Source organism: Diabrotica virgifera, chromosome 5 (genome assembly GCF_917563875.1).
Source record: "Diabrotica virgifera virgifera chromosome 5, PGI_DIABVI_V3a".
NCBI lineage: Eukaryota > Metazoa > Arthropoda > Insecta > Coleoptera > Chrysomelidae > Diabrotica > Diabrotica virgifera.
Genome location: NC_065447.1, coordinates 245,082,479 through 245,326,271, shown reverse-complemented (window position 1 = coordinate 245,326,271; position 243,793 = coordinate 245,082,479). Strand labels below are relative to the sequence as shown.

Here is a 243,793-nt window from a genome sequence, read left to right as displayed (position 1 = left end):
CTATGCAAGGAAGGATCCAAGGAAGAAGACGCATCTCCTGGCTGAGGAACCTTAGAGAATGGTTTAACTGTAGTTCATTACAACTGTTCAGAGCAGCAGCCAACAAAGTGACCATAGCCATTATGATATCCAACCTCCGATAGGAGAGGGAACTTTAAGAAGAAGAATACCTTATGGATTACCTCTTAAAAATCGGGTATACTGGCTATTCAACTTTTGGTACCTGGATATGATTTTGAAGGATGTTAACCACAGGTGTGGTGCACATACATGTACATAAAAATATTTGGAAAAACATTATTTTGTTCATGAAAACTTGAAAAAAGGTGGAGTTAGTTGATTTTCTTTGTCATTGAATGTGCCGATTTAAGCACGGTGGATGACGAATTTGGAGATATTCCTGATAGGGTCTTTCCTGTTAACATATTGATGTTTGTGGATTTAATGGTAGTAAAATGTCAAAATTGAAAAATATAGAGTTAGTGGATTTCCCCAGTACGCCCACGATATGTTTTACATCTTGCAAATGTTATGTTTATATGGGATTAGCCACAGTATTAGTTGTTATTGAGGTTTCTCAATAACAACAATTAACGCTTGTACACACCTTTTCAACAAATTTCTTTTAATTTTTTTTGGATAACGATTTTCTAGTGGAAATTGAAATGTCAAGTATTTTTAGGGAAAATATATAATTGTCATTACTAACTGGAGCTAATACCATATAAACATAACATTTAACTTAACATACCACAAATCAACAGTTTTAAAACCCTATGTATTTCAATGTATAGGATGTTCAGAACCCAGTACCTCTCCACCTGCATGTGCAGTAAGAAGGAAAAAAGAAAATAAACGCAGCGCTGCCAATGAAGCTTCTCCATTTCCTTCGGTTGCAATGTAGGAAGCAGAAAATTACTTTAAAAAAAAAGAACATCAGGAAGCACTGGATAGTGCAAAGAGGTTGTCTGCGTCTTTTTCACTTAGGGATATTGAAGGTAGCGATGAAAAAATTTTGCTCTATACTGGTTTACCATGTAGAGATGTATTTATGTGTTTATATGAGTTAATGGACTCATTTCAATTAAATGATTATCAATATTGGGCTGTTGTAAATGTACCTAAAATTGATCAATTACTACTTAAATTGATGAAATTAAAGTTAAATCTTGTGAATAAAGATTTAGGCATTAGAGAATTCATTTCAAGCAAAACAAAATATTTAAAAATACTATTAAAGAAATTCCCAGCAGGAATAAAAATAAATTATGTATGGCTACATGTTTTAACAATTCTACAAATTGCAGAACAATTTTAGACTTAACAGAAATCTACTATAACCAGCCGAAAAATATGGAAAAACAGAAAGCAACATATAGCTCATATGTACACAAAAATACTTAAAAATGTCTAACTGGAGTGGCTCCGAATGGAGTAGTTACTTATGCTAGCAAATTATATCCAGGTTCAGTACCTGGTAAAAAAAAATTAAAGCATTGTGGTGTGTTAGAGCAGATGGTACCAGGTGACTTAATAATTGCTGATAAATGATTTTTAATTTCTGATTTGCTTCCTCCAGGTGTATGTTTAAATATACCACCTTTTTTAACAACTGCTCAATTTACACCACAACAGGTAATTCAAACCAGAACAATTGCTAAAGCAAGAATACATGTAGAAAGTACTATAAAGTGCATTAAAAGCTATAAAATTTTAAGTCTTGTACCTGCTAGTCTAGTACCACATTCTTCATTTGTATTCCAAGCTGTGCAGTATTAACAAATTTTCAATATCCTCTAATTCGGGAAGTCCAAGATTTATATAAGAAAGAAGATAACTGATATTTTCTAGTAATCAATTCTACGTTGCACATAATCACGGAAAGGGTAGTCTCACAAATATCGTTTTAAGAGTTTCATATAGCCAAATTAATATAAATCAAAAATATGTAAATTACCTTGCTTGTAAATTTAAAAAACTAAAATCCTCACTATTTTACATGGAAAACAGTTATGTTGTATTGAGCCTCCCTGTGCATGGCTCTAACATTTGATTTAGTGTTCCTTAGTTGAATAATTCACTTCATTTGAAAATTGCATAAGATATTGTCATACTTAGTTGGTTTTGTACTTTTTTAAACTTTCACTTTATAAAGAACCACTGAAAGCTGTATCAACTGCGAGAGATCTATGTGTTCAATTAGATTCTACACTAAATTTTTATGCACATTGTGATGATGTGAATAATCAGGCATTTCAAATGTTAGGCTTCATTATCAGAACTTCTAGATGTTTGCACAACATTAATTCCATTAGACTGATTTACATTTCCCTAGTTAGATCTGTTTTTGAGTATTGCTCAGTTTGGTCACCCACTTATGAAGTCCAAATTGTCAAGCTTGAAAAAGTTCAAAATAACTTCATTAGGTATTGAAGTTTTGAACTGCACAAACCGTTAAGCGATTATTAAGTACCTTTACCTTACTGTTAAACCTTTAAGTAATTTCTCCGTAATTGGAAACACATTAAACCTACCTAAGTTATCTTCCAGACAGATTTACGCTGATATTTTGTTTCTACATAAACTACTGAATTCCAGAATAAATTGCAATGATCTGCTGTTGTATCTAATTGATTTTAATGTTCCCTCTAGAGTCATTAGATTATCTCAAAATTTTGTAATTAAATTTCATAGCTGCTATTTTGGTAGGCATTCTCTATTGAATGGAATGATTCTAAATGGAAATACTTTGATTTGTTACTGTGCACTTCTGATGATGTTTGTAGACAACATATAAAAAAACTTTTATAACTTAGGTGATTTCTGTTTGTTATGTATTTTATCTTATTTTAATATTTGTTTTATTCTATAGGGCTGCTTGGCTGACTTTTGTCGTATTTACTCCATTTTTATATTTAATGTATCACTTGATATATTTGTAATATGTTATGTATATTACTAGGAGGTTCTCTAAATTTATTTATATTTTTATTTTATTTATTTATTTACGGGGTACCACCCAATATATTATATAATTGAGTGGTACCCCGTAAATAAATAAAATAAAAATATAAATTTAGAGAATATCCTAGTAAATACATACAGATATTAGCAGTATATATGAGTGTTTCAATATATGAGACTCTGTGTGCAACAAGGGCGCACTCGCCATTGGAGTTCGCCCTTATTGCACGAAAATCCTCATATTGTAATTATTTTTATAAGACAATGTTTAACTTAGTTGATGTTATCTTATTTTAATATTCTTGAAATAAATATTGTCAAATTAATGAGTGAATGAATTAATTCAATGAGCTAGCTAATTAGTTTCGAGTAACATTTTACTGTGAAACATAAATGAGATAAAAAAATATCAAATTTAAAAAACTAAAAAATATTTTGTTTTTTTTATTACCACAGGACAAGCCCAATACAGTTACAATTTTTTACAAATTTTGGGATACTAATAAATATGAAAAAAATCATATATGTAACACATAAAATATAATAGTTAAAAGAAATAAATTACATATAGAACAAATTAGAAACAGACTGGTAATGGTGGACAAAACAAAACAATTAAGAGGCAATATTAATTTGTTGCAAGTCGCGTATAAATTGGTTAGGTGTGGAACTAAAATTAATTAAGCCTCTCAGTATTTTGATTTGCTAGACGTAACATTCTAGTTATAGGTTCATTGAGACCATAATTACATCGATGAAATGATACATGAAAAGTGTTTTCAACTGCATTTCGAGTACTGTATGAAGGGACTTTAAAATCAAGCTTAGACAATAAATAATTACTATTTGCTGTACTATTTAATAAAGTACACAGAATTTTCAAATAATGGTGATAACGACGTTCTTCCAGGGTATTGATACTCTATATAACTCTAATTTTAAATCCCAAAAACCCAAGGAATTTATTTTGAACTTCTTCAATTTTTTCTGCGTAAACATTATAGTTATATTATAAATGAAAATTCTCAATATTTTACACAACAAATAGTTATGTTGTATTGCGGCTCACCTGTCTACAACATTTGGTGTATTGTTCCTTAATTTCAATCAAGTAATTTACTGATTCACTTTTGTTATGTCACAATACCATAGTTGGTTTTGTACTTTGTTATACTTTTACGTTGTAAAATTAGGTACAGTGCACAGATTCTAAAGGTGCTGGTGGGGGATGGTGTCTATGCGCAGTATTATAGTCGGTGTTGAGAGAGAAAAGTATTTGAAATAATGAAATAAAATATTATTTCGAATACTTTCTCATACAGCGACTATAATAATGTGCATATACTCTATCCCCCAACGGCTCCTTTAGAATCTGTGCACTGCATTAGCAATTAATTATATATAATTTGTAAGTGTTTGAATATATTGTAATTAATTTTGTAACACAATTTATTAATGTTACAATATAGTTATTACTGAAATAAAAATATTGTTGAAAAAAAGTGAATGAACTAATTCAATGATCTAGTTAACTAGCTTTATGTAACATTTTAAAATTAAAACTCTTTCTATGCATGTAATCTGGTAAATAAAGACAATAATGTTCTCTTTTTGCTATTTGCAATATGTATAGATATACAAAATAAACAGAAAAATATTGTTTTGAAGTGTTTTATTCACAAATAAAAATGGTATACATATATTTAATTAAGTAAAAATCTTTTAATCAATTTATATTTTCTTCCCAGCCTTTTTCAATAGGGATATCATAGAAGGCTGATTCCAAGCGTGTCCAAATCACTAAGTGACACATTCCTTTGCGTTAAATACAAGTTTCCCTGAATTTGATGGTAATAATCATGTTTTGTATTTAGTACTACTTTATTTTTTATTATTTTTTAGTACTACTTCATTTATTAACAGAATAAATATTTAAAGCTGACAAAAACTTTTTGAAATCCTGTATATGAATTACTGTGCAACAGGCACCAGTATCAATGTCAAATAAAATTGAGTTCCTCTTTTAATACTATTTTCTCTGGAGCTGAATTTTCTAGTTCCAATGAAGACAAAGATCCCAGAAATAATTATTCTTCCTCCTTCACTTCACCTTGTATATCACCTTCTTCTAATAAACTAACTTTCGAACCACAGACGGTACTTGTATGAGCCACTTTCTTACCACTGAAACATTGCCATGCTTTGGCTGGACATTTTGATGAATCATATGTATTCTACCACATCTAAAGCATGACTTATGTTGGACATAACTTCTACCAGCTTCATGACTACCATCTTTCTTAATTGTAGCTTCATTCTTTTTGAACATTACTTTATCTAATTTTTCTTCGACTGCTGCTAAATTTTCTGGTTCCATTCTGCTAATTTCACCTTCTGTAACTGCAGGGCCTGACTGGCTCATTAAAAAGGCGCCAACCTAATCTCTGAACTAAGGCACCCGACCACCCCCCCCCGCTCCTAAACTTTTTTGAAATCGTAATGCCTTGAATATTACTTGTAAATTTTTTAAGTTATATTGAGTTTCATTTATTTATTTAATGTGCACTACAGGCCTTGTAGGCCTAGGGTTTTACAATTTTACATAATACACATGATAGTAGGTATATACTAATGTCTTATATTTAATTTCTATGTAAAAATTGCTGCACTATGGTTCTCCACTGTATCCTATTTTTCGCCTTCTCTTTCCAGTCTGTAATTTCCATCGATCCTATATCGTCCTGAAACTTTTCTCGTCATCTTTTTCTTGGGCTACCTCGTCTTCTTGTCCCAACTGGTCTACTTAGCAGTACCTTCTTTGGCAATCTTGCTCTATCCATTCTCTCGACATGACCTGCCCACCTGATTCTTTGTGTGTCTTGTTATACTTGGTTCGTTGTAAGGCATCTTTAATTCTTGATTGGTTCTTCTTTGCCAACTGTCTTCTGTATTTTCCCCCGAAAATAGCTCTTCGTACCTTTCGTTCCCACCTCTCTATCAGTTCTTCTTGTTTTGTTTAGCACCCATGTCTCACATCCGTAGGTGACTGTTGCTCTTATTACGGTTTTGTATATTCTGGTTTTCGTCTTTCTCGATAGGTACTTTGACTTTAATAATTTTTTTAAACTGTCGACCTTTCAGTTACCTTTTGATATCCTGTGCTTTAGTTCATTTTGCTCGTTATATTAAGTTTACTTTGGAATAAACTTATTAAGATGCCACAAAAACATAGCTTCAGTTTCCCAGTAGGTACCTATCCCTTTTAATCCGTTACACTCTTTGGTACTCTCTGGAGACTCGAAACAAATTTTTTGAAAAGTGTGGGTAATTTTTCAACTACTGCTACAGAATAATAAACTACTACTACAGAGCCCTCCTACGCCTTCCGACTCTTAACCGCCATTCTTCTCTGTTTAATCACAGACCTGGACTTTCCTCTAGTTCTTTTTCAATTCTCTCCCTCCAGCTTCTTCTCGACCTTCCTCTTTCCCTTCTCCCTTGTGGTGTCCACGCCAAAATCTGTTTATGGATCTTGTCATCTGGCATTTGCTGTATATGGCCGTACCATTTTCGTAAGGTCTCCATCTTGTGGAGACTTGTTTACACTTTTAAGTATGGTATTGTACCGGGTGTCCATTTATATTTTCCCCCATTTTAACTGCCTATAACTTCTAAACGGCTCAAGATAGAAATATGCGGTTTTCGCTGAAATGTTTTATTTTAGTAAAAGTTTTGTCTGAATGGACTGAATTTTTTATATCGCTTTCAAATACGAAAAGAAAAATGGCGGATTTTTGAAAAAAACGTTGTTGACTTTTTTTTAATGGAACACCCAGTATATTTTTTGTAAATTGAAAGAAAGGTCATTCACCTATCCAGTGATATAATTTTTTTCAAAATCGGTTGTCAAATCACTGAGTAATTAATTTTTAAAATGAGAGGTGCAACGTGGATATCACATACCTAAATAACATAACTAAGCAAATTGATGTTATGTTATGTGATTTCCACATTGCATCTCTCATTTTAAAAATTAATTTCTGTCATTTGACCACCGATTTTAAAAAAATTTATATCGTTGGATAGGTAAATGACCGTTTTTTCAGGTTTTTAGGTAAATGATCATTTTTTATGTCGCTTTTAAATAAAAAATGGCGGATTTTTGAAAAAAAACGTTATTGACTTTTTTTATTGAAACACCCAGTATATTTTTGTGTATCTTGGAAAAACGGTCATCTACCTATCCAGCGATAAGAAATTTTTTAAATCGGTTGTCAAATGACAGCAAATAATTTTTAAAATGAAAGATGCAATGTGGAAATCATATAATTTTGCTTAGTTATGTTATTTAGGTATGTGATATCCACGTTGCACCGCTCATTTTAAAAATTAATTACTCAGTGATTTGACAACCGATTTTAAAAAACTTTATATCGCTAGATAGGTGAATGACCTTTCTTTCAATTTACAAAAAAATATACTGGGTGTTCCATTAAAAAAAAGTCAACAACGTTTTTTTCAAAAATCCGCTATTTTCTTTTCGTATTTGAAATCGATATAAAAAATTCAATCCATTCAGACAAAACTTTTACTAAAATAAAACATTTAATCGAAAACCGCATATTTCTATCTTAAGCCGTTTAGAAGTTATAGGCAGTTAAAATGGGGGAAAATATAGATGGACACCCGGTATATGATCTGTTTGTTCGCTTTAGATATTGTTTGGTCCCACAGAATGCCGTTCATCATGGATATGGCTTTTCTACCCTGTATGTTTCTGTCATTTATAGTAGCATCGAGTATCTAATCTTGAGTTATCTTCATGCCCAGATACTTGTATTCATCACAATATTTAATTTCTACCCCATCATCTAATGTAATGGACTGTTTTGTCCCTCCAATACACATGGCTTCAGTTTTCTTAATGTTGACTGCGAGGCCTAATTTGTTATATTCTTCTATTAGCTTCCACGTCATGTAACGCAAGTCGTCATGATCCTGAGCGATCAGAATTTGGTCATCAGCGAAACAAAGTCTAACAATAAAACACTGAAAACGTTAGTTTTCTATACTTCCACAAAATTTATTACAACTAAGTGACTACAGCTGTTTCGGCAGAGTGCCTTTCTCAAGTGATGTAGTAGCAAGCAAGCAAGCCATTTGATTTAACCCGACCTGTGGGAGATGTTCACCCTTTCGAAAATGTACATTCGGGTGTAACAATTCATTGGGGCGAGGTGTTTTGACCCGGGTAAAAAACAGGGATCACCCCACCTCGCTCCAATGCCCCAGGCCATCCCTTTCCCCCCCATAGCACGCTGATGCGCGATGAGGGCACAACTATCGTAGCCAAATGCTCTTCACTATGGAATCCTGGGTAATAAGATTCCATGTGGTACCCTAATCGAATGCAAAAAACTAGGCCAGCGTGATGCGCTCTAAGCCTTTTATCTTCTTAATTACTTATCCGCGGAACTAAAATTGCTTTCTTGCTTGGGCTCCAAGCCATTGTACCAGGCCCAATTGGGCTCAGTCCAATGGCTTGGCGCTCAAGATTTTTTTGTTTTTTTTTTGGTGGCTTACGCCTTTTTATGATTTTTTTGGTTTGTATACTGGTTTTACCTGATCGTCTGTCTGGTATCTTGGATGACTTCTTGGACTACCTTGGTCACTAGTCTGACCAGGTAGTCTTCGTCTGGGAGGATCGCTGTGGTGGCTTGTTGGTTGTTGCCTTGTGTGGCTTTGGCATAGGAGACTCCGGTTGCCTGTTGTCGTCTGTTGTGGTGGTCTGCTCCAGGTTGGACATCTTGGGCATCCTCTGTAGCTTGCGGGGTGACTTCCTTTGCAGTTAGCGCAGGTTGCCTTTGTGTCTCTGGGTCTTTTGCACAGCTTCGTGGGGTGATCTTCTCCGCATTTCACACATTTGGGATCTTTGTGGCACGCGTTCTGTGCATGGTGGAAGCCCTGGCAGTTGAAGCACTGCGTTGGCCCTGTCGCTTTTCGTAGGTCTTCTACCTCTACCTTCATGTGGCACAGATTGGTGATCAGCTTAGCCTTTTCTACGTCCTCGCGATTCAGAGTCAGTACGAATATCGGTAGTTTCCTTTTGGGGCCGGCTCTTGTGGTCATATTCTTAGCTGCTTGGCAGACTATTTGGTGTTGCGCTTCCATCTCTTCTTGGATTTCCTCCTTGGTGGTGTTTGAGGGAAATCCTCTTAAAACCACTTTGGGTTTTATATCCATTTCTACTGGTAATTTAATTACAGGCGGCTTTCTGTGAGGTGTTGCCTGTTGTTCAGGCAGCACGGTGGTTTCTTCGTTTGTTTCCATGTCCTCAGACTCCGAATCGCCAGATCGCCTCAAGGCAGACGTCTCACCATCTGTGTTTTGCTCTGGGGTGGGGTCTGGCTTTTTGGGTCTGCTGGTCCTCGTGACAGTGGTGGGAAATTTTCTTTCTTCTTTTTTGGCTTCGGTTCTTCAGCCGGCGGTGGCTTTTTGATCGCTGGGTTCTTTTTCGGTTCGGGTTTTGTCAGCTTCTCCTGTTGGTGTTGCTTCTCTATCAGTTTCCGAGTTTCTTGCAACTCTTTCAGCAGGTCGTCCATCTGGTTTGACATCTTAGTCATCTCTTTTTTGTCTCTCGATTTCGGCCCTTAGTTGCTCGTTTTCGGTTCTATGCCGGGTTGCCTCTTTTTCAAGCAGTTGAACTTGAAGTTGCTTGGACATCTCATTAACATGCCTCATGTACGGGCAGTTAAGTCCTCCTAGCCCTTTTCGTTCTTCCTCTCTCTGCCTCGCAGGGGGTTTCATTTTCCGTGTCCTCGGTGTCGGTGTCTTCTTCGGAGTCTTCCTCGGATTTCATCTCGGTTTCCTCTTCACTTTCCTCTGTTTGATGTTCCTGTAAGGGTAAGATCCACTTTGCGTGGATCCTCATGTGTTGGCGGAGTGGCCATAGGGGGGGGGGTGATCGAGACCTAGCTCGATCAATCGTCTGAGGGAGGAAGTCCTAATTTGGACGAACCTTTTTTTTTTCGCCGCCTGGCCCGACGCCAGCTCGGCTTCAGGGTTGGTTTCCCTGCATCTATCGCGGTAGTTCTCGTACCCAGACAGAACTAGGTACGGGATTCTCTTGATGTTCTCGTTCTACTGACCTAGGGGCCGGGGCTGCCCGATGTAGATTCCAAAGAACTACACCTTGCAGTGTCGATACCCTTACGGAGGCACAGTAGACATCCCGTAACGGGCTCACGTCGAGCCCGTTATTGCTTTTTCCGCTAACCGATGTCTAGCTGCGGCGTCTCAGAGAATTCAATAAAATCAAATTCCCTAAGTTTCACCACATCCAGTCAATCGGCCTTTGCCTCTCCTTCTCGCCTCAGAGAGTGAGAAGCGCTCCACTGCTGTCTTGCTTGCATTCAAGACTGAACTGAAAAGTTCACAGTCAAGCCACTCCTACTTCGTTGGCTGTTGTCGCTGTTTTCCGCTCCGCTGCTGGCACGTCTTGTTCCTCCGGTGTCTGACACCGGAATTTCAAGTGGTGTAGTTTACAATGTGTTTGCCTTTTTAAGTCTTTAACTGAAGAGGTTGAGGAGTGGGGAGCTGTTTGTCTCGAGTTGGTCATTCAGAATTATATCCGTATTTTTCAATTTATTAATTTCCATAGATTCTAAAAAAGATAGCTTAAGGCCTTTATTTTGAATATGCAGAATTTTAAACTCTTCATTGAAATAATGATTATGATCTAGAAGGTGAAGTGCGTATGTAGAAGTGTCTGTTTTTCTATTGTTGAAAGCCCTTTTGTGTTCTGCTATCCGTTTGTCAAAGGTTCTGCCAGTTTGACCGATGTAAGTTTTCGGACAGTCACCACACGTTATTTTGTACACACCACTCTGTAGTTGCTTTCTCTTTCGGCTTTTATTGTTCTTAATATATTTGCTTAAGTTGTTATTAGTTCTGAAAGCTGGTGTTACTCCTTTCTTTTTTATGTACGAGTATCTGGCTATTTTTATTGTTATCTTGCCAGTGTATGTGAGAGAGCAGAAGGTACTGGGTTCTTTCTGTGGTGGTGGATACACTAATTTCAGGGCTTTCTTATGGAGTTTTTGGTTTAAAATTTTGTTAACTGTTTGTTCGTTATAGCCATTGTTTACTGCTATTTGTTTAATGATGTTTAGTTCTATCTCGAAGTTATTTTTTGTCATGGGAATTTCTTCATATTAAGAACAATAAAAGCCGAAAGAAAAAGCAACTACAGAGTGGTGTGTACAAACTAACGTGTGGTGACTGTCCGAAAACTTACATCGGTCAAACTGGCAGAACCTTTGACAAACGGATAGCAGAACACAAAAGGGCTTTCAACAATAGAAAAACAGACACTTCTACATACGCACTTCACCTTCTAGATCATAATCATTCTTTCAATGAAGAGTTTCAAATTCTGCATATTCAAAATAAAGGCCTTAAGTTATCTTTTTTAGAATATATGGAAATTAATAAATTGAAAAATACGGACATAATTCTGAATGTTGTTAATTGGGAAGTCAAAAAATGTTGTTAATTGGGGTCATCGAGCATTTCGATCCTGCTAAAAGTGATATCACATCTTACGTGGAGAGACTTGAGTAGTTGTTTTTATGTAATGTAGTGGAGAAAGACAAGGAAGTTCCATTATTGATTACTTTAATTGGTGGAGAAGTTTACAGTGTTTTAAAAGACTTATTTGCACCAGAACTATCAAGTTCAAAAACATTTTTGAAAAGTTAAAAAGCGTTCGGTCTGAACATTATAGTCCAAAGAGGTTAGTTATTGCTGAAAGGTATAAATTTTACAACATAAGTCAAGAACCTACAGAGGATATTAAAAGTTTTTTGTCAAAACTAAAAAGTGTAGCTCAATATTGTAAAGGGCCTAGCCGGGTAAGATGATGAAAAGTGGATTCGAATTGCATATTGGTCAACGTTTAGCACATATAGAGAAACTCACTTTCTGAAATTTTTAGCCCCCTTAGGTTTTCACGTGACCCACCTAGAGCCTAATTAGGCTTTTTATGTTTTTATTTTTTATCTCATCCGCATCGAGAGCTAGCGAAAAACTTTAAATAAAAATGTAAGTGTCAAAAAGTTCAGTCCGAAATTTTTTTTTTTAATTTTTGGCGGGAAATTAAAATTTTAGGACGATTTTAAAATTTTAAATCAGCATAAAAAAATAACTAAGGCATTCGTTCTCACGAAAAAAAATTATAACGTGAATTTTTGCATAATGTTTCACCTTGAATTTTTTCATATTTTTAAAATTGGTGAAACATACTTTTAAAAATAAAAAACCGCATTTTTTCGCTTTTTGATACAATTTTATACAGAGTGTTTAAAAAAGGTAACACCGTCACTAGGATAGGTAAAAACTGAAAAATAATTGGGGTTTGCCTAATAAAACATTTTTGTAATGTCATCCATTTTCAAGATACAGGGCGTTGAAGAACACAAAATTTTACACATTTTTTACGATTTTGCCGAAACTACTGGCAACATTGCAATAAAATTTGGCAGGTTTTAAGAGGTAGTTATTGTTCATTTTTTGACATACAATTAAGAATTTTATATTCATCTTTGGCGCGCAGACGAGGAATGTCTGAACTTTTTAAAGAAAAAAGATAGTACGCCACTGACATATTTAAAATTAATAATAATTTTTTAATTCCTCGTCCAATTTCGGACAAAAAAAGCTTTCTACCCTTTTTTTTCATAGGACATGCAAACAATAAAATATTTTAACGCTTCCAAAGTATTGGAATTAAGTTTTTCTATGGATGTACATAATATACCCTATTCCACGAACATACGCCTGTTTTGGATTACTTCGACAACGAATATTTTACTGTGCAAAATAAGAAGAACGAAAGTAAATTGCAAATTACATTGTTGTTTATTGGAATAATTATTAGCGCCATTTACTTTCGTACTTTTTATGTTGCACACTAAAATATTCGTTGTCGAAGTAATCCAAAACAGGCGTATGTTCGTGGAATGGCCCATATGAGTGTAATGTAGATGTATAGAAACTTACATAGAAATTCGAATACTTTGTATTGTAAGGATTAAAATATTTTATTTTTGCATAAAAATTTGCGCGTCATATGAAAAAATGGGAAGATAGATTTTTTGTCACAAATTGAATGAGGAATTTAAAAATGACTGTTAACTTGAAATATGTCAGTGGCATACTATCTTTTTTTCTTTAAAAAGTTCAGACCATTACCCGTATGCGCGCCAATGATGAATATAAAATTCTTAATTGTATGTGAAAAAATGAACAATAACTACTTCTTAAAACCTGCCAAATTTTATTACAATGTTGCCAGTAGTTTCGGCAAAATCGTAAAATTTTGTGTTCTTCAACCCTGTATCTTGAAAATGGATGACATTACAAAAATTTTTTATTAGGCAAACCCCAATTATTTTTCAGTTTTTTACCTATCCTAGTGACGGTGTTACCTTTTTTAAACACGCTGTATAAAATTGTATCAAAAAGCGAAGAAATGCGGTTTTTTATTTATAAAAGTACGTTTCACCAATTTTAAAAATCTGAAAAAATTCAGGGTGAAACATTATGCAAAAATACACGTTATAAATTTTTTTCGTGAGAACAAATGTCTTAGTTATTTTTTTATACTTATTTAAAATTTTAAAATCGTCCTAAAATTTGAATTTCCCGTCAAAAATAAAAAAAAAATTCGGACAGAACTTTTTTATTTACAGTTTTTCTCTAGTTTTCAATGCGGCTGAGATAAAAAATAAAAACATAAAAAGCCTAAAGAATTAGGCTCTAGGTGAGTGACGTGACCACCTAGGGGGCTAAAAATTTCAGAAAGTGAGTTTCTCTATATGTGCCAAACGTTGACCTATAGGGTAGGTGGGGGCAAATGTACGCATTTTCTATATTTTCATCTCTAGTGAATCTCCTAATGCTTGAATTGGCACAGAGTATAGATGAAAGTGAAATTGATACATTTTGTAATCATATTAGGCAAATGGAAATTCTTCATTATTTTTGTAGTGTTGATAACTTTTTGAAAAAAAAATGTAAATGCGTACCTTTGCCCCACCCAATGGGGCAAAAGTACGCACATGCGTACTTTTGCCGATTTGAGACATTTTGCAATTGAGACAAAATTAGCTGATAGAATATCAAGCTCAACTTGATATTCACTTTGAAGATTGACTTGAAACATGCATTTGCCAAGTATACCTCACTGGGGGCAAAGGTACGCACTGCGAACGTTTGCCCCATTCCAACGTTAGCAGTGCGTACCTTTGCCCCATTTGTGTGAGTACTTTTGCCCCATCCGGCAACCAATAATATATCTAACCTCAATATGAAACTATGCACATATGAACTTCAAACTGTCATGTAGAAGAAGACTTCTAACAATAAACTTTCAACATGCCTAACCAATAATAATCTGAGTTTGAAAGATTAAGAATTAGAATCAATCAATTTTTAAGAAAAATTATATCAAGAGGTACAAAAATAATTTTTACCTCATTTTTGTTGTTGTGTTCGCCCTGATTGCACCAAAGTTTCTCATCCAATGCTACTGAGTAGTACAAACATATGCCACAAGATGTTGTCGCCAACATATAAGAAGTTACTGAAAAATGTAAGTGCGTACCTTTGCCCCGTGCATACTTTTACCCCCACCTACCCTATGCAATTCGTATCGAGTTGGGGGCACTTTTCATCATCTTACCCAGCTAGGCCCTTTACAATATTGAGCTACACTTTTTAGTTTTGACAAAAAACTTTTAATATCCTCTGTAGGTTCTTGACTTATGTTGTAAAATTTATACCTTTCAGCAATAACTAACCTCTTTGGACTATAATGTTCAGACCGAACGCTTTTTAACTTTTCAAAAATGTTTTTGAACTTGATAGTTCTGGTGCAAATAAGTCTTTTAAAACACTATAAACTTCTCCACCAATTAAAGTAATCAATAATGGAACTTCCTTGTCTTTCTCCACTACATTACATAAAAACAACTACTCAAGTCTCTCCACGTAAGATGTGATATCACTTTTAGCAGGATCGAAATGCTCGATGGCCCCAATTAACAACATTTTTTGACTTTTGTGTAGATTCTTTCTGTGGCTCGTTGCCTAATATGTTGTGTATTTAATAAGGCACAGAGTGACAAACGTAATTATAAAACAGATACAAACAATTACATTTTAGCAATAGCCGTGTAGACTTCGCAAGCTACCTTGTAACATGAACATAACCTCACTGACACACCGTAGTGTCTCCAATTCCGATGTCGGGTTAATATACAAAATAATAAACAAAATCAAAGAAGATGTTGTATATGTCCACCTCCAACATCTCTACATAAAGTAACTCTCCTTGTCATTGATTCTATTACATTGTTTAAGATTGACGGAGTATTATTTAATTCTTCAATATGATTAGTTATTCTTTGTTTAAGATCTTCCAAATCCGCTACAGGAGTTTTAAAAATCAAATTTTTTAAATATGGCCACAGAAAGAAATCACAGGGAGTCAAATCACAGGATCGAGGGGGGAATATAATAGGTGTATTTAAACTAATGACCCTATTGTCGAAAAAGTCCATAATATAATTCAAATTTTGCAGCGTTGTATGAATTCGAGCTCCGTCTTGCTGAAAATATCCTTCTGTTAATTCATCATCCATCAACTGATTTATAAATGGAGTTAAAATTTCTTGACGGTATCTTACAGCATTTAGAACCCCTTCAAAAAATATGGGTCCTACAATACGTCGCTTGCTTATAGCAGCCCAGACTCCAAGTTTCTGTGGATACAAAGGAGTTTCAACAAAATAATGTGGGTTATCTGCACTCCACATCCTCATATTTTGAGAATTTGTGTATCCAGAAAGGTGAAACCAACATTCGTCAGTAAAAAAAGTTTTGCTTAATACATCACCATTATTACTGAGATTGTCCAGATACCAATTACAGAAGCCTAGCCTTTGGGGATAGTCGTTAACGGCGAGTTCATGGAAAGCTTGTAAACGATACGGATAAAAATGCAAATCTTTCTTAAGAATACGCTGGCAAGTTCCATATGAGAGATCTGTCTGTTGAGGTAAATGCCGAATTGATGTAAGCGGTTGATCTACAATAACTGCTCTGACCAGTTCAACGTTTTCTTCAGTTCGCACTTTAGGCCTGCCTGCCCCTGGCTTGTGACTTACACTTCCCGTTTCTCTGTAAACTTTTACAACTTGACGAAGAGTTTTGCAAAACACGTTATAAGGAACTGCAACATTGGGAAATTCTTCACTAAATTCTGCAAAGGCGTCTCGGTTGGAGTAAACCCATTCTCCGTTAATTTTTTGACCATTTCTCAAATATATTTCGAGCATAGATCGCTTTTGTTCATGCGTGAAAACCATTTTTATTAATAATAATTTTGTGTAGAGTCTAGTAAAACTTGAAAGTCAAAGTTGACGTATGTACACTGACACTGACAAGTGTCTGTCAAAGTTGACATAAAATGGAAAGTTTATCCGAATTAAGAATCGACATGTACTGTATAGCTATCTCTGTCGTTCAGAGCCACCTTTGATCCCAATAATTTTGGATCACTCGTTATTTTGAAACCATAAAGGGACGATTCCGAACAAGACCGCAAACCGCAAACCGCAAACCGCAAACTGCAAACCGCAGACCGCAGGACTGCACCAGAACCAGTAGTGTCGCCGACCGCAGAGCGACAACACGTATTTTTGCTGTTTCCAAATTGACTGAAAAGTGAAAAAAATTGAATTTCTTTTGACAATGAGTATTTCAATTGAAGAAGAAGAGCAATTAATTAATTTTGTAGCAAAATATTCAGTTATATACGACGCAAGCTTCCTTCAAATTGTCTATTTTTAAATAGAGATTTAGTTGACTTCCTTTTTGTTTTATAATGCAAAAGTAAAAGATCGTTCTCATCTTCTTCTTCTTCCATCAAAAGATATAACATTAATTCATCGTTGTTCATTGCGTCTGACATCCTACTTATACGACTTTTAATATTATACTATTATAAATTCCCATCGTGCAATGCTGTTGTCGATATTATGTAGATGAAGTGCAGTTCTGCTCGGAATTGGTCTGACCGCAGACGACACTGTCGCTGCAGTCTGTGGTTTGCGGTCTGCAGTCTGCAGCCACTTTCGGAATCGTACCTTTAACCGCTTGCATTGTAACTCTACATATTAATATTTCCTCCCAATCTGTATATCTGACCTTGTAATCAAATATTTACATATTTATTTTTTTCCTTATCGTCATTGCAAGACTATTATTAACTTCTTGGATAAGTGATATGCTGTAGGTTTATTTACGTAATGTGCATACATAATAAGTTCCAGAAAAAGTCCCATATCTTTAAAGTTTTTATCAGTCTGTTTATTTTTGTTATTCACTTTCAAATTGATTGGTATAGAACGGTGTTATGGCACAATTAGGACTATATCTAGTGATAGTAAGAAATAGTAAAGGGGATTGATGTTCCTTACATAATATGTTTTACGTTGGAATAAAAAACGGAAATGAAAAACTAAAACGTTAAACATAATTATCGGTAATTTGTTTTTTTTTTCTTTATAATTTGTACAGTAATATGCACCCCTTCTTGGGGGGTAAAATTTTTTTTATTAAAAATAACACCAGGAATGAATATACTAACCAATTTTAAGCAATTTTTACCGTATGGGTACATTTTTTCACGAAGTCCATATTTTTCGATTTTCTCGAGAGTGAAAAATCCTAATTTTTTAACAAAAACACTTTTTCAGACTTTGTTTGCGAATTATCTACACCTACTCAAAAATGTGTATTGTATCAAAAAAGTGACTCTTTAAAAAAATGTATAGCCTTAAAAAAAGGATGGTAGATTGATTTATAGTGTCTGTAACCCCCACACAAACGGAGAAATAGCCTATTGAAATTTGATTCATCTTCGTCAAATGCTAAAATTGAAATTTTCAACGTGAAATATATGAAGAAACCAATGCATTTTTCATAGAATACTCATAGAAGGTCTTTTGTAGAGCTTGAAAATTTTTGAAGTTATACTTCTTTAGGCGCGATTGAGATTGAGGATGAATTTATATTGATCTGCGCGCATGCGCACACCGAAAGTATGGTATTAGTCGTTATACGGGCTCTGATTGGGTGTTGAAATGATTTGTCAATAATAAATAATTGTTCAATATGAAGGTAAACAAATGTATAATATATTAGTTTTATTGTTGTGAGGACAGAAACAAAAAAGTTTATAATTGTAGTGACATTTAAATAGTTTTTAAAAGCAACAGGTACGTAATAATTATAAATGTATCATAGGTACCTACCTATTTGAACCTACCAAAATACATAGTATGTAATACTTTCATTTACATAATTTGATTACCATCAAAATTTCTATCAATGTTCACCTAATATATTGTTTTCTTACTCTATGTTTTGTTGTATTTTTTCAATTCTAAATTATTTCAATTCAAAATCAAAATAGTTTAATTTAATTCAAAAATGTCAAAAGCTTAATCCGTTTAGTTAGTCGATCTTCGCACATAATGACACATTGCCTCCGTGGCGAAGCGTTTAAGGCGAATGAACCCCAATATACCAACCGCGCTGATAGCTGGTTCGAATCCCAATAAAAACTTTTATTTTTTTTATTTTTTTTATACATTTTATGATTGTAAGTATATTTATTATATAATTTTATTTTCAGAAAATACGTATTTAGTTAAAAAAATTTCCGACAATTAATGTTCAGAAATCATTTGTGGCATTTTTAATGTGTTTGTGTGTGTTTTATTCTTTTATTATTTTAATTTTTGGCACTGTGTTAATAAAAATATATGAGAAGTAGTAAGTATAAATTAGTTTAATATTTAAATAAAATATAAATAAAAAGTATATTAATTTCGTTTAAATCATATAATAGAAGTATAACTTCTTACGTGCGTACAAAGTACACACACATTCTTTTTTAAAATTTAAAAAGTTATATATTATTTTGAATAAAATATATAAATTTTGAGTAATTCGCAAAAAAACGAAAAAGTGTTTTTTTGTTAGAAAATTGACATTTTCGCATGCGAATAAGTCGAAAAGTATTGACTCTCATAAAATATGTATAAGTCAAAATTTGCTTAAAATTGGTTAATATGCTTCTTTTCATGAGCATTTTTCAGTGCGTCACAAATGATAGAAAAAAAGGTAAGTCCGTGATAATATAGATTTTAGTGACATGACATATTTAGTTAAATCTGACAGTTGTCAAATTTTATTTGCAATTTGGCATAAAAGCAAATCAATTGTGTTTATTGCATTTATAAAATGGTATTTTCTTTGATTTGTAGTCTTTTAAATTGTTCATATTATATTTGTAGATTATATAATTCGCAAATTATTTTATTTTCGATTATAGCGCCATCTATTGACAACTAGAATAAATGTTATAAATGTCACCGACGAAATGTAATCACCGACGTGCGTTTATTTCTGTCACATACAATTTAATGCGTTATAAAGAAATCGAAAAACTGTGACGCACTGAAAGATCCTCATGAGAAAAAGCATACATATTCATTCCTGGTATTATTTTATCTAATAAAAAAAATTACGAAAAATCGAAGCTACACAGTAAAAACGTCAGGGTGCCTCCTAGACTATTAATAGAATGTTTTATACAGAGTAGTATATAGGTATGTATAAGAAAATTTTAATATTTTTAAGAAATTTACTTCAAACTATTTTCTACTCTACACTATCAATATTTTTTAAACTTTTCTGGTATACTCGCTTTGAATTTCACAGTTTGGTACGTGTATAGCTTTAAACGTACAAAAAAAAAATAAAAATCGTTACAGGGCCGCCGATAACGGGCCTGCAAGGGATAAGGGATACATTGCAGGTGGGCGCCCCTATTTGAGGGGTGCCAAAATAAGCTTTTTCCTGCTGGTGTTATAGAAAATAATTATTTAAAAAAAAACAGAAGGGCGCCTATGCTGATTTTGCAGGCGGGCACCTTATACCCTAGCGCCAGGATTGTCGTTGTATATTTCAATCCGACAGATATCTAAAATATTTGTCTAAAATATTGAACAATAAAAAAAGAATTTTTGCCCCTTCACTATAAGGTCGAAGGTCGTTGTTAAATGATACTAAATACTTTGCCTACCAAAAGAATTCAAATGGAACATCTAATCAGCAGTTTAAGTTTATAACACACTTTGATATTTCTACAGTTAACACCTCATAGTTTTATCTATTCAAATGAATTAGCTCCTACTTAACAATTAAGTACGAATTTTTAAAAGTGGTTGAGTGATGAAACTTCAAGAATATCCAGAGCTGAATAAGGTGAGTGAAAAAGACAAAAATGTGCATGTAATAGACTATAAACTATGCAAAGAACAGGTGTAAATCTATAAAAACAATCTATAAAAGATGAAAAAAGAATTCTAGATAAGAAATATATAATATAAAAGTATCCAACAGAGGTCAAAAAATCGGATAAAAGACAAAATCTTCCAAAAAGTTTTACATGAATAAGAATAGTGACAAATTTTGATATTTAATAGCTGTTAAGGTTTAAATTGTTAAAATACTTATTTCCTTTACGTTGACTCTAAATTCCTCGATTTTCTAATTGAACGAAATATTTAAATTCTTCCCGCCATTATAAAAAAAATCATAGACATATAATATCTGTCTATGAAAAAATACAAAAAGAAGAAGAAGGTTAGATTAACATACCACATAACCTATAATCTAGTGGTATAACCTCAATGTTTATAAATTTTGAAACTTTTTGAACGTAGAAAATATTTAATAAAAATTTAACCAAAAGGTAACTTTTCTTATACAGATAATTCATCAGTAAATCATTTTTGAGCGAAAGTAAATGCATGTTATTTTAGAATAAACAAATTATGCTACATATAGAGCAAAATGTCACTGAATTAGGCTCAAACTCACAAAGTAGACACGGCTTGGTTATGGTTTTTAAGTTAGGCTTGAACGACTTTCTAGAAGTAATAATTTTAACTAGGTTAATAGAGAAAATAATGTATAGTGGTGTCCCACATGTATCATGGTAAGTACCAGTTATTTTACACATTGCTATTTTGTTTACAAAGACCAAGTTTTGCTTATTTTGTTTTACAGTCGAACACAAAAAATAAGAGTGTCAAAATAAATATCAAATGAAACATTGGGTGCATTCGGACGACCACAGCAGCTGGAGAGCTGAGTAAGCGATAGCTGTCAGATGACACCGCTGGAAGCCAGCCGCTGAGAGATTTACTAAGCTTTCCCTATTAGCACTGAATACAACCACTCAGCCGATTTGTGCTGACAGTCAGCAGCTGTAGTCTTCCGAACGCACCCATTATGCTGTACTTCACTTAAGTTGTGTACATACTGTATATGGCTGTAAGGCAATTTGTCAGAACTACAGGTAAATAGTAGGCAAACATGGTAAAGGAAAAAGACGGCCTTCTTGGTTGAAGAACTTGCGAGATTGGTATAGTATTGATACAAGCATGCTCTTTAGGGTGGCAGTGAATAAAATTAAGATAGCAATCATGGTAACCAAAGTTCTGAAAGGACATTAATTAACTAATACGATTATTTTTTCACTAACTATGTATTCAGTGATTACAATAATTTATATACTAATGTCCATCTCACCCTGACTTTACAGTATAGGGAACATAGGCAATGCAGTCCTTATGGGAGTTTTTAGTACGGTGATGCAGATTTTATCAAAAAGAATAGAAAGGCAATCTACAATTTTAGGATTCATATGCGTAATAAATAAATATCTATAGTAGGTATATCAAATAAACTTATACTTCATCTAATTTACTTACCATTGCATGTCATCTGCATAATAGCCTGTGATGTCACATGATGCCAACACGAAAAATTTAGGCGGTAGGTGTGTTCTTTTTTAGAATCATTTTGCCTAGTACACTGGAATTACAGCCACTAGACATATTTTATTATATATGTGTAGAAATAATATTTGAAGATTTCTATTAATGTTAATCTAAAGAAATACACAATAATATGTTTCATTTAATTTGTATAAATGGATTATAAAGCGTTTTTATGAAGCACATTTGCTCGGAACAGACTGTAACTGTAATCGATCAAAGTTTTTAATTTATTTACATTGAATATTAATTTGTTTTGTTGTATAATCCATGTTTACAATAATTATCTGATCTATTTGATTTAAAATGGATTCAGGATTTTTTTATACTTCAGCAACTATGTCAGCTTAGATCTCTGGCTTAGATAATAACGTTCAACGGTAAGTAAATTAGATGAACTGTAAATGCATATGAATCCTAAAATTGTAGATTGTCTAAAACAGTTTTAATGTTCTGAAAACAGTTTTAATTTAATCTCTCTAAATGTTCGATTACAAACTCTTTTTGATAAAACCGTCATCACCGCACTAAAAACTCTCATAAGGACTGCATTGCCTATGTTCTCTATACTGTAAAGTCAAGGTGGGATGGACTATAGGACAGTAAATAATACTTGAATCGCGAAAAGAGGAAAATTGATAAAGTGATTTTGTTAATAATATATTGTTACTATGGAATGCTTAGATAAATTTTGAACATCTTTAACAACAAAATACTTGGATCACAGAATATATCCTGGTGTATTCTCTGCTTGGATCTTCCATAAATAATAAACAATGAATTATAACTTTTTATTAATTTCAAATCTTAAATCAATTATTATCAAATACACTATCAATATTATGTAATAAACAACTTAAAATATTCCTGAAGGCATATCAAATATTTAGTGGAGTTGTTTGTCACTCTCTTGTCACCACATTCTCTTGGACTGAGTGTGTTGTATGACAAACATAGCGAATATTCGATTGTGAAATATCACCACAGACATTGTGTTTATTTTTTTTTCAAATCCTGGAAAAACTAATAAATATTTTTGAAAAATTTTAAATGCAGAATGAAAGATTATGTCATTACCGAGAGTAGAAAGTCCCTTAGAATAAACAAAAAGTTTCTTTTGAACGAGATATTTGAAATTAAAAATCACACTCAATTTTCTCTTCTTTTTCACTCCTGTAACTTATTAAAATAAATATTATAGAAGTGTTCAGGGACTTTCAACCCTCAGTAATGATGTAATCTTTTATTCTACGTTTAAATTTGTCAAAAATTCTTATTAGTTTTTGCACGATTTAAAAAAAATGAATACATTTAAAGCACTGGAGTTGAAAGTGTGTGCCTATCCCCTTAATGCTTACTTACATAAATCATAAAAATTGAAATATTGTGTCATGGTTACACTTAAAAGATTCTGATAAAAACCACTGAACGTAGAGTTAACACCTATCTATTTTCCTGACCAACATCTACAATTTCTTCTCTAAAATTCTCTATTTTTCAGATGGATGAGCCAGCAACGACACGATATAGCAATAAATTCCTTCACTATTTCAAATATGTCACTGTGGAACCGACAATGCTTTTGTATATGATGGCGTTCATGACCACAAATGTAGCAGAGCAATCATTTTATGTTTATAAGACGTGTACCATAAACCATGGATACAACAAAACGATCTGTGATAATATCAATGCTCCTGAGTACAAAAATATCTCCAAAGAAGTACAGGTAATATTTACTGTTCATGTTGATAATTATTTTGATCATTTATGTGGTTTAATCAACGAACTGTCAATACTGATGGAATGGCCCCGTCCCATTCAAACAGTGAAGCCAGATTGCGGGCAACATACAACAGAGAGGTCCTAGAGAGAGACAGAAAAGAGTCAGGAAAAATTTGGGCCGTGTAATTTGAGTGGCCTATATAAACTTAAATCAGGGAAATGGACCTCATATTTTTAACCTGGTATCAGGGCTGATGTGTAGTATTTCAAAATTTAAATATGTACTTTTTTGTATTTAAATATGTCAGAACTCTTCTTCATTAAAAGAAGTACTCATTTTAGTCTTTCTTTTTGGCATATTCTATTTTGTAAGTTTTAGAATGCCATGATATATTTTATAAATATAAGTAATTTTATTGTATATCATTTAATGACAATGACAAATCAACAAAACAGTCTATCCTAAATAGTATAAATCTAAGTACATACAAACTATAACTATATATAGTCCTACAACATACAACGACCACCAGAGTTGCCAGATGTGATTTTATAAATCTCCCACTTAGAAACTGAAATTCCCTCAAATTGAAGCTCAAATCACCCAAATTTAAAGTTTTGCCGCATTTTAATAAGTTAGTAGTCAAATGTAGAGAACAGTAAACCAATATTATAGGTCGTACATATCAACAAAGGCCCTGGAAATAATTCATAGCCCCTCCCCCCCCCCAAAAAATCCCCCAACCATTATTTCTCCTTAGAAAAATTTCCCTAGACGCTTTCAAATTACTCCAAAATTGTGGGAAAACACCCCAATCTGGCAACCGTCACTACCACTATCATTTTTTGTTTACGAAAGATGGTGATTATTTTCCCTCCTTCCCTGACTATCTTCTGTCTCATCCTCCTGGCCGCATTAAATTCGCTTCATGTCCATTCTAGTCCATTCTTTGATGGTTTTTGCGGTAAATTTTAAAGAACCGCTTGGATTGACTTGAAATTTGGCATACATATAGATAATATGTTAAAGAAAAAAAAATGATATTGTGCCGATGTGTGCTTTTGCTCTGGGGGTGGGTACCACCCCTTCTCGGGGGTGGAAATATGTAACCTCAAAATAACCTCGGAAATTAATAGATATTTCAATTTTGAGTAAAAAATCTTATATACGACTTTTTCGGTAAATTGATATTTAGCAAGTTATTCACGATCGAAATTGATGATTTCCTACATGAAAAATGCATGTTTTTGTGTGGATTTTCAAAAATATCTGTAAAATTATGCATTTGTACGAAAAAGTCATTATAATCAAAAAGAAAACTATTAAATGAGTGAATGGAGTGGTGTTTTTTAAATTATTATAGCAATAACACAACCTAAGTTACAGCCTACTTAAAATCGGGGTTTTTTCGAATTAACCTTGAGTCAAACATTTTATCATTAAATAACTCAAGAAATAGAGATTTTTAGAAAAAAAATTATGGAGACATCTTTTAAATATATTACTGATGCCTTTAAGAGGTGCTATGATAAAAGTGATTTGCAGGGGCGTAACAGAGGGCCCCGCAGCATGAAGCTTGCGGGGGGGGCCCCAATCGCTTAAGGGCCCCATCTTGTCATCTGATATTATGTAAAAATCTGTTATTGTTATATTATTTTTACGTTGTCTGTTTAAATTTAAAAACGTAAAAATTTCTAACTAGACGTATTTGCCAAGTGAATCATCTCATAATATCTAGAAACTTAATCCCTTCCGCCCTACCGAAATTTTATGGCAGCGACAATAAACTATATAATGCTTTGTACGTGACTATTGAAAGATATTAGAATTGCAATTTGCCGAATTTAAGAACAATATTTTTAAATCTAAAAATGGGTTTTCTTTCTCTCTGTTCTTTACCTACTTTCAGTATTTCGATACAATATTATCGCCAGTAATTTCATATTAGTTGTTTGCATTGAATGTTATTTATGTTTGTGTTGTTTTACGGTTATAGTTGCATCAGTTTGGTACGCATTTATTTAACAATTATTGACGACTTTTCTTGTGTAATCATTGGACAATCTCTCAACAGATAAACGGTAAGATATAAGGAAATTATAACACTTACGCTTTAGGGAAGTCAATGTAGAAAAACTTGCATTATTTCGGTTTCGGAAAAAATCAAACAAGCTTATATTTTTCTAAAACATTTTTTGTTAGTTTATATATATCTTATCTTAAAGTGAAAAGTTCTACTCACAGATGCCTCTAATTGTTTATTAATTCTTTAAACAATAAAACTGTTTTATATTAAATAATTTTAAAAGATATCGGTGAATTCATTATTTTTCTTTGTTCAAAAATGTTTCTATTTGCGTTTTGATTATGCTGAATTCGAATATGTCATTAAATCAGGGCCATAAGTACGATGTTGGGGGCCCCGGGGCAAACGTGATCTGGGGGCCCCCTACCGGGGGGTCTGGGGTTAATCACCCAGCAGAAGGAGTCCGGGAAAATTGATATTTAACCACTTGAAAACGCATTTTAATGTACACCATGACTGAAGTTTCCTGTACCTACCTACATATTGCTATTTTAGTTGACCAACACAAAAAAAATTGAAATCACATTATTTTAAGCTAAATATTTACCATCAATATAACATCTTTTCTGTTTTCATAAAAAATATACTACATATAATGTTACATTCTTCGGCTATAATGTAGGTTTTTAATCGCGATATTTTGCCTATAGGCAGTATAATGCGATTACAATCGCGGGGCCCCCTTCGCCGGGGGCCCCGAGGCACTGCCCCGGTTGCCCCAATGGTAGTTACGGCCCTGTCAGACATTACAATTTGAAAATTCAAAATAAATTTTTTTGAGCACTTATACAGTATGTCTGCGTGGCTTCGAACCATATGGGAAACATTTTTATTATCAATTTTACGAAAAAACTTATTCTTCATGAAATGCTCTGAATGGTCTTAAATCTGAGATACAAAATAAGCCAGATAAACCATCAGATATCAAAGCTTATCAATTTTATACGAGGTAAGTCAAAAAATAGGAATTTAACTCAAGGATAAAGTACTTTTATATTTAACATACGATTTTAATTTTAATATGGAATTACATCCTTGCAAATAAAAAATTAATTTTTCCAAATATTTCTCAAATTACCGATAACCAACATCATTTTATTACAATTTTATAATAACTATTTTATTATTAATTTTTTAATTTTACGAAAAAAATCTTTCTAAAATTCTTATCAGATTCTTTATAAAAAGCTCTGCATTATCTCAAAACGAAGATTCAATCGTACTATATCACATTTTACCAACTTTATACGAGGTATGTCGAAAAATATGAATGTCTCTCTATGAGTTAAGTACCTTTATAGTTCACAATATTTCAACTGGAATGATATAATTGCATATTTAAACATAGTTTTTAATTGCGAACAACTTTTTATAATATAATTTTTTAATGTTGTAAAATATAAAGGTGGTATAGGTACTATTGAGCGAAATTAATATTTTTTGATATACCTCGTATAAAATCAATAAAATTTAATATCTGATTATTGCAACTTAAGTTTTATACCATGCAGAGCATTTTATGAAGAATAACTTTTTTTTCGTAATATAGATATGTAATAAAAAAGTTTCCCATAGGTTCCAAGCTACGCAAACACACTGTATAAGAAATCAAGAAAGAATTGTTTTAACATTTACTATTTTTAAAGCTGGTTATTAAATGTATTGTAGGTAAGTTGTACAGAAAACAACAAAAGAAGTTGTTTATTTGGAATGGGTCTGTATACCAATAAAGATGAGAAATGTAAGTTGTTATGAACAGTGAATGATAACGCCAACACAAAAAAGTTTTTGTTAAATAAGTCGTATTTAGTAATTGTTTAACGCGGGAGCAGTCGTACTCACTTCTGTCACGTAAGCAGTCGCTCTTAGAACAAAATCTAACAATACGAATTTAAAACAAAGTTCAATTTTATAATATTTTTGTTTGCTTGTTATGTTAAAAATATCTATTTCTAACAATTTTAAAACTAATTGGTTCCCACCAAAGCCATAAATTCCACAAAAAAATAAAAATGAAATTAAAAATTTTTAAAAAAATCCTACGCATTACTACAATCTTCTTCGAGGCACTTACAAGTGGAAAGTTATGTTGCGAAATTTTTCATGGATTTTTTCTAATGGCGCGACTGCTCCCGGGTTAAAAGGGGCCCCATTTCAAATTCTGCGGGGGGGCCCCGACGGGGTTTGTTACGCCACTGGTGATTTGGATAAAAAATGGCTGAGTTATTACAAAAACAAAACGATTATGTCGTTGAAAAATCAAAAGAGTAATTACTTAAATTGGTGGATTTTCCACAAAAATATATATCAATACTAAAATGTAGTCTTTTTTATACTAAAACTTATTCAGTTTTTTCAATGTCTCTATGGTAAACACTGAGTGAGATATTTATATTTTAAGTTTGCACGTAACTGTGAGAAGCAGTTTTCTAAGCCCTTTGAATCGCATGTTTTAAAAATCAAAGACATCCAGAAAGTTCAGCTTCTGCTTACTATTAGCACTTATAATTTCCCACAAAATAAGCTTTGGAACAATGAAATATCTTGAAAATTACAGAAGTTATCGTTAAAAAACCACATTGAAACTTATGTCGAATACTTTTTAAGTGTTGATATAAGTATTTTATTTTTTTTTTTCATGAAAAAGGCGCATCGTGTGAAAAAAAGGGAAGATATATTTTCTGTCATAAATTAAATAAGTAACTCAAAAATGCTTTTTAATTTGAAATACCTCAGTGGCGTACTATTTTTTTTAATTCAGAGTAGTACCCGTATGCGCGCCAATGATGAATATAAAATTCTTAATATTAAGCCTGTCAATAAATGCGTAATAACTACCTCTTAAAACCCACCAAATTTCATTTGCATATCTCAACTAGTTTTAGAGCAATCAATAAATCTTCACTTTATAAGAGAAATCTCAACACCCCGTATCTTGGAACTTCATTAGCTACGACACTGGTTCTACTAGGTCTCCAAACTTCATACATACACAAATTTTTTCAGTTTTTTATAATCTATATTTCTGCTCGTAATATTTTTTCGATAAAATACTTACTTTTTGAGTTATTTGCGAAAAACCGTCTAACAACGTGGTTCTTTTGTTGAAAAATGAACATATTCACTCGCAAATAACTCGAAAAGTATTGACTTAGTGAAAAAACTTTATAGAACAAAAGTTGCTTAGAATTAGTCAGTTTATCCATTTTCGGACTTATTTTGGACCTATATTTTTTCACCCCCGATAAGGGGTGAAACTCACCCCCAGGGCAAAAGTACATATCGGTACTATATCACTTTTTTTCCTTAACTTATTAGCTATATGAATGCCAAATCTCATGTCAACCCAAGCCGTTGTTTAAAATTCACAGGTTTTGCAATCTTTTAACGTGAGCGAATGATCTAATAAATCTATTTGTAGGGGTAATTTATAAGGGTTGAAAATATTAAATACTTTGCATTAGTCAGTTTATCCATTTTCGGACTTATTTTGGACCTATATTTCTTCACCCCCGATAAGAGGTGAAACTCACCCCCAGGGCAAAAGTACATATCGGTACTATATCACTTTTTTTCCTTAACTTATTAGCTATATGAATGCCAAATTTCATGTCAACCCAAGCGGTTGTTTAAAATTCACAGGTTTTGCAATATTTTAACGTGAGCGAATGATCTAATAAATCTATTTGTAGGGGTAATTTATTAGGGTTGAAAATATTAAATACTTAATAAACTAAATTGCAAACATAAAATAAAGTTTAGATCACTACAAAATACATTATTACTTAACTTATAGTTACAAAATATTTTTAAACAAATTCTTATTTAGAGGGTAGTGTTTAAGGGGTTAAAAATAGTTATAAACTATAAAATACATTTCAATATGAGAAGCAATCAAATTCCTATATTTAACATACTATTTAACGTACCTACACATAATTTAGATTTAAATAATGCTTATATCGGCTGTTTTTAATTTTTGGTAAAAAAAAAGGTAGTTTTCACCCCTTAAAAATAAAAAGCACATATTGTAGTCATATCACTTTTGAAGAGAAGGATAAGATGAGCTTATTTGCAAAATTTCTTCTAAATCGGAGCGGTTCTTTAGAATTTAGAGGTCTTGCAATATTTTACCGTTAACGAACGGACTATTCCATCAGTATTGACAGTTCGTTGGGTTTAATACTCATTGGTGGCTGGTAATATTTGAATTTTTAGGCCACAATTGCTTTGTTCCCAGAGACAGTCCATAACTGGTTTCTGACTGATTCGCATGTGCAGTTCCGTTTTCAAGCGTTTGAAAATGGAACTGCGCATGAACCAGTCAGAAACCAGTCATGGACTGTTTGCGAACAAAGCTAATAACTACTCCAGATACATTATCACTTCTCAGGTTCAATTTGAATCTTTTATTGGATGTGGACTAATGGCATGTAGTCTTTGCAGGAAAGCTGTTTTATTGGGTGTTGGAAGCCTCTGGTTTGGTCTGATGGAATTTACTGTATTTATCGTCAAGTACAGGGAATAGACAATTTGATTCTTTATGAAAAATGAAATGAGTCTTCACCATATTGATTTCTTTCACCCAGTCCATGTTTGCTGAGGTATCTGTCATTATTTTTGTTGTTTATGAAGATGACTCTTTCTAGTTGATCATATTCCTCTTTCAGCAGTTCATCTGAGCAGTGTGTATTGGCATGTGTACTTGAACATGTAGTTTGGAGGGTCTGGAATTAAATGATTTTGTGATAGGATCGTTGATGTACTTTGTGTATCTTTTGTTAACTCCTGATAGATACTTGTTTGTTTTGTTTGTTTTTTTTATTTCCACGGGACAAGCCCAATACAGTTGCAATTTTTTACAAATTTTGGAACAGTTTAGTATACTAAATATAAGTCATGTATAACATAAAATATAATAGTTAAAATAGTTAAAAGAAATAAATTACATACAGAACAAATTAGAAACAAACTGGTAAAGGTGGACATAACAAAACAATTAAGAGGCAATATTAATTTGTTGCAAGTCGCGTATAAATTTGAGAGATGTGGAACTAAAATTAAGCCTCTCAGTATTTTGATTTGCTAGACGTAACATTCTAGTTATAGGTTCATTGAGGCCATAATTACATCGATGAAATGGTACATGAAAAGTGGTTTCAACTGCATTTCGAGTACTGTATGAAGGAACTTTAAAACCAAACTTAGACAATAAATAATTACTATTTGCTGTACCATTTAACAAACTACAGAATTTTCAAATCATGGTGATAACGACGTTCTTCCAGGATATTGATATTTATTAATGCTCTAATTTCGTCAAAAACCTAAGGAATTTATTTTGAACTTTTTCAATTTTTTCTGCGTAAACATTATAGTAAGGTGACCAAATACTACAACAGTATTCCAAGTGAGATCTAACAAGAGAACAGTATAACAATTTTAGGGTATTGGGACTTTTAAAATCATAGCAGTTTCGTTTCATGAAGCCAAGCATCTGTAATGCCTTCGAAATAATAGAATCGGTATGATCTGCGAATTTTAGCGATTTGTCAAACATTATTCCAAGATCTCTTATTGTATTAACACAATCTAGTGGTGTGTTATCAAGTTTATATTCAAACGGAATATACGTTCTACCTTGATAAAAACTAATTTATTTGACACTTTTTGACATTTAGCTCCATTTCATTTTCTTTACACCAATCCTGTATTTTATTTAATTGAAATTGCAGATTTTCGGAATCGTCAAGACTAGATATTTTCGAAAAGATTTTTAAATCATCCGCAAACAAAAGCTTATCACAGTTTATATCTGCAATATCATTTATAAATATAATAAATAATAGCGGACCCAGATGTGAACCCTGAGGGACGCCATAACTGACAACTACATCCTGAGATAGACAATCCTGGATCCTTACTGCTTGGCGCCTTCCTATTAGGTAGCTTTCCAGCCATTCAAGCAGTTTCCTATTTACTCCAGTAGCTTCTAATTTAGACAATAGGATGTTATGATTTACCCTGTCAAATGCCTTGGAGAAGTCTGTATAAATAGAATCAATTTGATACCCACCCTCCAAAGCACTCGACAGCGCATCCAAATAGCAAAGAAGATTTAATTCCGATGATTTGTGTTTCTGAAAACCATATTGCTCATCTACTGGAAACAATTTGAAACATACTGAGAGGTAGTCAGACACTAAGCTTTCAAATAACTTAGGAATAGTACTTAATATAGAAATTGGTCTGTAATTTGTAATGTCAGATCTACTTCCAGCTTTATGTATTGGCGTTAAAAAACTTAATTTCCAAGGATCAGGAAAGTAACCAGTATACAAAGAAGAATTAAAAATTTTCCACAGTGGTCTGGCCAAAATAAAACTGCATTTCTTTAAAACTATAGGACGTATTTTGTCAGGACCAGGACCTCTGTTCACATCTAACGTCATCATTCTTTCATATACTTGAGATATTGTAATATTACATGAATTAATCGTTATATTGGTGGTGGGAGGTAAAACACGTTTACTGATTGCTTTATCAGAATAAACTGATGAGAAATATAATGCAAAAGCATTTGCAATATCACTTGGAGCTGTACCTATAAGTGATATTGTTCAAAGACATTTCATTTGGTAAACCTGTCCTGGTTCGTTTTGAATTTATGAATGACCAAAACTATTTAATGTTACAATGAATGGAATTCTCAATTTTTCTATAAAGTTATTATGACAAGTTTTTGTTAGAGCTTTACATTTTCTTCTAAGGCTCGAGAATGCATTATAATCATTTAGAGAGGAACTAACTTTAAATTTTAAATGTGATAACTTTTTTTCAATTACTAGTTTCTTTAGTTCTGGCGAGAACCGTTTTGGAAACTTTTTTGTTGACATTATTTTTTTTGGCACAAAAATTTCAAAAGCACAGTACATGACTTCGTAGAATGTATTTAACATTTTATCTAGACTTTGATTTTCAAGAAGATTAATTACCGCAGGATTTCTTCTTAATTTTCATTACAGTTAGGGAAAAATAATTTTTTTTTAAAACATCTTTTTTAAAAATTTTTCAACTTTGTGGCGCCACTCCCGCTAAACGGTGGGTGATAGACATACATATTATGATGTTGGGAAATAAATAGTAGAAAATATAGTCTTCTTCATTTTACTATGAAGTAAATTTTTACAAAACGTACAGGAAGGGCTACGTTTCGCAAAAACCACAAATTACCCTCTTTAAAGGGATGAAAAGGGGGTTCCGGGGCGAAATTTTTTAAGAAAAAGTTAGTCTCATAATAAGCACCCCTTGATATACAAAAAATCCATGATATACCATCAAAATTAATACGACTAGTGCAAATGACAATGACAGAAACAGAAGCACAAGTATGTATTCAAGGACAGATCACTGATGCGTTTACGATAACGCAAGAACTGAAACAAGGCGACGGACTGGCTCCAACGCTTTTTAATCTTGTTCTTGAATATGTAATTAGACGGTTGACGGTAAGCGGAAATAACTTACAAACAAATCTACCCAATTAGCAGCATACGCGGATGATATAAACATAATGAGCAGAACAATGAATGCAGCTGAAGAAACCTACGTTGAGTTGAAACAGAGTGCAGAAGCAGTAGGGCTAGCAATAAACACAAATAAAACAAAACTACTCATACAAACCAGATCAAATAGACCGGCGCAACAACACTTTATTGACGATATAGAACATGTGAATAGATTCACGTACCTAGGAATGGATCTGGTTGCAAGCAGTGAAGAAGAACCGGAAATAAATAGAAGGCTTGTGCTGGCAAATAAAGCATATTTCGCGATGGGCCACATATTCAAATCGCGAGACGTACACCGGAAAACAAAACTCCGGGTATATAAAACAATAATCAGGCCCGTAGTAAGTTATGGCTGCGAAACATGGGTGGTGACACAGAAATCTGCCAATGCATTAGATGTGTTTGAAAGAAAAGTATTACGTAGGATACTGGGCCCAATAAGGGAAAATAACAACTGGCGAATTATTTATAATAGAGAAATATACGAGCAATATAGCGAACCAACTCTAGCACAACACACTAAACTACAGAGATTACGGTGGGCAGGGCACGTGGTCCGCATGCATGAGAATAGAATCCCCAGAAAATTGCTGAATGCAAGAATGCAGGGAAGAAGACCGGTTGGAAGACCTAAAAAGAGATGGGAAGACGAAGTCGATGAGGATGCCAGGAACTTCCTGGGAACGCGTTCATGGAAAAGAACAGCGGTAAATCGAAATGATTGGAGAAGTTTATTGAAGGAGGCCAAGGCTCGATTTGGGCTGTAGTGCCATTGGATGGATGGATATACAAAAAAAAAATAAAACCAGACTTGTGTCCATTTTGCGAAGTTCAACCTCTGTTTCCTACACTATACTGTGAGTTCTTCTGTGGTAAAGTGTGATCATCTGTTCTAATATGTTACTGCGATCCACAAACCTATTATTCTTCTATTAATATCTTACTTATTTTCAGGCTAGCACTGCAAAATTTCATGTATGGAACAACATAGCCGGTCATGTGACACCGATAATATTGGCACTTTTCATTGGGGCTTGGTCTGACAAACGTGGTCGGAAACTTCCTTTACTTATCGGTCTTTTTGGAAAATTAATATTTTCTCTGATGATAATCGTCAACACTCTCCAACCTAGCTGGCCAGTGGAATATGTCGTATTCACTGCCACTTTACCTTCTGCCTTAACTGGTGCAGATGTTACAATCTTCGCCACAGCATTCGCTTACTTGGTAGATGTTTCATCTGTAAGCAATAGGACTATGAGGGTTACTATTCTGGAAGTGTGTTATTTAGCAAGTATGCCGTTAGGAATAGCCTTTGGTAAGTTATCGATACAAATATAAATAGATTGTAGAAATGTTTAGTGGTAGATGATCAGAGGTATATCCCCCAAGGAGTTGGGTTTACATCTCATTTTTCGTCTTCATCTTGGTCTGTTGATTACTGGTTTCCAGTTGGTTATCCTCCTATTTAGTGCATATTCTCCTCTTCTTTATATGTGTTCAAACCATATCAGCCTTTGGCTTTAATAATTTTTACTACATCTTTCCCTTTGCTGATATTTATTATTTCATGATTCATCAGTCTTCCGTATTCTCAGTTGTATATTTTCCTTATTCTGTCTTTATTGGGCGGTGTATAGTTCTCATAATTTTTCTTTCAATTATTCTTAGTTTTTCTTCATCTTTTTTCGTAATACACATTACTTCCACTCCACATGCTGTCACTGGTAATTGCTGCTTTATATATTTTTGTCTTCAAAGACAAAAGTCGCCCTCTTTCAGATTTCTTTCACTCATAGCTTTGATTATCTCTAGTTGTCAGGTTTTTCCTCTTTAAAATAAAAATTGGGCCTTTGAAACCGAAGATAAATCAACAGAATTGATCAACAGACATCAAACTAATGTTTTTTTTTCTACAATCACTTGATAAAGAAGACTTTTTCGCTTGTCAATGGCAACGAAAAGTTGACGTTTACTGAATACCGTCACTTTATCGCTCTAGCGCGTAAAGTTTGATTTTCGCTCGTCGTTCGTAGCAACCGTACAATCATACAATACAAACACATTGACCATTCAAACTGAAAGATTAGTTAGAAAGATGAAGTTAATGTTATGACATTATAATGACAGATATAAAATAGTTACAATAAAGTTAATGATTTAAAAATAGTTTCATAAGTGATTGTAGAAAAATGTTGTATGTATTACAAGCGCAAAGTGACAGTATTGCCTTCGAGTAATTAACTCTTACTCTCAAGCAATAATGTATCGCTTTTCGCTCTTACTTACTTACTTATCCTCTTCGTTCCCACTGGAACATAAGGCATCAGTCATTCTCCATTTTTGCCCATCTTGTGCTTTTTCTCTAACTTCTTTCCAGGTTAGGCCGACGTTTTCTGTCTGCTTCTTTAATAATTGTTTTCTTCCATGTATTTATCGGTCTCCCCTGTTTCCGTTTTCCTGGAGGTTGGAATTCTAATGCTTGTTTTGTTATGTCTGTGTCTGGTTTCCGCAGAGTATGGCCCACCCATTTCCATCTTCTCTTTCTTATTTCTTTATGTATTGGTTCTTGCTTCGTTTTTTTCTATAAGTCTGAGTTTGTGATTCTGTTGGGCCAAAATATTCTTAGAATTTTTCGTGAGCATTTATTGATGAAGGATTGAATCTTTCCAGTGTTGTGTTTTGTTATTCTCCAAGTTTGTGATCCGTATAATAGTACTGCCTTTACATTACTATTGAAGATTTTTACTTTGGTGTCCAGTTTTATCTCATTAAATTTCCATATATTATTTAACATATAGTATGCTGTGTGTGCTTTGCCAATTCGTGTTTGGATATCCTCCTCTGCTCCTCCTGTCATGTTCAGTATACTTCCTAGGTAATTAACTCTTTCCACTGATTTCAGCTCTTGGTTTTCTATTTGTATGCCCATTTCTCTCGGTTTGTTAATCTTCATTAATTCAGTTTTATTCATGTTTATCTCCATACTCACTTTTTTACCTTCTTTGGCTAATTTCTCACTTTTTTTCTGCATGCTCTGTCTCTTTGCTGAAAGTAGGCATACATCATCTGCGTATTCAAGAACTTCTAATTGTTCAAAGATATTCCAGTGTATACCAGTTTTACCGTTGCTGCTTTTTCTCATAAGCCAGTCCATGACAATAATAAACAGAGTGGGAGACAGTATACAACCCTGCTTTACACAGCTGTTAATGTCGATTGGTTCTGTTAAATTCCCGTCGTATAATACTTTTGCTGTGGTGTTTTCATAAAACAACTTCATCATTCTTAAGAATTTGTCCGGTATCCCATAACTCTCTACTATTTCCAACAATTTTTCTCTATGTAGGATATCAAACGCCTTTCTAAAGTTAATGAAGTTTAGATATAGTTTACTTTGCCATTCCACTGACTGCTCGATGATCATTCTGAGCGTGCAGATCTGGTCTATACATGACTTATTTGCTCGGAAGCCAGCTTGATTTGGTCTTAATTTTTGGTCTATTTTACTTTTCATTCTATTAAGCATGATACGGGTCATTATTTTGCACGCAACATATAAGAGGGTTATAGGTCTCCAGTTCTCGCACTTTGAGGTGTCGCCTTTTTTCGTGATAGTGATTATAATGCTTTCTGTCCATTCTTTGGGAATTTTCTCTTGACTCCATATATTTTCAAATAGTTTATACAGTAAATGTGTCATTTTTTCAGTGTTTACTTTAAACAGCTCACCTACAATATCATCTGGACCTGCTGCCTTTCCCTTTTTGAGTTGTTTTATACTCTCTATTATGTCCTCTCGGCTGAAGTTGGAGACATCAATATCTAACGGTTCCGGGTTTTCTTCTTTCTCAATATTTTCTAATGAATTCACATTGTGGTTAAACAAGTCGGTGAAATACTTTATCCATCCTTTTCGCTCTTAATACATAAATAACTGTTATATAACGCAAAATTAGCAATAAATGTAAACAAAATAGAACAGTGAAATTAATTATTTTTCTAATAATATATTAACATTTTCAGGTGCCTACCTCTTCAAGTTTGTCTTCAACAGATCATATACCTACATGTTTGTAGTTAATAGCATACTAATGGTCTTGGCGATCTTGTACACATCCTTACGTCTAAGTTGGAGGAGTAATTCCATGCAAAGACCTCTTTCGGAAGCTTCCAACAAATTTTTAGACTTCTTTGACTACAATCACGCTGTTTCCACTTTCGGAATGTTGTCCCAATACAGACCGGGCAACAAAAGAACCTACTTGTGGTTACTTTTGATCATGATGGCTCTATATACTTTCCAAAGGAACGAAAGAGACATCATGCTAGGTTATTGTTACTTAACTTTTCACTGGAATGATGGCCAATACAGCATATTTAAAACAATACAAAGCGGCCTTCAGGATATCATTCTGTTACTTGCTATTCCCATAATGAGCAAAATTTTTAAATGGCGTGATACAATCATTATTATGATTGGAGCTATTGCACATGTCATGGGACGCATATTTTATTCCACAGCAGTTGATCCTTATGTTTTCTACATCGGTAAGTATTTTTTCTGGAAAAAAAATTAATTTTAAAAGTGAAGTGAACTTTTCTTTTTTCGTACCTTTTCCTAGACGAATAAAAGCGGAATGTGATTGCTATTGTAGACTCCTTTTCGCTTTCTATATTCGTCGTCTCTATGTCTTATAAACTGTAAAATGCAGAGATTTAGGATGTTAACAGAAAGGGGTTCTAATAAGGAAAGTTTCAGATTTATTATTATTTTAATAATGGATTCTGTATCTAGTCATATTGTCCTTTTCATGAGCATTTTTCAGTGCGTAACAAATGATAGGAAAAAGGGTAAGTCCGTGATAATACACATTTATGACACTTATTCTAACATGACATTTTAGTTAAATCTGACAGTTGTCACATTTTATTTTCAATTTGGGATAAAAACAAATCAAATGTGTTTCTTGCATTTATAAAATGGTATTTTCTTTGATTTGTATAGTCTTATAAATTATACAGATTATATTTGTAATATTATTATCTAATTAAAAAAAATTATTTTTTTTATTACGGCGCCATCTATGGACAACTAGAATAACTAGAATAAATGTTATAAATGTCACCGACGTGCGTTTTTTTCTGTCACATACAATTTAATGTGTTAGAAAGAAATCGAAAAACTGTGACGCACTGAAAGATGATTATGAGAAAAAGAATAGCAATAAAGCACTGAATCTCCGAAAAAAAAAGGACAAGACGGATCTTAATAATTCTTTTTGCATTCGATTCGTGAATGCGCCAGGAAACTTTGTGACCCCGAGCCATGATATAATATTGAAAAACTGCATACAAAAAATGCATTCTTAAAGTGCATCTCAAACAGACAATAAAAAAATTCAGAATTCGTCCATTATCGGCCGAAATGAGTTCAATTTTTTTACTCGTGGGTTTTTGGGGTCGCTGAAAACGAATATGACGTCAAAAGTGATCTCCGGAGTACCTGGTACCCAGGGTACCAACTGTGTAGCTCGTCTTGTGCAGTTTTCGGCAAGTTTATTAAAAATTAGGTCAAAACGGCAAACGGGTGTATGTTCTCAAAAAACTTTTGATAGTGTGTAAAAAATTTTTTATTATCAGCTGAGGGAGACTGTCATTTATTAAAATGATAAAGAAGGTACCACAATCTTAAGCGACCTCTATATTCGTAAATAATTATTAAAATTAATTAAAAAATGAAAATGACTAAAAAGCCATGTGTAGGTTAGATGAATTTTAAGTTAAGATACTAAATTTAAAATTCATCTATTAAACGTTTTAAACTTAAAATTCATCTAACCTATACATGGCTTTTTAGTCATTTTCATTTTTTAATTAAATTTAATAATTATTTACGAATATAGAAGTCGCTTAAGATTGTGGTACCTTCTTTATCATTTTAATAAATGACAGTCTTCCTCAGCTGATAATAAAAAATTTTTACACACTATCAAAAGTTTTTTGAGAACATACACCTGTTTGCCGTTTTGACCTATTTAGAAGTGTGTACAAGTCTTGCAGTCTTTTCCAATTTCCAATTTAAAAATTAGTCAAAAATCATTACTCGGGGGGGTTTTGGGGGCCGCTAACGACGAATATGACATCGGAAGTAATTTCCGGAGTACCTGGTGCACAGGGTACCTACTGTTTACCTCATCTTGTGGAGTTTTCGGCAAAAATTTTATTAAAAAATTCGTCAAAAATAATTACTCGGGAGTTTTTGGGGTCGCTAACGACGAATATGACATCGGAAGCGATCTCCGGAATACCTGGTGCCCAGGGTACCTACTTCTTATGGAGTTTTCGGCAAATTCATTAAAAAGTTAACCAAAAATCATTACTCGGGGGGTTTTTGGGTCGCTGACGACGAATATGACATCGGAAGTGATCTACGGAGTACCTGGTACCCAGGGTACCTACTGTTTACCTCGTTTTCTGGAGTTTTTGGCAAATTCAATAAAAAATTAGTTAAAATTCATTACTTAGGGGTTTTTGGGGTCTCTGACGACGAATATGACAACGGAAGTGATCTCCGGTGTACCTGGTGCCCAGGGTACCTACTGTTTATCTCCTAACTAATGATGTTTGACTAATTTTTTAATGAATTTGCCGAAAACTCCAGACAACGAGGTAAACAGTGGGTACCCTGGGTACCAGGTACTCCGTAGATCACTTCCGATGTCATATTCGTCGTCAGCGACCCAAAAACCTCCCGAGTAATGATTTTTGGCTAATTTTTTAATGCATTTGCCGAAAACTCCATAAGAAGTAGGTACCCTGGGCGCCAGGTATTCCGGAGATCGCTTCCGATGTCATATTCGTCGTTAGCGACCCCAAAAATCCCCGAGTATTTATTTTTGACTAATTTTTTAATAAATTTTTTGCCGAAAACTCCACAAGAGAGCTAAACAGTAGGTACCCTGGGCACCAAGTACAACGGAAATCACTTCCGATGTCATATTCGTCGTTAGCGGCCCCAAAAACCCCCGAGTAATGATTTTTGACTAATTTTTTAATGAATTTTAATGACGAGGTAAACAGTAGGTACCCTTGGCAACAGGTACTCCAGAGATCACGTTTGACGTCATATTCGTTTTCAGCGACCCCAAAAACCCCCGAGTAACAAAATTGAACTCATTTCCTTCGATAATTGACGAGTTCTGAATTTTTTTATTGTCTGTTTGAGATTCACTTTAAGAATGCATTTTTTGTATGCAATTTTTCAATATTATATCATGGCTCCAGTTCACAAAGTTTTCTGGCGCATTCACGAATCGAATGCAAAAAGAATTAATAAGATCCGTCTTGTCGTTTTTTTTTCGGAGGTAAGGCCGATTTTAGTGCTTTATTGCTTCGTCTAATCTGGGACTTTCCTATTTTCTTCTAATTAATTTTAATTTTAAAAAGTAACATAAATGCCGGCTTGACATTTTTAGGTGGTGTCTTTGCAGCAGTTGGACCCATTGTTGCACCTGTCATAAGATCTTTGGTTTCTAAAACTGTTTCTACTTCTGAGAAAGGTAAGTCTAATTAATTTTTAATTAAAAATGATTTTTCGCAATGTTCAATTATAATTATTGTGGTTTATCTATCTATCTATAAGCGAGGTTCCTACAGCATCTGCCGCTTCTCGCATTTCGACCGCCATCGTTTTCTGTCCATCCATTCGTCTTCTTTGATGGTTATATCTCTCATGATGTGCCGTACATTTTCTTCCCAGGCAACTGAAGGTCTTCCCCTTCTTCTTCTTTGTTGTGGTATGTAATTTAAAGCTTTCTTTGGCCATTTATCTTCATTCATTCGTTTCACGTGACTATTCCACACGGGTTATCTCGTTTCAATTCTATCTACACTGGAATACACAGTCCTCCTCCAGTCCTTTGTCCTCCTTCTAATATCTTCATTCCTGATGTGATCTTTTTTGGATACACCACACGCTCTCCTTAGATAACCCATTTCTACTACTTCTATTCTTTTTCTATCTTTTTTCGTGATCTGAAACCTAATTGCGGTTTATTCCTAATAAATATAGAATTTGAGATTTTACTTACTAAATAAAAGGGTTAAGGTCTAATCCTTCAGTTATTAGTTTTATGACATGATTGTATACAATTGTTATAAATCGTTTTATTTTTTAGGAAAAGCTTTTGCAGTACTAGCTGTAGCAGATAATGCTGTGCCTCTCATAGCGGGAACCAGTTATAACGCCCTATATTATTTCGTTCTTCCATACAATCCAGGATATGTATTTTTCCTCACAATAGCGACACAAATTGGAGTCTTTTTGCTAGCCACGTAAGCATATTTTGTATAGAATGTTCATCTAAGTTCTTACTGCCACCTCTAAATGATCTTTTTATTCGTAAAAAGATTAAACTAAAACGTTTTTGGGCAACTAAACGAAACATTCAAAATGTACGCCTTTTTTAAAATTATTTAAAATAAGATTATATCGCAAGAGGCCCTAAAATCAACATTTCAAAGACAAAGTGGAAGGTAGTTGGAAATATTGATATAGATCAAGGTCTACTTTCTCTTAATGGAGAGGATGTAGAACGGGCAAATCATTCCAAATAACTTGGCAGCTGTGTTAAGTTGGTAGATTGCCATGATACGTTGCAGGGTTGGTATGTCGAGTTAAAACACTAACTAACTTATAACTTTATTTATGATTTACAACATCCATCAACCTAAGGTTACTAAGATGTTGTTTCGCGGGGTAGTCCTTCAGGACACCCTTCTTGTAGGACGGCTCACTAGCACAGTAACGATCTTAATCTTACTATGAAGAATGACAATACTATAATGCTCAATTTAATCCCTCTGTGGGCTATTTATCTCTTCTTCCAACTCGGACTTTGGAAGTAAGCTATACGTGAGTCTCTGCGATGTTACACAAACAAACTTCGTCAATCAACCTTCGTTTTGTTTGTGTATGTAGAAACAATATCTTTTGTAACAACCTAAATTACTTAAAATTATATACATTTTTTTCGATACATATTATATTATACAGTAAGGGTTTTTTTCCCTTACTGTACAGCTGGTTAAATGTAAGTTGTGACTATAATGAAGAGATAATAACCAGGATCGAAATATCACGTAAGGCTTTTATGACCTGGAAACCAGTTTTATGTAACATTGTAGTAACCTGTAGATGAATATTCGCAAGAAGGTCCTGAAATGTCATGTGTGGTCTATACTATTGTATGGTTGTGAGGCATGGACGTTTAAAACGACAATTCTAAACAAATTAGAAGTATTCGAATTGTGGTGCTATCGACGAATTCTAAAGATATCGTGGGTTTCGCACACTTCCAATGAAGATGTTCTTCAAATGTTGAATTCAGAACGTCTGATCATAAGCATCATAAACGGGAGAAAAACAGAATACTTCGGCCATATAATTAGAGGACCTAAATATCATCTACTTAGCTTTATAATACAAGGAAAAGTGGAGGGAAAGAGATGGATTGGTCGAAATAAACTTTTATGGTTGCGTAATAGAGAATGGTGTGGAACCACAGTAGAATTATTTCGCGCAGCAGCCGATAGAAAAAGGTTTTAGAAAATTGTAAACTTGATGACGGCCAACGTCTGAATACAGACAGGGCCCCTAAAGAAAAAGATATCGCAAGTAATGTCTTATTTAATAGTCCTTATGTCGCTGAGAATATTTCTAGATTTTTGTGTGATTCTGTCAGCTAACGCTAATGACTACTGTGTAAAAAGGTAGGGACTACCTATGATGGTCATAGTAGCCTTCAGCTTTTCCCCAACTTCTAATAGAATTCAATTGTTATTTGTGTTGACATCTGTCAAAAAATATGACGTGTTGATATTTTTCGTAAATGGCAATATAACGAGACATCGAAAACAAAACCTACACAGATGATTAGTCACTACCACACAAGGAATATAATCTTATAAAATTATAATGCGACATGTCGTGCAGTTTGTCCAGGACAGTATCTAACAAAATAAATTTACAAAATGTCGCCCATATGCACACCTATTACTATCTATATTACCATCTATATTACCCATCTATATTACCCTAATAACTATGGCTTGTAAAATCTATTCACAATAATTTTTTTTTAATTAACTATTTTTAATGGGAAATAAGCCACAATTTTACTATTTTTAAGAAAATAGCACGTTTAGTAAATCAATAACATATCGAGTTAGTACATATTTTTTACACTAAGCATCAACATTAACGCACTAGCTTAAAAATGGGACATTTTTGATGTCTCGTATTTCCTAAACCTGTTGTCCGATTTGAGTGATTTTTTAGTATATTATAGCTGTATTCTTCAAGAATATCGGTGTAATAATATAATTGCTAAAAAGATAAGTGCCATTGTATACCGGGTGTAACAACGATAGCGTATTTTTTCCTCAAAGTTTGGAACACCCTGTGGAATATTTAGGTCTGGATCCCGCGTATGAAAAAAAAGTTGATTAATAACAAGCTGAAAATTTGTTAATAGCTTAAGGGTGTCTAGTCGGATAAACTTTGATATATGGGAACACTGGAACAGGGGCAGTTTTAATTGTGGAACAGGTTAAAAATTTGGAACGGTCAGACCACGAAAACGGCACATGTATTTTGTCCGACAGAACAGACTTAAACTCTACGAACAGAGATTAAACTCTCATGCAAAAATCAGACTGCTATTTATCACCAAATGGGCGTTTTAATGAGTGGAACATGTAGAATATGTCAAATGACAGGAATTATGACAGGTGATACATAGCAGTCTGATTTTTGCATGAGAGTTTAATCTCTGTTCGGAGAGTTTAAGTCTATTCTGTCGGACAAAATAAATGTGCCGTTTTTGTGGTCTGGCCGTTCCAAATTTTTAATCTGTTCCACAATTAAAACTGCCCCTGTTCCAGTATTCCCATATATCAAAGTTTATCCGACTACACACCTTAAGCTATTAACAAATTTTCAGCTTGCTATTAATCAACTTTTTTTTCATACGCGGGATCCAGACCTAATTCTAGCGTATATAAAATATTGAAATTAAAACTCAACTGTAGCCTCATGCTTTATTAACATTTTGCTTTTTGATTCATTCGCTTATGTGGGATAATAAAAAAGTTAGGTACTTTAACAACTAGCAATGTTATTCGTCAATACAGGGTGTTTCTAAATAAATGAGACAAACTTTAAGGGGTATGTTTATAAAGCATAAACATATGTTTATAAAGCAAACGGTCATTATTTTTTCATGCAGAATTACCCCTTAAAGTTTGTCGCACTTATGTAGAAACACCCTGTATTGATGAATAACCTGGCTAGTTGTTAAAGTACCTAACTTTTTTATTATCCCAAATAAGCGAATGAAGTAAACAGCATAATGTTAAGAAAGTCGTAGGCTACAGTTGAGTTTCAATTTCATTATCTTATATACGCTAGAATCTAGAATATTCCACAGTGTGTTCCAAACTTTGAGGAAAAAACACACTATCATTTTTACACCCGGTATACAATGACACTTACCTGTTTAGTAATAATATTATTGAAGAATAAATTAATAATTAATTAATTAATAATTAAGGCCATGGGTACATAATTCGCAAATATTTTACGACTATCCCTACTTTTTCTATCTTTACACGGCAAATTACGTGTAGTAAAATTCACACTGGTATGGATATGTAAACATTACTAGAATGTCATTCTACTTGAAAATGTCATTAACTTAAAGAGATGGCTTTTGAATGTTCTTGGATAACTGTTATTTATTGTATAATTGCAAATTATTAATTCAGTTAATAAATGTGATTATTTTTTCACTAACTATCTATTCAGTGATTACAGTGATTGTAATAATTTATATGTACAACAAAAACTAATACTCAATCGAGAAAAGAGGAAAAGTGTTAAAGTGATTTTTAATAATATATTGTTACTATGGAACGCTTACAATTTTGAACATCTTTAACAACAAAATACTTGGATCACAGAATATATTATCCTGATGTATTCTTTGCTTGGATCTTCCACAAATAACACACAATAAATAACTTTTTATTAAGTTCACGTCTTAAATCAATTATTTATCAAATACACTATATATCAATATTATTTAATCAACAACTCAAAATATTCCCGATGCCACGTCAAATATTTAAAATTGTCACTGATTGTCACGGTCTGACTGACAATATGCTGACAATATTCTATTCGACTGAGTGCGTTGTAAGAGAAAGATAGATTTGGAAAATATTACCACGGACATGGTGTCCATTTTTTTCGAATCCTGAAAAAACTAATAAATACTTTTAAAAAAATTAAACGCAGAATGAAAGACTAAATTATTACCGAGGGCCGAAAGTCCCTTAGAATAAATAAAAAGTTTATTTTGAATAAGATATTTGAAATTAAAAATCACACTAAATTTTCTCTTAGTTTTTCACTTCTGTAACTTCTTAAAATAAACATTATAGAAGTTCTCAGGGACTTTCGGCCCTCACTAGTAACGTAATCTTTCATTCTGCGTTTAAATTTTTCAAAAATACTTATTAGCTTTCTCAGGATTCGAAAAAATGAATCCCCATTTGAATAGCATTGCAGCCGAAAATACGTACCCATCCTCTTAATTAATAAATTAATAAATAAATAATCGATATTCTTGTAGAATAAAGCTATAATATACTAAAAAAATCACTAAAATCGGACAACAGATTTAGGAAATACGAGACATCAACAATGTCCCATTTTTAAGGTGGTACGTTAATTTTTATGCTTAGTGTATTTTAGTATTATTTATATACCTATGTATTATTAATATTATTTATAATTTAAAATAACATATTTACATATTAAGGTCAGAATTTAGTATTAGTTTTGAGAGTAAACTAAAGTAAGACCTAATACTTACGATGTCGGGATAGTGTCAAGAGGTTTTTTCCTGGTTTTCCCTCGTGATTTTGGAATCTCTAACGCGAGAATTTTACTGACACCGTTGCATGGGGTTGTCTTTTTAAAGACAGATCACATGCTATGATTTTTTGTGACATATATTCTTGATTTGGGGTTGATTTCATGTAATCGAATGAACTATCTTTCAGTAAAGTCGTCTCAGGAACGCAACTTATAAATATTGGCAATATCGTTTTAAAGTCTTCTACTTTAAAATGTATAATATATGTCTGAATTACCGATATAAATGAGTCAGATTAAATAAATTATTAGAAGAATTTTTTACTAAGCAACAACATTTTTGTTAATTTATTAATATTTTTTGTATTTTAACAACGGCATCCGATTTGGACGTCGAAACGTTAATAAAATCATTTTTCTAGTAAAATTGTGGCTTATTTCCCATTAAAAATAGTTAATTACAAAAATGCCACAAGAAAGTAGCTTCAGAACAACATTTTTTTAGGTATATTCATTCAAGAACACATAGAAACGAATTTGAGATTGAAATTCCACCACCAAAACCCATTTTACACACGGAAAATGATCTGCTACAGGAACCAAATCTGGAATAAAGGCCCTTTAAAAAATTTCCTATTTTGTGACAGTATTCAGTATTTTATTGTTTGACTTCTTTGCTCAAGTGACGTAGTTGTAGTGTTTTGTATATTTTTGTAGAAATAAACGTATAAAACGCCTCTATTATTTTCATAGATAAAGAAATAAGCGCATTAGTAGAATAAAAAGAAAAAAAAAAGAGTGCGATCTCTCACGAACCTGAAATTTATACCAATGGATTCTGCTTCAGTTAATTATTAATGTAAAAAGTATTTTTGGTTGTGTGCTCAAGATTAATTTTTATGTATTTTCCATGTAATGTTTGAAATTTTGTCTCTTATAGTTTACTTTCAACAAGATAATAAAAAAGTATGAAAAAAAAATTTTAAGAAACGCTTTTCTTTAGTTACGAGTGACTAAAATTAAAAATATAAAAAAAAACCAACTAAAAAGCAAAAAATAAAAAAAATCGAAAAAATCTAACACATTCGTCACAGAAAATCCTGGCGCGTCTTCATCGAATAAACGGTTTTTGCCGCACGCTTTTCTTTAACGAATGTGTTAAATTTTTTCAATTTTTTTTATTTTTTGCTTTTTAGTTGATTTTTTTGTAATAAACTTACGTGCATAGAAATCGGCCCACTTAAAAATTTGGTCATTTTTGATGTATCCATATTTCCTAAACCTGTTGGCCGATTTAAGTGATTTTATGAACATGGGATAGCCGGATTCTTTAACAATACTACTGTAATAATATTGTTGCTAAACAGGTAAATTTTCATTGTATACCAGTGTATACCCTGTGGAATATTCTAGCATTGTTATAGCAATATTTTGTTTTTTGATTCATTCGTTTATGTTGGATAATAAAAAAGTTAGGTACTTTAACAACTAGGCATGTTCTTCATCAATACACGGTGTTTCTAAATAAGTGCGACAAACTTTAAGGGGTAATTCTGCATGAAAGCATAATGACAGTTGGCTTTATAAAAGTATATCCGCAAATGTTTCGTTTCCGAGATACGGGATGTTGAATTTTTTCTTACAAACTGACGATTTATTAATTGCTTTAAAACCAGTTGAGATATGCAAATGAAATTTGGTAGGTCTTAAGAGTTAGTTATTGCGAATTTTTTGACAAAATTAAGAATTTCATATTCACCATTAGCGTGCATACGGGTAACATGATCGGTCATATTACACGAATGCGCGCTAATGGTGAATATTAAATTCTTAATTGTATGTCAAATAATGTGCAATAACTACGTCTTAAAACTCACCAAATTTCATTGGCATAACTCAACTGGTTTTAAAGCAATAAAATAAATCGTCAGTTTGTAAGAAAAAATTCAACATCCCGTATCTAGGAAACGAAACCTTTGCCGACATACGTTTATAAAGACAACTGTCATTAATTTTTCATGCAGAATTACCCCTTAAGTTTGTCGCACTTATTTAGAAACACCGTGTATTGATGAAGAACATGCCTAGTTGTTAAAGTACCTAACTTTTTTATTATCCAATATAAACGAATGAATCAAAAAACAGAATGTTAAGAAAAACTGAGGCTATAGTTGGGTTTTAATTTCAGTATTTTATAAATGCTAGAATATTCCACAGGGTGATGCGAACTTTGAGAAAAAAACACAGTTTGATTGGTACACCCGGTATACAATAAAAATTTACCTGTTTAGCAACAATATTATTACAGTAGTATTGTTAAAGTATCAGGCTATAACATATTTAAAAAATCAATTAAATCGGCCAATAGGTTTAGGAAATATGAGACATCAAAAATGACCAAATTTTTAAGTGGGCCAATTTCTATGCACGTAAGTTTATTTTTAATTTTAGTCACTGGTAACTAAAGAAAAGCGTTTCTTAAAAAAATTTTTCTCATATTTTTTTATTTTTTACTTTTTAGTCTTACACTTTTCAAACATTAAAATATATCGTCATGTTTATTAAAATATGTTTAAAACATATGATGTACAATCATAAAAAGTAGTCGGAATCGTCAAAAAATTTGAAACTTTATTGTTTATTTATGAAGCATAACGTAAACAATTAACGTAAAAAGTAAACTTATGAATAGTTCATATAATTAGCTACAATCTGTAAACGTTTTAAGTTTCTTCATTGTAAAAAACAAGAGAATTTAAGCATTTTCCATTAAAATCTTTTTTTTTTATTTAAACAATTAATAAACATAAAAAAATGTTATTAACTATTCGTGTATTGTCGAATATTCGAATGCATATGTCTGCAAATTTTCATTCATTTGCTTTGAAGAAAAGGCAGTCAAATTAACGTGTAAACATTTGACGAAAACTATTGAAGTAAAGAAAAAATAAAAAATGGTCCTATTATAGGTTCACCCCTAGTATGATCCATACATTTGCTATATCTAATTGAGTATATTATGTTCCATGTTTTATCTAAAAAAATAATATTTTTACCACATATTTATTAAATAATTATGTAATTTTTTATATAAAATAGTATAGGTACTTATCTTTATAATAATTTTGTTATCATTTTGAATATAAATTATTAATTTTTTTATCTTCCTGTTACCAGAGATAAGAATTTTTTATATAAATCTCTACCTATCTTCAAAAATCTCTATTTTTTTCATCGATTAACTAATTGTTTCATCACAATTACAAGATGAGTCCACAAAAAGTGGCTGTGGTAAGTGCCTTTAAAAATACATTTTATAGTGATAATGATTCTCTTCTCTCTTTGTCAATCATTTTACATCCACTCCTGAATGTAGGTCTCTCCCAATTGTCGCCAATTTTCAACCATTCTGCAATTATAATAATAATTAGAAAAACAGATTGGGCTGACGTTATGCTAACATTCCTTCATACTTTTTTCAAAATGGTTCAGTTTCAAACACACACCTTTTCGGCCGACATCTTTTAGTGTATTAGAGAGATATACAGATTAAAAAGAAAGTTATGGTACTTCACTTGGTAGTCAACGTTAGCCTAAGATGGTTGATTGAGTTCCTTGGTAGAGTTTCACCATGTTCCCGGAGGTTATATCTTTTAGCATCGGCGTTTAGCCTGTTCAATATTACTACAACATAATGTAGATTGAATTATAATTTCAACCATTGTTTGGTTCTGGGGCTATTTAGCAAGTATTTGAATTCACTGATGATGGACTGATAGGTCCGAAAACGTTCTGAATTGGACACATTTTTTCAATCCATTGGGATTTTTAAATTTTTAATAAATATACCAATTACATAGAAGTGGTTTTTACTTCATGTTGGAGTTTTCATATCATTATACATACATAACGTAATGTAACACAACAAATATTTAAATTTTTAGTTAACTGGTGGGAATAAAGGCATCGGATATGCCACTATCAAAGGTCTGTGTGAAAGATTTGACGGCATTGTTTACTTGACAGCTCGAGATGTAACAAGAGGTAAATCAGCTGTGGCAAAGTTAGAGAAAGAAAACCTGAAAGCAGTATTTCATCAGCTAGACATCGACAGCCAAACTAGTGTAGATGAATTTAGGAATTTTATTGAAAAAGAACATGGGGGTTTGGATTTACTAATTAATAATGCAGCAATTTGCTTTTGGGTAAGTATACGTCCAGTATCTTTACTTGTAAAGGTGATTCATTTAGAGGTACAGTGGAACCCCGATAACCCGGACCGATTTTTATCAGACAAACATTTCAACAATAAAAATGTATGTAATATAATATTTGAGAGATAATGGGTAGTTGTGTAATTTGAACTACATATACGATAGTAAAAATGACTCATGGCACACGACGTTCATTGTCGTGTTATCGGAAACAACAGGCACCTGTAGTATCCTTTATTTATTTCAAACTATCTTGCATTGTTTAAAAAAGACTAAAAGACTATTTTAGAAATTATTTTTTAAACAATGGTCTTAGTCTTAAATAACATAACATAGTTGCGATTGAGACATATTGTGTATAAGTACAGTCGTATTGTTCGTTTCCGTTCTGTAATCGTTCGTAAATCTATTCAGATTTACTATAGTGACAATGGAAAAGAAGCATTAGGTAGAATTGATAAAGGCGAATCTTTAAAAACAATTGCAGCATCATATTGGTGTCGGTACATCTACAGTATCGGATTGGAAGAAAAATAGAACTAAAATCAAAGAATTTTGTTTCAAAATGATAACAAAAGACAGTTTGGACAATCGGTGCAAAGCTAATAAAGCTAAAAATGAGACTCTCGACGACGCTTTGTATGTGTGGTTTTGTGCGGAACACGAACGTGGTTTACCAGTGTTTGGACCAATTATTCAAGAATCAGCACTCAAGCTGAATAAAATGTTGCCTGATTGTGAACCAAATTTCACTGCGAGTCAAGGTTGGGTGGATAGATGGAAAAAATGTCAATACCCGAACTATCTGTAAGTAAACCGTATTTTATTAATTTTTACCATTTTCTCCGGCTAACCCGGATCGGCCGCGGTCCCGATTAATCCGAGTTAAAGAGGCTCCACCGTACTTTTTTTTGGTGGGGATTTGATAAGAGAGCGTGCATTAATCGTATTACCTGACATTGCGTTTTTATTCAGTATTGTTTGACACTGAATCCTGGAAAGACAGGCCCACCACAGCGTCTAGAAATTATTCAGCTCTATTTCGAAATTAGACGTTCTATGAGGAATGTGTTTCGTGGGCTTAGAGCAATTTATGGTCCACATAATTGGCCTACCGAACGCACAATTCACTATTCGCGGTGTGCAAGTACTTGGAGGGGATACGAGAAACGATCGTGCGAGAATAGCGGAGAAATATTGCAACTTTCTTAAATAATTCATATTGTCAATTGAAATTGTCAAATTGACGTATATTTCATACCTACTGTCATTGAAGAAGAAAAATTATATATTGCTCCACAATATTGATATGATATGCAATTATTATATAAAGGTAAATTTAATTAATTGTATTTTGCTTGCAGTACTGCATTTTAATAACTAATTTTATTTACTACATACAATTGTTTACGTTTTAATAACATAACCTGAATCTTATCTTTTCTTCTTATTATTTTTTTAGACTATGGCCTTGACAATTATCCAGTAACCAGGACTAATATAATTGGCCAATATAATTAAAAGTGAGAAAAATGTTGCTGAGCGTAGAAACCAGGTGTCGCTTTGCCGAACTTGCACGATCCCAATAACATCAATAAGTTTGAAACCCAGTTTTCATTATTGGATAACACGCGATCAAATGGACCACATTCGGCACGTAATAAAGAAAATATAGCGGCGCTAGCGAATGGTGTACGCGAAAATAATGAAGAATCGAATTCGTCGTCTTTCCCAACAGCTTAGCTTGTTGTATACAACAACTTAACGTTTTTTACGTAAGGATCTTGGTTTAAAAGCATACAAAATTCAATAAGTGCAAGATCTGAAGCCGATCAACTTCAGAATGGACAATATTAACCGCAGTCACGGTCAACACTTGAAAGAAATGATCCTTAAGAAGTAATTGTACATATAGAATGGTTCTTTTGTATGATAATAAATATTTTCATATAAAATTCATTTCTTTCATTGATTTTCCTTTTTCAAAAAAAACCTCTAAATGAATCACCCTTTACATACATCATTCATATAAACAAATTAGCTACTTAACTCATAAAACCCTCCTATTTATATCTATTTTTTGGTAAAATAGCTTTTTAATTTTAGTCAGCAGCTCCAAATCCTACGTTTGCGCAAAGCTCACAAACTATAGAAACCAATTATTTTGGAACTGTCAGAGTTTGTGAGGCTTTGTTTCCTTTATTAAGAAACAACGCAAAAGTCGTAAACGTCTCCAGTTGTGAGGGGCATTTATTAAAAATTCCGTCAGAGAATCTCAGAAGAGAATTTTCCAGAAATGATTTAACGATACCGGAGCTCAATCAATTAATTGGGAAGTTTCTCAAGTAAGTATCATATACAGTAACCGCCACCCTACTAGACACATAGGAACATTGAGCTATTACAGTCCTAAACGTGCCTGGACCCTTCATTGGTTGCAATGTTTATTTTTATGTCTAGTGACGTTTAGAACGCCAGAAAATGTATTGAAACTGAATATTAACAGAAAGTTGACAATAGGGAACTTGCATAAATTTTTAAATTCGAAAAAAATGTTATAAATCACAACAGAACATAATTTAAAACATGTATCAAAGATAAAAAAGTTTTGTTTGTCTTTCGTTTGGCCCCTAAAGACGATTAAAAATTCAAATTAAAACAGGTGGTCCAAAACGCATCGTGACGTTACATTTACATTTTTCCAATAAAGTAAACAGAATTTTAAATTAGACGTTATAAACGTCAGTAGAAAATACATTTATGTGACGTATACAAGTGTTTTTGATCGTTTGACCTATTCATAGAAAATTTGTACTTTTACAAAATGGTTTTATTTTCAATAGTAAACCTTCGTTCCTTTCCTTCAAAAACAGTATAAAACTACAATTTTAACAAACTGGTATATGTTATTACAATGACATACGATAAATGTCATTAGAATATAAATATTTTTGACTTATTCCACGACGATGAGCTTGCCAAATACCCAAGTAGGTGGAGGCCAATAAACTAAAGAATGAGAAGAAGAATATACCAAAATATAAGGTTGTGTCTAGGTATACGTTAACGTGTACGCAAATAAAAAAGTTAGAGTGTCAGTGATTTCTTATTTTTTATTTGTTTAGTGTTTGTTTTTAAATTAACTACGGAGTGCGGACAATTATTTAGTTCTTTTAATGAGTTTAAGAACATTTTAAAACAGTACGCAAAAGATAAGAGACTATAAATTAATATATATTTTTTTTAGTTATAAATGAAATAGTATTACCGTAAAAGATTAAAATAAAAGGAAGACCTAAAGCTTTCACAATAATAATTAACTTGTTTTGAAGCTATTATCCTTGTGGCATTTTTGTAATCAACTATTCTAAATGGGAACTAAGCCACAATTTAACTAAAAAATTGATTTTATTAACGTTTCGACTTCTAAACCGGATGTCGTTGTCAAAATACAAAATATTATTAAATTAAACAAGAATGTTGTTGCTTAGTAAAAAAATGTTTCTAATAATTTATTTAATCTGACTAATTTTTGTATTTTGACAATGATATCCGATTTGGACGTCTAAACGTTAATAAAATATTTTTTTAGTTAAATTGTGGCTTATTTTGCATTTAGAATAGTTGATTATAATAATTCACTTACGTATAAAAATTATTTTAACAATATTTTGTACCTACATGTCATGTCAACTAAATACATATAATTATTTTGCTAACCTAAATATCTACTTTTATATATACACATTGATTTATTATAATAAAGTTTGAAACATCTGAATAGTTCTGCTTCCCTTCCCTTAACAAATATGTTTCCATCAAACAAACACTAAACATATCAAAATAGCATGTACCAAAATATATAGTCACTGCGCAAGCTAAATAATGACGTCACTGGCTTGATGAAGTTTAATTCGCGTCTACCTAACTTTTTTATTTGCGTACACGTTAGCGTGTACCTAGACACAGCGAAATATAACCATAATAAAAACTAATGCAAAACTATGTGACGTCACGTGCCGTTTGAACTATTTTATACCGCTGAAGACTTTAAATATGTATTTCTAAGTTATTACGAGTTTTTGAAGCGTGAAATTTTGGAAATCTCATTTTTAAACAAAACTGAACATTATTATCTAATAAAAAAAAATGTGCAAGTTCCCTATTAATACATCAGCTGTATTTGACGCTTATAGTTGTCATTTTGTTAAAGTTGTAAAAGTTTTAAAGTATTGTAATATTCTTGGTGTTTGAATAAAGTTATTTTAAAGTAGAGTAACTATACTATTAATTTAATGTATTTTTTGTATGGAAAAATAATTATTTTGAATAGTTTCTTGACAGTAACATGACAGAGATGAAAGTCGCATCTGAGAATGGGCCAGATTAGTCCATAAGCATGTTCTCCTCTCCTGTCCGAGTCCAACAGTACTAGGGACACCTTCCCTAGTCTAGGGACACCTTTCCTAGACCAGGGTAATAAGCTAGAAATAGACCATGTCCGGGACACTCAAAGATCCAGGTAGCTGACTACTTTTTTAGTTATTGTATACCTATAGGAAGAAAACCTACCTGTTTCCTGCCTAGAGTTCGCGTCCGTTTTTTAATTATTAACGGTTTAGTGCAAAAATCGCGATTTTTTCGATTTTTTGCACCCCATTCAAAAGCTAAATAGTTGACATAAAATTACAAAATTTAATTTTTTAGAACATTAAAAAACCTACGAAATGCCGATTTTTGAAAGTTAAAAAGTTAATTTGTTGCTACGCAAACTGCAAAATAAGTGAAAATCATTATTTATTCATAATTTTTACAAAAACTACCTTCGAACTTTAGTGTTTCACCCAAAGTTGGGTATTGGGGTACTTAACAAACTCTCAAAATTTGAGACCGATCCATTAATTAGTTTAAGAGTTATTCTAATTGTTTATCCCAGAGACCTTTATTTTGCAATAACATAAGACAGAAAATAATAAAGATAGGGCAATTCTGAGTATGCCAAATGAAAGTAGAAAACTGATACTATCAAAATGTACTAAAAAACGATAAAAAGGTTATCTAATATAGTCAAAAATCCTAATGCCAAATTTGTGAAATTTTGTAGTTTAAAAACATTTAGCATAACTTTAAAAAGATTGTCCGTAGAAAAAGTCATTTTACATATTAGAAAGGCTGGTATTTTACAGGAATTTTTAAAAATGTAGTTCAATTGGTGACTAGTCGAGGTGTGTGAAGGGGGAGCTGGGAGCCGACAAATGCACGAGTTGAAAAACTAAAAACAGCAACTTAAAACTACTATCATTTTCTATATCTCGGGATCTACTGAATATATTTTGATCGTTCTTTTTTTAATTTGTATGTAATTTTTCTGTACATTACAAATATGCAATTTGTCTAGACATTTATTAATTAATAAACAGTCTAATTTGTTTAAACAATTTTTAAAAAAATAATTTTTTCCCAAAAATCCATGATTTTAAATTTTACTATCCCTATTAATCGTAGAAAAAGTTAGGATATACTTTAATAAATAAATTATCTTCAATAAATAATTATCTAATAAAAATAATTTATTTAATAAAGTGTACTTCAACTTTTTCTGTGATCATGAATGATACTATGATTAAAAAAATAGATTTTTGTAAAAAAATATGTTTTCAAGAATTGTTTAAACAAATTAAACTGTTTATTAATTAATAAATTTATAAACAAATTGCATATTTGTAATGTACGTAAAAATTACATACCAATTAAAAAAAGAAAGATCAAAATCCATTGAGTTGATCCGGAGATACAGCAAATTATGTATATTCGTTTGAAATTGCTTTTTCGGTATTTTAACTCGCTGGATTTATAGATTCCCCCTAGAAATCGTTTGCACTACATTTTTGAAAAATCGAAGAGGGTGCTGTGAAGGTATAATGTTTGTGCAAAATTTTTTAAGGAAAAATACAAATCCCATTCTTTAAAATGGCATTAATGAGATTCCTTAAGGCTGTTTTATCAGTTGAAGCACATTGCAATGTTAAGTGGGCGTATCACTTACTTTCGTAGACTGCTTACGTCAGACACACGTGACTCCCTACTTGAAATTGATTGGAAGTAGGGAGTGCGACCGACAATTCGATCTTTACTCAGTGGCGCCGGCGGACAAGTATTTTAATGACAACAAAATGCATTATTCTCCATTCAAATTAGTTTTGTCGGGAATACCTTGTTAGATTGATTTTATCGTGGATAATATTTTAAAAAGAATTATCACATTTTTGTCACATAGTTTGGCCTAGGTCAAACTAGTTTATCCTGATATAATAAAGATTCACACTTCAGGATAAACTAGTACGGCCTTCTTCTTCTTCTTCTTGTAGTGCCTATCCGTTTCGGATGTTGGCGGCCATCATGGCAATCTCTACTTTTCACACTGCTGCTCTGAAAAGATTTGTAGTGGTTGTGTTGAACCACGTACGTAGATTTTTCAGCCAGGAAATCCTTCGCCTAGTACGGCCTAGCCTACACTAATTTAGCCGAGTCGAAAGTAATTTGACGAACATGTAAGGACTTTTACATGCGGGGAATTCCCAAATTACGTCCTTTATAATCCAAGGATGGTACTAAAAGTGAGAAATTTGACCTAGGCTGTCTGTCCGTCGGTCCGTCCGACCGCGAATATAACTGCTTCGTCACTATACTAGGTAGAATGACAAATAAGGTGTCAAATGAAAGCTTATAATACAAGGATGGTACCAAAGGTGAGAAATTTGAGCTAGGCTGTCTGTCCGTCGGTCCGTCCGACCGCGAAAATAACTGCTCCGTCACTATACCAGGTAGAATGAAAAATGAGGTGTCAAATAAATGCTTTTAATCCGAAGATGTTATTAAAGGTGAGAAATCTTAGCGAGGCTGTCTGTCCGTCTTTCCGTCCGATCGCGAATGTAATTCTTCCGTCAATATACCAGATATAATGACAAATGAGGTGTCAAATGAAAGCTTAGAATCCAAGGCTGGTACTAAAGGTGAGAAAGGACCCCGCAGAAACCTTATGGGAAATGGCTCTCTGTCAAATGCTCTGATACTTTGGATTCTGGTAGTCCTTGATATGTAGAACAAAAGACTTCATGGGCGCGTAGCTCCAAAAAATTATAGTTCTGAGATATAAGCCTCTGAAGTTATAGGTACAGTGAGGACGTTTGAGTTGAAATAAATTCATTTTCTCGAGAATGGGAGACTCTGGAGATAAATTACGAATCAGCTCGATTTTTATTTGTAAATAATAATTTTTGGCGTATATATCATACTAGTGACGTCATCTATCTGGGCGTGATGACGCAATCGGTGATTTTTTTAAATAGGAATAGGGGTCGTGTGATAGCTCATTTGAAAGGTAATTTAATTTTCTATTCACTAATGTAAACATTAACATAATTATTTATACAGGGTGGCCAAAACTTTTTTTTAATTAAATTAATTGAGACAAAAAGAAGAATGTATATAATTTATTTATTTCGAAATACATTTTACTGCTGTCAGAAAACAGAAAAAAATGTTAATTTGAAAAATAAACATTGCCTTTCGCTTAAATTAAATGTCCAAACTGCTAAGATGTAGGTGGGTGGCAGCTTTAATATTGAATTTAAGCAAAAAACAATATTTATTTATCAAATAAACATTTTTTTCTGTTTTCTGACAGCAGTAAAATGTATTTCGAATTAAATAAATTATATACATTCTTCTTTTTGTCTCAATTAATTTAATTTAAAAAAAAATTGGGCACCCTGTATAAATGATTATGTTGATGTTTATATTAGTGAATAGAGAATTAAATAGCCTTTCAAATGAACTATCACACGACCCCTATTCCTATTTAAAAATATCATCGATTGCGTCATCACGCCCAGATGGATGACGTCACTAGTATGATATATATGCCAAAAATTATAATTTAAAAATAAAAATTGACCTGATTCGTAATTTATCTCCAGAGTCGCCCATTCTCGAGAAAATGAATTTATTCCAACTCAAACGTCCTCTCTATACCTATATCTTCAGAGGCTTATATCTTAGAACTATGATTTTTTGGAGCTACGCGTCCATGGAGTCTTTTGTTCTACACATCAAGAATTACCACAATCCTAAGTTTCAGAGCATTTGACAGAGAGCCATTTCCCATAAAGTTTCTGCGGGGTCCTTTGTTCTAGGACTTCCGGTTCTAGACGCTCACTTCAGGCCAAACTAGTTTGGGCTTTAGTAACATTCTTGGATTATAAGCTTTTATTTGACACCTCATTTTTTATTCTACCTGGTATAGTGACAGAGCAGTTATATTCGCGGTCGGACGGACCGACAGACAGACAGCATAGGTCAATTTTGTCACTTTTAGTACCATCCTTGGATTATAAGCTTTCATTTGACACCTCATTTGTCATTCTACCTGGTATAGTGACGGAGCAGTTATATTCGCGGTCGGACAGACCGACAGACAGACAGCCTAGGTCAAATTCCTAACTTTTAGTACCATCCTTGGATTATAAGCTTTCATTTAACACCTTGCTGAAAAATCTACGTACGTGGTTCAACACAACCACTAAAAGTCTTTTCAGAGCAGCAGTGAGAAAAGTAGAGATTGCCATGATGATCGCCAATATCCGAAACGGATAGGCACTAGAAGAAGAATAAGAAGAAGGCCGTACTAGTTTATCCTGAAGTGTGAATCTTTATTATATCAGGATAAACTAGTTTGGCCTAGGTTAAACTAGTTTGGCCTGAAGTGTGTTTATTTATATCAGGATAAACTAGTTTAGCCTACGCGTGATATGATAAACTAGTTTGACCTAGGTCATACTAGTTTATCCTAGGCGGTTAGGACAAAGTAGTTTGGCCTAGGCCAAACTAGTTTGTCCCGAAATCGGGTTTGGCCGGTAACATATACATTATTTTAATATATTTATAGGTTGCAGTTACATAAAAAAAGTATCCAATTGATGAGTAAAACACAAATCGTGGATAGTAGTATAATTTTCTGTCTTATTTTAAAACACCCTGGGACTCATTTCTTATCTTGTCAACTTATATCCCTAAACTAATGTAATACTTAAAAATACGCGTAAACTAAAGAACTTGTAACTTATACCACTAAACTAATAATATATTATGTACTTAAAATACCCGTAAACTAAATAAGTTTAATGTTTTCAAAATAACTAAGAATACTGTAAACTGTAAACACTAAGCAAGTTGATGAAGAAAATACAAGAATGAATAACTGGAAATGGATTCTAATAATTCAAGCGAACTGACCGACTGACCGTACGTTCATGAGATTTGTCGTCACGAAGGCGATAACGATGAAACTAAGCGCCAATGCTGCGTAACTCGTTTCATTATTAGATTTCAATATTTTTAGCAAATTTTCTTCAAAGTTGGAACACGCTTTTCTCGATTATTACTGGACACAGAAAGGTGAAAAAAAAATCAACGATTACAGAAAAAAAAACTCTTTCAAGTGGTGGGAGTAAAAAGTTTGGTTATAATAGAACGTTAAACATTATAATCTAATTTTTCAACAGAATTTTCAAAAAAATAAAAAAAGTAAAACCATCATTTTAAAGGCAACATAATTTCGAACAACGTGTCCAAATTTCGAGACATTCTGTCGGTAAATAACAGAGAAAACACTGTCCCTAGGTTTTGGTGCACCGATAAAACAGCCTTAATTATTATAAACAAATTAGCTGTGAATTAAAAAAAAACATATGGCTAATTTTGTCCCAAATGAGCCCAGGCTAAATTTTATTATTTGAAACTTCGTGTTAAAATACTATCTTTTCGAATATATAAAAAGATTGTTTCTACGGACATTTTTAAAGTTAGTCTAAATGTTTATAAACTACAAAATTTTAAAAATTTGGCATTAGGATTTTTGACTATGTTAATTATTGTTTTATCTTTTTTTAATACATTTTGATACTATCACTCTTCTACTTTCATTTAGCATACTCAGAATAACTGCACTATCTTCATTATTTTCTGTCTTATCTTATTGCAAAATAAAGGTCTCTGGGATAAACAAATAGAATAACTCTTAAACTAATTAATGGATCGGTCTCAAACCTTGAGGGTTTGTTAAGTACCCCAATGTCCAACTTTAAGTGAAACACTAAAGTTCTAAGGTTGTTTTAGTAAAAGTTATTAACAAGTAACGATTTTCACTTATTTTGCAGTTTGCGTAGCAACAAATTAACTTTTTAACTTTCAAAAATCGGCATTTTGAAGGTTTTTCAATGTTCTAAAAAACTGAATTTTGTAATTTTATGTCAACTATTTAGTTTTTGAATGGAGTGCAAAAAATCGAAAAAATTGCGAATTTTGCACTAAATTGTTAATAATTAAAAAACGGACGCGAACTGTAGGCAGGAAACAGGTAGGTTTTCTTCCTATAGGTCTACAATAACTAAAAAAGTAATCAGCTACCTGGATCTTTGAGTGTCCCGAGAAAATCCTTATTACCCTGGACTACTACCCATGTACCTAGTGTAACGCTTACTGTATAATAATAATAATAATAATAAGCGAGTTATCTACAGCTGGCGTCGCTTCTTGCATCCTAATTTCTAGCGTTCTCTGTCGAAGCAATCTTCAGTTTTTAGATCTCTGGCGGTCATCTTCGATATCTTCTCTCCAGGATCGTCTTGGTCTACCTCATTTTCTTCTAGTGGGCGGAGTTCATTTTTCTATTTTTTGACCATCTATTTTCAGGAATTCTCTGAAGATGTCCATACCAGTTAAGTCTTTTGGCTTCGATTGTATTCAGTATGTCTAGATCAATTTCCATGTCCCTCCTGATATCTTCGTTTCTCATCCTATCAAGTCTAGTAAGCCGACAACATCGTCTCCAATAGTTCATTTCCATGGCCTTAATTTTTTATTCATTCTTTGATTTATTTTCCAGAGTTTCTATTATTGTTTTATAAATTCTTCTCTTATTTTTTTTTGTTATTTTATTATTCCACAATAGTCTGTGTGTAGCTGTCTGGTGGCTGATCTTGCTTCGCCAATCCTGGAATGTATATCATATTAATAATTACTAAATATTCAGCCTCTCCTATGCACATGAAAGAATCAAAGTCGACTTAATGTTTTCTTCAATATTAAAGGTAGGGAAAAACGCACTCACGTTTAAAACCGAATAAAAAGAATAATAATTCAGGTACTATCATCATCACCAGGGTCCTACAGACCTTGAGGAGCCTCGGCCGTTTCAAGCTTTAAGCTACATTCTGTTCTGTCCCTTGCTTGGATTTTCTAGTGGGCACCACCGATCTTCTCAGCATCCTGTGTTACCTCTCTATCCACCTCAACTTTGGTCTATCCCGTCTTTTCTCATTTCCACCGGTTTCGCTCTTAGAATCTTTTTATCATGTTCTATTCCGAGGCCCGAGCTATATGTCCTGCCTACCGCAGCCGATTTCGCTTGACTATAGTGGTAATTCAGGGGTTAAACAGGGCTGTATTCTTTCGCCACTGCTTTTCAACCTGTACACGGAACAAATATTTCTAGATGCACTGGAAGAGTACAATGAGGGCATCAAGATTAATGGCGTACCAATAAGTAATTTTCGATATGCAGACGATACTGTTATACTGGCCGATAACATCGAAGATTTACAGATGATGCTAAATGAGTAAATACAACTGGCAACCGATTTGGACTGAAGATCAATAGAAAGAAAACTAAATTTATGGTGATCAGTAAAAAAACATTCAACATATCGACCTGAATATTGAAGCCGAACGTATTGAAAGAGTAACCGATTTAAATATCTGGGATATACAGTAAATGATAAGTGGGACCCAGCGTAAAGATTAGGATCCGAATTGAAATAGCAAGATCCAAATTCATAAAAATGAGAAAGCTCTTAAACAACCGCAACCTAAGCGTTAACCTCCGATGGCGCGCCACGAAATGCTACGTACTCTCTACGCTACTTTACGGAGTAGAAGGGTGGACGTTAACATCAGCAACTATAAAGAAGTTAGCGGCTCTAGAAATGTGGCTGTATCGACGCATACTGAGAATACCTTGGACAGACAGAGTGACCAACACAGAGGTATTGAGACGAATGGGTAAAGAGGTGGAATTGTTAACAACTCTTAAAAGGAGGAAAGCGTCATACCTGGGCCATGTGTTCCGTAATGATAAGTACAATCTGCTACAGCTTATCGTGGAAGACAAGATTGAAGGAAGAAGAGGTTTGGGCAGAAAGAAGAAATCCTGGCTGAGAAACTTGAGAGAATGGTTTCAAATACCAAAAGCTGCGAACATTAATACATGCGGCACAAAACAGAGAAACCTGTAGTTTGATGGTCGCCAACCTTCAGTAGAAGACGGCACATAAAGAAGAAGATAGTGGTAATATATTTTCCAACAAACTTATGCTTGTAGATATTCTGCAGTTTAGAATTATATCTACGCCTTTCTCACAGACCACTCCGCGTATGTTTTGTTTTTGCTCCATACCTCTGTTCCATATGTGATAACAGGGAATATCAGTGTTCTTTACAGTCTTACATGAGATGTTTGAGACGACAAATGTTTGTTAGCTAAGTTATGTGATAGACCATGATAACACCTGTTTGCAATTATGATTTGCGTTTTTCTTTCCCCTGATGTATTATTATATTGGGTTAACCAATGTCCCTATAGGTATATGAATAATTATTTGACCACTTATCAAATTTTGGTCATTGAAAATTGGATCTGCATCAACATTTCCAGCTCTTGTGATTGTGTTAGTCGGTATAAATTTGGTTTTATTTTGATTTATATGTAATCCCATTCGTTCTGCTGCTGCTTCTAGCTCGGTTAGGATTTTCGTGGTTTTCGCCCTGGTTCTTGTTATAATGTCTATGTACCTATGTATAACTTGTGCTAGAATTTGGACTGATGTATTAAATATAGTTCCCCTGCTATCTAAACTACCGTCGCATACGACTATTTTTAAAACGTTAAAAAGCTGATATGTCAGCGCGTCTTTCTGCCTTACTCCCTATGTATTTCAAATGGGGGTGACGAGTCGTTCTGAAATTTTACTCCTGATAGCATCTTGGCCATTGTCAGTGCATATGAGTTTTTTTTTAAATTCGTAACTCATTCATAGCACTGTAAAGACTTTTGGTTTTGTGACACTGTCATATGCCGCTTTACAATCGACAAAAAGATGGTACATATATCTATATTACACTCTTACGCTTTTCCGAGAATTTTTTGTGGTATAAAATACGACAAATTTAGGTACTATATTATTATTAATTTAAGGAACGTAGACATGTCTGAATTTTCGACTACTGTCGCAATGCTTACGCATATACGTGCTGATTACGGGCTCCCGTTGTTTTTATTAAACTTGTCTTGAAAATGAATTTCGTATGACATATTCTATTTTGTTTCTAGAGCTGTTGAAATAGAAAAACACAGAGAAGACGGCTGGGGAGGATCGACCTACGGTGTTTCAAAAGTGGCTGTATCGGCACTGACTTTCATCCAGCAGAGAATGTTTGATGAAGAACAGCCAAATCGTAATATTTCCATCAATGCAGTGTATCCTGGATTTGTGAAGACGGACATGACAGAACATCATGGTTTTTTAACTCCCGAAGAGGGAGCAAAAAGTTCTTTATTTGCCGCGTTAGACGCCGATCTTAAGGGAAAATATATCTGGACAGATTGCAGTTTAGTTGATTGGTACAGTAACCAAATGCCGAATCCACCATACTAACGCAATAGTATCTATAATGCTAACAGATGATCCATAATTGATGTTTAACATTAATTTATTAATAAAAGCTATTTGATTATCATTGTTTCTGTTTTAAATAAGCCTTAAAAAATAAAATACCTACATGAAAAAAAATAAGGAGAAATACAGGAAAAAATGAAATAAAATAAAATAAAAATGAAAAATATAATGAAGGCATCTGATACAACAGGACTATCATGTAAACATTTTAAACCAATTTTTATATCTTCTTCTTTTGATAGGACTATGTCCTGTTTCTTCTGTTACAATCTCTGCTGCGATCCGGAGCTCCAGCTCTCGTACCATCGTTTTTTGCGTCTTCCTATGGGTTGCTTGGTGTTGGGCTTCTGTGTCTTCGCCCATTTCGCCATACCTTCAGAATCCATCCGATCTACGTGGTCTCTCCACATGCGTCGTCGTGCTCTTGTCCATCTCACTACGTCTTGAACGCCTAGCTCTCTCAATGTGTCTTCGTTTCGTATTCTATCTCTGAGTGTGATACCTCTTATGGATCTTAGGGTTTTCATCGCTGTTGTTCTTATTAATTGTTTGGTCTTTGTTGTCTCGGCCTTTGTCTCAGTTGCGTATGTCTGTACGGGTCTAAACACATGTCATAAATGCGGACTTTGCTTTCGGTGCTCATATATTTAGTCCGCCAGATTATATACTTTAGGAAACCAGATATTCTCGCTGCTTTCGTTGCCTGCTGTTTTGTTTCTTGCCACAGATGCCTGTCGCTAGGTATTTCCACACCCAAGTATCTACAATCCATTACCTGTTCGATTATACAGGGTGTCCCGAAAAGATTGGTCATAAATTATACCACACATTCTGGGGTCAAAAATAGTTCGATTGAACCTAACTTACCTTAGTGCAAATGTGCTCATAAAAAAAGTTACAGCTCTTTGAAGTTACAAAATGAAAATCGATTTTTTTCAATATGTCGAAAACTATTAGCGATTTTTTATTGAAAATGGACATGTTTCGTTCTTATAACAGGAACATCTTAAAAACAAAATTATAGTGAAATTTGTCCACCACATAAAAATGTTATGGGGGTTTTGTTCCCTTAAACCCCCCCAAACTTTTGTGTACGTTCCAATTAAGTAATTATTGTGGTACCGTTAGTTAAACACAACGTTTTTAAACCTTTTATGCCTCTTAATATTTTTTCGATAAGCCGGTTTTTATCGAGTTGCAGCTTCTTTTTTAATATATTTACATAATAATTTTATGGGGATTTTTTTCCTTTAAACCCCCCAAATGTTTGTGTACGTTCCAATTAAACTATTACTGTGGTACCATTAGTTAAACACGGTGTTTTTAAAAATTTTTTGCCTCTTAGTCTTTTTTTGATAAGTCACATTTTATCGAGATGCGGCTTCTTTTTCAAAATATACCTAAAAATGTAAATTATAAATAAATTTTCAGATTATTAACAGGTCTATAATCGTACTTAACCATATTATAAATATGTGGTGGATTCGACAAATATTCAAAATACCTCGATAAACACTGACTTATCGAAAAAGTACTAAGAGACAAAAAAGTTTTAAAAACATTGTGTTTAACTAATGGTGTCACAATAATAATTTAATTGGAACATACACAGAAGTTTGGGGGGGTTGAAGGGAACAAAACCCCCATGAAATTTTTATGGGGGTGCAAAAATTACACTTTAATTTTTTTTTTAAGATGTTGCCGCCATAAAAATGCCGCATGTCCATTTTCATTAAAAAATCTCTAAGAGTTTTCGATATATGAAAAAAAATCGATTTTCATTTTGTAACTTCAAAGGGCTGTAACTTTTTTTGTGTGCACTATTGTATATAGGTAAGTGAGGTTCAATCAATCTATTTTTGACCCCAGAATCTGTAGTATAATTTATGACCAATCTTTTCGGGACACCCTGTATGGTCGTCCACTACTAATTTACATCTAATTGGATTCTTCGATATTACCGTCGATTGGGTTGTTCCTGTGGATAGTCAGGTTATACTTTTCGGCAATATACAATTTTTATATGTTCTACAATTTTATATTTAGTAAAGAAAATTGGTAAAGTGAAATTAGAAATATTTTGCCTCTCTACTATTTGAATTTAGACCAACGATGTAAAAATTCAAAATCTACCGGACCGACAGTGTGACTTGTCGCATTAGGATTTTATAAGATTAGATTCTATATAAAAAAAGAAGAATTTGAAGTAGAAATCTTTTTATTGGTTATGTCAAAAAATTATATAAATATAACCTAAAAGTTACTAGCAAAAATAATGCAATTTACTAACAAAATAACAAACTTTTATAGATATAGTTTAAGAAATACAAATCAATTATTCCTAATTAGACGATGTAGCGTACAAAAAGCAGATGTCTTACCTTCTAATTCTACAAGTGAATCATTTACAAAAAAATTAACTAAAGGCCCCAATTTTACATATTTTCTACAAAACGGCCAACTGAAGCCGAGTACAGCACCGATAGTATCAGAGGAGATAGTACCATACGTTCAGAATGTACCACAACAGAAAAGAAAGGTTTATTTCGATATATACGGATGCCAAATGAATGTTAACGATGTTGAAATAGTTTGGGCTATACTGCAAAATAATTTCGAACGGACCCTAAATATTGTGGATGCAGATGTTATTCTTATTATGACGTGCGCTATTAGAGATAGTGCAGAAGAGAAGATTTGGGGGAGGCTAAGGTATTATAGGGGTATAAAGAGTACAAGAAAGAAAGATAGACCTAGTCTGAAAGTTGGTATTTTAGGATGTATGGCAGAAAGACTTAAAGAAAAGGTTAGTATTTGTGTTAGTAATAAACATTAATTTTCACAAAATAATCAAACGGCAAGGCTTTATATACAAAAAATACAGTATAATAACATTGGCCCGTAGAGGCACATATACAAAAATATGGCTGGCAGGGAATGTGTTAAATAAACTGAGGGGAGCTTCGATTCCTTTTTTTGATATATTTCTTCATCTACCATTATTTTATGTACCTACTGTTTATTCATGTTAAAAATATATCTTACACACTTCAAATAGGATGTACAAAACCTCAATTAAAATTAGGTTGTAGATATTTTATGAGTTGTATAGGTAAACACTTAAAAGGAATTTTTTATCAATACTTTGTAAAATTTCTTTTTCGAATTTCCTTTCAGGCAAGTTTGTGGTACTCTCAGGCAGAACATTAATAGTATATTATGCAACGAGCATTTAATGATGGTCATTATGAAGCAAGTATGAGGGTTACGAAAGGAGCCGCATAGCGGTGAGTTTCATATAGAGTACGAGCTTCATAATGATAATTAAATACAAGTTGTATACGTTTTTTTAGAATGTACTGTGCCAGTACAGTAAGAATCTCCAGTCTTTTATAAGCCTGACAGCAGGCCTCCCTAATTCCCAAACCAGCAAGACCCTCACTGCCTTTCTCTGTATACCAAATACCCTGTATCATACTTAGCAGCACATAATTACAGCTTCCAGTGAGACACATTTTGAAAGGTTTCACCAAATAAAGAATTTTATTTCACATTTTGCACAAGTTAATAATATGAGGGCACCACTGTAATTTTTGAGTCCAAAAGAACTCCTAAAAATCGAATCTTGCTGACTCCATTATTCATATCACCCACATCTCTCATTGTGAAAATTACTTGTTGAATTTTATGTTTTATTGTTGTTCAGAACCAACCCATTTGCTGCAAACCATTGCTCAGTTGTGTTGTGCCACCATAACCCTCTATCTCTAGCACCTCCTTATCATCTGCAAAGAATGTATACTGAGCCTTATGCTAATATATTTGGAACAACACCACACCAACTCTGAACCCTATCTCTCAGATATGATTGTATGTCTTCAATACTCTCAGAACAAAAGTTTCTAATTTCTGCAAGAGGATTTCATTTTTTTTTTGTCAATGTTTAGAAGGATTTCATGGCTGACCAAGTCAAAAGCTTTAGTCAGGTCACACAAAATGACTCTTTAAAACAAACGTACAGTATTCAATACACTTTTCTAAGTTAATATTTACATTACAATATTAAACACATTAAAATTATACTATTATAATACTTTCAGGTGCTGGAGAAAGAATCTTTAGTGGATTTGGTAGCAGGTCCTGACAGTTACAGACACCTTCCGAGATTATTGACTTTAACAGACAACAATCAAAAATCTGTAAATGTCCTTTTATCATTAGAAGAAACCTACGCTGATATTACACCTGTAAGATTAAACGAAAACTCGATATCTGCTTTTGTATCGATCATGAGAGGTTGTGATAATATGTGTACATATTGTATAGTGCCTTTTACTAGAGGAAGGGAGAGATCACGACCTATTTCCTCTATTATATGTGAAATTGAACATTTATCTAACCAAGGGGTAAAAGAAGTGACTTTGTTGGGTCAAAATGTAAATAGCTATAGAGATACTTCAATCGACAATAAAATAGATAATGTCACTAGTTTGGCTACTGGGTTCAAAACTGTATATAGACCAAAGAAGGGAGGTTTAAGATTTGCAGATCTTCTCAAGGAAGTTGCTAAAGTTAATCCAGAAATGAGGATTAGATTCACCTCTCCTCATCCAAAAGACTTTTCTGATGATGTCATAGATGTAAGGATTTCAATTATTATTTATATGTATATTATTATATCTATTAATAATCTTTTATATATTACAATCTTTTTTAGATGATAAAGTCACATCACAACATCTGCAAGAATTTACATATGCCTGCACAATCTGGTAGTTCTGCTGTGTTGGAAAGAATGCGTAGGGGATATACGAGAGAAGCATACATAGACTTAATAAAACATATTCGACAATTCATACCTGATGTTGCTTTAAGCTCAGACTTTATATGTGGCTTTTGTGGAGAAACCGATGAAGAGTTTGATGAAACTATCTCACTCATGAATGAAATTAAGTACAATACAGCATTTTTGTTCCCTTATAGCATGCGGGAGAAAACTACTGCACATAGGAGGTTTCAGGATGATATTGCGGATGAAGTTAAATATAGCAGGTATAACTGTTTACCTTTATTTGCTGTTATGTAGAAAAATTTCATAACAAAATTCGCACTTTTAGTTTTTTTATTATTTGTAGTCGGGACCCTAAAATTTGTTGTCCTGAGTTGCATGCAACGGAGGCAAGAAGCCGACCAGTCCATTGTTAAATCTCCTGGCAGCGTGTGATGGTACCGTGGATGACACTGTTAGGAGACCGGGTCACCTTAAACGCTGCTGGGCTGCGCAGAGCATTAGCAATGGAGGCTCGCCAGCTTCTTACCTCTGTTCATACATCTTGGGATAACCCAGGGTCCTGCCTACAATAATAATGAAAAAACTGAGACGCAGTCATGCGTTCTAATGCTAATGCTCCGTGCGTATGGATATATAGTGATAATCTGGAATTTACACTTCGTATAATAATAAGAGTGCTTGTTGTTTTTCGCGATTCAAGATAAACAAAACAGTGTAGCGTGTGTAAAAAATTTATGGGGAAGCTATGCCTCGCTTTCCTCCTCTGACGAGCCGCTACTGATGTAGATATGTGTAATTTCGTGTTGAGATATATGTTGTAACATAAGGTTAGAATTTTGGCTCAAATGATTTGATCAAAATTTTACAATAATTTATAGATACTTACTTACTTTCCGTGTCCGAAACACCAACAACTTTAAATTCTGTATTTCCAATGGTTGGCCACATAGATGGCCCTGTCCTTTGCTAAAATTAAGTCTTCTTCTGTGCAGGTCTCTCTCATCTCTGGGCATGATAGTAGATGCCGGCTGGTCTGAACCGCGCCACAGTCGCAGGTATCATCCTCCTGGTATCCCCATTTTTTCAGGTTACTAGCACAACGTGAAACGCCGGTTATTAATCTGTTCAGCGCTTTCCAAGTCGGATACGGTAAATTGTGTCCAGCAGCCATTTCCTCTGAAGGAGGAAAATGTGTTGCGGTAGCTGACGCTTGCCATAGGTGTATTCAGCGCGTTTCTGGCGTTTTGGGGATGGATCTTGATGTTTTCAGGAAGCTTTTCCGAGATCTTAGTCTGCTTGGCTGAGTTTGGTGATCATATAAGGGGTGTCTTTGGTCCGTCTCCTGCTTTTTTTGTTCTACCTCTGACGTGACCTTCCTCCTGATAGGTGGTGGAGCAATCCCAGCTATGGCGTATACCTCTTCGATAGGTGTCGGTTTCGATTTATAGATTTATTTTCTATATTTATATTAAATAAATAAAATAAATAAATAAATAAATAGTTTATTTACAGCCAAAAATACCATTTACAAAAATACCACATATCACAATAGGTATAGGTAGTATCACAATCATAAATACATATTAAAATATAGAACAATATCACTATATAAAGACTGAAAAATCAAAAATATATATATACAGGGTGTCCCAGAGTAATTTAGCCATGCTATATCTCTTAAACAAATAGAGATTTTCGAATGGGATAAAAAGGGGTCTATTCTACTTGTAATTCACTTTAATATGACGTAGAAAAAATCATCCCCTAAATATTCATCCCTTAGTTACAACCCTTAACTTTAATTTTTTTTAATAGCACCCTATATATTTTTTTATAGTTTTGGATGTGGTCTTCTATCGTCTATTCAACACATTTTTTGAAAATAAAATCGGTTCGTAAATAACCAAGAAAATATCAGTTTAGTTTTGTTAATTATGTGTTCCAGACTAATTTATCCAGGCTATATTTCTTAAACGAATAGAGATTTTCGAGTGGGACAAAAATCTATTACATACATAATTGTAATACACTTTAATATGGCGTAGAAAAAAAATTATCCTCTAAATATTCATCCCTTTACAACCCCTAACTTTATTTTTTTTTTTAATAGCACACTGTAAGTTAGGGATGAATTTTTTCTAGGCCATATGAAAGTGCATTACAAATGGAATAGATCAGTTCTTGTCCCATTCGAAAATCTCTATTCGTTTATGAAATATAGCCTGGATAAATTAGTCTGGGCCACACAATTAACAAAAATAAACTGATAGTTTCTTGGTTATTTACGAACCGATTTTATTTTCAAAAAATGTGTTGAATAGACGATAAAAGACCACATCCAAAACCATAAAAAAATATACAGGGTGCTATTAAAAAAATTAAAGTTAGGGGTTGTAACTAAGGGATGAATATTTAGGGGATGATTTTTTGTACGCCATATTAAAGAAGAGATATAGCGTGGCTAAATTAGTCTGGGACACCCTGTATATATATTAAATACAATTTAGCATTTTTTTTTCAATTTTTTCTTAAAACTAGGCAATGAACAGTCAAAAAAGTCAATATCGATATTATTGGCCCCCTTATACATTCTTCCAATTGCTTTGTTCTGTGCATAATTGGTGCAATGAAAGTCTACAAAAAATAGTTCTTTACTACGAGTATTACATTGAGGAACTCTATATTTTATCTTCTCAAGAAGTGTTGAGCAATCAACCAATCCATTAGCAATCTTATATAAGAAAACTAAATCAAGAAATGATCTTCTATTTTCCAGTGATGATAAATCTAATAAGTTGAGAATTTCACTATAATTGATGTTTTCAGATGGTATGTTTAGTTGGACTTTCTCTATATTATCGATGTGGCATCTGTAGTAGGGTGTCCATATGCAGCTTGAATATTCTAATATTGATCTAACTAATGCACAATAGACAGAATATATTATTAGAATAACAAGGTTTTTGAACAATTTTTTCAGGTTGGAAAGGATGATAGAAGTTTTTCGTCAAACTGCTCTCCAACTAAATCAATCCCAAATAGGAAAAACTCATCTGGTTTTGATTGAAGGATACAGCAAGCGATCTGACAAGTTTTTCCAAGGAAGAAATGATAATAATATTAGAGTTATATTACCAGTGACTCCAGTTCCTTCCAAAGAGAGTGAAACATTGACAGAACTTGGTGCTGGAGATTATGTTGCTGTACATGTCAATGACGCCAATTCTCAAACACTCCGAGCAGTTCCTTTGTACAAAACTAGCCTTAGTGATTATTATTTACGAGATCAGTTTTCTAGTGTTAATAAAGTTTGTTAAAACTGTTTTTATTCAGGTAATTATTTATCAAAAAGGTACACACACAAATTCACAAATTCACAATTTTTTTGGACTCAGTTGAAAAAGTTATTCATGTATAAAGCTCAATAGGACTTAAAGGACTATGACTGAAAGGTTTAAGTTTCCCATTACAACTGCTATTTACATTTCTTTTTGAAATTATACTTATTTAGGCACCGTTGGGAGTAAATGTAAATGTGCGCGAATTCATTAAAAATTGTTAGCGCCACGCGCAGATACGTTATTCGTTTGCTCTGACTGGGTATTCCAATGACATATCAAAAATTATCCAATATGGCGGCTGCAAGGGTGGGCCCAGGGAGGGGGCCATGGCCCCCTCCAAGAATTTAGAATAATATAAATTTAAATATTTGCAGTTCAAATGTTTTTTATTTCAAACACATATATATGTACAAAACAGGGGATAAATACGTTTTCTGGTCTAGAATTAAAAAAAAAGAAGTAGCGGAGAAGCTTCAAGAATGACTTTTGGGTTTTTTTCAATGAACTGTCAATACGGATGGAATGGCCCTGTCCCATTCAAATAGTGAAGCGAGATTGCCACCAACATACAAGAGAGAGGCAGACAAGGTGCTGGAGAATTTGACAGGCCGTGTAATTTGAGTTGCCTATATAAATGGACCCGATTGAATCAGTATTGACAGTTCGTTGAATGGACCTCATATTTTAACTTTCAGGGCTGATTGGCAGTACATATTTCAAAATTTAAATACTTTTTTGTATTTACAGAGTAAATAGAGTACAGAGTACCATACTTGGTGTTTAAATGAGTTTAAATACTTTTCAGAATTGTAACTTGTATTTATAAAAACAAACACCTACTTTCCTAAAGTATTTGGGAGTTAAATAATTTTAAAACTATTTAATTTAGTGAATGTTTTATATAAAGTGAAGAAGTCATTGATTATGTTTTTATGTTACTTTTATATTTAGAATTTTACTTTTATATTTCCCCGATTTAAGTTGATATAGGCAACTCAAATTACACGGCCTGTCAAAGTTTCCAGCACCTTGTCTGTCTCTCTCTAGGACCTCTTTCTTGTATCGTGGCTGCATTAATTGTCTTCCTGCCTATTCCATCCGTATTGACAGTTCATTGGTTTTTTTATAAATCAAAATGTTGATAATTTTACAGAGTGCCAATTGTTAGAACGGTCTTGACAGCCATCAAAATCGTATAAATTTCCATATTCTATACACACAAAGAATAAATAAGAAGTGAAGCGTTACTTGGGTCACTAGCACTTAGAACAAAGGAGTTGGTTGGTATTTTCGCACAGTCAAAAGGAATTGTTTTACAGATATTGCGTTTCATTTTTTTAATGAAAAATATGGTCACAATAACGGGATGACAGCCCAAAGCGTTGTCACGAAACCTTTAACATCTTTCGCCAAACTCATGAGCAAAGACGGAGTTATATAAACCCATGAAAAAACATCATACCACAAGGAGTGCGTTAGGTTGAGCTGGATTTTCTAAAAAGTTATCGCAACCCTCAAAAGTCAGTCATTAACCAGATAAACTCTCAGAGGTCTAAACAGAAACAAAAAATAAATAAAGACTACAACCAATAGTAGGGTCTATAGTGTTCTTAGGTCGACAAAATATTCCTCTAAGAGACCATCGTGATGATGGCCTTATACTTCTGGACGAAGATGCTGGACCTAGGAATGAGGGGAATTGCTGTGGTACTAAGGTAAAACCCGATATGTCAAAAATTATCGATTTTTCGTTTTTAATGCCAATATGTACATTGAGCGATGAAGAATGTGATGACAAAACCCTACATGGCTAAACGCATCCATGTAACCAGTAGATAATAAAATTGTTTCCGATATGTCTACTATTACAACAACACCGCGAACTTTTAAACTCATCTGCTGCAAAATCACGTTTTTTGACATATCGGGTTTTGCCTTAGCACCACAGTGTTAAGATTTAAAATCGCATCAGGAGATAAGACTCTTAAATAACACCTATCCACAGCATCTTCCTGAGTAACTTGCATTAGTAGCAGCAGTCAAAATCAATTAATAACATGTTGTGGTGAAGAAATAATTGAACAGATAATATTTGACGAAACGACTGACGTATCCCACGTGGAACAGCTTTCTCTAAATTTGCGATACATACACAATAACAACATTCGTGAAGACTTTGTCAAATTCATTGACGCTTATGAGAATCTAAAAATAATTAGTGAAAATCAAGAAAGAGGGTAAGAACAAGGCCTGGCAGGAGAAGCATTGGAAAAATAGTATTAAACTTGTTGAAAAAACTGCACTTGGATCCGAAGAAATGTGTAGGAATCGGTACTATGGCAGGAACGGTGAGTTTTAAGGCACTTCTCAAAGTGTGTGAAAAGTGACTTAAATTCGCCATTGTAACCCTAATTTTTAAAAATTACCCCCCGTACTTCTGGTACTCCTCCCCAAAAAAGTTTATGGCCCCTCCCGAAAATCGGTCCTGGATCCGCCCTTGGGCGGCTGTGGTTAAGGAATCTGTTGTTGTCATTTTTAATGATGGTTATGGTTGTTAAGTTGTGTTTTAAGTTGTGAGAAGAGAGACAAAAGTCAGTTTACTGTAGTACTGACTATTTAAATAGTTTATATATATTTTTCGACTTAGGGGAGAGGTTTGTACCTTGGGCCAGCTTGTACCATGGGCCACCCGATTTTTCTTGTATTTTGCGCGCGAGCTGTCTGTGTTTCTTAATTCAAGCTCTTCTACAATCGTTGTTATTCTGTAGTTAGTTGTTGAAAGTGGTTAGAAATTATTTGCGGCTATCGTAAAAATATAGTGTTTTATTTCGTGAAAAGTAACTATTTATAGGATAGGTAGATAATTATCTTTTTTAATTTTTGTGTTAACAGATATCGTAAATTAAATCACGGGGTGTGTATGCCTATACTAACAGGTAGTTAAACATAATAGAGAGAAATATAACAAAACCGTTTTATTAGGTGAAATTCACAGTTGTTTTCGTTTCGGCCGAGTCTTGTAACTTAGACCGATATCACGTCTTGTACGTTGGGCCGTACAAAATTAATGAGAAAAAAGAAGACACATTTTTATGTTGCACAAGTAACTGCGGTAAGTCCCTATTTAACGGTCCAGTATCCATGAAAATCGATGGAGGTTCAACGAAATCGGAGGTGAAAACCTTTAGTGACTGCACTAGTGGTAATACCAACCAACATAAAGGAGATTCTGACGTTTACAGCGTAACCCTAATCAATAGTCGTACCAAAATATTTAAACAAGCCAGCCAAAAGGCGTAACCCACAAAATATGATATAAAATTATTTTTTTCTTGTATTTGTATGTTCATATAGGGAGATAGTTGGTCAGCCCAATAGGAAAATTTGTTTTATTCAAATTGAGACAGTCACCAGATGTCCCCACAATTTCTGTCAGGGTCACAACGTCAAATTGCATAGACACCAAGTTGGATACGATCCTATTCATAACACCCCAACTCGCATACATATTAAGAAAAATAAATATATATGGAAGAATATATTTAGAAATTGAATTAATGATGTCGTGCTATTATATATATAATGTATAGTAGCATGACATCATTAATTCAATTCAATTTCTAAATATACTATTCTATATATTTATTTTTCTTAATATGTATGTGAGTTGGGGTGTTATGAATAGGATCGTATCCATCTTAGTGTCTATGCATTTTGACGTTGCGACCCTGACAGAAATTGTGAGGACATCTGGTGACTGTCTCAATTTGAATCAAACATATTTACCTATTGGGCTGACCAACTATCTCCCTATATGAACATACAAATAGAAGAAAAAAATAATTTTATACCATATTTTGTGGGTTACGCCTTTTGGCTGGCTTGTTTAAATATTTTGGTACGACTATTGATTAGGGTTACGCTGTAAACGTCAGAATCTCCTTTATGTTGGTTGGTATTACCACTAGTGCAGTCACTGAAGGTTTTCACCTCCGATTTCGTTGAACCTCCATCGATTTTCATGAAAATTGGTGAGTAAATAGAGGATACCTCAAGGAATAAAGGTGACATGATGCCAACTTGCGCTTTTACCCTGGGGTTAGATGCCACCCCTTTTCTGGGGTGAAAATTATTTTATTAAAAATAATACCATAAATCGATAGAGGAACAGATTCTAAGCAAAATTTGTTATACTAAGTTATTAACATAAATTAATACTTTTTGAGTTGTTAAAGATCAAAGATTTTAATTTTTCGTAAAAAAATCCATGTTTTAAAGCTATTTTTTACGTATAACTCAAAAACTATTAGCTTTTACAAAAAAGTTATTCTTACCAAAATTGAAGACAATAAAAAAATGGAATACATTATTCACTCAAAGTACTAAACTAATGTTAATTCAAAGTGAGTTATCGGTAACTGAATGTATATTTTTTTTTTTCGATGAGTACTCAAATCTAAGTATTCAGACTTAAATTACGAGAAAACTATGCATTTTATAAAATATACCTACTAAACACTTATCAAAGCACTTCAGAATACCTAACAAATGAGCTCCAGAAGAAGTTAATAGCATCAAAATTAAACAAGTTTTATTAAACAAGTTTCAAACAGTTTTTAGGTGAACCTGATATCTTAAAAATTAACGGAGTTACTCAAAAATAACGATAACATTTTTTGGAAAAATGTTTAAAAGATAATGTTATGAAAAATTTTTGGAGCATAAATTTTAATGCTATTAACTTGTTCGGTATCTTATTTGATAGATATTTCTAAGTACCTTCAGAAATGTTTAATAAGTTTATGTTGTAGAATGTATCATTTTCCCGTAATTTAAGCTTGAATACTTATATTTGGGCACTCGCCGAAAAAAATATGCATTCAATTACCTATAACTCACTTTTAGTTAATATTAAAAGGTTTTTAGTAAGGAGTTTATTTAATTTTTTATTAACTTCAATTTTGGTAATAATAACTTTTTGTAAAATCTTATAGTTTTTGAGGTATCTATGAAAAATCGGTTAAAAACATGCATTTTTCTTAAGAAAAATTAAAATTTTTGATCTTTAATAACTCAAAAAGTTTTGATTTATTTGAATAACTTTATATAACAAATTTTGCTTAGAATTTGTTCCCCTATCTAATTATGGGGTTATTTTTAATAAAATAATTTTCACCCCGAAAAGGGGTGGCATCCACCCCCAGGGTAAAAGCGCAAGTTGGCACCATGTCACCTTTATTTCTTGAGATATCCTCTAACCACTCACCAATTTTCATGCAAATCGATGGAGGTTGAACGAAATCGGAGGTAATAGCTCATATCCACCTTCAGTGACTCCACTACACTGTGTAGGAGGATATTTGCTATAACCGTGGAAAAATTTTGATCAGGTGATGCCAAGGAAAAGGTAGCCTTACGCCAATTATCCGGTATGTGATATTAGCTGTTCTGGGTTACGCCGTGAGGGTTACACCAAATGTTGGGATGAAATTGTGAAACCGCCAAATGTACAAAATGACATCATTCTGATATTCTTAGGTTTATAGTAATAGGTGGGGTATGACCTTTGTCCGGAAGGTGTATTTCTGGTCGGTCTTTAAGAAAAACCAAAAATCTCAACTTCAAATTTTTGAGGGTTACGCCCTTTGGCCTTTACACGATCGATATGTAGTATGTTTGTATGTTGTAAATAAATATGTCCATATATGGTGATTCAATTTAAATTTGAATTTATAAGTATTTAAGAAGAAGTTAGGAATTTTTCAAATCGAGCATCTGTTTGTTTGTATTGACATTGATAATTTTTTTTTATTTAAATTTATGTGACTCGGTTGCAATGGCCATTGACACTTACATTGATAATGGCCTTACAACTGATAATTCATAAACGAGAAAAATAATTATAATTCTATAAATACACATGTCCTTGTCCATTTACAAACTTCACTTTGATTGAATTATAAGTACATTTTTATCTTCTTATCTAGAAGTCCGATAAAAAGTTTCTCATTTTTTATTTCTATCAAGACAAGATGAGTTCGCAAAAAGTTGCTGTGGTAAGTTTTTTATTATATTATTACAATTATTATAGTTTTCACTAAGTGGTACATTATTTTAAAAATAGATACAGGATCGATACTAACCCATTTTTGATAAAATGATGTAGGGTCGTAAATCTTAATCAGAATTCCTCAAGTTTTTTTAAACTAATATGTACTGCTTATATTTTCTGTTTCGTTTAAATTTAGTTAATTACGTACACATCTTCTTGCCTAGTAGAGTATCCGATGTAAGGTTGATCTGCACCGATCTGTTTATTAAATTATTAGAAATGTAATTTAGCATGTTAACAATAAGTATAAAGGGGGGCCCGATCTAATTTTGGTTCTGACTATAATTTTTCCCTAATTAATAATAAAAGTGTGTTTTTTTTATAAATTAAAAGAAAATCGGCCCAGGCAGATATTATTTCAGACACTTACCTACTTCGGATCATTCTAAACAAAAAAGGTCTTTAGTATAAGTTGATTTTTTCAAGTTATAAACAATTTAAAATTGAAAAAATGACGATTTTCAAGGGCCAAAAACACAAGTAAAAAATATTATTTTTGTAATCATCAAGTACCTAAATTCAAGTTCAAACCTTCTTCTATCGGGTCCGGATAATTATGGTTTTCCTCATGTTTTATTCTAAAATATATTTTTTACTTGGTAATAATTAATTAGGAAGGTTCTTTATGAGAAGAAGGGCGATGCGCGGCGCTCGATGCAAACTTATGCGCACCGCAATGTACTCAGTTGCGCACCTTTGCTCAGTTTGTCTTATATATTTTTTTATTCCGGCCTCAAACAGCCTTAAACTTCAAACGCAAACGACTCGTGTACTTCGCAAGTGCAGAATTATTCGCCTGCTTGGAAAGTGGGTCTAGGACGTTTCATCGCCGCCGTTTGGATGCCGCCAGTTCATCGCCGGCCGTTTCGATGCCGCCGGTTCATCGACAGTCAGTTAATCGCTAACTGATATATTTCCGAATTTTCGACCAATTTTCGACAGTTACATTTATTATTTATTTTTAGTATTAATTAGGAATTCTAGGAAATGCGAGATACGACCATTCCCGTTGCCATACTTAGGGCCGGTTGTTCGAACGCTAATCAACAATGATCATTATCAAATATTTAATTACTGTCACCAAAACTGTCAATGTCAACTTTGTTTGGGTTGCTGAAAACATAATTAATTACAATTATGAGATTTATTATTAATTATGTTAATAATTATTGTTATATTAATTGATTATAGTGTCAGAATTGTAATTAATTATGTTTTAGCAACCCAAACAAAGTTGACATTGACAGTAATTAATTATTTGATAATGATCATTGTTGATTAGCTTTCGAACAACCGGCCCTTAATCTTTTAATAGACTTTTAAACTTTTATAATATAAAATATAATTTAATACTACAAATTTAATAATGTTTAGTATCAAATTTAGGGGAAGTAGAAATAGCACAGTAAATTAATATAATATTTTTTATCTATTTATTTGTTATAAGTTTTGAACTGAATTTAACGTCGTGTCGTGTCATCTCCCATAATACAAGATCAACTGACTAACTGGCGATGAAACGGCCGGCGATGAAATGGACTGGCGATGAACCGGCGGCATCGAAACGGCGGCGATGAACCGGCGGCGATGAAACGTCCCATTCCGTTGGAAAGCATACGAGTTTGCGATTGCAATGACAAACAGGGAACTCACACGACGTGTACAATTTACAAGTACGCGAGCGTAAACATTTGGCCTTGACAAATGAATCAGTGGTGTGATTACTAATAAATAGACCAGGACATTTAGGAAAAAATAAATAGATATTTAAATACAGCACGTAGAAAGTTACAACTTTTTTCATTGTGTTCAGGATGACACCAGTAAAAAAGTCAACAATAGAAAAATGGCTGGAAATGCATAGTTGCATTTTAAAGTGCATGATATATGTACATCCAAAAGTGCATAAACATGTCAAAATAAGTGTATTAGTACCAGATTTTGTTACTCGAGGGTTTTTGGGTCGCTGCAGGATGAATACACCATCAGAACTGACCATCGGGGCACCTGGTGCCCAGGTTCACTGCTAAGGCACGTCATCTAGAGTTTTAGAGGGTTTTCGGCACTACATTATGCAAACAGATTACTCGGGAGTTTTTGGGGTAGCTGAGCAAAAATACGCCATCAAAACCGACCCCCCCATTGCACCTGATGCCCAAAAACCCTCCAAACTCCTGAAAATAACATGCCTTAGCATTGTGTACCAGGTGGTCGGGGGTCGGTTCTGATGGCGTATTCGTATTCAGCGACCCCAAAAAACCGCCTACTTAATCTATTTGCATGCATTCAGTGCCGAAAACCTTAAAAACCCCATAAGATGACGTGCCTTAGAAGTGACCACGGGCACAAGGTGCTCCGGGGGTCGGTTCTGATAGAGTATTCGTGTTCAACAGCACCGAAACCCCCGTATAATCTGTTTGCATTAATTTAGTACAGAAATCCGTCGAAACTCCAGAAGATGACGTGCTACAGCAGTGACACTGGGCAATAGGGGCTACGGGGTCGGTGCTGATAGAATATTCGTATTCAGCGACTCCACAAATCTCGAAGTAAACTGATTGCATCAATTTAGGGACGTTAGCCCTCGAACCTCCAGATGACGTGACCTAGCAGTGACCCTGGACACCAGCAGGTGCACCGGGGGTAGGTTCCGATAGCGTAGTCATGTTCAGCGACCTCAAAAACCTCGCGAGTAACAAAACTTGGACCTTAATATGCTTATTTTGACATGTTTATGCACTTTTTAATGCATTTAAGAACTTTAAAAAGCAATTATTAATTAGGCATTTCCACCCATTTTTCTATATGTAGACTTTTCTCCTGACATCATCCTGAAAACAATGCAATACTAGCAAGTCTCTAGGTGGTGTATTTAAAAATCGATTTATTCCTGTGTTTTTAGTGCTAAATGCACTGGTCTGAATGAATAGTTGAAGTAAATGCCAATTATTTATACATTTCGTTTGGCCGCCTCTGCAAGTAAGTATAGACAAGTATGTATCTACTTCGCAAGTGTGCGAATAATCGTGATCCCTTTGACTCGGTTCATTTTTGCCGACAACAGTTGGAAGGCAACTGTTGTTGGGAACGGGTGACAAATAATTGTACGAGACCCACTCAGACGACATGGCAAGTATACGCAAGTGACGATGATTATTCGCCAAGTACACGAGTCGTTTGAGTCCAGCCATATCCACCTTTACTTAACAAGCCATGAAGTTGAAACTTGGCAACATCTATTGGTAGACCGATTAATTCTGACAGTTCTCATTTGTTTTTAAATAATTTTCACTGTATTTACAGAGAAACTGAAATATTTTACAATATTTCGTGCTCCAAATTATAAAGAACATTAAAAGGTATGTTATTGAGATCATTTTAGTTCAATATAATATATTTTAATATAAACTTGCGTGCATATAGAAATCCGTCCACTTAAAAATTTTGTCATTTTTAATGTCCTATATTTCCTAAACCTGTTGGCAGATTTAAGTGATTTTTTTAATATGTTATAGCCTAATTCTTTAACAATACCGCTGTAATAATATTGTTGCTAACCAGTTAAATTTTTATGGTATACCGGGCATTTATAAAATATTGAAATTAAAACTTAACTATAGACTCCGGTTTTCTTAACATTTTGTTTTTTTGATTAATTCGCTTATGTTTAACAACTAGATTTATTGTTTATCAATTCAGGGTGTTTCTAAATAAGTGCGACAAACTTTAAGGGGAAAGGAACAAAATGAAAAATTTTGACGTCTGTATTTTAAATGTAATCATTTTTTTCGAATTCTGAGAAAACTAATAAGTATTTTTGAAAAATTTAAACGCAGAATAAAAGACTACTTTATTACCGAGGGCCAAAGGTCCCTTAGAATGAATAAAAAGTTTTTTTAATGACATATTTAAAACTAAAAATCACACTAAATTTTCTTAGTTTTTCACCCTTGTAACTTATTAAAATAAACATAGAAGTTTTCAGGGTCTTTGGGCCCTTGGTCCTAACGTAATATTTCACTCTGCGTTTAAATTTTTTAAAAATACTTATTAGTTTTCTTAGGATTCGAAAAAAATGAATCCCGTTTATATTCTTGTTATTGGTTTTTTTTGTATAATAAACGTTACTTACAAGGAATTACTTTTAATATTATTTTGTACAAACTTCTAATTAATAATATTTTCTTGTTCGACTCAAAAAATACTATAAATTTTACCAGAATTTGTACTTTAAAATCATTTTAAAGTCATTTAGAAGAAATGTGTACAATGACAGGCGATTCCGTAGAGCATAAAACCTTGCCAGGCGAGGGGAAAGATTAGGGGTTTTTCCTAAAATTATTTTTTTTTGCATCGAACAATTTTTTTTTAAGTTTTTTTAATCATTCCAAACAGAAAAGGCCTTTAGTGATTTTTCTCTTAAGTTAATAGTTTTTGTTATATAAGCGATTAAAAATTTTGAAAATTGCGAAATCGGCCATTTTTAACCCTAACTCGGACATTTATCTAAAAATTTCAAAGTTGCCAAGGTAGGTAGATATTCCTTAAACATTGATTGATGAAATCCCAAAGAGTTTTTTGCAATACGATATCGGAAAACCCTTTTGTTTTTTAATTGCTAATCAAGCGGGCGCGACACTGTAGTATAAGTGAGGACGTTTGAGTTGGCATAAATTCATTATCTCGAGAATGGGCAAATTTCAAGAGAAATTCTCAGACACGTCGATTTTGTTTTTAAATTAGGACTTTTTGGCATATATATAATACTAGTGAAGTCATCCATCTGAGCGTGATGACGTAATCGATGATTTTTTTAAATGAGAGTACGGGTTGTGTGATAGCTCATTTGAAAGGTTATTTAATTCTCTACTCACAAATCTAAACATTGACATTATTTATACAGGGCGTACAAAAAAATTTTTTTTATTAAATTAACTTTGATACAATTTGACAAATTGAAGAAAAATTTTTTTTGTACAACCTGTATAAATAATTATGTTATTGTTTATATTACTGAATAGAGAAGTAAATAACCTTTCAAATGAGCTATCACACAACCCCTACTCTTACTTAAAAAAATCATCGATTACGTCATCACGTCCAGATGGATGACGTCAATAGTATTACATATATAAAAAGTCCTAATTCAAAAATAAAAATCGACCTGTCTGAGGATTTCTCTTGAAATTTTCCCATCCTCGAGATAATGAATTTATGCAAACTCAAACGTCCTCACTTATACTACAGTGTGGCGCCCGCTTGATTAGCAATTGAAATAACAAAGGGGTTTTCGATATTTTATTGCAAAAAACTCTTCGGGATTTCATCAATCAATGTTTAAAGAATATCTACGTACCTTGGCAACATTGAAATTTTTAGATAGATGTCCGATTTTGGGTTAAAAATGGCCGATTTCGCAATTTTCAAAATTTTCAATCGCTTATATAACAAAATCTATTAACTTAAGAAAAAAATCATTAAAGACCTTTTTTGTTCGGAATGATTCAAAAAACCTAAAAAAAATTTGTTTGATGCAAAAAGAATAATTTTAGGAAAAACCCCTAATCTCTCCCCTCGCCTGGCAAGGTCTTATGCTCTTCAGAATCGCCTGTCATTGTACACATTTCTTCTAAATGACTTACTCAAACAAATACTTAAATTGAAACCTTACAGGAGAAAGTTTATTTTACCCCCTAAATTTGCACTTTTCGATTCACCTGGTAGATACATGTGCACCGCTGATGCCTGCCAGGTCATGGTTTTTAGCCTTGGTGTGCTATGAATTATCACTAGACAAATTTCTAGCCTTACAGGACGACCGTTAGTCGGAGGGTTCACTAGCTCTTAGACTATATATAGGTAGACAGCCGATTACCTATATCAAAATCACCTTTCCGTGAAGCTAACTATGCTATTTTAATCTTTAAAGTAGGTATGCACTTTTATCTCAAAGAATTACTTTTATATTAGCTACTATATAAATGAAGTAATAATTAAAATAAAAGGCAGCCTTTGAGGATTTAAATTTGATGTATAAAATTATATTGAATTTTGTACTTTTGATCATGAATGATCTAACAAACATAAAAAATCAATTTTAGCTGAGAAGTTGCATCATGAGTAGTACAAACAAACCCCTTAATTTCGGCATTCTCAGATTTATTATTTTTTTGTAATTACGGTCACGTTTCCTTCAATTTTGAACACTGTGCGCCGCGCGCATTTGGTCTGAATGGGTACGCACTCGTAAGTACGTATTGTTATTACGTGTATGCCAAACACATGTTATTTGTTAGGGTTACGAAAAGAGCTTTTAGTGTTGATGAAGCAGTGTTATTCCTCAATAGAGAATATACTCTCTATGTAAATAACATACTCCTCACTCCTAACGATAAAATCATTAGTTTTCGAGATATTTGAACTTAAACAAGTAACGGCACAGATATTTTGATTAATGTACTATCGAACAAGCGAGACGTGGCGCGTGACCTTGTCGTATTGTGCATTTATCGCTGTGTATTTTCGGGCAAGGTCAGCCGCCAGGACTCGTTTGTCAGATAGTATTGTGCTGCTGAATTTTTAATTTCAAATATCTCGAGAAAACTTATGATTTTATCATTATGAATGAATAATAATATACTCTTCAGTCTTAACGATAAAATTATTGATTTTAGAGTTATTTGTAGTTTAAAATTAAACGGCACAATGCATTAATCAAATATCTGTGCCGTTACATGTTTAATTTCAAATATCTCGAAAACTAATGACTTTATCGTTGCGAATGAAGTATATGTTATTTACATAGAGAGTACTGGAGAATCGAAAAATTGTGCTAAAATGGCATTTCCGCCAGTGGCGTAGAATTTAGGAAGGGTCAACCATTTACTGTCCCCTGTCGTACGCCTCTGGTAATAGCCATAAACGTGTGTTTAACTCATTTTATAGGGTGTACCGTACCTACACTTCGTGCGAAGTATGAAAAGGATACGTCGAAAAGTTCTATGGTATAATACCTCAAATATTCCAAGTTTTCAGCGAGATAACTTTTATAGTTTAAACTTTAGTGTCGATCACGTTTTAACCAATTTTGAACACTGTGCGATCGGGCTGCATTAACAACTAAAAAATAATGTTTTAAAATAAAAATATGTCCAAAATACTATCAAGAACTAATAGAATAAGGTTTGATCTTGAATTTAGTTACTTCGTTACTTCAAAAATGATATTTTTTACTATGTTTTTGAGCCTTGAAAATCGTCATCTTTGGTGCTTTTTTCAGTTTTAAACTGTTTATAAGTCTAAAACTATCAACATCAGAGAATAATTACAAAAGATATTTTGTCTTTCATCTTTTATCATTATCATTGTATGTTGGTCACTTTGGTCATTGTAAACAATGATCCAAAAGTATTCTGCCAGGACTTGCAGCCAAACTGGGACAAAATTACACCTCTATATTTAAATGTATTGATATTATGTTGTGTAGCATGTGTTAAGATCATAATTAAGGACATAGGTGCAAAATGTTTAACGTATTTTAAATGTAGGTAATAATTTTTTCTTGAATCCTGAGAAAACTAATTAATAAGTATTTTTGAAGAATTTAAACGCAGAATGAAAGATTACGTTATTACCGAGGGCCGAAAGTCCCCGAAAACTTCTATAATGTTTATTTTAATAAGTTACAGGGGTGAACAAAGAGAAAATTTAGTATGACTTTTAATTTCAAATATCTCATTCAAAAGAAACTTTTTGGTTATTCTAAGGGACTTTCGGCCCTCGGTAATAATGTAATCTTTCATTTTGCGTTTAAAATTTTCAAAAATACTCATCAGTTTTCTCAGGATTCGAAAAAAATGAAAACATTTAAAACACATTGAACATTTTGACAGGCGACATTTTGCGCCTATAATATTATACCAATTCACTAATAGTTATATTTACATAATGAAAATTTCTTTTGAAGTAGACACTTCTTATCTTATCGCTCGGTATGGTGTGTTTGCACGGGCCTAAACTTCTTGCAGTATACTGTAATATACATATATACACTTATTTTAACTTTCTTAGTAAACTAATAGTAATTTATAAATTAGTAATAAAATAAAGTATAAATAAAATCTTCTTGCAGTATACTGTAATATACACTCACCGGCAGAGAAAACGGGCACCCCAAAAAATGGGTCGTTTTTAATGTCTTGTATTTCCTAAACCGTTTTAAGTAATTTTTTTAATATGTTATAGCCTTATTCTTTATCAATATTGCTGTAATAATATTGTTGCTAGACACGTACATTGTCATTGTATACAGGGTGTACGAATCAAACTGTGTTTTTTTCTCAAACTTTGGAACACCCTGTGGAATGTTCTAGCTTTTATAAAATACTAAAATTAAAACCCAACTATAGCCACAGATTTTCTTAACATTCTGTTTTTTTTATTCATTCGCTTATGTTAGATAATAAAAAAGTTAGGCACTTTAACAACTACCCCTGTTTTTCGTCAATACAGGGTGTTTTTCAATAAGTACGGCAAGCTTTAAGGGGTAATTCTGCATGATAAAATAATGACAGTTTGCTTTATAAACTTCGTTTCTGAGATAGGGGGTGTTGAAATTGTTCTTACAAACTGACGATTTATTTATTCCTCTAAAACGGTTTGTGATATGCAAATGAAATTTGGTAGATTTTAAGAGCTAGTTATTGCGCATTTTTTGGCATACAATTGAGAATTTTATATTCACCATTGGCGTGCATACGGGATGTATCTAAAATATTTATACCCGTATGCACCCCAATGGTGAATATAAAATTCTTAATTGTATGCCAAAAAATGCGCAATAATTACCTCTTAAAATCTACCAAATTTCATTTGCATATCACAAACCGTTTTAGAGAAATAAATAAATCGTCAGTTTGTAAGAACAATTTTAACACCCCCTATCTCGGAAACGAAGTATTTGCTGGCATAAGTTTATAAAGCAAACTGTCATTATTTTATCATGCAGAATTACCCCTTAAAGCTTGCCGTACTTATTGGAAAAACACCCTGTATTGACGAAAAACAGGGGTAGTTGTTAAAGTGCCTAACTTTTTTTATTATCCAACATAAGTGAATGAATCAAAAAACAGAATGTTAAGAAAACCTGAGGCTATAGTTTGGTTATAATTTCAGTATTTTATAAAAGCTAGAACATTCCACAGGGTGTTCCAAAATTTGAGAAAAAAACACAGTTTGATTCGTACACCCTGTATACAATGACAATGTACCTGTCTAGCAACAATATTATTACAGCGATATTGATAAAGAATAAGGCTATAACATATTAAAAAAATTACTTAAATCGGACATCAGGTTTAGGAAATACAAGACATTAAAAATGACCCATTTCTTGGGGTGCCCGTTTTCTCTGCCGGTGAGTGTACATATACACTTATTTTAACTTTCTTAGTTAACTAATAGTAATTTATAAATTAGTAATAAAATAAAGTATAAATAAAATAGTAATTTATAAATTTATAAATAGATAATTTATAAAACTTGCATCAGACCTGTCATGACCTATGGCATCGAATCAAGAGAAGAAACCAATAAAACAAAAAGCATGCTACGAACAGCCGAAATGAAGACACTAAGAGCAATAGCAGGGAAGACAAGAAGAGATAGAATAAGAAAAAAGATCATCAGGGAACAATGTGGCGTGCAAGATGTAGTCAGATGGGACAAGCAAAGACGAAGAGAATGGTTCAGTCATGTAAAAAGAATGGAGGAGCACAGACTACCAATTATTGCGCCAGAAGGAAAACCAGCAGGCAAGCGTCCAACGGGAATACCACCAAAAAGATGGAGAGATAGCTGGCAGTCTACCTCTCAAGAAATACTTCAACGTTGGAATTAATAGATCGACAGATCTACAACAAGTATAAGAAGAAGAAGAAGAAGTAAACTAAGTACAATCCCGAATTTTAATAATTTATTGACTGTGATTGGGTCCCTATAGGGGTTGATTTGTTCAGTTTTTCCAAAAAAGAAAGTGCGAGGTTTACCCTACTACACAACAAATAAATTACAAATTTTAACAACTTTTACTTTTCGGTATTGCTCTTTGCCTTATAAGGAATATCATTTTCCTGAATATATAATACAGGCAATACAGAGGGCGCCAAACCTCTGGTTTTCTTTTGTTACGCCTAAACTATGCGAGCTCGTTGTCTGTTTGGCTTTTGATTCCATTAAAATTTTTTTAATTTTAATAAAAATATTAATAAATATTGCAATTCTTAGGTAACCGGTGGGAATAAAGGAATAGGATATGCCATTGTCAAAGGCCTCTGTGAACGATTTGATGGACTCGTTTATCTGACAGCTCGAGATGTAGAAAGAGGTCAAGCCGCTGTAGCTCAGCTAGAAAAAGAAAATAAGAAAGCAGTGTTTCACCAACTGGATATTAATAACCAAGCCAGTGTAGACGAATTAAGGGATTTTATTAAAGATAGACATGGCGGATTGGATCTGCTAATCAATAATGCAGCAATAGCCTTTGGTGTAAGTATTTTTTTTATATTTTCGTGTATCTCTTATCTGGTATCTCTCTCTCTCTCTCTCTTTCTCTCTCTCTCTCTTTCTCTCTCTATCTCTCTCTAACTCTCACACTCATTCTCTCTCTTCTGCCTTAGCACCTTACGGACTATTGATGGCTCTTGCGCGTTTCTTAGCCAAATGACCAAAAGTGAAAGAACGATGATTGGCTGGATTAGCACATCCTCTTCTGTTTTATTCTTTCGAAATTTCCTCTACAACTCATTTCCATTCCTCTTAATTTCTGGTTCTCTATTTGACGTCTCTCTATCTCAGGCCAATTCTTTCATGATTTCTTGTTAGAGTTCTTCTCCAGCTATTATCGAGTCTTCCTCTTCTTCTTCCATCTGGTTGGTGTTCGACATCCTGTCTGATTATATTATTATATTTTTCTGATATATGTTACTTTTGTTATAGAGAGCAGCTACAGAATCTCCATTTGTCCAAGCATCAAAAACTATAGAAGCCAATTACTTTGGAACCCTAAGAGTTTGTGAAGCTTTGTTTCCTTTGTTAAGGAATAACGCAAAAGTTGTAAATCTTTCCAGCGCTGCAGGACATCTGTCTAAAATACCGACAGAGAAGCTCAGAAATGAATTTTCGAGAAAGGATTTAACCATACCAGAACTCAGTAAATTACTTGAAAAGTTTGTAAAGTAAATATTTATCAAGTATCAATTCATCGCAAAACTCTAGCTTCATTTCTGTTTTAGAGCTACAGAAAATAACACACACGTAGAAGATGGCTGGGGAAACTCCACCTACGCTGTTTCCAAAGTGGGTGTAACTGCACTGACCATTATCCAACAGAGACTATTCGATGAAGAACAGCCCAATCGTAATATTTCGATCAATGCAGTTCATCCGGGATACGTCAAAACTGATATGACAAGCCATAACGGTCTTTTAAGTATCGAGGAAGGAGCCAAAAGCTCCTTGTTTGCTGCATTGGATGCTGATTTGAAGGGGAAGTATATCTGGAAAGATTGTACATTAGTTGATTGGTACAGCAAGGAAATGCCAAATCCACCATACTAAATTCGTCACACTATACACAATGATATTCACTGTAGTACCTATTATTAAAACAAATTGTACTAGATTGCATTTAATATTTTCTAATAAAAATATATTTTGAAGACTATAGGTTATTAACTATTAGTAGACGATTTCATAAAATTTAGAAGAGAACAGAATCACTTCACTTAAGTAGTGAATTATAGGTCCACTATTATCTTTAAGAAGCAATGCTATAAGGTTGGTAAAAAGAAAAGACAAATACGTTAGAACCAACCTAAACCAAGAGGAATATAGGTACTGGTGTCTGATCGGCCCATGGGGGAGCCGTGCGGGAAGGGATAAGGGTTTGCGGCTCAGTGATACTCCTCCATAGATCCCTACGTGAAAGGCGTGGATGCCTAAATACCGTTGTGTATAATATTATATAATTAGAAAATTACAATTTGTGATATTCAAATATTGCTTTCTTTTCAAAGGGTTCTTGGAAGCTGAAGCCTGACCTGTATTCCATTTAATCGATTTAAAAATGTCGATCGTTCGATTATATTTGTCCTTGATTTTCTGTGTAAGTATAGTTTTTATGATCATTGTCAACAGCTGATCTAATTTTTTGCCAGATGTAGGCAACTTACAGTTCGTGGATTTAATTATGGGGAAGTTCCAATATTCGATTCAAATTCAAATTTGTTTCAGGATCAACAAACTATAACTATGACATAACATAGTATAAGTAAAAAATTTTTTTGGATTCCTTGCGTAAAAATAAGTAACATTTGTTATGATGGTCAATAGTTTATAATTAATCCATATATTACGAAAGGATGTTAATTAACTAAAACGACGTTCAATCTTTATGATGGTTCTTTATTGAATGGATTGACAACATTGACAAGCGACAAGCTCTTCCCAGCCCCTGATGCCTATGCAACCCACTATACTCTAAGGTGCAAAGTGGTGTGCATAGTCAACTCACAACATCTCCCCTCTTAAGATCTAAATACAAAAATATAATTGCTTATTGCTTAATTACTATATAAATGTAATATATTTATGTTTACACTTTCTAACCTGATCAAACTTATTGTTATTATTGACAATAATATTTCAAATATTGTGGTTTTTTAACCATCCTACCACTTCTCGTTACATATTGATCACCTCCAATATTATGTTCTCTTTCCTCAACCAAATCTGGTTCTACCTGATCATTTTTTAACTCAGATTTGTCGAGTGCTTCCTCATCATTGGTTAGCTGTTCTTGATTTTGAACAGTTGGAGGGCCACCTTTAGATAAGGAGTCCTCCAGCAATTCATCAAAGAGTGAATCTGATATAAAATTATTTTTTGTAAATTTGCGTAAATACTTTCGGTTTCTACTGTAACATTTACCATTCCTATCAATCCTAACTACATATGATCTTGGTCTCTTTTTGTCAATATCGAGTATTACCCCAGGTTCCCAGTTCCTTGAGTTTAATTGCACCATAACCTTATCATTAGGTGATAGCAACGGTAAATGCTTAGCCGTCTTATTGAAATATTTTTCACTTTTCATCTGATTCCTTTTGAAGGCATGTTCTACATTCTCTACATCAAATTTTGGCTGCAGCTGTGAATCACTTACAGGGACAAAACCTTTTAACTTACGGCCAAATAACAGCTCTGCAGGAGATGGTATACAATGACTGATAGGTGTATTACGAATTTCTAATAAAGCAACATACATATCTTTTTGATCAAACAAAATCTTTTTAAACATCTTTTTGTAGGTTTGCACATATCTTTCAATAAACCCATTTGATTGTGGGTATCTAGGTGAACTAGTTTTGTGAATAATTTCCCATTCCTTAAAAAACTTTTGAATGTACCCATTGGTGAACTGAGGACCACCATCCGAAAAGATAACATCTGGCCTGCCATGTCTTGCAAAAATTGCTTTAAGATTATGAATAACCATTTCATTGGTGGTGTTATTATGTAAACAACTTACTTCTGGGTACTTTGAAAAACTATCGACAAGTAACAAATACTGTTTGTTATCAAAATAAAAAAAAATCAACAGCAACTATTTCCCATGGTCTTTTGGCAATTTCTCTGGGTATCAGCATTTTTTCGTATTGGAATTTTGATAAGTTAAACAAGCTGAACAATTCTTTATTAGATCTGTTATTTCTTTATTAATAAATGGCCAAAATACATGGTCTCTTGCTCTTAAAATAGTTTTTTCAATTCCTAAATGGTTGTAATGCAACCTGTCCAACATCTCCCTACGCATACTTTTGGGAATTATAATTTGTTCTCCTCTAAACAGTACCCCTTTCATTTCTGATATTTGGTCTCTACAATTCCAATATGGTTTTATCATTTCATGAAGTTTATGCTTTTCTAATGGCCATCCTGATTTAACCACTTTTGACAACTCTCTTAATTCCAAATCCTGTTCTGATTCAATACATACTTTTTCAAATTTATTTGGACTTATGTCATAGTAATCGATTAAATCTACTTGTGAATGCATGTCTTGCTCTACAATTTCAAAATTAGTATCATCACCACCTGAGCGAGATAAGGCATCAGCCAGGTATAACTGTGATCCTGGCTTATATTTGACAGTAAAATCATAATTTTGTAAATTAATCCTTAATCTTTGTAATCTGAGAGGGCATTGATTGAGTGGCTTTTTAAATATGGCCTCCAAAGGTAGATGATCATTCTCCACAATAAACTCTTTACCATACAAATATTGATGAAAACGCTGACACCCAAAAACAATTGCCAAACATTCCTTTTCAATCTGTGCATAATTTTGTTGAGTTGGTGTGAGAGATTTTGATGCATATGCTACTGGACCTCCATTTTGTAAAAGGACTGCTCCTAAAGCGTCCTTTGAACTGTCCACTGACAATACAATTGGTTTATTTCTGTTATAGTACTGTAACACTGGAGTATGTACTAATAATTCTTTTAATGTTTCAAAATCCTGTTGATGAACTTCCAGCCAATCAAAATGAACATTCTTTTTCATCAACTTTCTAAGATTACCTGTTAAACTTGACAGATTTGGAATAAATTTTCCTACGTAAGTTAGCATTCCCAGAAAACGACTAAGCTCTTTGACATTTTTTGGTGTAGGCATTTGCTTAATCGCTTCAACTTTACTATCATCAATTGCTATACCATGTTTAGACAACACATGACCAACATACTTTACTTCAGTTACATGAAACTTACATTTATTTTTATTAAACTTTACCCCTCTTTCCTTTGCTCTTGTTAAAACTTGTCTTAAAATTTTGTCATGTTCTTGCCTAGACCTGGCATAGACTATAATATCATCAATATAAATTTTAATTCCATCTATGCCCTCAAATATCTCACTAAACGTTCTATAAAATACCTCTGGGGCCACTTTTACCCCATAAGGAAGTCTTAAAAATCTGTATCTTCCATAAGGTGTTCCAAAAGTCGTTAAAAATGAAGCATTTTCTGTTAAAGCTATAGACCAGAACCCTTTATTCACATCTAAAATTGAAAAACATTCAGACCCCGCCAGATCACTTGTTACTCCTCAAATGTTGGTAACTCAAACTGGGCCCTCATTAAAGCATTATTTAAATTTTGTGGATCTAAACAAATTCTAATTCCATTAGCTTTTTTCACCAAAACTATAGGATTCACAAACTCTGTTGGGTCAGTAACTTTTACAATAATATTCTGATTGATCATTTTATTTAACTCACTCTTAAGTTGCTCCATTAGTCTAAATGGTACTTTTCTGCAAGGTACTATAGATGGTGTATAATTATCCCTTAACTTAAATTCACAAAGAACATCATTTATTTTCCCAATCCCTGTAAATAACTCACCGTACACATCCAAAATCCCTGCAGTAGTGATTTCATTTATGTTACACCTCTGAATTAAATTTAAAACTTGAATACTCTTAATACCTAATATTGGAGCTGATTTATTATTGGTTTTTACAATTACAAAATTCAGAACATAGGTTTTATTGTTATTTTCAACTTCTAGATCACAAGAGCCCAACACAACTAACTTTTGACCACCATAATTACTAATATCAATAGTTACCTTTTTTAGATCAACATGTATGTTTAATAAATTAAAAATATGTTCGGGAATTACATTTACCTGAGCCCCTGTATCTAATTTAAATTTCACCATTTTATTACATCCTGTTAGTTTTAACACTTCAAACCAGTTTTCACACAACATATTGATTTCTACAGCCCCCAATACAGATTCATTATCTTTCCCTTGCCTACTACTACAAGCTTCATTAGACATTTCATTACTGTTATATTCTATAGCATTAACATTATTTTTATAAAAACAAAATTTATTAAAATGGTTATACTTATAGCAATTTGTACATTGTTTTCCCATTGCAGGACAGGCATTAAAACTATGTGATCTTCCACATCTGCCGCATTTTGCTGTCGAATCTCTCGCTACGTTTCCTCTCTGATAATTTGTGTTTTGTTGACTATTAAGTTGTTGTTTATCTTGACTTCTGTTTAAGTTTCTTTTTCTCACATCACTTACCTCTAAAGTGTTTGTTTTGTCCATTAACTGGCGGACATATTCCTCTGTTTGCTCCGCTGCTTTACATATTTCAATTGTTTTTGCTAGTGATAGATTGGTTTCTCGAAGTAACCTGTCTTTTGTTTTCTTGTCTCTAATTCCTATGACTATTCTATCTTTTAATGCACCGAAATCACAACCTGAAGCTAGTCTTCTTAAATCACCTAAAAAAGAATCAAAACTCTCACCTTGTTCCTGCTCTCTTCGATTGAATTTATGTGACTCTACTGATAAATTACTCTGTGGAACAAATTCTTTCTCAAATTTTTCAATCAACACCTCATAATTCTGTTTTTCTGCTTCTGTTAAATTCAAGCTCAATTCAAAATGGTCCAAGACATCTTCTCCAATGCAATGAAGAAAAACTGCTGCCTGAATCTGCTGAGATTTTTCTTTACAGCCGGTTGCTATACTATACAGTTCAAATGAATTTTTAAATTTCTTCCAATTTACTGCCATATCTCCACTTACAGACATGGCCTTGGGTTGTTTTAGCATCTCCATTTTGATTTCCTTTTACTAGGATTTTATAAAAATTATTTATTTTGTACCTCTACCTGGGTTTGTAGGTTCAATTCTTTAAATTATAACTGCGCCATGTTATGATGGTCAATAGTTTATAATTAATCCATATATTACGAAAGGATGTTAATTAACTAAAACGACGTTCAATCTTTATGATGGTTCTTTATGGACAGCCTAAGTCTGACGTCACAAATGTCACAAAATTGGGAGGAGCTTATATTGGCTCCAAACAATTTTGTTTGTAACCTTAAATGGTCATAAGGATTTTTTCATTTATTTACTTTGTGTGGCAAAATAAGACTTCATTTAGGTATTTCGTTAAAGAAACGTGTTAATTAAGAGATTTCAATTCGTTTTTGCTCAGGTGGTTTTTATTCCTTAGTGATTGAAAATAAACATAACCTCAAAACTGTTTACATTCTAATCATTGCATTAAATTAACTCACCTGGGCAAAAACGAATAAAAATCTCTTAATTGGCACGTTTCTTTAACTAAATACCTAAATGAAAAGTCTTATTTTGTCACACAAACCACGTAAACAATAAATTAAAAATTCCTTATGAGTGTTTAACATTATAAACAGAATTGTTTGGAGCCAAATATAAGCTCCTCTCAATATTGTGACGTCAAGACTTAGGCTGTCCATTGAATGGATTGACAACATTGACAAGCGACAAGCTCTTCCCAGCCCCTGATGCCTATGCAACCCACTATACTCTAAGGTGCAAAGTGGTGTGCATAGTCAACTCACAACAACATTGACTATGTTCACCAGATGCAAACACGTTCACAAATGTTTGCGCTTTGATTCTAAACTTGTTGACAGCGAGCTGAACGGTTGGTTGTTTAGGTTAAAATTTGACATTTTGCTTGCTTGGTTTGAACGTAACCTAAAATAAATTTTCTCAATAAATACGTTTTTGAATTTATTTTTTTTATTAAAGGAAAAAGAAAATTTATTTAATAGATAATAACGTAGCAGAATGTCTTCAGTAGCCTTTATTTTATATATAAAACCCTTATCAATATATTCTACAATATATACAATTTAAATTCCCGCCATATTTTTTCAATATTCAACACGTTTGCAAAATTCAACTTAAATATCTTATGTTTGCAAAAATGGCGGCCGCTTTCCAAACATGTTTGACGTTAGCAAGTCGTTCAGAACCATAAAGCGCAAACTGATTGCCAACGTTTGCATCTGGTGAACGCGCCCACTAGATAGACATTTTTTGAATTATGGATAGATGGCGCTATAATCGGAAAAAACGATTTTTTAAAATTTGTACCCGCTGACCCACCCTCCACTAAAATGGAAAACTTAACCTAATTTGGTTTTAAGGACCTAATCTTCACAACCCAAAGGTCCCTATAACGCTTTAGTAACAGCAAATTTAGTATCCAATAAGGTTTTCCTACTATGTATTATCTATATGTAGAATATTGTAAATTAATAAATATGTCCATTTTTATGGTGATTCACTTTAACAGGTAACCCCCGCTAAGGTATTCAGTTTTTTATTTTTTTATGTTCTGTGTGATTAAAATAATTACACTTTTATAAAAAAGAACTTTTTTTATAATAAAACGTTTTTATTATTTTTAGGAGAGAATATAAAATAATTTAACGATATAAAATGCTTAAAATTCCAAAAATTACACTATAATAAAAAAGTACCTTTTATAATAACACGGTTTTCTTATATATGTACAGGAGACAACATATTTCGAAAGAATAAAATATGAATTTTTAGTAGGTGTATTGACTGTTAAAATTATAATTCCAAAAATTACACTAGTATAAAAATGTACTTTACCACGGTTGTTTAAAATGATATAATATTATAATAATTAACTTATAAAATATGAATTTTAAGTATATAAACTTTTAATTATTTATTAAAAAAATTTAAAAAAGATACGCAACAGCCGTGTTCGAACTAGGGAACTCTTGATCTGCAGTCTAATACCACTGACCCATCATCAATTTGTAGATATCGAGTTATTAACGTAATATCATTGCATTAGTCACATTTTTAAAGGGTCTAGGACGTTTCATCGCCGCCGTTTCGATGCCGCCAGTTCGATGCCGATGCCGGCCGATTCATCGCCAGTCAATTAATCGCTATCTGATATATTTCCTAATTTTCGACAGTTACAATTATTAGTTATTTTTAGTATTAATTAGGAATTCTAGGAAATGCGAGATATGACGGCGATGAAATGGACTGGCGATGAACCGGCGGCATCGAAACGGCCGGCGATGAACCGGCGGCATCGAAACGTCCCATTCCGATTTTTAAAATAGGTTGAAATAAAGAAAATCGATTTATAAATACAGGGTGATTGATTAGTGGGGTAAAGCTCCGTAGCAATAAAAGTTAACAACAAAAATTGTAACCAACTTTGATTACAGATTGATAATCAGTAATCGTATAAATTGTCAGTTTTAGACAATTTAGTCATGGCTTGCCTAAAATTTGGATAGATTTATCGTAATTAATAATTTGCTCTGAAAAATGAAAATATCTCGAAAACTAATAAATTTAGACATAGGGAATGTTATATAAAAATTAAAGTACGGTAATGGTACTTTTCGATTGTGATATAAAATACTGGGTGTTTCATTTAAAATTACTGAGAAAATAATGTATTTGTGTTTTGACTGACCCTGTATTCAATATAAAGAAAATTAGCAGTATCAGTTATTTATGAAAATTTTGACAATAAATAGAAAATATGGCTTTAATAAACCATTACCGTTGTGCTTATTTTTATTTATACAGGGAGTTAAATTTGTTACGATTTTCATATAAAATTGGTTATCACTTTGTAAATACCCTGTATAACATACCAAACCTTTTATTTTTGTAATGGAGTTAAGAAGATTTTTAATATAAAATAGAATACAGGGTGTTCCATTAAAAAAACATAACTTTGATCTGTCACTATGTTATCGAACACCCTGTAACATTCTAATTTTGTAATGTGAAGTTCAAAGTTGGCTACAATTTTTGTTATTAACTTTTATCGCTATCCATTACTATAACGGATCTACGGAGCTTTACACCACTAATCAATCACCCTGTATAATAGCAGGTAACTATTGCATTGTTAGCTAGTTCTAAGCTATTCTGAAAATTTCAGGTACCTAGGTAGCCTAGAACTATTTTTAAAATGGATTACAAAATTTGCGAAGACCGTGACAACAACCAAGCCAAGTATATAAAAACGTTTTAAAATACGACTCATCGCAATTTTAACCCGCCACCCTCTCCCTGCAAGTATCTCCTTGTTTAAAATTTTTATCATCTTGTTATCTTAGGTAGGGTTCCTGTAGAAACCATATATAAAAGGTACTATTTGCTATTAGGTATTTGCTATTGTTATGCTTGTTTCTGTCAAGATCATTTTTCGAGAATTTACCATTTTTAATTATTTTAAAATTTGACGAAAATATAGCAGAAAATCGAAAGGCTATAAGCCCATGAAAAATTATATTATACATTTTTTTGTCGAGAAACGACGTTTTTTATGGTTTATACTTATACGTTCCTCACGAGAAAAACAATTGCGAGGACGCTCCTCCATTCAGTTAATAAAAAAATGACGTTATATAATATGACGTTATATAATAACGTTAAAATATACTTGTTTCGTTGAAATCATAATAATAGAAGTATAACTTCTTACGTGCAGACAAAGTACACACATTCTTTTTTTTTCAGTATCCTGTCCGATTACACTGGTAAACACATGGTTTGTCCCATGTATCAATTCCACCAATTCTTATGTATTTTGATGGGTAGAATTCAAATTTGTAATCAAAAATATTCCATCACGCAAGGTTTTCTTGGAAAATACCCATTTGTCTTTATGATTTTCATGTCTTTTTTGAAATTTGATTATATTAGAAATAAACCCCTTCCCAAAAATTTAATTTAAACATTCAAATAATATGGTTTGACAGTGAGTGGGTGGGGGGTGGTTGGGAGTAATTTCCTGTCTAGGTTGTGTTGAAGGTCACAGACATGTCGCGACATGATTGCACTTGTTGACTTATGCAGCTGTCGAGCTCAGTCTGCCGCGCAGTACTGTTTGGTCCCTTGAACAGTGAATTCTATTTGTGTGACAGTGCTTTCACGTTGTGTAGTGTGCATTTTCAGTTCAGCATGCCTCGCAAATGTTTAAACCATCCGGACACGTTTTGTTATGTATGTGGTGAGTTGACTTTCAAATCACAAAGAAGGAATCTTACTCCTTTAATGAAAAAGTGCTATGAACTTTATTTTGGCTGTAAAGTGGGTGATCAGGACAAAAACTGGGCCCCACACATATGCTGTGTAACATGCGGTAGACTACTAACTGGCTGGGCCAATGGTTCTCGTCACATGCCGTTGCAGTTCCAATGGTCTGGCGGGAGCCAACGGATCACACTTCCGACTGTTACTTTTGTTTGACAAAGACAGCAGGGATTACAAGTAAGTAAGTCAAAACATACTTTAAAATATCCGAACTTGCCCTCGGCGATCCGACCTGTACCGCATAGTGAAGAACTTCCCATACCACCTCCTCCAACGTCCATAGAAATTGATGAAGCTACAATTCCTGAACCAGATGAAGAAGAAAATGATGATTTACAAGATCCTAGTTTTGATGAATCCACTGAGCCTCATTTATTAACTCAAGGAGACCTTAATGATTTGGTTCGTGATTTGAATCTCTCAAAAAACCAATCAGAACTGTTGGGGTCACGCCTTAAGGGTTGGAACTTACTTGGCAAAGGCACTAAAGTATGTTATTTCAGAAATAGGCAACAGGATTTTGAGGGGTTTTTCTCCCAAGAAGGAGATTTAGTATTCTGTAATGATATTTCAGCAGTGATGAACACCTTAGGGCATGAGTATAAACCCGAAGAGTGACGTTTATTTATAGACTCATCCAAAGTTAACCTCAAGGCTGTTTTATTGCATAATGGAAACGCATTTCCTTCTGTTCCTTTGGCTCATGCGGCAAAAATGAAAGAAACATATGAAAATATGAGACTGATTCTTGAAAAAATTCAATATGACCAATGCAGATGGAACTTATGCGGAGATCTCAAAGTCATTGCTATGTTACTTGGCTTACAAGTTGGGTATACAAAGTTGTGTTGCTTTCTTTGTGAATGGGACAGCCGAGATCGCATCAGTCATTACAAGAAAAAATCATGGCCGAAGCGGAAGTCCCTCGAGCCTGGTAAGAAAAATGTTGCAAACTTACCCTTGGTTGATCCTAAGAAAGTTTACCTGCCACCACTTCATATCAAGTTAGGCTTGATGAAAAACTTTGTCAAAGCTATGGACAAGAACGGACAAGGTTTTTTATACTTGAAAGAAAAGTTTCCTAGACTAAGTGAAGCTAAAATCAAAGAGGGCATCTTCGTAGGTCCACAAATAAGAGATCTGATTAAGGATAACAATTTCGAATCTAAACTCAATGACTTGGAGAAAAGAGCATGGACCTGTTCCAAAAATGTTGTTAAAAATTTCTTGGGAAACTACAAAGCTGACAACTACAAGGATTATGTCAACAGTCTACTGAAAGCCTACTGTGATTTGGGATGCAACATGTCTCTTAAAATACATTTCCTTGATTCCCACTTGGACTTTTTTCCACAAAATCTTGGTGATGTTAGTGATGAACATGGAGAACGCTTCCATCAAGATATTTCGAGTATGGAAAACCGATATCAAGGAAAATGGAGTCCAAGAATGCTGGCTGACTACTGTTGGACACTGAAAAGAGATGTACCAGAAGCGAAATACTCAAGAAAATCGCTTGCAACCACATTTTAACGTAAGTACACCCATATCCTTATAGCTAAGAATAGGTGAATAACGTATTATATGTATTTGAGTTTCACAAGAAAACCTTAGGTGATAGAAAAAAACGGGTTTCATTTTTGAATTCAGGATAAAAAGTACTATAAGAATCAGGCAACAGAACTCTTGAGACAAAAACTTTTTATTTTTTTGTTGTCCAGTGTTATCGAACGTTGGCGATCATATTGGCAAAAGTAACTTTGTTTACGGCAGCTCTAAACAGATTAAGGGTGGTCTCTTGATACCACTCTGTGACTAGGTGCAGTGGCGCACCCAGGGGGTTTTGGGGGTTAAAACCCCTTCCAGGGCATATAAAAAAATATAAAGAATAGTGGAAAAATGTAACTTGTCTTTCAGAAACGATACAAAAAAATTTCGGTGCCCAAGCGAAGCTAGCAAAAAATGCCCATGGAATATTTGCTGCCGAATAGTTCTCTAAAAATTTTCCCGTGAATGCAATCGACTCGTATTTTTTTCAGCCTCAGTGCATGAGAGCTATAAATAGCAATCACCATGACACCGCTTTTCGGCACGAAAATAATGATTAGCAATTAAGATTAAGCATGAATTGTAATTTCGATTACCAAATTTCGAATTTCCATTCCATGCCGAAAACTTCAAATTTTACATGACAAAAGAGTGTGAGTTTTTTCAAAAATCGTGGAAGATATGGGAAACTCGCTAAGGCTGTGGGAATGTTGTAATTCGCCATGTTGTAATTATTCGCTTAAATCTTTTACTCACTCTGCTTTGAATAACATTGTTCAAAACATTGCCTATTCGTGATGAGAACTACTTGTCCTGAAAACGATAATCTTGATTGTAATGCAAAAAACCTGTACTTTTTGTACATTAAACGTCAAAAATATTTACTTATTATCATCATTAATGGCGTTATGTTATAACTCTTCGGGTGTCCTTGCGAGTGTTTTACTATTGCCTTCCATAAGTCGGTCCTGTGCCACTATTTCCCATTGTCTCACTCCCATTTTCTCCAGATCTTCTCTGACTGCATCTTTCCACTTTTTTCTAGGTCGTCCTACAGGCTTTCTCCAATCTGGCCTCTCCCCGAGCAGCTACGTCTGGTTTGACTTTTTGAATAAATTTTTCGCATGGCATACTCTAAGGCCAGGTTAAACAACAATGTCTCAGTCCAGAATTTACGCAGAAAGCATTTGATATTTCCCCACCCCTTCTAACTTGTGCAAAGAAGTTACTTACACACATTTGCGTTACCGCAGTTAGTTTCTTGGGTACGCCCAGCTCGACCATTGTATTCCATAGTGTAGGATGATTAATTGAATCATAAGCCTGTTTGAAATCTATAAAGATCTTATGCACGTCTTGATTATACTACCAATCCTTTCAAGCATTTGTCTAATAGTAAATATTTGCAAAAATCGATCTTCCGGGCCTGAAATTACACTGGTAGTCACCAACTATTTCTTTGGCGTATGGTAGTAATCTTTTTAGTAATACATAACGAAAAATATTTAGTCATCACTGTCATCAGATTCATTTCACTGCAAGCAAAATTTCAGAAACCTGCTTCAAAAGCTTTTAAAAGCTATGCCGAAAACCTGTGTTCTGCGTTTTCATAACAAAGCTAAACATTCTTAATAGCGCAAAAATTGTTCATGGATGCACACAGATAATAGGCAATGTTTTAAACTAAGTTATTCCAGGTAGAGTGAGCAAAAGATAAGCGAATAATTACAACATGATTCCCACAGCCTTATATTAGCTCATTCCAAATATCTTCCACGATTTTTGAAAAAAATTTAAATCGTTTGTCATGTAAAATTTGAAGTTTCCGACATGTATAATTGGAATTCGAAATATGGTAATCGAAATTACAATAATTCATGCTTAATGTTAATCACTAAACATTACTGTCGTGCCGAAAAGCGGTTTCATGGCCATTGCTATAACTATTATGCACTGTGGCTGAAAAACATTTGAGTCGATTGCGTTCACGGGAAAACTTTTAGAGAACTATTCGATAGCAAATATTTCATGGGGATTTTTTGTGGAGATATTTTGTCGAAAAAAAATTGTGGGGATTTTTTGCCCGGGGATTGTTTGTCCGGGGATTTTTTGTCTGGTGATTTTTTGTCCAGGGATAATTTGTGGGGATTTTTTGTCAGGGAATATTTTTGTCCGAACCCCGCTCAAGCCAAACCCCCTAGTGGAAAATTCTGAGTGCGCCACTGACTAGGTGTAACCAGGATGATCCTAAGGGGGTTTTACAACTACTTGATGGTTTCTGGGGGGTATGGAATAGTAATGGTGTTAAGCGTATAGAGCTCAAAGTACATCCAAATGGAGGGGGGTTATAACTCCCAAATCCCCCTGGTTACGCCTATACACAATAAAAAGATCTCTGTAGGATAATGAATAAATTACTATTGTTCAAAATATCTTTTTATTAGAAGATATTAATTGCAAGCAATAATAAAATTTGTTTTAATAAAAATTAATTGAATATTATTGTGTGACGAATTTAGTATGGTGGATTTGGCATTTCGTTGCTGTACCAATCAACTACTGTACAATCTCTCCAGATATATTTCCCCTTCACCTCAGCATCCAACGCAGCAAATAAGGCACTTCTGGCACCTTCATCGGTAGTTAAAAGACCTTTATGGCGTGTCATGTCAGTTATGACCCACCCTGGATGAACCGAGTTGATTGAAATATTACGATTGGGCTTTTCTTTGTCGAAGAGTCTCTGCTGGATAACGGTCAGTGCTGATACACCCACTTTAGAAACAGCGTACACGGTAGCTCCTCCCCAACCGTCTTCTACGTGTGTGTTATTTTCTGTAGCTCTAAAACATAAACATAAAGTCATAGTTTTAATGTAATGTAACTTTAAACGTAAAGTCGACAGCTTTAATGTACATACCAGGGAAGGCGAAACGAAGATATATAAAAGAGCCAAACAGAGCGCAAAGAAAGCAAAAGATTTTAATCAGATTAGATGTATCCTAGATGAAAATAATAAAATACTAGTTCACGAAAGGGATGTCAAAAAGAGATGGAGAGAAAGTACACGCGAAAATATAATTGAGATTTAGGTAAACTAATAATATAATATTTTGCTTCTTTATAAACATTCTGTAATCACCTGGGTCTTTCACTATACCTATATGTGGCAACAACAACATGGGGTTGTGTAATGGTCAGGTGTTGCCCCTGTATAAGAGAAGTTTGTGCCTTTGTTGTATTTATCCCATGCCTACTCAAAAATGCCTATAAACTAAAAAAGACATAGAAGAATAATATTGTCTAATGGTCGGCAGTTGCCCCTGAGAGCAAAAAGTTTGTGTCTTTAATGTATTACTGGGGAAGTATGGGGAGCATTGGGAGAGACAGGAAAAGGTGGCTAGCAGGTCTATTTAATAGAATTATGGAAGTTGGACAAATGCCAGACGAATGAAGAAGCAGTATACTAGTACCTATTTACAAAAACAAGGGAGACATACAACAATGTACAAACTACAGGGCTATAAAACTGCTTAGTCACACCATGAAAATATGGGAAAGAGTAATTGATAGACGGATACGTGAAGAGACCGAAATATCCCAGAATCAATTTGGCTTTATGCGGGGCAGATCAACAACAGATGCAATTTTCATTATAAGGCAGTTGATGGAAAAATACAGGAGCAAAGAAGCAAACGCTCATATGGTATTCATTGATCTTGAGAAAGCATATGATAGAGTTCCTCGAGAGATTCTGTGGTGGGCACTCAATAAGAAAGGAGTCACTGGTGAATATGTAAATATTGTGAGGGGTATGTATGAGGGAGTAACGACTAGTGTTAGGACAGGTGTGGGAGAGACTGATAGATTTCATGTGAAAGTAGGATTGCACCAAGGCTCGTTGCTTAGTGCGTATTTATTCTCATTAGTTTTGGACCAGATAACAGCGAAACTACAGGGTAACATTCCATGGTGCTTAATGTATGCTGATGATGTCCTGTTAGTAGGAAATAGTGAAAGAGATTTAGAACAAAAACTGGAACAGTGGAGACAAGCTCTGGAGGAAAAAGGTTTAAAACTTAGTAGGACAAAAACAGAGTATTTGGAGTGTTCTTTTAAAGATGGAGTTACTACAAATAAAATGGTGGTATCTTTGGATGGTGAACTCATTGTAAAAAGCAATAGTTTTAAGTACCTGAGATCGGTATTACAGAGTAATGAAGAAATAGATGGAGATGCATGCAGTAGAATTAGGGCTGGGTGGATGAAGTGGAAAGAAGCGAGTGGTGTGTTGTGTGACAGAAAAATTCCAATGACGCTGAAGGGAAAATTCTATAAAACAGCCATAAGACCGGCTATGATGTACGGAACTGAATGTTGGGTAGTGAAAAAGAAAGTGGAACAACGAATGCATGTGGCGGAAATGAGAATGCTTAGATGGATGAGTGGAGTGACAAAGAAGGATAAAATTAGAAATGAGTATATTAGGGGAAGTCTAGGTGTGGCACCAATTGATGCCAAAATGAGAGAGCATAGGTTAAGATGGTTTGGTCATGTTCAACGTCGAGACGTTAATCACCCAATACGAAGAATAGCTGAAGTGCAGATTCCTGGAAGGAGTAGGAGAGGAAGACCAAAGAAGACCTGGGGGAGACGATAAGGCAGGACATGTTGGTAAAGGGGATTAACATTGATATGACCCAAGATAGAATTGTGTGGAGAAATGAAATTAGGGAAGCCGACCCCGCATAGGGATAGGCAAAGAGAATGATGGTGATGATGATGACAGCTTTAATGTACACAGGAAAATAAAAACTAGAATACAAACAAAATAAATATACTAGTTGATGAAAAGGGAAACATAGTAATAGATACATAAAACAAATTAAGGTTATGGGCAAACTATATAGAACAGCTGTTTAACGACTAACGAGACACAATAGACAACAAATATTTCGTTAAAGAGTGTTCAATCTGCAATTAATCCCTTAATTTGTAATCTCACATTATTCTTAACTTCTTAAACTTTTATAGTTTCACCGTGTATAATTGAAACATTGGGAAAATATATCGAGTAATATTTTAATTATTAGTCCAGTGAACCTTTTTCAACCTAAATAAATTGCCAAATCGTGGTATTTCCAATTGTACTTCCTAGTATATGTTGCAATAGTTTCCTCAATTAAACTGTGGTTACAAGCTTTTAAAAGATTTCAAAGTTCGTTGCTGTTGTCATGCAACATATTGATGAATTGTATATTTTGACGAGATTATAAATTAGCCAAAGGGACTATTTTGTGTCGCAGTCTATTATAAAAAGTTATCTGAACATTACTGAACAACATCTATAGTGTAATACTCAGTAGCTGTCAATAAAACCATATTTTTGCTCCACACTCAAACATTTATTTACCATCGTCGATCGAGAAGAAGCGGACAAAGGGGCATTACAAAACATTTCGATCCTGGCATTTACATCGAATTGTCCAAAGAGACTGGATCAGAAATAACAGAAAGTGAAGTAAAACACACAGTTAAAGAAATGAACACTGGGAAAGCTGTATGACAAGACGAAATACCGAAAGAAGTATTGCAACTTATAGCTGACTGTAATATACATGTAATTGTCTACTTATTTAATATATACAGGTATATTACCTAAAGAATGGCTTCTATCAACATTCGTGACTATACCGAAAAAGAAAAACGCCAGTAATGTTGAGAACACCGTACCACAGACAAATGTGCCACATACTAAAAGTATTTCTAAAGATTATTCATCTTAGAATATATAAAAAGTTAGAACAAGTCATTGGACAAACTCAGTTCGGATTTAGATATTCTTAAGGAACCAGAGAAGCATTATATATGCAGTAAATGTACTAGTACAGAGATGTTTAGATGTAAACTAGGACATCTATGTCTGCTTCCTAGATTATAACAAGGCATTCGATACGGTGAAACATAATCCGTTAATAAAACTACTGAGAACAAAGAACATCGACACAAGGGATATAAGAATAAGAATAATAAATAATCTGTATTATGAACAAAGAGCTGTCATAAGAATAAATAGTTTAAAAACTAATAACATAAAAATCAAAAGAGGTGTTAGACAGGGCTGTGTCTTGTCGCCATCACTGTTTAAGGCATACTCATTGGAAATATTCAAAAAAGCATTAGAAGATGAAGTAGCAGGTATAAAAAGAAATGTCCTACTCATATGTGAAATTAGATATGCTGATGATGCAATACTAATAGCAGAAAATATTACAGATCTACAAAGAATTTTAGATAAGGTGGTTGCATGAGTTAAGAATTTGGTCTGTCAATAAACATAAAGAAAACAGAATTCATGGTTATATCAAAGAAAAATATTAGAAATATCAATCTACACTCTACACGTAACTAATAAGACGATAGAACGAGTTGAGAATTATAACTATTTAGGGACAAACATTAATGAAACAAACGATTATACCAAAGAAATCAGGGTTAGAATAGAAAAGGCTAGAAGTGTATTCAATAATATGAAACAAATATTATGTAGTAGAGACATCAGCCTAAATCTTAGAAAACGAGTAGGTACTAAAGTGTTATGTGTCTCAAGAAATTGGAAGCATTTGAAATTTGGACATATCGAAGGATGCTGAGAATCTCCTAGACAGACAGAATAACTAATGAAGAAGTACTAAGAAGAATGGAGAACAACAGGGAGATACTGGATTCCATCAAAATAAGAAAACTACAATATTTGGGTCACATAACACGTGGTGACAGATATGAACTCCCAAAATTAATAATGCAGGGAAAGATTCAAAGAAGGCACAGCATAGGCAGAATAGAAGAAAAATGTCCTGGCTGAGAAACCTCAGACCACGGAGGGGTGAATGGCTAATTTCATTCATACTTTATATTTTCGAGGGTGCTGAAAATGAAAATGAGGTTTATTTTGAATTTTATATGGGGGAATATTGTCAAAATCGCAATTTTAACCTAAAAATAAAAAAAAAATGAAATCACGTTTTTTTGCGTTTACCTCGCTACAACTCTGTTCGATTTTAATATTTTTTTCTGAAATTTTTACAGTATAGGTATAGCTCTAACATTTCTGAAGACAACGGTACCTATATGTTTTAAGCTTTTATTCTTATCCTGATAAAGGTTATGAATTTTTCAAAGGAAAAGGTGCGGATTTGTTCATTGCAAAGTTTAATCGCAAAAGTTGTGTGACGAAGTTTAAAATTTAGCTTCTTAATCACGTTTATGTTAAAGTAGAAAATACAAAGAAGTTTTCTGGTAAGTTTTAGATCAAAATGTTTCATAGAAAAAAAATAGTGCAACTTTTAATATCGACATAACGCTTATTTTTCGACATACTGACCATGGGTAGAGAATGGCTAATTTTGGTAGTGACGTTTTTGACCGTGATAAAAACGAAAATGAAATTTATTTTAAATTTTAGGTCGGGGAATATTGTCAAAATTGCAATTGTACCCTAAAAATAAAAATAAAATTAAATCACTTTTTTGCGTTTCGCTCGCTACAACTCCGTTTTAATATTTTTTTTTCTAAAGTTTGTACACTATATATCGCTCACTTTTTTGAAGACAATGGTTTCTGCTTTAAGCTTTTAGTCTTATTCTAGTAAAAGTTATGAATCTTTTAAAGTACAAGGTGCAGATTCGTGAATTGCAAAGTTTAATCGCAAAATTTGACTGACAAAATTTGAAATATAGATTTTAAATCAAATTCAAAAATAAAACATGAGTACAAAGAAGTTTTCTGGAAAGTTTTGGATCAAAATGTTTTATAGAAAACAAATGGTGCAACGTTTAACATCTACGTTCTAAATCCCCAAAATAACGCTAATTTTTCGAGATACTGATCATTGGTGGTGAATGGCTAATTTTGGTCTTACTTTATGTTTTTTATGGTGCTGAAAACGAAAATCAAGTTTATTTTGAATTTTAGGTGGGAGAAAATTGTCAAAATCGCAATTTTGCCCCAAAAATAAAAAAAATGTAAACCACGTTTTTCTTAAAATTAAAAGTTGCACCATATTTTTTCTATAACACATCTAGACCTAAACTTCTATGAACTCTATGGTTTAACATAAACGTAATCAAATAGATAAATTTTAAATTTTGTCACTTAATTTTTGCGATTTAACTCTGCAATTCACGAATCTGCACCTTTTATTTTTAAAAATTCATAACTTTTATAAAAAAAAAAGACTGAAAGACTACAGTTATTTTCGTAGTCTTCACAAAGGTAAGAAATATATGCCGTAGAAATTTTAGAAAAAAATATTAAAATGGAACAGAGCTGTAGCGAGTTAAACGTAAAAATTCGTGACTTCAATTTTTTTTTTCATTTTTAGATTAAAATTGCGATTTTGACAATGTTCCGTCACATAAAATTCAAAATAAACCTCTGTTTCATTGTCAGCACCATCGAAAACATAAAATAAGATCAAAATTAGCCATTCATCTCCCATGGTTACTATTTCGAAAAATAAGCGTTATTTTGGGGATGTATAACGTCTATATTAAGGCTATGGGTACATAATTCGCAAATATTTTACGTGTATCCCTACTTTTTCTGTCTTTACACGGCAAATTACGTGTAGTAAAATTCACACTGGTATGGATATGTAAACATTACTAGAATGTCATTCTACTTGAAAATGTCATCATTAATTTAAAGAGATGGGTTTTGAATGTTCTTGGATAACTGTTATTTTTATAATTGCAAATTATTAATTTAGTTAATAAATGTGATAATTTTTTCACTAACTATGTATTCAGTGATTGTAATAATTTATTTGTACAACAAAGACTAATACTCAATCGAAAAAAGAGAAAAAGTGTTAAAGTGATTTTTTAATAATATATTGTTATGGAACGCTTACAATTTTGAACATCTTTAACAACAAAATACTTGGATCACAGAATATATTATCCTGATGTATTCTCTGCTTGGATCTTCCACAAATAATACACAATAAATAACTTTTTATTAAGTTCACGTCTTAAATCAATTATTTATCAAATACATTATATATCAATAATATTTAATCAATAACTTAACATATTCCCGATGCAATGTCAAATATTTAAAATTGTCACTGATTGTCAGTGTCTGACTGACAATATCTGACAATATTATATTCGGCTGAGTGCGTTGTAAGACAAAGATAGATTTGGAAAATATTACCACGGCATTGTGTTTATTTTTTTCGAATCCTGAAAAAACCAATAAATATTTTTGAAAAATTTAAACGCAGAATGAAAGACTAAATTATTACCGAGGGCCGAAAGTCCCTTAGAATAAATAAAAAGTTTATTTTGAATGATATATTTGAAATTAAAAATCACACTAAATTTTCTCTTAGTTTTTCACCCCTATAACTTATTAAAATAAACATTGTAGAAGTTCTCAGGGACTTTCGGCCCTCGCTAATAACGTGATATTTCATTCTGCGTTTACATTTTTCAGAAATACTTATTAGTTTTCTCAGGATTCGAAAAAAATGAATCCCCATTTGAATAGCATTGCAGCCGAAAATACGTACCGATCCTCTTAAAAGTTGCGCCATTTTTTTTCTATTAACACATTCGCGGACACGCTGTCATTTTATACACGTATTCTTATGGAGTAAATTACTTCATATGCAGTCATGACCGCGAATGTGTTAAACATTTGTAACTAAAACTTTCCAGAAAAATTCTTTGTACTCGATAACAGAACGATACAGAACGTGATTAATAAGATCAATTTTAAATTTTGCCTCTTAACTTTTGCGATTTTTGCGATAAATTTTACGATTAAACTTCGAAATTCACGAATCTGCACCTTGTACTTTAAAAAACTCATAACATTTACTAGAATAAGACCAATATCTTAAAACAGATACCGTTGTCTTCAAAAAAGTGAGCAACATAATATAGTGTACAAACCTTCAAAAATATTAAAATCGACCAGAGTTGTAGCGAGTTAAACGCAAAAAACCTGTGATTTCACTTTTTTTTATTTTTATGGTAAAATTGCGATTTTGACAATATTCCCCCACCCTAAATTTAAAATAAATTTCATTTTCGTTTTCAGCACCGTCAAATACATAATCTAAGACCAAAATTAGTGGCACTATTTTTTTTTTCTATAAAACATTTTGATCGAAAATTTTCCAGGAAACTTCTTTGTACTCTCTATTTTAACATAAACGTGATTAAAAGGCAAACTTTTGCGATTAAACTTTGCAATGCACAAATCCTCACCTTTTCCTTTGAAAAATTCATAGCCTTTATCAGTATAAGAATTAAAGCTTGAAACAGATACCGTTGTCTTCAGAAATGTTAGAGTAAATAAACTGTAAGAATTTTAGAAAAAAATATTAAAATTGAACAGAGTTGTAGACGCAAAAAAACCTCATTTCTTTTTTTTTATTATTTTTAGGTTAAAATTGTGATTTTGACAATGTTCCCCCACATAAAATTCAATATAAACCTCATTTTCGTTTTCAGCACCTTCAAAAATATAAAGTATGAATAAAATTAGTCATTATCACCTCTCCGTGGTCAGTACCTGGTCATTTTAGAGGTATCTCCCGCTCACCTAAATGGTTTGGAAGCAGCTCAACTGAACTCTTTCGGGCTGTAGTGTCAAAAGTTAGAATAGCAATGATGATTGCCAACCTTCGTCGCAGAGATGGCACGTAAAGAAGAGCAAAATAGAAGTGAAGCTACAGTTTTGCGATGAACTGATACTTGATGAATACTTACTTTACAAACTTTTCAAGTAATTTACTGAGTTCGGGTATGGTTAAATCTTTTCTCGCAAATTCATTTCTGAGTTTCTCTGTTGGTATTTTCGACAGATGTCCTTCAGCGCTAGAAAGATTTACAACTCTTCCGTTTTTCCTCAACAAAGGAAACAAAGCTTCACAAACTTTTAAGGTTCCAAAGTAATTGCCTTCTATAGTTTTTGATGCTTGAACAGATATAGATTCTGGAGCATCTGTCTGTAATAAAAGTAAAATAGGAAATGGTTGAATGCTCGAATATATGAATTTTACAAAGGCAAAGGCATATATCGAGCACTGAATTTATTTAATCTTGACCAAGTATACTTTCGCTATCTAGAGCATCATCATCTTCAACAAGACCAAGTACGCAAAATTCGATTTAGCAGAACCGGACTTACAGCCATTTTTTCATAATAAGGTTCCCACTCACCCCCACCTCTTATTTGTAAAGGTAGACTTACACTTGTGAAATCAAATATGCGCAGAATTTTATGAAGAATACGATGATTGGATTGCCAGTGCCCTTTCATAAGGTAAATTTTGTAAAATTTTGATTTTTTAATTTTTGATATTCAATTACGCCCTCTAGCGGTGGACCTACAATTATGAAAATAATTTCCAGGCTTTTCCCGAGGCAACTTTTGTCATAAATATTTTTTTCTCAAAGCTGTACTATAAACGGTTCCTGAGATATGGCCGAGAGCCATTCTTATTGGGACACCCGGTACCACAGCCTTTTCGTCATGTATATCAAATATCAAACAATATTGTTCATACAGTAGGCTGTAGGCTTGCCTGTTACAGTGTACAATGGTTTCTAGGGCCTGTGGCCGAGACATTTCTTTGTGTAATATTTCTTCCAACTCACTCTCTCCTCTCTGGTTCTGATAGTCAGATGGACAAACGCCGTCCAGCATTCTGCAAGCCACCTCAACACTTTGCCCCAGCACTTTTTCGGACTGTTTGCTTTTGTGGCCTACACCAATTATTCAACCGCATACCCTGAAGAGGACCACAATCCTAAACAGGGACAAAATAATGTATTCCTAACGAAATAAAGAATCCTTAACCTATCCCAAAACGTACTTTTAAGTTAGTTACCCCATGTTTTATTGCAGATTTGAATACCTAATCAAAAAATTAGGTAACATTTATTTGAGACATTTTTTAGATTTGTTGATAGATGGCGCTAATAAATCGATTTTATTTATCGCTGTAATTTTTCCAATTACAGCGCCATCTATCAACAATTCTAAAAAATGTCTCGAATAAATATTACTTATTTTTTCATAAGGAATCCAAATCTGCAATAAAAACGGGGGTTTCTATTTAAGATTTTAAAGTTAACCCCACCCCACCTCCATGAGATGGAGTGGGGGGTTGTGTTTAGCGTTATTCTATAGGTTTTTGAAAAATACTACACACATTTTATTTGGTTTTTCATTTAGACGTGTATTTCTTGAGATATTAGACCGTTTCTCTAATTTACTTAGTGCCTCGGAGAGCACGTAAAGCCGTCGGTCCCCCTGGGCTAGTGTACATCGGCACTAGTTACTTAAAACAGGGTTAAAGATGTAAATGGCGCCGGAACTATCCGAAAGGATCTCCCCGGCAAAAATGCCATACGATATTATTATTATTATTATTACTTAGTGTATCAAGATAAATGGTTTTTTCGGATTATAGCGCTATCTATCCACAATTTGAAAAAATGTCTCGAGTAAAACTTACTTATTTTTACGTAAGGAATTCAAATCTGCAATAAAAAGACATGGGGATTCCTATTGAATATTTTAAAGTTACCCCCCACCCCACCTCCAAGTGGGAAGTGGGGGCCATGTTTGGTATCATTCGATAGATTTTGAAAAATATTGAACACGTATTTTTCAGCTTTTCGATCGAATGTTCATTTCGCGAAATATTGGACCGTCCCGCTACTTTTGGGACACCCTGTATATTGTTAAAAACACTTACACTAAAGGAAACTCCTGCATTATTGATTAGCAGATCCAAACCTCCATGTTTTGTTTTAATAAAATCCCTTAATTTATCTACACTGGCTTGGCTAGTAATATCCAGTTGGTGAAACACTGCTTTCTTATTTTCTTTTTCTAGCTGAGCTACAGCCGCTTTACCTCTTTCTTCATCTCGAGCTGTCAGGTAAACAATGCCATCAAATCTGTTACAGAGGCCCCTGACAATACCAAGTCCTATTCCTTTATTTCCACCAGTTACCTAAGAATTACAGTATTTATTAAAACTTCAATTAAGTGTACAAGAAAGAAAACGTACAATCTTCATGTGAATAAAACTAAAATTAAAACCATTTGGTTTTTAAGTAAGCCTTAATAAGGTTGCAATAAAACCGCTTTCAGCATAAAAGGGCCCACTCTGAAAGAGTTCAATAAAACCAAAAATAAAAACCTTCTTAAAACTTTGTTTTCTTAAGCAACTGGTTTTAAAGCTGCTGTGAAGGTGCTTTTAAAACCATGTTAAAAGACACTTTAAGTGCAGACAGTTTTATAGCAAACTTAAAAAGGTTTCGTAAATGGAGACTTTTAAAGACGATTTACCATATTAAATGATTCTCTAAACCCATATACCTACTCCATATAGGCCAACAAATTTTTACATGTGTTATGATAGGTACATACGCATTTTTGTAATCATAAAATAATAAAAAGTACTTGGTTATTTCGGACTGTTAAGGTAGAAAAACACTTGCGCACCCAACTTTATTGATAATGTTAACAAAAAGAGGTATAAATAACTCACGCGCCCTAAAATTTCTGACTTTTGGCGATTAAAGAATAAAAATAATAAAAAAATTTAAATTCGAAAAATATTAATTTGAAAGAAAATTAATTTTATCTACAATTTTAATGCTTAAATGTTAAAATAAATCGAATTTATGTCTTTAAGTCGCTTATTTATAATTTTTATGTAAGCCTTATATTGTAATCTATCATGGCTTTCAGCATCTCCAGAAAGCAATATGACCGAAATCCAAATAAAACTATTTGGTCTATCGACAGAGAATTGATAAGATCAAATGGTTTTATTTTATACCTTGCCAAGAGCATAATCCTACATAAAAGCAAGGTTGCCTTGGAATTAAAACCGTTTAGTTTTAATGCTGCTGTCAATAAACCCACTCGGTTTTAAGGTGAATCTAACCTAAGTGTGTGTTGTATTTTTCTTTTAAAATGACCAGTTCGTTTATATTTTAAGTACTTGCGACATATTTCTTCCATACTAACGGTAATTCCACTTTTTACAACACATTACACCACTGTTTCGCTCTAAAACAAATGGCCGACCATTTTGGACATGAAATAAGAGGGGATGGGTTTAGTTTTAGTGTTTCTAATAAGAAGAATAGTTTAGTCTATACGATAACCAAATTGATTCAGTTAAGAGCGTTTGGTTTTAATATAGCCTACTAATTGCTTTTAAGAAAGCAACTTTAAAAGACAACTACAAAAATAGCTTTAAGGCATATGTTTTACTGACATAATAGTCTTGAGATCAAGTAGTTTTAATAATAGGTTTTATTAGTCATATTAGGAGAATCTTTAAAACTGCTTTAAAACTAAAAGGTAACAAACAAGAATCTAATAAAACCAAACAGTCCGGAAGTTCTTTATAAAACTGATTAGTTTTAAAGTGAACTGAGAATAAACCATTTTAAAACTACAATAAGACAAATTATCTATTAAGATTAATTAGTCTTATTTGATACTCTTATTAGATACTTTAAAAGTGTGAAAAATGCTTAACAGTTTTAAAGTTCTGGCAGTATATCTACAAGGTAACTTTAAAACCATTATCTTCTTATTTACCACAATAAAACCTTCATAAACCTTAAATAAAACTAAAATGTTTTTATTGTGCTACTTGGGTAGATAGGTACCTAATCGTTTGGGTTAGTCGGATTAGGGCCTACCACCACATGGCAATCCTGTCTTAAGAATAAGAATCTTCTGGTCCGCACAAAAGAAATACAAAAAAAGATAGAACTCTCTTCGTGATTTAAGGAATAACCAAAACAAAGAAAAGGAGGAGCAGTTCTTTATTAGTCAATCCAACAGAGGAGGTACAACAGCCGAAACCGGGACATCAAGGAACAAAATATGTCTCCCAGAAATATTTGGGGTTGCACCCTTTACCCTAGGCGTGATATTCGTTATATGGGTTCTCTAGACGCGATGGAAGAAACAGCTGAGACATCAAATCCGCCAGGTGGTCTCCAAACCAATGAAAGCTGGATTGAATTAAATTGGGCGCCCAATATCCGGAAGTCGGAAGTCATCTCCTAAAGGAAGAGCTACAGTGAAGAGCCAGAGAAGCATGTGCGCACAGGTTTTGTGAGTAAAAATAGATTTTTTTCTTTTAAACATGATGTAGTATTAAGATAATCAGAGCAGTAAACAACATCGTTCATTATAATACACGCACAGGCTGTGTTATTTAAAGAGAATTGTGACAAATTTACTTCTTTATAAGAAACTTTTGGAATTTACACCCACATAACAATTTCATGTTCTTAGTAGATTCATAGAACATACTTTTCAGAAAAAGTATATACTGAGAATGTGCGTAATTACCATTGCGAATGTGCAGAGCAGATACTGAGTATATACTACATTACAGTACTTAAACGTTCTATGTATGTACTTAGAATGTACTACCGCACTTCTTTTCAGTATATACCAAGAATGTTCTTTTTAGAACATTCCAAGGACGTGCTATAAACCTTCTATGTGTATACTTAGAACATACTACCGCACATCTTTTTAGTTTATACCAAGAAGGTACTTTTTAGAATATTCCAAGGAAGTGCTATACACCTTCTATTTATATACTAAGAACGTACTACCGCACATCTTTGTATGGGAAGAATATTATATTTTAAGAATATGCTAAGAAAGTGATATCAAGTGCTATATTCTATATTGCTTAGAAGTATGTTTTCAGCATCACCTAATCTCATCTTAGGTTCTACTGGTTCTACCAAATATCTATTTACATATTTTAATTGCAAATGAGAATGTAGTTAGTACCTACATTCTACAATATTACTTAAAAAGTAAGTACATATTTATAAATTTTAGTTATTTATATAAATCATTATATAATATTTAGCTAAACTAAACTATGCATAATAAGTAACTAAAATTTATATAATACTTATATGTACTTACCTATTTAAGTAATATTGAGTTATCAAAATAGATTATATGTATTTTGAAGCACCGCAAACAAAAAAAACAGATTATGTATGTTCTTTAGTCCTAGTACTATACATCATTCGCCTTCATCCTTAACACTGCATAGATCCATAGATGATACAAATAATGAAATAATGCCTGTTTTCTTTTTTATATTTTACGGTTTTTTCCTATCCCTGATCCATTCAGGTAAGAATAGAAATGGTCAGAATATGATGGGGGGAGGGGGGTTATGAATGTATTGTGGAATAACAAAATCGGTGGTCAGTGTTGCCAAACGGAGAGAAATTTCCCTTTTTGCGGGAATTTTCAACATAAAAGGTGATAAAGGGAAAAAGTTAACTCAAAAGGGAATTATTGTTCCAGTCCAAATTGTAAAATATTAAGAAAAAATCAAAATATTTGAAAATAATTCAACATATCTTCTCAGATTTTGTAAACAGGAGGGAAGTTTTTTTTTATAAAAGTGGGAATTTTTAAGGTAAGTTGACGGAAAAAGCTTACTCGACGGTTGGCAACGCCAAAGCCTTTGGTTGCTTTGGTTGTGCAGTGTGGTACGTTTTGGTTCTGCGAAATGGCCTATTGAATTGAATGTACCTAAATTCAAGTTCCAAGGATGTAAAAATACTAATGATTCATGATAAACTCGAAATGGTAAAGTCATTTCAATTATGAAAACGAATTTTTAATAGTATCTATGTAAACGTTAATACAATTAATGTTTAAACTTTTTTACCCTACAACAATTTTGAAATGAAATTCGTCCAAAACTACCTACATACATAAATTTTATTAATTATGTATTCTAAAAAATAACGAAGTTGATAATCTATAAGGCTAATATTATACTTCCTATACATACAAATTATTTTTAAGATATTTTAAAAGTATCTACTTATAAGTATGTGTTAAGAATGTACTTATAAGTATGTGTTAAGAATATTCGATAAAGGTGTATTCTAAGAATAAACTTTTACGAATATTCCGAGATCCTACGTACACGAATATACTTAGTATATTCGGTACGAGAATATACTTTAAAGTATATGCAAAGAACATGAAATTTAGAATGCTTTTTAAAGTAGATGCTATGCTTGTACTACACATATACTAAAAAGAATATACTCCGACGAATGTTGGTAGTATATGCTTAGAACATGATGCGAACATCATTGTTATGTGGGCATATCCTGTAGGTAATTGTACATAACCTGTAGGTAAGTAATTTACATAACCTACATATTTCAATCTGTGTCAATCAGCCTTAACACAAAAATAATATTAAATAAATTTAATGAAAAATTCCTTTATAAAATTTGTCCTTTGTCATACCGCTCTTGTATTCCTACTTTTTATAAGGAAAGAACTGAAATAAAAGAGGGTCTCTCAGAAGAATTTTATTAATTATCTTTTTAATTTATATAAGTATTACGAGATTTTCTATGATATAAGTATAATCAGGCCCGCCGAGAGGGGGGTACAGCAGGTACATTTTACCGGGGCCCGGCGTCGACCAGACCAAAGACGTAATTTTTCCAGTTTTTTTTCCTCCTCACTTTATGTGCATAAAGCGTTTAGTTAATACTCAGCTATATTTAATATGATATTTACCTATATTTTGAAATATGGGGCCTAGTATTGAAGCGACTGATAATTTTGAGCCCGACGCAATATTGCGCTGTGAAATATTTAATATTGTCATAGATTGTAAATAAGCAACTTAACCAGAAGATTTAATGCGGTAATTAAAATTTATTCGCTATTTATCATTTTATGGACATTCTGAGATGAAGATAACGCCAATATTAAGAAAAAAATTGATATATTGCGCGATTTTTATAAAGAAAACGATAGAGCGATGTACAGTAAAAGGAGAATATTTGTGAATATTTGAATCATTACTTCCTAACGTCGTTATAGCCACAAAAGGGAAAAGATCCTTTAAGCTAAGCATTCACGATCAATCCATAGGGCTTTTCATTCACAGTCATTTGTTTCGAGCTTCTGTCATGTGTCACATAATATTAATATATCTACGACATACGTTATTGGAATATACAATAATACAAACCAAAGACGTATGACGTAGATATCTTAATATTATGTGACACATGACAGAAGCTCGAAACAAATGACAATCGATGAAAAGCCCTATTTGGAGCCACGCCAAATGGCTTCAATCAAATGGATTGACGCCAAAATCATAGCCCATTCATGACCACTCCAAATTGGTTATCATTTCGTATTTGACGTGGTTCGGTGAAGACGCACAATGTCAGATTCCGAAGAAGAACTCAGCGTAGAATGAACGAAAAATGGACGTGGGTTTGGAAATCCAAATTTTGGCATCACGCAAAAAAAACAATCATGATTCAAAACACTCACGATCAAAATTTGACTGTATATCACGCCATTTGACGCGATGGCATAACCGTGAATGTCCACCTTTAGTTTTCTTTCTCGCATAAACAATGCTATGCTATCTACAATGAAACAGGATCGGGTAACTAGCCTAGCAACTTTGTGCATTGAGAATGATTTGGTAAAAACATACGATTTTTCGAAAATTATAAACATCTTTGCCAATCGAAAAGCACCGGTAATGTAAATATTTTGACTATTATAAAAATAGAATCAAAATTGAATAAAAGTTATATTTGAAATGTTTCTTATTATTTATTATCGATAATTTTATTTTTATAAAAATTAAACAATTTTTTTCGCTCTTCACTTTTTGCCGGGGGCCCGCTCTTCACTTCTTACCGGGGCCTACTCGTACCTCTCGGCGGCCCTGAGTATAATTAGAATTAATTGCAGCAGTTAAATTTTTAGATAAAACCACTTAAATGCAGTCTATTTATACTTCATGGCTACATTTTTTTTTTGTTTATCAAAGGTAATACCACGAGTCCTCTAAATTTTATCGATAAATTTTTTTGTTTTCACGAAAACTTCTTTATTTGATAAAATTACGAAAACAAACCGAATGATAAAATCACGAGTCCGAAGGACGAGTGATTTTATCCATTTCGGTTTGTTTGAGTGTTTTTACCCTAAATAAAGAAGTTTAAGTATGAAAACGAAAAAATTTATCAAGCAAAATTTAGAGGACGAGTGGTATTTGAAAAGATTATTTTGTGAACCAATATGTATTATTAGTGAATACGGCCATCTGTGAAATATTTTTAAGACAACTAGGATCAATGTCTAAGTAGGTTATAGATAAATTATTTTATGATTTAAAAATGAACCAATTTATTTATTATATTGTTAATACATAAAAAACTGTTTAAATCGAAAATGAACAATTATTAAAAACACAATTTTTATAGCTAATATGAGATTTTCCAATGTCGTTCGTAACGTCTAATCTGTCGTCACTTTCAGTATCATTAATTACAGTCGCAGTTGATGTACTGGCAATGCACTCAGTTGTAGTAGTTGTTCTAAGTTTATTAATAATTTTTTTATGATGTTCTTCATTAACTTGTAAATAAGGTTTTAACGAAGAAGCTGTGGCATGTCCAGTTATTTTTATTGCCTCCTGTTCTTGAATTCCTGCCTTAACAAGATGAGATACTACACTGGATCGGCTTGAATGATTCGTTATTTTTCGGTTTTGTGTGTCCAATCCGCATTTTTTGCAGAGTTCTTCAAGCATTTAGCCATTTCATTTCGTCCAATGGGAGTATTTTTATACCATATTCCATTACCTGTTTGCCAGTATGGATTTGGGGTAAGGAAAAATCTATCGCTGGTAATATTTTTACCACGCTTCTCCATGATTTTTTTATATAGTCTTATTGGGCACCTTTCTGGATCTTTAATGTTTGGGGTCAGCCATTTTGAATCCGAACACTTTTTTTGACCACCTTGGCATGTTTTGGTAAAAATTGGATTATATTCAATCCTTCCTGTTTCTTTGCCGGCATTATTTATTTCATATTTGAAATAATCAATTCTACAATGAACACCCTCACCACCGCGCCAAGCTAACTCGTAAGAGACAACATAAAAAAATTTCATCTCTAATCCTAGCGGATTATTTTCATCGCACGAGTCTATAATACTCAAATACTCTTTTTCATCCAGCGCTATAGCACTTTGTTTTCTTTTTTCGGGACGACTTTGTAACTCTTTCCTTTTTGCATTTCTCACGTCTCTTGTCTTCTTAAATTCAGTGTCGATAAACGGGTTAAAACTTATATTAAACTCTGAAAACTATTTTTCTTGAATCATTTTGGCTGTTACATTCCAAATAGTTTTAACAGAGTATTCCTTGTAATCTTCACCATTCATTTTCTTCATATTCATTCCCCAATCTTCAAGAACTTTTGCAATTTCTTAAATACTTGTATTATCATTCAACTGATAGTTCCTTACTGTGCAAAATTGCTCAAATTGTGTCCAAACAGACCTTTTTGTCTTAATTGTATTTTGAGGCGTATTATTTTTTAACAAATCTTTAATTTGTTCATGATTATTGTCACCAAATCTAACGCTAACGTCCATTTTGTTTAAATTAAATTATGACGATGTTAAATCGCGAAAATTTAAATCGGTCAAAATTGGGCGGCCTACTTGCTTCGTGGTCTTACCCAGCTACGCTGGGTGAGTTCACCAGAGTGCAGTGGTGTAATTGGTTTTGCCTAACCCCCAGGTGAATGCATTTTATTTAATTATTATTCACCCGTGTTTTTGTATAATAATAAAATAGGAGAATGTAATTTTAGAACTATTTTACTAATTCTACTAATATAATGTGTATTTTAAAAGTAACTATTGTTCCAAAATATTACGTTGTAAATATTCGAATCCTTTTATGTGATAACACTGGTTTGTTGAAATCGGCAACAAAATAGAAGAATTAGTTCTGTGTTCTGTGTACGGTTTACATCGGTTCTGTTTGACGTTTATGAAAAGTTTAGAAATATTTATTTTGAAAATAAAAACTGTAGAAAATCTGAGTATATCATTCGTGGTTAGTGTTTTTAAAATATCTATGTACCAGGGCTGTTCATAAATTAAGTTAGTAAACACAGGTATAACCTCGTCCAATTTACTTACCGTTGCACGTCATCCGCGCCATAGCCTGTGACACGATACCAACACGAAATATTTAGGCGGTAGGTGTGTTCTTTTTTTAGAATCAAAATGATTCTAAAAAAGAACACACCTACCGCCTAAATATTTCGTGTTGGTATCGTGTCACAGGCTATGGCGCGGATGACGTGCAACGGTAAGTAAATTGGACGAGGTATATGTACGTATTATGTGAAATTTAGGGTACCTTAAGTTTTATCAGGGAAGAGATTGTTTTATCAAGGAAGAGGCTGTTTTATCAGTATAGTATTACACTCAATGATTAGCTAGAACGACGCGTGGTGATTGGCTGAAAAAGCAAAAACGTCAGAATTTGACAGGTGAAAAAAATAATCAATATAAATACTTTATGACTTTCCAATTTTTTCGTTTATCAGTAGGTACAAAGGTACATCATGACTTTTCAATTTTTTGTTAATCAACATAAATATTTCATGACTGCAATTTTTTGTTTATCAACATAACATGGAATCTTCTCCGAATAATTTAAACTTATTTTTCGAATTTGAGTTGTTTAGTTTTTTGTATTTCTTGAGAAAATTCGCGCCGTAGTTATACCTACATATTTTTCCTCTACATATTTTTTTACATCATCAGAACGTACAGTACAGATTTCAATTATTAACAAAAAGCCACCAACTTAAAAAAAACTTATTTTGAAGTGAGAATTTTGGATTGAAAATTCGGGTTCTTTTTCCCAAAATAAGGGAAGAAAATAAATATTTTAAATAAAAAATTTACCGTTTGGAACATAAAAAGTTTCAAAATTTCGTATTTTTTTTGTGGAAGATAAAAATAAAAAAGTGTAAATAATATAATACAAAAGTTGTAATCTATTTATTAGCTACAGCTTTTACATTTAACTTTTTTCAATTGGACTTGCATTTTTGTCAAAAATGGTGATAGACCGGTGTTTACCCTTAAAAATTCACCCCTTAACGAAAAATTGTAATTTAAGACACCTCTTCAGCAGAATATATTACTTTATTCAAATTTTGGATTTACTTAAGTTCACGTTTGTGTGGTCGCCACTCTTGTCCCCCGGCCGCCATCTTGGATAAAGTGGCGCAAAGGGTTTTCTCGCTGTATCTCGTAAATTAGCAACCCTACCGAAAATTTTATAACACATTATTTTTAGCAAATTAAATTGTATACAACTCTATTTTCATTTCATTTTGTGGTAAAATGAAAAAAAAAAGTTAAACAAACGAAAATGTTATTTTTTTATCATATTCCTACGAGTATTTAAAAACCCAATCAACTTCGGAGCAGAATCAACCCAGATATATTAATAAAATGAAACAAATTTTTAGCGAAAATTATTCATTGCTTTATAATAATGCTCCGACATAATTTTATTGTAAAATGGTTAAAAAACTTTTAGATACTTTTGTTTATAACTTTTTTATTCTTCATTTTAAGATAAAAAAAAGAATGTGTGTATACTTTGTACGCACGTAAGAAGTTATACTTCTATTATACGATTTCAACGAAATTAATATACTTTAAACAGTTTATTTATATTTTATTTAAATATTAAACTAATTTTAATACTTACTACTTCTTAAAAAGTTTTATTAAAACAGTGCCAAAAATTAAAATAATAGAAGAATAAAACACACACAAACAAACACATTGAAAAATGCCACAAATGATTTCTGAACAATGTAGGAAAAAATTTTAACTAACTACGTATTTTCTGTGAAAAAAAATATAATAAATAAACTTACAATCATAAAATGTATAAAAAGAATAAAAAAATAAAAGTCTCCATTGGGGTTCGACCCGCTTATCAGCGCAGTTAGTATTGAAATTCATTCACCTTACACTTTTACCCACGGAGACCATGTGTCATCATGTGCGAAGATCACCTAACTAAACGGATTAAACTTTTGACAGTTCGGAATTTAACCAAATTATTTAGAATTGAAAGAAATATTAAAATACAACAAAACATATGTTTTGTAGAGTAAGAAAACAATATATTAGGTGAATATTGATAGAAATTTTGATGGTAATCAAATTATGTAAATCAAAGCATTACATACTATTTTGGTAGGTTCTTTTTAAATTTTCCAAATACCTAAGTACCTATGAAATTTTTTATTAGGATACTGAAACATTTACAATTATTACGTACCTGTCGCTTCTAAAAACTATTTAAAAAGTCACTACAATATTATAAACTTGCTTTTTTCTCTGTCATCACAACAATAAAAACTAATATACACAACATTAATTTGTTTATCCAAAATCTCCATATTGAACAATTATTGACAGATGATTTTAACACCCATCAGATCCCGTATAACGTTTATACCATATTGTCGGTGTGCGCATGCGCCCAGTAAAATGAAAAATTCACCCTCGTGCCTAAAGAAGTATAACTTCAAAAATAATAGGAATAAAGTTATATTATGTAGACAATTTGATTTGCTATAAATAATATCCGATCAAATGTTCTGTACCTAGGATTGCTAGTTTATTAAATACAGCGCGAAAACTCTCTGCAAAATACACGGTTATGTCTACAAAATGTAACATTACAATGCACTGTAGGTAGAATTCTGTATGTATTCAGAAGCAATATACATACAGACGGTACAGTGACAGTTATTAAAATAATATTTAAGAACCCCTTACTTAATTAAACACGTTAAGTTTCTTCAAATTGCAATTAAAAATTATGTAATTTTATACAATATAAGAAATTGTCATTATGTAAAAATAATTAGGATACTGGTTAAAAATATTGTCTGGCCTTATCATAGAAAATAAATTTTGCCCCATTTTGGATGCAAGTCCATAGTCGGTTCGCTAAACTCAGGACACAACTGGCTAGTGATTTTAATAGATGATTTTTTGTTTTTGGCCAATTTTGCCAAAATTGGCAAAATGACTAACTACACTGCGGTGCCAAAAAATCGATCCACTAAAAATTTGTTTCGAATTCTAATTCGAAGTTTCGAATTTCCTAAACCTGTTGTTGGATTTAAGTGATTTTTTTATCACGTTATAGCCTTATTCATTGACAATATCGCTGTAATAGTATTGTTGCTAGACAGTCAAACTGTCATTGTATTCGCTCTGAGCGTTAACAAAGTGTCAAAGCAAAATCGATCGACCTGCTCATGGTGGCGGTTTTTTGAAATTTTATCAGGACGCTTTGTGTATGTTTAAATGAGACATTTAAAAAAAATGCCGTGTCACGCTAGTGATATTATGTATTAATATAAACAGAAAATAAAAACGCACTTAATCTGATATAAATTCTTCTATTTCCAATATTGATTATCAGTTTCATTTTGTATACATAACCTCACTATCGCAGTTTATGTCAATAAATCTTTATTAACGAAAAAGAAAATATTTTTGTTGCACTATAAATTACAGTATAAATTAATAACTAATGAATTCTAACAATTGTATTCGGTTATTATCACTACAAAATAAAATATTCAAGTTTAACAAAATAATCCCATAAGACTCAATGTTAAAACGTCCTGACAAAATCTGACAGCGTGTCACGTGACTGTAAGTAGAGGGGAGACGCACGGAGCCAATACAGGGTGTACGAATCAAACTGTGCCTTTTTCTCAAAGTTCGCATCTTCCTGTGGACTATTCTAGCATTTATAAAATACTGAAATTAAAACCTAACTATAGCCCCAGGTTTTCTTAACATTTTGTCTTTCGATTCATTCGCTTATATTGGATAATGAAAAAGTTAGGTACTTTAACAACTGGCCATGTTCGTCATCAGTACAGGGTGTTTCTAAATAAGTGTGGCAAACTTTAGGGGGTAATTTTACGTGAGAAAATAATCACAATTTGCTTTATAATCATAATGTCCGCAAACGCTTCGTTTCCGAGATACGGGATGTTCAATATTTTTTTACAAACTGACGATTTATTTATTGCATTAAAACCAGTTGAGATATGCAAATCAAATTTGGTGGGTTTTAAGAAGTAGTTATTGCACATTTTTTGACATACAATTAAGAATTTTATATTCACCATTGGCGCGCAAACAGGTATTATGACCCATATTATTACCCGTACGCACGCCAATGGTGAATATAAAATTCTTAATTGTATGTCAAAAAATGTGCAATAACTACATCTAAAATCCCACCAAATTTGATTTGCATATCTCAACTGGTTTTAAAGCAATAAATAAATTGTTAGTTTGTAAAAAAATATTGAACATCGTTCACGTCCGCAAACGAAGCGTTTGCGGACATATGATTATTAATCAAACTGTCATTATTTTCATGTGTAAAATTACCCCTTAAAGTTTGCCGCACTTATTTCAAAAAAAGCCTGTACTGATGACGAACATGTTGCGAGGGCCAGTTGTTAAAAGTTGTTGGCCAGTTGTTAAAGTACCTAACTTTTTTATTATCCAACATAAGCGAATGAATCGAAAGACAAAATGTTAAGAAAACCTGAGGCTATAGTTAGGTTTTAATTTCAGTATTTTATAAGTGCTAGAATAGTCCACAAGGTGATGCGAACTTTGAGAAAAAAACACAGTTTTATTCGTACACTCAGTATACAATGACAGTTTGACTGTCTAGCAACAATATTATTACAGCGATATTGTCAATGAATAAGGCTATAACGTGGTAAAAAAATCACTTAAAAATAACTTAAATCGAACAACAGGTTTAGGAATTTCGAAACTTCAAAAATGATCAAATTTTTAGTGGATCGATTTTTTTGCATCACAGTGTATATTTACTAATTATTAACTATTTAGTAATGATGTTTTGCCAATTTTACCAAATTGGCAAAATTACTTACTAAAATCACTAGCCAGTTGTGTTTGAGTTTAGCGAACCGACTATACCAGGAAAATAAGAAAAAAAACATTTTTAATATAAATTTATTAGAAAACTTACCACGGCAACTTTTTGCGAACTCATCTTGTGATTTGTGATCTTGACAGAAACAAGCATAATAGCAAAGATTTATATAATATATGCTTTCTACCGGAACCCTATCTAAGATAACAAGGAGATAAAAGTCTACTTTGTGGGTAGTGGGGTGGTGCATTTTTTAATCACATAGAACATAAAAAAATTGAATTCTGAGAGTGAGTGCATTTTGCATCTCTTAACGGGGGACGGGGGTACCTTTTAAACTCAATCACAATATATTGACATAATTATTTACGATATTCTACATATAGATAAGTAGGTACGTTATTTTAATCAAACATGGAAATAATAGTACATAATAATTGTAGTTACATATTAAAAACTAATAATATTATAAGCATATAATTATAAGCTAATACTAAAAAGAATAGCCAGGGACAAGTCACCGTTAGGCAGAAGAAGTATAGGATGCCCAAGGAAAAGATGGAATGACAGCTTAGGGGCAGAATGAAAGGCACCGTTGAAGAAAAACAGGATGTTTAAATCTGCTTCGTTTCGATTTAAACACTTTCCTCCGTGGGGGGTCGTGTTTGGTACCATTCGATAGTTTTTCGAAAAATATTGAACACGTTTTTTTCAGTTTTTCGATCTAATGTTCATTTCGCGAAAGATTCTATTTTTTTTGTGAAACGTGACTCGTCCATTTCCTTATAGGCTATTGATTATGTACTATAGAAAGAAACTACAACGTTAACGGGGTTTTATTATTTCATATGGTCAATGAATCTCTATATATGAAAAAATCGCGGAGTGCTACCATTTAAAGGGGTGCGTTTTTGAGAAATGGGTGAATTAGTCCCTGGGCACAGGTTACATTAGGGTGAGTTCTATGCACTTTTGGTACAAACAGGACTACATAAAAATTGTTCCTGGTTAAATTTTCTATCTAAATATAACTTTTTAAAGTCAAAGATACTTTTTTTACAAAAATATATTCAAAAGAAAAAGCACAAATAAACCCAAAAGAAAGAAATTTTGTTTTTTGTCCCATAACTTTTGTCCACGGGGATATAGGTATAGACATTGCTTCACAGAAAAAAAACTTACATATTTTCTCTTTAAAATGATGTTTGGTAGAGGTCATTAGGATTTAAAGTTTTCGAAATATGATTTTTCAAATTTCTCCACTCACAGCAATTTTGGGCAATTTTCCTTGTTATTTCGCAAATATTGTTCTGTAACTTTTTGTCTACGTAACTTCTGGCATATGCAATGGTAGGTACATGTAAGAGGAATAGAAATCAATTACCTTTAAAATGTTCTACTGTATAATGTTGTATGACTTCTTTTAAAGAGGTTATCTTTTTCAAGACTTTATACTTTTAACGAGTTTTTATATTTTTTACGATTATTTTTTAAATTTCCCATTATAACTTTTTTTTCTACATTTAGGTATATATTATATAATAAAAAAGAAAGCTTATTCTGTTTACTTTAAAATGGTGTATTATAAAAAAATCTAGGATTATTTTTAAATAAAATATGCTTTTTCAAAATGTAATAAGTACTTGCAACGATTTTTGATTTTAGGATTATTTTTTAAATTCCTCATATTATAACTTTTTTATGCTATTGTGTATTATGATTGAATCTTATTTTTTATAGGTAATATTTTGGATCCACTTGACTGGGCCGGGCAAACTTCAAAATATGGATTAATTCCAATATTTACTGTCAAAGCTCCTGCACCACAAGCTTTGCTTGAAAAAATAGCATGTAAATGTACCAAAGGATGTACAAAAAACTGGGGTTGTTGGAAGATAGGAATTAGTTGTTCAATATGCTGCAAAGGATGCATGTGCATGGGTACTAATTGTGGGAACTCTAAGATAACTGAGCGAGGTGTCACAGGAAGATATTGAAGCTAATGCTAACGAAGAGATGAACTTTGATTTTGAAAAATTTTTAAATGTCAACGTTTAAATAATTTTAACTAAATAAGTGATGTTTTCTAAGACTAATGTTGTCATATGATGCTTATTTTAAATGGAACATCATGTATATTAATACACCATTATAATAAACGGAGTCACCTCTTTCGAATAGTATGTCCTATACCTAGGTCTAATAGTTTTTGCGTAATTTACAATTATTTAAATTCTTAATCTGTAAATCGAGTTTAAAACAAAAGATGTATCTCGATTGTATGACATCGTCATTTTATAACAGTACGGTCTGGTAATTATCAAAAATATAAACATCCGTGTATGATATTCAAATTTAATTGTTGCTAAAAATGAATAATCACGTTATCTACGAAAGAGTAGACATGGTACTTTGCATTGGGGAGTGTTTGCAAAATTGTATCTTACCTTTTTAAGTTTACGCTCAAAAGTATCCTGATAGAAGACATCCAAAAAAGGACGTTTTTGAGCGATTTCAATAGATTCCGTGCTACTGGTAATGTTGCATACGGAAATTTAAATAAAAATAAACCAGTTATTTGTGATGACGTCAAGGAGCTTGATGTCCTGCTTTCTGTTACGGAAAACCCAGATACTAGTAAAGAAAAAATTTCGGTTAAATTGTAAATCAGTCAAACGACTGTTAGAATACTTAAGAGAAACCACTATTATCCGTATAAAACTCAACTACACCAGTATTAGACCAAACAGGATTGTGATAAATATTTAACTTATCGTTTATGGACTTTAGACTTTATAGATCCTGATTTTTTTTGATCGTATTGTATACAGGCCAATTTATTTTACTTTTCATAATAATGGTCTAGTAAATATACATAATTTTCATTTCAATTATGATACAGTAAACAAACATTTATTTCGTACTGTTTAAAAATCGAGAGTGACTATAAATATTATTTTTAAAATCAATTTACCGTTTAAGAAAATTGTAAATTACGCAAAAACTATGACTCCTAGTTATAGAACATCCCTATACCATTCAAAAGAGGAACCTGTGTTTAGTATAATAATTTATTAATATACATGGTGTTCCATTTAAAATAAGTATCATCTTATGACACATTAAATAATTAAATAATGAAACTGTAAATTTTGAACACCCTGTAAATAAATGTGTAATAATCAATCATGGAATACATTAATTATAAAGCAATTACCAGACCGTACTATCATAACGTGACAATGTCATACAATGCCATTAATTAACTACATCTTTTGTTTTAAAATCGATTTACAGATTAAGAATTTAAATAATTGTAAATTACGCAAAAACTATGAGACCTAGGTATAGGACATCCATATACCATTCGAAAGAGGTAAAATTGTTTAGTATAATTATTTATTGATATACATGGTGTTCTATTTAAAATAAGCATCATATGACACATTGAATAATCCAATAATGAAACTGTAAATGTTGAACACCCTGTAAATAATTGTGTAATAATTAATCATGGAATACATTCAACCAATATCCAACTATTTAGACGTAAAATATTTTTTTCATAATTTCTTAAATAACTTGAAAATAAGCCTTCTTTTAAAACTTTACATTTTAAGAAAAGTCACCATAACTCAGAACACTCTGTACATAGGTATAGGGAAGTCTTATGAAACTATACCTTATTTTTTGCGGACAATTAAAAAATGCAATAAAATACAGGGTGTTCCATAAGAAAAAATATAACTTTGATACGCCGCCATTTATTGGGACACCCTGTATATTTCAAAATAATTTTAAAATGTAGATTTTATCGACTTACAAACTACTAATTTAAATTTTTTTTCAAATCTTTTACCATTTCGCTGTAATCTTCCGTCCCGTTAGTGGTGACTCACCCTGTATAATATATAAAATATAATATAATATTATATTATATATACTATATATAATATAATATTATATAATATATTATATTATAAAAAATCGTTAAAAGTATAAAACCTTGAAAAACCATAATCTCTTTAAAAAAAAGTCGTACAACGTTATACAGAAAACCATTTTAAAGGTAATTGATTTCTATTCCTATTACGCGTACCATTGCATATACCTAAAGTTACGTAGAAAAAAGTTACAGAACAATATTTGCGAAATAATAAGGAAAATTGCTGAGTGGCGAACTTTGAAAAATCATATTTCGAAAACTATAAATCCTAATTACTTCTACTTAACAACATTTTAAAGAAGAAATATGTAGGTTTTTTTCAGTAAAGCAATGTCTATACCTATATCCTTGTGGACAAAAGTTATGGGACAAAAAACAAAATTTCTTTCTTTTGGGTTTCTTTGTGCTTTTTCTTTTGAATATATTTTTGTAAAAAAAGTATCATTGACTTTAAAAAGTGATATTTAGATAGGAAATTTAAATAGGAACAATTTTTATGTAGATATGTTTGTACCAAAAGTGCATAGAACTCACCCTAATGTAACCTGTGCCCAGGGACTAATTCACCCATTTCTCAAAAATGCACCTCTTTAAATGGTAGCACTCCGCGGTTTTTTCATATATAGATGTACAATGACCATATGAAATAATAAAACCCCGTTAACGTTGTAGTTCCTTTTGGTTATCTTATTTTGAATATAATCAATAGCCTATTACGCCCCGCTCAAATCTTCAGATTTTTGAAATATACACTGTTCTTCACGTACTTAATTTACCAAGTCTTAATCCGACATTTTCGAGTTTTTCCAAGGATAGATTTTTTACAGACTACCCCTAACGCACGCCCCTGTATAAAGAGTCCATATAATATGGTAGGGGTAGGTACATTTACAGGGTACAAGTTTTCTTCGATGTGATTTTCTGACGCGCTAGAGTAACGCGTAAAATCCCTCTTGGGCTCCCCTACCACAAGTAAGTTTCCTATTTTAATTTAACACGGAAATAATATTACATAAGTAATTATAATTATGTATAGCTTCAGCTACAAATCCTACTGAATGTCTTCTGCCGTCTTCGTAAAAGTATTTCCTATGGCGTGAGATCGTTTTAATGTAAAAGTTTAAATTCAGCGTTTTTTGAGCATATTTCAAATGCCTCATATTTGTTGCCAAAACTAAAAATCAAAATTGTATGTTTTAATGATTAGGATATAACAATGGAAATTCCATATCGACCGGTCAATGGAAGTGATACATTTTATTGGTCTCATGCAGTCCCGGCTCCAGTATATAAGGTGCCCTCCTGCAAAACTAGTATAGGCGCCCTTCGGTTTTTTAAAATTAGTATTAGATCTTGGTCTTCCTCTTTTCTTCCTTATTCCTGCATTACATTCTATCAGTGACATATGCTATGATGAATGGAATCCAGGAGAATGACCAAAGTGGCTGCAAAAAGTTGATAAGAAGACTTAAAAAACGCAAGAGCCACAGAATATGTCAAGAAAAACTAGATACAGGCAAAATGGAGAGAAATAGATAAGAAGATAACATAAGCAAAAGTGACTGACTCTCCCAAGAAATAGGATCTAGAAAGCTCTCGCTACTTATCCCGCGAAACCACATCGGGATATAGAGTCGTTATGTAGGTATGTATTTTGTATAACACCAGCAGAAAAAAGTTCTCATCTTCACGCTCATCACTGTATAATGTAATGTTAATTATTTTTACCTTTATAACGATAATTTCCATCTCCACTAGTTTCATCTCTTTCTGTTTGCAATGTATTATGTTTTCCATCTTTTACGTTATTTTGCCGGTTATTAGCGCGCTCATCACTGTAGACACACTCGTATTTAGGTGTCAACGCCTTTCCGGTAGAGATCTATGGAGAAGTATCACTGAGCCGCAAGCCCTTATCACTTTCCGTATTGGTCCCCCATGGGCCGATCAGACATCAGTAGGGGAGAGTTGGACAAAACGGGATACCATTCTTGTTTACTTTTATTACGGAAAATATAGGTATAACATTTATTGCAGCACACAAAACACATATCTTTAGCTATTTTTAATAACTGGAAAATAGCAAAAAAAAAATTAAAGTCCTACACATCCCGTTTTATCCAACCACGGTTGGATAAAACGGGATAGGTTTATATTTAATTTTTTGTATAAAATTATCTAAAACTTAATTTATGTCTAAATTAAGTAGACATTAAACTGTATAGTAAAATTTACTCTTGAAAGAATAATATCTTCAGTAGTCAGAAACTTAAAAATAGGCGTTTTTATGTTTTATGGCAAAATGGGAAATAAGACCTTTTATTTAGGACTAGTTACGTATATCAGAACAAAAGTCACATAAAAATATGTTGTTCTTCTCTGCGGTATGATAAAACGCTTCATATCTCTATTTAAAAAATTAATAGGCCAACAAATAAATAGGTAGATAAAACGGGACATAAGAAACTGTATCCCATTTTCTCCAACTTAAAAGTGTCCCGTTTTGTCCAACTCAGACATTTTTCAAAACAAAAGTGGCTGCTGCCTAAATGTGAAAGTAAAATTAAGTAGACTATACATGAGAATATTCGTTAATGACTGCTTAATTAAATGTAATAGTCACCGGAATTATATTTTTATATATGTAGGCAGTATAATGTAGAAAACAACGCACTTAAAAGTACAAAGTATCAAAAAAATAGAGTCAAAATATTCTAAACACAACAACTTTTCATCAAATAGTGGCATCGAGGTAAAACGAACTGAGAATGTTAAAATGACGACTGATAATAAGTTTCCGTCCTTTTCCGATTGATAGCACCACTAGTTGGGTCTCTAGGCTAGGTATACCGTTTTATCCGACTATCCCGTTTTATCCAACTCTCCAACTCCTCCTCTTGGTTTATGTTGGTTCTAACGTATTTGTCTTTTCTACATACCTTGGGATGGATTTTTAAAGAATAGTGAACCTATAATTGACTACTTAAGTGAAATGAATCTGTTCTCTTCTAAATTTTATGAAATCGTCTACTATAATTAATAAGCTGGTCTTCACAAAAAATTTTTATTAGAAAATATTAAATCCAATGTAATACAATTTGTTTTAATAATATTACAGTGATTATCATTCTGTGGCGAATTTAATATGGTGGATTTGGCATTTCCTTGCTGTACCAATCAACTAATGTACAATCTTTCCAGATATATTTCCCCTTCAAATCAGCATCTAATGCAGCAAACAAGGCACTTCTGGCTCCTTCCTCGATACTTAAAAGACCGTTATGGCTGGTCATGTCAGTTTTGACATATCCCGGATGAACGGCATTGATCGAAATATTACGATTGGGCTGTTCTTCATCGAAGAGTCTCTGTTGGATAATGGTCAGTGCAGTTACACCCACTTTGGAAACAGCGTAGGTGGAGTTTCCCCAGCCATCTTCTACGTGTGTGTTATTTTCTGTAGCTCTAAAACAGAAATGAAGCTCGAGTTTTGCGATGAATTGATACCTGATAAATACTTACTTTACAAACTTTTCAAGTAATTTACTGAGTTCTGATATGGTTAAATCCTTTCTCGAAAATTCATTTCTGAGATTCTCTGTCGGTATTTTAGACAGATGTCCTAAAGCGCTGGAAAGATTTACAACTTTTGCGTTATTCCTTAACAAAGAAAACAAAGCTTCACAAACTCTTAGGGTTCCAAAGTAATTGGCTTCTATAGTTTTTGATGCTTGGACAAATGGAGATTCTGTAGCTGCTCTCTATAACAAAAGTAACATATATATCAGAAAAATATAATAATATAATAATCAGACAGGATCTCGAACACCAACTAGATGGAAGAAGAAGAGGAAGACTCGATAATAGCTGGAGAAGAACTCTAACAAGAGATAATGAAATAATTGGCCTGGGATAGAGAGACGTCAAATAGAGAACGAGAAATAAAGAGGAATTGAAATGAGTTGTAGAGGAAATTTCGAAAGAATAAAACAGAACAGGATGCGCTGATCCAGCCAATCAACTTTCTTTCACATTTGGCCATTTGGCTAAGAAAGGCAAGAGCCCTCAATACTCCTTAAGATGCGAAGGCAGGAGAGAGAGAGAGAGAGAGAGAGAGAGAGAGAGAGAGAGAGAGAGAGAGAGAAAGATAATGAGTGTGAGAGTTAGAGGGAGATAGACAGAGATAAAAAGCGAGAAAGAGAGAGAGAGAGAGAGAGATACCAGATAAGAGATACACGAAAATATTTAAAAAAATACTTACACCAAAGCCTATTGCTGCATTATTGATTAGCAGATCCAATCCGCCATGTTCTTTTTTAATAAAATCCCTTAATTCGTCTACACTGGCTTGGTTATTAATATCCAGTTGGTGAAACACTGCTTTCTTATTTTCTTTTCCAAGCTGAGCTACAGCGGCTTGACCTCTTTCTACATCTCGAGCTGTCAGATAAACGAGTCCATCAAATCGTTCACAGAGGCCTTTGACAATGGCATATCCTATTCCTTTATTCCCACCGGTTACCTAAGAATTGCAATATTTATTAATATTTATTAAAAATAAAAAATTTAATGGAATCAAAAGCCAAACAGACAACGAGCTCATAGTTTAGGCGTAACAAAAGAAAACCAGAGGTTTGGCGCCCTCTGTATTGCCTGTATTATATATTCAGGAAAATGATATTCCGATATAAAGTAATACAGAAAAGTAAAAGTTGTTAAAATTTGTAATTTATTATTGTGTAGTAGGGTAAACCATACGTGTCGCACTTTCTTTTTTGGAAAAACTGAACAAAACAACCCCTATAGGGTTGAAACCACCCCAATCACAGTCAATAAATTAAAATTCGGGATTTGTACTTAGTTTACTTCTTCTTCTTCTTCTTTACTTGTTGTAGATTTGTCGATCTGTTGATTCCAACGTTGAAGTATTTCTTGAGAGGTAGACTGCCAGCTATCTCTCCATCTTTTGGGTGGTATCCCCGGTGGACGCTTGCCTGCTGGTTTTCCTTCTAGCGCAATTCTTGGTGGTATGTGCTCCTCCATTCTTTTTACATGACTGAACCATTCTCTTCGTCTTTGCCTGTCCCATCTGACTACATCTTGGACGCCACATTGTTCCTTGATGATGTTGTTTCGTATTTTATCTCTTCTTGTCTTCCCTGCTATTGCTCTTAGTGTCTTCATTTCGGCTGGTCGTACCATGCTTTTCGTTTTATTGGTGTCTTCTCTTGATTCAATGCCATAGGTCATGACAGGTCTGATGCAAGTTTTATAAATTACTTATTTATAAATTACTATTAGTTTACTAAGAAAGTTAAAATAAGTGTATAGATATGTATATTACGGTATACCGCAAGGATACTACACGTGTCTCGATTTTTTGAATTACGCCAAATAGGAATTTAGGCCCGTGCAAACACACCATACCGAGCGATAAGAAGTGTCTACTTCAAAAGAAATTTTCATTATGTAAATAACACTGTGTCCGTAAAGTATGGAACAAATTCTTTTTTAGCTAAACAGAGCATTTTAAGAAATAATCCTGAAACACGTCGATTTTTTATTTTAATTTACCGTATTTTAAAATAATATTCTAATATACAGGGTGAATTACTTTCGAGTAATGACGTCACCGTCATTCTTTTTAAATGGGACACCCCCATTTTGTTTCAATTTTCGGATTACTCTAGCTGTGCTGATTCCAAAAATGTATCACATGTTGATTCAAATTGGTACAGGGTGGACAAAAATACAATAGCTTTGTGTGTGTTCATAAAGTAACGCGTTAGTTAAATTAACAATATTATCAAAAATACTTATTGTATTTTGGATATTTTAATTAATTTTTGATTTTATTTAATTTTTGATATTGTTTAATTTAATATTTTAATTTAATATCAAAAATTAATTAAAGTTTAATATTATGAGTACACACAAAACTATTGTATTTTTGTCCACCCTGTACCAATCTGAATCAACATGTGATACATTTTTGGAATCAGCTTAGCTAGAGTAATCCGAAAATTGAGACAAAATGAGGGTGTTCCATTTAAAAAAAATGACGGTGACGTCATTACTCGAAAGTAATTCACCCTGTATATTAGAATATTATTGTAAAATACGGTAAATTAAAATCAAAAATCGACGTGTTTCAGGATTATTTCTTAAAATGCTCTGTTTAGCTAAAAAAGAATTTGTTCCATACTTTACGGACACAGTGTATAACTATTAGTGAATTGGTATAATATTATAGGCGCAAAATGTCGCCTGTCAAAATGTTCAATGTGTTTTACATGTTTTCATTTTTTTCGAATCCTGAGAAAACTGATGAGTATTTTTGAAAATTTTAAACGCAGAATGAAAGATTTCATTATTACCGAGGGCAGAAAGTCCCTTAGAATAACCAAAAAGTTTCTTTTGAATGAGATATTTGAAATTAAAAGTCATACTAAATTTTCTCTTTTTTCACCCCTGTAATTTATTAAAATAAACATTATAGAAGTTTTCAGGTATTTTCGGCCCTCGGTAATAACGTAATAATCCATTCTGCGTTTAAATTCTTCAAAAATTCTTATTAGTTTTCTCAGAATTCAAGAAAAAAAATGATTACCTACATTTAAAATACGTTAAACATTTTGCGGAATTTTGCGCCTATGCCCTTAATTATGGTCTTAACACATGCTACACAACATAATATCAATACATTTAAACATATACGCTGTGAGCTCGTACGTAGAGGGGATATTTATAAATTGGCGAGCGCCAGTAGTGACAAGTCTGTAAACGTTTACTGGAAATTTGACATAAATGTCAAAGTGGTTAATTTAAAATTAAAATTAAAAACATTAATTATAAAAAATGTTAGTTGGTCAAAGCTGTGGTATATATTTTTACCTTAAATATACTTACGTTTTAAATACTGAATTTACGTTTTTTTAATGTTCCGTAATATGTAATTATAAATTAATCTATTAATCTTAGCGCCATCTACACGATAATTGTGAAAGTATCCGAAGTAAGAAATTAATATTTCATCAATAGAACGTCAAAATGATTAGCAAAATCTTAAAAATCTATTACAATTTAATTACTTTTTAGCGTTGTAAATATAAAGCGATAACAATTAAATAATACATTTAAAAATTACCGGTGAAAGTTCAATTAGTAATCCGCTAGGAGCGACACCAGCGAAGCTCAAATCGTATACGCTATGAGCTCGTAGGTAGAGAGGATAATTAAAAATTCGCGAGCGCAGTAGTGACAAGTCTGTAAGCTTTTACTGGAAATTTGACATAAATGTCAAAGTGATTAATTTAAAACATTGAAATTAAAAACATTAAGAGGAAATAATATTAGTTGGTCAAAGATGTGGTGTATATTTTTACCTTAAATATACTTAAGTTTTAAATACTGAATTTAAGTTTTTTTTATATTTCGTAATATGTAATTATAAATTAATCTTAGCGCCATCTACACGATAATTGTGAAAGTATCCGAAGTAAGAAATTAATATTTCATTAATAGAACGTTAAAATGATTAGCAAAAACTTTAAAAAATCGATTACAATTTAATTACTTTTTTGCGTTGTAAATATTAAGCGATAACAATTAAATAATAAATTTAAAAATTACCGGTGAAAGTTGCATTAGTAATCCGCTAGGAGCGACACCAGCGAAGCTCAGAGCGTATAGGTGTAATTTTGTCCCACTTTGGCTGCAAGTCCTGGCAGAATACTTTTGGATCATTGTAAACAATGATCCGAAGATCATTGTTTACAATGACCAAAGTGGCCAAAGTACAATCTGTACAATGATAATGCTCAAAGATGAAAGACAAAATTTCTTTTGTAATTATTCTCTTAAGTTGATAGTTTAAGGGTAAGGTCATAACAAGTAAGTCGAGGTGGATGTGTAGGTCGCGGTAGATGCCACTAGTTAAGTCGCGGTCGATGTCGACAGCACATAGCAAGGAGGTCACCTGCGCTGTCAGTCGAGCTAGAACCACTATCAAGTAAAGTAGTTTAATGAAATTTGAATGACAAAAATTTTGTGCTTTTGCGATGTTGTGTCAGTCAAGTGATGATAGTGATAAAATGTCAGCTGTAAATAATCAGATCCTCCTTCATATTTCAAAAATTTACTGAATTTAATTACTTAAAAAATTCAAAAATGAACTAAATACCAAAAAGAGATTATACAAAAAGTATCAACTGAGATAGCGCAAGTAATGACAACTTGGTTTCGAACAGATCATTCAGAGGAAAGCATCCTTGTAGGCCGCGCAGTAGACATCCATGTAAAACAAACTCATTTTATTTTCAAAAGCAGCGAAGTAAACCTCCTGGATGGCATCGCGCTAAACCTCCACCCGACTTACCTGCTCTGTTCTCTTCCATTCATTACAATGTGTTTGTTTTACATGGATGTCGACATCGACCGCGACCGACACATACACCTCCACCGCGACCCACTTGTTATGTTCTTACCCTTAGAGTTATAAACAGTTTAAAACCGAAAGAAGCACCAAAGATGACGATTTTCAAGGCTCAAAAACATAAGTAAAAATATCATTTTTGAAGTAACGAAGTACCTAAATTCAAAACGTGATCGAAACTAAATTTGTTTAAACTGTAAAAGTTGTCTCGCTGAAAACTTGGAATATTTGAGGTATTATACCGTATAACGAGTACCTATATATTATTATGATCTATATTTTCTCTCAGTTATGAGATTGATCAGCATCTTATCAATTCAATTAATTAATTAATTATTTTAATTGCTACTCATGGAAACAAAACCAAAATTTAATAAATCTTTCCAATAAAAAAATGTCCTCAGGGCTAATTGATTTTAATATATCATCTTTAGTTTGTGGCTTCTAGTATTTCTCGTTGCTTACTGTATCCAGGACAAAACAAGGAAAATAAATATGCTCACAATCATATAAATTTTATAAATATTATATATTCATATACTATACCATAAATATAAGATTCAAAATGTATGCTAAAACTTTGTTCTCTCGTAAAAATATTTTATCTACTAAAAATACATAATCTGTAATTCTACTACCTCCCTTTCTTTTAACAAAATTTTATTTAAATGTTTCGGTGGACTGTTCTTATTATTATAAAAAACAAGCTGAAAATGCGAGCATTATCATAACTAAACTGTTTATTTACGTATTTTAATTCATAATATGGAAAATTTGCTATTATGAAAAGTTGTTGAGAATTAAAAATTATGTTTTAATTTGCAATTAAATCATTCTAATTTAAATGTTGTAAATTATAAAGGTATTTTACTCTTGATCGAAATTTATATTTTTTATATACCTCGTATAAAATTAATAAAATTTGATATATGATGGCTGCATCATGAATCTTAGACCATGAAGAGCTTTTTATGAAGAATAACTTTTCTTCGTCAAATTAAAAATAAGAGTTATAAATGAAAATGTTGTTGGTATCCATAATTTGAGAAAAATATAAAATATTTTTATATTTTTTTCAAATACAAATATTTTTTCCATTAGAAGGATGTAATTGCACATATAAGACCATAATTTTTTATTCCAAACAACATTTCATATATTCGGTTCGCTAAACTCAGACACAACTGGCTAGTGATTTTAATCAGTAATTTTGCCAATTCGACAAAAAAAATAATTACTAAATAGTTAATAATTACTAAATAATTAGTAATTTTACCAATTTCGGCAAAAAACAAAAAATTACCTACTAAAATCACTAGCCAGTTGTGTCTGAGTTTAGCGAACCGACTATAATAACAATTTTCATTTCATAACAAACGGAACAGTCCATTTATCATTAAGTAGTCCCATTAAAGGGGAGGCCGTATACTCGTATAAACCTTTTTAAAGTTAATAAATTATTGCTTTCAAAATATACTCAAATTGTATTTTTGAACATTTTATTTATTTTATATAATAATTAAAGTCACTATCAAATGCCATTGATATTTTATTAATACTTAATTTAAAATTTAGTTTGACATTCACGAAATGTCAAGTGTTTTTAGTAAATGTATTATTTATTATAATTTTTGTGTCTTTGGATTTCTGTTCTTCTGTAGTAAGATAATAAAATATTATATTATTATATAGGTATAACATTTTTATCACAATACCACTCACTCTATTTGCCACCGTGTTGTGTAATTATATCCGAAACTTACGTGTCAATTACAGGAGACTCAGTGGTCTAGTTGTTGAGCGTTCGGTCAGAGATCGAAAGGTCCCGGGTTCCAATCCTGGACGATTCATTTTTTTTTATTTTTGGTTGTTTTAATAAAAATTTTTTGAAAGTGGTAGATAAGAAAGTTAGTTTAATATTTAAATAGAATACAAATAACCTGTAAGGTATATATTTACTTCGTTAAAATTATATAACAGAAGAATAACTTCTTACGTGCTTACAAAGTACACACACACATTCTTTTTTACTTGTGTTTTTGACCCTTGAAAATCGAAAATCTTTCGTAATTTTTTCAATTTTAAATTGTTTATAACTCGAAAAAGATCAACTTATACCAGACCTTTTTTGTTTAGAATGATCCAAAGTAGGTAAGTGTCTGAAATAATATCTGCGTGGGGCGATTTTTTTTTAATTTATAAAAAAAGTCACTTTTATTATTAATTAGGGAAGAATTAGTCAGAACAAAAATTAGATCGGGCCCCCCTTTATACTTATTGTTAACATGCTAAATTACATTTCTAATAATTTAATAAACAGATCGGTGCAGATCAACCTTACATCGGATACTCTACTAGGCGAGAAGATCGATGTGTATGTAATCATAATTAACTAAATTTAAACGAAACAGAAAATATAAATACATACTTATTAGTTTAAAAAACTTGAGGAATTCTGATTAAGATTTACCCTACATCATCTTATCAAAAATGAGTTAGTATCGAGCCTGTATCTATTTTTGAAATAATGTACCTACAGTCGGAAAAATGAAAGAATACCCATGAACGAAAATATAAAACACGCTGTATTTTCCTGTCACTGTGTCCCAAAGAAAATTGTCTAGTGCAAGTACATGTAACAATAATTGAAGACACAAGTGCATGAAGGGTCTATGTGACAATTTTTTCAAAATATGTTTTTTGTATTAAAAGTAAGTTGTTCGAGCCTAGAAATCTTTCAAACAAGTTAAACACGTTTTAAAATTAATATTTTCTAAGTTACTAGAGCGTAAAGGATCTATGCATACAGTTAATTTTAAAATGTAAGTTCATAAAGGATCTATGTACACTTTTTATAGATAAAAAATATATGATAAATATTTTTTTTCAGTTTTTTTTAATGGTGTTAATAAATATATTAGTTCTGGGCCTACCTATCCTATAAATTTAGTCTATTTAGATCTTATAGTAAAAAAGTTCTAGTATAAAAACTTTAACTTCATTTTTCTCAATAACTTGCAAATATCACATAGATCCTTCACACACGTGTGTCTTCAATTATTACATGTACTTACTGTACATAACATTTCATACTGCAAGTTAATTAAGCTACTTCTTTCATTTTTCACAATTTTCTTATTTAAATTTATTTGATCTAAGATGTTTATGTCTATTTTTGTTATTGATATTATGTTGGTTTATGCCTATATTCCATATATGGGTACCTATTCCATATTTGGTTACTCATTTGGGATTTTGTTTTTTTGTTCGATTTTTTTTTGTTAATTAAGATATTTAATAGAAGGCTTTTAATTACTACATAAAAATGTATGACTGATGTGTCATAACATTAAATTGTTTTCAGTTCTATAAAGGTATTATTTTATATCCACAAAACAAAACGGTATTCCATAATTGGACGGCGTTATGCATAACTCGACTAAGCGCCATTTCTTTAAAATGGAGATAACAGCGGATTCTGGTGACACATAGTTAAAACTAGGAAAAAATCCCTGTTATGATCACGTTAACAGTTACTAAGAAAAACAAAATTAAACCAAGCGACATTCTGTCTATTAAGGATATATAAATGCATTTTTAAGAAATGAAAAACTTTGAGCCATTTATCTCAAAACTATGTTTTGGCGCTTGGTTGAGTTATGCATAACGCCATCCAATTGGCAATTTTCCTCTAACAATATAATAATATAATAAAAAACTTACCACAGCAACTTTTTGCAAACTCATCTTGTATTTCTAGATAAGGAGATAAAAAATGTACTTATACTTCAATCAAAGTGAAGTTTGTAATTGGACAAGGATGTATTTGTAGAATAATTATTTTTCTCATTTATGAATTACCAATTATTACACAGGCCAACAAAAAAAATATTTATAAAACTTTTCTTACAAATTTATGTGAATCTTATGTATTTTTGGGCGCTAAAAAAGAATCTGAAATTAGATTTTATGTATCACCCATAGTTTCCCCACAATATGACACTGGTTTATTCTAATTATAATTTGACAAGGACAAAATACCGAAATACATTAAAATACATTATTGAAATTATGCCTTTTATCTAATTCTTATCTTGTAATAGTATAGGTCTGTACCATTTCAAGAGTCAATGCTTTTGTATTTTCTTTCTCTTTTTTATGTAAAACTTCTGAAGTACTTTTTTTCACCTATGCGAGGCACTCTGTTGTTCCCGCTTAAGTGACCAACAGTAATCACCCATCATCTTGGTGTTCCAACGTCCCTGGTGTTGTTTCCCTATCACCTTTGTATCCTAGTGGACTCGTTCGCCTTGTTCTTCACTGACATTACCCAGATTTTCAGGGAAAAGTCAAGATGGTTATGCAAAAAGTGGATTTTTAGACTCATTGGACATCCCAAATCTTAAATATTATCTAACACATATCTTAAAAAACTTATCTAATAAATTAGCTACTATAGGTTCGTATTTAGGGTCTTTCACATTACCTAAAAACTTGGTTACAACTTTTTTGAATGCAATACAAGTTTCTTTTTCCTTAGTAGTCATCTTGGTTTCAGAGGTAATTATGCAATTTTAAATGTTAAATTGAGAAATAATGGTAGGTGATACAGCATTTTTAATATGATTTTCGTACTTAACACACTAAGGGCCGGTTGTTCGAACGCTAATCAACAATGATCATTATCAAATAATTAATTACTGTCAATGTCAACTTTGTTTGGGTTGTTAAAAAGTCTGTGGAGTCTATAATCAATTAATATAACAATAATTATTAACGTAATTAATAATAAATCTCATAACCCTTTTCAGCAACCCAAACAAAGTTGACATTGACAGTTTTGGTGACAGTAATTAAATATTTGATAATGATCATTGTTGATTAGCGTTCGAACAACCGTCCCTTAGGGCCGGTTGTTCGAACGCTAATCAAGAAGTTGATTATAATCAATCAGTTTATTGTAATCAATTTTCTTGATGGGAATCAAAACGAGACATCAAAAATACATGTAAAACACTAATTATTCATTGATTGTAGGTAAAGCAGTAATTAAAATATAGCTGCAGCTCTTAAATTATTAAAAATTGCTTATTATTATTATTGATTTGTAAGTAAAAACAAGAAATTAACATCAGAAAGAGTTTAATTATGGTTTATTTTAGATTAAAACCAAAATAATAAAATAAATCAGTCAACATAACCTCAAAATGTGACATTTGTCAGAAGTATGCTTAATCAAATATAATTGTAATTAAATATTTGATAATGATCAGTGGATTCCATTTTTGATTAGCGTTCGAACAACCGGCCCTAAAATACATAAGATAGAAGTAATCTTATCAAAAAAAATTTTTCATCATTGGCCTGTGTTATAATGTCAATACAAACAAACAGATGTTCGCTTTAAAAAATACCTAACTCCTTTTTATATACTTATAAATTCAAATTTAAAGTGAATCACCATATATGGACATATTTATTTACAACATACAAACATACTCTACATAAGCAAACTGTACACTATTTTAAATAAATAACACCATAGATTAATAATATAGTATTACCGGATTGAAATAACACCATAACACGTAGATCAGCTGTTGCTGTTGACTTGACCTTGACCATTGACCATCGTTGACGATGAACGATGACATAGGCACCTTTACTAAAGTCGACTTTACACTACATGATTTATCATGTGATTTGTCATATGATTTTTTCCATGACGAGCCGTATGACAATGCTTATGACAAAACGAGCCGTATAAACAATGCAAAATCATATGACAAATCACACAGTGTAAACATGTAAATTTCACTCCATGACCAAATCCATAGCCACCTTTACCAAAGAATACATATCTCCCAAGAACCGACAAACGGATTATCTATGAACTAAATTTTTATGCGCATGTGCCAGATCAGCCATTTCTCAATTTGTATGAATAGCAAATAATTTTGGTGACATTTGTCTTGTACAGGATCGGCGTTTGTTGTCACAGTTGTTTGTTTGGCTTGGCTTGGCGTTAGTATTTTGTTTTTGTATCAGTTTGTAGCTCATAATATTTTGTATAGACTTATTTTCTATATATATTTTCTTATATAGCCTATAACTATTAATTGTTATTTTCCAACATTTATACAATTTAATTCTTTTTGAGATATCTTGATTATGTGAATTAATTATTTTAAGCTTTTTCATGAACTATGAACTATCGTATAAAAAATTAATTTTGTATTTATTGGGATTTCACAAAGAATTTGAATCTAAAATATCATACAAATTCTCTAACCTTTATTTGACCTCTACTGTACCAAATGCATCTGCAGGAAGAGCACAAAGTCATATTTTATATGTGTTCATTCCACAAGCCACGTGCTGTGTTTAAAAAGTTGAGAATCCAATACTCACAAAAACTTCCATAAAGTACTTTTATCAGCAAACCTAAATTAAATTTAATAAACTATGTTTCATTAAACTGTTTCTGTAATGTTTACTTTAAGTTGATTATGAAACCAGGCGATTTTGACAAGGTAACCGTTAACACAGATTTTACTGTATTTACAGGCCTAAAAAGAATCTACTGATTTCTATTGATTTTTTGAAAGCAAAACTACTATCCGCTGCAAGATAACTCGGATGGAATTCAGACAAAATATGTACAAAAAGTACATATTTTGTCGGAGTTTCAGCCAAATTATCTTGCAACGGATATAGTACTGAAAGAGTAAGAACTGGCCTGGCAACCCTGTCTAGCAAAGCTGATACAAAGATTTAAGCTTATCAAATCTACTGATAAAACAATGGACAATGGAGAAACCAGCTAATAAAAAACAAATAAACAGGTTGTTAAATAAATCGAAAATTTCCAGCAAAATAAAATATAAATTAATAAGAAAGAAGTACAGTTATAAAGTAAATTCTTTTTTTGCTCCTGAAGTTGCCGTAAACGTGTCACACATCTATAGAACTATACGTAAAGGCCCTGGGGTCGTGAGAGACAACTACCTAGTCGGCCAGAAAACCCATGGGCGTAAATTAGTTTAGCATTATAACGTTTTTAAGTAGTTGCGATTGTTGAAAAAACTTAACTGTGATATATAGTTGTCACAATAGTAATAACTTAGTTGCCCATATAACTAAAGATATTACTTAACGTTGTAACATCGTAATGTCAGTCGGGTTAGGGGTCGTTGGCCGAAACAACTGAAAGTCCACTGTGGCAACGTTATATACAGTGCATTTGTTTGTACTGACAACCAATGCGTCGAAAAATTGTTACTTGGGTAGTTTGTATAAAACAATAACTTAGGTTAAATATATAAAACAATTTATGACTGACTACTTGAAATTCAGGATTTTCAGGAGTAACATTATATAATTTAGCTAATTCAAAAAGTTTGATCCAATATCACTTGAAATTGTTTCAACATTCAAGTTGATGCTTGATAATTGACAATACACTCTTCATAATAGGTTTACATTCTCTTGATTATACTTGCGTTCCAACAAAAAAGCTAAAGGCTGCTTTCATATGGAAATAAGCTTCTGACCATAATGATCAAAACGTTTCCATATATATATTAATTAATATATTAATTAAAAAATTACTTTTTCTCTTTTCTCGATTGCTTATTAGTTTTTATTGTATACTATATAATATATTTTTTCAGTTATTATATCTTTATATTTATAGAAATAAAATAGTACAATACTTATTGGTTTTTTATTTATTTACCCCGATATTCGACTTTAAAGAATGTACTGGCTGGTTTTGGCTGGAATGTACGGAATGTTTTGGCTGGTTTCCAAGACAATAAAAATTGAAAATATTGACATTCGATTTTAACATACAGTTTCTTGTTGTTGATCACGAACATTTGTCATCCAAAAAGAATTGGATTCCGTGACGGTTACAACGGCTGTTATTTTTCGATTATTTTACGAAATAACGAATATAATGAATTAGGAAATACCTCGACAAACAAGTAATTGGTCCTAGGTTTTCACCCAAAGTAATCGAAAGTAGAACTGGAAGTCGATATTGGAACTCTTCGTGTAACTTTGCGTCGATTGATCTACGATTTTACTAATTTTGTCATCTTGTTTTACATTCATATCATATTTTGAGTGACTTTAAAGCAGTACCTACGGTTGTAACTCTAAAACCGAAGTCCGATGTCAAATTTCTCATCTTTAATACGATCCATGGGTTATAAGCTTTCATTCGACACCTCATTTGCCATTCTATCTGTATTAGTAACTGAGGAGTTGTATTCGCGGTCGGACGGACAGACAGTCATGAAACCAGAAGTATATATTTGTTCTCGTCTTGCGAATGCGCGTCGAATAATACAGGGTGTAACGAAAATACAGGTCATAAATTAAATCACATATTCTGAGACCAAAAATAGTTCGAATGAACCTAATTTACCTTAGTACAAATATGCACAAAAAAAAGTTACAGCCCTTTGAAATTACAAAATGAAAATTGATTTTTTCGAATATATCGAAAACTATTAGAGATTTTTTATTGAAAATGGACATGTGGCATTCTTATGGCAGGAACATCTTAAAAAAGAATTATAGTGAAATTTGTGCACCCCATAAAAATTTTATGGGGGTTTTGTTCCCTTAAACCCCCCCAAACTTTTGTGTACGTTCCAATTAAATTATTATTGTGGTACCATTAGTTAAATTCAATATTTCTAAAACTTTTTTGCCTCTTAGTATTTTTTCGATAAGGCAGCTTTTATCGAGTTGCGGCTTCTTTTTTAATATGTTTACATAAAAATTTTATGGGGGTTTTGTTCCTTTAAACCCCCCAAATGTTTGTGTATGTTTCAATTAAACTTTTAATGCGGTACCATTAGTTAAACACAGTGTTTTTAAAACTTTTTTGCCTCTTTGTATTTTTTTGAGAAGACACTTTTTATCGAGATATTACTTCTTTTTTAATATGGTTCAAAATATACCTAAAAATGTAAATCATAAATAAATTTTCATATTATTACCAACTCTCCATAATCGTACTTAGCCATATACAAATATGTGGTGGATTTGACAAATATTCAAAATATCTCGATAAAAACTAACTTTTCGAAAAAGTACTAAGAGGCAAAAAAGTTTTTAAAATATTGTGTTTAACTAATGTTACTACAATAATAATTAAATTGGAACGTACACAAAAGTTTGGGGGGTTTAAAGGAACAAAACCCCCATAAAAATTTTATGGGGTGTCCAAATTTCACTATAATTTTTTCTTAAGATACTACTACCATAAGAATGCCACATGTCTATTTTCAATAAAAGATCTCTAATAGTTTTCGATATATTGGAAAAAATCCATTTTCATTTTGTAACTTCAAAGGGCTGTAACTTTTTTTATGTGCACATTTGTACTAAGGTAAGTTAGATTCAATCGAACTATTTTTGGTCCCAGAATATGTGATTAAATTTATGACCTGTATTTTTGTTACACCCTGTATATCACTTGTGCTATTGCGGTGACTTTAAAAGAGTACTTCCGGTCGCATTTCTAAAACCGGAAGTCCTAGGTCAAATTTCCCACCTTTAGTACCATCCATGTATTATGAGCTTTCATTCGACACCTCATTTGTGATTCTACCTGGTATAGTGACGGAGGAGTTACATTTCCGGTCGGACGGACAGACAGTCTAGGTCAAATGTCTCACCTTGAGTACCATCCATGGATTATAAGCTTTCATTTGACACCTCATTTGTCATTCTACGTGGTTTAGTGACTGAAGGAGTTATATTCGCGGTCGGACGGACAGACAGCCTATTAGGTCACACCAAGTCGTTCAAATTCTCACCAACTTGGTCACACTTTTTCAAAATTGGTGAAAACAACAAATTATATTTTGTATCGTTGTATCAATATAAGCCAAAAAGAATAATTAGTGAATGTCACGCCACTATAATATATTTTATTATTGGTATTTCAATGCTAAAATCAGGATAAAAAAGGTATTTTATCCATGGTTTTAATCAATATAATTCTCACCATTACTTTGTGTTGTATTTGCAACCTTTTGTAAATCAAAAATAATTCCACCATATTAAGAATGTCAACAAAAGCCGGCCCTGCATGCAACCTTTCTCTCAGTGCAACTAAAATTTTATTGATACACGCCAGAAATGTGCGAGACTTTTCTCAGTGTACTCGCGTGTACACTTGCCAACTCGATACTAAAATTAAGTACATGCTAACAACAAAAGAATCGCCGTCCGTGTCGGTTCTTGTGAGAGATATGTATTCTTTGCCTTTACTTTACAAGCCATGAAGTTGAAACTTGGCAACATCTAAGCGTAGACCGGTTAATTCTGACAGTTCTCATTTATTTTTAAATGTTTTTAAATAATATTCACTGTATTTACAGAAAAACTCAAACATTTTACAATATTTCGTGCTCCAAATTATAAAGAATATTAAAAGGTATGTATTAAGATGATTTTAGTTCAATATAATATATTTTATAGTATAATATATTTTTATATAAACTTACGTGCATATAGAAATGCGTCCACTTAGAAGTATATAAATTGGATGAACCAACCCAGTTATATATTTGTGGATATGTGGCTCATCAAATTCATAAAAGTAAAAACTATTGTGAACATTTCAAACAACTTGTTTTCTGCAATAAAGGAGAGACAACTGGAGCAGATTATATACTACGATTATTTGCAGAGAGATGGTTTGTGCTTAGCAACAGACTCAGTAAAATTTATTTATTATCATCTTTGCTCAACATTCGAATTTATTATAGATAGTCCTAATCTTGAAAAATTATTTTTGCAGCACAATTGTCACCTGAAGCTGTTATCATGTTTGGTAATGAAAAGTTTACAACATGAATAGGCTTTCATTTAAATTTTGAATTTGAGTGTGAATGTGGGGAAAATTCCTTCAAAGTTTATTCTGCTATTATAAAAAATATGTGTAATATTGTTTTAAATAATTATACAAAAAACAAAAATAGCAGCCATCAAAGTGATGAATTTTCAAAAAAGTATAAAAAGAAAAGTAATGCTAAGGGGAATAACAAAAAAGAAAGTTATCGACTCTAAACCCCAACACTTCACATCAAACCATGTGAGAAATTGTTGTTATCGTTATTTCTAGCGATATTTGTATATAATTTAAAATAAGATATTATTTACTTAAAATAAAGTATTTTACACATATTCTTGTTATTGGTTTTTTTTTGTATAATAATAATATATTAAAACCCAACTATAGACTCTGGTTTTCTTAATAACATTCTGTTTTTTTTTATTATTTCGCTTATGTTGGATAATAAAAAAAGTTAGCTACTTTAAGAACTAGATTTTTGTTCTATATCAAATCAGGGTGTTTTTAAATAAGTGCGAAAAACTTTAAAGGGAAAGGAACAAAATGCAAAATTTTGACGCCTGCCAAAATTTTCAGTGTATTTTAAATGCAATCATTTTTTTCGAATCCTGAGAAAACTAATAAGTATTTTTGAAAAATTTAAACGCTGAATGAAAGATTACTTTATTACCGAGGGCCGAAAGTCCCTTAGAATGAATGAAAAGTTGTTTTGGAATGACATATTTGAAACTAAAAATCACACTAAATTTTCTTAATTTTTCGCCCCTGTAACTTATTAAAATAAACATAGAAGTTTTCAGTGACTTTTGGCCCTCGGTCCTAACGTAATCTTTCATTCTGCGTTTAAATTTTTGAAAAATACTCATTAGTTTTCTTAGGATTTGAAAAAAAATTATCCCATATATATTCTTGTTATTGGTTTTTTTTTTGTATAATAAACGTTACTTACAAGGAAGTACTTTTAATTTTATTTTGTACAAACTTCTAATTAATAATATTTTCTTGTTCGACTCAAAAAATACTATAAATTTTACCAGAATTTCTACTTTAAAATTGTGTTTTCAAAAGCGGTAGTCCGAAAGTCGGACTACGCACGTCATCAATTGCGATGTTGCCTTTTTCTCTTCATGGCTTGTTAAGTAAAGGTGGCTATGCCAAATCATATGACAAATCACATGATAAATCATGTAATGTAAAGTACACTTTAACAAGCCATGAAGTTGAAACTTGGCAACATCTATTGGTAGACCGATTAATTCTGACAGTTCTCATTTGTTTTTAAATAATTTTCACTTTATTTACAGAGAAACTGAAATATTTTACAATATTTCGTGCTCCAAATTATAAAGAACGTTAAAAGGTATGTTATTAAGATGATTTTAGTTCAATATAATATATTTTTATATAAACTTGCGTGCATATAGAAATCCGTCCACTTAAAAATTTTGTCATTTTTAATGTCTCATATTTTCTAAACCTGTTGGCAGATTTAAGTGATTTTTATAATATTTTACAGCCTAATTCTTTAACAATACCGCTGTAATAATATTGTTGCTAAATAGTTAAATTTTTATGGTGTACCGGGCATTTAAAAAATACCGAAATTAAAACCCAACTATAGACTCCGGTTTTCTTAATATTCTGTTTTTTTTTTATTAATTCGCTTATGTTTAACAACTAGATTTGTTCTTTATCAATTCAGGGTGTTTCTAAATAAGTGCGACAAACTTTAAGGGGAAAGGAACAAAATTAAAAATTTTGACGCCTGTATTTTAAAGGTAATCATTTTTTTTTTCGAATTCTGAGAAAACTAATAAGTATTTTTGAAAAATTTAAACGCAAAATAAAAGATTACTTTATTACCGAGGGCCAAAAATCCTTTAGAATGAATAAAAAGGTTTTTTTTAACGACATATTTGAAACTAAAAATCACACTAAATTTTCTTAGTTTTTCACCCCTGTAACTTATTAAAATAAACATAGAAGTTTTCAGGGACTTTGGGTCCTTGGTCCTAACGTAATCTTTAATTCTGCGTTTAAATTTTTGAAAAATACTTATTAGTTTTCTTAGGATTCGAAAAAAATGAATCCCGTTTATATTCTTGTTATTGGATTTTTTTTGGATAATAAACGTTACTTACAAGGAATTACTTTTAATATTATTTTGTACAAACTTCCAATTAATAATATTTTCTTGTTCGACTCAAAAAATACTATAAATTTTACCAGAATTTGTACTTTAAAATCGTAGTTTCGAAAGCGGTAGTCCGAAAGTCAGACTACGGACGTCATCAATTGCGACGTTGCCTTTTTCTCTTCATGGCTTGTAAAGTAAAGGTGGCTATGACCTATGACGATGACCATAAAACAAGGACACAGAAAATAAGAATTAGAATCGAATAATCGACATTTTTAAATCGATTAAATAGAATACAGGCTTCAGTTTCTAAAAGCACTTTGAAAACAAAGTAATATTTCTATTTGAATATCACACAGTGTAATTTTCTAATTATATTATGTACACACCCGTATTTAGGCGTCAACGCCTTTCCGATAGGGATCTATGGAGGGGTATCACTGAGACGCAAACCCTTAAGTTGGATTTATAGTTTGACGTAGCGTAGGCTGTAGACGTAGACGCAACGGAGACGCACTGGAAAAGATCAACACCGAATTTTGTGTACTCGTGTTTATAGATGAACGCAAGCGCCTGACGGAACGTAACATAAGAGATGACCAACTTTCATCTTTTATAGTGCGTTTCTTCCGTCTGGCCAATCATAAGGCAGAATTTTGTTCTGTCACTCATTCCTTGTGTTGTGTAAAAAGTTGATTGTCAACATATTCGAATTTTGTTAATTATTTGTTAATACAATGGATGTTAAGTTATTAATTTAATAAAAATATATCATAGTCATTTCAATATTTCAGATAAATATGAGTTGTTTATTAGCCTAATTCGTGGTTATCCACACATATTATACGATAGGTATATCCAATAAACATTTAAAGACCAGGAAATGAAACAAAACAGTTGGAAATCCCACGGCATGCGGCACCAAAGAGCATACTTTCGTTTATTTCCTAATCCATGCAACACACAAAACAGATAAATATTATAATAAATAATAGTATAAGTATAAATAAATAAACACAAAGTTTGTTTACTGTTCGTATAATTTATAGGCTATGTTGTTGAAGTCATTGTTTACTCTTTCTACTCATGCGCAAAAATTCCGCTACGTCGATCTATAAATTGACAAAATATTTTCTTCCGTCTCCAGTCCGTTTCTTACGTCTACGTCTACGCTACGTCAAACTATAAATCCAACTTTATCCCTTGCCGTACTGCTCCCCCATAGGCCAATCAGACACCAGTGTATTCCTCTTGGTTTAGATTGGTTCTAACGTATTTGTCTTTTCTACATACCTTGGGATGGTTTTTTAAAGAATAGTGGACCTATAATTGACTACTTAAGTGAAGTGAATCTGTTCTTTTCTAAATTTTATGAAATTGTCTACTAATAATTAATAGCCTAGTCTTCAAAATATATTTTTATTAAAAAATATTAAATGCAATGTAATACAATTTGTTTTAATAATACTACAGTGAATATCATTGTGTGGTGAATTTAATATGGTGGATTTGGCATTTCCTTGCTGTACCAATCGACTAATGTGCAATCTTTCCAGATATATTTCCCTTTCAAATCAGCATCCAATGCAGCAAACAAGGCACTTCTGGCTCCTTCCTCGATACTTAGAAGACCGTTATGACTTGTCATGTCAGTTTTGACATATCCCGGATGAACCGCATTGATCGAAATATTACGATTGGGCTGTTCTTCATCGAAGAGTCTCTGTTGGATAATGGTCAGTGCTGTTACACCCACTTTTGAAACGGCATAGGTGGAGTTTCCCCAGCCGTCTTTTACGTGTGTGTTGTTTTCTGTAGCTCTAAAACAGAAATAAAGCTATTTATAGCTTTGCGATGAACTGTTACTGGATCAATACTTACTTTACAAACTTTTCAAGTAATTTACTGAGTTCTGGTATGGTTAAATCATTTCTCGAAAGTTCATTTCTGAGATTCTCCGTCGGTATTTTGGACAGATGTCCTTCAGAGCTGGAAACATTTACAACTTTTGCGTTATTCCTCAACAAAGGAAACAAAGCTTCACAAACTCTTAGGGTTCCAAAGTAGTTGGCTTCTATAGTTTTTGATGCTTGGACAAATGGAGATTCTGTAGCTGCTCTCTATAATAAAAGTAACATATATCAGAAAAATATAATAATATAATCAGACTGACAATCGAATACCAACCAGACGGAATAAGAGGAAGAGGAAAAAGTATAATTAAAGATATCTCAAAAAAATCCTCAGCTGGACTGGATGAGATCCCGTATTCTATGTTAACACATGTATTTCATAACATATATAAACAATTAACATTTCTAGTAAACCTTTCATTTCAGGAAGGGATTTTTCCTCAAATTCTAAATACTGCTTTAGTTGTGCCTATACATAAAAAAGGTGACAAATTTTATAACTATCGAGGCCTATCACTTTTATCTGTGTTTTCAAAAATATATGAGAAGGCATTTCATACACGTCTCCTCTCGTATATTAACAAGCACAACATTATAGAACAGTCTCAATTTGGTTTCCGTGAAGGTATAAGTGTGCAAGATGCACTACTAGCGCTGTGAAATCATATTTTATCGAACTTTGATAAGGGTAATACAATTATCTGTTTGTTTTTGACTTAGCACGGGCTTTTGAAACTGTAAATCATCCAATACTGCTGGAAAAACTTTATCATAGTGGTGTTAGAGGAACTGCGTTAAAGTGGATCCACACCTTTTTATCGAAAAGGTTAAAAAAAATTAAGGTCAATGTGAATGGGAATATAATATTTTCTTCAGAAGAAAGTGTCCTCTCCCGAGTTCCACAGGCAAGTATCATTGGCCCTCTTTTATTTTTGATTTTTGTCAATGATTTAAATCAACTTATAAACGATAGCTCAACATGTTTGGTTCGGAATCCATTGGATAATTTTTCTGATGCAATAAGCGTTCGAGTAGAAAACGTGGAACAGCAATCAGGCTGTTATGTCACTCAATTTGCTGACGATACCACAGTTGCACTAAATTCCAATAATTTTTGAAGTTTTTCTTCTTTAGGCGCGATTGAGAGTAAAATTTTTCATAAATCTGCGCGCATGCGCACACAGACAGTATGTATGTAGTTCGTTTCTAATCTTTCAAGATAGTATCTGTATCAGCGCAAATAAGTCATTAAAAGAATATATTAGTGTTTTTAGTAAATGTATTATTTATTATAATTTTTGTGTCTTTGAATTTCTCTTCTTCTGTAGTAAGATAATAAAATATGTAGGTATAACATTTTTATCACGATACCACTCAATCTATTTGTCACCGTGTTGTGTAATTATATCCGAAACTTACGTGTCAATTACAGGAGACTCGGTGGTCTAGTTATTGAGCGTTCGGTCAGAGATCGAAAGATCCCGGGTTCCAATCCTGGACGATTCATTTTTTTTATTTTTGGTTGTTTTAATAAAATTTTTTTGAAAGTGGTAGATAAAAACGTTTGTTTAATAGAATACAAATAACCTGTTAAGTACATATATTTACTTCGTTAAAATTATATAATAGAAGAATAACTTCTTACGTGCGTACAAAGTACACATATTCTTTTTTTTTTCATGTAGTACAAAAAGCAAACTGTCTTGTAAAAGTATGACTCATTACTGTTTAAATAATGCCCTAATCTTAAATGGATCAAAGACCGATATGGTAACCTTTTCACCTTCTACTATGCAGATGAGTCCATTAGTAAAACTTGACAATGGGTCAGTGGTAAATAGCCACCCCACTAAGTTGTTAGGTGTTTACCTGGATTCTAATTTGTCTTGGAGCTCTCACGTTGATTATGTAGTGGGAAGATTGTCTGTGCACTGTTATGTTCTATGGCAACTTAGGAATTTTGTCTCTCTAGATATCTTAAAACTTTACTATTTTGTAATTTTGCAATATTGCTTAGTTTGTTGGAAAAAAAAATTCGTACCATGTCGTTTAGAAGGCGCTTGGATTCCTGTAGATCAGTTTTTAAACAATTAAATATTTTAACTGTAATTTCGCTGTATATTTTCAGTTGTGTTGTTTATGTAAAGTCACATAGATGCAATTTTATTTGCAGAAATGATGTTTCCTTAGTGAGTGGCTACAATTTTCGTTACAGAAACGATTCGGTGACCCCTGTTCGCCACTTGACCGTTGTAAGCAAGGGTCCTTACCCAACATGCGTTCGTTTGTATAGTAAATTACCTAATTACGTTAAAGAGTCAAATATTTATGTATTTAAGAGAACAGTTAAGGACTTACTTTTGGTAAACACTTTCTATTCGTTAGGTTAGAGGAATACTTGCAGGCATCTTTTTAACAATTTGTATGCTTTTGTGTATATTTTATATGTTTTATGTTAACAGTTTTTATGTACTTACAGTTTTTACTGATCATAGATTGTATTTGACGCATTTTAACACTTCTAAAAGTCAGATGAAATAAAGAATATTGATTGATTGAAGACCCGATAATAGCTGGAGAAGAACCGTAACAAGTGATCATGAAAGAATTTGCCTGAGATAAAGAAAGGTCAAACAGAAAGCGAAAAATAGAGAGGAATGAAAAATACTTGTAGAGGAAATTTCGAAAGAATAAAACAGAAGAGGATGCACTGATCTAGCCAATCAGCCTTCTTTCACTTTTGACATTTTGGGTAAGAAACGCAAGAGCTCACAATACTCCGCAAGGGGCGAAGGCAGGAGAGAAAGAGAGAAAGGGTGGGAGAAAGAGAGAAAGGGTGGGAGAAAGAGAGAAAGGGTGGGAGAAAGAGAGAGAGAGAGAGAGAGGTAGAGAGAAAGAGTGAGATATAAGATAAGATTTACAAGGAAATATTAAAAAAAATACTTACACCAAATGCAATTGCCGCATTATTGATTAGCAGATCCAAACCGCCATGTTCTTTTTGAATAAAATCCCTTAATTCGTCTACGCTGGTTTGGCTATTGATATCCAGTTGGTGAAATACTGCTTTTAGATTTTCTTTTTCTAGCTGAGCTACAGCAGCTTGACCTCTTTCTACATCTCGAGCTGTCAGATAAACGAGGCCATCAAATCGTTCACAGAGGCCTTTGACAATAGCATATCCTATTCCTTTATTCCCACCAGTTACCTAAGAATTGCAATATTTATTAATTATTGATTAAAACTTAAGGTTGTTTGACACTATGCATTTTCTTGTATCATTTCTAATATCGTTTCTGATATCGTTTCTTGTATACATTTTCTTGTATCATTTCTTGTACGTACATTTGTGCCCTGTATGACACTATGCAAGTTCTTATATCGAAAATTGTATGAAATTCGGCACGTGATTGGTCGAAATTTTGTTTGTCACCCTGTCCTGTGTCACGTTATGGTAGTACCGCATCTACAGCTACAGCTGATTTTAAAGATTTTATAAAATTTATAAACTTTTAATTAACATTTTAATGTTAACCAGAATTTTACGTTGACTGTTTGAGGTCGATTATTTGTGTTTTTATTTTGTTTTGATATTTGTGCTAAAATATTTGCATTAGAATTATCTTCAGTTTGATCCAAATTAGGAAGTATTGTATTTTCGTCTATTAAAAAAATTATGCACCATGAAACCTAAATTTATAGTTTGAACTTTACTAGGAGCTAAATATATGGTTATTAGTAGAACAGTAGTCCATACCAAACGGTATATTAAGTATCAATAAAAGATTTATAAATAATACCTACAAAAACACAAATAAATTCATCAATACATGATCCCATTTTCATCTCAGCCGCCATATATGAGAAAGTCATTATGCCATTTTAGATGTTTTACCAGCAGGTTTTACGTTTTCGCTCTTTGCGCAGAAATTGGCGCAGTTCTTGTACAAGAATCTGTGTCTGACTCAAATTCTTGTATCGTTTCTGATATCGTTTCTTGTATCTGTGTATGACATTATGCATTTTTTTGACATATCAGAAACGATATTAGAAATGATACAAGAAAATGTATAGTGTCATACAGCCTTTAAACAATTTAATGGAGTAATTTTGTCATACAAACTGGAGTTTCCGATCTAAATTTTGTTCCGACTATAATTGATTACCTAATATTTAAAAAATTACTTTTTTTATAAATTAAAAAAAATTCGGCCCGTACAGATATTGTTTTAGATTTTTTGGATCATTCTTCTAAATAAAAAGGTCTTTTGTATTTTGTCTCTTAAGTTAATCGTTATCATTATTGGATCGTTATTGATCGAGTTATAAACAATTTAAAACTGAAAAAAGAACGAAAGACGACGATTTTGAAGGCTCAAAAACATTATAGCTTGAGAGGTAGTGTCAAATTTGACCGGGGCGTTTTAGCATGGCTGTTTTTTTTTAAGTTAGGTGTTCCAAAGCTTATAACAAATGATGTGTCAGCTGCCCCAAAACCCGGTCGTTTAGGCAAGAAAGATATGAAAGTAGACGGAAAAACCCTACAACTTACATGCCAAATATTTATCTCCGTGACTTATTTAGTCTGAATACCTGGCTCCTAGCTTTCACCCAGACAAGTCGGGTTCGATTTCCAGCGTCAGAAATCTTTCTTGTTTTTAAAATTTACATTTTGATTTGACGTTTTTATTATTTATACGACACAATATAAAAAAGTATTATAAAAACAATTATTTTTCAAATCAAAATGTCAAAAAAAAATATTTCCGACGCCGGGAATCGAACCTGACTCGCCTGGGTGAAAGTCAGGAGCCAGGTATTCTAACCTATGCCATTATGGATGTAAGTCACAGAGATAAATATTTGACATATAAGTTGTAGGGTTTTTCCACCTACTTTCATATTTTAACTTTTCTTACCTAAAAGCCCCGGTTTTGGGCCTGCTGACACATCATTTGTTAATAAGTTTTGAAACACCTAACTAAATAAAAAACAGCTATGTTAAAATGTTCCGGACAAATTTGACCCCAAAAACCGGGCTATGAGTAAAAAATATCATTTTTGAAGTAAGGAAGTATCAGTTCTTGATAAGAATTTTGGAGTTATTTCATTTTAAAACAGTGTTTTTAGTTGTTATTGCAGCCCCGCCCATCTTCTCATAACGAACCTTCCTCATTAGTCATTAACAATAATTATAAAATATATTATTTTAGAATAAAACATGACAAAAACTCTTATAATCGAGACCTGATAGAAGAAGGTTTGAACTTGAATTTAGGTACTTGATGATTAAAAAATTATATTGTTTACTTGTGTTTTTGACCCTTGAAAAACGATCATTTTTCGGTTTTAAATTGTTTATAACTGGAAAAGATCGACTTCAGAGAAAAATTACCACAGACCTTTTTTGTTTAGAATGATCCAAAATATCAGAAATTAATAATATTTGCCTGGGTTGAATTTTTTTATTTATTCGCAAAATTAAATTCCAACATAGGGCGCTCAAAATTTCAAAGATGGACGATAACTCTAGCAAAACAATTCATTTTGTCATTTGACCTCACAGTCACAGTTCTAAAACGTTAAATTAAAATCACTTCCACAACACTTTGGCAAAACACAGAGTGTTTTGCCAAAGTAACCATTAAGCATTAAGCCATCTTATAGGTTAAAGACGACTCAAAATTATGTTTCATCTGTATACAATCATTAATAAAATTTGATGCTAACTACTGATTTGTTTTTACCTTTTTTTCATAAAAATATCTGGCCCCCCGATAATCACACAGCGTTTTAATAATTATTAATCTATCTTAGAATTTCTAATTTTGTTTTTAATTTAGTTAATAGGTACACTACAATTTATTTTACACCAACAGATAACTGGAAACTAAGTAGGTGAATTTATTTTATAATAATTGTGTTCAGGAAATTATGAGGTGGTTGGATATTTTGCATAACAATGTACAGTCTATGTACAGAATATATACTACATTTTATTTATTTATTTAATTTTGCAGTCGCTTAAACACTAAAAATACTACGTTAATACAAACCGTTAAATTAACAAAATGTGTGATTTGGCATTGGTTAGTTTACGTCATTAAATTAATGACAAAGTCAATGTTTTCCTAGAGTTGATGTTTTTCAAATAGGGCTTTTTATCGATTGTCATTTGTTTCGAACTTCTGTCATATGTTGTATGATCTGTGTATATTATCACGGATTATACGACATATGACAGATGCTCGAAACAAATGACTGTGAATGAAAAGCCCTATTCGCCACCAGTCGTCGCCCACTTTGCGGTTCCTCGCCAATAGAAAAAGTCCTTTTTTTAATTATTAATTAGGGAGAATATATTATAATCAGAACAAAATCAGATCGGGCCCCCCTTATTTATATGGAATCCTCTATTTTACTGGGCGAGGTGTATAATCGTAATTAACTAAATTTAAAGAAAAAACGAAACGAAAATATAAGTTTTAGCAGTTTTAGTTTAAAAACTTCTAAATAAAGATAGAAGAAAGAAATTCTGATTAAGATATACCCTACTTCACCTTATCAAAAATGAATTATACTTATCGATCCTGTTTCTATTTGAAATAATGTACAGTCGAACCCGCTTATTAGAATCCCTGTTATAGGAATATCCCGGTTTATGGAATATAAATTCGAGTTCCCGAAACGTTTCCATTTACTCCTTAATAAATTTATCCTTTTATTGGAATAGGTTCTAATTAGATAATACCGCTTATTAGCATATTTTGCAGGTCAACGACTATTTTTTTTTACAATTTTACTAAAAATTTAAATTATGTTTGGTTATTATGGTCAGTTGTCAAGGATTATGGATTAGATATTATTAGGGTAATAAATATTTATTACTTTGGTAACTTTGTTACAAAATTCGATTTTTAGCGGACAAATGCATGGGTCATAAAGTAATTTTTATTTGTCTACACAAAGGCACTGTTGCCTGCTATAAAATTGTTAGAAACAGTTTATTTAGAATTCACCCAGAGAGGCTTATGGCTTTGTTAAATTCAATTCATCCATTTCTTGCGCCAATAAAAGTTCCATTCAACCAATGGATTAAGGATGACCGCACGGATTAACAACAAAAAGCTATAATTACTGATAATTTCTCAAGAAAAAATAAGTAATTTTGTTATATGCATTTTAATAAGAAAATATTTACATATCTACATATTGCATACATTTTATATTAATTACCTACTGCTACTGTATTCATTCACATATATAATATAATGTAATTTGGTATTTAACACATACATAGATAAGTAGTAGTTACACTACTGTATTATTGACGTAAAAAGACCTAAAACCATTTACATATACTGATTACGTAGGTGTACATAATATGATATACATATTGGCATAGTATGTAAAACTACACATTGGCATAGTATGTAAATATTATTATTACCTATATTCGGTATACTTATTTCGACTAACCACCAATGATCGGTTATTAGAATATCCCGGTTATAAGAATATTTTTGCCTGGTACAAAGGCTATTCCAATAAGCGGGTTTGACTGTACTACATACTTACAATGTCAAATACAATAAAAACTTACCACAGCAACTTTTTGCGAACTCATTTTGTGGATCTTAATAGAAATAAAAATATCACTATTATTAAAAGGTAGGTATAGAGATACTCTTTATCGGATTCCTAGATAAGGAGATAAAAATGTAAGTATACTTCAATGAAAGTGAAGTTTGTAATTGTACACGACGACCGACGACACGACGTGTATTTTACTATTTATAGAATAATTTTTTCTTGTTGTGATGGATGATGGACCGCGACGGATGGACGTGGTGGACTATGACTATCAAGATCGATTACTGGTGGAGTTTTGAAAAATGCCTCAATCCTTTTTATTTAAGTACTTATATTCAAAGTGCATGACCATATTTATGGACATATTTATTTACAACATACTAGATCTAGATAAGCACACTATTTTAATTTAAACACCAAAATAATATTACATAATAAAATTATTATTATAAATAAAAAATGTAAACATACTCTTATAATCGATAAAAACAAGAAATCGATTCCAGAAATAGTTCGCTTTCGATCCACTATCGAACAGAGTCGGTTTAAGTAAACCTGCACATTTATTTTATCTACACAAAACTTTCAATTTTTATTTCCTACATTATATATTAAACCGCGCATAATCTTATCTAGGTATAAGGTTCTTTTCTTTTATTAAAAAATTCCATAAGAATTATATACCTCAAGACTATAATTGCCACGTAAAAAATGGAAAATATTTGAAATTCATTTAATAATTTTAGGAAATTCTATATTCTATTAGGATTTTTGAACTGTAATTATTGTTTATTTAATTGTATATATAGTGTTTAACGATACAGGTAGGTAAAAATATTTTTCCACCTACCTCTACCGAAAGTATACTTTTCCGGACCTGATTGTAGCAAAGTTGTATTTTTCCTCCCTAGGGAAGAAAAGTAAAAGTGACGTCATGGTATTTCATTCTTGAAATATAACTTATTGACGCCCTGTACAATATCTATTTTCTATTACGTAAGTATCTATACATTTTAACGTTTATTTAAAAACACTCAGTATTTTGCAGAATGGTAAAAAACAGTAAATTGTTATTCTGATTAACAATGTTTACATTAATAATTTGACTTATATTTGACAGTTGACAGTTATAGTGTACCTACTTGTTAGTTTTAGTTCTAATAAATTTTGTTGGTTATAGTATTTTTACTACAAAAGCGATATTACCATAGAGGTATATATTAACATAGAGTGAGCCTACCTTCCGCGCTTCCTGACGACAACATCTCATGGACTGGTTTGCGGCATCTCTTTCTAACACATTGTATCGAGAAACTAAGATGACATTAAGTGTGACGATAGGTACGGAAGGTAGGACAACTGTCGCAGCTTTACTATGCGTAAGAGTGAAACAGCACTAATCCAAATAAAAAAGATGGTGTCGTCACTTCGCTCTTAATGACACTCTCTCTATGCTAATATATAACTCTATGGATATTACGTAGGTCAAAATTTTTGACGTAAGAGAACTGTCAAAACATTAGAATGTGACTTTTCATTATTGCCATGTTTATAGTAAACATTGGCAATAATGTAAAGTCATATTCTAACGTTTTGACAGTTCTCTTACGTCAAAAATTTTGACCTACGTAATATCGCTTTTGTAGTAAAAATACTATAGCTACATAAATAAATTAAGTAAAAATGAAAAAATGACTTGTTATTTGAGGAAGGTGGAAAAACCATATGTATAACATGGGAGTAAAATGCCTTTTCCTCCCTTGAATGATTACTGCCCTCCGCTACGCGTCGGGCAGTAAACTTCATTCGCGGGAGGAAAATTAGCACTTTCCTCCCTTGTTATACAAATAGCTATTAAAATAATATAAAAACTTTTTCCTCAATATTAGAAACGAAAAAAAAGCAATCAGTGTCAGGGCCGGATTTAAGAGAAGCAGGATATTATTCACATATAATAATTATGATTGTTTTATGCAAACACATATTTTATATCAAAAATAATGTCTTATTTATCGTTATCTTGTAATTAACTTATTAACCTTGACTTTTCACTACATTACTCAGTATAACAGTGATATCGTGTTCAAAATATAGACATAGGTAATAAGAATAGACTATGCAAGGTAGTCAAACTAGTCTATCGAGGAGTAGTCGGTAGATTGTCCAATTATTTTCTTTACCGCGAGATCCCGCGCATGTGACAGACAAAGATGGCTAGACCACTTAAACTGAATATTGACCAATGGCGTCCTTGATATTGACGTTACACTTCGATCCACAGAGCGGCCCATCACACCACAGAGGTCTGGATCCCTCGTATGAAAAAAAAGTTGATTAATAGCAAGCTGAAAATTTGTTAATAGCTTAAGGGTGTCTAGTCGGACAAACTTTGATATATGGGAACACTGGAATAGGGGAAGTTTTAATTGTGGAACAGGTTAAAAATTTGGAATGGTCAGACCACGAAAAAGTCACATGTATTTTGTCCGACAGAACTTCCAATTGATTTGTTACCCTTTCATTAAACTCTCATGCAAAAATCAGGCTGCTATTTATCACCAAATGGGCATTATAATGAGTGGAACACGTAGAACATGTCAAATGACAGGAATTATGACAGGTGATAAATAGCGGTCTGATTTTTGCATCAGAGTTTAATGAAAGGGTAACAAATCAATTGGAAGTTCTGTCGGACAAAATACATGTGACGTTTTCGTGGTCTGACCGTTCCAAATTTTTAACCTGTTCCACAATTAAAACTTCCTCTGTTCCAGTGTTCCCATATATCAATGTTTGTCCGACTAGACACCCTTAAGCTATTAACAAATTTTCAGCTTGCTATTAATCAACTTTTTTTTCATACGCGGGATGCAGACCTAATACCTTACCTTGTCTATTCATATTATCTATTCTTCAAATCCGTCTTGCCCGGCGGAATAACAGCAGGGGACAGTCCTATGACAGCGCGTCAGTTATGACTGGAAACTACAATGGTGTTCAGTCTAAAATTATGGAACATAATCACGAGCGATCCACAATTATTGTGATCAAAGCTAGCCGTGTAAAAAATTACGTATGTCTTGTTTTAATCTGAATTTATATCATTGGTTTATCAAATAATGTTTATTAACATTATAAAACATAAAAAATCAGTCAAAACCTTTAACACAGAACTTTAATCAAAAATAAAGAGAATTAACAAAATTATAAGTAACAATAATAAATAAAATCAAGCAAACTGCTATATGTCCACCACCAACATCTCTACATAACCCAACTTTTCTTGTTAAGTTGACGTACACTGCAAAGTTGACGTAAACTTGAAAGTATATCTGAATTAAGAATAGACATGCACTGTATAGCTATCTCTGTCGTTCAGAGCCACCTATGGTGACAATAATTTTGGATCACACGTTATCTTGGCGTTGCGAATTCCTTGTACCGCTCACACTTGCTTGAAAAAGCTGCAGCTGAGCATTGTGCTGATGCCATAGTATTCTTTGATTTCTTTGAAGAATTATATGTATTTTTCACTTTCTGTACTACTTACAACTTATTAATCGAAAGTTTAAAAGCTGCGTCTTTAAGTGACAGCAACGCAGACCTTGGCAGAAATATTATTATTCCTAAAAGAGTAAATACTTACTACTAGATGGTCATCTAGAAGCGATGCCGCAAAAACACTAGTTAAAGATTATAATCAGATTAAAGGTGCATTATTCAGAGTTTTAGAAGACGGTGAGCAACAATTTAAAGCTTGTAGCGATGCAAAAGCTTTGTATAATAGAATGTGTTTACTGGAAACAGGAATATTTGCAATATTTTGGAATGAAATATTAGAGACGACCAATACCTAGCACAAGTCGTATTCTTCAAGATCCAAATATTGATCTTCATTCAGGAGTTCCGGTATTTAGATCACTTAAAGAATTTATACAAGTCAAGACGTGACAATTTCGAAATAGATCAGACGCAAGGCGCGCTGGTAAGCAGAAGTCAAGACTATTCGACACATAGAAAACGACTACTGAATATTAGACTGACCACTGGATTACGGAACATCTCCAGAGACTGAAATGACAACATCAGAGAAATTCTCATCTAGGACTTACAGTCTTATCGCTATTATAGATAACTTTATTACCTCTTTTAAGTCAGAGGCTTTCTGCATATGATTTCAATCATTCCAATTTTGGATTATTACATCATTTGGAAAATTGAACTCCTTCTGAAATTGAACTTACTAACTAAAGACTACCGACATTTATACCAATGGTCGATATCTGGTTCAAAACCTAGGTGTCGAACTGGTACAATTTGTAGACTTTTCCAATTCATTTAAAGAGGAAATCGGTTCATCAAATATAAGCAAAGAACTTATTTAAACGTTGACGTGACACATCGTTTATATTTAGCTCTGATGCTAACTAACTGCAGTGGGGAGAGATTATTCTCAAAACTTAGCTGAGTTAATTAAAAATCGACTTCGGTCTATGATGGGCCAAGAGCGTTTGAACGATATCTCTATAATGAGCATTATGAACCTAGACATGTACACCGTAATCAAGGAATTTTCAATCAGAGGTGTAACCCGGATGATCCTAAGGGGGGTTACATCTACTTGAAGGTCTCTGGGGGGGTATGGAATAATAATGGTGTTAAGCGTATAGAGCTCAAAGTACATCCAAAAGGAGAGGTTATATAACCCCCAAAACTACCCCCTGGTTACGCCTATGCTTTCAATTAAAGAATCTCGAAAATTACCTGGACTTTAACCATACATCTTACTATATTTGTTTTTAATATTTTACTGTAACAAACAACAGTTATTGTATTTTTTATTATTTAAAAATTTATTTATAAATGTAGATCAACATTATTTTTAATAGGCAGTTTTACATTATGCCATTTTCATGCTAGGCAAGAGCCATGCAAGACAGATCATGCAACTGCGCATGCCCACACCTATTTCCATGCAATTCCTGTGCTACACGAACAATTTAAAACATGTTCTACTTTTCATGCTATTTTGATGAAAGTTGTCAAATTTCATGTTGCCAAATTTCATTGTGTAAATTTAAATGTTATTTATTGGAAATAATAATAATTTGAGATTTATACTTGAATATATTTTTTAATGTTGGAGTGAAATATCCCAGTGAAATATCTAAAGTTAATGTTTTGGTATATTTCTTTTGTTGGCAATAATGAAAGTGGTATCAAAAATTGCACAGAAATAGCTCTGATGTAAAAAGGGAAAAGGGCAGGCTAGGCAAGAGATATGCCATGCAAGACGGACTTGCATAGCATGAGACTTGCATAGCCTTGAGTAGCCTTGATGTAAAGCTGCTTTTAGGAGGTAGGGTCCTCACGTCAAATCTTATCAGGGGCCTGCACTGCCTTAAATCCGACCCTGCTCAGTATATTTTTAGATTTGACATGCCAAATATAGATTTGACATTGACGTCTTCGCTGACAGTGACAATACCATGCGATCTTTTTAAAATAGCAGGAGTATTTTAAAATTTAAAATAATCATCTATTTTATATTTTTTTTAATCATGAGTGCCGTAAAGTTGAACGGGGAGCACAAAGTCAACGGATCTGATCTGAAGACACCCTTCTTAATAGGAGTGGCCGGGGGCACAGCCAGTGGAAAGGTAATATCGATTTTTATTTCTGTTCAAAAATAAATAAATATTTTTACTATTTTATTTAGGAAATAAACCACAATTTAAGTTTGAAATTAAATTTATCTGACGTTTCGACTTCCACTTCGGAAATCGTTATCAAAAAATGTACAAGACATTAATACAATACACTACATAAATAAATTTTGTTTTTGTTGCTTGGAAAAAAAAATCATAATAATTTAATTTTTTTTCTCTGATTCTGGCCTTGGTTTAGAACTAGAACCTTTAGCCACGTAATTGTATAACTTATCACTAACTCAGGTGTAATGTGTAGTGTCTGTGTTGAGTAAGTGTCTTGTTACTTTGCAAAGTCGACGTCATTGTCTTTGCAAAGAGACGCTAATTGTATCTGAACGTCTGCGGTCCCTCCAATATAATTTAATTTTATCCTGACTCATTCATATTGACAGTTCAGACATATAATAAGTGCGATCCTATAATAAGAGCCCTGACAACTCCCCTAACCTCACCTAATATAAATTCTTCTTTCTCTCTCTCTTTCTCGCTTGGACCATCACTCCTAGTGGATTATTCTGGTTACTGTTTTCTTCCAGGTATTATCTGGTCGTCCCTTCTACCTTGTCCCCTCAGGTTGATTTGTATCAATTTGCAAACCTTGGATTACGACATTGTTGGCATTCATTTCTTTTTCTAGTTTTTCTAGTCGTAATTTCGTGTCATTCAGTTCTTTCTTCATTTCATCCTTCTCAATTTGTGACTTTTGATTTGCCTGTTTGACCTTTTCTCTGAGTTTTCTTAATTCTTTCCAGTACTCCCTTTGGTCTTCTTTTATATCTTTGACTTCTGCTGCTAGATTTTTTGTTTCTTTAGTTAGATCTTGCATCATTCTAATTATTTGATCTAGCTTATGTTCTTGGTTATCGCTGTCAATTGATGTTCTAGCCATTTTTTACTTTTGTTGAATGTCCCATCACACAGTGGTGAATTTTGCTGAAAACCTGGCCAAAATGCAAAAATGTAAGTTTTTAATCACATATTTATATTAGTGTAAAGTTGGGATTGAACGAAAGTAGACCGAATAAAATTAAAGTGTGTTATACAATTGAGGCATTGTTAGGTTTTCGTTTAAAACTATAGACATGTATTATTTTGTTATTTTATAGTGGATGCTATTTCTCGAGGTAAGTGGAGATTTCAATATAATTTTTAGATTCTTTTCATACATATGTATATAAATATTCCTCAAGAAATCATCTGCAACAAGTTGCAAACTTAGCGGAATTCTTCATTTTAAAAAACTGTATCATGCTGGAGAATTTCTACATTAAGAGACTTTAATGTTATGGTCAGTTAATAAAATAAGAACAAAATATGAAGCAGCTGATCCAGTAAATTTACAGTTTTTTTTACACAAGAACCGCAGTTTTTTGTTATTTTTTTTGCTTTCTTCTTGTTTTTTAATCTTTAAGTCATTTTACCTAGGTCTATCTTTTTGCTTTCTTATTTTTATATTTAATTGTTTTGTAAATGGATCCGATTAATTATAATTATTACCTACCAATGTGTGGCTTCTTAACACAAAGTTTCGTTTATGCATTTCATTTTTAAAAAATTTAAATTTTTGGCTCAAAAGACCAAAATTATTAAAAAATATAAAAGTAAGGAAGCAAAAACATTGGATTATACATAAGAGTAAAAGGACTTAGAGATGAAGAAAAAGAAGAAGAAAGCAAAAAAAAATAACAAAAAACGGCGGCTCTTGTGTAAAAAACTGTAAATATACTGGATCAGATGCTTCATATTTTGTTCTTACTTTATTAACTAACCATATAACATTAAAATCTTTTCATGTACAAATTCTCCAGCATGTTATATTTTTTTAAAATGAAAAATTCCGCTAAGGATTCATTTGCAAAATATCTTTGCTGAGGAAAGTAGACTTTTTACTTTTCCCTTTTTAACACTTCGAAAACTTAAAACGATTGAAAATTCTTGCCAATTTGCAAATATGTCTTAAATAAAGTCTATTTTATGAAAAAGAATAAGTCTAAAAAGTATATTAAAATACTACACTTACCTCCAGATATAGCATCCACTATAAACTAACAAAATAATACACTTCTATAGTTCTAAATGAAAACCAAACAATGCCCCAATATTATTATATAACACACTTAATTTTTATTTGGTCCGCTGTCGTTCAATTACAACTTTCCACTAATATAAATATATGATCTCATAGGTGTCCATGCCAAAAACCTACTACAGAGCAAGGTTCATATAAAATTTCTCAGGGTATACCTAAAAACTTAGACTTTTACATTTTGGCCAGGTTTTCGGCGAAATTCACCACTGTGCATCGTCTCCTTCCCTGCCTCTTTTTTGATCTCATCTGATGTATAGTCATCTGAGTCCATTATTTTTTTATTTGTTAACTTCTACTAGCCTTAATATTTTTTGTAGCTATCACACAAATAATTTAATTGTTCCGTTTTCTTCTGATTTTGATGATTTAACTTGGAGTACAAGTCAGTGTGACTTTCAGTGTGCTACCAGAACCGGATAGGAGCCCTCCTATCATTTTAAAATAGTCATATATTTTATATTTTTAAGGTTATTCTACTTTAGGCGCAATTGAGAGTAAAATTTTTCATAAATCTGCGCGCATGCGCATACAGACAGTATGTAGTTCGTTTCTAATCTTTCAAGATAGTATCTGTATCAGCGCAAATAAGTCATTGAAAGAATATATTAGTGTTTTTAGTAAATGTCTTATTTATTATAATTTTTGCCGTGTTGTGTAATTATATCCGAAACTTACGTGTCAATTACAGGAGACTCGGTGGTCTAGTTGTTGAGCGTTCGGTCAGAGATCGAAAGGTCCTGGGTTCCAATCCTGGACAATTCATTTTTTTTATTTTTGGTTGTTTTAATAAAAAATTTTTGAAAGTGGTAGATAAGAAAGTTAGTTTAATATTTAAATAGAGTATAAATAACCTGTTAAGTATATTTACTTCGTTAAAATTATATAATAGAAGAATAACTTCTTACGTGCGTACAAAGTACACACACATTCTTTTTTTTAATCATGAGTGCCGTAAAATTAAACGGGGAGCACAAAGTCAATGGATCTGATCTGAAGACTCCCTTTTTAATAGGATTGGCCAGGGTGCAGCCAGCGGAAAGGTGATATCGATTATTTTTGTTCAAAAATAAATATTTTTACATTTTTATTATTTTATCTAGAAAATAAGCCACAATTTAAGTTTGTAATTGAATTCATCTGATGTTTCGACTTCCACTTCGGAAATCGTTATGAAAATACAAAACAATAATACCATACATAAACAAATTTTATTTTTATTACTTGGAAAAAAAATCCTTCTAATAATTTAATTTTATCTGACTCATTCATACTGACAATTTATTGACAAAGTAGACAATTTTAAGACGATATTTGCCAATATTTATTAGTTGTGTTCCTACGATGACTTTATTAGAAATCATTCCATTACATGAAATCAACTTATAAAGTGTCTTTAATATGGGTGCCGGGTCATGAAGGGGTGAATGGGAACGAACGAGCAGATATGCTAGCGAAACAAGGCTCGAAACTTTTGAAGGCCCAGAACCTTTCTGTGGCATCACTAAAGATGCTATGAAAAACGAGGTTTAGAAATGGCTGAAAAAGAATCATCAAAATAAATGGAGAACCACTCAAAGGCAAATCCAGACTAAAAAAAAAATCAAGAATATTGTTAAAAAAACTCTCGAACAGTTTGTTGAACGTCAATAAACGAGATATCAAAACGGTCACTGAAATGGTGACTGGACGTTGCCGTTTAAGAAATCACCTATACAAACTAGGTAAGGTGAATGAACCATGGTGCAGAAAGTGCGAAATGGAAGAAGAAACTGCCATACACATACTATGCCATTGCAGTGTGCTAGGTGATGTAAGGCAGGACTTCACTGGTCAAATGAGGTTTGAACCAGAAGAGATCCTAAAACTACCAACAAGAAAACTGTTGGCCTTTGTTGAGGCCACAGGACTTATTACAGTTTAAGGAGAAGAACAAGGTTTGGTACAAAGGCCTTATGACCAAGTGTCAGAGACTAACGAGTCTCGCCTGAGTTAAGAACAAGAAGAAGAAGAATCAACTTTAACTTAAGAATACCCCTCGGAAAAATCATAGCATGTGATTTGTCTTTAAAAAGACAACCACATGCAATGATGACAGCAAAATTTTCGCGTTAGTAATTCTATAATAAATCACCAGGAAAAAAACCTGGCGTAAAGGCATAGAACAATATAAATCTGGTTTAATAATATATATTGTTGTGATCTTACTTTTGAAATCTAATGATGTTCTCAGATGTAATTTATCTTAATTAATTAATCAATAATTATCTCATTAATCAAACAGATCAAATAACAATATAGTGTCAATCTCAGGGCTAAATTATAATATCAATTACTTACTTTCGTGGCTTCAAAGTATTTCTCAGTGGGTTCCTAATCGGGATAGATAAAAGAGAGTAAAATAATACACACATACGGATTTCAATTAGAAATTATAAAAATCGTTTATTTTCTCTAAATGGCAATAACTGCTTAATATTTATAATATCTTATCTTTCTATCTTTATTTAATACAACAATTACAAAAATAGGAATCTTATTTCTTTTTGTCTCCAAATTTATTTTATTTATAATGAACTATTATGATTTATCAGTAACAAATTGATTGAGGTTTGATGAAATTTTTATAGTGATTGTGTAGCTCAATTTTCAATGTGTTATTTAATACACAAACCATACATTCATGTCATAACAAAATAGACTGACCTTTACTGATGATTTGACAATGTCTTCACACAAAACACGTTTCCTATTGGCTTGGGTTGCGATCCGAAGACTCGTCCAAGTCTTCCAGTAGTGCCTCTGGTCCTTTGAAAACTAAGCCTCGTACAGCCCTCGTTCCTGCCTTCTCCTGATGCCGTGTTCTACCTTTTTCAAACACTTCAACAAAACCGGGATACTCTAGACTCAAGGAGTTATATACTATCTCGACTCGGTCTATCACTCGTTCCACGATATCTTACTTTTTATTTTTTAAAGACAAAATTAACCAACCCGGCGTTTCACTTTTTTGTACACTCTTCTCGAAAACTGGCCTTCGCCTCTCGATCGCTCAAAACACTCTGACTCTCATTGCTCATTCATTCTCCTCCTTCCAAATACCCCTTCCAGCATTCAAAAATCAACCAATCCAAAGCAACTTTCAATTATCCGTATTTACCAACACAAACTTTCCTTTTTCTAAATATCTTAATGGATTTCAAGAAAAAATAATATTCCCCATTTCAATTTTACTTTCCACATTAACCCTCTTTACAAATTTAATAACCTATTATCTTATTTGCTAGAATATGAATTATCGGTGGTTATTCACACCTTTCCACGAACACTTTCTTTTTAAACATCACTCTAATTGTTTACTTGAGTCGTATTGTTCCTGGGGTTCGTAAACACTTCTCCGAAACACTTTCTTAAAAACTACCTATACATAATTTGTTTTATACAGGGTGTTCCAAATTTACATGCCCGCGGTCGGGAAAAACGAAAACCTTTATTTTTATTTGAATTTTAAATATAACTATAGACTTTTATTTCTTATGTCAAATAGGAATATAACAATATATTTTTTTGATTATATTTTACAGTCCTATACAAATATTTTTATTTACAGAGTACAGTATGTAAGAGAATAATGGAAAAACTGGACCAAGTTGAAGTAGACCAGAAGCAGAGACAAGTAGTGTGTATATCTCAAGATAGTTTTTATAGGGAATTGACCCCATCGGAAATTATTAAAGCTGAAAAGGGGCAATTTAATTTTGATCATCCTGATGCATTTAATGAAACCCTGATGTATGAAGTGTTGATTGATATTTTGGCTGGCAAAATGGTTCAGATACCCACTTACGACTACAGGAATCATTCCTTGTAAGTAGTTTATTATTCATTTCTAATTATTTTAATCATAAGTCATTTATATCATGGAGGTATTTTTGTCTGTTGACTATTTGAAAGATGCTGATTCATTATCTAACTATTTGTAATACAGATAAAAAGTTCGAATAAATAACAGACTAATAGTTCCTTCGCTCATAGATAAAAGGTCAAATTTTATGAATAAATACATTATGTACAGTGATTTCTAACATTGCACTTATTAATTAACTTAATACAATCTCAAGTAATGCATTCTAATGTGATTAGGTACATTCCATGTCAAATCACTCAGACAAAAACTTTTGGATCTCCGATTTTTCTGAAACTTGGTGTATAGCTTTTGCGGGACGTACCTACTTAAAAATAAGATATTTACTTAAGGTCAAAAAGTCTTCTTCTTCTTTTCTTTTTTTTCTCAAAATGTTATTTTATGCGATTTTACAGTGCTTTGGTGTTTATTTAAACACATTTGCATTTTCTATTGTAAAGTATCAATGAAAAAAATAATATTTTAATAGAAGGGACTCAAACCTTTGACCTTGCTTGTTGAGCTGCCCCAATGCCTAATCTTTAGGGGCTTTAGGTCAATAGTAGCCTAAATTTAAAATCGCGAATGAATTCCTCCGTTACGTTAGGCCATCTTGATTTTAAAGAACTGTTTTTGCTCAATATCTCCGCCATTTTCAACTTTTTTCGACAAAAATGGTAGGAACTGAAACTGTACCAAATAAATCGTATTTACAATTATAACAATTTCTTTTTAACAATTTTTGTCGTGAGGTCGATATTTTCCAAGTTAATTGTACTTACAGTAGACGCCTATATTTTTGACTATGAGATTGCATGTAACTTTTTTAGTATTGCAAAATAATTCAATTCCTTCTAACCACTTAAAGTCCCATGTTTTGGCTATCTGTGGGCAAATTTTCAACCAAATCGATTATGATGTATTTTGGGCGTAGAGGAAAATTTAAAAAACGGTATTTTAACGTTTTCTACACTATAAAATTTGATCAAAAACTTGTTTTGAATTTTTGACCCCACCCCACTTTTGACCTTAAATTAAATTTTAACAACAAATTGTATTTAGAAATAATTGTTTACTTTGTTTTCCAGGAGCAAAGACGAGATTTTAACCATATACCCCGCAGATGTAGTACTTTTCGAAGGCATTTTAGTGTTTTATTTTCCCGAAGTTAGAAAACTATTTCACATGAAACTTTTTGTAGATACAGATTCAGACACCAGGTTAGCTAGGAGAGGTAAGCTATTCTTTAGCTTTTACAGATCATTCTTGACTATTTGGAAATATGTAGTGTTAATTTATACATTACACAATGGTTAGCTATTCAGATGGAAAATAAGCCACAATTAAATTGAAAAAAATAATTTTATTAACAAAACTCTAACAAGAAGTAAAACTACTTCTATGTAAATTGGTATATTTATTAAAACTTAAAAAATCCCAATGGATTGAATAAAATATGTCCAATTCAGAACGTTTTCAGACCTATCGGTCCATCATCAGTGAATGTGCATACTTGCCAAATAGCCCCAGAACCAAACAATGGTTGAATTTAAAATTCAATTTACATTATTTAAAAATAATATTAAACAGGCTAAACGCCGATGTTAAAGGATATAGCCTATGGGAACATGGTGAAACCCTACCAAAACCTCAATCAACCATCTTAGGCCAACTTTGACTATAAAGTTAGAGGTTTTGGTAGGGTTTCACCATGTTCCCATAGGCTATATCCTTTAACATCGGCGTTTAGCCTGTTTAATATTATTTTTAAATAATGTAAATTGAATTTTAAATTCAACCATTGTTTGGTTCTGGGGCTATTTAGCAAGTATGCACATTCACTGATGATGGACCGATAGGTCTGAAAACGTTCTGAATTGGACATATTTTATTCAATCCATTGGGATTTTTTAAGTTTTAATAAATATACCAATTTACATAGAAGTGGTTTTACTTCTTGTTAGAGTTTTTTTAACTATATGGTATACAGCCAACCTAGGGAACCTTTTAATTTTATTAACGTTTCGACGCCCAAATCGGGTGTCGTTGTCGAAATACAAAATACTACTAAATTAAACAAAAATGTTGTTGCTTAGTAAAAAATTCTTCTAATAATTTATTTAATCTGACTCATTTATATCGTTTATATTTATTATTAAATATTGGCAATATCATTTTAAAGTCTTCTACTTTAAAATGTATAAAATATGTCTGAATTGCCTATATAAATGAGTCAGATTAAATAAATTATTTAGAAGAATTTTTTACTAAGCAACAACATTTTAGTTCAATTTAGTATTATTTTGTATTTTGACGACACCCGATTTGGGCGTCGAAACGTTAATAAAATTATCTTTTTCACTTTAATTGTGGCTTATTTCCCATCTAAATAGTTCATTATAAAAATGCCACAAGGAAATAGCTTCAGAACAACATTACACAATGGTTTCTAACCACTGCGTATTGACCACCATTTTTAATTTTGTTCCTTTGTAGTTCCCCGTGATATAAATGAAAGAGGACGCGACCTGGAGCAAGTACTTAATCAATATATGAACTTCGTAAAACCTGCATTTGAAGAATTTTGTTCACCTGTAAGTTTTGTTTTTTTTTTAAACTAACAGTACTTTAGTAGATATTGGTATGGTCCAAGTCAAACAGACGTGCATGTCATAGATTTAATGACATCATAACCCAATGGTACCAACTTGACAGCAATCAAATTCAACACATTTTTCCTCATATATTAGTTTTTTCGCTTCTGTCAAGTTTAGCAGGAAAGCGTTGTTGCCAAATAAAAACATATATTTCTTTTTAACAGCAACTACCGGCTATACTGTTTCTCTTTGTCTTTAAGAGTGTGACACAAAGATAACTATATAATCTGTACTATAAATGTCAAACTCATGATGTCCAATAGAAGGTTATGTTAGATTTTTGTCTATTCGTGATTGAAAACAAAGTATCTGACCTCTGGCGGAATAAATTTAAACTACTGAAAGTCAATCTGGTCACTATTAACAATTTTTAGTAAATTTCAGCATTATGAATACATTAAAATATTTGAAATCAAATCGATGTTGTTCTGTTCTTCAATTGAACATTGAAAATTGAAAACCTCACAATTTGAAAATAATATTGTGACATTATATTCAACCTTCAATATTATGACAGACATCAGTTATTCTTTTTCTCATGAGCATCTTTCAGTGTGTCACAGTTTTTCGATTTCTTTCTAACGCATTAAATTGTATGTGATAGAAAAAAGGCACGTCTGTGATTACGACATTTATAACATTTATTCTAGTTGTCGATAGACGGCGCTATAACCGAAAAAAAATATTTACGAATTATACAGGGTGATTAATTAGTAGGGTAAAGCTCAATAGCTCCGCTATAGTAATAGATAGCAATAAAAGTTAATAACAAAAATTTTAGCCACCTTTGAGCTTCACATTACAAAATTAGTTAGAATGTTACAGGGTGTTTGATAACACAGTGGCAGACTAAACTTATGTTTTTTTAAATGGAACACCCTATATTTTATTTTAAATTCGAAATCCTGTTAACGTCTTCATTACAAAAATATAAAGGTTTGTTATGTTATACAGGGTATTTACAAAGTTATAACCAATTTTATATGAAAATCGTAACAAGTTCAACTCCCAGTATAAATAAAAATAAGCACAACAACAATGGTTTATTAATGCCATATTTTTTAAAGTATTGCCAAAATTTTCAAGAATGGTCGATATTGCTAATTTTCTTTATATCAAATACAGGGTGAGTCAAAACGCAAGTACATTATTTTCTCAGTAATTTTAAAGGGAGCATCCTGTATTTTATATCACTATTGAAAAGTACCATTACCGTACTTTAATTTTTAGATAACATTCCCTATGTCTAAATTTATTAGTTTTGGAGATATTTTCATTTTTCAATGGACCAGTAGCGTGGCCACCCAAATCACCAGAATTTAATAAACTGGACTGATTTTTTTGGGGTTACGTTAATAATGAAGTTTATAAAATACCTCCAACAACAAAGGATGAGATGACAAATAGAATACAAAGTGTATTTCGATGTGTTAATTTACAAACGCTCCGTAGAGTAAGTAGCTCATTCAATGATCGTTTTTAGGCGTACATAAATGTGGTAGGAGATAATTTTGAACACCTTATGTAATTAAATATTAAAAATATTTTATTAAAAGTAGCTTCTAATTTTTTCAAACATGTTTTTCTGCAAAATGTATTACTGATAAATTATGTTTCGTTCTTTATTTGTTACATTGTTACATTTACATACAAAAGTAGTGTTTAAGTGTCTTCACAAAATATTATATTTTGTGTTTGTGTGTTTATTTTTTAAATTTATTACTAATTTTCTTTGTTTATTTGTTGCATTTACATAAAAAGATAGTTTTTAATTGTTTCAAAAATGTTGCATGTAGTGATTTTGTTTTTGTTTGTAATAGTACATTGTTTACCGGGTAGGAAAAGCTTAACATTCCTGGACGACTGTGAAGATTGCTAGCAACACTGAGTCCAGGAATGTGGCTTTTCCTACGAGGTAAACATACTATTTTTCCGCAAATCGTTTAAAATTCGACAGATATTGATTGATTTAAAAAAAAACGCGATAATTTTATTCCCAAATAAATGGTGCTTTGAAATTCCTAATAAAATTACTTGGGTTACTATGGAAACGTATTGAGGTTGAATTGTCAAACTTGACGCTTATAAATTTAACACTAACAACTGTACGGAAATATCATTTCCTTACAGTAAGGAAATGACATTTCCTTACAGTAAGGAAGTCCTGACTTTTTCTTCAAGAAATTTTGACAGGAATGTCAAAATTTCCTGGCGATTTGCGGAGAAATGTATTACTAATAAATTATTTTTATTTCTTTATTTGCTACAGTGTTACATTGATTACCGGATTGATAATCGGCAATCTTCAATTGTCAATTCAGTCATGGCTTACTTAAAATTTAGATAAATTTAAACACCTAAAATAATTTGTTCTGAAAAATGAAAATATCTCGAAAACTAATAAATTTGGGCATAGGGAATGTTATATAAAAATTAAAGTACGTTAATGTTACTTTTCAATAATGATATAAAATACAGGGTGTTCCATTTAACATTACTGAGAAAATATAGTACTTGCGTTTTGACTCACCCTGTATTGATATAAAGAAAATTAGCAATATCAATAATTCTTAAAAATTTTGACAATAAATAAAAAAATATGGCATTAATAAACCAATGCTGTTGTGCTTATTTTTATTTATACAGGGAGTTGAACTTATTACGATTTTCATACAAAATTGGTTATAACTTTGTAAATACCCTGTATAACATTACAAACCTTTATATTTTTGTGATGGAGAAGTTAACAGGATTTCGAATTTAAAATAAAATATAGGGTGTTCCATTTAAAAAAACATAAGTTTGGTCTGCCACTGTGTTATCGAACACCCTGTAACATTCTAACTAATTTTGTAATGTGAAGCTCAAAGGGGGCTAAAATTTTTGTTATTAACTTTTATTGCTATCTATTACTATAGCGGAGCTATTGAGCTTTACTTTACTAATCAATCACCCTGTATATAATCTTTACAATTTATAAGACTATACAAATCAAAGAAAATACCATTTTATAAATGCAATAAACACAATTGATTTGTTTTTATGCCAAATTGCAAATAAAATGTGACAACTGTCAGATTTAACTAAAATGTCATATTAGAATAAATGTTATGAATATGTATTATCACGGACTTACCTTTTTTTCTATAATTTGTGACGCACTGAAAAATGCTCATGAAAAGGACCATACCATTTCCGATCTCACCAAATGTAATAATGACGTCATATAAACTCGTCACTAACTCTAGCCAATGAAATGCTCTCTGTAATAGATATGGCATGTCAAAAAGGTCTGTATTCCTAATATATTTTTTTCAAATTTATTTGGGGAAAATTACGTGTAAATCTTATTGTTTGACTTTTCCTTTACAGTGATGAGCGCGCTAATAACCGGCAAAATAACGCAAAATATGGAAGACACCAAATGAAAGTTTTTGTTAAATTTACAAAATTCTAGTCGCTTGGTCGCCGAAAATTGTTAAAAATGACAATTGTTTTAAATTACCAAGCGACAAAAAGTTCATCGTAGCTACATGAGGATACAAACAAACCAACGCAGAAAATTTTTCTGATTTCAGTGATATATATAACTCAAAACCTCCCAAATTGGCGTTTGGTAACTTTTGCCTTTCAACCGTCGATATGTTTTCCGTCTTTTGCGCTATTTTGCCGGTTATTAGCGCGCTCATCACTGTATTATTATTATTGGTCATAACTTGCGCATATATTGATTACGATAATTTTTTATAGACCAAAAAATTTGCTGACGTTATTATACCTAGAGGTGCTGATAACAGTGGTGAGTACTATTTTCATTATTTTTAAAGTGACTGCTTTGATTTTGAATGATAAATGCCTTTATTTGATTTTTGTGTACACATCATAATGAAAGAAATTCGAAAAATATGCATGACAGAATAAATGTACCTTAAACGCCGATATATAGACGAAACCACAGGAAGAAATAATTCCAGACCACGGCCTAGATACCAGAAAAATAATATAGCTTAAATACCGACCGTGAAAACTTACACTCTTTGATATGGAATAATTTTTTCATCCTTTTTTTCGATATGCTTTTGGTGAAAGGTAATAGTCACTGCAATTTCATATATTTTACGAATGACCACATGTTACGTACGTCGGCAACTTTTTGTAAATATTACATAGTGAAATCGCATGATTGTATGCTTGTTATGGTTCTGGTCTACTTTAGAGAATCACTTATTTTTGATTTCTGACAATTTCTAAGCATGGGTGTTTTTTAGGCACCCTAAACACATTTTTGTAACGAAAACCTAATCTAGTCTCACCCATAGACATAATAGGGGCCCGGACAAATAACCCCCGGACAAATAATCCCGGACAAATAATCCCGGACAAAAAATCCCCACAAATTATCCCTGGACAAAAAATCCCCGGACAAAAATTCCCCGTACAAATAATCCCCGGACAAAAAATCCCCACAAAAAATCCCGGACGAATAATCCCCACAAATTTTTTTGGACAAAATATCCCCACAAAAAATCCCGGACAAAAAATCCCCAAGAAATATTTGCTGCCGAATAGTTCTCTAAAATTTTAATAAATTTCGAATTTCAATTCCATGCTGAAAACTTCAAATTTTACATGACAAAAGAGTGCGAGTTTTTTCAAAAATCATGGAAGATAATGTGGAATGAGCTAAGGCCCCGTTTTCATGACAGGCGCTTAACGCGCATTTTGATAACGCGAGATTACAACTATACTCCAACCATTTTTAATTGAAGGCGACTCGTCTACAAATTGAACTGAGAACTATCGGCAACAATGTTAAATTTTAAAACTAAATATATATCGGGGGCATTTTTATTGAGTATGCCTTGCTAATGTGCATAAGGGAAAAAGGAAGATGATTTCATAAAATTTGCCCCGGTAACAATATACCTCCGGTCTATGGGTCATATTTACGAGCGGCTAAGTTGAACAAATTCCTTGAACACTGTGAATCATTGGTAACCTTATCAATACTTCGCTGGTCTATATATTTACGGCCAAGGAAGGGTGAGAATCCAAGAAATATTTTACTCGTCAACAGGTGTCCTTATCTGCATAGACGTAGACGTGGTGTGTTTTTTTTCTTGTGACATGGGATCAAGCCACAATTTAAGTTTTAAATTAAATTTATTTGACGTTTCAATTTTCAACTCGGAAATCGTTATCAAAATACAAAACATTAATAATTTAATCAAATTTTGTTTTTGATGCTTGGTAAAAAATTCTTCTCTAATAATTTAATTTTATCTCACTCATTCATATTGACAATTCAGACATAATATGTACATTTTAAAGTAGATTTATTTATTAAATCTTAATCTTCGATTCATTGTATTCACTCTTGTTCGTATTCTCGCTGTCTTTTCTTTAGTTTACTTGATTAAAAAAAACTCCACTATGTTTTTATTTTTAATAGGCGTGTAAATTGGAAATATTTTCTGATCTTTTTAAAACTTTGGAGCCAAAATTGCAGCGAGTTTGTTCTTAGTTCATTAAAATGAAACCAAACATTGCTTTTTGGTGGTGCCATTTGCCATTATCCTTTCACGTTTTAATATCTGCAAAATAATATTCATGCGGTTCCCAAAGATCAAGGATAGTAAATGAAACTCAATACTTATTATAAACACACATCATAATGACAATTTGAAGTGAAAACTGACCTTGAAATACTGTATAGGTACTCTCTATTAATAAAATTTTACTTTATTTACTATTTTACTTCGAAAATAAGCCACACTTTAAGTTGCAAATTCAATTTATTTGACGTTTTGATTTCCACTTCGGAAATCGTTATCAAAATACAAAATGTTAATAGGTACCTATCAATTTCAGAAGTGGAAGTTGAAACGTCAAATGATTGTTTTTCCAACTTAAATTGTGGCTTATTTTCCAAGTAAAATAGTGTATAATCATTAATATAACTAATATTGGATACAGTATGGTGCAAATGTTTGGAATAAATTCGTAAACCAGCGACATTCAGGATAAATCCTGAGACAGGCCGATTTTTATTTTTGAATTATGATTTTTCGACATATATATCATACTAGCGACGTCATCCATTTGAGCGTGATGACGTAATCGGTGAATTTTTTAAATGAGAATGGGAGTCGTGTACTAGCTCATTTGAAGGGTTATTTAATTATCTATTCAGTAATATAAACATTGATATAATTACTGATACAGTGTGTCTAAGAAAAATTATTTTTAATAAATTAATCGACGCAAAAAGAAGAATGTGTGTAATTTATTTAATTCAAAAAACATTCTAATGCTTTCAGAAAATAGAAAAAATGTGGTTTATTTCACAAATAAACATTGTTTTTCGCTTAAATTAAATAATGTTTAAACTGTCAAGGGGCAGATGGGTGGCAGCTCGAACATTAAAATTAAGCGAAAAGCAATGTTTACTTATCAAAAACCATTTTTTTCTGTCTTCTGACAGCAATAGAATGTATTTTAAATTATGTTAATGTTTATATTGCTGAATAGAGAATTGAATAACCTTTCAAGTAACTATCACACGACCCCTATTGTCATTTAAAAAAAATGATCGATCATGTCATCACGCCCAAATGGATGACGTCACTAGTACGATATATGTCTCAAAAATCATAATTTAAAAGTAAAAATCGACCTGTTTCAGGACTTTTCCTTAAAGTCGGTGGCTTACGAAATAACGAATTTATTCCAAACATGCATCATACTGTCCGTAATTGCATAAGATGCCACAAAGAAATATATTCAGAAGAATATTTACTTTATTTTGTTAGAAAACTAGAAAATACCTGTCAAAACACACATGATAATTTAATAATTACATAGATCTTAGATTTAACTTTTCCGTAATTACTTAGATACCTGTTTATATAAATAATAAATAATTAAAATATTATTTTGGTACGCCACTGCAAAGTTGACAAGAGAACTATTGGTGACTCGTTTTAAGTGCGATGTTGCCAATGAAACACCTTAAATTAAAAATAGTTGAACTTTTTTCCTGAAACCGTTCACATGCTATCGCACGTTTTAGGTCATTAAGACGCGCGTTGGCATGTGAACGGTCTCAAGTGAAATGTATGTAGTTCTAATAGCGCGTTAAGCGCCTGTCATGAACACGGATGCTTAGCTCATTTCTCATATTTTCCACGATTTTTGAAAAAACTCACACTTTTTGTCATGCATAATTTAAAGTTTTCAGCATAGAATTGGAATTCGAAATTTGTTAAAATTTCAGGAAAACTTTTAGAGAACTATTCGACAGCAAATATTTCTTGGGGATTTTTTGTCCGGGACTTTTTGTGGGGATATCTTGTCCAAAAAAAATTGGTGATTATTTGTCCGGGATTTTTTGTGGGGATTTTTTGTACGGGGATTATTTGTCCGGGGATTTTTTGTCCAGGGATAATTTGTGGGAATTTTTTGTCCGGGATTATTTGTCCTAGCTTCGTGTCATGTTTAGCGAAGTGACGACACCATCTTTTTTTGCTCAGTGCTGTTTCACTGTTACACATAGTAAAGCTATGTTCAACTTACATGTTAGTTTCTCGATACAGTGTGCTAGAAAGAGATACCGCAAACCAGTCCAAGAGATCTTGTCGTCACGAAGCGCGGAGGGTAGGCTCAGTCTATGTTAATATATTATATGCTTCTACGGTTTCCTCAGTGCGACAGAGAGAAGTTTTTGGTAATTAGGGTAGGCATATCTTTCTAATCGATCGCACTACCGCCGATTTGATAAACTCCATCGATTAGAAAGAGATGCGCACCCTGTTTACAAATACTTTTCTCTGTCGCACAGGGGGAGCAATTTTAGATTGCAGCACGCAGTCTAGGTATTATGTCTATGACCTCACTTAACATAAGCTAGGCTAGCCTAACCAAACCTTATAAATAACACTATGCTTATGTCACAGGGGGTAGGCAATCTTGGTGCAATGCTATTTAAATGCATTCATTTTTTTTCGAATCCTGAGAAAACTAATAAATATGTTTGAAAAATTTAAATGCAGAATGAGAGATTACATTATTACAGAAGATCTAAAGTCCCTTAGAATAAGCAAAAAGTTTTTTTGAATGAAATATTTGAAATTAAAAATCACACTAAATTTTTTCTTTTTTTTTCACCCCTGTAACTTTAAATATAAAAATATATGTAATTAAAATAAACATTATAGAAGTTTTTAGGGACTTTCGGCCCTCGGTAATAATATAATCTTTCATTCTGCGTTTAAATTTTTAAAAAATACTTATTAGTTTTCTCAGGATTCGAAAAAAATGAATGAATTTAAATAGGATTGGACAAAGATTTTGCGCCTATCCCCTTAATGTCAAAAATAGGTGACAAAATAAAGCATAAATAACGCTAACCATGTGTCACATAACCTAAAAATAGCTACTTACTAGTTAAAAATAAACATTATAAAAGTTTTTAGGGACTTTCGGCCCTCAGTAATAATATAATCTTTCATTCTGCGTTTAAATTTTTCAAAAATTCTTATTAGTTTTCTCAGGATTCGAAAAAAATTAATGCACTTAAATAGGATTGGACAAAGATTTTGCGCCCATCCCCTTAATGTCCAAAATAGGTGACAAAATAAAGCATAAATAACGCTAACCATATGTCACATAACCTTAAAAATAGCTACTAAAAAGCTCAAACATAAACTAAAACTACGAAAACGTGTTTAGAGCCTCAAAAATACCATATACATGCTTAGAAATTGTCAGAAATCAAAAATAAGTGATCCCTCTAAAATAGACCAGAACCCTTGTATGTAACAGAATTAGCTGTATGTAACGGATATGTCTCAGACCATTACTAAATTTATAACATAGTTTTGTATATACATACTAACTAATTAGATTTATTGTTTGACGATTATATTCTATTTTCAAAGAATACCCAGTTTAAGCTGATTGTATGAAGATATCTTTGTTATAACAAATTTAATACTTTCTGTGCGAAATAATACTATATTTATTGTGAAAGATGACTCTCTTATAACATTTCATCGAAATTATTTGAATTTAAAAGATACGGCCTCAAATAATTGTGTAAAACAAATTAAGAGGACAAATCTGACAAAAGGATCAAAACTTATGACGTTTACATCAGTTCTAATCCATGCCAATTGTCAAATGTCATTTGTCAGCTCGGTAATACACAGGAATGGACATACTAAGTATTGACATCACAAAATTGGGAGGAGCTTATATTTGACTCCAAACAATTTTGTTTATAAGGTTAAACACTCATAAGGAATTTTTCATTTATTGTTTACGTGGTTTGTGTGACAAAATAAGACTTTTTATTTATGTATTTAGTTAAAGAAACGTGTCAGTTAAGAGATTTTTATTCGTTTTTGCCCAGGTGAGTTAATTTAATGCAATGATAAGAACGTAAACAGTTTTGAGGTTATGTTTATTTTCAGCCACTAAGGAATAAAAACCACCTGAGCAAAAACGAATAAAAATCTCTTAATTAACACGTTTCTTTAACGAAATACCTAAATGAAGTCTTATTTTGCCACACAAAGCACATAAATGAAAAATTCCTTATGACAATTTAACGTTACAAACAAAATTGTTTGGAGTCAATATAAGCTCCTCCCAATTTGGTGACATTTGAGACGTCAGACTTAGGCTGTCCATTAACAAATCAGAAGACCTTTGTGTTTATTTATGACAAGAGAAGACTTGTTTTACATAATTTTAAACCAGTTAAATTTTCAAATTTTATTTTTGTAATCGTTGGAACTATCAATAAATAAACCTTAGAGATGTATTTGTAAATGTCTTACCGGTTGACAGTCACAAAATTAACGAAGACTCATTTTTCACAATAAATATGATGTTACTTCTTCAAAATGTCGATTTTTTAAAACAATAAATACGTCAACAACAAAATTGTCATGTTCATTTTTATTCTGAGACATACCGCTGTGACGTAACGCTAGAATTGATCTGAAAATTTTGTTGCAGTGGCTATTGACCTGATAGTTCAGCACATCAGAGACATTTTACATGGGAACCACCGACCAAACACAAACGGGTTTCACCAAAGGACCACATCTACCGATCGACTATAAGAAAAACGCTTTTATCGGCTAATCATTTAGCACCACCTTTATACTACAGTCGCAGTAAAACGATTATCGTTCTTTGTCATATTTCTTTGTTATTACGATGGTTGTCTTTTTAGTGTTGCATATAGCCATGGTGACAAAAAATATACAGACTTAAAGTACTTTATTGCTTTTCAAAATATGTCCCACCAAGATCGATACACTTTTGTATACGTTCAAACCAATTGGTAAAACAGTTATTCCAGTCTTCAGTTCTTCTTCTTTTTTTTTATATAGGCAGCACTGCCTGTTTTTCTTCAACGGTGCCTTTCATTCTGTCCCTAAATTGTCATTCCATCTTTTCCTTAGGCGTCCTATACTTCTCCTGCCTAACGGTGACTTGTCCCTGGCTATTCTTACTATCCTTGATTCAGACATCCTGCTTATCTGTTCATTCCACTCTTCTTTTCTGTTCTTTACCCAGGTATGTATATTGTCTACCCCACATATGCGTCTGATTTCCTCACTTCTTACCCTATCCTGTAGTCCTTTTCCAGCAATCCTTCTTAAGATCTTCATTTCGTTGGTTTCCAGATGTCTTCATGTTTTGCTTGTATCTGGTCTTGTTTCGGCCGTGTAAGTCATAACTGGCCTAATAACTGACATATATTCGGGCCTTTGTTTCCAGTCTTAGGTGTTTGTTTTTCCAAATTGTGCCATTTAGGCATCCGGCCGTTCTACTGGCTTTAATTATTTGGTTTTTTTACCTCTTCTTCGATATTATTGTCGGCTGATAGATTAATTCCCTGATATTTGAAAGTCATTACTTGTTGTATAATTTGATTTTCTAACTCCAATTTGCATCTTATTGGTGCTTTGGCAATTAATAAGTTTTTTGTTTTTTGGGCTGATATTTTCATATTCATTTCTTTTGCGTTAATGTTGAACTCGAGCAATAATCTTTGTAGGCCGTCTTCGCACTCTGCTACTAACACGGTGTCATCAGCGTAACAGAGTATTTTTATCTCTCTATTGCCCATTTTGTACCCTCTTTTTTTCTTCACTTGTTTTATTATTGCATCCAATATTATGTTAAACAGTAGAGGGCTTATTGAATCTCCTTGCCTGAGTCCTATATTTGTTTCTATGGGTTCTGTTATTATTCCATTGACTTTCATTTCTATTTTATTTCTTACATATATATTTTCTATCAGTTTTATGATATCCAGTGGTAAATTTTTGTAATATAGTAGGTGTATCACTTCTTTTAATTGGATTCTATCAAACGCTTTCTCTAGATCTATGAAACAGAAAAAGGCTGGTTTGTTATATTCTAATGATTTCTCCGCTATTTGCTCTATAGTTACTAGGGTCTGCCCTATAACCTTTCTTAAATAACGCTATCATTTGAGTGGTTCTCCATTCTTCTGGAATTCTTCCTGTATTTATTTATTTATTATTTTACTTGTAAGGATATTCAGTTCTTTGTGAAGTCTATCTCCTCCGTATTTAAAAAGTTCATTAGCTATTCCATCTTTCCCAGGAGCTTTCCGATTTTTCATCTTTTTTAAGGCGTTCTTTATATCTCCCTCTTTAATTTCTGTTTACTCATCCGATTCTAATCCTGGTGTTTCCAGTTCTTCGTGATTAGCTGTTTGATAGAGGTTTTTTTAGGTAAGTTGTCCATGTATTTGTATCAATATATTTTACTTCTATCAATTCCTTCATCTCTGTTCTTTGACCTCTTATCATTTTCCACATTTCCTTTTGCATCCCATAAAAGTCGTGCTCCATCTCTTTTGAAAATGCTTCCCAATGTTCTGTTTTCTTCCTTCTTACTATTGAGTTTAATTCATTTCGTACTCTTTTATATTTTTCATATGTTTGTCTCGTTCTTTTAGTCTTCAGTTGACGCTTGCAAAATCGCTGTTTTAAAGGCATCGTTGGCTTCTTCTGGCGACTGGCATCGCTGCTCTCGCATTGAATTTATGATCTTTGGGATCGTGAAGAAGTCGTTGGGACTTAGGTCTGGTTTGTACGGTGGATAGTTTAAAAATTCGATGTTTTGAAGCTCAAAAAATCTATTGTCTTTTGGGCAGTGTGAACACTTGCATTGTCCTCATGTAGGATAATTCGCCGTTGTGTGTTGCTTTGTCGGAGTTTCCCGATAACTTCTGGTAAACAAACGATAATATACCAGTCAGAATTTTCTTTTTTCTAAAGCAATTGTTATCACATGACCAGTTTTTCACACATTTGCTTTGTTGCAATCATTTTCTTTGACACACTTCGAGAACGGATCACTGTTGTTAGTTTTTCCTTATCGTGAAATACCCACATAGCAGGTTGGCATTATTTTCCGGTTCGTAGACGGTTTCGTAAACCTCCTGGATGGCATCGCGCTAAACCTCCAGCGCGACTTACCTGCTCTGTTCTCTTACATTCAGTACAATGTGTTTGTTTTACATGGATGTCGACATCGACCGCGACCTCCACCTACACCGAGACCTACTTGTTCTGTTCTTACCCTAACAATACTGTAAACTTTTTTTGAGCTTCCTTTGTTGAACCGTACCAATGTTTTTCGACACCAATTGAAGCGAACCGCTTTTTGATCTTCTGTGACAAAATGAGGGATCCAACGGGAAATCAACTTCGTAACACCTAGTTCTTCATGTACGATCTTTTGGATCGAGGTCTTTGAAATACCCAAATATGTCTCTATCTCCCGGTATGTTACATGGCGGCCATCCTTAATTAGCTGACGAACCGCATAAATGTTTTGCTGTGCGACTACTGTTTTGGGTGGACCTAGCCTGGATTCGTCGCTGAGACTGGAGCGACCACGTTGAAATTCGCAATACCAGCAGGAAATAGTTGACTGGCGTGATGCTTTTATTCCCAAACACACAAACAATTTCAGTGAAATATTGCTGTTGGGATAATCCTCTCAGAAAATTGTAAACAATTATTGCTCGAAAATGTTTTCGGCTAAGATCCAGTTTCCACCTACTTGCTAATTTCAAAAATTCACTATATCTACATGACTTTTTGTATCGAAATGAAACTCTGGATTTATGTCACCTAAAGATTGAGGTTACATTTGTGTCGGAAGGATTTATTGGTGACTCCCTCTAAGCGGCTATATGCAAAACTAAAAAGACAAACCTGGTATATTTCGTTATTACCGCCAGAAAGCCGGTGTATGACGTCATTGGATCTGTGACTTGTGACGATTATTATTTTGCTGTAGCTGTAGATTCCTATTCCTATTTAGACAAGGCGGAAACGGCGGGTTCGTTGGGAAAAATATTCCCATGAGATATTTTTGCATAATCACATTCGTGAGACATCCCAGAATAAGGTTCAAGAAGTCGCCCACGAGAAAAGTGGGCCAATTTTTTTTTAACAATTTTTTTTAATCAAATTGCAAAAAATCAATATTTTTGGCCCGGACTAATTTTTTTTTAGGTTTTTTGGACCATTTTGAACAAAAAAGGTATCTTATAATTTTTCTCTAAAGTTGATCTTTTTCGAGTTATAAGCAAGTTAAAATTTGAAAAACGCGAAAATGGCCATTTTTAAGACTTAATAACTCGGTCAAAATTATTATTTTGAAAGTCAGAAAGTGACTAAATCAAAGTTTAAAGTCGCCGATACATGATCCTGAAGAAATCTGTGTCATTAATTGACTACTAAGCTGTTATTTTTAATTAATAACAATGAGTGGTTAGATCGTATTGACGCTGATGTAAATGTGAGTGCGAGTAAGATGCACAATTGGACTGCTGGAATGGCTTCTCTCTCGCACTCAGCATTTATAGCCCCGCACACGTGCATGGAGCTAATTATTATTACTTAAAAATAACAGCTTAGTAATAAAATAATGACAAAAATTTCTTCAGTATCTTGTAGGGGGGGCTTTAACCTTTGATTTAGTCATATATTGACTTTCATAATAATAACTTTTAAACGAGTTATTAAGCCTTGAAAATCGCCATTTTTCGTTTTTTTCAATTTTAAATTGCTTATAAGTCGAAAACGATCAACTTTAGAGAAAAATTATAAGAGACCTTTTTTGTCCAGAATGGTCCAAAAAATTAACGAAAAAATTGTTTGGGCCAAAAATATTGATTCTTACAATTTGATCAAAAAAAAAATTGTTAAAAAAAATTGGCCCACTTTTCACGTGGGCGACTTCTTGAACCTTATTCTGGGATGTCTCACGAATGTGATTATACAAAAAAATCTCATGGGAATATTTTTCCCTTCGAACCCGCCGTTTTCGCCTTGTCTAATTATTATTTTTTATTATTCCTATTGTATATTAAGCATTTATTTTTAAAATTTTAAAGATCCTGAGTATTGGGATAGCGTTATTACCAAGTATTGTTTTTACTACATACATAGTTAAGTTTGTATGGATTTTTTTATACAAGGGTCTTTTGAGATTCATCTAGTCTCAGTAAAAAATTGCATTTTTTTTATTTGTCTCCTTTATTTTTCAGCACTTTCGCCCAAGAATCTATATAAGATGCTTTTACAACATTTTTTTAAATTTCAGAACAGCCAATAGTCACAAGGTGTTAAATCCGTTGAATACGGTGGTGTTTTGCGTGTGTAGCAGTTGATTTGTGAGTGATTCCGTTATATTGATGAAACGTAATTCTTGTGCAAGACAAACCATTGCATTTTTCCTCAACTTGTCGAAACTGTCCAATAGAGTGGCATAGTATATGCCACTTGGTGGTCTTAGCCGTGTGTAGTAGATATTCGTTGTTTTTTCTCCACTGCTTTTACTGTTTCTTAGATCAAATGAATAGAGCAAACAGCCGCAGGTTGCCTGAATGAAACAATATGGAGAAATAAAAATATCGGGAAAGAAATGAAAGGCAGAATTTACAAAACAGTCATCAGACCAATAATGCCATGCGTGGAAGAAACACTACCTGACAGAGAGGACAAAAATAATGCTAGGAAGGGTAGAGATAAAAACCCTTAGAGAAATTGATGGTAAGACATTAAGTGACAGAGCTGTAAGTACAGATATACGACGGAGACGCAAGGTGGTGAACATGAAGGACTGAGTAAGAAACAGAATAGAATGAAACGATCATAAGAGCCGAATGACAACAAATAGTAAGTAGTAATAGTAGTAAAGACGACAAGAAACGATTTCCCAATAGGAATACGATCAGTGAGAAGGCCACGAAAACGATGGATCGGCAACTTACTGGAAATTGAAAAATAGACAGTCATGTCTACACAAAAAGTAGAAGAAAATCAATTCTTCCGTTCCGTGCACGTATCCCCTTTGCCCTGCTCTATTTCTGAGCCTGGACGGACATTCGTTTTTTCGTCTTCCCAAAAAACACAAAAAAGTTGATTTTATTCGACGTCTACTCATACCAAATTGTTATCGTTGCTTGTAATTTTGACAAACGTCTTGCTTTGAATCACAGATGTCCATACCGAAAGCAATGGGTTCTCGTATAACGCCATCTATCGTAGACTAGATACATTTCAAACGACCCTCGTATTTGTGTCATTTTCAATTAACAATTAATAAAAAGACTAAGTTTTCAATCTAACGGCATATAAAACAACATAATGTTACTCTACATCCCACCAGGCTGAAAACAATGGGAACCTTCTCTGGTTACACTTCCGAGGCTTCTACAATTTGCAAGCCATAACGGATGCTGAGATTTACAATTTTACAATTTATAATTCACGTCCCATCTGCTCAGCGCGGTAAAGTCCCAACGAGAATGGTTCCCTTCGTACTCCAATTAGAGTAAACATGTAAATAAAAAATGAATAACCATTTTCAATTTCGTTGCAAAACGAAAATACAGCCGCATCATATTCTAGTCCAATCAGAGAGTGCAGCAAGCACCTCTATCGGTTTCGAAACTTATTAGTCTCTCATCAGGAGGCACATAATATGCTGCTCTTTGATTCAACCAAAACAAACCCCGGCGTGCAGTCACGGATTGCAACGAACGAAATGGCATAGATGCCCTAGCGACGTGACTGCACGCCGGGGTTTGTTTTGGTTGATTGAATCAGAGAGAGCAGCATATGTGCCTCCTGATGAGAGACTAATAAGTTTCGAAACCGATAGAGGTGCTTGCTGCACTCTCTGATTGGACTAGAATATGATGCGGCTGTATTTTCGTTTTGCAACGAAATTGAAAATGGTTATTCATTTTTGATTTACATGTTTACTCTGATTGGAGTACGAAGGGAACCATTCTCGTTGGAACTTTACCGCGCTGAGCAGATGGGACGTGAATTATAAATTGTAAAATTTCCCCATCTTCCTTAATCTCAGCATCCGTTATGGCTTGCAAATTGTAGAAGCCTCGGAGGTGTAACCAGAGAAGGTTCCCATTGTTTTCAGTCTGGTGGGATGTAGAGTAACATTATGTTGTTTTATATGCCGTTAGATTGAAAACTTAGTCTTTTGCTAGCAGTTGCCGCTAGGGCATCTATGCCATTTCGTTCATTGCAATCCGTGACTGCACGCCGGGGTTTGTTTTGGTTGAATCAGAGAGAGCAGCATATTATGTGCCTCCTGATGAGAGACTAATAAGTTTCGAAACCGATAGAGGTGCTTGCTGCACTCTCTGATTGGACTAGAATATGATGCGGCTGGTTATTCATTTTTGATAATAATTAATAATTTGATATCATTGTTTTTGGAAGTTATATGAAACTTTAGACAAATCATTCATAAAACTAGGTAAAATAGTTCATTTAAAATTTTATTCGGAAACAGGGAGAAAAGATTAAAATTTTAAGGAAAAATTTAAGTACCGTCAACTTACGACAATGGTGGAGGATGGTATTTGTACATATCAGGCCTACACCTAGAACTTTAGTAGTTTGATTGCTAATTATATACCTCAAATTGACTAATGAAGATCTGTAGAACTTGCGAAATAGTGTCCAGAGTTTTATTTTTTACAAAACAAAAATTTAGCGGCAATCTCCGTTTTACAACTTTTGTATCTAATAATAAAGATAATAAATACATACCTACAAGTTTTACAACATAATATATTTAAGATAAAGTATATCACATTTCAATTATGTTATAAAAACCATACATCACATTTACGCTGGGACCTCCAGCTATCTGAAAGAAGTCTTTCAGATGTATTAAGTGACTTTTTTAAAATAGTGAAGCTGACAAAGCTACTCGTCTTAGAGTCTGACAGATAGCCGAACGGCTAGGCTGACGTATAGCATCAACTTCCACCAAACTCATGCCAGAAAATAAAAGGGTTAACGTAGTAGTTAAAATCTAAATAGATCTGTACTGAGACGCTAGATCTGTTAGAATGCGCTGGTGCATCTGATCGACATATGGATGAGCAGTACAGCAACATATGGGGGCTTGTGGCTCGGTGTTATTCACTCCAGAGATCCTTATAGAACAGGCGTGTACCTAAAAAACTGGAATATACTAATATACATTTTTTAAATATGATTTCTTTTTATCCCAAAATCACCATTGAAACACACACATCATCACATCGTAATATCAGTATTTCAGAATACGATTCTTAGGGTAAATGAAGACTGCCGTTTTTTGCACAAAAAGTCAATTTTTTTTAACAGTTTTACATGTCCAACAACCTTTTTTATATTAGATATATGTAATAAACTAAAAGAAACATAAAATGCTGATGTAGTTAAATATTGTGATAGTTTAGGTCTGTCATTGCCATTTGACTGGATTTAAGGTATCTAGATATTTTTTAATTCATACAGATTGCCTTGGAAAGACTCAACTGGGATTATTGTACCATTGATGATGATGTATTCCTAGGTATTGTAACAATATAATAGCTAATGTATAATAATGGAGTTACTACCTATATAATAGGTGATAATTGTTCAACAGTAAAATAATAATTGATGGATTCGACCCAGTGCCGGTTTAACCTAACTTCGGGCCCTGGGCACTGGAGGTTTAGGCCCCCTTCATTGTTATTCGTTGTCAGTTTTTTAACAAGAAAACACATGTATTAACTATAAAGGTTTATTGTAAAATCCATAAAATATTTTTTTAAACAAGCAAGAAGAATAGCAAACGTAAAAATAATCCAAAACATACATTTAACAACATAAATAACAAACAGAAAGTTCCACAAAACAACACATGACAAGCAAAAAACATTCTAAAAAATACATAAAGACAAAAATACATAAAGACACTACCTGGGTAGTTTTTAATCAATGACATGGCGAAATCTGACAACTTTCTGTAGTTTTTGGAAAAGGACCCCGTCACAAACACTGACACGGGGGCTAGGCTACGACACTGTGTAGTGTGTATAGGCGTGAAGAGATGTAACAATAGAACAAAGGCGTTTGCAGTGTATTGGCGTATCTGAGTATGAGATTTTTTCAGAGAATATGTAAATTATTTAGCGACTTTATTTTTTTTATAATTAAAAGGAACGGGGCCCCCCGGGGCCCGGGCCCCTGGGCGCCCGCCCCAAGCGCCCAGTGGATAAACCGGCACTGATTCGACCGTTACTTGATGGAAGTCCATTTTATCTAACAATAAAACACTAAAAACGTTTGTTTTCTATACTTCCACAAAATTTATTACAAATATTAGGTCTGGATCCCGTGTATGAAAAAAAAGTTGATTAATAGCAAGCTGAAAAGTTGTTAATAGCTTAAGGGTGTCTAGTCGGACAAACTTTGATATATGGGAACACTGGAACAGGGGAAGTTTTAATTGTGGAACAGGTTAAAAATTTGGAACAATCAGACCACGAAAACGGCACATGTATTTTGTCCGACAGAACAGACTTAAATTCTCCGAACAGAGATTAAACTCTCATGAAAAAATCAGACTGCTATTTATCACCAAATGGGCGTTTTAATGAGTGGAACATGTAGAAATGTCAAATGACAGGAATTATGACACGTGATAAATAGGAGTCTGACTTTTGCATGAGAGTTTAATCTCTGTTCGGAGAGTTTAAGTCTATTCTGTCGGACAAAATAAATGTGCCGTTTTCGTGGTCTGACCGTTCCAAATTTTTAACCTGTTCCACAATTAAAACTGCCCCTGTTCCAGTGTTCCCATATATCAAAGTTTATCCGACTAGACACTCTTAAGCTATTAACAAATTTTCAGCTTGCTATTAATCAACTTTTTTTTCATACGCGGGATCCAGACCTATATGTGACTACAGCTGTTTCGGCAGAGTGCCTTTCTCAAGTGATTTAGATTACGACGGGTTTGCCTTTTTAAAATGTTGCTAATTGTTTGTCCGTTATAGCCATTGTTTACTGCTATTTGTTTAATGATGTTCAGTTCTATCTCGAAGTTATTTTTTGACATGGGAATTTCTGTCAGTCTATGTATCATGCTATGGTAGGCTGCTAATTTGTGTTGTGTAGGATGGGATGATGAATTATGTATAGTTGTGTCAGTATGGGTAGGTTTATGATATACGGATTTCTGATAGAGTTTCTCCGTATATCATAAACCTACCCATACTGATAGACTAAGAGCTGCTATAGGTGAAATTTCTTAATCATTTTAGGCACAATGGGACCCTATAACTTAAATAGTAGAACCTAAAAGAAAACGTTTAAACACTGTGCCGTCACTTTTCAGTGGCACGTGCGTCGACAGTGGCGCATCAAACTTTCCACTTACGGACGGGATAAATAAATTAAAAGTTAACAGAACTTACTAACAGAATTAAATTTTTTTTATTTTTTTAAGTTCTATGTGATTAACACATAGTATTCAGCGTGATTTTAACCCACCACCCCCTTCCCCCTGCCCCCACCATTAAAAACTTTATTTTTCGTTTTTATTTTTTTTGGTGGGATGCAATCAATTTTAAAATTTCAAAAAATTCACACGCATAGTTGAGGCTTTTATAAAACATGCCTATTTTTTATAGACCCATAGGTAGAGTGTACATAACCTCAAAAAGTTAAAAGAAATTTTTTTTTTTCAAAAAATCATAACTTTTTTTGAGGAATAGCTGCAGGTCTAATTTTTTCTTAATCTTGTGTGTTTTATCAAACACTATATTTTTAATTTTTTTCAGATTTTTCCGTAAGTCTCCCCACCTTCAAAAATCCGAAAATTGTTTTTTGGGGGGTTTTGGGGGATTTTCCCTATTTTATACACTTCATAATATATCAAATCAATTTTGTTTTTATAGGTTATATGTAACTTGAAGTAACTGAGTCCTTTAGAATATTTAAAAATCAGAAAAACACGTTCAAACCCCCCAAAACCCCCTTAAAAACAGTTTTTTGGATTTTTGAAGGTGACCAACGTTACAGAAAAATCTGAAAAAAATTAGAAATATAGTGTTTGATAAAATACACAAGACTAAGAAAAAATTAGATCTGCAGCTATCCCCAAAAAAAAGTTATATACTTTAAAAAAAAAAAAATTTTAAAGTTTTTTTGAGGTTATGTACACTCAACCTACAGGTCTATAAAAAATGGACGTGTTTTATAAAAGCCTTAACTATGCGTGTGAATTTTTTGAAATTTTAAAATTGATTGCATTCCACCAAAAAAAAATAAAATCGAAAAATACAGTTTTTGATGGTGGGGGTAGGGAGAAGGGGGTGGTGGGTTAAAATTACGATGAATCTTATGTCTTAATCACATAGAACTTAAAAAAATGAAAACAATTAAATTCTGGTAATGAGGGAGGGTATTTTTTAATTTATGTATCCCGTCCATAAGTGGAAAGTTTGATGCGCCACTGTAGACGCATGTGCCACTGAAAAGTGACGGCACAGTGCTCAAACGTTTTCTTTTAGGTTCTACTATTTAAATTATAGGGTCCCGTCGTGCCTAAAATCATTAAGAATTTTCACCTATAGCGGCTCTTAGTCTATGATACAACTATACATAATTCATCATCCCATCCTACACAACACAAATTAGCAGCCTACCATAGCATGATACATAGACTGACAGAAATTCCCATGTCAAAAAATAACTTCGAGATAGAACTGAACATCATTAAACAAATAGCAGTAAACAATGGCTATAACGAACAAACAATTAACAACATATTAAACCAAAAACTCCATAAGAAAGCCCTGAAATTAGTCTATCCACCACCACAGAAAGAACCCAGTACCTTCTGCTCTATCACATATACTGGCAAGATAACAACAAAAATAGCCAGATACATAAAAAAGAAAGGAATAACACCAGCTTTTAGAACTAATAATAACTTAAGCAAATATATTAAGAACAATAAGAGCCGAAAGAGAAAACAACTACAGAGTGGTGTTTACAAACTAACTTGTGGCGACTGTGCGAAAACTTACATCGGTCAAACTGGCAGAACCTTTGACAAACGGATAGCAGAACACAAAAGGGCTTTCAACAATAGAAAAACAAACACTTCTACATACGCACTTCACCTTCTAGATCATAATCATTCTTTTAATGAACAGTTTCAAATTCTGCATATTCAGAATAAAGGCCTTAAGCTATCTTTATTAGAATGTATGGAAATTAATAAATTGAAAAATACAGATATAATTCTGAATGACCAACTCGAGACAAACAGCTACCCACTCCTCAACCTCTTCAGTTAAAGACTTTAAAAAAGGCAAACCCATAGTAATCTAAATCACTTGAGAAAGTAACTCTGCCGAAACAGCTGTAGTCACATAGTTGTAATAAATTTTGTAGAAGTATAGAGAACAAAAGTTTTCAGTGTTTTATTGTTAGTAAAGTGATACTTCAGTTGTGTAATTATAAAAAGATACTTAAGATAGCAATTTTATTGTTGGGGCTTTGACTAGCTTTGTCTCAGGTGTAGATACGTCTTTTCTTAAATGTAGAAGCAGTGAGCTAGTCGATGCCCCAACAATAAAATTGTCATCTAAAGTGTCTTTTATAGTTACACGACTGAGGTGTCATTTTATTGTTGAAGAATTAATATAGGTAGTAACTCCATTATTATACATTGATTGTTATATTGTTGCAAATTGGTGTCCCACGTTGGGCGCCGATGTTGATGATGTTCTACCAATTTCAATATATCTTCTGTCATCCATTTACTTTTCTTGATTAAGTTACTTCTATATTCATTATTTGTGCAGATTTCCTAAACCTGGTTTTTACATAATTCGATAGTTCCTCTGGATCTTTTAGTTGTTCTTTATTCTTGGGACTTTTGTTTGTTTAAGTCCTTCGATTGCATATTCTATCTCTCTTCGTAGACCACATAGATTTTGGTGGATTTTTGCCAACCCTGGTATCTTAAAAAGTTACTAGCTCTGAAATAACCAGCACCAACAACTTGTAGTAAAACCGATTGGAAGTAAATTTTTATTTATTTTTATTAGAATACATGACTTGTCAAAAGATGGTTTAAGGTTTCTTATATTTTAGTGGGCATTGTATTTTCAAACACACACAGTTCATTTTTAAACCAATACGACTGTTTCATTTTGACGTTTGTGATTTTACTCATTTAAGACGACTGAGGGCCAGTAATTAACATTCTTTTAAAATAATTTTCGTCACTTTCGAATGGAATATTATATAAAGTTACTCGAATAGTATTGCTTTGTCTTTCACTTGACCATTTTTTACTTTTATGTGATAGTTATTATGAGATGATACTTTAAATCCAGTCGAGTAGAGTAGATATGCCTTTATAGTTGATATGTTTGGATATCGTGTTTAACATTTAATGATATAGATCGATAAATGTATTTGGTAAATATATTTAAAATTGCATTGTTGTTTTATTTTTTATTCAATTTAGACGTTACCGCAAAAATTAACTTCATAGACGCACACCCTTACTCACTGTGTATCTAAACCACCAGCAAGAGAACAGCTTTAGAAAATTTAGCGTAGAGAAAAGACCCTGTAGAGCTTGACTTTAGTCTGGAATTGTATGAAACTAAGAGAGATATGGCATAAGTAGCAGTTGGAAATATTGCCAGTAAAATATCACTACTTTCATCTCTGTAGAGCTTGACTTTGGTGGAACTAGGAGAGATATAGCATAAGTAAGAGATAACCATCACATAACAGACACATTTAATCGTTTCTTTACTACTTTTTAAGCAGAAACGAGTACGTCGTTCTCTCACTAGGTGAGAGAAACATCGTCTACAGCAAATGGGTAAAAACTTACTTCATCTTGATATTCAGTACGCATAAAGAGATACTTTGAGCTGGAATTAGGCCGTTGTGAGACAGGTTAGTTACACCCTACTGATGACCAGGTCGTTGCAATAAAAATCTTGATCAGTATGAGAGGAACATTTGATTGACACTCTTGAGCGGGTGATTGTGCAAAGCTACCATTAGTGATATTTTGCTTGAACTCCTCTAAGGTTGTATTCTTTCTAGTCAAAGATGGCAACGATATCTCTCGTTCTGAGACTGGAAAAGCTCAATACAATGTAACTTTACAAGGAAATCCTAGTTCGTTGATGTACGGTGAAGATTATTATTATCGGTGCGATGAATATTATATAATATTTTCAATGTTGGACCTCGAAATTGTCTATAAACAACTTACATATCTGTCAAGGTCTTATACTTAATAGAGAAATTTACAAGATTCTATTTATTGAAACTCTGCTCTCAGCTTAAGGATTATTCTTGTCAGTTAGACGAGTCCTTTGGCATATCTTAAACCATAAAACCATTTTGTCACACATTAACCCAAAGGTCAATATATTGTGATAATAAGTGATGCACATTCAACCATTAATCATGGTGTTTCTCGTTTTCCCAGAATACTTATGTAAGTTTTCAGAAATATTGTTTACATTATTTTATACTGTTATTAAAGTAATAATGTGCAAAATATTTTTACATGAAGGGCGCTTGTGGATATATTTGTGTGAAAATACTAACCGTACCTAGTGCCCCTCAGTATTAGCTTTGCTTCTATTTGATTAATTTAGAATGTACGAGAGACAAAGTAGAAGAGGAAAACCCAATCAGTAAAATTTTCCTGCTCTATATAAATGGCACGAAGAAAAAAGAAAAGACAGACTACATTTTAACATCAACAAAAAATTTTAAGCATATTACCATTCGCAAAAATATTTTTTTTAAATTTATATACGGTTACAACCATTTACAGAAAAAAAAACAATAGATTAAAATATAAATTACATACAAGATAGAGAACAAAAAATACATATCAATATAAATAAAATATGTTACCAATACAAACTACACAAATAATCATACCTAAGGACATTAATTAGTGTGGTCTGCGGACATAAGCAGACAAGTCACTTTTGAGTTTATTATTATTATTATTTTTACAGCACAAGAAGTCTTAGTTAATGTCTACTAAAGCCTGAATTTCCTTGGAAAATCAAAGAGTATACAAAATCTCTTGTGAGGAGCGCGACAAATCATACATCGAACAGGCCAATCCAAGAATACAGGTTAAAAAAGAAAACATTGAAAGAAAAGAAAACGTCATCCCTAGCACAACACGTCATACACACAGGACATAAATTAAACTTCATAATAGCAAGTATGATTTAAGACCGTTGTGATTAAATAAAATACCAAGTACTACTGTTGATTTTTTAACCAAGAGGAGTAAACTAAAAAGACAGATTCACACCCAAAAAAGTTACTAGAAAAGTCACCAAATTCATCGTCTTTTTTCATTGATCATATCAGCTTTCGATGATAGTCCATACTAATTATACTAACACATCGCTAAAGAGTTCTAAAAACAACTGTTTTTATATAAAAGTAGACTAAAAATCTAAAAATTAAAGGAATAATGCAGAAAACACGCCGATATACTTAACCTATAAAATGACAGGAGTGCCAAAATTTCATAAATGTCATTAGTGTCAAAATTTAATAACAGTGGAGTAAACTTGCCTGTGGTTAGACCGATTAGAAACAAGCATTACGGCGCGGTAAATTTGAATCACTCCTCTTGGTTAAAAAACGAACTTAATAATAGCATATGCAACACCAATAATAGCATAATATACAGAATGTTGTATTTAAAAAATCAAAGTAACTAATGTTATAAATGCCAAATATCAAAAATGGTAAATCTGGCAACATTGCAAGCATCAAAATTGAAATGTCCGTAGTGCAGAATAGGCGTATCCTGGTTTTTGTACAATTCGGACCACCCATTTTGGTCCACTCTGTATATTAGCTTATTTTCTTTAAACTGAAATTGATGTCGTATTTAATATGTTTTACGTTTTAGTTGCCATAGAGTTGATAGTGCAGCACATACGGGACATTTTGAGCAAAGGAAGGAATTCGGAAGAACGACACGTGAGTCCTCCGAAGCTGGTGTGCACTCCAAAATCGTCTCCGTCAAAGAAGAACAATCCCGGAGATCATCTATTCAAGAGACCGCATTGAGTGCCACTTTAAAAACATTTTAGATAATTTTTAAAGTAAACACAATTCGATTCTAAGTGTAGACTTATTAGTGTATTTAGAAGCTCAAATTTGAACAATTAACTTACATATTATTTTTTTGTAATTTTAAAGCAGTAAAAACCTACGAGCGGATTTCAGTAGTGCTGACGGAGTGCGACGGAGGTCGGCAATCATCATAGCTATTCGGACTTTAGAGACGGCTGCTATGAAAAGTCTGCTTACTATGGACTTGCCAACGTACAGCTAAACATGGTTTACAGAATCATGGCTTAGAATTTTTTCACTGTTTTCCTCCATTTTCTTCTGCCGATGGCTGCAGTCCTCCAATTTGTTACCCTATTGTTTCAATGTCTTCCTTACACGCTTTTAGCCGCTTTTGCCATGGTCGTCCTCTTCTATTCTTTCTTTCCTCTCTCAGTGCGAGTCCTTTGCCCACCTTCCGACATACATTCTCTTAAGATGACATAACCATGTGTCTCTTTGTTCCCCTAATAACACAAAACATTCCAGGAATGTTCCTAGAAGGTACACACAGGACATTGAAAACATTCCTGGAATGTCCCCAAAAGCACACGAACGTCCCTGGAAAGTCCCAGGAAAGTGCTGTGTCAGCATTTTAAACATTCCTTGAATGTCTTGTTGGAACATTCCATGAATGTCTACGAATGTTCTTTGAACATTCACAGTATATTGTTTAGACTGAATGTCTTGTTGAAACATTCCATGAATGTTCTTAGGACATTCAAAGTATATTTTTTAGACATTCTCTGAAATATATCGTCAGTGATGTGACAATACCTCCTATATGTTTTTTCATGAGTTTTGCAGGAGACGAAAAACATTTTTTACGGTCACCTCCTGTTTTCATACGTAAGTTTTGACTTGTTTTGTAGTAAATAGATAGTTGAATTTACTACAAAACAAATCAAAAAATATATGAAAACACGAGGTGGCCCAAACAAGTTTTTCATCTCCTACAAAATTCATGAAAAAGCAGATAGGAGGTATTGTCACATCACCGACGATATACCAGAAGTACAGTAGGAAAAATGAAAGAATACCCATGAACGAACATATATAAAACACGCTGTATTTTCCTGTCACTGTGTCACACAAAAAACTGGTCAGCACAAGTACATGTAATAATTATTGTTACTGGCAGTGGACAATTTTCTTTGTGACACGGTGACAGGAAAATACAGCGTGTTTTATATGTTCATTCATGGGTATTCTTTCATTTTTCCGACTGTATATGTAGCCATACCAAATAATACATCCTTGATAAATATAAACATTTTTAATGCACAAAATCTTGTCATATATTTTTTTCCATAATCATCACTACGATAACGATTCATTGTATTGAATTGTTCATTAGAATTACAATCTGGTCATAACTCTGACCAATGAGCAATTTTAATTTAACCTAAATTACTACTGTTCCTTAAAATGAAGAGCTTACCCATAGCGTCTCTTATCTAATCTAACAGGCACACAAGCACTATGCTCTGCTTTTCTAACCGCACTATTCTAACATACACATGCACACAAGCATTATGCTCTGCTTTTCACTATCACTCAAACTAGTTCAAAAGGCTTTGTCCTCTTCAATCTTCTAGTTTGTCCAGTAGTATCCAGGAGCTGGATTTCCTCAATATTCTTGTAGGTACTTACGAAGTTGTTGCTTGTGACTTCCAACTTTACTCCAACTTTAAAAACAAATCCAGCTGTAAAATATTTATGTGCCTGAAGGCTTTTGTATGCTTTCATCTATAATAGTAATTTGGTGGAATGCACTTTATGGTAAAATCCAATTCTGACTGAATTGTATATGGATCTAAATCCCCAATTATTTTCAGCTTCAATAAATATCTAAAACAATAAACGAAATAATGTTATTGCTTGCAAAATTCATCAATATTGATAAATATCAGAGAAAAATGAACATTGATAAAAATTGTTTGCCCTACCTTTCTCCAAACATCTGGTGTCTCCAATAATAATTTCCTTAAATAATCACTTTGCAGTGTGGTAAAGTTTATAAAGTTCACAAAAAACAGCAAACGAAATCCAAATGAATCCAAAATATGACGATAAACAGTGAAATGATGAAATGAAATGATATTACAAACATAACCTCTGTAACCTGTATGCCATGCCAACCAGAACCAGAAGTCACGTGGTTTGGATTGCCTAAATACATATACACGCGCAGCAAATTTGAAAATGAATGCAAATTGAATAGTAAATGGCCTCTCTTAAAATATAGGACATTGGTAGTATGTTCATAGAATGTCTTGTGGTAACATTTCACGGATAACTTAATCAGATATTCACCGAATGTTCCTTGAATGTCCAGTACATTCAAACATTAATAGAACTTTGATAGTACATTCCTGGAGTGTTTTGTGTTGTTAGGGCTGAAGATCTAGCTAATTTTTGGTTTCCATCGTCTTTAATCCCAAATATTCCACATATTTTCTTGATTTTTGTTCATAACCCATGTTTTACTTCGGTAAAGGACTGTGGGCTGGATCACTGTTCGGTAAAATCTCAATTTTGCCTCTCTAGAGATGTTTTTTGCTCTAGTATTTTCTGTATTTTCTGTTTTCCGACATTCTTCTCCATTCTTCTTCCGAATTCGAAATTCGCATCTCAATTTCTGTTTTTCTTCCCCTTCCTACTTGTTAGGGTTATTCCTAGATACTCAAACTCCGTCACCTTTTTGAAGCAATACTCTTTACTCTCGATATTTGTGGTAGTCTTCAGTTGCGTGTTTTCATAATGTGGTCTGCTCCATTTCCATATACTTTGTTTATTAAGAAATATATTGTAACCAAATGTTTATATAGGTACACCTGGTTCCAAAAAAAAAACTGATACGACTCTTGACGCGTATTTTGTAGAAAATTGAGCAGTGTATTTTGAAGGATAAATACTTAATATTTACATACTGTCAATGTCACTGCCAAATCTTAAAATTTGTCAGATGGCTTATTCTGTTCCACGGTTATTAGACTTTATTATTAATCTTTATTATTAATCCTTTCTCCGCAACTGAGAGTATCTTATCAACTGTATTGTTTTTAAACAATAGATGATAAAATAAAAATATTGACAGTTAAAAAATGTGAACATTATTGCATTGTGTGTGGCCTAAGTTTGGGCTGAAAACTGAAATGTATTACATTTTTACAAAATTTTGGAATATGTTTAATTACGTAGACCAATTTTAACAGTTGTTTTCAATACATATTTCAATCATCTACAAATAGTTTCTAATGTCTTTTGATGTCAAATAATTAGGGAAGCTGGAATTCAACAGTTTAGAATTTTACATTGAGTTAATGCAAAATTGTGACGCATGTCAAAATTCTCAATGTATTTTAATTGTATTCATTTTTTTCGAATCCTGAAAAAACTAATAAATATTTTTGAAAAATTTAAACTCAGAATGAAAGGCTACATTATTACCGAGGGCTGAAAGTCCCTGAAAACTTCTATAATATTTATTTTAATAAGTTACATGGATGAAAATAAAAAAAGGTGTGATATTTAATTTCAAATATTTCATTCAATAGAAACTGCTTGTTTATTCTAAGGGGCTTTCCGCCCTCGGTAATAATGTAATCTTTCATCCTGCGTTTAAATTTTTCTAAAAGACTTATTAGTTTTTTCATGAATCAGTTGTTTGTTGTTTGTTTATTTTATTATTTGTCTGTCATAATCAATATAATGTCAAATCAATCAAATACACTGCTCAACATGATCAAATCTTACTAAGAGTCGTATCAGTTTTTTTAGGAACCGGCTGTACATTCCATGTCAAATCACTCAGGCAAAAAATTTTGGATCTCCGATTTGTCTGAAAATTGGTATATAGCTTCTGCGGGACGTAAAAATAAGATATTTAAGGTCAAAAAATCTTCTTCTTCTTTTTTTCTCAAAATGTTATTTTATGCGATTTTACAGTGATTTGGTGTTTATTTAAACAAATTTGCATTTTCTGTCGTAAAGTATAAATGAAAAACATAATATTTTAATAGAAAGGACTCAAAAATGTCATTATATGGCATTATAACAAGTTATTTTGAATGAAAACAAGTTTTTGATCAAATTTTATAGTGTAAAAAACGTTAAAATACATTTTCCGCCATTCCCAAAATACATCATCATCGATTTGACTGAAAATTTGCCCACAAATAGCCAAAAGATAGGACTTTAAGTGGTTAGAAGGATTTGAATTATATTACAATACCAAAAAAGTTACATGCAGTAATATCAGACTCAAAAGTATATATTAGTCCAGTCGGGATAGCATTTGACCTTGAATGCAGAGCTGCCCAAAATTTTATTTTTCTGATCTTTAGGGGAGTCAATAGTAGCCTAAATTTAAAATCACGAATGAATTCCTCCGTTACGTTAGCCGCCATCTTGATTTTAAAGGAGAACCTGTTTTGCTCAATAACTCCGCCATTTTTAACTTTTCGACAAAAATGGTAGGAACTGAAATTGTTCCAAATAAATCGTATTTAAAATTATTACAATTTATTTTTAACTTTTTTTATCGTGAGGTCGATATTTTCGAGTTAATTGTACTTACAGTAGACGCCTATATTTTCGACTATAATATTGCATGTAACTTTTTTGGTATTGTAATATAATTCAAATCCTTCTCACCACTTAAAGTCCTATATTTTGTCTATCTGTGGGCAAATTTTCAGCCAAATCAATTATGATGTATTTTGGGAATGGAGAAAAATGTAAAAAACGGTATTTTAACGTTTTCTACACTATAAAATTTGATCAAAAGCTTGTTTTGAATCAAAGTAACTTGTTATAATTGCATATAATGACATTTTTGAGTCCCTTCTATTAAAATATTATGTTTTCCATTGATACTTTACGATAGAAAATGCAAATTTGTATAAATAAACACCAAATCACTGTAAAATCGCATAAAATAACATTTTGAGAAAAAAAGAAGAAGAAGATTTTTTGACCTTAAATATATTATTTTTACGTCCCGTAGAAGCTATATACCAGGGGTGGCCAAGCTTCTTAATAGTCCGAGCCACTTTTCACAAGTTGAAGTTTTTCGCGAGCCGCAATAAAATACTTATTCAAAAAGTATCTATGTATAGAAGGTATTTACAAATTTTTTAACAGAACTTTTACTTACTGAAAACCGAAATACAATTACGAAATATTTAAACTTAATTACATTTTTGTTTTCCGTCTTTTGATAATTGTTTAGAATGTGGTGATTAATATGTGACTACTCAGTAATTCTTTTAGATGCTGGTTAGGTAATATTGATCGGTGTTAGGATTTCACGAATTATAAAATGGAATAAAATGGTCCACACAAGTACCTACGTTGTTCCTAATATGGAAATAATTCGACAAGCATTCTTTTTTAGGGTACCTTCTTGGATTCTGGTACAAATTTCCAAAATTCGGTATTCGGCGTCGACTTATAGTTTTATTTTCGAGCTTGATCTTCTTGCGTCTCTATTAATTTTAATTCTCCAGATGTTGTTTGGGTCATATATTTGTAATAATAAAAAATTCACCTTATGAACTATGTTCATTTCAAATGAATTCGGAAAAAAATGAAGAGACGATTTAACATATTTTAAGTTTTCAAATCTATTTTGGAGTTCGGTCAATATTCCTTCCGGCTTTTTTTATATACCTACTCGTTAAGTTTTTCTAGTATAATATGCTAAAAATTTTTTTCTAAGTCGAGTAAAATGACTTAAATGCAAAATGTGTACCTAATACAAATTACAAATTACATCTGTAGCAAGAGTTATACAAAAATCGGTCTGGATTCGGTTGATTACTGACTTTTACATTGCGCCATTCTTATGTAATGTTCGTTAGCGCAGTTTTCGATGTGTCATATCATTCTTATCTTGGATGGAAATGGAATTTGTTACAAAGTCTTTCATGTTTGTTGTCAGTAAATTAAAAGACATTTTGAAACACATATTATGGAACGATAATAATTTTTTTAATTCTAATACATAATATCCAATACAAAATTGAAAAATAGCTCGGGTACAATCGAGAGCCACAAGTAATCCTTCAAAGAGCCGCATGTGGCTCGCGAGCCGCAGTTTGGCCACCCCTGCTATATACCAATTTTCAGACAAATCGGAGGTCCAAAATTTTTTTTGCTCCAAAATTGAGTGATTTGAAATGGAATGACCCATAACTACAGTTGAGTCCGCTAGTCTTTACCCGTGCGTCATCATTTAAAGCATACGAAATAAGTCGGAAATCTATTTCACGCAACAACAACTGACAGAATGTGGCTACTGTTCCGATTACGTGTTTTATTATAAAATTTGATAAAAAAGGGTAAAATTTGACTTTATCAAATATATAGAATGTCAAATGTAAGTTTCGCTTCAAATTTTTTCTGCAGAAAAACAGCTACATTTGAAGTAGCTTATTAAATTCTTTTATTGTTATTGATTAATAAATATATAAACAATTTATAAAAAAATTCAATAACATATTTTATTTTTGTTATTTTATTCACTTTGACGGAAATCTAAACACAATCATTTCTTTACTGTGTGAATGACGTTCGCTTTGTATGTTTTAAATATTAATTGCCAAAATATAATTATTTACCTTAAACTTTCAAAGCCCAATATAAAATTAGTTGTGAAAACAACTGTTTGTGTAATATAAAGAAACTTCAAAACGCAAAAATTCGACAAAAACCGCAAAAAATTCAACTGACTGACAGCCACAAAAGTAAACAAAGCAAAAACGTCAAACAAATTGTGCTTCAAATATGAAAACATACCGAATCATCTTTTGTCTAAATGGTCTAGATGGTTCATAAAAATAACATGTGTTGTTACTTAATAACAAACGGCAGCTGGTTTGTCATGAGTTTCATGCGTGGAAGAGAATGATGCTAGATAAAAAGTATGTGTTTTATCTCGCCAGGTATTAATGACGCACGGGTAAAGACTCGCGGACTCAACTAATGTAATTGATATACACACACCCAAACTTATATGGAATCATCTGATATTTCTTACTATTTTGTACGAATTTAAAAAAATGAACACACGAAGTCAAACAATATTTATTTTCAAGCAATTTAATAACAAATACATAACAATTAAATAAAACAATAAAGTATTTAATAAACAAATTGAAAGTAGTTGTTTTAAAGTCAATAGCATACAAAAGTCCAATGTAAAACGAATAATGTTTAAATTTTTTTTTTTTTTTTTTTTTTTGTATTTTGTGGTAGTCAGTGTTATCACCTCTAGTCCTTATGCAAGCTTCAGTTTGCGTGGGCACGCTCCTAATCAAATTATCAACATTTTGTTGTGGTAGGTTGCTCAATCCTTGAAGAGCAGCTTGTACTAGCCGTGCCGTGTGGATTATCCCGGAGAGCTCTAATGTTTCTTTTAAGCATATCCCACAAATACTCTATAGGATTAAGCTCGGGTGAGCAGGCAGGCCACTCCAAACAAGGGATACCTTTTGCTTCAATGATGTCTGTAGTCACTCTAATGTTATGTAGAGGTCCATTATCATGCAATAAAATTAAATTTTCTCCTGTTGCATCTCTCCAGAGCCTATCTACAGGTTATCAACATACCTGTGAGCAGTTAAAGTTGATTGGATGAAAATTAAAGGAGTTTTTTTACGTATCACAATTCCTCTCTAGAACATGACACTTCCCCTTGTATATTTGTGAACAGATCTGACAGTTTTCGTTCTTGCTTGTCTTCCTCGACCTCTAAGTACATGATATCGTGGGTCATCTGATTTTAGACAAGTCTTTTTTGAAAATACCACATTTTGTCAATTCCCAATGTTCCAGTTTTTGTGGTGAAGACACCAATTTAGGCGATCAATCTTGTACTGCCTGGATAACTCGGGAACCCATAACTGTCTCCTGCTGTATATTTCTTGGTACGAACTCTTCTTCTTATCGTTTTAACTGAAACAGTTACACCTGTAGCTTCCAAAAGCTGCCTTTGGGGCTGCAGATGAGAAATGGTTGGGTGTCTTCCAGCTGATTGGACAATTAAACGATCTTGGAGAGCCGTTATTACTTTTGGCGACTTTCCCTTGCTTTATTTTTGAGCTTTCCTAGTTCCCGTTACCTAGCATAGGTTTTGGACAGAACGCCCTGTATTACGCCTAGCTCTACAGCTATGTCCCTCTGAGAATATTACTTTCTCCACAAGACCAATAATCTTTTCTCGTTGTAAGTTCTATAACCCCACATGAGGCATATTTTCGTTTTTGGATGCAAAAGTTAGTTTATTTATTTTCGTTCAATTTGCAACTCAAGCAAATAACCTATACCGTCAGGGCCGTAACTACCATTGGGGCAACCGGGGCAGTGCCCCGGGGCCCCCGGATAAGAGGGCCCCCATTTGGTTGGCCTTGCATAGATTGTAACGAGGTCAAATAAACTTTTTAAGCACTTTCAGTCAAGTTCTACTTCGAGTTGTCCGATTTTAATAAATAGGTACACGGCATATTAATTCTAACAACTTCAAAGATCGATTTTTAACCTTTTTCACCTGCACCATTATAAAAATTTTTGTCTCAAAATCTCTTCATAAAGTCACCTTATTTTCTTTGCTTTCAAACCACAAAGCAGCTCCGTATTTTAGATGGCTTCTTATAATTTCTTTGCAGTCTTTGAAGTTCAGCATATGTTAAAATTTATTTTTTAAGATTTTAATGAAAGGTATCGAAAATCGTTTTCTAAATTAAATCTCTGCCAAATTGAATTCTGCTCTCATTAAAGCTGTATAGAATTACTTTCTGACAGTCTCCTCCTTCTTGACATTATCCTATCTTCTTCAATTTTTCTTTCACTTTTTCCATATCGAGTTTTAACGCATTCTAGAATTTTCTTCCACTTTTTCAATTTCCTGTATCTTCTTAGCAATCTGGTTTACCTCTTACTGCATTTTCTCTAAATAAACCTTTATATCTTTCTTTCTTATCTTTCTTCAAACCTTTCGTTGGGAGGCACTGAAGTCCTCATACCAATCTGAAAGATGTTCCTCGAAAGTGACTCTAAAACCTCTCAACTCAACACTCTGGGCTGAAGATTTGATGCAGTCAATACATTGAAATACACACATTGCGATGTTTTGAAGTGTCTTTCAAATCTAGTTCTGACAAGTAACAAAAGAAATGAAAGAGACGAAGCAGCACAACTGAAAAATAGAAAATAGAACCATTCAAATTTGTTTTGTTAGTAGTTGTGCAAAATAAAATCCTTGAAATCCTCAACATAGTCTCGAAAACACTGCAATCAAAATCTTTGGACCTTTTAACAGCTTACAGTTTACTTAAAGAGAGCCTCTTAAAACTATCTGAAATGAGAGAACAATTTGAAACCTTCTTTGAAGTGGCTTCAAATATGTGTCGACGTTTGGGAATACCATTAGGGTTTGCTCCAAAAAGAATGCAGAAGATGAAAAAACATTTCGATGAACTGTGCGAAGATGAAAGACTTCAAGATCCCAAGTAATGATTTAGAGTAACCGTGTTTTACTCAATGATCGACACATTATGATGCCATCAGCTAGACACTCGCTTTCAAGGAGGTTTTGTCCTATTTTAAGCTTCATTACTTGGACTATCATGAGTTACAAACATTTAAGTGGCAGTGAAAAACGAAAAAAGCAAAAATTAAGAGAACAAGAACGGCATGCACAAAAAGATGCAATATTATCATATTTTACATCCCACAACAGTGCGCAAAAAGGAAGTTCGTCCTCCCACCTTGTTGCTGATCAATTTATGGAGACTACTAAAAGTGATAGTGACGCTTTGGCCACACGGGTGATTTTTCACGGCGCGAATGAACGCGTTGGATGAAAGCAGTGTAAGATACGTACCGAATTGTTCAACCTAATTTTATGTTAAATGCCAACGAACAAGACCTTCAAAACAAAGCAATCAACTTCGTAAAACGTTTTCCAGATGATTCCAGATGAAAGATTGAGGGTTTACCCTTCCTCTGGGGGGTAAACCCCCGATACCCCCGGTAGGGGGCCCCCAGATCACGTTTGCCCCAGGGTCCCCAACATCGTAGTTACGGCCCTGTATACCGTACCCAGCTGTACTATCTGATTGTCTTATATATTTGTTTATTGTCAATAAAAACCTTTATTCTTCGCAATAATAACAAGTTTTTTCAAAAGAAATAATTATTACTTTGAAATACATGGTGATTCCATATAAGTTTGCGTGTGTGTATTTTATACATTATAAATGCAGTTTTTATTTAATTTAATTGTTGTACTAATACAAGTTGAATAGAATAGTAGTAAAAACAATTCTACATACTGTTAAAAATTTGAGTTTTTAAGTACAAATCGTTACATTTCACAATGTAAAAATACCATGATAAAAATGTATATATTATATGATATACTTTGGCTTTAATGTTATATATTTTATTTATTTATTTATTATTTCGAAGAAATTTTCGCTAAAGCATTGTTTTTGTCAAGCAAATAGCAAATTATGTTGTTTTTAAAATTAAGTGTAATATACTTGTTTTTATAAACTAAAAGTGTCATAAATATATGACCAGTCTTCAACAATGTTTTTTGAGTTGATTGGTTTAAATTTTATTGTACGTTGTTCTTGTAACAAGTAAAAATATAGTTTTTGACGTTTTATTAGAAAAATTAGAGAGCTATTTTGTCAAAGACTGTATAGAAATATGTTTGGAATATAATATCTATGGAAAAAATTGGTTGTAAACATAAAAATCGTAGATTCTGTTCAAGGAATGTAGATGTAGAAGTGGACTCGATGACTGAGCGGACTGTCAGACAGTAATGTATTAAGTTTGTGGTTTAAGCTGCACTCCGATCAGAGAGATAATTCAAATACAGAAGTATAATTTCAAAAAAGATTTGCGGCTCTGAATTCAAATTCGCGACTGAATAAAGTTAGCCGATGATGCTGACTCATCGATTATGCTGACTCATTCATTATGCTCATCGATTATGCTGACTCATCGATCCATAAGATGATAAAAACCAGAATCCTTATAGAGGTAAACCTTATTTTGATATTAAAAAGGTTTAGAGTGAACCAGTGCCTCCTATTTTAACAAATTGTACATATTTGTACTCTTTTTGTGGTTTCGATACAACGATTAAAAAGGAAAAAATATTCTTGCTTTGGTCGTTTATTCGTATTAAGATCAAATGAAATGCCACAATAGGGAACTTGCACATAAAAATATTTTTGCATAAAATTGTTAATTTATGTTTAAAAATGATAAATTCAAAATATTACGTCTTAACAATTAATAGTGTACGTACAACAACTGATTATAATTCCGCGCCCGAAATTACCGTTTCAAACAACTTTAAAAGCGCGCGCGCTTGGGTCTGACGTCACCAACCATGATATTTACCACTGTTCTCGTTTGGCTACTGCCTAGTGCCAGACGTGCACTCTGCAGATAAATATCTTGTAAAGATTTTCATGCATTCATAATATTATTTTTAATTTAGGGAAATACATTTTTATTTTACAACATAGGTATCTCAAATGCCAAATTATATTATAAAGTTTGAACAAGATTAAATACCTACATTAATATCACATTTCTTAAAAAATGTAAGTACAGTGGAACCCCGATAAGTCGGCCCCCGATAACCCGGAAGTCCGGCTAACCCGGACCGATTTTCATCAGATAAACATTTTGATTTTCAATATTTTATATTTTTCAATTTAATTGTGGCTTATTTCCAATCAAAATAGTTAATTATCAGACAAACCTTTCAACAATAAAAATGTATGTAATATAATATTTGAGAGATAATGTGTACTTATGTGTGTAATTTGAACTATACGATATTAAAAATGACTCATAGCACACGCCGCAGAAACAACAGCCACCTGTCTGTAGTATCTATTCCTTTTTATTTCAAACTGTCAGCATTGTTTAGGAAAGGCTATTTAAAAAATTCTTTTATAAACATTGGTCTTTAGTATTGTGTGTCTTGTATTGTTCGCTTCCATTTGCTTACGTTTGGGTTTGGTGTTTTTTTTAGTACATAATTTTAATGAGTAGGTACTGTGCATATTTATAAATATATTTCATGTTATTTCAATTCTAACGGAGTTTATCTGTAAGTATACCGTATTTTATTAATTTTTACCATATTCTCCGGATATCTCGGATTTTCGATAACCCGGATCGGTCGCGGTCCCGATTAATCCGAGTTATCAAGGTTCCACTGTACATAGATACTACTAAAAATTACTTATAAAAAGAAAAAGAAAGAAGAACGACGAAGTAGTTTTCAATCCTAATAGTAAATTATTAATATTGAAAATATTAAAAATATTACTAAAAGATTTTTAAATTGAAAACTTATTGGTACACTTTCCTGGTGACACCTCCAAGACTTCTACAATTTGCAAGTCAAATGGATGCTGCAGTGAAGACGAGAGGGAAGGAATTCTACACTATGCAATTCACATCCCCCGTCTGCAGCTGGTAAAGTTCCAACGGAAAAATGCACCTAGTTACTCTACGGAGTAATACGACTATAAGTTTTCAATTTAAAAATCTTTTAGTAATATTTTTAATATTTTCAATATTAATAATTTACTATTAAGATTGAAAACTACTTCGTCTTTCAATGCCAGATGGCGCTAGCCACCTACTATCATCACTTCAGTTGCAATGGGTGGGAAAACCTCTCGATACGAATCAGTTAAAATATGGAGAACAGTGCCTACGTTCCTTCCGATGAAGGCTCCAATAAGAGCCGAAAATCGCGATTCAAGGGACTGGACTGCACTCCGTATTCTAATTGAAAAGTAAGATTGTTTTGCCTTCGCATTGCAACTGAATAAAAATGGTATACATTTTTATTTTAAAAAGAAATAATGTTTTATTATAATATATAAATATATATTTAGTTTAAAATATGAATTTCATTCTCACATAAAGAAATAAAAAATATTTTATGGATGAAACTTTATTTTATCAAATTTTTATTCCATTTATTTTTAATAATTATTATCAGATCCAAATAGATGCGGGAAAATATTTACACTCCAAAAGTCTTGTGCTATACTAATCAAACCGTCGATAAGATCTGCGTCCTATTCTATCCAAATATAAGTAAATTTTGAGTTATTTTTAAAGTGTGTATCTGGTACGCAAAATCAACACTTTTTTTTTAAATAGAAACATTATTTGCAACTGTACTTTTGCATTGTACATTGTAACATTGGTTATTTGGTTGTCTATTGGTTATTAAATGTTCCAAATATATGTACTTCTGGTCGTAATATTTTGTAATAAACAAAACTAAAACCTATAATTTATAAATATTTTAAATTCATAACAAAGAAGAAAGAAAATAAAGTAACTAAAAACTATTGTTATAAACAATTTAAACGTGTTTATTAATAATACTTATAATAGGTACCTACTTATTTGCCTCCTCGCATTTCTCCAATAGAATAACTTTCACTGCTTTTTATAAAATTTGCCACCATGAAGAAATCAACTACTGTAGATTGGCAGATTAACTTTTTGAAAAACCCTAGTCAGTCATATTATACATTTAAAAACACTACTTTATAAAGTAGCACTCAAAATGATCAATTTCAGTTTGATACTAAATATACTCATTATGGAACTATACAAGAACACAAATACCTTGGAATTTCCAATTAAATAATATGATTAAATTGGAATTAATACAATCCCCAAAACAACCTTTTTTTGAACTTTTATTTACAATCAACTTCTACATGAGAGTTTTAAGTAAATGTGAATGAATTTGTAAATAATTTCGAAATATCCTAGCGGCTTTGTTGTCGACTCATAGAAATCTAGCAGGTAGACGTCAGTCGTGACGTCAGACCCGTTTACGCGCCTCTGACGAAATTTGAATTTTATAGCTTTTTCAATGTCTCGTAATAAGCCTATGGGTTAACAATATTTGTTTTTTTGCATGCATGCGTTTTATGATCATGTTACCTTATATTTTTTAATATTATTTTAATATTTACAAATATATGCAAGTTCCCTATTCTGTCGTGCTTAGCGAAAACTCCGTATCTGCAAAAATCTGAAAAAATTAGATTTATACATTTTTCTAACCCAAATGTGCATATCTACCTTATTTGCTTACTCAAAATGACGAAAGTTAAGCCAAAATACATTAAAAACAACGCATTTTATGCCGTATCTGCAAAAATGTTCATGGATACTTAGAATAAATGCGTCATCTGAAAAATACTTAGAAAAAACGCCGTATTTAAAGGTCACTTGGCGCGTTTATCCTAAGCAGGCACTAGATGCAGCGTTCTGCCTAAGCATTTGACAGATTTTTACAGCATGTGTAAAATTTTTAATAAGGTTAGTTTGTTACCATTTTTCAACGAGAACGGTTGTTTCGGTTATTCTCCTTTTTCATCGTTATATTCTATTTATTATACAGTAGACTACCTCTATAACGAGAACTGAAATGGCAGACTAATTACCTCGTTATACGCGGATCTTGTTAAATCAGACAACAATAATATTGTGCATACATATGTAGTTGTCTAAAATATTAACCTTCTATAGTGATGAAATTCGGAGCATATAAGATTCTAAATATTGTTTCCTCGACAATAACCCAAGTAGCAATTTTACGACCTGCAACCAATTTTGTCCTAATGGGACGTTAAATTTAAGGACAAAATTGGTTCACAATAAGCCTTAACCAAGGACGACGTCTGTTTTTCCTATGGACCAACGTTGCTGCTAATAAGTAATATAATCTGATGACCAACCGACATCGGGAATAACGACGTCAATTATTAGGATAAGGTTTGACGTTAAGCTGACGTCGGTCTTAACCTATCTGTAGTATAAGTGCAATTAAGTGGCATACATCAACGACTACTCAACGTCGGGAATTAAAACGTATTTTTTAGGATAGATGCCAACGTTCAGAGAACGTTGGTGTTTTATCGAGTATGGTAGACGTATTTTTCGGGAAGACGACAACGACAATCCAACGTTGAGAATACCAACGTTAATTATTAGGTTAAGTTTTAACGTTAAGCTGACGTCGGGTATAACCTCTATACTACAATGTAATTTACTGGAAGACATTTAACGACTGCTCAACGTCGGGGATTACAGAGTATTTATTAGTATCGAACCCAACGTTCAGGAGATCTCGGGTGTTTTCTCAGTAGGTATATGGTAGATTGCTGCGTGTACTTGCGGGAAGGCGAGAACGACAATACAACGTAGGTAATAACAACGTAACGTAGTACTTAAGTAAAGTTGTATACGTTAACCTGACGTCGAAGTTTTTTTTTATAAGATACCTGTAATTTACTAAAAAACGTCGACGACTATCCAACGTCGTAAAGTAAATTTTCGACAATTGGTTGTTTAGTTTCCAACTACAAAACGACGTAAAAATTTGCTGATTAGGGCCTATCTGACTTGACTCATCTTGACTTATATGACTATAATATGACAGATATTACATTGCATAACATAACCTTACTTTTTTAAACTTGGTTTTTCTAATTTTTCTATAAACAGTATACAGTCGAACCCGCTTATTAGAATACCTGTTATAGGAATATCCTGCTTTAAGGAATAGAAACTTGAGGTCCCGAAATGTTTCTATTAGCCACCAATCATCGGTTATTAGAATATCCCGGTTACAGGAATACTTTTGCTTGGAACGAAGGCTATTCTATTAAGCGGGTTCGACTGTATTAACAATAACAATTTATTGAATGAAAAACCTATATAGTTAAAAAATGTATAGTTGTTCTTTGAGAAAAACAATGTCTCAAAATGAAGGGGAAATGCATGGAAAAAAGAAATCAAAAGCTTTTAGACATTCAACATCTTTTTACAGACAAAAAGCTAAACTTTTGAAAATGGCACATACAGAACCTGAAGAGCTAATTACTCAAAATGGGACTAAAGATTTTCATGAGGTAAACATATATGCAACAAATAAAAATAACCAACTATAAAGTAGATTAATAAATGTATTCATAAATCGTCCACCAGATTAAGGCGTGTTTGGGCGTGTTCATGACGACGACCGGTCGTCAGGAGTCTGTCGTCAAGACCAGGTTGTTTGCGCTTACTTTAGGACGTATTAGGTATACCAATAGGTAAATTCGAGGTGTGCAAGGTAAAAATAGGTTATACTAAAGGTCGGCAGGGGGTGTCCTTGTCCAAATCAATTAAAATGTAGTGCAATTTAGGTCACGAGTCAAATCCGCCATTAATGAAAGATCGCCATGGTTCAGCCATTTTTTGAAACTTAATGTTTGGCAATTTTTTGCTAGATTTTAATGAATATTTAATTTTAATTAACGAATTTTGTTTATATATAAATCAAGGATAATTTTGTATGGGTCTAGACATAATAATATGTTTTTTTAATTACGATGGTTATTTCTATTTTTACCGTTTTGTTCGATTTAACCTGTAATTTTCTGAGGCGCTTTCAGTATTTAGCAATTTTTATACCTAGTTTAACAGTACACTTCCTTGCGTTTGTAAATTTTCGACCGCATTATGCAATGAGGCAGATGATTAATAAAATAATTATACAAGTCACTTAGGTTATATTCTGAATAGAGTAGGAACCTACTTAAATAAGTATCAACAGGCCGTCATGCATCTTAGTTTCTGATGATTTAATATCCTCCAAGATTATTAACCTATTTGGTAAAAATGAAGTGTGTCGGCCGTACTTCTGTGGTAGAGAATTTTATACTATTACTTTACAAGACCAAAGTCCTAAAAACTAACGTAATTTGACGATAAAATATCTCGAGCTGAGAAGTCGAGAGGGGGACGTCGAGGCAACCCGTATTTCTATTCCCAACTTAGGTGCAAATAGCGGTTTTCTGACCGTTGTCGCAACGTCGCGTATTAACGTTGGGGCATTTAATCCAACGTTAAGACGTCGTAATATTACGTCCAATTGCTTCTTGGGAAGGCTTCGCCATCATAAATTATAAATTTTTTTACAATATTCAGTATTGGCCAATAGATAAACAGAACAGGAAGAAGTTTATTACAGGTAGGCGGTGGATTTTTATTAAAACACTACCCTCGATAACCGCACAGATGTTGGGAATTTATGTATACAGGTACCTAGTTGGGGTATTTACTTATAGCCATTACAGCGCTAAAAATAGATAAAGAATAATAAAGATACATATTTTACGATTTCATTTTTCCTCGTTATATCCAAATATGTATCGTTGTAGAGGTGTTCAGTTCAATAGGAATTTCATGGGACATCTAGTGTACCTCGTTATAAGCGAAACCTTGTAATAACCGTGTTCGTTATAGAGAGAGTCTACTTTATTATAAAATAAGAAAATGCTTAGTGCAAACGCAGTACTGCATTCTTCCTAATGAGGAAGAAGTTAATTTATGTAGTATACTTAGAAAGAACGCAGTAACATGAGTTTTTAGAGTAAATAAGATATATTTTGCCAATCTTATGTATAAATATGAATTCTATGATATTTATTATGTATATATAAAGTAGAAAACAAAACAAAAAAAAATTCTAAATAATTTTCAACGGCTAGACATTTAAACAAAATCCGATTTTACTCAAATGTGATCTCTCTGCAGATACGGCGTTTTTCCTAAGGACGGCAGAATTATGGTCTCATGTTACTATAGTCCGTCAAATCATATTTGTATACAGAAACATTCAAGAAAATCTAGAGATCCATGGACTAATATGAATATTCAGCAGTTTAGATCTCTTTCGTTTAAAAATTACAAAATATGATTTCTTCTTCTTCTTCATGTACCGTGCTCGATTATCGAGCGTTGGCTACAATTATGGTGCCATGTTACTAGAGTCCTTCACATTTTATTTGAGTACAGAAACATTCAAGAAATATTAGGGAATCATGGTCTCATTTAGATATTTCTGCAGATCTAAAAATGCTGTTCTAAATTTTAGTCTTCGTATTTGTCTTGGAGTGGCTAGCTCCTTTGCAGCACGTTCATCATTGTTCTCTGTGGAATATATGCCTTCCTTAAAGTAGCTGTCTAATATCTGCTTTAAGTCCAAAAATTATTTAAATACTCGACAACATTGCAAGAGTCACGTATGTATTTTTTATACTTTTAGTGTAGGTACACAATTGTCTCGAAACCACAAAGAGAAGGTGAATACTAAATTCACGTTATTTATGAAAATGTTCTTGTAGTATCAATAAAAATTGTAAAATCTTGTAAAATTTGATAATTTTACAAGAGGGGTTAACTTTGAACCCCGTTTACTTCAATACATTTTTTAATTTTTTTGCTACATCTTGCTTTACCCGTTGGATACAAGGAGTGATCTAAAAGTATCAGGACTAAGACTTAGAAAAGTATTATAAGTCATTAAATGTTTGTACCTTTCAATGTAGTATCCTTGGCAACACATACACTGTTTTCTAAAATGCTGTTTGTTTATTTCTGCTATTAGATGCTTCTTTATTTTTTTCGATCAAGGCAAAGCAGCTCATTTTTTGCTTAATAGTTGCCAAAAAATCGCTTTTGAAATTTAGGGCAGTAATTAGAGCTTACTTACACTTAAACTATTGGCAAAGCTATTAAGAAAATATAAGTTATATATTATTGAGGCTTCTTTCAACAAAATACGAACGAAAGCAGTCGAGCATCGGAAAAAACTGCGTAAGCTATGGCATACTCACGTCATACAAGTGAGTTGCGTTCCGTTGCAACGTTGCCACACAATTCAAAAATCCTGGAACTTAATTATCAGTCCTTGTACATAACAGATTATTAAGATGAACTATTAAACAATTTCTAGACATATAATTTATTTTTATTTATTCACATTCATTTCTACGGTTGTGCAACGCACATTACTTTGGCGTTTTTATATGTTTAGTGTACATACAAAAATATGTAGTTTGTAAATGAAAAATTAGACAGTTCACAATAAATAACTCTTTACATTAAATAAACAATATTTATAGAAGGAAATAATAGAAACTATATTTCCAAATTTTTTTGTCTACTTTAACGAATACCAGTTATTTTCCTCCTTTCAGAGGTTTATTCCAGAAGTAGTCGATCTTAGTTCATAACTTCCTAATGACTTATAGTTCGTCATATAGCTCCTTCTATGTGGAGACGCAAAATTCGCCAAATTGTGGTCTGTGAAAGAGAGACTTATCAATTGCCTCTAAAATTTATCCACTACATTGCGAATAGTCCTTTCAATAGGGCTTTTCATCGATTGTCATTTGTTTCGAGCTTCTGTCATGTGTCACATAATATTAATATATCTACGTCATACGTCTCTGGTTTGTATCATTGTTATATACCAATAACATATGACATAGATATATTAATATTATGTGACACATGACAAAAGCTCGAAACAAATGACTGTGAATGAAAAACACACGGAACTTTGCCCGAACGGAACATTCATTTTGATGAAACACTTTTATAACTTTGAAGAAACGTGTGCTACTCTCTACTCTCATTTGTCAAAACACACTGAATAAATGACAGCTAATTTGATAGATATAGCGCTAACAACTGGCCAACTATGGCCGCTTGCAACTCTCATTGTTTGGAAGTCCTTATAGATAGGGCTTTTCATTCACAGTCATTTGTTTCGAGCCTCTGTCAAATGTCGTAAAATCTGTGTATATTAATATTATACACAGATTATACAACATATGACAGAAGCTCGAAACAAATGACAATCGATGAAAAGCCCTATTGGAAGACTATAAAGATTCAAGGATAAAGCAGTTATACCAGTTTTAATCGTAATGGAGACCTACTCAATATTGTCGAAAGCTGTAATTGTTTGCTAGATGTATATGGCTTTAATGCTCTTCCTCCCTTCTCAAACATCATAGTAATAGGTGAACGATTTAATCGATATGAGGTATACATATTTGCTAAAACCAAGTTCATAATAAAAGAAGTCATAATCAGAACTGGTTTCTTTCGGTTTTTGTCAGTTTATATGTTCTGAAGTTGATTGACGTTAGTTTTGAAAGTTTGGGAAAAGATCTGAGAGAGTTCACCTTTTTATAATTTTGGGTATACCATGAAAATATCTAATTCTAAAGGCGCATTTAAATCAAAGCGAACACGAACGAACGAACGAAGGAACGAATTCGTAGGTGTTCACTTGGTCATTCGTTCGCTACAAAGTAGGGCCATTTACATTGAAGCGAACGTTCGCATTCGTTGATGATCCGGAGTGCATATTGCCCGCAGATGTTTTTAAGATGGGCTGATGGGCCAGTTCCAGTCACACATTGTGTTTAAGTTTATTTTCGTGTTTCTTGCTGGGTAAATTTTAATACAATAATAGCTTACAAAAATAGCAGGTAGCAGGTATTATACGCTGTTTGAGGGAGCTTAGAAAATAACATATGTAATAAAGAACCAGCTCTCTTAAAATTCTTCCTCGAAAAAGTTACTTGCTCTTGATATTATGACTATATTATGTTCAAATAATAAATTGTAAAATTGGTGTATCAAAATAAATTTGCTTTTAATTAATTTTAGCAATTAATTTGATTTGGTTACCTCATTAGTGTTTCTGGGTTGAAATTTATCCAATAAAAACATTAGGTTTTTAAAAGCAAACCACTTCGAACCCTCTTTTTGTCTTTCTCGTCTAAATAATGCCAGAAGCTAATTCATTTTTTTAGTTCATAGACATCACAACCCATTCCTATAGAAATGTTAAAACAAGTATCAGTTTTTCTGTTTATTATTTTATATAGCTTCGATTTTGGGTTTCATAGGCATATTCCATATTGCAAAATTATGTTTTCACAACTACACAATAAACAACCCTCTCAAACTAATGTTTGTAAATAAATTAAATCAGTATTCTAAACGAATTCGTTCGCTACCGTCTATCCACTGTCCACATTGAACAACGATATCCTTTGATGATTCGCTCACTTACCGACATCGGTTGGAACATGTGCGAATGCGAACGAATTCGTTCGGTCGTGCTCGATGCGCTGTACAAATACAATAAAGTTAACGAACGAATTCGTTCGTTCGTTCGTGTTCGCTTTGATTTAAATGCGCCTTAATATTACATTCAACATTGGTAGTTTGTTCATTGGCAAAATTCGTTATAGACTGTCTAACTTACTTCAGTGTATCCATGGTGCACCACAATTTAACGATTGAAAAAGAAAACTTGGATACTATACTAAATTTACAATCAAGATGCAGTAGAACATGCATAAACAAACCAAGACATGTTAAATGCTGCTAGGAGCACTTCCGAATCATAATTTACAATGTATATACATTGTAAATCCCAAATCATGATTTCCAAAGTTTTTATACATTGTAAATTATGATTCGGGAGTGGTCCTAGTAGCATTTAACGTGTCTTGGTTTGTTTATTTTTACTGCATACTGCATCTTCATTGTAAATTTAGTATAGGATGGAACATTCCTTTTTGTTTCGGAATTATAACAAATCCAAGACTTGGTAGCAGCAATAAGTTTTTTCGGCATATTTTACTCCTTTACAATACATTTTCAAGCTATCTAGATTTTTTGGAATACCAAGATCATTGTCTAATTCGAGGACAATCAAACGAGGATCTTCTTCAATCGCAAGTTTTACGCATTTGGTATTTCTCGGTATTTTTGTACTGAAAGTTCTACCAGAACATGAGTGATTGTAATTTGAAAACCGTTATATGTATTTTGCTTATGGCTGGTTGCACCAACAGATCTTAAGCTTAAGACGTGCCTTAAGCTCAACTTATGAAATATGAGCGTGGCACCATTGACTCTTAGATCAATTTTCAGCTTAACCGATGTTAATCTCCAGTCCCCCTTATTCTCAGCTTAAGAGTAAACAGTAGCGATCAACAGGTAGCAACAAAATATAACTTCGGGAGATAGTACCATAAACTTTGGCAACAGTGGTAATCTTTGACATTAGCTAAGATTAATATTATGACAATATCATAGTCGCGCTAAATTAAAGTAATAAAAAACGATTTTATTATTAATAAATAGATATTTATAAAAATAAACCAAAATGGGTGAAAATTTTATGTTAAGATAGGTATTTAGAAAGGTATTTGCAAGAAATATCTAATAATAAAACAATAATAAATAATCATTTTTTGTTGTGAAGCGAAACAAATTTCGATTTTCGCATAATTTTGGCACGGTTTTAATGGACTTTTTTTTGGAAGGTTTCACTTTATTTTTCGTTTAATTTACTTTTTCCATTTTGATAAACTATTGATAATATTTTTAGAATAAAAATCCTCCTAAAACTTTATATACTCGCATTAGAATTCGAAATATTTTTACGTAAAATATACTTACCTACCTAAAACTCACAATTAACAACAATCTATTCTTTCAAAGAGGTCAACAACTTATACAACAACAACAAATATATAGTAAATTAACTATCAATAAACACTACTTTCCTATGAAACAACAAAAACGAATTCTTAAATTAACACACTACTCCACTGAACAGATATCGATAAAGATGACAGAGCAGATTAGAGAAAATCTGACGCAGGTTTGTCAAAATGACAGTGATAATTTCTCTATGTTGCCTAATTAGTTATTTAGTTATACTATGTTCGATTTCGTGTTAGAAATAAAAAAAGAATGTGTGTGTACTTTGTACGCACGTAAGAAGATATTCTTCTATTATATAGGTAATTTAAACGAAGTAAATACACTGAACAGGTTATTTGTATTTTATTTAAAAATTAAACCAACTTTCTTATCTACCACTTCCAAAAAATTTTTTTAAAACAACGAAAAATAAAAAAAAGTATGAATCGTCCAGGATTAGAACCCGCGACCTTCCGTGTGCTTCCGTTCTCTGTCCCACCGCTCTGCCAACTACGCCATCGAGCCACTTGAATTGACACGTAAGTTTCGGATATAATTACACAACACGGCGACAAACTGTAAACATGTTATGCCTACATATTTTATTATTTTACTACAGGGAAACACAAATCCAAAAACACAAGAATTATAATAAATATTACATTTCCTAAAACCACTAATATATTCTTTTAATGACTTATTTGCACGGTTACAGATACATACATTGTCATACATACCTATATTGAAAGATTAGCAATGAACTACATACTGTCAGTGTGCGCAGGCGCGTGGTTGATGTACAATTTTACCCTCAATCGATTCGTCGCTAAAGAAGAATATCTTCAAAAATTTTAGTAGATCCAAGATTACACAAAATCTAGGCATGGGATAAAAAAGTTTATTTGAAGAAAGTTTATTTTTTTTTCTTAATGGCGGTACAGGCTCGTTTTTTCAATATTTTATTTAGTTATAGAGTAATTTCCACGTACTAACATATTTCTGAAATTGAACTATTCTTTAGTAACTCTATTGAGGTATTCTTTGTACCGCCATTCTTTATTATATTACGAATCTGTGTGCCACATATCTCGACAAAATATTCAAAATTAGAGGAACGCGTTTGTTGCTACCTGTTAATCGCCACTGTAGCCTCTTAGGTTGCTGTCTGAGTTTTAGACAGACTCTAGACAGTCATAATCTATGAGCTGAGTTGGGCTAAGCTGGAGCTTAAGATCTGTTGGTGCAACCAGGCATTAATCTTCAAAGGAATTTTGTATAATTGAATAGCTTTCGCAAAACTTTTGTAAAATTTACAGGAACAGTTTTATAACATATTATAGTCGTTGTTCACACTTCTCCGTCATTTTCAGCAATTACCCACAAAATGTGACCGACGCAAAAAAATCAATGTAAAAAAGCGTTCCATTTTAAATTATACACGTGGCAACTGTGGTATTGCTGATTACGCTATTACCCCACAGAGGGCGCGTTGGCTCGAAGTTATGAACGAAGGTCGTATACTTTAGAACACTATTTATACCGTATATAAATTTGCTTTATGACTACTTAAATTTCACTTCGTATGAGTTTATTAATGTTAACATTAGGAGAATAAGATCGCTAATAAACACATATCAGTAAGAAGTAAGAAACATTGACTAGAGCCGATCAGCAAAGCAATATAGTTACGACAATTGTTTAAATATAAGGTAAACACGATATAGTCCAAGTAATGAAGCTTAAAATAGGTCAAAACCTCGCAATTTTTACAGAATGGATCGATTTGCTTGAAAATTTGAGAATAAGTAGTGGATAGTCCAAGGATCAAAATCTATATGATGTCAAAAGGCGCTTTTACCATGGGGGTGGTTGTCACCCCATGTCGGGGGTGAAAATTTTTTATTATATTTTGACCGCAAAAGTTGGTAAAAACATTCATTCTAAGCAAAAAATGTTCTATACATTTTTTTGATAAAATTAATAGTTTTTTATTTATTCGCTATGGAAAGTGTTATTTTTATATTAAAAAAATTAATGTTTTTAATCAGTTTTCTGCAAATAACTAAAAAAGTTTTTGTTTTATCAAAACCACTTTGCTTTAAAAATGTACCTTTTGAAAAAATCAACAAAACGGTGTTTTTAAATTTTCTTTAAGACCAATAGTAATCGAGCTATACTTTATTATATGTTAGGTCTTCTTCGGTAAATGCTAAATACTGTAGTTTCAAAGTCAAAAGACGGGAAAACTATGCATTTTTCGAGGATCACTTGTTTAAACTAATTTAAAATATTTAAAAATATCTATCGTCAGAAATAAAAAAAAAGTCTTTAGCTCAAAAATTAGGTGGCTTATAATGAAAAGAATATCAGACCCTATATTTTTCAGCGAAAAAGTGATCGAAAGCAAATCCCTAATCACCACCCTGATTAAAATTAGTCATTGACCTTATTTCGTCTTCTTTACTTATGTATTATTAATAGGTTCTAGAAGTTTAACTGATTTAGAATGATTAGTTTTTAAAAAAATGTAGTCAAAAGCAAATATCGAATTTTTGAAGTTTGGTAAAAAGTTCCCTTTTCTTCAGAATAGAAAGATTATCATCAGAGATACAAAAAAATATTTAAATATAAAATTGTAGCTTATTTAGTTCCCAAAAACTTGGTTTGCCAAAATTTTGTCTACGGTAAAAATTGAGTGAGCTATTGACAATTAAAACTTGTAATAACATGCAAAAATCACCTTTACCAACCCTTTCAAAGTCACCACTTTTTGCGACTGAGGATTTTAAAAGAATTTGGTATTAACAGTCTTATGTATCTTGTAAAAACCAACCAAATTACTTTTTAACAAACTTTCTAAGATAAAAATTAAAAAGGTTACGGTTAAAAAATCAATATATTTTTTTCAAAAAAAAAAAGAAATCCAGTTGGAAGCATAATAATATAAGTTAGCTTTGCTTTTAGTCATTGGCCTTATTAATTCTTCCTTATTTATGTATTATTAATAGATTTTAAAAGTTTGACTGGCTTATAATGCTTAATTTTTAAAAAACTAGAGTTAAAAGGGAATAACGACTTTTTGTAGTTTGGTAAAAAATGCCATTTTCTTCAAAATAGAAAGATTAGCATCAGATATACAAAAAAATGTTTTAATATGAAATTGTAGGTTATTTAATTCCCAAGAACTTGGTTTGAAAAAATTTTTTCTACCGCAAAAATTGAGTGAATGGTAAATGAGTATATATCGAAAAACATTGATTTTTTTTCTATATAAAACTAACACTTCCGATAGCGAATAAATCGAAAAGTATTAATTTTATCAAATAAATGTATAGAACATTTTTTGCTTAGAATCAATGTTTTTATCAACTTTTGCAGTCAAAATATAATACAAAATTTCCACCCTTAAGATTGGGTGGCAACCGACCCCATGGTAAAAGCGCCTTTCGGCATCATATAGATTTTGATCCTTGAACTATCCACTACTTATTCTCAAATTTTCAAGCAAATCGATCCATTCTGTAAAAATTGCGAGGTGAAATGCTTCGGTTCCTGGACTAATATTAAATGCTTTTACAATCATAAGTGTATAACGAATATTTTCTTATTCTTTTGAACCCGTCTCCCTACAGAGTTTGGCGTTCTTTATTATTTAGAAATAATCTCACCTCAGTAGAGGTTTTCATATAAGCATCATCGTCTCTATTCTTTGATGTCGCGAAGCCAGGTCAACTGTCATCTGAAAGGTTCGGGTGTGTCTTCAATAGGGCTTTTCTACAAGCTCGAAACAAATGACAATCGATAAAAAGTCCTATCGCTTGACCGCATTCAGTACAAAAGCTATGCGGTTCTTATAGGTGCGTTAATTTACTCCTACAGTAAATCTTTTAGCTGAATCTATGGAACCTCCCTTACATTTAAAACAACTATTTTTAGCTGAAAAAAAAACTTAATCTCAAATGCTAATCTTACAACGAAATTGAACTATTACAAAAAATATGTGACATCTCTGTTACTAATCTAGTCTACAAATGGTGGCATAACAGGAATTAGCCTGTTCTAGCAGTGACATATCCTAAGGTTTCTCAGCACCAAAATAGTCCAAGAGAATTAACTTTCATTGTATCGAATTTCAATGTCTCTTATGCCAAAGTCAGTGTTTGTTCACAAATTTAGACAATAAAAATTCAGTTGATTTTCAGCATCAGATAGCCAATCTTAAAGATCTATGCAGGATTTTCACGGTTCCCTAGAACAGCGGTTCTCAACCACCGTGTCGCGACACACTGGTGTGCCGCAAGAACCTATCAGGTGTGTCGCGAGATTTACGAATACGATATTTTTTTTATATTTTCACTTGTTATAATATACCAATCATGCATTCAACCATTTTTTTTAACTATTAGGTATATACCACGTTATAGGAAAAATACTAAACAGAATTTTAGAACTTAAAGACGAACTACTCGAATTTTTTAAAACAGAAGATGGCCAAAGTGATTTTTGTAAAAATCTTAAAAACCCTCTTTGGTGTGCTTAGTTGGCTTACCTTTCTGACATTTTTAATAAGCTAAATTCTTTGAATGCAACGATGCATGGACGAAAGGAAACCATAATATTATCAACTGATAAAATAAGTGCCTGCTCCAAAAAACTGACATTCTGGAACTCGGTTATAGAAAAAAACGATTTGACTACTTTTCTCGAAACCTCTATAACTTTAATTAATTTGAAATCTGAAGAACAGACTCTACTAAAGGAGAGCATGAAAGAGCACTTATGTAAGTTGCAAGAAGGGATAACTAAATACTTTCCCTCTGTCTTCAGTGCTAACTGTGAATGGTTGATTGCACTTGACGAGAACAACGTAAACAAGGCAGAATTAACCTATTCTGAAAAGGAACAACTTATTGAAGTGTATTCTGACACAGTTTTAAAATCAAAATTTAGTGAAGTAGCTCCGGATGTTTTTTGGATTTCAGTTAAGAATGAATACCCAAAATTAGCAAAGAGAGCAGTATCCCTTTTACTGCCGTTTTCGACCTCGTACTTATGTGAATCTGCATTTTCTGCGATAAATAATATAAAATCTAGCTACTGGTCTCGACTACTTGATGTGGACAGCGAGCTGAGAGTGTGTCTGTCTACAATTCGTCCTTGGATAGATATAATTTGCAAAAGTCATCAGGGTCAAATTTCACACAAATTTTATGTATTCTTTCTGTTTTGTTTTTTGCTTGTTATGTTCTTACGAAATAAAAAATAATATGCTTAATATATTCATCTGTACTTACCTACCACTAGCAATAATTTGTACATATAAGGGTGTCGCGAATCTGTAAGGAGTACGTTAGTGCGTCGCTGAGCAAAAAAGGTTGAGAACCGCTGCCCTAGAAGAATCCCAAGATTCCCAAGAATCCCTGTTGTTTAAGTTAGATAAACTATACTTTATATACTCATGTAAACATTTACATGAAATTAATTTTTTCGTCAAAATTTTAGAAAACCAACTACTAAAGCTTTTATAGGAACATACTGCTGTAAATTTTGATTGGGTAAAGGGGTATTTCAGGTAACATCAAAGCAGATTTTTTTTACCAAAAAGGCGATCTAGTACGTTCTTTAAAGGTAAAATATTGCAAAACCTCTAAATTTTAAAGAACCGCTTGGATTGACATAAAATTTGGCATACACATAGCTAACAAGTCAAATAAAAAAAGTGATATTGTGCCGATGTGTGCTTTTGCCCTAGGGGTGAGTTTCATCCCCTTTTGGGGTGAAAAAAGAAACCTTTAAAATAAGTCCGGAAATGGATAAAATGAATAAATCTAAGCAACTTTTGTTCTATAAAGTTTTTTCACCAAAATAATACTTTTCGAGTTATTTGCGAGTGAATATGTTATTTTTTCTACAAAATAGCCACGTTTTCAGACGGTTTTTTGCAAATAACTCAAAAAGTAAGTATTTGGTCGAGAAAAAAATTCTTATTAAAAATGTAGAACGTAAAAAAGTGAAAAACATGGTGTATATATTAGGTCACTATACCTAGTAGAAGCAGAGTTATAACTAATGAAAAATAGGTTCATATTCGTCAAATTCCAAATCGAATATTTTAACGTGCCATAACCAAAAAACGAAGCACTTTTTTGGGGAAAACTCAATTTAACTTTTTTAAAGTGTTTAAAAAAATGCTTATTTTTGTTAAAAAAAAAAATTAGTCGGAAAATCACCCTCTAATTAGCATTTCGAATGAACTTAATTGTTACCACTTCACAAGTTTTTTACTCGCGCACGTATTGATCATATGATCTGTAAGTTTCATCGGTTCAAAGTCCTTATTTTTGAAAGAGCTGTAGTTAAAAGGGCTTGAACGAGTCACTTATCACGAGTGTATGCAAATTTAGAAACACCGAATCTTAACCAATTTTTGTCTTACAGAAAAAACAAAAAATTACAAAATATTCAGAAAAGTAAAGCTGACTTTTTATTGTTTAAGATTTTTGGGATCTGTAACAATTTTTGAGTTATTTTGAAAAAAAGCATTTTTTCGAAATAAAATTTTTTAAAAATTTTAATTTAAAACCAAATTTTTTGAAAAATAAGCACTTTGAATCGATGAAACTTACAGATCATATAAACACAATATAAGTAAAGTAACTTGTGAAGCAGTAACGATTAATTTCATTTAAGTTGCTAATTGGGGGTTGATCTTCCTGATTTTTTTTGCCAAAACAAAAGGGACCAACTTTATTTTGAGCGTAATTTGCTTACATTTGATGCTAGAAATTTTTTTTTTATAAAAACAGAAATAAAGCTTTTTTTAAACACTTTAAAAAAGTTTTAATATGTTTTTCCCAAGAATGCTTCATTTGGATATTTCACATTGAATTATACTATTTGGAATTTTTCGAATATGAACCTATTTTTATTAGCTATAACTCTGTTTTTGCTACGTAAAGAGATCTAATATGTACACCATTTTTTTCACTTTTTGATAGGCTATCGTTTTGCAAAGAATATTTTTTTCGACAAAATGCTTACGTTTTGAGTTATTTGCGAAAAATCGTCAGAAAACGTGGTTATTTTGTTGAAAAATGAACATATTCACTTGCAAATTAACTCGAAAAGTATTGATTTGGTGAAAAAACTATAGAACAAAAGTTCCTTAAAATTAGTCAGTTTATCATTTCGGGACTTATCTTGGACATATATTTTTTCACCCCCGAGATGGGGTGAAACTCCCCCCCAGGGCAAAAGCACACATCGGCACCATATCACTTTTTTTCTTTGACATGTTAGCTATGAGTATTAGGGTGGAGCGCAAATTTATTTTTTCGAATTTCATTTTCGCGGGGTGCGGAATTGATGCGTCTTCCATTTTCGAATGAAAAACTTAAATGACATTTTTTCATATTTTCAGTCTAAAAAGTGCCCCACTGCGATTGAAATTTTAGAATTTCTTAAATTTTTTTTTAATTTGATAGAGTCAACGATGATGTTTTTTATTCATTTACTAGAGCTATTAGAACTATAATATAAGGAAAAAAGAATAAATAGTAAATATAAAATAAAAAATATAGATACTTACAAATTGAAGAATAACATTAAAATCGCTATGAACTATAGTCTCTCTTAGTATCAAACTTAGGCATCAAAAGGCATGATTTGAGCTTATTCTTAATGAATCCGTCTCTCCTCTGTAACCCACAGACGGCAGCACTTGCTTCTGTAACTAATTTGACACACCTTTCAGTGGATTGTGTGTGACACGGAATTTTTCTGATATTTCTCAGGATTTCATTTTCCACAAGCTGTGGCTCTATGATTGCCTGAGATATTATTTCGGTATTAATACTCTTCGTAAGTGGAGGTTCTGTCTTGGTTTTCCAATCTATCAGATCGATATAATCATCAGCATCCATATTTAAGGTAGGTACCTGGAAAATACGGAAGACTCCGATCTCTGATGTCTCTCTGATCTTCAATATTCGGCGGAGTGCCAGTTCTCTGACGTACTATCTGTTGTCGGCTAACATTCCTAGTAGTATATTCTCTGAGTGGCCAAAGGATGCATTTCTTTGTATAACTGTTTGGCAAATAGCGCGACAGTTTTATTGTATCATGTAAATGTTTGGCACCAAAAATACAAATTGGCTACACGGTTAAAATAAATGTGCTTAATATGATTAGGTTTTCTGACGGACTTTGGCTTGAGACGTATAATCTCAAAATCCGGTTCGCCGTTGTCAACCATCTAGAGTGAACTAGTTTACCAGGATATCTTTTCGCAAAACTTGCATCACAATGTCCACTATTGATATACTGGCATATTTGCAGTAGATATAGTTGATCGGTGCTTAACTCTTGTGTCGATTTGGTAATATCGGGCACCGCACATTGAATTGCATCGAACGGAACAACTGGTAATACTTCACAGTTAGTAACAGCCTTGCCAATGGGACCTATGAAACCTTTTGGTCCACTTGTGCCATCTAGATGTTGAAAAAGATGACGCAACGTCAGTTCATTAGCGTGTAGTTGGCATATGAGCCATTGGAGTGGACGTTGAAACTTGATTTCCAATAAACGAATAACGCCACCTTTGATTCCTGTGTTAACAGCAGTCCCATCACAACCAATAGCCATTATTTGATTTGCATCGATAGACTTGGAGGAAAGGAATGTCAGAATAGAGTTACAAATCGTTTTGGCGTCACCAGTTTTCAAAGAAATATGGCCTAGGTATTCAGAGTCCGGTTCTTTCAATATGGTAATATGCTCCTCCTGAGTCACTCATCTACGACCATCTTCGTGTATTACCGTTTTATCCTTTCTATCATAGTAAAATAATCCGATGGTGTCAGTATCAAAAATTGTAGGTTCATCTGAGATAGTAGCCCTAGCTTTAGAACGAGCTCTTCGAATTCTGCTTCAGTCTATAACCCGTGATGAATCGCTCTCTGTAATAAGACCAATGTCTTGGAAAGCTGCAGAAATGATTGCAGCACCAGCACGATCTGAAACCCCATAACGATCTAATGTTCTGGCAACAACCGGAAATGTGACATCAGTCATTGTGAGTGAAGTAGTGGAAATAAGAGATTACGATTGGAAGTCTTCAATTTCGTCACTTTTCTTTGATGTATCTGTCTGCTGAACATTCGAACGTGCCTTTGAAGTTGTAGGTGATTTAGAAGTACTAGGAATAGATTCCACCTCTATTTGCAAGGCTCTTTGTTCTTCACGTTGCTTTTGTTGGTGTAATCTATGTAAATTCATTTCATTTTTTTTGGTGGTTTCACGATCTAAACTACCAATCATCATTTTACGGTCAGTTCGTTGGTCGATTAAGAAATTTCGTTCTGGTAGTGGAATTTTTCGGTTTCTAGGACAGTTGCAATCTGTGAACTCTAAACATTTGCAAGTAGCAATATCAAATAATTTCTTGCTATCCTCACCAAACTTGAACAGCTTCGCTTTGTAACCGTCTTCGTCCTTCCTGCCTTTATAAGGTTTCAATAATGTTTTATACTTATCGTGGTAAGCTATAATTCTAGATAATATTGTTTTGTGTTCTACGATTGGTATTGAAGCTTTGCGCCACATCTCCTCTACTCTTTCCGTCACAATTTCACTGGTTTTCCGCACACAGTTTTTACACTGTCCTTTATAGTTTTGAGATACGAATATAAACAACTTCATTATATCTTTAAACGTAGGTAACACATTTTTAGGGAGCTCACTGCCAGAACCAAATATTGGACAAGATACTTCACTCCGGAGTAATGCCATAGTTGTTTATAACAACAGTAAACGAATTCACACAAAATTTGTCACAACACTAAACTCTGACGATTAAGCTTTGAAGCTACAGAAAACGGTATTAAACCAACCGATTATCGAAACAGTACTGAATAGATAGTGAATAATTAATACCTACTTAGAATTGAACTGTAGTGGGAGAGTGAAGGTACACTCGTGTGACAGGTTATAACTGTTTCTTTGCACCGTTAGGTCGGGGGTTGGCCTGCAAATTCAAAATAGACGAATTTCAGTAGCGCCGGGGCAGTTATTCTAATAGAAATAGACAGAAGTGTTATTGAAGTTTTCCGTTCGTATCCTAAAAGCGAATTGATACCGCATCCCGCGTATGTAAAAAGGCAAAAAAAAATTTTTTTTATAATTTCAAAATTAAAATCACGTTGGGGCAGTTTTTAGAGTGAAAATATAAAAAAATGACAATTAACTTTTCGAATCCTTTCCCACAGTAGCATCGATTCCGCACCCCGCGTTTGTGAAAATTGTTATTTCATTTTTCCCCATATAACAGCGCTTCACCCTAATGAGTATGCCAATCCAAGCGGTGAGTAATTTCATGTCAATCCAAGCGGTTCTTTAAAATTTACAGCAAAAACCGTGAAAGAATGTACTAATCTGAAAAGGATCAAAAATAGCTAGACTTGATACACGCAAGAGAGATATATCTTTTTGCCTTTCTGTCGGTGGAATTTTTGTTGGAATATTTCCTTGTCAGTCGTGTTTAGCGTTTAATTGGTTTTGATAGTATTTATTATAATTAACTAGATAACTAGACATTTTTACCAATTTATCAACTTTACAACAACTACCGATATTACCATTGTACAATAGTAAAAATTACAATAAATAGCACTAAAATATTTCGTACCACACGTGTTTTACGTGGTGGTATTTTCATTTGATGACACATTTTAAACAATTTTGCCTCTAAAAATTTTTGCAATAACGTTTAACAGTTTTTTTTATGTATTGTTATGTAGTATTGTTTGTAGCCTAATGCAATGTTTTGTAAAAAAATTAAAATATATTGTTTGGTTACCAATAAAATTGTTTTATTTAGGCGATTCTGTTTTTCTGCTTGTTTCTGAAAGTCTACCTTATAGATTGGAACTCGAATCAATTTTTATTCCATAATACGATCTACTATCAGTAAATTAGTAAAGCAGTTCAAAAACTAAATTAGTTCAGTAAAATATTGATCCAAATCAACGCGCAGAAAAACTGCATCAACTGAAAAAAAATCTTTGGATGATTGTGTCCTGTCAGAAACGATCCACACTTGAGTATTAGACAAATATCCAGGGAACTTGAGATTTCGCAAATATCCGTAATGAAAATTTTACATGAAAATAATTTTCATCGATACAAAATAATATTAGTTCAAGATTTGTCAGATTATGATTTCGACAGAATAAAGAGTTTGCCTCAGAATAAAGAGACAGAATATGTACCTAATAATGGAAAAATGTTGTATCGTTACAAACGTCACATCTTTGATATTTTATTTTTAAATAATTATTTTACCTTATTTCCTTTAATATTTCATTAATAATTATCTTCTTCTATTTGGTTTACCCATTTCCCCCTTTAAAAATCGGTTGGCGCCCGTTCTATAATGGGCAACCCTATTTACATTGTATCATCTCTTGTGTTCCATGTTCGTTATTTCAAATTTCGGTCCAAGGTTCGTTGTCATGTCATTTTAATGACAGTGACAGCCCCCGTATCTCATTCTCAAAATGGAGGTGGAAATGTTTTAAAAGGCAGAGCAGCTTCAAAAATAAATCATTTTATTTCAACAAATCATCTTCCTCTTGGGGTGAGTTACATATAGTTTTTTTTAATAATTTCTTAATTTCATTTTTTCTAATATTTTTATCCAACCTTCCAATGTTCAACCATGTGTTTGGTTTCTATATTTCTTTTCATCTATTAATATGCACGTTTAATAATCAAAATTTTAACTATTCTCCTCATCTAAATTCCATGTAATTTAACCTTGCCATTTACTATTTCTGAATACTATTTGGCAAACGTACAATTTGGTTTTCTTCTTGATGATTGATATATGTCTTTATCTTATAGTTTTTGAGAATAAAATCCACTTTCTCCTTTCGGGAGCATGAAGCCCATCGCCAGCGATGCACCAGATGGCTGACAACCTAAACAATGATGCATCTCTAGACAGACAACAGCACCCAACATCTCAGACACCACCAAGACCGTAGCTGCAGCGACCTAGGGCCATAACACCTGCCCAGGTCTACAAGTCGACAGCAGTACCATACAACATCAAGAAGTTACCATTGAGCCGAATACCAAAAGCCATAAGTATAATCCAGAATTGTTAGTTTTTGGCAAGAATTTAAATACATTTGTTAATGCAATTTACTAAGTCATATTTTTATTATATCTTTATGAACAATAAACATGATTAGTTAAAATTATTGTTTTGTTTGCTTCCATTCTGAATTTTCATAGTTCATATCTAAGGTTAAGACAAGATGGACACACACCTGAGTGACTGAGCTAAGCTAAGGGTGTAACGATGGCTATCTTGGTTAGTTGAGTAATATTTTCGAATATTATTTCAATTAGCTGGGTAGTCCATCGGTAACTCGTTTCAATGTTACAATCAGAACGATCCATTTTTAAAATAATGTTATGTATTGCTATATGAGACCACTTTTAATCGAACAGTAAATCGGCAGAATCGTAGATATTGGTCACGTAATAATCCTCGTTGGAAGCGTGAATACTACACATACTATCCAGAAAAACTTAATTTATGAACTGGAATAATACGCCATAAAATAATTGACCCTTTTTCATTGAGGAAAACCCAAATGGTCCAGCGTATATAGATTTATTGGAAAGGAGGTACCTATCGGCACCTTAGCTGGCTCGGTTATCTCCAAATCCAAGCAAGTATTTTCAATTACATTTTAACCCTTAACCACTGACATGCGGTATGTCGTACCTTGTCTAAAATATATATTTTTTTTGTAAACGTGTTTAGACTACAGATTTCTAGAACACCATCTTGTATCAGGATTATCAGCATCCAAAAATAAGAGCAACACATAGTCATTTAATTTTTAAATGTCCTAGAAAAACAAACACCACGTTTGTTTTCAATTAAGTAGGTGACACAGATTTCTCAACACAAGTACACTAATCGGCAATAACGCTTGGTCAGCTAGTCAATATTATTGTAATTCACGGCCACGCTGTATCAGCATTCAAAACAACAACACCTTACACTTTACTTATACATCCAGCAGAAGAAGCGTGATTCATTCTAATTCGATCTGTTATCAATTATTATCATTCGTTCAGATGGTTATACCGTAAGCACACCAACTCTTTACTGTTATACTTAGAGTTGGTAAATAAATACGTATACAGCGAGTAGTGTTTACTTCATCAACCCCTATCATAGGGGGTAACTACCTCCAACCAACATCGGACGTTCCTGAGGGTGGAGTACCACCATAACCTGTGTACCTTCAATTGGTGTGTAATTGTACCATACCTCCAACTGCAGCAGTTTTAGTATGGTCAAGTCTTTGAGCTAAGTTGACGTAAAGTTTTCTTCCACACTGACATGCGGTATCACGTACCGCATGTTAGTGTTTACGTTTCTATAGTTAAAAGCAGTCCAGTGTATTCTTTCGCTATTAGTATGACAGCAAGTTCATTCAGTTGTTCTACCTTCTAGTGGAAAGCACTATATTACTATTTTTGATGTTTTTTTTGTAATTTAGTTAATAAAGGATTTTGTAAGGACCTCCACCATTTTTTTAATATAATCAATGCATTCATAATTTTCTTGAAAAAATAAAGTTTATTTTATTTGGAGCAGTACTTTATCCTACAGCAGTGTGAAGAATCATTCCGTAGTTGATGTAAAACACAAATACAGCGATATAAGACAAATTCATATTGAAAACAAAGGAGATGCATAGGCAAAGGTATGACATCTACGTCAGTAGTGAAGGGTTAATATAGAAATTTCATTATTCTAAACTTTCAGCCTATTGCTGTATTCCAAATGACAATATTTCTTTGCAACAAGATGATGCTTCACCCTCATTCACTATGCGCGTGTGATGAGGCAATACCTAAATAATGTTTTTCCCAGAAAATGGATTGAATGGAATGGCCCTCGCGATTTCCCGACATATTATATCGAAGTTCAAACCGAGAAGTTGAAACACGAATAAAGGCGGGAAATAGATCTTTTGTTGCAATGCAACATCTAATGTAAAACTTCTCTCAAGATACGTGCAAAAATCCAGATATACAGTATGTCCCTGTAAGTTGTATCCATATGGAAAACTTTTTTATTATTAATTTTACGAAAAAAGTCATTCTTCATAAAAAGCTCTGCATGGTCCAAAACCTAAGATTCAACCATCAGATCTAAAATTTTATGAATATTATACGAGGTATGTCAAAAAGTTTGAATTTTACTCAAGAGCCCATATAGCACAAGTACGTTTTATGGACATCCAATGGACGTACATCTGTGTACATTGGAACGTCCAATGGACGTCCCGCTAAGGTACAATGGACATCCGATGGACGTCCAACGAACGTCCAGAGTTCACTAAATTGGACGTCCATAGAACGTCCGCTACAAACGTACAGTGTACGTTGTTGAAGCTTTCAGGGTACATCTTATGTACATTCAATGTACATCTGATGTACATTCAATGTACGTCTTATAGTCATTTTTGTAGGGCACTTTTCAGAAAGCAATCTAGTGTCCATAATTTTTTGAATACATACATAGCAAAAAGCGTTTAGGTATAGGAAATAGTTCCTATAATACGAAACTTATACTTTAAAATATTACACAAAATACCTTTTTTATTTCTCTTTATTATAACTTTATTATAGGAACTTCATTAATGCACGACTGCACTTGCACGATAAACAGCAAACACAAAGATATCACAGGATTATTATATTGTATGTAATAAAGACAAAATTCAGATAATGGCGCCCCATCAAGCATGCACATTCAAGAGGTTTATTTCTGTTCTGTTCTTTCCAAACATTATTATTTCTTAGAACTTAGAGTCAGTACGGTTGTATATTGCAAGCGGGTTTGCCATTCTGTGAATTATCATAAATAAATCCTCCTTCAGTATTCCACAACAATTAACGGCGATAATCCCCTAAAAGTACCTGCCTAATACACCTTTTACGACCGATAGCGTGAAGAGCGACAACGTTGTCAAGAAGATTCTCATTTAGTTTGGCGCGAAATTTAACAGTTACAAAATGCACATTTAAGATTTAAATTGGTAGTGTCTAATTATTGTAAGTTCTATAATTACCGATGCGCGATGTAGCTCCGTTATTCTGAAAAAGTTTACCATCGTTTTATCATCATCTAATATTATATAGGTTTAATTAAAATAATTTTAGTGGTTCAATGTTTTAATTCGATGATGAAAAAATATGTGACTACATTTATTAGAAGCTTCTTGTATTCTACTAATAATATTGGTTTGATTAAAACAAGAAGCTATATATAATTACTCATAATAATAGTCGCGTTTTTGTGTAAAATCTCCATGGACCACAAATGGATGTCCAATGTACCTACGTTGAAATCAAACGTCCAATGGACGTCGCGTAATGGACGTACATAGTACGTCCAGTTTTGGTCCATGGACGTTTGGACTTTAAAAATGTACGTTATATGGACGTCCATCGGACGTTGTGTGCTATATGGGAGTAAAGTAGCTTTATTTTTCACAATTTGAAAACTGCTATTATGAAAAGTTGTTTGGAATTAAAAACTATATTCTAATATGCAATTACATGTTTCTAATTGAATTTTTTTTTGAAAAATTGTGGATAACTTAACATTATTTTCAGTTCTTTCAATTCTGATAACTCTTTTATTATTAATTTTACGAAAAAAAGTAATTCTTAATAAAAAGTTCTGCATAGTGTGAAACCTAAAATACAACCATCTTATGTCAAATTTTATCAATTTTATACAAGGTATGTCAAAAAATATGAATTTGGCTCAAGAGTAAAATACCTTTATTTTTGACAATATCGAAAATTGTTATTATGAGAAGTTATTAAGAATAAAAACCATGTTTCAATATGTAATTACATCCTTCTTATTGAAATATTTTGAACTATAAAGGTACTTTACTTTTGATCTAAATTTATCTTTTTTGACACACCTCGTATAAAATTGACATAAGATGGTTGTATTTTAGGTTTTAGAGTATTTTAGACCATGCAGAACTTTTTATTATTAATCACTTTTATGTAAAATTAATAATAAAAGAGTTATTAGAATTAAAATTACTGAAAATAATGTTAAATATCCATAATTTTTCAAAAAAAATGTTTTTTCAATTAGAAGTATGTAATTGCACATTAGAATATTGTTTTTAATTCCAAACAACTTTTCCTATTAGCAATTTTCAATATTGTCAAAAATAAAGCTACTTTACTCTTGAGTGAAATTCAAACTTTTTGACATACCTCGTAAAATATTCATAAAATTTTATATCTGATGGTTGAATCTTAGGTTTTGAACCATGCAGAGCTTTTTATGAAGAATGACTTTTTTTCGTAAAATTATTAATAAAAAAGTTTTCCATATGGATACAACTTACAGGGACATACTGTATAAGACAATAATATGTAATACGACCACTAGTGGAGTATAGAAGCGAAACATGGACACTAACAAGAGAAGTAAACACATTGCTGGTGTGAGAACGTAAAATCCATAGAATGATATAAGTAATATGTCTCTTGCAGAGCTAGTGTGACAAAAGAATGGAGGCACAGACACAACAACGAGTTAGAATATTATTTCTTCGGAAAGAAAAATCCTAGTGAGACATATAAAGGCTAATAGACTAATATAGGAAGGACATGTGATACGCAGTAACGACAATAGACTTATAAATAATGTGTTTGGTAAAGAGAAAATCTGAAGAAAATGGTAGTGAGACAATGGGAAATAGTGGCACCAGACCGACAAACATGGAAGGCAAAAGTAAACACGAACGCGGCAAAGACTCGCGAAGAGTTGTAACACCATTGATGATGATTCTTAATCAAACCACTATTCTTCAGTTTTTTTAATTGTTTTTGTATGCCAGGATTTCTTAAGTGGTTTTTTGTCTAATACCATTACTCGTTTCTTCCCAAGTAGCACCGAACGGGTTTATTAAGCCTTTTAAGGATGCTTTAAAACTGTAGAATAAAACGAAAATTTAAACCATTTGGTTTTTAAGTAAACCTTAAGGTTGCAATAAAATCGCTTTCAGCATAAAAGGGTCCACTCTGAAAGAGGTCAATAAAACAAAAAAAAACCTTCTTAAAACTTTGTTTTCTTAAGCAACTGGTTTTAAAGCTGCTGTGAAGGTGCTTTTAAAACCATGTTAAAAGACACTTTAAGTGCAGGCAGTTTTATAGCAAACTTAAAAAGGTTTCTTAAATGGAGACTTTTAAAGGCAATTTACCATATTAAATGATTCTTTAAACCCATATACTCCATATAGGCCAACAAATTCTTACATGCGTTATGATAGGTAGATATGTGTAACCATAAAATAATAAAAAGTAGGTATTTGGTTATTTCGGACTGTCAAGGTAGAAAAACACTTGCGCACCCAACTTTATTGATAATGTTAAAAATAGTTCTAAATAACTCACGCTCCCTAAAATTTCTGACTTTTGGCGATTAAAAAATAATAATAAAAAAATTTAAATTCGAAAAATATTAATTTGAAAGAAAAATAATTTTATCTACAATTTTAATGTTTTAGGGCCGGTTGTTCGAACGCTAATCAACATTGATCACTTTCAAATACATAATTAGGTCAACAACTGTCACAACTGTCAATGACAACTTTGGTTGGGTTGCCGAAAACATAATTATTGATGACAATTATGAAATTAGTTAATCAATTATGTTAATAATTGTTATGTTAATTGACTAACTAATCTCATAATTATAATTTACTACGTTTTCAGCAACCCAACCAAAGTTGACATTGACAGTTGTGACTAAGTAATTAAATATTTGATAGTGATCAATGTTGATTAGCGTTCGAAAAACCGGCCCTAAATGTTAAAATAAATCGAATTTATGTGTTTAAGGTCTGGTTTCACGAACAACAAATAAATCAATGAATAGCTATTCGTCGAATAAAATTTATTAGACGTTTATATTTATATTTTGTTTCAATATAATTTTGATAATTTAAAGTTAAACTGGCGAATTTACTTTCTTATAGATATTAACAGCGAGATTAACTTGCAAATTTATTCGAAAAGTATTTATTTGATAAATAAGTTAAATAAGTCTTATTTGACGTTAGTAAAATGGAGAAATGTCAGTTTATTGGTCGAATAACTTTATTCATAGAATAAACTACTATTTGTTGTTGGTGAAATCGGCCATAGGTCGCTTATTTATAATTTTTATGTAAGCCTTATATTGTAATCTATCATGGCTTTCAGCTTCTACATAAAGCAATATGGCCGGAATCTAAATAAAACTGTTTAGTCTATCGACAGATAATTGTTAAGATCAAATGGTTTTATTTTATACCTTTCCAAGAGCATATATCCTACATAAATTGCAAGGTTGCCTTGGAATTAAAACTGTTTAGTTTTAATGCTGATGTCAATAAAGCCACTCGGTTTTAATGTGAAATTAACCTAAAATCGAGACGTCGTAGTGCTGTGCGTGTGCGTTGTATTCTTTGAAAAATAAGCCATTTCCACTTTTTAAAACACATTACACCACTGTTTCGCTCTAAAAAAATTGCCGACCATTTTGGACATGAAAGAAGAGGGGATAGTTTAGTTTTATTTTTCCCAACAAAAAGCATAGTTTGAACTTTACGATAACCAAATTGATTCAGTTAAGAGCGTTTGGTTTGAATATAGCCTACTAATTGCTTTTAAGAAAGCAATTTTAAAGAAAACTAAAAAAAAAATAGTTTTAAGGCATATGTTTTATTGACTAATAGTCTTGAGATCAAGTAGTTTTAATAATAGGTTTTATTAGTCATATTAGGAGAATCTTTAAAACTGCAATAAAACTGAAAGGCCACAAACTAGAATCTAATAAAACCAAACAGTCCGGAAGTTCTTCATAAAACTGATTAGTTTTAAAGTGAACTGAGAATAAACCATTTTAAAACTACAATAAGACAAATTATCTATTAAGATTAATTAGTCTTATTTGATATTCTTATTAGATACTTTAAAACTAGTGACAAATGCTTAATAGTTTTAAAGTTTTGGCATTATATCTACAAGGTAACTTTAAAACCATTATCTTTATATTTACCACAATAAAACCTTTATCAACCTTAAATAAAACTAAAATGTTTTTATTGTGCTACTTGGGTTATTGTTAGTTTATGTTCTCATGTTTTGTCGAATTTCCAATCTTTTTTTAAACTTTCTTTGTTCTTGTTGTTTCTATTTCGTGAATTCCCGATACCCTGTGTATGTTTCAATTAGGGTCGGAAACTCTAATTAAGAATTAAAATGGAAAGTTATTAACCTGGAACTTAGAGGGATACATGAAACTTTAATTAGGGAACATTGAGGTCCTACTGTTCGCGCATTAATAAAGATATTTTAGTAGTAAATATTT

General features: G+C 32.6%; 8 protein-coding genes and 1 long non-coding RNA gene across 13 annotated transcripts; 5 read left to right on the top strand and 4 right to left on the bottom strand.

The window, feature by feature from the left end:
- Window positions 1–13,689: 13,689 nt before the first annotated feature.
- On the bottom strand, window positions 13,690–14,911 carry LOC126885317 (uncharacterized). The gene is made up of 2 exons (XR_007698385.1): window positions 14,093–14,911; window positions 13,690–14,051 (listed from the first exon to the last, which is right to left on the bottom strand). It is a non-coding gene; the product is annotated as an uncharacterized LOC126885317 (long non-coding RNA).
- Window positions 14,912–20,166: 5,255 nt separating this feature from the next.
- On the top strand, window positions 20,167–47,007 carry LOC126885316 (proton-coupled folate transporter). Of its 4 annotated transcripts, XM_050651841.1 has the most exons (8): window positions 20,779–20,854; window positions 20,925–21,100; window positions 23,446–23,673; window positions 34,282–34,645; window positions 37,354–37,878; window positions 40,806–40,889; window positions 41,508–41,664; window positions 46,776–47,007. In XM_050651841.1, the coding sequence occupies exons 2-8, from the start codon at window positions 21,098–21,100 to the stop codon at window positions 46,882–46,884; spliced, it is 1,470 nt and encodes a 489-aa protein (XP_050507798.1). In that variant the 5' UTR covers window positions 20,779–20,854; window positions 20,925–21,097; the 3' UTR covers window positions 46,885–47,007. The 4 variants fall into 4 exon arrangements, with proteins under 4 accessions (XP_050507796.1, XP_050507799.1, XP_050507798.1 ...); XM_050651839.1 differs by lacking the exons at window positions 20,779–20,854; window positions 20,925–21,100 and adding an exon at window positions 20,167–20,364; XM_050651842.1 differs by lacking the exon at window positions 20,925–21,100 and having other exon boundaries at window positions 20,762–20,854.
- Window positions 47,008–49,437: 2,430 nt separating this feature from the next.
- Window positions 49,438–64,338, top strand: LOC126885315 (carbonyl reductase [NADPH] 1-like). The gene is made up of 4 exons (XM_050651838.1): window positions 49,438–49,561; window positions 50,215–50,475; window positions 52,591–52,829; window positions 63,932–64,338. The coding sequence occupies exons 1-4, from the start codon at window positions 49,538–49,540 to the stop codon at window positions 64,254–64,256; spliced, it is 849 nt and encodes a 282-aa protein (XP_050507795.1). The 5' UTR covers window positions 49,438–49,537; the 3' UTR covers window positions 64,257–64,338.
- Window positions 64,339–66,505: 2,167 nt separating this feature from the next.
- LOC126885314 (CDK5RAP1-like protein) lies at window positions 66,506–72,393 on the top strand. Its single transcript, XM_050651837.1, has 4 exons — window positions 66,506–67,083; window positions 68,378–68,917; window positions 68,995–69,329; window positions 72,050–72,393. The coding sequence occupies exons 1-4, from the start codon at window positions 66,553–66,555 to the stop codon at window positions 72,384–72,386; spliced, it is 1,743 nt and encodes a 580-aa protein (XP_050507794.1). The 5' UTR covers window positions 66,506–66,552; the 3' UTR covers window positions 72,387–72,393.
- A 5,864-nt stretch (window positions 72,394–78,257) lies between these two features.
- Window positions 78,258–90,244, top strand: LOC126885313 (carbonyl reductase [NADPH] 1-like). Its single transcript, XM_050651836.1, has 4 exons — window positions 78,258–78,466; window positions 88,807–89,067; window positions 89,518–89,756; window positions 89,814–90,244. Exons 1-4 carry the CDS (start codon window positions 78,443–78,445, stop codon window positions 90,136–90,138), a joined length of 849 nt encoding a protein of 282 aa, XP_050507793.1. The 5' UTR covers window positions 78,258–78,442; the 3' UTR covers window positions 90,139–90,244.
- Window positions 90,245–103,526: 13,282 nt separating this feature from the next.
- Window positions 103,527–127,302, bottom strand: LOC126884756 (carbonyl reductase [NADPH] 3-like). Its single transcript, XM_050650972.1, has 4 exons — window positions 127,151–127,302; window positions 113,888–114,148; window positions 111,891–112,129; window positions 103,527–103,949 (listed from the first exon to the last, which is right to left on the bottom strand). The coding sequence occupies exons 1-4, from the start codon at window positions 127,205–127,207 to the stop codon at window positions 103,622–103,624; spliced, it is 885 nt and encodes a 294-aa protein (XP_050506929.1). The 5' UTR covers window positions 127,208–127,302; the 3' UTR covers window positions 103,527–103,621.
- Window positions 127,303–134,050: 6,748 nt separating this feature from the next.
- LOC126884755 (carbonyl reductase [NADPH] 3-like) lies at window positions 134,051–145,107 on the bottom strand. The gene is made up of 5 exons (XM_050650971.1): window positions 144,999–145,107; window positions 143,158–143,190; window positions 135,262–135,522; window positions 134,523–134,761; window positions 134,051–134,465 (listed from the first exon to the last, which is right to left on the bottom strand). Exons 1-5 carry the CDS (start codon window positions 145,086–145,088, stop codon window positions 134,141–134,143), a joined length of 948 nt encoding a protein of 315 aa, XP_050506928.1. The 5' UTR covers window positions 145,089–145,107; the 3' UTR covers window positions 134,051–134,140.
- Window positions 145,108–153,855: 8,748 nt separating this feature from the next.
- On the bottom strand, window positions 153,856–162,374 carry LOC126884757 (carbonyl reductase [NADPH] 1-like). Its single transcript, XM_050650973.1, has 4 exons — window positions 161,967–162,374; window positions 157,311–157,571; window positions 154,332–154,570; window positions 153,856–154,270 (listed from the first exon to the last, which is right to left on the bottom strand). Exons 1-4 carry the CDS (start codon window positions 161,988–161,990, stop codon window positions 153,946–153,948), a joined length of 849 nt encoding a protein of 282 aa, XP_050506930.1. The 5' UTR covers window positions 161,991–162,374; the 3' UTR covers window positions 153,856–153,945.
- Window positions 162,375–167,417: 5,043 nt separating this feature from the next.
- Window positions 167,418–202,679, top strand: LOC126884754 (uridine-cytidine kinase). 2 transcript variants are annotated; one of them, XM_050650969.1, is made up of 6 exons: window positions 167,418–167,616; window positions 173,364–173,620; window positions 174,746–174,891; window positions 176,154–176,251; window positions 180,065–180,113; window positions 201,674–202,679. In XM_050650969.1, the coding sequence occupies exons 1-6, from the start codon at window positions 167,518–167,520 to the stop codon at window positions 201,832–201,834; spliced, it is 810 nt and encodes a 269-aa protein (XP_050506926.1). In that variant the 5' UTR covers window positions 167,418–167,517; the 3' UTR covers window positions 201,835–202,679. The 2 variants fall into 2 exon arrangements, with proteins under 2 accessions (XP_050506926.1, XP_050506927.1); XM_050650970.1 differs by lacking the exon at window positions 201,674–202,679 and adding an exon at window positions 186,338–199,194 and having other exon boundaries at window positions 167,420–167,616.
- The last annotated feature ends 41,114 nt before the right edge of the window (window positions 202,680–243,793 follow it).

What these genes read in the sequence shown, in the direction of transcription:
- LOC126885316 (XM_050651839.1), top strand. Translation starts at nt 20,332, where the DNA reads ATGAAACTTCAAGAATATCCAGAGCTGAATAAG. An exon ending in ATATCTCCAAAGAAGTACAG is followed by an intron (nt 23,674 to 34,281) that starts GTAATATTTACT and finishes ACTTATTTTCAG; the next exon opens with GCTAGCACTGCAAAATTTCA. An exon ending in GGAGTCTTTTTGCTAGCCAC is followed by an intron (nt 41,665 to 46,775) that starts GTAAGCATATTT and finishes ACATTTTTTTAG; the next exon opens with GTATATTCATTCAAGAACAC.
- LOC126885315 (XM_050651838.1), top strand. Translation starts at nt 49,538, where the DNA reads ATGAGTCCACAAAAAGTGGCTGTG. An exon ending in GTCCACAAAAAGTGGCTGTG is followed by an intron (nt 49,562 to 50,214) that starts GTAAGTGCCTTT and finishes TTAAATTTTTAG; the next exon opens with TTAACTGGTGGGAATAAAGG. An exon ending in TTAATTGGGAAGTTTCTCAA is followed by an intron (nt 52,830 to 63,931) that starts GTAAGTATCATA and finishes TTTTGTTTCTAG; the next exon opens with AGCTGTTGAAATAGAAAAAC.
- LOC126884757 (XM_050650973.1), bottom strand. Translation starts at nt 161,990, where the DNA reads ATGAGTTCGCAAAAAGTTGCTGTG. An exon ending in GTTCGCAAAAAGTTGCTGTG is followed by an intron (nt 157,572 to 161,966) that starts GTAAGTTTTTAT and finishes TGCAATTCTTAG; the next exon opens with GTAACTGGTGGGAATAAAGG. An exon ending in ATGCGGCAATTGCATTTGGT is followed by an intron (nt 154,571 to 157,310) that starts GTAAGTATTTTT and finishes CTTTTATTATAG; the next exon opens with AGAGCAGCTACAGAATCTCC.
- LOC126884754 (XM_050650969.1), top strand. Translation starts at nt 167,518, where the DNA reads ATGAGTGCCGTAAAGTTGAACGGGGAGCACAAAGTCAACGGATCTGAT. An exon ending in GACTACAGGAATCATTCCTT is followed by an intron (nt 173,621 to 174,745) that starts GTAAGTAGTTTA and finishes TTTGTTTTCCAG; the next exon opens with GAGCAAAGACGAGATTTTAA. An exon ending in TTGAAGAATTTTGTTCACCT is followed by an intron (nt 176,252 to 180,064) that starts GTAAGTTTTGTT and finishes AATTTTTTATAG; the next exon opens with ACCAAAAAATTTGCTGACGT.
- LOC126884756 (XM_050650972.1), bottom strand. Translation starts at nt 127,207, where the DNA reads ATGCTTGTTTCTGTCAAGATCACAAATCACAAGATGAGTTCGCAAAAA. An exon ending in ATGCAGGAGTTTCCTTTAGT is followed by an intron (nt 112,130 to 113,887) that starts GTAAGTGTTTTT and finishes CTTTTATTACAG; the next exon opens with ACAGATGCTCCAGAATCTAT. An exon ending in TTACTTGAAAAGTTTGTAAA is followed by an intron (nt 103,950 to 111,890) that starts GTAAGTATTCAT and finishes TTTATGTTTTAG; the next exon opens with AGCTACAGAAAATAACACAC.
- LOC126885313 (XM_050651836.1), top strand. Translation starts at nt 78,443, where the DNA reads ATGAGTTCGCAAAAAGTTGCTGTG. An exon ending in ATGCAGCAATAGCCTTTGGT is followed by an intron (nt 89,068 to 89,517) that starts GTAAGTATTTTT and finishes CTTTTGTTATAG; the next exon opens with AGAGCAGCTACAGAATCTCC. An exon ending in TTACTTGAAAAGTTTGTAAA is followed by an intron (nt 89,757 to 89,813) that starts GTAAATATTTAT and finishes TTTCTGTTTTAG; the next exon opens with AGCTACAGAAAATAACACAC.
- LOC126884755 (XM_050650971.1), bottom strand. Translation starts at nt 145,088, where the DNA reads ATGTCATCGTTCATCGTCAACGATGGTCAATGGTCAAGGTCAAGTCAA. An exon ending in ATGCAGCAATAGGCTTTGGT is followed by an intron (nt 134,762 to 135,261) that starts GTAAGTATTTTT and finishes CTTTTGTTATAG; the next exon opens with AGAGCAGCTACAGAATCTCC. An exon ending in TTACTTGAAAAGTTTGTAAA is followed by an intron (nt 134,466 to 134,522) that starts GTAAGTATTTAT and finishes TTTCTGTTTTAG; the next exon opens with AGCTACAGAAAATAACACAC.
- LOC126885314 (XM_050651837.1), top strand. Translation starts at nt 66,553, where the DNA reads ATGCAATTTACTAACAAAATAACAAACTTTTATAGATATAGTTTAAGA. An exon ending in CAGAAAGACTTAAAGAAAAG is followed by an intron (nt 67,084 to 68,377) that starts GTTAGTATTTGT and finishes TAATACTTTCAG; the next exon opens with GTGCTGGAGAAAGAATCTTT. An exon ending in TTTCTGATGATGTCATAGAT is followed by an intron (nt 68,918 to 68,994) that starts GTAAGGATTTCA and finishes AATCTTTTTTAG; the next exon opens with ATGATAAAGTCACATCACAA.